The 288,358-nt window shown below is 43.1% G+C and overlaps 1 protein-coding gene across 2 annotated transcripts; it reads left to right on the top strand.

Moving 5' to 3' along the window:
• The first annotated feature begins 92,994 nt into the window (after positions 1 to 92,994).
• On the top strand, positions 92,995 to 272,969 carry TMEM167B (transmembrane protein 167B). 2 transcript variants are annotated; one of them, XM_085651144.1, is made up of 3 exons: positions 92,995 to 93,214; positions 122,692 to 122,823; positions 270,904 to 272,969. In XM_085651144.1, exons 1-3 carry the CDS (start codon positions 93,205 to 93,207, stop codon positions 270,984 to 270,986), a joined length of 225 nt encoding a protein of 74 aa, XP_085507270.1. In that variant the 5' UTR covers positions 92,995 to 93,204; the 3' UTR covers positions 270,987 to 272,969. The 2 variants fall into 2 exon arrangements, with proteins under 2 accessions (XP_085507270.1, XP_085507268.1); XM_085651142.1 differs by lacking the exon at positions 270,904 to 272,969 and adding an exon at positions 233,816 to 234,542.
• The last annotated feature ends 15,389 nt before the right edge of the window (positions 272,970 to 288,358 follow it).

Genomic DNA, 288,358 nt, shown 5'->3' with positions numbered 1-288,358 from the left:
GCCAAGAGCATGGGCGCTGTGCACATAGCAGTTTTTATGGCCTCAAAAGCTTCCTGACAGGTGTCCAAATCACTTTCCTTGGCTGCTTCCTGGAAGTTAGCGCTGTCAAGGGTGCAACAATGTTGCCATATCCCTTGACAAACCTCCTGTAGTAACCCGTGAGTCCTAAGAAGGCTCTCACCTCTGTCTGGGTTTTGGGCGGCTCCCAAGCCAGGATGGTTTCAATCTTGGGCTGTAGGGGCGCCACCTGGCCGCTCCCTACCTGGTGTCCCAAGTGAAAGCAGCAGCAAAATAGCTTTATTCAACAGTTATGTCATAAAAGCGAAGCACAATACATTATAGCATACATATTAAGATGATAAATAATCTGAATCTAAAAACATTTAAAAAATGAATTAAACAGTGCATACTGCCGAGTAGCTTAATTGCAAAAACATTAAAAATACATATACACACAATTGTCCCATGCGGTTCATATCATGGTTGACCTAAACTTCATAACTGAGGTCATTATTATCAGGTACCCTCAAGCAACACCCTGGATCTAATGGACCAGGCCCAGCCTAGAAACTTAGCCATGGCAATTGCTATTGGCTGTAATGGAGCCGTGGTAAGAATTCTTAGGGCCTCATCATGCTTTCTAAAACCCAAAAGTTTACAAATAGGAATGACCCACGTAGCCCGAGGTTTTTTATACAATGGGCAGAAAAACAACAAATGACTGACCGTTTCATCTTTATCTAAACATTTTGGGCAATTTTTCGTAATAATCCTGGCCCAGTTACCAGTAAAAGATCTAACCGGTAGCGTACCAATCCTCATTTGGAAGTATAACTTCCTGTCTGAAGGTTTTTCAATAAAATCCCAGTAATATTCTAGCGCAGGGTTTATCTTCAGTTCAAGGAATCGGCCTGTCAGATGCTTTGTAGCACCCTTTGCTCGTATTGATGCCATTGTCATATCCCAGTATTTCTCCTTTAATAACTTCTTTGACGGAAAGGAAGCATTTGAGGGGTCCTCCCAAAGATCAATCAGACCTGGGTTCACTAATAGCAACCTTATCTCCCCTAGCCATTTAATCCTATGGAAACAATCTGAATCCATTACATCTTTTAGCCCTCTAGCATAGTGTGAGAGTTCCCCCGTGCACCACAATCTTCGCCAATATAAAACAGGACGAAGTTTAGCCAAATCCCTTATTGATTTCCTCCCTAGGTCAAACAATAATGGGCACATAGGGGTGCTTTTTGGGGCGCCGACAACCCTACGTAAGCAAGAGTTTTCAGCAGCTGTTATAGTACGTAGGTTCTGGAACCCCCATAATTCTGCACCATACAGAGTAGAGCTGAGGACTTTCAGGCTATAAATATCCATAAACGGACTAATTGGTTTGGAGAACGAGGTTTTAAAATTAACTGCGAGGATCCCAGCCTGTTGTTTATGCTTTAAAGTAGCTGTATTGATTTGCTTGGACCAGCTCATATCTGACTGAAGCGTGACCCCCAAGTAGGTGAAAGCATCTACTTTTTCAAGGGGTACGTTGTTCATAAATACCTTACCCCGAAAGAATTTATGCTCATTGAATGTCATAAATTTGGTCTTTTCTGTATTAACTATAAGACCCCGGGTTGTGCAAAAATCCTCAAACCTTCTAAGGGCCTTTTGTAAGCCACTAGGGGTCTTAGAAACTATCAATGTATCGTCCGCGAACATGAGGACAGGTATATGTTGTTTCGCCAATATAGGGGCATCGGTGGGGGTCTCCTGGAGGAAATCAACCACCCCATTCATGAAGAGTGAAAACAGAGTAGGCGCAAGCACACAACCCTGGCTCACTCCCCTTTCGACGGGAAATGAATCAGTGACCTCACCCCTTATCCCCCACCGAACCCGGGCATGGTTGTCCTCATGTAGGCGGACGACCAAGGACAGCAAATCAGCTGGCATCCCCATTTCACCCAAAACAGCCCACAGTTTACGTAGTGGTACCAGATCGAAGGCTGCTTTCAGATCAACAAATACCACATACAGAGCACCGTTCCCAAGTACAACCGTTTTCCAAAAAATATTGATAAAACGGAAGACCTGGTCAATAGTACTCGTAAGAGGACGAAAGCCTGCTTGCAATGGGGTAAGAATGTGTTCGTCATCCATCCATGCCTGAAGTTTTTGTAAGATCTGTCTACCCATGACCTTTTGCATGGAGTCTATAAGACTTATTGGTCTATAATTGGCTGCAGCGGATTTATCCCCCTTTTTAAAAACCGGTATTATCTCGGCCCCTTTCCAAGAGGCCGGAATTGGTGCCCCACAAGCAATAGCGTTAGCTAGATGTCTTATGTACAGGCGCCACGAGGATTTATAGTTTAGAAACACATCTCGAGGGATATTATCCATTCAGGAGCACGGTTCGGGGTAATGGTATCCAGAGCCCTATCCACTTCCTTTAGCGAAAACACCTCCCCAGAAAAGAAGGTTATATCAATAGGACCCATAGTTCGTTCGTCCTCCACAGAGGCGTACTGGGGTTTAAAGTATTCCACCCAGAGATGGTGGGCAGTGTTATTCTGTGGGGAATACGGAATCCCTCCCCTGTCCCATTTATACGTGACCCAAAATACTTTGGGATTTCGTAGCATGCATGCTTCTTTAAGCTCCATCCATCTTGCCTGGTCCCAGAGTTTTTTTGCAGCTTTAACAGCTTTTTTAAAGGAGTCCCATGCCAGTCTTACTTTTGCTATGTCTCCTTCCCCTATAGCTAGCCCCAGGTTTCTCCGCAGCTTGCGACAGTTATCAGTAAACCATCCATTAGTTTTCGTTTTCTTACCCTGGCGGTTTTTCACAGGCTTCTGAAAGAACAGTCTTAATTGTTCGAATAATACTGTATGCATCTGTTACATGGGTCATGGGAATCTGGTTTCTTTCACCTAGACCCCAAACTTCTAGTACCTTATCCACCTCATTTTTCATCGCAGTATGTGTTGCCTGGTAACTTGAAATGTTGGTCCATTTCAGATATCGTGTATCATTAGACAGCGCCAGGTCACTGGCATTTATCACTGGGGTGACCAGCTTAGCTTCCCCCAGCAAGCCAGCCGCTGTGACAATGAGTGGGTCATGGTCACTTTCCACTCTGGAGACGACGACCATGTCCCTCACACAATGCCACAGAGATAGGCCTACCAAGACATAATCAATGTGGCTCGCCCTACGACCATTGTTAAAGGTGTTAGCCCCATTCTTGTCAGAAAGTGTATGCCCATTCACGGCCCTCAGACGTTGCCCAATGCACAACCCTTTCAACTGTATTGCCGCCTCTGTCCATTTTTTGATTGGTTCCACCTCAAGTGTGGGTATACCCCATAATGTATCCTCTTCCACCGATAGATCTTGGTGCTTTAGTCCCAGGGGTTCAAAAGTTGTATTGAAATTCCCCACGACCATCGGGCTAGATTCCCTGGGTATATCGTCCAACAGCCTATCCAGGTCGGTTACAACCTGAGAACGTCGCCCACCGGCCAATCCTCTAGCATAGACATTGACAATATATAGGCTGGGACTTTGTTCTGGGGTAATTTTTATCCCTAGAATGTCCTTGCTATTTATGGGTATTTGGGAAATTTTACACCTAAGTGTCTGACGTACCCATATAACCAAACCCCCCATTGGTCGACCCTTCACTTGTCTAATTGCAGGGACCTGGAATGAGAGATACCCCACACGAAACAGGGGCTCTATTGCCCAAGATTCCTGAAAAAAATACAGGTCATGGGTCTCAATAAAATCTGACCAGTCAGTAAGTGCCAGTTTGGAACCCAGTCCTGCTATGTTCCAAGATAGCAGCTTTAAGGCTGTTGGACTGGAAATACATGGATCATTCGACATAGGACAACCAGGGTGAGTAGATGGAAGGGCCGGGGGCATGATGGCCTCCATCTGCAATGCTGAATCAGTTTCCCCGTTTTCCCCTTGGTGCATCCGGCTATTGACAGATAAAAGGTTGAATACAGTAATCCTATCTGGAGGATAATTAGGTACAGTTGGGTTTCTAGGGGCCGTAACTGATATCTTAAAGCCTAGAACAGGAGGAATAGCATCTTTGGGTGTACATACCAAATTATGATGCTCGGTCATATTTTGTTGTCAATCACACTCCTCTAGTCCAGACAAGGCCTCAAATCTGTTTCCTGTTGGGACTCCAAACTCCCCCCCAAGTCGCCCTGCCAATCCACTCCTATATACCCTAGTTTTCCAGGGGCCTAAAGGGGGGGCAGGGTAAAAATATGTTAGGGGAAGAGGCTTTATCCTGGAAGCCATGCCTTGGTGATGCCAGCCACAGATATATTCCCCTGTGCTGGCATCCCCAAAATTTATAACGATGCAATCACCCTCAATCATTTTCTGTCTTGACCCAACCCAGCCCACCCTTGTTGCAAAAAGGATTTTTGCCGAGGCTCCATGTGGTAGTGTTCGGTTCATGTTTAGCCAATGAGTACACTTATTTTTTAGATCAATGTAATTCTCCCGTTGTCCCGATTTCAATGGGGGCACCCCCGTCAGAATGCACACATAGGGGGTAGATGCGGGAGGGAGGTCCAAACATGGAAGGCTGCCTAAAGATGTATCATAGGGCACCCTACTACCCCTGTCATGGACAGGTGGTGTTGGGTTTAAGCTATCCAGCACTACACCCTCCGTACATGGATCCTGTACTCCAGTTTTAGCATGCATGGAGGTCTGGGGAGTAGGAGCACACACTGGCATGGTAGGGATACTTACGGATACCCTTCTCTGCGGGAACTGTACTATTGAATTTGGCCTTGATATATTTGTGGTAGGCCCCTCCATGCACTGTCCACTACTGGCACTGTCCGTAGGCCTCACATTGTCAGTAGTGTTAGTAGATTTACCTTCTACATCTTCTAACATTCCTAGTTTTTTTTCAATCAAAGTCAATCTTTTGTAAATAGGATTACAGATGCTGTTAATTAGCAGTTCAATTTTACCCCATACTGACTGTGGCAAATCAGACCGGATATCTATTCCTGGGAGCGTTACCTGGTCTGTCAAAGTCAGCATTGGGGATTTGGTCTCAACACTATTTTCTACAGGCACCATTATACCTCCAGGAGATCCAACTAAGGCATTTGGCTTCTGGATTTTTGCCTTCCTGCCCTTCTGGGCCTTACTCCCCCGTTTCCTCTTGGTTACTGGCAGTGGGTGCGCTAGTTTTACCCCACGTCTATAGCTAGTCCTAGCGTTGTTCCCCAAAGGAACGGGCGAAGTGCTACCATCTAAAGAATCTAAATGGCCCTCAGAAGGTGATACAGGTGTGGATATAGAATCCGACCCCCTATGGGATACAATAGGTGCGGAATGGACTAAAGCAGTGTGAGCACCCTGTTCAAAGACTATGCACTATGCAATGACTGGTTGACACTATAGGAGATACTGCCCCAGCTAAGAGACCCATTGAGGACCTCCTATTGACCACAATATCCATTGACAGTCTTTTTTCAGGGCGGTCAATTTCATGAGCTAAGATAGAAGAAGCACGTACAATGAATTGATCCAATGTACCCATAACGGAGCCTGTAGGGACCACCTTCCCTCCCTTTCCTACCTTGCCCAACTTAGTTGCCATTTCCTCCCTTTTTTCCTTACGAATCAGGAAGGAGCACCAAAAACCAAATACGTAGACTTTGGATGTCTCCGGATATTATAACCAGAATACAAAGGTGTAGAACATGCAGCACGGTGTCCAGTGGTAGCAACAGAAAAAGGGGAAGTCCCGAGTAACCAATATTAAACAGATTAACCAAGTTGAAAATTCCCCAGCAGCCCAGCAACCACGACAAGTCAGCAATACCTTAAGAGCACCAGCGGTCAGTCAGCGTTAGGGGGGTGGCCCAGCCCAGTCTGTTCCTGTCAGTGACGGGCAAGGACGGGCCCGCCCTTGGCCCGGGCTTCGCCCGGGCACGGCCTGCACTGCGGGTCTCCTTGCGGGCTTTAATCCCTCCCCGGCGCTGCCTGATGACGTAATTGGCAGGCGCCCGGGGCAGGGAGTGCTGGGAAATGAAGTTTTTAGCAGCCGTTTCCCTCACGGCAATACGAAGCGCAAGGGGTACTCTAGGCAGGATTCCACTGGCAAAAGCCGTTCCCCTCATGGCAGGACAAGCGACCTCAAGGATATGGCACCGGATGAAAAAAACAAACGTCCCACGCTGCGGGTCTCCTTGCGGGCTTTAATCCCTCGCCGGCGCTGCCTGATGACGTAATTGGCAGGCGCCCGGGGCAGGGAGTGCTGGGAAATGAAGTTTTTAGCAGCCGTTTCCCTCACGGCAATACGAAGCGCAAGGCGTACTCTAGGCAGGATTCCACTGACAAAAGCCGTTCCCCTCACGGCAGGACAAGCGACCTCAAGGATATGGCACCAGATGAAACAAACAAACGTCCCGCGCTGCGGGTCTCCTTGCGGGCTTTAATCCCTCCCCGGCGCTGCCTGATGACGTAATTGGCAGGCGCCCGGGGCAGGGAGTGCTGGGAAATGAAGTTTTTAGCAGCCGTTTCCCTCACGGCAATACAAAGCGCAAGGGGTACTCTAGGCAGGACTCCACTGGCAAAAGCCGTTCCCCTCACGGCAGGAGAAGCGACCTCAAGGATATGGCACCAGACGAAACAAACAAAACGTCCCGCGCTGCGGGTCTCCTTGCGGGCTTTAATCCCTCCCCGGCGCTGCCTGATGGCGTAATTGGCAGGCGCCCGGGGCAGGGAGTGCTGGGAAATGAAGTTTTTAGCAGCCGTTTCCCTCACGGCAATACGAAGCGCAAGGGGTACTCTAGGCAGGATTTCACTGGCAAAAGCCGTTCCCCTCACGGCAGGACAAGCGACCTCAAGGATATGGCACCAGACGAAACAAACAAACGTCCCGCGCTGCGGGTCTCCTTGCGGGCTTTAATCCCTCCCCGGCGCTGCCTGATGACGTAATTGGCAGGCGCTCGGGGCAGGGAGTGCTGAGAAATGAAGTTTTTAGCAGCCGTTTCCCTCACGGCAATACAAAGCGCAAGGGGTACTCTAGGCAGGATTATACTGGCAAAAGCCGTTCCCCTCACGGCAGGACAAGCGACCTCAAGGATATGGCACCAGATGAAACAAACAAACGTCCCACGCTGCGGGTCTCCTTGCGGGCTTTAATCCCTCCCCGGCGCTGCCTGATGACGTAATTGGCAGGCACCCGGGGCAGGAAGTGCTGGGAAATGAAGTTTTTAGCAGCCGTTTCCCTCACGGCAATACGAAGCGCAAGGGGTACTCTAGGCAGGATTCCACTGGCAAAAGCCGTTCCCCTCACGGTAGGACAAGCGACCTCAAGGATATGGCACCAGATGAAACAAACAAACGTCCCGCGCTGCGGGTCTCCTTGCGGGCTTTAATCCCTCCCCGGCGCTGCCTGATGACGTAATTGGCAGGCGCTCGGGGCAGGGAGTGCTGGGAAATGAAGTTTTTACCAGCCGTTTCCCTCACGGCAATACAAAGCACAAGGGATACTCTCGGCAGGATTCCACTGGCAAAAGCCGTTCCCCTCACGGCAGGACAAGCGACCTCAAGGATATGGCACCAGATGAAACAAACAAACGTCCCGCGCTGCGGGTCTCCTTGCGGGCTTTAATCCCTCCCCGGCGCTGCATGATGAAATGAAGTTTTTAGCAGCCGTTTCCCTCACGGCAATACGAAGCGCAAGGGGTACTCTAGGCAGAATTCCACTGGCAAAAGCCGTTCCCCTCACGGCAGGACAAGCGACCTCAAGGCTATGGCACCAGATGAAACAAACAAACGTCCCAAGTACACCACGGAACCCTGCCCGATCTGGCACTTACTCACCTTGATCGTGAGGCCTGCCCGCCGCAGCGCAATCAACACTTCCCAGAGGTGGCGCAAATGTTCTTCCCAACTGGCGCTGAACACTGCGATGTCATCCAGGTAGGCGGCACTGAACGAATCCAGTCCAGCCAACACCTGGATGACCAACCTCTGAAAGGTGGCAGGGGCATTCTTCATCCCAAAGGGCATAACCCGGAACTGGTAGTGCCCATCTGGTGTGGAGAATGCTGACCTCTCCTGTGCCCCATCAGTCAAGGCGATCTGCCAGTACCCAGATGTTAAGTCAAACGTGCTGAGGTACCACGCAGCCCCTAGCCGATCTATGAGCTCATCGGCTCTGGGGATGGGGTGGGCATCAGTCCTGGTGACTGCACTGAGCCCTCGGTAGTCCATACAGAACCGGAGTTCGGGTGTGGCACCCGGCGCAGCAGCCTTTGGGACCAAGACCACTGGGTTGGCCCAAGGACTGCTAGAGGACTCAATTTACCCCTAGCGCAAGCATCTTGGAGACCTCCTCCTTGATGCAAGCCCTTACCCTGTCAGTCACTCTGTAGGCCTTGTGCCTCACAGGCGTACTGTCCCCAGTGTCCACCTCATGGACGCACCAACAAGTGACACGAGGAACCAGGGAGAACAGATCAGAAAACTGTCCCAGCAACTGGTGACAGTCATTCTGTTGCTCAGGGGTCATGGTGGAAGAGAGGTTGACACCATCCACTGACCCATCTTGCTCTCTGGCTGACAGGAGGTCAGGAAGAGGCTCGGTCTCCTCCTCCATCCCAGCATCTGTTGCCAAGAGCATGCCCACTTGGGACCTCTCCAAGTGGGGCTTCAGGCAGTTGACATGCAGGACCCTCAAGGGGTTCCTGGGAGACCGCAAGTCCACCAAGTAGGTAACCGGACTCTTGCGCTCCACAACCTCAAAGGGGCTGGTCCACTTATCCTGGAGCGCACAGGGCTCCACTGGGGCCATGAACCACACCTTCTGTCCAGGCTGAAGCTCAACCAGAGTGGCATTCTGGTCGTACCACCGCTTCATCTCCTCCTGGCTGGCTTCCAGATTCGCCTCAGCGAGTTGTCTGAAACGCCTAGTCTGGTTCCTAAAGGCCAGCATGTAGCTATATACATCCTGGGGAGGTTTCCTGGGAGATTGCTCCCAGCCTTCTTTGACCAGACTTAGAGGTCCTCTTACAGGGTGTCCATAGAGAAGCTCAAAGGGACTGAGCCCTAGAGATTTCTGTGGCGCCTCACGGTAAGCAAAGAGTAGGCATGGTAAGAGGACATCCCACTTACGCCTCATAGGTTCCTCAAGACCCATTATGATGCCTTTGAGGGTTCGGTTGAATCTCTCAACCAACCCGTTTCCTTGGGGGTGTTAAGGAGTGGGGAACTTATAGGTTACACCACACTCCTGCCACAGGGACTTCATATACTTGGATATGAAGTTGGTTCCCCGGTCAGACACTACCTCACGAGGGAATCCTACTCTGGAGAAAATTCCCATCAGTGCTCGTCCCACCACGGGGGCCGTCACTGTCCTCAGAGGCATGGTTTCCGGGTACCGGGTGGCATGGTCCACCAAGACCAGGATGAACCTGTTGCCCATGGCCCCACAATGTCAATACCCACCCGTTCAAAGGGGGTGCTGACTACAGGGAAGGGCTGGAGAGGAGCCTTGTGCTTCCTCCCACTCTTACCACTTGCCTGGCAAGTCTGGCATGTCCTGCAGTGAGTGTCTGAACTGTGCGCATTTGGGGCCAATAAAAATGCGTGACAAGCCTTTCAAAGGTCTTGTCCTGCCCCAAATGTCCTGCCAATGGAACATCATGAGCCAGCCCCAGTAGGAAGGCTCTGAAGCGCTGGGGTACCACCAGCACACGGGCTGACCCAGGCTCAGCAACCTTAGGCTCTGTATACAGGAGATCATTCTCCCAGTAGATTCTCCCAGACTGATCACCTGCTGCCTGGTCTGCAGCCTTTTGCCGCAGACCCACAAGAGAAGGGCATTCTTTCTGCTCCTTGCAGAATTCCTCCCTGGAGGGCCCTCCTTCTCGCTGCCAATGGGTCAGCTCAGGCAGGTCCCCCAGTTCGGCTACCTGCTCCCCTGTAGGCTCCAGGGCATCCCCCTCAGGGTCTGCTCCCTCCTGGACCGTGGGAACTTCGGGGCCAGTTTCCCGCACCCCCTGCCTCTACTCTTGCCGGCAGGCACCTGGGCCTCCCTCTCAGGCTCCAGGTCCTCTTGAGCACCTTTACTCGCTGCCATTGACCGGGTGGTCACACACGCCCAGTCAGGCATACCCAACATTTCTAAATGAGCATTCCGCTCCACCTTTTTCCAAGGTGAGCTCTCCAAGTCATTGCCTAACAAACAGTCAACAGGCATGGCGGGCATCACAGCTACCTGAAGAGTACCAGAGACCCCCCCCCCCACTCAAAGGGAACCTGAGCCACCTTGCAGTGACTCTATGTTGTCAGCGGCAACAACTGGGTAGAATGCTCCAGGGACAACCTGATCTTGAGACACCAGGTGACACTTGACAGCTGTCACACTCCACTCTATGGCCATTGATGGTCACCCACTGCCTGTATTTTTTAGTGTTATCAGGCAGCTGGGTCCTAGGGACCACCTCACAGTCTCCTAATGAGACAAGGGACATCTCTGCGGGACCCCACCCACCTTGGGCACCCATCTCCTCACCCAGGGCTATACTAGCCATGTGCCGGGGGGCTGCACCAGTGGGTGCTGGTTTTCCAAACAGGCGACACTTGGTATCATTGGCAAAATGACCCAGTTCTCCACATGTGTAGCATCTCGGGGACCCTCTTTGAACAGGTGGACCTGTCGGGCCCCTGACGGTTTCTGGGGGGGGGGGGGGGCTGCGAACCTTTCCCTTGGTTCCCTTGGGGATTACTTTGGGGCCTCTTATGGAACTCCCTCTGTTTACCCTTGTCCCCCCACTCCTCTGCTGGGGACCCTGCCCACTCTTGGCTGAGTCTCCCACGTGACCCTTGTGGACCCTGGTACTGACCCAGCGGTCCGCCTCCTCAGAAAGCTTCCTAGGATTAGTCAGCCTACTATCAATCAGGTGCTGGCGTAGCTCAGGAAAACAGTTACTTGACAAGTGCTCCCATGCAATCAAATCAAGCAGTCCCTGAAAATCATTGACTTTGCTACCCTTCACCCAACCATCCAATGCTCTGCAGAAAAAAGTGACATATTCAACATAGGTATTGTTTGCTATCTTTGTGCAACACCTGAACCTCTGTCTGTACATCTTAGGGGTCAAACCATATCTAGACATCAATGCATCTTTCATGTGGAGATTGGAATTATAGACATCAGAAGGCAAGTCTAGCAGTGTACCCGCCCCTCACTAAGGAACCGTCCCCACAACCCCGCTCCCCAATCCTTCTTAGGGACCCGGTGGGAAGACATGGCTACCTCATAGGCCTTGAACCACTGCCCAATATCATAATTTTAAAAAAATTCCTTCACTACATCTTTAGGGATATATACTCTAGATTCCACAGGCATTGACGGTGTGCTGCAACCAGAGGGAGTACTCCCTAAGTTCTGGGCTTTCAACTCCAACTCCCTCAAAATCTGTTCATGTTCAAACTGTAGCTTCTTTTCTTCTAGGGCTAACTTTCTACTTTGCATTTCAAATTCTAACTGCCCACTTAACTTGAGCTTGGTCAGCTCCAATTCGTGCATCCTACACTCTTTTCTATCTGCCAACTCCTCTGGAGATAGACTTTTACTAGAAACACTGCTACCGGCAGGGTAAGGGGTTCTCCTTCCTCTTGGACCTACTGGCCCATCCAGCTGCTCCTCTGCATTATCATCATCAGTGGCATTCCTTGCTTCTACCCAGGCCCTCAGCGCCTTGTAGAACTCTGCCTTATTTTTACATCCAGTAGTGGAAACATTAAATGTTTGCAAAAGAATTTCAGCTGTTGTACTTTGTAGCTTTCCAGTTTCTCTTCTTCCCATTCCCATTCATTATCAACAGAGACTATGGATGCTGCTTTCTTCACCATGATTAAGCTTGGCAGTACTCAAAAATAGAAAGTCCCAAAAAGAAATCTACCAACAAGTATTGGTTGCGTTAGGGTCTGCACTCACTAAGTAGTGTTCACCAATCACTGTACATGAGTCACAAATGCAAGTCCAGAATCCTCACCGCTGACCACCAATGTGAGACTTGGGGGTCTCTAGTTGGCACAGGTATGCACTTGTGACAAATAGGGACCCTCTCCTCTAGTCAGCGTAGGGGGGTACACTCCTAAAATAACCCCTGCTCACCCCCTTGGTAGCTTGGCACGAGCAGACAGGCTTATCTCAGAGGCAGTGTGTAAAGCATTTGTGAACACATACAGTAACCAAGTGACAACACTACAAATGGACACCACACAGGCTTTATATAAAAAATAAGTATTCTTTATATAGATTTGCCACAAGACCATTAAACGACAAAAACACACAATACTGTTACTTTAGATGGTAGGATTTTGCTTAGTTCTCTTAAGTTCTTAAATGCAACACTTTAAGTCAATGTACCTTATTGATGCGACACGCAGGGCAACGAAAGTGTTGAAACGATGTTGATGCGATGAAGTTTTTGGTGCAAAGAAATAAAGACGTGAAGATCTTCCAGATGCGGCACGCTTCTCCGATGTTGCGAGAAAACTCGACTTGATGCTTCAGCTGCAGCGGCGTCACCCTTTACGCGATGCGACGACAGCGGCCTTGGCAGCGACACTCTTCTCTGACGTTTGCGAGACGCTTCCGCTCGATGCGATGTTGCAGCGGCGACACCCCTTTACACGATGCGACGACAGCAGCTCCGGCGGCGGCACGCTTCTCCGTGGATGCGAAGCGCTTTTCTTGATGCGGTGCAATGCGACAACTACCATGGCTGCGATGGCGACACGCTTCTTCCTCGATACGAGACTCTTCTCTTGATGCGGTGCAATGCGTCAGCTACGATGGCTGCGATGGCGACACGCTTCTTCGGCATTGCGGGACACTTCCTGGATGACGCAAGACTCTTCCGCTCGATGCAATGTTGCAGTGGCGACACACTTTACGAGATGCGACGACAACAGCTCCGACGGCGGCACGCTTCTCCTTCTTGAGTCGCGCTTCCAGCTCCTTGCGACACGCAGTCCCTCAGAAGGCCCAACAACAGCAGCAGGAACTTCCAAAGAACTCTGGGGAGCTGGGGAGTGAAGTCTGTTGTTCCTGAGACTTCAGCAGGAGGCAAGCTCTTTTCCAAGCCCTTGGAGATCCTTCACAAGTTGAGCAAAAGTACACACAAAGTTCCTTTCTCCTCTCTTTGGCAGTAAGGCAACCACTGCAGGCCAATCCCCCAGTTTCAGGGATAGTTTCCTCCTCAGCTTCTTCTGGTTCCTCCCTCAGCAGAGGTTCTTCTTGTTTTCCCAAAGTGATCTAAATTCTTGGGATCAGGGTCCCAATATTTATACCCAGAAATCCTTTGTCCTCTGAAGGCAGAGGGGCCTTTGCCCAGTCCAAACCAGTTCCTGAGCACTCTGTTCACCAGGCTTCTCCTTTCCTTTCACAGTGCAGGGCAGAAACATTAGACGCCCCACAGGAGGTGGAGCCAGCATTGTGGAAGGCAAGCACCACCCTGGAGCACTTTGTTGACAGGATTCCTTCTCTTCATTCACTGTGCAGGGCAGAGACATCAGCCGCTCCCCGGGAGGTGGAACCAGCATTGTGGAAGGCAGGCACAGCCCTATTCAGGTCCCAGGTGCAACTCCTCACACCCATCTAGATGCAGATCTCTCTATTCACCACTGGGGCACCTCGCCCTTTCTCCTGGAATTCCCCAGCCCTGTCACTCAAACTCCAGACAAAGGAATACACACAGCCTAGCAGAGGCAGGTTTGAATGGTTAGACAAGAAAATACCTCCTTTCTAAAAGTGGCATTTTCAAACACAGAATGTTAAAACCAACTTCACTAAAAGTTGTATTTTATCATCCTGAGTTCAGGCATACTAAATTCGAATTTCTACCATGTTCTCTGAGTCAGTTAGGATTATAAGATGTAATACCCAAACTGCCCATTCTGGCCTATGGAGAACAGGTAGCCTTGCAATAGTGAAAAACTAAAATGGCTGTAATTCACTATTAGAACATGCCACACACACCAGGGCATGTCCTACCTTATCCTTACAATGCACCCTGGCTTGGGCCTACCATAGGGGTGTCTGATAAGAAGAAAAGGGAAGGTTTAGGGACTGGCAAGTGGGTGCACTTGCCCAGTCAGCATAACAGTACCAGACTGCACGCAGGCTCTGCAATGGCAGACCTTAGACACACGTTTACAGGCTGCTTCTGTGGGTGGCACAACCAGTGCTGCAAGCCCACCAGCAGTATTTGGATTACAAGCCCTGGGCACTCCTGGTGCACTGTACTAGGGTCTGACAGGTAACCCAAACCAACCAATCATGGAATCACAAATTATACATCAATTTACAATAGGGAGCACTTGCACTGTGGTACTGGACAGCAGTGGCACAGTGCCCTGAGCACTTAACACCAGCAAAAACGTTTGAGGCAACAGCGAAAAATGGAAGAGAGACTCACGCCAATGTGCCAGGTCTAACATTGCCCCTTTGGCCAAACTCATAAGAACAATGTGATGTTTCTGTGGTGTCCTACGCCGATGACATCCAAATTGTGGTGTCAATATCTTAAAACCACGAGGAAGTTGGACAGAGGTTTAATTCCTGTATGACCCAAATAGAACAATGCAAATTGCTTAAAGCTTAATGCAGGAAAAATAGAGGTTCTTCAGTTTGGAAAAGATAAATCCTTTTGGTCGCCAAATTGATGGCCACAGGACATGGAACCATTACCTGCACCAGTATGGAAAGGAAGGAACTTAGGAATTGTCTTTGATGACAATCTTAATTTTGAATATCAAGTTAATACACTCACATCCTCTGTGTTTTTTACTCTGAAAATACTCCGAGAAATCTGCCTATGTTCCTTACGATCTTCAAAAAACATAAGTTTCCACTTTAGTTCTAGCCAAAATAGACTATGAAAATGCCCTGTTTATTGGCATTCGGAAAGAATCTTTGTAAAAACTTCAAATGCTTCAGCTTGACTCCTAACAGGAATCCCGAAACATTAGTCAGCGTCTCAGGCCTTGATGAAACTGCACTGGCTTCCAATAGGCAGACGTTTGGATTTCAAGGATCTTTGCATTACATTTAACCCCTTAAGTGCCCATGACGAGCTGGACTCGTCATGGGCCGCGGTGGCGCTGTGCCCATGACGAGTCCAGCTCGTCATAGACCCCGCCCGCTAATGCAACGGCCGGCACTGGGCGGGGAAAGGGGCGGGCACTGAAGGGGTTAAAGCATTTCACAATACGGGACCAAACTACTTTCATACAAAATGTGTCTGGTATACCCCAAACAGGAAGTTTAGATCATCAGATGCAAAGCTATTTACACTAGAATAAGACGCGTAACCTGGGGAGGTAGGAGTTTTGTTCTATGGGCTGCCAAGTTGTGGAATAACCTTTCGATTAATATAAGAAAATATTCAGATCTCTTGGCTTTTCGGAAATTAATGAAGACCTGGTTATTCAATCAATAGGAAACATTACCAATATCTTTTGTAGTCCCTTTCCTTCTGGGTGGCATGGCAGCAGCGCCAAAATGCCTCAGGGCATTTGAGCGCTATATAAAATCAAAATCGAATCAAATCATTGCTGTTCATCTCGTCTCTGATGTATAGTATGGTGTTCTAAGAAGAACTCCCTTGAATCCAATGTATCATCGATGGTGAAAATCAGGTGCATGTCATCGGCATAATTATATATTTTCACCTTCTTCTGCTGAAGAGTGTTTATCAGGGGGCGTTATTTTTAAAATAATTGTAAGCACCCTAGCTTGTGCTCTAAAGCTTGAGGCAAATTGTGCTGCCCAGGTCTTAAACTACTGAAATCTTTCTTTAATGTCAGAGAACTTGAATGTGTTGACGATGGACATACTCTGTGAGTCCAGACTTACTGAATAGTTCTCCAAGATTGCATGTTCACCCAATAATTCTGAGGCTTATTGCTTTGAAAGTGGGATTGCTACCAGTACCACCAGTACATTGAAAGACAACCTACACATGGCTGAGGGGAATCTGATCAAGGACAAGCAACTTGATTGGGTATTGGTGACTGCATCCACCTTGCTAATGTAGTATCTGCAGATTAAAGATCCCATGACAATCACTATCTCTTTGGAGATTATAAATCTCACTGACATGTTGAGCTTAACTTCTGAGGAAGTGCAAGATTGTTTCTTGGTGGGAATTGGGAGGTGACACGGTTGGGTCCAACTGTCCTTTAGTTATTGAGCAGCAAGATCTCCTAAAATTTATTGTTGAATTGCGATCGGTCAAAGAGGTTGCAGAAAGACCTGATTAGCTTTGATATCAGGAACAACCACAATGCCCTTCTATTATTATTAAGACTTTGTCAGGCTATGAGGAATTACAACATGAATAAGTAGTATTGTTTTAACGAACTAATATCTTTTGATATTGAGGTGTTGCTGTGAAATAACTGTTTGTTCAATGGAAATCAGGACATTGGCAGCATTTTGCAATAAGTTGCCTTTTATTAATATTGTATGGAATAATTATATTTCTATGACTTGCTAAATGGAAAACAAGAATATGTATGAATTAAGATGAATGTACATACTGCCTTCTAAGTAATTTTGAAATGAGTAAGTTTGGTGGAGTTAACACTGCAACCTTTTCACCTATATTCTTCCCTACATTACATACATAACACTTCTTAGGGACTGACCTTTTACTTAGATACGGCATTGCATTCAGAACGCGGGTTTTTGCCTTGTTCGAATCTCACACAAAGCAGCACACAAAGCGATTGGTTCTGCACATGCAGGAGTTATGGTGACGGTTTCTTTATTGAACCAACACTGTTGGTGGCCTGGGTTAACAAAGCAGACTAGAGACTATGTATTGAAATGCGACATCTGCCAGCAGATGAAAGGTTCCACCTTAACACGTCCAGGGCAGACACCGTTATCTGACAAACCGCTAGCGTGTGTTTACTTAGACCACTGCGGCCCCTTAAAAAAGAGATGGGGCTTACAGGTATATCATGGTTGCAGTGGATTCCTGCTCAAGATGCCTATGGGTGTGGTCCCAACACTCGGTTGATGCTCGAACTGTTATCATTGGGACACACGCAATTGGCACATTACATTCTGACCAAGGCCCTGTATTTAGCTCTCGGGCTTACAGGGAGGCCATGCAAAGATTTGGTATAGCATTGTGGTACTCCTCTCCGTACCATCCTGAGGGAAATTTGGTCGTGGAGAGGAAAAACCGAGACTTAAAGCAGTCTTTAACAGCTAGAGTATCAGGCATGGGTGAGAGCTGGGTAAAACATCTGTATGTAGTGCAGAGAGCTTTGAACAATATGCCAAGAAGTTCTCTTGTGGGGGGGTCACTCCATACGAGGTACTATTTGGGACAAGAATGTGGGTACCTGATCTTGATTGTGAAGGCGCAGTGGATGAAAAACGTTTTGACATCCATGATTGACACATGGGTGTTTTGCAGGATCTAAATGAATCCAGGACACAACAAAGTAATGTCCATCTGAAGCAGACCGCCACTGGGGAAGTCAAATCAGTCACGACAAGTCAGGGATCTGGTCAGAGAGAAAATAGCAGACAAGAAAGAATTTGGGCCATCCTACAGAAAGCCTGTACAGGTCCTAGCAGTGAAAGGAACAAGAACGGTACTTCTACCGCCTCTTGCCGGAAAAATGGAGAAAAGATTTCTCTCAGTCGACTTAATAAAACCACACTATCTGGCAGATACTGAGTAGCAGGCCACGTGGACTCCAAAGTAGCAGACACCCTCCTCTCGCTACAATTCAAGAAATTCAAACGGAAAGACTCATCACTTTCTAAGAGTCGCCTGTACGGAATGAAGGACTATGCAATAATGCTATGGAACTCGTTCCCCTTGAACCTGAAGTTCAAATCCATAATCAAAATGATCAGGAAATCTCAATTCGACCAAATACAGATGTCTACATCAACATGCCTCAACAAGAGCAAACTACAATTTCCACAAATCCTGATGCAATACCAAGAATTGATCGAACAGCTTCTGCCTACTTCATAAACTTTGATATGTTTTCTTTGGATCCAAGTGAACCTGAAACTATGCCAGCTCAAAAATCACACAAGCAGCAAGTTAAAGACTTTCTGAACTTTCTCAAAAAGACTTACCTGGTGTCACCTTGGGTAGAACTATGGGTAATCACCAAGATACTTTACTTTCTTTTCTGGTTAGGCTTGGTAATAGTTTTTAGCATGGCTGTTAATGGAAAATACCTTCGACAAAACTCTGCAGCCCAAGAGGTGAATTTTATTTTAAAACCACATCAATCATCGCATCGAGAACAAAGAGACTTGTCATCAGTGAACATTTCAGCAGTTCCGATACCAGATGGTATAGTTTGGGACAAGGTTGATTTTGTTATATTTGGCCCAACAGAAATTTTAAAAATTCCTCATTTTTTAAAAATATTGTTGAGTGATATCATTACCTCAAGTACATTTTCCCATGAGTGGGACTTTGAAACTGTAAATAACATGTCTGGTTTAGAAAAATCTGCTGCATTTTCTAATAGTGAAACATTGGAAAGCACATCAGATTTCGAAACAATGTATTGTTTTCGACATTATGGTCATCACTTTTTGCATAAATCTGCTAATCCTAGAAATGTGTTCACATACCACCAGTGGAAAGGCAGTTCAAAAACATATACACAAAAGTTTCCATATTTTTCAGGGTTTAATATGTCTGACCCAGCCTCATAGAAAAATATGATAACAAACTGAAAACAGATTTACTCAGCATCCTTCAGTTGTCTGAACAAGGTTACGACTTATGGAAAAACACCATAAACTTGAAATCAGTCTGGGGTACTAGAGAATGGCAAGTTCAGGGAACTGAAGCTTTGTTTAGAGCATGTCTTATCCCTTAACAGATCATGTTTTTTGAACGAGACAGTGCAACAGACGTCTTGACAAGAACAAAGACTTGAACACACCTCGGATGCCAACACCATCACTGACTGAGTGTAACGAAACATCACAAAAAGAGGTTACATTAGATGACATCATACAATGCAATAGATCAGACCCCGATTGGAAGAAATGGTTGATTTGGCCCACCAACACCAATAGTTTTCAGGTAAGATTCATGGGTAAAACTGAAGGGTTAGCTATCCATAGGCCAGATCTGCGTTATGTACAGAGAGAACATCCAGGGGTAGTGACATCCTACAGTGTTGGGAAGTTGTGCCTTGATAGGCTAAAAACCTCAACACTCACACAGGTTAAACAACACTTATCCTTACTAAAAACAGGATGTGGATCTTAGGGATTTTTTACTAGGTCCCAGGAAGCCACGTCAAAAACGTTTCATGTATGCTGTCTACAATGAAATATGGAAAGTATCGTCGCAGAGAGATTACGGAAAATAGACCATATAAATCTAGAAAAATCTCTAGCAGTGGTAGACAATGGGTTAACTACATTGACCTCTAGGATATATTCCTTAGGCAACATTGTGTATCTTCTGCGATAAACATACTAGAACACGATTTGGCCATATTACAACACGGGCAATCTCAATTACGTTCTATTATGTTATTAAGCTGGACGCTGCAATCTTTGCTTGCAAGCTATGTGCCTTGGCGTTTTATCAACAGCACATCTCTGTTCTCTGAATACAATTTAAGAGATAAACAGATAGAAATGCCACAAAGGGGTGCAAAATATACAATGCTGGGTATCAAAAAACTGGATCGATTACCATTTACAGTGGCAGAATCACCGTCCACAGAATGGCTAATCCATGGCCACATAACTCTACTGGTCACTTCTTTTCAGTTTCAGTATTGCCTTGAACAAAAACAGGCAGGCACATATGAAAAAATGGTTAAGGAATACATTAAGGAATCCTGGGAATTACCATACAGATTTCGATGCCGGAGTGGGGATCGAGAAGTGTTTCTAAGTGGTACAAACTGTGAGAATGCTTTAAGTGGATCACTCATATGCCAGGATATAATGCTGCACGGGGCTTGTAATGGTTCTGTAGCAAACTTGTCCTGTCATTTGAGGGGTACCCCAGCTGCAGTGATTACTCCAGCATTCAGGCTACTTTCAAATGGGAGTTACTTGATGTAGAACAGTCAAGGCTGTTGCGGAATTATCCCGGGCATAGCATATCTAGTAACCGTGAGCTCCAGGGTATGCAAGTATTGTTTCCACCGACGCATACAGTCAGGGAGGCACAGTTATGGCCTTCACTGAATGTTTCTTTAATACAGTTTGATACTCTAGGCAGAATGAAAGCCATGCTGCTACAGAAGTCTGTGCCCTTAACCTCCACAGAAAAAACTTTTGATCTTCAGATCACAGGGTCTTAAACTGCCCTTTCCATTTCATAGAAATGATAAATCGTATCTTTAACATGTCTGATACGACAGGCATAGTCCACCTATTTAAGACCATAGGTTCTGGACTTCTAACACCTTTCAGACGGTACTTGGAGTTATACCAAACTTCATACACTTCGTATTCCGAAGCACCTATGCGGACTTCCGCTAATCCTGTTTCTGATAGCAGGTATCCTGATTGTCTACTATCTGCTACGCAATGGATGTCCCAGTCACGAAGGAGATGGAAAAAGCACTCCTGGAGCGTAAATACCGTGACCGCATGGTACAACATCTAGGCATGCCTCACCTAAGAGAACTAAGTGCATCTTGGTTCTTGTCATTTCGACCAGTATGGATGGACTGCATCTTACCTGTCCTGCGATGCCTGTTTTGCGGAGAAGAATGCGTGCTAGACCTTTTTTTGACACTCCCATCATGTACGCAACCGGATGTGAATGCTCTACTGGACCCGATAACGGCCCATGTTCTGCAATGTCTGCAGCGTATTCCAATGTTGATGATGGCCTTTCTTGAGCCACCTCAGGTAGTAACTGCACCTGTTGGTACGGACACCAGCTCCTCCACTGGCACCCAGACTTTGGACGGCCCACAGGTTGCCCCAGCAACGGCTGGAACAGCGTGGAACATCATCTGTGCTCGATTGACGTACTCTGCGAGGTGTTACAGGGTCAGTCCACTGCGGAAGCAAGCAACGAAAATGTTGCGTCTACCAGCCAGGACACAGAAACAATTGACTCATTTGGCTCGTCGTGTGCTGGAAGAAATTCGCCCTTTTGTAAACAAACTCACATTGAGAACTGAAAAACAAAATTGACATTCCTTTCAGTTTTTGGGCATACATGGCTTTCTAATGCTTATAGTGGTTTGGACTATACTCACGGACACTTTTAGATCTATAGCATGCAAACATTTTCTTTAAAAATTTTCACGTTTTTTCAATTTATTTTTAGAAGTTTTAAACATTTTAGTAAAACAAATGTTTTATGAACTTTGAGCATACTTATATCTAGCTCAGCTAGTAGTACGTTAATAAGTTACATATGTCGTCCAGTCGGAAGAGGAGTGGGTGTTATATTCCATATGGGTACCCTATATAGGCGCAGGTAACACTGCAACCTTTTCACCTATATTCTTCCCTACATTACATACATAATGGTTCTTAGGGACTGACCTTTAACCTAGATATGACACTGCATTCAGAACGCGGGTTTTTCCCTAGTTTGAATCTCATACATAATGCATGAGGTTTCTTGGAAGCACAGCAGGACTACCATCTCTTGTATAATATCTCTGTATAACATTCAGGCCCGACGTCATCCTTTAGGCTGACACGGTAACACAGCAAGGTAGGACCCCTGGGGAGACCTATGGGTATATATACATCACATAGAAGGACAGAGGAGACCGTGACTTCCTGGCTGACACACTGACCAGAGACGCTGAGGTTCCTGCATGCAGACACTCCAGCTCACATTGGTCTAACATCCCGTGAGGGGTGACCAACTTGAGACAGAGGAGACCGTGACTTCCCAGCTGACACACTGACCAGAGACGCTGAGGTTCCTGCATGCAGACACTCCAGCTCGCAGTGGTCTAACATCCCTTGTGGGGTGTCCAACTCGAGACCAGGACGGGATCCCATATTCTCTCATTCTCAGGTAATGGGGTTGACCAGATCCTAGAGGGATTCTTGGCATAACACCTACATAGATGCTAGCCACATTTAGGTACATCTAGTTGGGGAGGCATCGTAGGAGTACGCACTTTTATCATGTATTGTATGTACTTGTATATATTCATGATTACTGCAAAATGGTAAAGCTGTATCATCCCTTTACTTTCATAGTACTGCTAATCATATATCTCTGCTACTGGCTGATGGTTGTTTCAGTTCATCTATTCTACACTAGAATAACAACTGTTCAATAAATCCTTATCGCCAAAACGCCCAGGATGTTTATTCTGTTTATCTCTGAGACAAACTAAGTGAGCACGAGTGACTGAGCGAAAGGTATTATATTGTTTCCATGATTCTGAGAGATCAGGGTTGTCATGTTCTGAGGTTGTCAAGAACTATTCTCTCCCTGATAAGAGGAGATTCTAGTGGTTCTGTGAGCTTGCTGATAAAGACAGGGTAACATACCTGGTGGGGGTGCACGGAATCAGTCTGCCACCAATCCCACAGTTTATGTTATCCGAACACACAGATCCTGTATAGGCTATATAGGAACTACACAACAGAGTGTCACGCACACACACGCACACACACACACAGTCTAAATGGGATCTGTAATGTGCTGTCCTTATTGAAGGGTGGCCAAGATGGGGATAGGAAGGATAAGTCACAGGCAATATTAATAGTCATATAGTTATTTTGTGGGGGCTTGTTTTGGATGGGAGCAGTAGAACACAATGCCTCTTGCTTTGGTTGTTAAAAAATAAACATAGATTTTTATGTTTCTTTCTGTAGGGAACCTGTGATATTTGTTTCCTCAGATGTTCCTCTTTGTTAGGGACATCTCAGATTTTCAGACTAATAATTGCCACATTATTGCTATGGATTCACTCACTCAGTCATCTACAGATACATAATCCACCCATTATCCTCCAGCCACCCGCTCAACCAAACAGTTACTTACTAACCTATTAATCCACTCACTTACCCATACACACAAATACACCATCAATAAACATCACTTTTAAAAACACATCAGATAGAACTTCCAGAGCTGCACACAATACAACCCAGGAGCCAATGGGAACTTCAGACATGCCAGAGGTGCCCCCTGCACTAGACACAATCTATCAGGGATGGCTTCATGAACTATATGCAATACCCCAGAGCTGGCCTAAAGAACTGACACAAGATAGGAGATTGACACAACCTCAAAATGTGGTCTGCACAGCTTGATATAATATGCCAGATGTGGCAGAAGCATTGCTAACAATGAAATATCATAAACTGGACACAGCACTTCAGATGGGACTTTAGGCTATTGACACAATTCTCCAGATGGAGCCTGCAGAAATGAACACAACACTAGATACATAATTGACAGAACACAACAGAAGTGACTCTAGAGCTTGACACAATGCACCAAAGGTGGGCTCCGAACACAACATATATGCCTTCAGAGCTTAACACAATAAACAAAATTGAAACATACAGCTCACCAAATATTGACTCTAAAACTCGATACAGCACTCTAGATGGGATCCCCAGATCTGAACTTAAAATGAAAAAGGCCTCCACAAAAGACACATTTCATGTGTGTGCTACAAATCTCAACACAATACTCCTTTTCAAGCTTTACCAGTTATTTGCACACTGTACAGTGGTAACCTAATCTCCCCCTTCTGCTGAGAATAACCCTCCCAAACTCCCAAGTTCCTGTTAGTCTCCCTGAGGCCTTATCATATTATTTTACAATTTCGAAGGCATGTGATTTGAGGGCTACGAAATGCGCTAGACAAGGGAGACCTACATTGCTGCTGCCTGGCTGTTACTAGGCACAGCCCTAGATTAGCTGCCAGCCACTGGTGTCCTAGGCAAACAAACTGATGTTACATCACAATACTCCATAGAAAGATTTAGGCCAAGGTGATCTTACTTTAATGTTTTTTTGGGGGAGGGCCTAGTGTCTAGACCAGTCTACTTTTTAGCAAAGGGAACCAGGTTTGAATACGGGCCACAGCTCAACATTCTTGATTCTAGGCAAATCTGCCTGTGCCTTAAATAATATATAATATAAAGCATTTCTTGTGTAAAGAAAGCACTGTAATACTTTTGGACCAGGATCATGCTATAAAAAAACTGCAAAAAATCCTACCTAACTTGATCCTCTTGACAACCTAGTTTCCTATATCACTTTATCTGTAATCTGACAGTAGCTGTTCTCTGTATTGTATGTAAATACGTTTATTATTGCTCGTTTAATTAAACTCATTGCAAGCATTAAAACAATATAGCCAGAGATACAATATCAGTTAAGATATATGGGTAAAGGTAGAACTGTTGATGCTTGGCTAGAATCTTTTGGAGTAAGGCAAACAAGCACTACTGATGCCCATGCTGCATGCTCCCTGTCATATGTGGTACCTTCAGGCAGTCATGGCTTTTTGGCTTTTGAGCCAACAGCACTGTTTGCTGCACTCATTGAGCTCTTACTTTTGCTGTTAAAGGAGAAACTACAAGCCTTGGAATGAAAATTGTTACGGCTCAAATGAGAAGACCAACATTTCACAAGACATAGGGCCTACATACAAATGTCATGTCTTTTCTTTGCAAGCCCAGCCTGAACTCCAAAAAAGGCTTTTAAATATTTTGTTACAGAAAAGGCAAAACATAACCCTTCTTCACTTTACCTTTTGTGCTTTCGCTCATTCTCTTTTTCCTAATGCTTAATTTTGTCTCCCTCTCAATCTTTTCCAATAAAAAACAATCTCTTGCATACCCAATAGGTCTCACTTTTGGGACCTATTAGCTTTGCCAAGGATTTTGACCATGCTATACAGCATGGCGAAAAACACACAAAGTAAAACAAAAAAAGGTGCAATAGCTTGTCGGTCGCGTCACTTTGTGGCGTGTGCCTACAAAATTATGCAAGTGCTTTTTCCATTTACTGATTTGGATCAGTAAATACAAATAAAAAGTAGTGCGATTTGTTTTATGTGTGGGTGGGGTAAAGCAACACAGAGGGCCGGATGGGGTGGAACGCGGAGGCTGGAGTGGGGTGAAGCAACACAGAGGGATGGGGTAAGAATGAGAAGCAACAGGTGAGAAAGGAGGAGGGTGCAAGTGGGGGAAGCAATAGGTGGGATGGGAGGAGAAGCACCAGGTGACAGATCAATGGGGAGTAGTGGGAAGAAGCACATGGGTAAGAAAGCAAGGTGGGAAGGACACAAGCATGAGCACAACATGGAGGCGGGTGGGGAGAAGCACATGGATGACAAACAGCAACGCAGATTGTAGGGGGAGAAAAGAAGACAATGGAGACACCCGGAAAACAAATGTTCTTATATAGAATCCTTAACCCAAAGGAAAACAAGCATTGGCATCGCCAATAGGTCTCGCCTTTAAGACCTTATAAGTGTTTAGCTAGAGCTATCGGTTTTTGTAATGTTTGTAATTTTTGCTATATTTTGATGGCATATTGCAGTAATGGCAATAGGGCTTATTAGTTTGAACTTAGCAATATAATATATATAGAGGAATTTACGTTAGAGATAGAGAATGCACGTTTGAATATGTTGTTAATATAGGGGTTAGAAAACAATTTGGGTGAAATAGAGATGGAGTTAGTATGAGATGAGAGTGATTGAATATAAATAATTATACCTAGAGGTAGCATAAAGAGTTATTGAGAAAGAGTAATAGGAGTGAGAGATTGTTTGAAATTGTGTATGTGTATGAGCTTGAGAGAGAGATAAAGGGATTAGGAAAGCCGGAATTATAGAGGTTTAGTAGATAGTGTGTGTTATATTAATTGTTATTTTAGGAAATAGTTAAAGAATTATAGTATTAGTGCTTTTGAGATGTTTAAGTAGAGCAAGAGATTCTGCAATTATGTAAATAATGGCTGTGATGTAATGTTTTCGAGAAGATGTGTTTTTCTTTTGTAATTCAAACTTGTGTATTCATTTTGGCAAAAGTAGGTTTCTCCTTAAATTTCCAATGTAATGCTATTGTTATTTTAACTATGATAACCAGCCAAATATACCTTACTTATATAGGTGAAGACACTAATGAAATGACCTTAGTTTAGACAACATGAGTGCTGTACTACAGAATTAAAATTAAGTTCTAGAACAGATAGTGTTTATTATTTGAGAAGTTTGTTTTTTGTAGTTGAATTCACATTTTGTTGACTTAGTATCATTAAACGTTTAGAATATTTTATTTTTATTTTTACTGGAATAACTGACAACTTTAGTTTTTCTTTACATTATTGCATCATGTATGTTTCTTTACATTTTTATTAGTATAATGTTGCTTTAGTAGTAAAAAATAGTATGTACAATATACATTTATAGGCCTTTTTAATTATATTTACACTGTGGCAATGTCTCTTAGTATTTCAGTAATAATGGCATACCAAAATCTTACATGTTCTCTGTAAATATGGCATATTTGCATTGGATAAATCTTTGACTTCTGTATCAATTCAAAATCAGTCAATTAGAAGCTCATTGTTAATATCCATTGATTGATAGGTTTCTGTATTTTCCACTTGGGTTGTTATGGTACTGATTTCGTGCTCTGTTTTTCCTATTCCATATATTTCAATTCTTATTTTTTCTGGTGGTGGTTCTGTTGCACTTGAATAATATTTGGAATACATTTTAGTTTCAGGTTTTTTTTGTAAAGTATTTTTTTTACTTACTTGAAGTTGACTGTGTCTTGCTGTATTCAATTATTTTCTCTGTTAAACTCATGGACTGTTACATGTGTTATCCTTATATATTCACCAATTTTGATCTGAAAGTTGGTTGCTTCTCTCCATATGGTGATTTTGACGTAGTCCGTTGAGTCCATTATTGTTTTTGATTTTAGTTTTGTTTCCTGTCCGCCGATGTCATTCTCCTGAAAAAAGGAAAGTGGAAAAGTTATTATTTTTGTTGTTGTTATAAGATAGAGAATTATCGAGAGGTAGATTTGGCTATAGAAAAAGAAAGAATAGATAGAGTCATAGTGAGAGAAATAGGGAGAAAGAGAGATAGATAGAGAAATTGTGAGAGAGAGAAAGAGAAGTGGGATAGAGAGATAGGTAGAGATATATGGTGAAGAATTGAGAGGATTAGCGAAGAGAGAGTTAATGTTTAGAGAGAAAAGGGAGAGAGAGAGATAGAGAGATGGGATGGAAGTCAATTTCCTTTTGAATTTACTGGCAAAACAACAAAGACGACGCGTTTTGGTGGAAATCTCCACCTTGCTCATATATATAGAAATAGAGAGAGAGAGGTGGGATAGAAGGATAGGTAGAGCTATATGGTGAGATAATTGAGAGTTAGTTAAGAGAGAGAGTTAATGTTTAGAGAGAAAAGAGATATATATATATATATATATAGAGAGAGAGAGAGAGAGAGAGAGAGATAAAGAAATATATAGAGCAAAAGAAAAAGGTTAGAGCGCTTGCATTTATTTATTAATGTTAAGTTTTTTTGCGTTTGTTAACTATTAAATTTTTATGAGAAGTTAGTTGATGATAAGTGGGGAATTATTAAAGGCATAGAATGTGAGGGCAAATTAAATTAAAAATATAATGTGTGTTTAAAATGTAAATGCCAGGATATATGTTTATATTTTTGAATATGTTTTGTGTATATGAGAAGAGTAATTTCATTTTTTTGATATATTATATTGTCTGTTTTGTAAAACATAAAGATAATACAGAGATAATGGTAAGCGTAAGTAAAAAGAGAAACAGAAAGTACATATATATATATATATTCACTTAAAAAACTATAGGTTTCACACATGTTATAGTTAGCTGGACATTTCACTCGTGAAAAACCATTTAAATTCCCCCGTTATAGTTAGTGCAGGCAACTATAACTCACGCGACCGCAATCCTCTGCTGATGACGTCAGATATTACATCACTGTATTTAGACACTTCTTTACCCATGTCTTCTTCCATTAATTTTTACCTATACATATATTACAAATATTTTGTTTTTCAGAAAGACACATATGTCATCAGTGATGTAATATCTGACGTCATCAGCAGAGGATTGCGGTCGCGTGAGTTATAGTTGCCTGCACTAACTATAAAGGGGGAATTTCAATGGTTTTTCACGAGTGAAATGTCCAGCTAACTATAACATGTGTGAAACCTATGGTTTTTTAAGTGAATTTGCAAGGTTTTTTAAATGCTAATTCCTAACTATAACGTGAGTGAAACCTATGGTTTTTTCAGTGAATTTGTACGTTTTTTTAAATGCTAAGTTATGTATTTTTTTTATTTTTTGTTAGGGTTTTTCACCGTGCGCGTACCGTACGCGCACGGTGCGCTTCGTGCACCGTGCCTGCGCTGTGGGCGCTCGGTGCGCTTCGTGCACCACGCGCCCACATTACGCTATTCGCGGAGTTTTTCCGTTTCTACCGTACGCGCACGCTACGCGTACTCCGCGATTTTTCGCAAAAAAATTTAAGGCCATTTTGGCCCTTGGGGGTCCTTCTGGCACCCCCTGACAAAGGCTAGGGGGTCAGGAACTGTCCACCCTGCCCCCTTTTCACGTTCTCCCAGCCGCGGTGCGTCCATTGGGGCGTAGCCCCACCAGCCAGCCCTGCTTGGACCCGCGGCTGAGAACAGCAGACTTTCAATCATGTTTAGTGCAATACATCTCATTTACTCAGGAACCTAGCAAAACACACCTATCAAACACAATTTACAAAAGTCCTTTGGGTTCCCGGTGATAACGTTAGCATGGCTCTCGCATGCTTGTGGATATAAGTACAGTGTGTGAGAAGCTCTGAAAAATCGTCGTGAATGCGCAGCAAGAGCTTGGACCTGCGGCTGAGAACAACTGACAATTATGTCAGTCAGCATGACGTCAGACCACCCGTGGGCGGACCGGCGTCATGTTGACTGACATGCAGTCAGACCGTCACCAGGGGCATGGAGCAGCACAATGCACAAGTGCGCATGAGTGGGGACGGAGGACGAATTTTCGCACCGTGCCCAGTCATGCGCACTTGTGTTTGCAGTTCTGGCGCATGCCCATTAGGAGAGCGAGGGTTGAGCAAAGGCTCAAACCTCGGTCTCCTAATGGGCAGGCGGGCGGAGTGTAAAACGTGCCCCCAGCCAATCCTGGTGCTGCCAGCAGCGCCAGGATTGGCTGAGAGGGTTTTGCACGCCCACTTGCAAGCAGTCAGTGATGTGTGCGTGGCTGTTCCCGAGTGTAGGCGCCATTGCGCCAACGGACCCGTCACCCGAGGCAGCGGACCGACCTGCTCAGGTAGGATTTTTTAATTTTATTTCAAAACCCCCCCCCACCTCCGCGATACCCCCCCCCCCCGCGACACCCCACGAGCCGCAACTGTTAGGTTTCCATTTCAAGCACTCACCTTAATGCTGCTTACATTCCCTCCGCTCTACGCTGTAATCTCCGGATTTGTTTTTAAAGAAGTAAATTGTCTTTCAAAACTAGCGTGCGTGCTCCATAGATAGCAATATTATTCCATGTATGTTAAAGACGAGTCGGTAAAAACACTGTACGGGGAATGCTGTAGATGAAAACGTTCCCCGCGCTTCCCATACGCATGCAACTTTCTGCATTCCTGGAATGGTAAAGAGGTTGGAAGATGTTGGCCTGCAGCAGCTCCAAGAGTTAACACTACGGCCCACATTTGCATAGTTTTGCATGAGCGCCCACAGGGCTTTAAAGCATATAGTCGACGACAGCGCCCGTTTGCACTGCTTTTCTTCAAAGAACGCCTACGCAAAACCTTAGTACATTTGGGCCCAGGAGAGAGAGTGTAGTCTTACGGGTGTGTACTGTTTATTTTTTTATATTCATTCTTTATAGGAAGCCGCTACCGAGTAGTAGGATGAGATTAGAGTTCGAGGCAAGGGTGTCCAAAGTGGTTTCAGGAGGGACGTTTCAGCGTGATTTTTCAGAATAACCCATGAACATGTTGATCAAGTCCACTGAGGTTCGTTGTATGCAGATGCGTGTTAAGTTGGGCAGCCCTGATGCAGAGCAGCGGTTACAAGCATCATTTTCATGGAGAGCAGCGAGTGAGCTGGATAGGCCTCCGAGTGGTGGGGCAGCCGTGCCTGGGACGCACTGAGTGCTGAGAAATACCCTTGTCCATGACAGTTCAAAGTTCGCGTGCATGTGATCTACTGTGCGTGAAGTTGGAGACGGCTCATTTGGGTGTAAAGGTGATGCGCTGAGATAGTGAGAGCAGTGGAGGCCACCTCGGTCACTCAACATATCTCAAATGTTCAGGTACCTGGGGTGTCTTATCTAGGGACTGCCCACACTCTTAAGCAACGGTTTACAATGGGAATGGTTGCTTGGTTCATGGACATCTTAAGGGATTTGGCGGCCTTGTGTCAAACGTATTTTACTCTTAGAGCTGAGATTTCCATGAGTCTGAATTCAGCACCTGAGCATAATAGGACAGAATGTATGAAGCTCTGTGGTAATACTGAATAAGCACCTACCTATGTTATGCCATCTATTAATGTAATAACTGCACTTTCACAATTGCTTTATTAACCTTCCTGCTTTCTCAAATTTGCTTGAAAATGCACGATTTTTCTTCTTTTTTTTCAAAATAATCCCCCCAAACCCCCCTTTTGGGGTTCGGGCTCGCTCGATGCACTCGCTCGCTACGGTGCTGTATGCTAATTCGTTTGCGCCCCACCACTTTAAAATCTCACCCACCGCCCCTGCGTTCTCCACCTTTGTTTTTCACCCCCTCAGACTGCGAAAGACAAAATGGTGGCCGACACTTCCTGGTTTCGACCGATTCGAATGTTTACTAAGATCTAACAACCAATCAGAATCGCGCTCGCGCACGGCAGCGTGCGCGTACGCTAAGTTTTACTGTACGCGCACAGTGCACGCTTATAGATATATATATGCTTTTAAATGCTATTTTCTCAGGAAATACTGAACAGATTTACACCAGACCTGCAAAAGGCACATCCCTGACCTGAGGACTACCTCTCTGCCAAATTTCAAATAATTCTGTTCAGCCGTTCGGGCTGTAGCTTGGACTAAAGGTCCTATGGAAAAATGCATGGGGAAAACGCGTTTTGGGACCCCCTCTTTTTCTCAGCCCCCGCTTGACGAATCCCCCCGAGACTTTCAGGGAAGGAGCGGAGCGGAGCGCCCCACCTATTTTGAAAATTTCGCGAGGATTCGTCAATCGGCGCCAAAGTTATTCCAAATAGAATGTTGCGGATTTCCTATGGAAACACAATCCTAACTATAACTATCTACTGGCGACCGCCAGTAGATAATATATATATAGAGAGAGAGAGAGAGAGAGAGAGAGAGAGAGTTAGATAGTGATACAGAGAGGTTGAAAGGGAGAGGAGGTTATAGAGTTAGATATAGATATATGGATAGATAACTGAGAGGGAGAGTGAATAGAGAGATAAAAGGCTAAGAAAGAAAATAGAAAGATTGAGAGCAAATGAGAGAGGTAGAGAGTTTGTGGCATATAAATTAATTATAAGGAATAAGGTAGTGTGGTTTAATAATTTTTTTATTTAGTTTCAATATTAAGAGGGGATAGTATTAAAAATATTTTTTACTAGTGTAGCTTTTTTTAATTAAATGCATATTGTTTTTAATTTTTGTTGTTTGTTTTGTGTGTTTAGTGTTTGATGTTAGAAATAAATCTGTGAGCAGGTTAAATGGAGTTACTATGAGAGGAGATTGCTTAATTCTAAAGAGTTTTATGTTGAGGTAGTATAAAGTGTGATAGAGTAAGAGAAAGAAGATACTGAAAATGATGCAGAAATTGAGTGTGTGTATGTGTATGAGAAAGAGAGATAGAGGAAGTGAGAGAGATTCAGTGAAAGTGAGGAGATGATTAGATTTTATTTGTTAGAAAGTAAGTGTGTTTAGGAGAGTGTGAAAGATGTATAGTATTAATGTCTTGGGATTTGTTTTATATAGATCAGGGGTTAAGAAAGAAATATCAGTGAAAGCTAGTTTTTGTTAGTATGACATTTTAGCAATAGAATGTAAATATTTGTATTTAGAGGAATGATAAAGTGTGAAATAGAAAGTGAAATAAGAGAGCGCGAATGAGGTAGAAAATGTGTGTGTATATTGTGAGTGAGATAGATGATGTGAGAGAGAGTAGTATAAAAAATAGAGGTTGGGAGTAGATAGTGTATGTTAGAATGAAAGTTATGTAAAGTGAGAGTGAAAGAATTATAGTATTAGTGCCTGGGAGATGAGAATATTCTGAAAGAGCTTCAGCAAATATGTGATTAGTGTTTGTGATGGAAAGTTTTCCTCTTATGTTTTTTTTTATTTTAATGCTAAATTATCTTTTCCTACTTTAAAGTGATTTCTTTAGTATTTGCACCAGAGGGTTCTCCAGTAATTTCCACTTGAAAACAAAATGTCTGTGAACTATGCTGACCAGCCAATTTTACCTTAGTTTTATAGGTGAATGGAGTTCATTCTAGTTTTTATGAGTGCTGCTTATTGATTACCTCTGCACTTGTTCTGCAGTCATCGGTGTTTTAAGTTTCGCTTCTCTGACAGCATGTATTTGCATTGCTAGTGGTGCTGGTGGCTGTAAAATATTTTCTGTTTCGTTTACCATCAATTCTGTAATGGACTTTGCAGGAATTTTTGGTATTTGTGTTTGTTTTGTTAACATGTTTTGTTAACATTATTGTATTGTTTTGATAATAAAGTACCAAAATAGTAATATATTGTTTTCCTTTGTTTGGGTGTAGAAATCTTCATGGTAACAAGTTGCCTTTATTGTTCCTGTTGCATCTGCTAATGCCAGAAGGTATTGTACTTTGTTCTCATGTTTGGCAGTTTTGTAGTACGTCTTTGTTGATCATTTAACAACATAGATTCTGATAGGCTTTTGATAAGGTTGGCTGTCTTCTGTTGGTTTAATAATATCTTGAATAGTAAGCATCTGAAATGAGAGAAAATTTAAATTTTTTTAATTGATACCCATAATGCTTTGTGATCACTTTAATAGGATTCTAATGTTTCATAGTCTTGTAATAGTTCATTTTTGTATAAGTGATCTAATAATGTTTGGTAGTTTGCTGTGTAAGTATTTATAATCTGGCTGCATTACAATTGCATGTGCATAAAGTTTATAAGTAGTGCAATTTTTTGCTATGTTGTTTTTAAATCTATGCTAAAACCTCCCATAATGATATATTTATAATTTGGATACAAGAGGGTTATGTTTGTTATTGTTTGTAATAGTATTTGTATTGTTATATGTGGTGGTTTATACAATATTAGAATTAGGTAGTTGTTATTACAAATATCTAGGGTAAAATGTATAATGCAAATCCCTTGTGTTTCAGAATTAGATAGTAGGAAAAGCTCCTTTTTGTAGTGAAGTGCAATTTCATGGTTTGTTTGTTGGTCTTAGTATTTATCAAATATTATATTATGATATTGTTCCATAAAGAAGTCATCAAGTGTTGTTTTTCTAGTAGTGATTATTTAAGGTTAAGCAAATAATGTCTGCTGTCATGATGTTTTTATCGGATCTCATTGATTTGAAATGCTTTTGAAGTGAACGTATATTTTGTGTGATATTTAAATGTGTGCTGTATGTGCCAATTTGTGGTACTGATATTTGTAATGGCATATTTGTTCTTAATCTTAGCATTTCTTTCTTCACTTTTGGATGTATAATAATTTGGGTTCATCAAAGTTTTGAATGTATGTGTTTGATATTGATGTTGCTCTGCTTAAAGCTACATAATGCAAGTGATGTATTGTACTGCTGTTAAAATGTATATAAAGTGGTTCAATAGTTTCACATTGTGTTCTGTATATAGTCTGTGCAGTTGCTTGCTGTAATGGAATTTGTTTGTGTATAATTGTTATTAAAATAAAATTGTGAATTGGAATTGTCTTGATATAGGACGTATGGGTGTCCAATTTGCTGGAATATTTGAGCGATACAAGTGTTTGTTTTTTCCTCTTGTAATTTTTCCAACTGTTTGATTATCAAATGCAATCCAAACTACAAATGGTGTATTATCAATACTTTCAACTAATTCAACTACACCTGAAGCTTCATTAATAAATCCATAATCAACATCATTACAAGTTAAATCATAGCGTAGTTTTAAAGAAATGTGTAATGTGTGTGCAAGTCCCATAGTTTTTGTTGGATCTTTTGATAATTGTTTCAATATTGTTTATTTTACTATTTCTTTAAGATTAGAACTGACTGTATCCTATGCAATTGTCATGAAAACTGGATATTGTTGCATATGTTCTAATAAAACTTTATTGTTAATGTTATTTACTTAGTTGTTAGTTTACATTAAAAATTGGATATTTTTGCTAAAACTATTATCTCGTTGTTTTTTGCACTGTTTTATGTGTGAAAAATCTGTGTGTGTATGTTTTCCTTTCCATAATCTGTTTAGTAATTCTACAAATGGAAAGTCATTTTGCTGTTGCATTATTTTTGTTAGGTAAAATAGTTTTAAATGTGTTACCCATAAGTTAGTACATCTAGGTCGATATGAATGTTTATCATTTTCAAATATGCATGTGTCAAAAACTGGCTTTAATTGATAAAAGTCTCCTAAAGCTAAAATTGAGATGCCTCCCAGTGGTTGATTGGATGTTTTTATTTCCTGTAATCTGTTATGTATACAATTGAACATATTTGTTACAACCATAGAAATCTCATCAATTATTAGTACTTTAACATGCATTAGTTGACTTTGCAGAGCAGTTCTTTGTTCATGAGTTGGCGCTTTATAACAAAGTTTCTGCCAGTGGCGGTCCAATTGCCATCCTAATCAGCCCCTGTATTTTATGTCTTTTGCAGTAATACATTTTCCATTGGTAAAATGTTTTCTTAGTGATATGTTTATTTTACCTTGTATTTGTTTTATGTGCAACTTTTTTAGCTTACAGAAACATTTTTGCCACTCTTCTGTCACAGGTCCCTAATTCCCATTGACATATTGTACTGTAATGTACAAAGTTTCTATCTTCGGAATCTTTGTCTTCGTATAAACCTCTGGGTGTGTTATGTTCAGCAGGTGCTAAACTTAAGATTTTAACACTGTCAATGGCGATAGTTTCATTTGTTATTACGGTATCTAAATTTCCTGCTCTATGTTGTCTGAAGTATCTGATGAATCATTTGTTTCTGATGTTTCACTGCAATAGTTAATTTGTTGCGGTATATACTTCTAATCAGCATTAACAGTGACTCCGTATTCTTTGAACATGAAACTATTTATTTCTGACCATAGTGCTGCTCATTTGACTTTATTTGTGCTAACATTTTCAAAATGTGTATTTGATTTATAAGCGAACTTTCTTTTCAACTTTATAGGAATTGTCATGTCATCATTAATTTGCCTTGGTAAAATTGTAACTGTTGTCATAAAAACTGCAGGTATAATGACAACTGAACCTGAAAATGATTTCTGAAAGCCATGTGGCAATGTTCTAATTTGTAGGAAGGGAATTCTTGGCAAAACGAATCTTTCTTTTAAATAATGTAAATGTAATTGCGTTGGGATATTTGGTAACTTCATTCCATTAGTAAAATACAAGTGTGGTATTTTATCATTGCTAATGTGTGTATAGCAAGTGTCCCTTATATAGTTTGTTACATTTTGGCTTATGTTACATTGTTTAAATCTTGGAAGTGTGTTAATAGTGTGGGTATTTCTTAATGATTGTTTATGCCATAATTGATTGCAAATAGTACAAATGTACTCAGGGCCAAAAAACATTTCTTTATGAAAGTTGCTAATTTTATCATTTGTTCTTTGTATGTTTATCGTATGTGTGAATTATTGTTGATTACATTGTGTATGTTGTGTTGTACACATTTTTTGTTGGGTCTTAGTTGTTCAGATAAGGAAATATTGCATGTTCTTTTTTGTGATTTTGATGATATGTTCGAATATAAATTATTAATTTGGTTGGTATGTTCATTTGTTTGTGCTTACATATTATTTTTGATGGTAGGATTAAACTGTTAATGTTATTTTCACCCGTATTTTAATCTATTATTTTTTCAATTTCTGTAGTAGGGATAGCTGTATTGCTAAATATATTTATACATTTTTATGTTTTATGTATCTATAAGCTTTTTATTGCTTTGACTTCTGAACTTTCATTGCCTTTTCGGTGTGCATCTTGGGGTGATTGTTCAATTGTACTTGTATCTATTGGAGTTATTGCAAAACCAACATAGTTTTCATTTGGAGATTTTTATATTGTTTGCAAGTTGTGTAAAATATATTGTAGTAGTCATTCAAATGTCATTATTATTTGAAAAGTAATACATGTACCATTAGGGTGAGGCGTTCCTTGTTATTTTGACTATGGGAATCAAATACAAAGTATGTATGAATATTTGTGAAAATTGAAATCACATATGTATTCATCCAAAGTAATATGCCTGAATGGAGATTTACAGTTACATTTAATGCAGTTTTAATATCTAGACATAAAGGATCATTACAACGTAGTACGTTACCATAATAAGCTTTTCCCTCAGTAATTGAATATATGTTGCTACTGTGTTGTATATATTTAGGTAATTCATCTGGATGCATAAGTATGTCTTTATTAATGGAGTGCATTTCTGTACATAAAGCATCTCCTAGCTCCATAATATAATGTAAATCATTTAAATTCCACATATTAACAGGTTTATAGAAGTTATGTATTATTGAAAAAATACTATTTGGTTGGTGTTGTTTGCCTCTTGAATTGCTATAACATTTTTCATGGCCTTGATGATAATTAGCTTTTAGAATTTTATTCATAGTAAATGTATGTGTATGTATGGATTAGGTAGTATAGAGTGTTTTTGTTAGTAATTTGTGTCAGTTGACAGAGATGTGTATTTTTAGGGAATGTGCCAATGTTTTTTTTTGCGAAATTTATCTGAACATTGTTTCTCACCTTTTGAATTGTTTTAGTTTTTGTAAAAAAAGTGATCTCTATGGAAATAAAAGAAAGCGATATTGAGGTGTTAATTTTTGATAATATGTAATAAGGTAATAAATATTGTTTTAACCATTTTTATAAGTTTAGATTGCTATAATGTTTGTTAGGGTGAACTATAGAAATCACTAAGTTAATTTGTGCACTATTCACCATATTATAGTAAGATTAAACTAAACAATGGAAGCAGGAAACAAATACTAAAAGTGTGTTATTTATTTTAGCCAGTATTTGTAACACTGTAAAGTGTAGAAGGGTTGGTATAATATGAGTTCTACGGGAAGCTTGCTTTATATTGCTTTTTTTTAGTTTGCAGTAACCATCATGGCCGCACGGACGTAGTTTCGTTCGGCTCCGCTCCAAGCCCCGGGGATATAGAGGATGCCCCCGCGCAGAATGTGGCCCGGTCCGCGGTTTCGGAAGAAGTAAAGCAAGGGGCACCGAATGGATGCTCTGACTGCACCGAGCGCCCATCATATGCTAGTTTCACTGCCAGAGTGACAACTCGTCCGTGAGACGAGGAGCGACTATCAAGATAGTGGTGGCCCCTGCCTGGTGACTGCAGACGGCTGGAGGCGGCTCTCCTTTGGTGGCTAAACTCACCGGGAGTGCGCTGCCCAGACGATGGTTTGGCCCTCCACTGCCCGGGACCTGAGGGCATCCAGTGAGCACAGGAGGTGCGGCAGCGGCGACGGATCAACAAGTCGAGACCCTGCTGTGCGGTGCAGGATGCCGCCATTGTAGGCGCCCACTCGACTGTCTCTCCTTCGCTGCTGATGGGTGAGGCGCTGTGACTGGTGACGGCGGGTCTGTGTCCCGCACGCTACGGGCCTGGTGACTCCACCCGTGGCTCTGGGAGTGAAGCGCACAGACCCTGACGATCGGTGGGCAGCTTTGGCCTGAGGAGAGTGAAGAGTCATCTCAGCTATCCAGGCACTGGACTACTGTATGCTGTCTGCTGTCAAGGCTTAGATTACAGCAACGGTGAGGCCTAAGTACCAGGTGTGGGTGATACCTACTATGTGAATCCTGACTACACTGGGGGTTGTTGTTTTTCCGGAACCCTTCAGGTCTTTTCTTATTTCTCATGATTAATTAGTTTTACTAGTGAACAGCCTGACTTCCAAATGGCCACCAAAAAGACGCCCAATGCCTTAATCCACTATTTCTGACCTGCCTGACCTTAAGATGGCGACTATCCACGGACTCCTCTTCAGATTCACTCCCGCCAAGAGGGCTGATGGCAGGAACGAGGGGTTGCCCCACAGTTCCGCAGACTTTGGAACTGTCCCCTCCATTCTAAAACTGCTTTACCACGCAATACACCATTATCCCTAAAGGTACCACCATGGTGTGTGCCCTTTACCAAAGCACTCCTTTCTCCCCGTGTTGGGGAGGGATCCAGCATTTATTCCCTGGAGTCTCAGAGAGCCCCCTGAGAGAGTCCACAGCGTCAAGGGAGCCACACACAGTGGTGGTGTAATATGAGTTCTACGGGAAGCTTGCTTTATATTGCTTTTTTTTAGTTTGCAGTAACCATCATGGCCGCGCGGACGTAGTTTCGTTCGGCTCCGCTCCAAGCCCCGGGGATATAGAGGATGCCCCGCGCAGAATGTGGCCCAGTCCGCGGTTTCGGAAGAAGTAAAGCAAGGGGCACCGAATGGATGCTCTGACTGCACCGAGCGCCCATCATATGCTAGTTTCACGGCCAGAGTGATAACTCGTCCGCGAGACGAGGAGCGACTATCAAGATAGTGGTGGCCCCTGCCTGGTGACTGCAGGCGGCTGGAGGCGGCTCTCCTTTGGTGGCTAAACTCACCGGGAGTGCGCTGCCCAGACGATGGTTCGGCCCTCCACTGCCCGGGACCTGAGGGCATCCAGTGAGCACAGGAGGTGCGGCAGCGGCGACGGATCAACAAGTCGAGACCCTGCTGTGCGGTGCAGGATGCCGCCATTGTAGGCGCCCACTCGACTGTCTCTCCTTCGCTGCTGATGGGTGAGGCGCTGTGACTGGTGACGGCGGGTCTGTGTCCCGCACGCTACAGGCCTGGTGACTCCACCCGTGGCTCTGGGAGTGAAGCGCACAGACCCTGACGATCGGTGGGCAGCTTTGGCCTGAGGAGAGTGAAGAGTCATCTCAGCTATCCAGGCACTGGACTACTGTATGCTGTCTGCTGTCAAGGCTTAGATTACAGCAACGGTGAGGCCTAAGTACCAGGTGGGGGCGGTACCTACTATGTGAATCCTGACTACACTGGGGGTTGTTGTTTTTCCGGAACCCTTCAGGTCTTTTCTTATTTCTCATGATTACTTAGTTTTACTAGTGAACAGCCTGACTTCCAAATGGCCACCAAAAAGACGCCCAATGCCTTAATCCACTATTTCTGACCTGCCTGACCTTAAGATGGCGACTATCCACGGACTCCTCTTCAGATTCACTCCCGCCAAGAGGGCTGATGGCAGGAATGAGGGGTTGCCCCACAGTTCCGCAGACTTTGGAACTGTCCCCTCCATTCTAAAACTGCTTTACCACGCAATACACCATTATCCCTAAAGTTACCACCATGGTGTGTGCCCTTTACCAAAGCCCTCCTTTCTCCCCTTGGGGAAGGATCCAGTATTTATGCCCTGGAGTCTCAGAGACCCCTCTGAGAGAATCTACAGCATAAAGGGAGCCACACACAGCGGAGGTGTGGGAATGACACTATTTCCACTGGGATCACAGCACTCAGGACGTTGGACACTGTTTTTTCCTTGTCTCCCGGTTGTGTTCCCTTCACCCCCCACCTCTTTCCCTCTTTCATTCTTTGTCTACCTTCCCTGCTCCTATCCTCTCTCCCCTGAATCTCTCCCCTTGCCTGCTTTTTCCCTTATGTATATGTTTTTAACACATGTAACTACGTAACTATGTAACTGGTAACTATGCTATGAAACAATGCTCGTCCTCATGTAAAGCGCTCTGATACCTCCGGGTCTAGTCAGAGCTATATAAAACTTTTCAAATAAATATGCAGCTTTTGGTCAGTGGGCTAATATGTTTTTGTAAAGAAATACATTTCTGTAACACAATCTTGTCAGGTAAGCAAGGTTATAAGTGCAAAGAGGGGAGTGTGATGTTGTAGGGAGTAGAGAGAAGAGAAAGGAGTTTCCTGCAGGGAATATAGATGTGGTGCTCAGGTGCTGCGTCTTAAAGAGATATGAAGTAGAAGGGGACAGTTAGAGGTGAGATTTAGAGAGCTGAAGAACTCCTCGAATTGCCGCTAACAAGTAGCAGCGGAGGGACTTGGAACAAAAGGCAGGGAGAGTTGAGAAAGTACCGAAGGCAGGGGAGAGACTGATGAGTAAGGCATGATAAATTAAAGAGAGAGGGACAAAGTGCTAAACAAAGTAAGGAGGGGTGACCATGGGAGGGCGAATTGTGGAGGAAAGGTGGACAGCAGTTGAAGAGAGGCATGTAGGCAGTGGATGGAGGTTAGAGATAATGAGCAAGCCTTTCGTTCTGAAGGCAGTTGCAGATATAAAGATTGCATTGGTTGCATGCTTGTTGTTGTGCAATATACATCTATATATGTACTATTATACTATTAGGTTTGTACGTTTTTAAGCGAATATTTAAAAGTAAAAAGTGTATCTAAATAGCCCTTTTGTGAAAAGTGGAGAAACCATGCTATTTTGTGTGAAAAGCTGGAAGGGTTGGGACAATGTCAATGGCACAGGAAGTTGTGTTTTATGTGTAGTTTATTGCCACACCCATACAAGCCTTTTATTAATTTTATGAGTATTTCAAAATAATAAAAAAAATGAAACACAAATACGTTGCCCTGTACTGACAGCGTTCCAGCTCTTCCAGCTTTTGATAGACCGAAAGGTAGTTTTTACTCCTTTTGATAAAACAACCTCTGAAGAAGTTTAAACATGTAAAATGTAATGTCTTTTTTTTAATAGGGAAGAGATATGATGTTACTACTGTTGAAAGGCCAGAAGGGGTGAGAGAGTACCTTTAGTCCTCACTGACGTGTAATGCACTGCTATAGGCTCTGTATTCTTTTTACAAGAAAGAAAGAAATTAAGACACAAACTGTAAAGCCTTTACTGACGGACTTAAAAAGGATTATTTTAAATTCTATTTTTTGTAAACATAACCCATTGGCTCTGCAATTTTTATACATTTGCCAAGTTTTTTTTATAAAGCCTCCAAAACACAATTGGACAAGCGAAATGTAAGGAGTTAGCACCATACCCCATATTTAGGGCTTCTGGTTTTATGGTATTTATTTTTTTGCCATTTCCGTCTGTATTTATCCATATTTATATTTTGCTAATTTTATCAGTATTTATCCATATTTATTTTGGGTTTTGTGGAAAAAGTAAGCTGAAATTAGTATATTTCTACATTTATTTAACCGATAAATATGCGCTCATGCTTGAATGTCTGCCATGTTTCCGTGCTGTGAACACCCGCAAAAGATATATCAGTGCACTTATATCAATATATACAAATTTCATTATCAACCTTGTGCATATCTACTGCTGTTAAAGCCTCTTTACTAAAATTTCTTTTTTTTATCTATCAATACACACGTTTTTATTCACATTTAAAAATAAATACAGTCAAGAAAATGAATGTTTTCAGACAGTATTTATCTGTAAAAATCAGTACAAAAGGCAAACAGGGAGCCTTACACATATTACACTACGTTCAAAAAAATGGAGCCAGGAAATAGAAGTACTACGAGTGAAGTATTTATTTTGACCAGTATTTGTAAGTATGAAAAATTTCGAAGGGTTGGGCTAATGTGAACTGCACAAGAAATTTTGCTTCACATGCAGCTTAATATCAGTGGTCCAGAATTTTTTTTAAATAAACACATTTTTGTAATATGATCAAGTTATTTAAACATGGTAACACGTACATAGATGGGAGGGTGAGGTTGCAGGAAGTAGTGAGAAGAGAGATGAGGTTAGTGCAGGAAATACAGATGTGGGGGGGCTCCTGCAGGGAGTAGAGAAACGAGAGAGGAGGCTTTTGGAGGGAATACAGATGGTGGGGGCTGCTGCAGGGAGTAGAGAAAAGAGAGAGGAGGCTTGTGGGGGGAAACAGATGGTGGAGAGCTCCTGCAGGGAGTAGAGAAAAGAGAGATGACCGAATACAGATGGTTTGGAGGCTCCTGCAGGGAGTAGAGAAAAGAGAGAGGAGGCTTGTGGAGGGAATACAGATGGTGGGGGCCCCTGCAGGGAGTAAAGAAAAGGGAGAAGAGGGCAGTGCAGGGAATATAGATATGGAGGGCTACAGCAGGGATTAAAGAGAAGAAAGAGCAGGCTTGTGGAAGTAATAGCGATGGTGGGGGGCTCCTGCAAGGAGTAGAGAAAAGAGAGAGGAGAGTAGTGAAGGGAATACAGATGTTGGGGACTGCTGTAGAGAGTAGAGAAAAGAGAGAGGAGGCTTGTGGAGGGAACACAGATGGTGGGGGGCTCCTGCAGGGAGTAAAGAAAAGGGAGAGGATGGAATACAGAATGTTTGGGAGCTCCTGCAGGGAGTAGAGAAAAGAGAGAGGAGACTTGTGGAGAGAATACAGTTGGTGGGGGGCTCCTGCAGGGAATAAAGAAATGGGTGAAGCGGGCAGTGAAGGGAATACAGATATGGGAGGCACCTGCAGGGTTTCAAGAGAAGAGAGAGGAGGCTTGTAGAAGGAATACCAATGGTGGGGGGCTCCTGCAGGGAGTTGAGAAAAGAGAGAGAAGAGTAGTGAAGGGAATACAGATGGTGGTGGGCTGCTGCAGGGAGAATAGAGAAGAGAGAGGAGGCTTGTGCAGGAAATATAGATGGTGGGGGTCTCCTGAAAGGAGTATGGAGAAGAGAGTGGAGATCCTGCAGGGAGTAGAGAGAACAGATAGGAGCTTTTTATAGGGAGTATAGTCGGAGAGGGCTGCTTTAGGGAGTAGATGGTCAAGAGATGAGGCTTCTGCAGGGATCATATAGAGGAGAGGGAATAGGCGGGTGGGGGTGAATTTTTAAGTAGTAGTAGAGAGCAGTGTGGGGCTCCTGCAGAGTGGACACTGCAGCAGGGAGGTGGGTGAAGAGCTGGGCGCCTTTAAGTAGGCGGAGGAGGGCATGTGTTTCTATGAGATTTGGTTGAGTAGGGGAGAAGGGCGGGGCTCGTTAGCTTCCAGGTGCTGCTGAATAGAGACAGCTGAGCAGCGGTGACAGAGGTGAGATTTAATGCAGTAGAATAAATCTTTTCGAAGGGCCAACAACAAGTAGGAGAGGATGGACTAGGAACATATACAAAAAAAATAACAAAAATAATGTAGTATTTACTGACAGCGCCCCAACCTGTATTAATTAAAAAAAATATTTCATCGTTCCTAATTGTATTGATGTTTAAACTTTTTTGATGTACTTAACAAAGTTGCAATTTTGTTAATAATATGGTGGTCACACTATTCCACTGGGATCAATATGGAAGAAGTGTTTGTGAGAGCGGTTGTTCCTATATGTAAATAAAGCACAAGGTTTTAAGACATAGAAAATTAAATGGAAATCGACCAAAGAATTAATAGTAATATTTAAATAAATGCAGTGACAAGATTTACATAGATGTGTTGTGAATATGGAGGTAGTGAAAACATATGCAATTGAGGGTTTAAAACAGTGTGGTTTAGGTGTAAGCAATATTAAGTGCCGAAACATTTGTTGAAGTGCACGCATTTGTTCATTAATGTGGCATTAGGATACCAATAGGTATTGGTAGAGGGAGAGAAAACAAATGCCCCTATTTGTGTGTGATGGTTGGCTTTTTTGGTAGAGCTTAGAAAGTGCTAAGCAGGTTTGTATTTAATACGGTATGTTTAAGGAGTCCAGAAATATAGCATCATTGTTATGTGGTTGTTACCAAATAAATTTATCTGTAGGTGCCTAAAATAAATTTGAAGAATAAAGAACTACTTTTAGTATTTTAATCTTTGTATTAATACTATATAAATTCAGAGAAGAGAGAGGAGGCTTGTGAAAGGAATATAAATGGTGGGGGGACTCCTGGAGGGAGTAGAGGGAAGAGAGAGGAGGCTAGTGGAGGGAATACAGATGGTGGGGGGCTGCTGCAAGGAGTATAGAGAAGAAAGAGGTGGACTGTACAGAGACTAGAGATGGTAGGGGTTTCCTGCAAGAAGTATAGAGAAGAGAGAGGTGATCCTGCAGGGAGTAGAGAGAACACATAGGAGCTTTTTGTAGGGAGTGTAGACGGGGGAGGGCTGCTTTAGGGAGTAGATGGTAGAGAGATGAGGCTTCTGTGTGGATTATATAGATGAGAGAGTGGGGTGAGGTGTGAATTTGCCAGGAGTAGAAAGCAGGGTGGGCGGGGGCTGCAGAGTGGACACTGGAGCTGGTGCACTGGGTGAAGAGCTAGGCGCCTTTAAGTAGTTTGAGGAGGGGATCTGTTCCCGTGAGATTTGGTTGTGTAGGGGAGCTGGGCGGTGCTCAGGTCCCCCAGGTGCTGCTGATTAGAGACAACTGAAGCAGCTGTGACACATAGAGGTGAGATTTAGAGAGTTGAAGAAGTCCTTGAAGGGTCACCAACAATATAAAATAACAAGCATTTACAATGCAATGGTCTCGGCAATATTATAGGTAGAGCTATTGGTATTGCTCATTATTTTTTTTATCATTTTTGTATCCCTAAATAAATGGCATTGTCATTTCTATTGGCATTAGCTTTTTTTTGCATATGTGATACCTATTGCATTAGCAGAGAGAGAGTGAGGTAGTGAGATAGAGAGAGAGAGTGAGGTATTGAAATAGAGAGTGAGGTAGTGAGAGAGAGTGAGTTAGATAGAGAGTGAGGTAGTGTAATGTGGGGCATACCCTTACTTTTCACAGTGTAAGCAGGAACAGTGCCTCAAGTCTCACATTGTACGGGTGAACACAACCTCGCAGGATGCCATAGACAACCCAAGGCCTGAAGTTCTGATCTCACACCGTGTAACGTCACCCAGACAGAGCAGATACCTCCACCGGTGCAACCAGCAGCACCCCCGCGTTACAAAGCATAATCAGGGAACAGAGCCGTGACCCCACCCACAAGCCGAAACTAAAGAATTAAAAACACACACACACCATGAAAAGAACACCCAACCTGAAAAGGAGGGGCAGATTCCCACACTTCCAAACAGTTCTCTAACGCCGTTTTAGTCTAGGAGCAGCCTGCAACTATAGAAGTTCAATGGAGGTTTTTTGGTCGACCTTGCAAAGATGAACGTCCGTGACGCCCCTATCAGGACTGACACCTATAACCGGCACGTTACAGAAATAAACCAGCAGCTAGCACTCAACCCGCTGAGTTATCTAATCATTTAAAGTGATACAGCGCCATTGTGCGCGAAGCCCGGTCTCCAAGGAAGTTCACAGTACTGTGCTCACCTTACCTTCCTCCAGAGCGTTGCCCAGCTGTAGGTTCCCGTTGCAATCTTCGTCGATCGCCCCCTGCGCTGCGTGCTCCAGCACTCCATGGCCCCCTTACACTCCGGCCCACCCCTTGTTCAGCTCGGAGTCAATGAGGGACGTGCACGTCCAACAGGACGGAAACGAAGGCGGTGCCACGGGGGCAAGTGGCAGATGCACCGGCGGACAGCAACATACCCCCACAGAATGGCACACGGTAGCATAAGGTGAGAAAAACAAGAGGCACAGACCGTCTGCCAACCACTCTTACCGCTACCGACCCACTGAAACTACTTTTGCACGTATCGGACCACCACCAGGAACTCTAACCTTCGCAGCACGACTGCCCCACCCACACTAGCAGGACACTACCAGTACAACTATCCCCACCACAAACATACACCCGACTAAACTCCGTGCTAGCGCACTAAACACCGCTGCCTCACAGACACCCAGCTCCTGACTCTTGTCTGCCTCAGCTCTGGTTATCTGCACCTGGGAGGGCAGGTCCAACTCCAGGAAAAGGGTGGAGACAGCAACACGTGCATCGCTGGTGAGGAAATAGAAACATGAATGGGGAGGCTAGGAGCAACAGAGAACGGCGAAATGATGACACATAATTGTGCTAGACAGAATGGGGGCGCTTCTAGGGGAGACGCGTGCAGCTGTGATTTTCCAGGTCCCCCTTCCCCGCCCCCTGTCTCCAATAATGGTACGTTCCTGCCAGTTTAGCGGAGGTATTTCTGCTGAATTTATTGCAAATCAGAACGTAGGTGTCTGTGTATTCATTTTATTAGGTGATTTCTGTTGGAAAAGGCATGCCGGCCATCATAATTTATGTTAAAAGTTTAGGTGGTACATTAATAGGAACACACATTACCCAAGGTCCGGGGCATTCTATGTCGAAAGAGCATCGCTTGTACAGTAATGGATTTTTATTTGATAAATGAATGCATCCTGGGTGTTGTAGTCTTGGCTTGCTTCAAATGCACATATTAGTTAACACATTTGGAGGAGAGCCCGTGACTGCCACCGCCTTTCTCCGAGGCGAAGCAGAAATGCCTCGGAGAAACGCAGCGGCGGTTTCAGATTCGGGGGCGTGTTTCTTTTTCTCTCCTCTTGCCATTGGCTGGAGGAGAGAAAAACACGCCTAAAAAGGGCGTGGCTAAAAAGTAGAAAGAAGAGCATGGAACACGCCCCCGAATCTGGAAAAGACGGAGGCTATTTGGAGGGACGGCTCTCTCCTCCAATGGCTGGCCTCCATTTAGGAAGCCAGCCAATGGAGGAGAGGCAAAAAGAGAGGCAGGCTAAAGAGCCACTCTAGGAAACATAAAATCTCCGACTTCCGGTTCTGCCTTCGGCAGACCGGATAGTCCTCGACCTAAAAAGGAGGGACTCAGAACAAAAGGGAGGGAGGGGTGAGAGAGTACCAAAGGCAGGGGAGAGACCGAGGAGTGAGGCGTGGTAAATAAAAGAGACTGGGACAAAGTGCTGAATAAAGCATCAATGTGTGACTGCTGCAGATCAGAGCATATAAATTCTCCCTACTTCCACGGACAGAGTAATTCCATAGTCACACGCACATATACTCATCATACGCTAGGGCCCATCACACTAACATTCATTCTATTACTCTATCCACACTGAATATACGGGAGAAATCCTAAACAATCTGCATCTAAACTGAGGTCAATGCGACCTAATTGATCAGTCTTGAGTCATGATTTAAACCATAAGAACACATTTGGAAACCCAATAAATGACAAAGAAATAATCACCCGACACTGTGATTCAAACAAAAAGGTTATTTTTATCTAATTAGATCAAATGAAAGTCAATCAATAGCAAAATCATTATTCTCATAGTTACCTATTCTAGCTAAATGTCGTTATTTGGGTCAGGACAGGTCTCTCAGTAAAGTCTCCCGAGTCGCCGTCCTCTCAATCAGCGTCGATCCTCTCGAGCATAAGTTCAGGAAGAAGTGGCCTTAGACCCTTTCTAGTCTAACAATATTTATAGGAAAACTAACACATTTAAAGTTACAAACAAGCTCCAAGCGTCCGTTGAGCAGAGCGAGCAGGAAAGGATGCTGACTTGCAACATTTAGGAAAAACCTCCGCTCTCGAATATCTCAAAAATAAAAACACGGAAGAAGGAAGCACAACTAAAAAATGTAACATCCATGAATGCTCTTCCTCGGAATCGTGAAGCCACCGCAAGTTTATCAAAGTTCATTGTGGCTTTTATTCTCTCCCAAGGATAACTGGTGACAACTGGTGTCAAGCCCAGAGCTGCTGTCCTCACGGAAACTTTTAATACAGACAGAGGCCGTGGTCAGGTGGTTTCAACCATATTCAGCGAGGCCTCTCTTCGTATTTCATCTACTCAAATGCAGGCTGTAAATATTGGCCATCTTTGACTAGGCCAGAATGGACAATCTTAATCAAAAGAAACACAAAACAACGTTAATACATCGTTGTGATTATACAGTGTTAATTCCCACTAATACCCTTATGTGTATGTAATTATCTAGCCAACTGCAACATAAAGAAGCATTAAAAGCGTATTATTTCAAAGCGCAAACACATAACAAATAGCACTTTAGCCACACATATTTAATTAATTTGCTCACCAACTTAGTTCACTTATTAATAAAGCAACACAAATGCATCCCCACGTGTAATTCTTCATTAGTAAAGTTGATTAGTCAGAAACTTCAACTTAATTAATATCTAGTAATTTATTATTAGTCATTTTAATTATGACATACAAAATTATAAGCTATTGTTCGGGTTTTGACAGAAAACCCTGCTCCAGCAATCCCCCCTTTGGTGATATATTATCACCACAAAAACCAACCCAAAAACAAAATGTAGCCCCATTTCTTAGGAGAAATTCAAATGTCTTTTTCTTTTTCTTTTTTGAACAACATTACACACCAGTCTCTCTTTCATCATCTCTTTTCGACTCTATGTAAATACTCTCCCTAAATTCTTCTAATTCTATTTCTTGTGGGTCTCTCTTTGACCTCTTTTGTGTCTTTTTAGTATTTTCTCTTATCATTTTCTTTTTCCCTCCCCTGTTTTTACAACACAAACACCCTAATCTAAGTATCAATAAAGCAACAATCACGCATGTCAAAGGAAACAATATCTTACCAATTATGGTACTACCTATTTTAGCTATAAAGTTCTTAACAGCAATCATCTTATTAGCCATTTTAGTCCAGATACTTTCAGCTTCCAGTGGTACTAATTCTTCATGCAAATCAGTAATATTTTTGATATAGACCTTTAGATCTCTGCTTTCGTCAGGAATGTAAGTGCAACAATGTTGAACCTTCAGCATTCCACAGACTCCACCCTCTTTGGCCAATAGAATATCAAGGGCAAGTCGATTTTGCATAGACATGGCGCGTAAGGCAACCATCTCCGTATTTACCAAAAGAAACCCTCCAGCGGTGCTTGTCGATAAGCGATCCACCACTGTTGACAGTTTCCGAATTCCATATGCATTTAATGAAATTCCCACTGCTGGAATTAAAGCTCCAAAAATATCTCCTACAATTTCTGACCAAGTTTCTCTCTTAAAGCGTGTTAGTAGATTAATCTGTTCTACATCCTCTATCTTATCTATATGGAAAATCTTTGGAAAGACCAGGCCAACATAACATGTGCCATACCAATGGTCAGGCAACCTGTAATAAGCCTTATTCCCACAAATATAATACACTCCCGGGAAAACTGGATCTTCTCCTCCCTTGAATCCCCATCCTGTTGCAATAAAGTATGTATCATGGCACTCACTAGTCCCAACGAAATAATTATCATATTGGGATTTCCTCCTGGTAATGCATAGTTTACCCTTCTGTGGTGCATCTAAAGCCAAAGTTGGACTGGCCCCTCTCTTCAATTCCTTTCCCATCTCAATGTCCCTCACTGTCTCACTCATTTTATATTCCCCTGCCTTTTCATGCATGCTCACTCTCCTTTTCTCTACCATGTCTAGGAAAGCCTTTTCTTCTTCTTTCAAACTGCAAGTTAAATTGTTTCTAAAAATATAATCTAATGTTAATTCTTCTGTTTCAATAAAAATCTCACCAAAAATGTTAGCTTCTTTTGCTGGATTCAGTTTTTTATTCATAGGCAATTGCCCAAAAATGTTATCTTTATTAGACATCTCATAATCTATTTTCCCTAACAAATAAAAAACACTACTTAACACACTACATGAAATCCCATATGTAGCTGGAAGATGGTGATAAGTAACTCCCTCTGAAACGGATGCAGGCAATTGCATACAGACGTAGCAATCCCTTACTTCCATCGTCTTTACGTATTCGTACAACAATTTTGAAAAAACATTACTAGAAAAATCATTAATTGACCTATCTTTATGTATGTAAATGTTACTAACTCTAGTTGGAACTACTTTCTGTGAACTCCTCTCTATGTTAGTCACATTCTCAGTATGTATTCCAAAAGTGTCTATTGTAACTCTAAAAGTAACCAATAAAGCAAGTACACTCCATAGTAGCATTAATAATCCTGTACAGCAGCAGCATATTCTACACCATCTTTTCAAGAAGGTACATCTACTTTGATTATTTTCTGTGTTAGCCATCTTATTACTCTGGCAGTGTCTTTTGACTTAGCCTCTACTACTCCACTACTGAATTTCTAGAACTCTAGATTATTTCAAACAGCTAATTTTAGATTTTCTTCTTTTTTCACTCTTCTCCAAGTGACTCCTTCAGTTCACTCAATTTGGATTTTCATCACTTTTCACTTCTTCTTCAGCAACATCAAACTGTATCAGATCTTCAATATCCTGAGCATCTGACTCTTCTCCAATGTCAGTCAAAATAACTTTCAGGATTCCAACAGTTTTCTCCTCCTCAACCACTTCTCGTAAGGTCCCCTCTGGATTTCCTTGACTTTCTGCCTCTTCTTCTTCAGACAGTGCCACATACGTCCATTCCGGTGACCTATACTTCTGGTTAGGCTTTCTGATTCTCTTGATTTCCTCCGGTTCTTTTGATTCCTTTTGTTTTTCACCCTTTGCTTGATTATGACTAGACACCTCGTTCACCTGTTCAGCTTTCGATGAATTCGCTCGTGTCAGTCTGTACCTCAGCCTCTTTATCTTGTTAGGCCAAAGATCTCCTTTTACACTCCTTTTTGGTCTCACTTCTTTATTATTTCTTTCTCCAATCCAAGTTCTCTTTCTCAGAACTCGACCCTCTGGTTTCTCATTCTCACTCTCATCCGATTCTGTCTCATTTGCCTCTGGTTCATCAACAATTTTCTCTTTTTCCACAGACTTCTTCTCCACCGATTGAGATTTCCCTACTACTGTCCCTCCTCGGGTCTCCGACACGCAATCTTCTTGCTGTCTACTTGTCCCTTCACCTAGCTTATCAGAAATGTTCCCTACACCTCCTCGGGGATCTTCCGCAATCTGTCCCTCTCTATCTTCTTCTGACCCTACTTCTTCAGGAGTAATCTCAAGTGGATTCTCAATCTCTTCATCTGACTCAGGTGTAGTCTCTGTGGAATTACTCTTTTCTCCTCTTTCTTTCTCACCGCTTGTTGAAACTTCAGGCACTTTTCCAGAATCCGAACTCTCCTCTGAGACTTTCAATGTTTCCCTTGAAGCCTCTCTCGGGAAGAAAAAAGAATCACCTGACTCTCTCTCTCCTTCCCCCCTTTCAGGATTCTTTTTTCTTCTCACTGGTTCAATGTCTGCATCATCACTGGAATCTGACTCTTCAAAGTACTCTTTACCAGTCCCATCCTTTGGATTAGGAACTCTCAGAGTATGACTTGCATGCACCCAGTTTTTCACACCAGCACACTTTACAGCAGTTGTCGTAGTCAGAATGACTTGTCTTGGCCTTCCCCACCTTGGAACCAAGCAATTTCTTCTTCTGTGCACTTTTATTCTCACCCAGTCCCCTGGACTCAGATCATGGGCTTGCTTCTTTTCAAGTGTGGTGGCGTCTCCTCCAACCTGGTGAAACACAGAATGAACTGCGTCAGCCAGGCCTTTACAGTAATCCAAAATCATGTCATCAGTTATTGTCACCAATTTGTTGACAGGCACGAATGCATCTCTCATTGCTTGTCCCATCAGTATTTCATGTGGACTCAACCCTGTAGTTCTATCTGGAGTAGACCTAATAGTCATTAGCACTAGAGGCAAGACATCAGGCCATTTCATTCCAGTGGCTAAACACATCTTACCAATTCTATTTTTGATTGTGCCGTTCATCTGTTCAACAACACCAGAAGCCTCTGGTCTGTATGCACAATGTAGCTTCTGCTGTATGCTCAATGCTTCACAAATTAAACCCATGAGCTCATTGTAGAAGTGTCCACCTCTGTCTGACTCAATTGTCACTGGGAACCCGTACCTAGGAATCAACTCTCTCAACAGTAACTTGGCCACTGTTATTCCATCATTTCTCCTAGTCGGATAGGCTTCCACCCATCTTGAGAACAAACAGACAACCACTAGAACATACCTCAATCTATTCACTTGGGGCATTTCAATGAAATCAATTTGCATTCTGGTAAAAGGACCTCCTTCCCTGCCTATTGTTCCTAGGCTCACCACTGTTTTCTTTCCAGTATTGAATTGCTGACAAATCAAACATCTTTGACAGATGCTCTCTGCAATCAGCCTGAACTTTGCATTGTACCAGGTTTGTTTAAAGGACCTAATCATAGCGTCCCTCCCCAGATGTCCCTGGCCATGATACATTCTTGCCATTGTTGACAACATTGAGTTAGGCATAACTGGTCTTCCATCTCTATAGATCCAAACATGATCTTTCTCTCTCGGGGCACAACCTGCCTTGATCCAATCTCTCATTTCCTCATCTCCTGCTTCATCCTGCAACTGTTTCACCTCATCCCATGTTTCCAGGACATTAGTAAACATCACAGAACAAAAAGACATTTCCCTTTCTCTTCCCCGGTTAATCGAATGATTGTTCTTTGCACAATACTGTGCTATGTCATTTGCAAAGCGATTACCAAGAGTAACAAAATCATCTCCTTGTCCATGAGCAGCACATTTTACAACTGCTAGTTCTTTAGGCAGCTGTATCGCCTCAAGCAATTTCCCAATCACTTCAGCATTCTTTATAGGAGTTCCACTCGACGTCAAGAAACCTCTCTGCAGCCAAAGTTGGCCAAAATCATGAACCACTCCAAATCCATACTGACTATCAGTCATCACAGTCACTCTCAAATTCTTCCCAATCTTGCAAGCTTTTGTCAATGCCACCAATTCAGCTACTTGAGCAGATCTAACTCCTTTCAAAGGCGAAGCTTCCATCACTTCTGAAACCTTGCACACCGCATATGCTGCACTTAGCACACCATCTTCAGTTCTCAAACATGATCCATCCACAAACAGCACATGATCACTCTCAGGCAGTGGCAGATCTCTTATGTCTGGTCTGGGTTTTGTGCAGTAGTCAAGCACATCCAAACAATCATGATCAACATCGTCCCCCACATTCACATTTTCAGCATCTGGCAACAGAGTTGCTGGATTCACATTCACACATCTCTCAAGAGTCACATTTGATGCTCCCAGAATGATTTTCTCATATTTAGCCAGCCTACTATGTGACATATATTGAGTCCTGCTTCTTGTCAAAAGAATTGCCACATCATGAGGTACGAACACCCTTACAGGATATCCCATTATTATACCCTCACTCTGTTCCAAGCTTCTGCATGTAGCAGCTACTGCTTTCAGGCAACCTGGCAAACCCACAGCTACGGGGTCAAGTGTTGATGAGAAGTATGCAATTGGCCTTCTCAATCGCCCATGTTTCTGGATTAACACTGAAAGTGCACATCCATTTCTCTCACTGCAGTACAATTCAAACTCCTTCTCATAGTCTGGCATTCCCAACGCAGGAGCTTCACACATTCTGCTCTTCAATTCTTCAAATGCTGCCATTTGTTCTGCATTCAGTTCCAATGGGTCTCTCACCTCACTTTTAGTCAATTTAATCAGTGGCTTTGCTATCAGGGAAAAATTACTTATCCACTGACGACAATAACCCACCATTCCCAGACACATCCTCACTTCTCTCTGGGTCATTGCGGCTCTCATTCCTCTGATAATTTTGATCCTGTCATTGGTCACCTTTCTCAGACCCTTTTCAATATTGTGTCCAAGATAATGTACTTCTTTCTTTCTTTCTTTCTTTTTTTTGTCTGACAACCTTCTGCTGTTGTTGCTGATGATTACACCCCTCGTTCTGCACCTGTTGATTCAATGATTTATTCTCATTACTCACTAATGGTGGATTCGTACACTCGGATCTCCAATGCCCCAACTGTCCACAGTTGTGACATGGGAACTTCTTTTTGGCCTCCTCTAAATTCCCCTTTCCTTTTCCTGTTCCATATCTGGGCCTATTTCCTGGATTATTTGCTTGTTCCACCAGCTGTGCTTCTTGCCTTTCTGCAACTTTCACCTGTGCCCACATTGCTTTCTCCTTCAGCTTTCTTTGTTTTGCCTCAATTTCATCACTGAAGTATTTCGCATGTCTCAAAATCTCATCAATCTTTTTACTCTGCCAATCAACTGTGTGCTCACGAATCCTTTCACTGATTTCAGGTCTTAAGCCATATACAAACCTGTATACAAAATGACTCAAATCCTTATCACCCAGGTGTTCATCTCCGCTGAACTGTTTAAAAGCCAGTATCAACCTTTCATAGAAAGCATGAACTGATTCTTTTGCTTCCTGATGTGTTCGATCTATCTTAACCCAGTCTGTCTCTTTAGGGGGTACCTTATTCTTCAGGAACACAATAACCTGCTCATACTTCTTCATTACCTCCGGGTCTGGTGCTCCGGTTTTCAGATCTCTTGGGTCTTCCTTAGCAGGCCAATCTATAACTATTTTACACTCTGCTGGAACAATTATATCAAACAGACTATTCAGGTCAATCCACAGTACTTTTGACAATTTCACAAACCTGTCTACCTGCCTATACCACTCGACGGGCTTTTCTCTCAGTCGAGGGAAATCATTCGTAAATGACAAAATATCCTGTCTAGTCCATGGGACATGTATATATCCTCCTCCAGGAATCTCTCTCATAGGATAAGCATCCACTGTTTTTTCTTTTTCTCTCATGGGAAATGCTGAGTAAGTCCTGTCCACTGAATCTTCCCTTTTCTTGTACCACCTATCTTTCCACTTTTCCACATCACCCCATTTTCGCAATAAGGAAATCATTTCCTTAATCTGCCCTGTTCTGCCAACATCATTTAGATTCTCAATGTCCTTATCAGAAAAATCCACCCTGTAAGGCTTCTGCAAGGCTTTCACCTTATCCATATCAACTCCTAGTTCACTCGCTATTCCTTTTAACCTGTCATGTGTACTCTTAGCCCTCCAGGTGATACTCTTGCACATAAATAACAATTCTCCATCATGATTTTTCAACATCTCTGTAGGAATTGTTCCTGCAATAAGCTCCTCCAATTCTATGCGCAACCTGGCTACATCAATTGCCTGTGAATCTTTATCTTTCTTTTGAAGAACCTTCAACCAATCATTCAAATCCTCAGCTGTTATTTCTGTAGACCTTTTCACTGCACCCACTTGTTCTGCCATCCTCTGTGGTTCCAATATTGATCCTCCTAAACAACCAGTATTCAATCCTGAATTAGACTGTACATTTAACTCTCCACCACATGTATCATGTCTCAACCGTCTCAAATTATTTTCTTCTGTCCTCATTCCTGACTCTCCCAAAGAACAAGAACCAACCAAACCATTTCCTACATAGGGAACCGTCAAACCATTTTCACCCATTCTCTGCTTATCAAAAATAGGCATAACCGGACCTATGGTTACAGGCACTGTAACAGCTTCTAGATTCTTTGTTAGCTCTCTAATTTTCTCAGTCAACTCAGAAGTCGTTCTTGCTAATTCTCTTGTTTTCTCATTCCCAATTTGATTTTCTCTCTCTCGCTCTCTCTCTCTCTCCCTTTCCGTAAAAGAGCTACCACTTTTCAGATCAGGTGTCACAATTTCTGTTTTAACAATTCGCAAAGTATCTCTTATGGGAGTAGTAACTGGTGTTCTCTCTTCTGGTTCTGGTCTATATGGTGGCGGTCTCTTGTAAATCATGTCATCCAAGACTTCATCCTCATAATCATTAGGCCCATACCTTCTCAATTCTGTATCAGGTACTTTTTCCGTACCCTTTCTCCCTTCCGTCTCTTCAACAGTCCTCATAGGATATAGTCCCTCTGACATACTAGCATCTCGCCATCTCCTCATTCGATCATGATGAGTTTCACGATCATATTTCCTCCCGAAAATATACCTATAATTACCTCCACTCCTCTGCTTTTCTCGCTCATGCACCTCATCTTCCCATTCTACTAGCGCCTCAAACTGTGTCGGCCTTGGTCTAGGCTCTAGACACATCATCTTTTCCCATAAATTTCTCAACACGGCCAGATTAAATGAACCATGTTCCGGGAACGCTAAAACACCATCCTCTTTAGTGTACTTAGCCCAATTGTCTAACCAAATACAGGTATGATACCCATATTTCGCAACCATATAGGATGCAGGAGTTCTTGTCGGAGGTAGTAATTCACCCTCTCTAGTTATTGTGTCCTTATCCTTGTCAAACCACTTTCTAATTTTACTGAACAAGGATTTCTTCTTCTTTTCCTCCGTTTGGTAATACATTTTGGCGTTTACCACAACCCTCTAATCCTTTTCCGCAACTGTACGATCTTTTGTCCAATAACAGCGCGACTCACACTAACGCACCAATCCTGGAGCGTCTACGTCACCCTGTACTCCTTCCAATCCCTGCGCGGGTCACACCAACGCACTAATCACAGCGCGAGCACTGTTCTAATCCACCGTCCAATCACAGCGCGGTCTTGTCTGACGTCAGTAGTCGCTGCAGTCGCTTCTACTCTGTCTTCTGTCACTCGTCTACCCCTCCTTTACAAAGCCTTCTCAGTAGACTCTGTTTCAAATTCTACAAAATCTATTAGTTACAACATATAAACATCTCCATTGTCTGCTTCGCTAACCATAGAATAGTAAAGAAAGGTCTTTCTCACAAGAATCCCGCTTCTCTCTAGAACAGCGCTTACCTCTGTTCCCCTACGGAATTATTACTTTCGTTGACACAGTAGTACATCCCTCTACTCTGCCCTTCTAACATGCATCCATTAACTGTTTCCTCCTGGAATGCTCCAAAGAGTCTCACAATCAACTAAATGCGCATACATTCACGCACTTTCACATCCTCTGCTACCAGGAAACTGCTGCAGATCAGAGCATATAAATTCTCCCTACTTCCACGGACAGAGTAATTCCATAGTCACACGCACATATACTCATCATACGCTAGGGCCCATCACACTAACATTCATTCTATTACTCTATCCACACTGAATATACGGGAGAAATCCTAAACAATCTGCATCTAAACTGAGGTCAATGCGACCTAATTGATCAGTCTTGAGTCATGATTTAAACCATAAGAACACATTTGGAAACCCAATAAATGATTATCGTTCAAGCGCGAAAAAATCTGCCGAGGTCAGATTTTTTCGCGCTTGAACGATAATCAGAAATAACAAAGCTCTTGAAAAAAGAACGAGCAAGGACTTCTCCCGTTTAATCTCCGGGTATGAGAAAGTTCGTAAATTGATAGGCTACAATATCAACTAATACGCCCTGACAACAACAAAACAAACAAAAAACAAGTTACGTGGGATTCCTTGAACTCACGAAGGGTCTAATTATGCAATAATTAACTGTCCTGAAGATGGTCTGACGGACTTCTGCCACCCAAGACCGAAACGTCGACTCCATCATCTAATTCCACAACATTAGATAAATGCAGTTGATTTTTTCTCATCAATGAGATTAGTCTCTGTTATAACTATTTGGAAATAGATGTCGTTTGATGAAATGTGGATCTGATTTAACCCGCCTTTCATGTTCTATTGCTTGAAACCAATGGTTCTTTTGTACTCCTTTTTTACTCTGATTTATATAAAAAGATTTGTGTTTCATTCACAAAAAGAATTCCCGTGTGTGTACTTTTTATCTAAAAATTGCTTATTGATAACATTTATTGTTGGTGTATAATTTGTTTAAAATACACCCCTGAAATGAATCACTAAGAAATAGAACTAAGTTATCACAAACAAAATCCCTTGTCGGCAACCTTACTGTATCTATATGGAACGAGCTACAACCCTTCTATCATTTCAGACACAGACACAGAGACAGAAATGTAGCATTTACTCCTTTTGATAAAATAACCTCTGAAGAAGTATAAACATGTAAGATATGATGGCGTGGGGGGCTCCTGCGAGGAGAAGAGAAATGAAAACGTTCCATAGATCGCCCACCGTCGCTTTTTTCCGTGCCTAACATAATACCTGAAATAGGTTAAAAAAAACATTTCCAGGTTCTGCGCTGCTAAAGAGACAGGGACAGAGTGCTTAATAAAGGATGGAGGAGTGAACAGGGGAGGGAGAATTGTATAGCGAAGGAGGAAAGGTAAACAGTGTATCCAAACTGCTTTTGTGTGTAAAGTAGAGATACCATGGTATTCCGTGTGAAAAGCTGGGGGGTATGGCACAACGTCAGTGGCACCGGAAGTTCTGTTGTATGTGTAGCTTAGTGCCAAAGCCTTACTTTTTTTTAATGTTTATGTGTAATGTAAAATAATCCCAGAAGTGAAACAGAAATAACGTCCACTATATTGACCGAGTTCCAGCCCTTCCAGCCTTTCAGAGACAGAATGGTAGTATTTACTCCTTTTGATAAAAGAACTTTTGAGGAAGTGTAAAAATGTCAAATATGATGCCATGGGTGGGGGGGGGGGGGCGAGGGGGGGGGGGAACCTGCGAGGAGCAGAGAAACAAAAACATTCCATAGGTCGCCCCGCGTCACTTTTCCCAGTGCCTACCAAAATAGCATAATAGGTCAAATAAACCATGTGCAGGTTCTGCGCTGCTAAAGAGACAGGGACGAAGCGCTGAATAAAGCATGGAGGGGTGACCAGGGGAGGGAGAATTGTGGAGGGAAGGAAGAAATGTAAACAGTGTATCGAAACTGCCCTTTTATGAAAAGTGGAGATACCATGGTATTACCTTTTTAAAGCTGGAAGGGTTAGTACGTCATTGGCACAGGAAGTTCTGTTGTCTGTGTAGCTTAATGCCACAGCCTTACTTATTTTTTATGTTAATGAGTAATGCAAAAAATGAAACACAAATAATGTGCCCTATACTGACAGCGTTCCAGCCATTCTAGACTTTCAGAGACAGAAAGGTAGTATTTACTCCTTTTGATAAAAGAACCTCCGAAGAAGTGTAAAGATGTAAAATATGATGCTGTGGGGCGGGAGGGGGGGGGGCTGCGAGGAGCAGAGAAACGAAAAAATCCATAGATCGCCCAGCATCGATTTTCCCCGTGTCTACTAAAATAACATAATAGGTAAAATAAATCATGTGCAGGTTCTGCGCAGCTAAAGAGACAGGGGCGAAGCGCTGAATAAAGCATGGAGGTTTGACCAGGGGAGGGAGAATTGTGAAGGGAAGGAAGAAATGTAACCACTAGTGTATTAAAATTGCAATTTTGTGAAAAGTGGAGATGTCATGGGTATTCCGTGTGAAAAGCTAGAAGAGTTGGGACAACATCAGTGCCACAGGAAGTTATGTTGTATGTGTAGCTTATTGCCACAGCCTTACTTGTTTTTTTATGCTAATGAGTAATGGAAAATAATGCAAAAAATAAAACTGAAATGTCCCTATACCGAGTTCCAGCCCTTCAGCGACAGAAAGATAATACTTACTCCTGTTGATTAAAGAACTTCTGAAGAAGTGTAAACGTGTAAAATATGATACCATGACGGGTTCCTGAGAGGAGTAGAGAAACGAAAACGTTCCATAAATCACCCACTGATGGTTCTTCCAGTGCCTAACAAACAAGCATTTACAATGCAATGGTCTCGGCATTGGTAAAGTTAGAGCTATTGGCATTGCTCATGACATTTATTTTTGTTTATGTTTTTGTTTTTAAAAAAGAAATGGCATTGCCATGAACAATGCCAATAGCTCTAACTTTAATAATGCCGAGACCGTTGCATTGTAAATGCTTGTTCATGTATCCAGTAGAGATGTTACCAGTCAGGTCCTCTTTACAAGTTGCCACATAACTCTACAGAGAGATACTAGGGCCAGAATTAACATTACCCAATGATATCCCTCTGTGATCTAAGAGCAATTATGATTAAAACTCTCTTGAATGGGGAATAACTTGTATGACCTAGAATTGCTGCGTCCAATAGTGTTTAGCAGGAATGGCGGAAGCCATCTTGGAATGGGGGCTAGCCATCTTGGGAGGGTGGAGGCTATGCACTCTCTGGGGGAGCATGGTCTGCTTCCTCAGTAGTTCTGCAGGGGACGGAGTCATCTAGTTCTGCTTGGCCAGAGTCCATAAACTCTTCAAAAGATATTAATTTGCACTGCTTTCTTCTCTAACACCATAATACAGATTGCAGTCTTCTGCTCGTTTATCGCAAAATAGTCCTTTTTGCCATATAAAGAAAGGAAGCAGTTACGCTGGGATGCTGTTTAGCACCATATGATATTGTTATTTTGTGCTCCCGCCCCTGTGAGACTGGGCTAGCCTCATGTCGATGCATGTTTTACACCCTATAAATACCGATTGTCTCACTGTTATAGCATCGTCAGCGTAATCGCAAATGCAGATGCCTGTCATTGCTTGTCAAGTGCTGGCCTGTCAATACATTTTCTTTGTGATTTTATTTTCACTCTATCCTAACATGCACATGCAAAGTTAGCACTCGGACACCCTAGAAGGGCGGCATAGCGTTATATCAAAGACTATAAATAAACAAATAAGTAAAATTGCCATCTCGTTTCATGACTTTTTTGACAGTCACCGCTGTTTTGCTGCAGCAGAGAATGTCCGTATTTTGTACATCTAATGCCCGCAGAATAAACTGTAATACAATAGCTCCGGTTTGCAATATTTAATAACGTGGTAGATAGATAGCATAGCACCACGTAGTCAGGTTGGGTAGTGCAGGCGGGACCTCTCGAGTCCACCCCTGCCTCTCTGCCCCTCCCCATGCAGGGATTAGGCGCCGGGGATGCTCGCTGACAGTGACTCAGCTCGCGGCACGTGTTGTTGCGCCTCTGAATCAGGAGCGCGTGACGTTCCGAAGTGGCAGAGTGGGAGGAGTGTAATCACAGCTTGAAATAGAAAATGTCTCCCAGCCTTCCAGGGCCTTCACGTGAACAGCAATCAGAGGTGCAAGCTAGAAAACCCTGTATACTTCTACCAGCGTGGGTCCCACCTCTGCCTTTCATCCTTCCGATGTCAAAAAACAGTAGCAAGCGAGTCCAGCGGGCAGTAGCAGCAGAAATCTCCAGTTACTTGAGGTCATATGGGAAAAGAGCATTCAGTCTGGTTTACGTAAGCACCAAAATGCAAAGTTAAATCCAGGGCCGGGTGGGCGAACTTCACCCGATCCGGGTAAAATCAAAGCAACTACCGCCTTAAATAGTTTAGATTTACACAAACAGGATATGACGCGTTTCACAAGCACATATCACAATAATTATTACTAACTGCACCTGGAGCAGGCACAGGCCACGCAAAGACGTTAAAGCCGAGGCAGGATTAGAAAGTTAACAAGAAGGAACTGCTAAATAAAATACGACCTTGCAGAGCAAAAACAAAAGCAGCTGATATTTAAGGCGGGGTAAACGGAGGGTTCGAAACAGGCCAGTGGAAAAACAAGTAAAGAGGAACGAGGGCACCGGAAGACACCACCGCCTTTCTCCGAGGCAGCAGAAATGCCTCGGAGAAAGGGAGCGTCCTTTTCGGATTCGGGGGCGTGTTTTGCTGTTGTCTCCTCCCTGAGACTTTTCGCAAAAAACACGCCCCCGATCCGAAAAGGACGGGGCATGATTGGAGTGACGGGACCTCTTCTCCAATGGCTGGCCAGCATTTACGAGGCCAGCCAATGGAGAACAGGGGAGAAGAGGGGCGGGTTCAAGCCCCTCTTCTCCCAAGTCATTATCTCTCGCGAGCGAGACTGCGCAAGCGCAGCCTTCGCTAGCCGAGACCTAAAAAATACCAAAAATGAGTAAAATAAACCATTTGCAGGTTCTGCGTTGCTAAAAAGACAGGGAGAAGGTGCTGAACGAAGCATGGAGGATTGACCTGGGGTGGGAGAATTGTGGAGGGAAAGGGTGGGAGAATTGTGGAGGGAAAGAGAACATGTAAAAGGTGTACCCAAACTGCCCTTTTATGAAAAGTGGAGATACCATGGTATTCCATGTGAAGAACTGTAAGGGTTGGGACAAGGTCAGTGGCACAGGAAGTTCTGTTGTATGTGTAGCTTAGTGCCACAGCCTTACTTGTTTTTGTTATGTTAATGAGTAATGTAAAATAATGCAAAAAATACAACAGAAATAACGTGCCCTATACTGACCGAGCTCCAGCCCTTCCAGCCTTTCAGAGACAGAAAGATAGTACTTACTCATTTTGATAAAAGAACTTCTGCAGAAGTTTAAAAATGTAAAATGTGATGGTGTGGGGCGCTCCTGCGAGGAGTAGAGAAACTAAAACATTCCATACATCGCCCATTATCCCCGTGCCTGCCATGTAAAAGGTGATGCTGTGGGAAGTTCCTGCGAAAAGCAGAGAAACGAAAACATTCCATAGACCACAGATCGCCTAGTGTCTGTTTTCTCCCTGCATACCAAAGTACCAAAAATAGGTGAAAGAAACCATTTACAGGTTTCGCGCAGCTAAAGAGACAGGGACAAAATGCTGAACAAACAATGGAGGGGCGAGCAGGGGCGGGAGAATTGTGGCGGGAAAGAGGACAGCAGATGATAAGAAGCATGTAGGCAGCGGATAGAGGCGGGAGATAATGAGCAAGCTTTTTATTCCGAAAGCAGTTGCAGATATAATATCGATTGCATCGTTTGAGCGCTTGCAGCATTGGTTTACCCGTGCCTACCAAAACAAGAATAATACATAAACAGAAACAGAAAAAGAAGTGCAAAAATGTAATGAAATAGACAGTAGAGGAATAATTCTTGTATCAGGGCCAATCGTCAGGGACAGGAACCACCCACCAAAAGGAGGGACAAATGTGAATTAAAAAGAAATAATAATATTTTAAACTAATTTTATTGCGTCAAGTGTCAAATAGAACGCAGAGCCCTGTAACCCAGACGCTGTCTGCTACAGTTTAAAGCACAAAATATTGCTTTGACATTTAATATAAACGATTATCAATAAGAAATAATCATATGTACCCAACAAACTTCCCTCATTGTATCTACACTACATCTCAAACGTCCGCTCCACACTCACTACATCTAGAACACATCCTGCCTAGCGGCTGAACCCCTGTATCCCAGCTCCACCCACCTGTCCCACAATCGCAACATCTCCAGCAGGAATAGGCTCCAAGGAAAGGCCTCTATAATCTGCCCAGCGCTTCCAAATTTTATCATGTTTTTGCGGGCACCCTCGTGCTTTAAAGATAGGAGTCTCCAGACCCATGTTAAAATCCAGACCATTCTTCCATGCAGACAAGGAGGGCGGGGCCTCAGCCTTCCACTTCCGTGCAATGTTGCGTTTGGCTACGGTGAATCCCAGCAACATCAAGTGGCGCTTATAGATATTTCCCCCGATCCCCTCCATTATATGAAACAGCACTAACTTATGGGAGAAAGGGAGCTCCCACCCCAAAACCTCAGCAAAGCAGGCCAACACCCCGCGCCAGAATTTCGCTATCAAACTACATTGCCAGATTGTATGCAATAGGGTACCATCCTCCTGACCACATCTGAGGCAAAGCGGGGGCTCAACTAGGCCTGCTCTTCACAATCTGACTCTAGTATAGTATACTCGGTGTAAGTAATTAAATTGAATTAGTCAGAGCCGCATGGCGATTGCAGCCCCCCTAAGGGGTGGCTAGCGCTTCCGTCCAGTCATCTCCATCCACCGGGCCAAGGTCCTCCTCCCACGCTACCCTCAGTTTATCTAGTGTAGTAGGATAGTTCGTCACCAGGGACTGGTAGATTTTTGAGATTTTATGGTCTTGTAGGTCTCCCATTAAACAATTTAGCTTCAATAGGGCTAAAATCAGAGAGGGACTCCAGATCCGTGACACTGGGGAGGACGGCATGCCGAAACTGAAGATATTTATAAAATGGAGTCTTTGGCATCTGGTATTCTTGCTGGAGGTCTTGAAAGGACTTAAGCACTGTGCCTTGCATCACATCTCCCAGGGTAGAGATCCCTATGATGTCCCAATCTCGGAAGCCCGCTAGACCAGCTAGCTGTGGCAATCTCCCATTGGACCAAAGCGGGTCTCCTTTGCCAACTTCCCCCACCACCCCATCCTCCGCAAAGCCTGCTTCCACACTTGAAACACCACCCTAGTGGCAGACGGCAGGGCATTTCGCACCGGGCCCGAGTAGAGAATAGTATGTAATGTAGTGGTCCCCATGCATCTCCACTCCACCGCATAAGCAGGGTCAGACTGGTCCCCATACCATCAGTCATTCAATATCAATAATTGCGAGGCCATGTAGTAGGACTGGACATCCGAGGTGGCCAAACCGCCACATTGTGCCGACTGGAAACATGTCCGCAGCGACACTCTAGACGCCCTCCCTGCCCACAAGAATTGCTCCAGTGCCAGGTTCACTTGGCGAAACCACAAGGGGGTATGGGGAACAGGTAATTCTGTAGTTGATAGAGCAGCCGCGGTAGCGATACCATCTTGAAGATGGCCGATCGACCTGAGATGGAAAGAGGCATATGAGACCAGGATCGCAGCTCTTTGCGCACATGTTTCCATACCGGCAGAATGTTACGTTCCCAGGACACGGTCGGTGAGTCCAATAGGAAGACTCCTAGGTACTTTATCCCCATCGCAGTGACCTGCACTGTCGATGCCCAAGCACCCAGGTCCATCTGTGTCCCAAGGGTCCACAAAGTGGATTTGCGAGGGTTCATAAATAATTCTGACGACTCACCAAAAATTTGCATGATACAAAGCAGCCTCTGCCCTGTTCTGTTAACATGTGTCAGAAAAAATAAAACATAATCGGCGTATAAGGCTATCCGACAATCCCTGAGCCCACTCGAACCCTGTCACCTGCACATCCATCCGGACCCAAGCCGCCAAGGGTTCCATGGCTAAGGCGAACAGGAATGGCGACAGTGGGCAACCCTGCGGGTACCCCGTTCAATGGGGAAGGTGAAGGAGGCATATCCCGCAACGTGGACTGATGCCGTAAGATCCGTTTAAAGCAGCTTTAAATAGGACAGGAAGCGCGGGCCCATATTCAACCGATCTAACAGAGCAAATAGGTACGTCCAGCTCATGGAATCGAATGCCCGATCCATGTCGGCCAGAAAGAGTGCAGCTGGCACATTCAGGCCCCAGATAGTATCAATGGCGATGTGTGCACGACGAATATTATGGCACGTCGCTCTTTGTGGCATAAATCCGGACTGATCCGGGTGGACCAGCAATGTAATATGGGACTGGAGGCGATTCGCCAGAGCCTTGGCCAAGATCTTAGCCTCTATATTCTCTATATGTCAGGATTGCTGCGCGCAGGACGCAGTGAGCAGTGATCCTACGATCACACATGCGCAGTAGCGGCGCTACCCTAGAAAAGGTTTGAAGCGCGATAGCTCAGGGCTTCGCGTTCTAGTGTTGCCCCGTAGCTTTGATGTCTATTTCCTGTTTCCTGTCTTCAATCCTGCCTTCCCTCCGGACAACGCCTTTCGGTGTTCTCGTACTCGGGACTGAAGTTCTATTGAAGAGTCCTAATTCAATTGCCCTGACAGAGCTCTGTAATTGGGGTAGAAGTGCACCGTTGTTTTCCGTGCCTTTGCCCCGTACTTTGCCCCGTGCCTTGCCCTGTGCCTTGCCCCGGTGCCTTGGCTCAGTCCCTTTGCCCCGTTCCTTTTTCCAGAGCCGGTGTATAGTGCCTTTGCCTTGTTCTTCGCACGCTACTTGGATTTCTATTCTTGCGAAGGCAGGCAGGTCCCTTTGTTGTGCTCCGCTCGACTCTCTGCTGGTGATATCGCCCTTTTCTTTCTTGCCCTTGCTATTGGTCCCGCATACTCAGCGCTCCGCCCGCCTTTCCGGAGTTGTCTCCCAAGGGCCGGCCGGGTGTCTTGGGGTGCATCTCCCCCATTTCCCCCATTTATTTGTCCCTAGCTCTCTCCCTTATCTCCTCTGGAATCCTTCTCAGCTTGGGTGGTGTGCGTCTCTTGCCTCTCTGGACTTCGCATATGAGGCGCTGAGACCTATCTCGACCATCTAGACTGGGAGGCGCAAACAACACGTCTTCATACCGTCTGCTGGGAACTGGTTACAGCCGGACTGTAACTCTCCCGGTGCTACGATGAACATTTGATCTACGCCCTACATACAGAACCGGAGATCACATGTAGAAGGGAAGATCTTCTCCACAGATTGCTCCCATAAAGTGTTCTGGCAACTTCACGTAGATATTAGATATCCTGTACCGCGAGTTTCATTGAGACCAGATACAATCCGGGTGGTGACATACAGAGGAGGCAGCTGGTTGAGACTACAGAGTTTTCTTCCCCTCTTTCCTTGTTTTGTTTCCCTGCTTTCCCCTATTGCCAGTGCTCTCTAGAGTCTGATAGAGGCATTTGGTGGTGGTGGAAGGCAGGGGTTAGCAACGATTTCACCACCAACTCCGTGGCGCTCCTGCAGAATCTATTCCGGGTAAGATCCTTACACTATATTCCTCTCCAGTCCTGCAGGAGGCATCCGCGCTCCCGTGCCTCTTCCACCACCCGAAGAAAATGGGGACCCAACTTCATAGAGTATCTCTTGAAGAACTTGCAGGGGTACCCATTAGGGTCTGGGGCTTTTCCAGAATTAAGGTCGCCCAGAGCTGAGCTCAGCTCTTCTTCCAAAAGCGGAAGGTCCAGCTCCGCCCGAGCCGCATCAGAGTGTGTCTGTGGTGGAAGGTCCCCTATGAAGTGGTGTACCATAGCTGCCGGTAGGGATTCTTTCAGAGTATAGAGTTCCGCATAGTACTGCGCAAAACTCTCCGCGATGGCAGAGGGATCCCTCAGGGTCCTCCGATCGAGCCCCGAGATCTCGGGGAGGACCAGAGGGCGCAGAACTCCCTGGCACAAGCAATGTAATAATTTGCTAGACTTGCCCCCATTGATAGATCCTACTACGGGATGCCGTCCATGCCAGACGGGCCTCCTCCATCAACAAATCCGCATGTGCTTGTCACGCCACTAGCAGCTGCTGATGCGCCACAGCACCACCTTCCCCCCTACTGACCTGCTCGAGTTCTATAATAGGGGCCTCGGACCTCAATAATGACTCCTTCTTGGTTCTACGCGCTGCGGTGCAATATGAGATATCGACACCTCGTATGGTTGACTTCATTGCCTCCCATAGGGGCTCGGCCGCTGCCACCGACCCCACATTGAACTCTAAGTATTGATCAATAGCCTGCCCTATATGGTCTCTATACTGTTTATCCTGTAGGTTCCAGGGGGAAAGGCGCCATCGAAAGGGTGGCTTCGCGGAACCAAGCTGTAACTTTATCACAATCAGAGAGTAATCCAATAGACCCCTCTGGAGAATTCCTGCCTCTCCCACTCTGCCTGCCACCCCAAGTGGTATAAAGAGATAGTCCAATCTTGAGAATGAGTCGTGTACCGCCGAAAAATATGTATAGCCCTGTTCCTCCCAGTGCAGCCGATGCCAAGGATCAACCCAGCCCAGACCCGACACTAGGGTACGCAATTTGGTGGTTGGACTAACAGCGGCCGGGCCTCCCCGTCTCCATCTATCCATAACCACATCCATCACATCATTCCAATCGCCTCCCACAAAGGCCACTCATTCCGGCACCTCTGCCCACAGCGTCGTAAGGCGTTCAACTAGTGACCAGGACAAGGGAGGGGGGCATATACACTACACAGCACCACTGATTCCTTGTAGATAATACCCTTGACAAATACGTACCTCGCCTGCTGATCTACCCACGTCTTAGAATGTACATAGGGTAGCCTTCAATGGATGAGGATAGCGACTCCCCGGAACCCCCTTGTGAACCCAGAATGGAACACCTGCGGGTAACCATATCTAAGAAAGCATAGGGCCTTGGTTCCCAAGAGGTGTATCTTCTGCAACATCCGGATATCCGCCCAATGGCGTTTAGCCTGCTGGAGTATGGCCCCCTCTTCACCTTGTCCAGCGCACCCCTAATATTCCAGCTCACTATCCGGATATCTCCAGTAGGGAGCCGCAGCCCATCTATATGGGCCAACATTCATAAGGCCAGTAGCATCAATGAACAATACAGGCGACAGCCGACCAGGAAGCAGCGGCTCGAAGTAGCGGCAATGCAGTGCAGTAACATAACCAGAATCTCCCAGGGCAGGGTGCATCAAATGTGTATCATCTAGAGTGTGGACAGTGATCCAATAGAACAAATATACAGTGCATACAAGAAACGTGATCACTCCAACAAACCCCCACCCCAATACCTCAAAACAGCTGAAGTATCTGTCGCAGCGAATGTGGCACAAGGGCCCCAACGGGAGCCCTCCGCCCTCCCCCCCCCCACCAATGGATCCCATGAAATCCACTCATAGACTATGGGCATTCCCCTGACCACAGAGGTTCAAACGAGGGTTCTAGCCCCTACACTCGCCACATCGGTCAGAGCAAATGTTCTCGAGAGGTCCCCAAGGGAAAGAGTGACAATACATTTACGAGCCCAAGTCCCCGGGTCGAGTCACCGAGGCAGATCTGCTGGCGTCATTCTGGACAAATGTGAAATTTAGCCACTGTAAGTTAGTTAATTTAGACAAGCACACAAAGGAACTAATGGGGAGTGAGGGGTGTGATTAATTCCCCTAGAGGAGAAGCAGCATGCCTCGCAGCGCATGCGCTGCTAGGCTCGACCTAAAAGTCATTCCTGTAAAGCAAGCAATAGAAGCATAGAAGCCATTTAAACAAAAGAGATGGTAAAGAGGTTATGCTCAATGGGTATGACAAATACATAATTGACAAGCTGGGACACAAATAAGAAGTAGACAAATGAAAGTGAAGGGAAATCCAACCAATGGTAAGCAACGGGCAGGCTCTAAGCCCCTGCATGTTCTTGGTAAGCTCACAATACATCTTGCAGCAGACAATGCATGCACTGTCTAGTAAGCGCGACCTAAAAATGAATCTAACCCTGTGTAACTTAATCTGATACTCATGAAAGCACTCTAATGCCCTTGGGTCATGTTCATACTATATAAAACTGCACACAAAAAAAGAAATGCTCTCCCTGCATTTCTGATCCACATCTCTGTATTTTTGTATGGCCCTTCCTGGCGTTGCCCAACAAACAGTATGTTCTCACCATAAACAACAATGAATTTATTTACGATCCTCTATTGTAAGACCAACCAGGAGCGCAACAGCCATCTGGCTAAGAGGACTTTAGCCCTCTCCCTTCAGATTCCTTGGGTTGGGCTCGATGAGCTTGGTCTGCCAATCGCTAAATCTATTCATAGGCGCTGGAAGAAGGGGCAAGGGGGTGCTGCAGAGCCCCTAAAATAACCATGCTGGAGTTCAAAAGGTAAATGAGTAATAAAGATGCCTTTAAATTTCGTTTTAACTTATCACATGTGATGTGGTGTGTGTTGAAATGCAGAGGTCAAATGTCAGGTTATGTATTCTCAGAAATTGCTGCTTAATCATTTAACAAGAGATTTATGTTTACTTTTTTCTCTCTGACTACAAAGTAAGAGGATTTTGTAAAGTGAACTATCTGACAACGTTGCTGGGGTAAAGGGAGAGTGAAAGTAAAGGCTGTAGAAAAACACTTTTTTTTAACTCAACAGCAACATTTAAATACCTACAAATTGACAGAACAAATTATTTCAAAATATATCAGCAGTTGGAAAAGCACAAATGAAGAACTTTTTGTGTAATTCTGAAGTGTTATGGAAACAAAGATTTTAGTAACATCAAAACAAATCAAGACACTATATTTGATGATATGCATATGGTAAATATTTGATGAAACCAAATTTCCAGACATTTGTGCACTATATAGTTTAACTGTAAGTCAATACAAATCTTATGGCCATTTCAATGGAAAATGTGCTGTCTGTAAATGACAGTGTGCTACCAAGCCATGCGTCAGTAATATATTTGTAACAGTGTGCTCTAAAAGTCATCATGACCTATACACGACACCATTATTACACTCCTGCTGAATGGGCATTGCTAATTTGCTACACTTGTTTTATGTGTAACGCTTGGATTTTTCGCAATCCCTATGACTTCAGTGATGTACCTTTGATGGCAGGACCACCACTCTCAAAATTGTTCCTGCACTACTGAATCCATTGCGTCTAACTTAAGTCTCTCATCCTCGGAAAGTGTATAAGGAGGGAGATGAGTCCTTTTGCTTTTTTCTTCTTTTATTGTTTGTCATGCCCCGTACAGTCACTTTTTCTCTGCTTAATGGCTTCACTTGAAAGATAAGAAGTAGTACAACTGGAGAAATTCAAGCGTCCATTGGAGTAGGTGTGAAGTCGGGAGGATACAAGTCCACACCGAAGTACCATTCGCAAGTAAACAGAAGGGAATACGGCAACTTGAGTACAACAAAGGATAGACAATAAACTTCAATTGCAATCTGAGTAAAAAAGAAAACAAGAATATAACTGAATCATGCCTTCCGAAGTTAAAACATACGAAATAAAAATAGTTGATAAATCTCAAAGAGAATTTATATTATTTCCTTAGTGCTGTGTAGACCTTCATAATATGAAGCCAACAAATAAATATTGCAATCTGATAATAAAATTAGTATGGTCTATCAATCCTTCAATTTAATGTGGGATTAGGTGCCAATAACGTGTACTATCGAAAGATGGTGTGACACCTGCAAGCTGTTGAATCTCAGCAGGGAATACCTTAGCGTTTCATCCTTCTAATTATGATCAAATTGTTATTACTACTTTACTAGAGAACATTTGTCTGTTACAAAGCTGGAAAAGTTCACAAAATGCTGTTAGATAAAAAGGCAAAATTCTCAAAGAAACTTAAGGTATGATGGATACAGGCTACAACATTTGAGACAAGCATTTGGAAAGCCAATAGGTCAGGCTTTACCATGCTAATGCAAAGAAACACATGCATTCAAAATGGTGTTTTATGTGCTGAATGCACAAGTTCGGTTTAGCACATTAAAGTCAGTTCTGTTGGCTTTGCCAATGCTGGGGGGAAATAGCAAAAACGCTTGCTTTCTGTACAGAACACATATAGGAGGTAATGAATGTCGCAAACTGGATTATGACTGAGTTTACTTTTCGGCTACAAAATAGTTCGCCATGCATTCCAATGAAAGCACTTCATGTAAGGCAGAGTGAAATGTCAAAAAAACAAGAGCATGTGAAATAGAAAGTTGTACTGCTCTGGTGGGACCCAAAGTACATTCTATGTATATTTTACAGAATAAGTGACAATATGTCATCTAGACAGCTGCATTGTCAAGCCAAACCTAAAGACATTCTCAAAAGAACTGCAATATATCTGCAAATATGTGTTTATTTTAAAATATTACTAGCACTATACAAGTTGCTTAACACTGTTGCAGGGATTCTGCTCATGCACAGAACTATGCGCAGGAAACCAGGACCTCAGTGAATTGCGGTGTACCAAAAACTCACCTCAGTACCCAGAACCCCTATCCGACCAGCATCAGTGTCCCGTTCCTTATCCGTATTCTCTCGGAGGTCCCAATGTATAGACAACCCAGAACAAGCGACTTAGAGTACTCTCAGGAATGGTGGGAATCAGAAATACCTGTTCGTTATTATTCTCATATCAGTCCACAACAAGAGTAATCAGAGACACAGTAAAGTTTAAAAGGTTTATTTTATAAACTACGTGTCCTAAGATGCAGTACTTTGGCTAACATAAGCAGACAAATGATTATAATTAAAACCATCAGCATTGTTACAATACCATAGAAAATGAATGGAGAAATCATATTACAAATGACAGTGGAATACAGCCACCTTCCCTTCGCTAGTATTATTAGACTAATAGAAGGTCTCTAGGCTTGAATGGGGAACCCCATACCGTAAAGATCAGCTTAGGTGAATCACATCACAGGATCAGCTTTGCTCTGTGCCTGGAAATGTTCTTCTCCAGAATGTGTTTCTAACGCATGCAAACTGTAATATTAAAGGCTCTCGACATTCAGGTATTTGCAGCTGTGTGCGTATTATGGCTAGAGAGTGGGCCGATCAACCTGAACTCAAAAACATACCTTGTCTGGCGGCTCAGAGTGTTTTGCACACAATGTTCAGACCAAGGTCGCAGTGCACGTCTAGGGATGTGAACAACAGACAGTTCTCATGTGAAGAAAAGGCAAGCAAGCAGTTTTCAAATAATAACATGTCTCTGCAGTGTCGTGTGCAAAAGCAGCAAAAGTGGCAAGATGGCTTTTCTAACATCTAACGCGCTTATGCTAACATAGCAATGTATGTATCTAAATTGCTGCCTTCACTACACCCATCCCTTGATCGGACCACGAACAAATAGGGATACAAAAAGGAACGCAGAGTTGAAATTCGACAGAGCGGAACCAAGTGCATGTATTGGAAATCCAAATAAAGAGGAGTGAAAGTTCGAAAAAAAACGTTAAAAAAAACAAAATGAAGGGGAAAAAAAGAAAATGGTAAGTGTGTTTTGTGCAAGGGAAGCTTGGACGCTATTCAAGTTAATCCATCAATGTGTAAGCATAGTACATAGCGACAGCTTCCAAGAGGAAGTCATTGGAACGAGTTGCGAAAAATGTCCGCCAACCAGTCTAATAAGGTAAACTGGTGTGTTCTTCAAGATAACTTCTTGCCAAGAAGTCATATGCTGCCGTTCCAATGTCCCAATTCCCGAGGACTCCATGTGCCGCTCCATCGGCCAAAATCCTGACACCAGAACAGTCCAACTCATGAGCCACTAATGGACTCATCAGTCGATCATAAACCGGGGCAGGAGACACCGAGTTTGACAAGCATAAGTCCAGAGCCCATTCGAAAGGACAATCTAGGCAATGAAAAACAGGTTGTACGCATGTAAAGTAGGAAAACCGGAAGGATAATCCATAGGCTATGCTCAGGGTTGCCAGTGGTAAAGTTCCATAATATTCAAGCATCCGGTTACGAAGATGGAGCAGCCGGGACAGGCTGTCACGTGACACAAATTGTGCAGCCATTGCGCAGTAAGCAGACCAACAGCAGCACACCAGCCGCGAGGGCGAGAATCAACGGGAGCCCTCCAAAGATGCTGGAAAAAATAGAATGAAAAAAGGCTGGTATCACACCAAAAATAGTTTGGAAGGAGGTCACGAGGCTGGAGCCCACAATTTTGAAAAAATGCACCAAGCCAGTTGTTGACGAGGCATTAAATATAGTTTGAATCAGGGCACCAAAATGAAGTGGGAGATCAGTATTTAAAAACGCCTGCACCTCTGTGCGGGTGTTGGCTACGTGAAGGACAAATGTTTCACAAGACGAAGTCAGAGCGACTTCTTTTTGAGACAATAGAGCCCTTATTCTGCTCATCTTGTTGAACTCTGCTTTCAAGGTTGGAATGGAAGGCCAGATGGATACATCCAGCCGCCCATGCGGGGGTGGGAAAATGACATTTTTACAGCAGACTACTCACTGTGATACAGTTACAATGTAAGGAATCCCCACTAGCATCCCACAGCAAGCCTCATTATTTAAAAGCAAATGACTACCGTTAGCTAACAACGTGAAAGAGGGTGTAATAGCTGGCACTGGAATCCCCTTCAGGACGCATGCTAGATTAGGCGCTTGCACATTGCACGCGCCATGCAATTGGATGTGCCTACAGACTACAGAGTGATCAGGTGTGGAAGAGCATTCCTCGCCCCTCAGCTAAACTTCTTTACCTTCTCTCATGCACCTGTATGTAAATGGGAGTGACCAAACTTCATGCAGGAAAGCAGTACCCAACGGTTCATATCTGCCTAGGGCATAATGTTTCATGCACAAACTGAATTTAAACAAAGAAAATGGCAATGTGATTAACCCGTGGATAAGCCACACAGCTGAGTTCAATTCGGCCACAGAGAAAGGCAAAGGTTCTAACTTTTCAATATGCAGTAATGAACATGTTGCATCTTTCATGGACATGAATTGTTGTTTCGCAGTTAGATTAAAAGGAAGGAATAAAGATGATGTATTCATGTAGTCCCAGGAGACTTTCCCAGCCTTTAATGCTTGCAAAGTCCATGCAAATTGCATTATAGAACGCAATTGATTCTGACCATGATACAAAACAGACATATCATCCTGCACAATATCAACAACAGATGAAACAATATTATCTAATGTGTAAATTCTGGAAGAAAGGGTGTGAATGCTATTATCTATAACAGCTACCACTTTTTCCATATTGGCTTGATCAATAGCTCTCAATCTGGAAGCAGCTTCAATTTGTGATAACTCCCAAACCTCGTTATAAATAGCATACACCCATCTTTTGGACCTGCCACCCACAGGACCCTTAACAAAATCATTCAAATCTATTTTGTCATGTAATTTAGATAAATGAACTTTAACAGATGCCATGGTGGAATGTTGCAGCCAAGACTGGCATAACTTCCCAACAGAGTAGGTAGTAAAAGAATGAGAAGATTCAAAGCGGGGGTCTACGCGAACCTGCGTATACCCAGGCTGCAGACCCAAAAAACGATGTTGACAGGAATCTGAGCTCGTCTGCCAAGTCAAACATCCTTCCGAATTTAATTTGGAAATAGTGAATGATGTGTTAGTAATGTATGACTGCAACGCATCAAGGGACAGATCTGTATGATTATCCCAATTTGGATAAGCACCCAGATCTGGAATAGAGGGGGAATTCAGCTTTTTAGAAGTAGCCAATCCAAAACAGGTGGTCTGAAAAATAGTTGAATTCAAAAATAATATGTGGTTCGGGATTAGGCAGGCACGATGCAAAGCTTCTGTTCCTTGTACCTGCCATGGTTTAGAACCCCAAACAGATTTAAGATCAATAGTGGCTTTCCACAGATCATAACCCCTGACCGCTAAATCATCCATAAAGGATTTGGAATACAATAATTTGGTGTGTGTCAGCCTAACCTTTGAGGCAGACTCCGCTGCCACTTTAAAATAAAAGGCGGCAGGTTTTGAAACACTGAAATCAGTAAAATAGGCAAATTTGTTCACCAATGTGTTGGAGCTGCCTAACATTGGCGTTGGGCAATGTTCCCATTGTGTATAATTCACAAAACTACGATACGTATTGGCTTTATATAGGAAATGATTGCCATAATGTTGATAGCAAAACAACTCCCCGTAGTTAGCAGTGTCTAAATACAAATCTTCAGCATCAAAAGCGGCATAATATTTCAAATCAGAAAAAAGAGCCTCTACCGCTTGGACATCCCAATCATCAGAGCGGATATTTTATTTCACAACATCCCCCATAGAAACACGAAGTACATTGGGGACATTAATCACCTCTGACGGACCCTGAATTTGAAATTTAACAGCATCCCATACAATCCCATCTAACACAGGCCAGGCAGTAATATTCACAAAAGTCTGGTCACACTTCATGACGTGAGATGAGGAGTGGGGAGCCAAAGTTCCATCAATTAATCTAATTGTAGATCTTTCGGTGAGATAGTATCCATTTACTAGACGGAAAAATACAACCACGAATCCAATGGACATAAACAAAAAAATAGTTATGAGCACCAGCCAAATGTAAGTCCAAGGGGGGGAATTAAAAAATGTCTTTTAAACCAAGCAGCAAAAATAGAAATGGGGCATTGGAAGTCAGAGTTAGTGTCAAATGAAAAACGTGACTGGTCAACTGCACTTGAATGCAAACCAGGCAACGACACATCTGTGGGATAAGTATACTCAGTATCTTCAACTGGTCCACCAGCCGGTGGAGGCAATAAAGGATTAGTAACTTTATGCATCTCGATGGCAAACATCCCAATCATCAGAGCGGATGTTTTGTTTAACCGCATCACCCATAGAAACATGAAATACATTCGGAACATTAATAACCTCAGTGGGTCCATGAATTTGAAATTTAACAGCATCCCACGCAATCCCATCTAACACAGGCCAGGCAGTAATATTCACAAAAGTCTGGTCTCTCTTCATGATGTGTGATGAGGAGTGGGGGGCCAAAGTTCCATCAATTAGTCTAATTGTCGATCTTTTTTTTAGGTAGTGTCCATTCACAAGACGAAAAAATACCACCACAAATCCGAAGGACATAAACAAAAAAATACATATGAGCATCAGCCAAATGTAAGTCCAAGGGGGAATCAAAAAAATTTCTTTTAAACCAAACAGCAAAAATAGAAACTTTTGATGGGGCCCTGGAAGTCATAGAGTTAGTACCAAAGGAGACACGTGACTGGGTAACTGCGGTTTATTGTAAAACAGGCAATGTTACATCTGCAGGATAAGCATACTCAGTATCTTCAGGTAGACCATCAGCTGGTGGTAGCAACAAAGGATCAGCAACTGTATGCATCTCGATAGCAATATCAGGCATGGTGGTAGGAGCCAGAGCCAAAATAGAATTTCTCAGCCTCGCAGGGCAAGAGACCGCTGGAGTCATACTAAGAAGAATCGGCCACTCGCTGTAGTTTGACATTGTCAATGGAGATGTACCTGTTATCCTTGCGACCAGGAAGTGGAGGTAAAATGACTGTGCTTGTACCCTGCACGCCAAGCACTGGAACCGGGGCCAAACTCCTTCTTGTTCTCCACCTTCTCATGGACCAGGTCACCAACTCGAGGTAGCCAGCCGACTACCGGAATCTGAAGCGCAGCATCAGATGTGGAGGGCAAGTGTTCCTTCGCGAGACTGTCTCTGGTCTCTTGTAGACTCTGTAACACAGCACAGTGATCATCTACGTCAAAGGGTGCGGCAGACGCCGCCATGTCTAGACCATCAAGATCCGGGACAAACCTTTTTATGCCAAAGAGCATCATGTATGGGGTCTGCCCACCCAGAGACCTTCTAGGGAAATTATTAAGTGCACGTTGTACGTTATACAAATGGGCAAACCAGTTCCTCCCAGTGCCTAAAACCCTAGCTGTCAAGGATTGCTTTAAGTCACGGTTCATTCACTCCACTACACTATTACCCTCAGGTCGGTAAGGAGACGAAAATTTGACTTGGACCCCCAATGATTTCATGGCTTCTTTGTACGCCTTAGACGTGTGCAAAAGCTGCAAAAGTGTCAAGATGGCTTTTCTAACATCTAACGCGCTTATGCTAACATAGCAATGTATATATCTAAATCACTGCCTTCACTACAAGACGTTCTCAATTATGGCTACTTGTGTCATGCATTGTAGAGTAACATTGATCAGTCAGAATTAGTTAAGGGTTTTGTGTAGCATGTATGTGTGTTTTATGAAGAAACAAGTTGTCCAAAGAATTTCCCCAACCGCACTCCTGACCTATATTAAAACATTATGTTATGTTATTCATAATGACTAAGGACCTCACTCTCTGTTTTGCACAAATCCAGATGTGACACAAACTGGAATTCGGCATTCCAGTATGTGCAGAAAAAAAGGCAAATCCAACCACTTTTCCTTGTGCAGACATAACCAAGAAAAGATTGCTAAAATCAGTACTGGATGGAAAATGCCAAAATCAGGAATTCCGACCCGGGACAGAGAACCTTGTGGTATCAGAATTTTCCTGGTGATACTAATAGGCCCATAATGAAGATCTAATGAAGAGCTATGTAGTGCACAGGTGAGAGTTATGGAGGCTGCTTTAAATTTCATTTCTGTGTTTAGCAGTGTAAATGTAAAGGTAATATTGTGTTTTGTCCAAGTGAATACGGCTGTTTTTTTTGGCCCTTTAGATTGATACATATTTAGTTGCCTCCTGTAAATTTGACATACTGCAGGAATGTAATTAAGCATTGTAGCCCACTGCTGAGGGTTATAACAGTTAACAGCCCTAACCACTGCGCCAATAATGAGGGAAGGTCTTTTAACAAAAGGTATAACCTGAGGGAAAAGGGCTATGATGCTATTAGAACATTTCACCCACTGAGGGTGGAATGTTCTCAATTAGAAAAGGACAAACAGAAATACAAGCATTTGAATGTTGGTGCTGAGGATCTGTAACATCTGTTATTATCCCTAAGCCACTCAATTGTCTTCAATGGAGCCATGAACTTTTCAATATCCTACATTTCTTCCTATGAATGTACACTCACTCGCCCAAATAAACACCTAGGCACAAATGTACACTGTTCAGTTCAAATGTGATTTGTTGGTTCACAACGTGGCAGATATGGAAGAAGGCTTATTGGGTAGGTATGAGTTTAAGGCCCAAAAGAATAACTTAACGTGTTCGCTTTTAATTTTATCTCATTATTTGCTACTCAGTCAGCAATCTTATGCAAGCGTGATGTTAAGCATCGGATGGCAGAGATGCTGAGTTAAATAAATTAAACCTGGCTTGCTGTGTCTCTATTTTTTGTAAATAGGTTAATGTGCTTTGAAAGCATTACTTTTGTATTAGTAGTATACTATAAAAATCTCTTTGTTCAAAACTGTGATTTATAGAGATAATGACATAGAATCCAATGTCATTTAGTGCAATATGGGCTTGGAAACAGATGCTGAAAGAACATGATTATATATAAAGTCATAAACAACACGGATCTCTGTCAGTTTTGGTTAACCATGGTACCTTAACATCCCCTAATTCACTGTTCATGTACTTAGGAAATATTCTGCACACAACACATGTGCCTGAAATAATATTTGGATATGACCTGTGTTGGTTTTGATAATATATGAACATGACCTGTGTTGGTTTTGATAACGAATTCTGTAATTTGAAGACTGAGCTATGTATACGCCAACGCGACTCATATGAAACCAAGAGACTTTTTTTGGCTACAGTCGAAAGCCATTGTGGCCTTAAATGGTAAAATTTTGGACCAGTGGAGAGTCTGATTAAGAGGTAGAAAGAGTGAGAATTGTGTTTGCCACTTTCTAAGTGCTGAAGCAAGATATATTAAAGCAGGTGATATAAAAAGAGGCTGGCACAAGAAGACGCACTTCACGAGTCTCTCCAATGCACTACCCTATGTTTCACCCTTTATCTCTCTCAATATATCCTCTACCGTCACTCTCACACTCATTTCAAACCTCATTCTCCTACTATGAGCGCTAAAGTAACACTTTCTAGACTCTTCCTTCCTCTATCTCTCATTGGATCATCCCAAACCTAATTGTACTACTATGATCTCCCAAACAACCCTTTCTAAATTCTCCCCTCTTTTATTCCTCCTTAGATCTATCCGAAAATTCATTTTACTACTATGATCTCCCTAATCCATTTCTAGAGACTCTTCTGTCATCCATCTCTCCTTTACTAATCCCAAAACTCCTACTACTACTATGATCTCCCCAAAAACACTTTCTAGACTCTTCCCTCCTCTATCCCTCCATTATCCTTTTCAATCCAACTAACAGGCTCACATGTCCAGCGTTCAAATTAACTTGCATTCCCCTACACTAATTCACCACTAATCCTTTTTGGGTTCCGGAGTAGCGTGCTACTCTCCGAAAAGCGATTTGATGTCCCACCAGGCGTAGTAAGCGCTAAATAAATACAATTACAATAATTTGCAAGACCAGATGCCCCCTAATTTGATTTCTGTACTTCGTAGACTTAACTCTGCAGTGCCATATGCACAGGCTAGACATGCTGAAGGCAGGATACAATGCACAGAGGTTATACAGGTGCTAGGCTTGAGAGTGTAGCGAAATCTCTGTATAGACTAGAAAATTATGGAGATTGAAAGAAGTGAAATTAAGAAACAGAGAAAGGATGAGTAAGTCAAAACATGAAATAGGGAAGGATAGCCAGAGAAGGGAGTAAAGGAAAAAAAGAGAAGGATACATAGAGGACTGTGTAAGGAAGAGAAAGATGGTTGTATGCTTTTGAAATAGCTTTACTATAGAGCAGTGGTTCTCAATCTTTTGACTTCTGGGGACCGCAATTTAATCATTACTGGAACCCGGGGACCCCCACTGTATCATTATTGGAATTTGGGGACCCCCCACGAGTCATTACTGGACCCCGGTCTAAGCATTGTCGAGGATGAGAACGGCAAAACAATACACAAAAAATACAGGAAAAAACATTCATCAGACAAATACACAAATGAGGAAAAAATGTATTTATTTCGCAAACACACAAATAAAAGAAATTTAGATTTAATTTTAATAGAAAGGTTGGAGCTTTTCTAAATTCAATTGAGGCCACTTACCGTCCGTACTAATTCTGTTAGATGCACCTGCGCTGCTCCCACTAATCAATCTGAGGATATTAATTTAATTTTTTGCCTCCAGTTTCAAATTCCTTCACATTTACAGTATGTTTTAACATTTTCCAATGTACATTTAGCTTCTTTATTTATATGCACTTTATTAATCTGTACATATTATTTAATTTTCCAAGTATTTATGGACCCCCTAAGGAGGCTTTGCGGACCCCCAGGGGTCCTAGACCACAGTTTAGGTACCACTGCTATAGAGGTAGTGAGTGCTTTGGGAGGCACCACGTGCCTTAAGCTCCCAGCAGACTGGTGGCAGATGGCATGCCAACCACCTAGCAATTTGCTCCCCCTACTGTTAGGCTGACCAAATTTCTGACTATGGGACATGTAGTGTATGCAAAAATTAAGTGCTGTTCATCCTGGAGATCTGCTCTTAATCAGGGTTTTTTTTAGGTCAGGAAGCGCTGTGTGGTGGAGGATCAGAGGAGAAGGCTGGGAGATATAGGATGAGGAGAGGATGGCTGATGGGAGAATGATGAAGCATGAAAAAGCACAATGGTTTGGAGAATAAGGTAACAGGAAGGTCTGAGGGGAGAATTGAGTTGAAGGACTGTGGGATATGATAAATAACTGCTGAAGGCAGAATAGTAGGATGAGAAGACACGAGGTAAGAGGGGAGAGGCAGGGATGGGGCAGAAGGTATTAAAAAGTATGTTTAGCAGCAGATGAGGAAGAAAGACCTGAAATGAGGAGCATTGGAAGTGTAGGGCTTCGGGGAAATAAATGAGAGCATATTAGAAATGATACACAGTCTGGTGAAGTGTTACGGATGTAGAAAAGAAGGGGTTAGGAATAGCTGTGTGATAGAGAGGAAAATCCACTGCAGGGCGATTGCAAGAAAGGCCACAATTATTGTATGGTTCTGCTCACCTTCTTTTATGACAGCCTTTTGCATTGTATCTCCTGCTGCCATGTACAGTCTTAACATCAATCATTTTTTAACCCCTTGCATGACGAGTCCAGCTCGTCATGGGCACTGAAGGGGTTAAAGAGAGATCCAGACAAGCAGAGGAAGAAATCCAATAGTTCTTTAAAGGAGTAGCGGCTGGTGTCAGGGCAAAGTGGTGGGTGGACTAAACAAAAAACAACAACAACAAAAAATACCTCAATGCCCACCACATTCCCTCACTGCCACTCTTCTGGCTCCACTGCAGGTACAGCCTCCCAGACTGCCCTGTGGCCAATACTGACTATGCTCTCAAGCATGAGAGCAGCGTCAGGATTGGCAGAGCGGCCTGGATTTGTGCCCCCAGAGCCTGTGCCTGCTGTCACCAATCCAGCAGCGCAGTTCGGGTGGAGACAGCTTCAGTGCGCAAATCCGTTTGGCCATCCTGAGACGGCCAGCCAGCCAAACCCACATGCGCGCAGACAACAGTGCAACTACCAGTCCCCCTGGGCCTGTCATCCCCATGGCCGTGGCACCCTAGACTCGAGGCTATGGAGAAAAATAAAAAGATAATAAACATGCTTTATTATCGCTTTATTTTTCAAGTTTTGCAGATGCTGCTGGCAGGCGGGCGGCGCTCCTCTGCCATAGCGGAGGAGCCGCCACTCATTTAAAGAAAATGCTAACTTAGACTTTTAGTGCGAAGGGACTTTAATCTTTGATTTTGACCGTTGTAAGATATTACACTACTTATTTGTATAGCTACATAAGCCACCATAAGGCCTCCTATGTCACTGTGGGAGAACTGCAAAAGATGGAAATGGGAATAGGAAGCACTAGACACAAAACAGCGGTAACAAGGAAGGAGCCTTGTAGATGGGGTGACCCTTCACCAAAATGTTAGTATTTCATTGGTCCGAGTAACAGTTCTTTAAGTTTGACCAGCTTTAGAAAGATCACCAACAGACAGAGTGGGAAGTAAATTAAGACATAATAACCAACAGGAGCAATCAGGAGAGGGAAGGGAATGAGATGAGAAAGAGTTAAACATCATGGTACACTATTTAAGAAATACTAAGAAAGACTGGTGGGAGCGCCACCTGATTGACAATATGTAAAGTCAGAACTCTCATACGTCTTCCCCAGATAGTTATTTGTAGCTGTGTACCCACCGCTGACCAGGGATTGGAGGGACACCTGGACTTCTGGGATGACAGAAGCCATAGGTATTAGAAATAGTGAATCTTTAGTAATGGTTTAAGGAAGTGGGAAGGGGAGGGTTAGCAGGAAAGGTAGCTCTGAATGTAGAAAAATTATTGGCTTGTGGCAAATGGTTCCAGATCAAAAGAAGGGGTTTTTGTATTCCTGAAAATCATATGAAGCTGAGACCAGGTTTCTAAGGCTACCATTTGAATCTTGTTTCCTGCCTACTACACAAAATAGGCATTAGTACATCTAAAACTCACTCTCTGCCTCATACTACTGTTACAATTATTGGTCCAAAACCCTTTCCCATGTGTTCCTTTGGAGCCCGTCAATTTTCTTTTAGAAGTCAGGTCCATGTATTTACAATTCTTTCTTGAAGTACTTTGTAATACTGCTAGTGAGTATTCCTCCAAAAAAGTCCCTTTCATTATCCATTTGCCTTACACAAGAATTCTATTGAAAAATGCTCACTGTGCCAGTTCTAAAAAACTATTTTGTGTTTTGCTGCTAGTAGAGTTTATGTGTATGTTGCAAGTATGGGTATCAGGTCTGTCATGGATGAACAGTCTCCAAAATGTTAGTGAAAGGAGAAATGGTATCAAGCACAGATTGGTAACTTGTGCCTAAAATGCATTATATGCTACAAATTGCGAATTTCCTTTGGAGGAAGTATGCCCAAACGTCTTGTAAAAGTTGTTTCAAAGTATTTTTAATGTGAGATCAATGCAAGTGACCACTGTGATTCCGAGTACACAATTTAACACTGATTATCTCTGCAACTAGAACCCTATATTTCAAATTCTGCTGGGTTGAGTGTCCAATATATATTAAAATGCAACATTTGACATTAAAACAGCAGCAATTTCTTAAGGAAGAACTATTAATATAGAGGTCAAAACGGGCAGGGGAACGATGTTCCCAACATTTATTAGTTACCATACGGTTTATTAGACAACAGCCATTCTTGAACGGTTGAGCACCCGCTGTTTGAAAAGTAAGAAGTGTCTCTTTTAATGTGAAGTGAGAGAAGGGAGAGGCAACTAAAGAAGAAACAAGCCTTCTCGCTAGGCTGCCTGCTACCTGAAGAAATGTAAATGTGTGCAATTGGTTAATCAGCAAATCTAAAGGCTATTTGGGAGCCAGTACTAGATTTGACAGAATTTGCCCTTTTAATGGAAACCTATTAAAAAAACAAAGTTAACACAAGGGACAGTTTGCGTCTTACTAAAAAAAAAAGTTTGAAAACAGAAAGCACGGTAAACAGTTAAACAATCTTTTTGCACATTTTATGACTGCCCATTTATACAGTGTACAACCATATACTGTGTGTAATATATATATGTATTCAACTAATAGCACATATTCACAGTCCTTTCGGTCTCAGGCTTGGACCACTTAACACTATAAATGCACCTCACTATTTCCCCAGTACACCAGCCAGGGTTAAAATCAGTGACAGTCTGGTTACTCCCAAAGACACCATAAATTATTGCATTAACTATCCGAGCTTTCCTAGCAGAAAAATGCATTCCCACAGATAAATTTAAGTTGCATTTATTTTTCATTTAAGGCGTGTGCATTACATTTTATATGCAGATACCTGTAGAGGAAAGGCCAACAAAATAAAGAATATTTAATTTTTCAGCTCTCACCCCCACTGTTCTCAGGATCACAGTTCCCATACTTTTCTTTACGCACTTCTATTGCTGCCCTAATCCCCATAAAGAATATTATGCCTAAAATCAATATTATTGGCCCAAGTTGTCTTAAAATACACCATTTATCACATATTGCTCCGAATTTATTTTTTTGGGGGTGTGCCGTTTTATATAGCGTGAACTCAACTTGAAGGTATTGGAGCGCTTTACAGGAGCACCAGTTACATTACACAAGTACACTTTCGTTTTTGGAAGGATCGGGGAGAATAAGTGATTTGCCTAGAACCACAGGATGTTGAGCCTGCGACGTTACTCAAACTTGGTTCAGCTCCAACGTCGGCTGCTCTGGTGGTGCCACATACTCTCCCTAGTAAGTTCTGAAGCTTCCAATTGTCAAACTGTTTGAGCCCCTTTATCTATTGCCCCAACCAACACAACTGGGTTGCCACCTTTCCAAAAAGAAAAATACTGGCGATTTGGCTATGTTTTATCTGCAAAGGCCCGGATATGACATTTAAACAGGACTTTTAAAAAAATGGTACCTAGTCATTAGGTCGAGCCTAGCTCAGCGCGCATGCGCTGCTCTAGGAAAACGACTTCATGTAATCACTCTGGGCTTTCCACATGCGTGTTTTTTTTTTTGCATTATTTTAATTGGTCTTGGCGTGTGTCTTTCTTAAAAAGACAGCACATAATTGGGCGAAGGCGGCTGCATGTCCCACCATGTATCCGCCCACAGTCTACGGCTTGCGGTTACGAGCAGGGGCGCGCTGTGTGCCATCTGTTCTGTTTCGTATTTCAAAGGCTTTGCGTTCACTTTGTGGCCGTGCGGCCGGGCACTGTGTTCTGTAATTGCTTTCACTTTGTGGCCGCGCGACCGGGGTCTGTTTTCTGTGATTGCTTTTGTCCTGAATACTGCCTGACACGCTCTTCGGCAAAGCTCCTCTCTCTCGATTACAAGAACGCCCCGTCTCCCCAAGAACGTATGTTTTCGCAATGACAACATTCCTTTGATTCACACTTGCCTCACTGTACCCTGTCCACTGCACGTACTGGGTTTCAAGCCCTGCTCAGAAAGGGATTACGTGTGCCCCCATCTCACTGCACTCGTTCACTGAACACGAGCGTGAACGCACGATCAACTACCCCAGCGCACACCAGTTCACTGCACGCCGCAGGGATACAATGGGCACAACTGCATCCAACGCCGCTACTTCTCCACAGATCCCACTTCCAGTGAGTGCACCATCTCCCAGCGCACCCCTATATTGTGCCCCACAGCACTCTCTACCGGATGTATGACGTTACAACGCACACTATTACAACGCATGCACTTACAACGCATTTTTTACAACGCATAATACATTACAACGCATGACATTACAACGCATGACACTACAACGCATTTTTAAAAAATACCTTTACAACGCACTACCATTACAACGCATACTACCTTTACAACGCATACCATTACAACGCATAATATTAAATTACATTTAAGGTAAGTATTAGATAGTATAAGGGTAAAAATTACTATTCTAACTCCAGGGGGTGCAACAGTAGGGTAAGTGTTGGATAGTGTAGGGGTAAAAATTACTATTCTAACTCCAGGGGGTGCAACAGTAGGGTAAGTGTTGGATAGTGTAGGGGTAAAAATTACTATTCTAACTCCAGGGGGTGCAACAGTAGGGTAAGTGTTGGATAGTGTAGGGGTAAAAATTACTATTCTAACTCCAGGGGGTGCAACAGTAGGGAAAGTGTTGGATAGTATAGGGGTAAAAATTACTATTCTAACTCCAGGGGGTGCAACAGTAGGGTAAGTGTTGGATAGTATAGGGGTAAAAATTACTATTCTAACTCCAGGGGGTGCATCAGTAGGGTAAGTGTTGGATAGTATAGGGGTAAAAATTACTATTCTAACTCCAGGGGGTGCATCAGTAGGGTAAGTGTTGGATAGTATAGGGGTAAAAATTACTATTCTAACTCCAGGGGGTGCATCAGTAGGGTAAGTGTTGGATAGTATAGGGGTAAAAATTACTATTCTAACTCCAGGGGGTGCATCAGTAGGGTAAGTGTTGGATAGTATAGGGGTAAAAATTACTATTCTAACTCCAGGGGGTGCATCAGTAGGGTAAGTGTTGGATAGTATAGTGTAATATTATGCGTTGTAATGGTATGCGTTGTAATGGTAGTATGCGTTGTAATGGAATGCGTTGTAAAGGTAGTTTTTAAAAATGCGTTGTAGTGTCATGCGTTGTAATATCATGCGTTGTAATGGATTATGCGTTGTAAAAAATGCGTTGTAATGGTAGTGCGTTGTAAAAGTTGCGTTGTAAAGGTTGTTCCCCCTCTCTACCACAGCACTACGCTGCACGCCAAACTGCGGTGCTGCACGCCATGACCTCCAGCAAGATCGAGATGCCCAGAGCGGTGAAGACGGACCCCGCGGCCCTGATGGCCTCGCTGCACCTGCTGCCCTCCCCCACGGCCAACCTGGAGTTCCGGCACACCAAGGTAAGAGGTCATGGGGTCTCACGGCGATGGGGTGGGCGCACTGGCTGCTGTGACTGATGTTCGTCCACGCGTGGGCAGCTCCGTAGCCCTCACCAGCTCCCTCACACCAAGGTAAGACATTACAGGGTCTCACGGGGATGGGGTGGGGGCACTGGCTGCGGTGCCTAACGTCTGTCCACGCATGGGCAGCTCTGTAGCCCTCACCAGCTCCCTGACTGCGGTAGTTCTACAGACTTCATCAGGTCTGAAGTTGCTTCCCACGCAGCACGAGCTCCCCGCCTCCCGCACACTGGCCCCCACGAGCTCTGGTCTGTAGTTGCACTGCGGCCTGCACTACCCCCCACCCTCCCAAAAAAAAATGGCTTGCACGACAGCCGAGGCAGTGGTCCCCTTCCGCAGGTTAGTAACCGCCTCCATCATGCACACTGGTTTGTAGAAACGTCATACTCCGTAGTTGCCCCAGCCTGCACTGACCCCTCTGACACACACCGGCCTGCACGCGCTTCATACCCTGCAGATGCTCTGTGATCTGTTGGTCATCACGAACTCCCCGCCCAGCCTGCAGTTAGTTTCATGGGCTGTACTGAGTGCTTAGCTTGCACCAGATCCCAGCCTTTCCTAGCTCCCCACCCTTCATTAGCTCCTTAGCCTGCACCAGATCCCAGCCTGCCCTAGCTCCCCACCCTTCATTGGCTCCTTAGCTTGCACTAGATCCCAGCCTGCCCTAGCTCCCCACCCTTCATTGGCTCCTTAGCTTGCAGTGCATCCCAGCCTGCCCTAGCTCCCCACCCTTGGTTAGCTCCCCTCTCTGCACTAGTTCCAAGCCCTGTAAAAACAGCTCACCCGGAGTAGTTCCTCTGCCTGTAATTGTTGCACCCAAGCGTGCTTTGAACCTCCTGGCTGGACTGCAAGCACCGCAGGCATTGTATCTGATTACAGCCGGCACTAGATCCCACGCGGCACTTGTTGTTGTCTGCAGACTTGGTGATGAGAACATCCAGGAAGTGTATTTTTTGTTGTTGAACATTCCTGATTGGTGGAACCATGTACTAATGTACTGCAGGTACATCGACGACATCTTTATATTATGGACAGATACCAGAACCCATTTAGAGACCATGATCACTGAGCTCAACACAATTAACCCCAGAATACAATTCACTCATAATGTTCAACAACAAAAAATACACTTCCTGGATGTTCTCATCACCAAGTCTGCAGACAACAACAATTTTGAAACATCAGTATTCCAGAAACCGACAGACCGCAACAGCACATTATTCTACAACAGTTTCCACCCTAATAGTCTTTTAAGAAACCTTCCATACTCCCAACTACTGAGAGTGAGACGCATTTGCTCCAACCCTGCCACCACCAAGGTTAAAGAACAGGAATACATACAACGCTTCAAGGAAGGGGGGTATCCTGACAATGTACTGCAAGACTGTCATCAACGAGCACAACAACTTGGAAGAGAAGAGTTACTGCAACAATCGGCCGAAAAACCTTCAGAACGTCTAGTTTTTGTATCTAAGTTCACCACAGCATCTAAATCCATTTGTGACATTATCAACTCCCGATGGGAGATGCTAGCATCTGAGGATGATTTCAACAACTTATTTGTTAACAAACCATTGTTTGCATACACACGGGGCAAAAACTTGAAAGCATTACTATCGGCCCCCTCTTCTACTTCGTCTACCATCAAATTTAAAGGTACCACAAAATGCAACAATTGCATTCACTGCAACAATGTCATTCTAGGTGATAAGTTAACTCATCCCTCTTCAGGAAAACCAATAATTCTCAGACACTCAGGTGATTGCAATTCGATGAATGTCATCTACTGCATTAAATGCCCCTGTGGCAAGGCCTACATGGGCAAAACAGAAAGAAAAATGAAGGTCAGAATTACCGAACATAGAAGCAAAATCAGGAATCTGAGCACCACTTCACCGTTAGCGACTCACTGGAATGAAGCACACCATGCTATATCACAACTTAGGTTTCAGATTGTTGAATCTGTTAAACCCGCACCTGGAGTAGACATCTCTAGAATACTTCTTCAAAGAGAAATCTACTGGATCAAAATTCTCAATACCATGATTCCATCTGGCCTCAACGACCGTATAGATATGAGTTGTTTTCTGTAAACCTTTTTCACTCATCATAACTAGTCTTTCAAATTTATGAATCACCTCTACATTACAAGGTGTACATCAATTCCAGACTCATTTAGTGAGTTTCTTATGACTCCCCACATACCATCTCAGACCATAACGTTTGGCATACAATTTAATCTACAGAATTGTTCATGTCAGATTCATATAAGTATTCACAATCACGGGTGTTATCAGCGCCGAAGTAGCATCTATTTTCATATTCCACACTGCCTCTACATTTCCCTTCCATTTTTCTCTCTTTCTATAATGTCATCACCTATATCACCTCACAGTATTTGTCTCTTCATTCACTGGACTCTCGGTTTCTCCATCATTACCTTTCTATCCCCTGTAGTTCATGATACTACCGCAGTTTCTTTTCAGCCATTCATATATCGTTTTTTGGCTACTATTTTGTATATATACATTATTTCTACCTCGTTTCATGAACACGTTCTTTACAATTTGATCATTTTCAATTTTCCACTCGCATTTTTATTCTTCTCTTTTCTTGTTTAGTCTCTCTCGACATAAATATCCAACCACCACATTGAGTATTTCTTCTCTTTCCTCGTTTGCCATATCACATTGCTTCCATATTCACTTCAGCATTTAAACTGAGCGCGTCTCTTCAGCCAATCATCGCGCGACTTATTGGGATAACATCTTGTCTTTGAAAACTTCTGCATTTGCTGTATTAGGTAAGCCGCACAGGATCATCCGTATTTTTCCTGATACACACTCTTTTTACAACGCTAACCACACGCTCATCTTCCACAGGTGAACATAATTGTTCCTTGATGTCTACCATACATTCGCTTGGATACTACCTCCAAGTCTTTGCTATTTCTATCATTAAAGGGAACTCTACATCGCTTACGCCACGGTATATCTTAACATCTACCTCTGAAGGTAAGCCCCCTTTACTGTGAAATGTATCATGTTTCCCAGACTTCATTTCCGATTTTTGCTTAATTCATGTTTTGCCATATTTCCACGCAGGATTTTCACCCTGTCATTATCCGCATGACCGTTCTGGTCATTCCCATTACTTTCTGAATTACGCCACCAAGGTGATCTTTCTTTACCACTACTCCACTAACTACTGCTTGTTCGGGATCATCTGTGTCCACCAGCACTCAGTCACATTCAGGAAGTTCATTGTCAATCTGTGCAGACTTCTGGTCTTTCCATCTCTTCTTTTTCACCAATATCCACACTCACTAAAACGTATGGCTTTACTTCTTTTCCTTATTGTCGGCTTCACTAATGTGTTCCATTTTCCCTCACTTAACTTATTAACCTGGCAGCATAACACACTCACGAACCATCCACATGGACAATAGCATGAATATCACCATTCATCATTAACATTCACCACCATAGCACCTTTAAAACAACAACACACAGTTCAGGAAGTATTCATTATTTCCACATTTACTTTTAGGTTGGCCCCTGACGAAGGGATTTAAGATCCTGAAATGCATTGGGCACTTCTACCAACCACATGAAGAAAACTACATCACTACTCTATTATTTGCATTGTGTTTTTTATTATGATTGTACACTCTATTAAGAATCATTAATATGATGTACTTTACATTTGTTCCAACAGCATTGTAAAAATGAAGAATTGACAACTGTATTTGCATGTGTTTAACCAAATATATTATTGTAACACGTTATTCACCTAAGTTTGTTTTGAACGTAGTTTACTTACACGAGATAATTTTGTTTTTGGATAGTTTCCAATCCAGTGAACAGTGCGAGGCACAAAGTGGGTTTTCCCACTTTTTTGTTCTTGATGTTTTACTTATCTGCAGTGACAGCGGACATAGTACCTCAGCACCATTTCTAATCAGACGGTAAATCATTTAGATAAGTACAAAACAGGAGTGCACCTTCAACAATCATTTACTTTATACTTAAACTATCAGTCACGGCATCTAGAACGCATTTAAAGTGCTTTCTTCTTATGTTTGGTATTTTAAGTATACACACCAGAAGAAAAAACAAGCATTTACAATGCAACGGTCTCGGCATTGTTAAAGTTAGAGCTATTGCCATTGCTCACGCCCTGTCTGGCGTCCCACTGCTCGGGACACTACGGCATTTAGGGCCAGCACTCCAGCGTGCACCTGAACTGTCGGTCTGGGAGAGAAAACACTGGCTCCCAGATGCCCGCATCATCGTTTATACAAAACGTTAGAACAGGGTGCTCCTCGATTTCGCTGCATTCGTAACAGCAAATACACAGAATAAAAGGGCACGGGCGAGAAACGCCACACCCCGGGGGATATATGTGCGCCCCCACTCCCTCCCCAAGCACAATTACCAAAAATTCAGGTAGCAAGCTGCAGACCTGGTCTGCAGAGCCCCCTTCACTGAACACTGGGGGTGGGGCGATCAATAAACACGACGCACTGCTGGCCTGCAAACCACGTCTGGCGAGCCAGCCAGCCCACTGCGAAGCAAAACAAAAAAGCACACGCTTCCATCAACCACGGAGAAAAATGCAACCGTGTGCTTGCACCAATCTCACTCCACACCCCGACTGACTAAACCTAAAATCAAGAGGTAAACTGAGCATCTAACGTAGTAGACACCTGCCAAACAAACACGGCGGTGGAGGGAGTGAAAATGAAGATTCTTGTATGAAATAAACTGACTTGTCTGCCTAATTTGGAGATACACAAAACGATGAGTATCTCGGGGTCCACAATACAATCACACAAATGATGTGGGAGTAAAATGCAACAGTCTACGTGTAGCATTAAATGCGACCCATCTCTCGGCAACAAAAACAACGTCAAGGACCTGCTAATTTAAGCACCCATAATCTGCACATCGTTGAGCCTGTCTTGTTGAGGTCCAAGGCCGCCCACACACTCCGGACCGTGTATACACTAGCAGTAGCAGGCAGGGGGTTACCGCTCGCGGTTATGGGTCGGTGAGGGCTCTTAGCCCATCTTATCAGTCGGAGACGGCTGAGAGAGCCGCGCAGCCCTCTACGGACACCTCACGCACTCGGTGCTCCTAAAGGAAACTTCAGGTATACATCAGGTATAGCGCCTGTAACTGCGCGCCTTGCCGTCAGCGCGCTGCTTTAGTAAAGGGCGATTTCACGCCAAAGGAGGCGCATCAAAGGGCATGCTTTAAACTCAGGGCGCTGTGGAGGGCTGGGTGTAGAAATGGAAAGAATCTGATTCTTCAGATGATTAGGACGCGCGTTCCCTGCATGGGTGCGTCGTGCGTAGTTGCGTTTCGTGCACCTGGTAGTTTATTTCCACTCAGTCCAGGCGGTGTCGATGCGGCCGGGTGGTGTTAAGAATACTGAAGAACGTAGCATTCTTGTGTTTTTTTATTTGGTGGGGTGGCCCCAAGGCGCGGGCGGGGGGGCAGAGAAGGAGCACGGGGATTCATTCCAACTCTCCAAGTATCCCGTGCAGTCATGCCACAATGTCTGTCGCAAGATTGGGTTTGAAAACTGTCGGGAAGGAGGTAGTAGGGTCATTAGTGGCGTCTGGCAAAGGGTAAGAACACGGGTGGAGCCTTTCCCTGACATGGACCCTCAGCAGCCAGTGGGGAAAGGGGGTGCGTGGGCTGGGGTCGAGGAGAAGGGGCGATGCTTTAGAAAGAAGCGCTATAGGTGCAGAGGCGATATCATTCATGCTTTAATAGGCAGGTGCCCGGCTAGCGCTCAACATCCAATGGCGGCACTCGTATCATTTACATGTGCGCAAATTGCCGGCGCAGACACTTGCTCGGATCTGATCAGCGCAAAATTTACAGCTGATCAGCGCGCGTACATGTGGAAACAAGCCGAGGGCACCGGAAGACACCACCGCCTTTCTCCGAGGCAGAGCAGAAATGCCTCGGAGAAACGCAGCGTCCTTTTCGGATTCGGGGGCGTGTTTTTGCTGTTGTCTCCTCCTTGAGACTTCTCGCAAAAAACACGCCCCCCGATCCGAAAAGGACGGGGCCTAATCAGAGTGACTGACCTCTTCTCTACGAGGCCAGCCAATGGAGAACAGGGGAGAAGAGGGGCTGGTTCAAGCCCCTCTTCTCCAAGTCATTACATCTCCGACTTCCGGTTCTGCCTTTCGGCAGACCGGTAGTCCTCGACCTAAAAACGGTTTTAGGTGATGTTGTTAACCGATCGAGACATTAAAATACTAGCCACGCCGGTAAATAAAACTGACCAGGTGGCAACCCTACACCGCCCACCTCCTCCAAGTTTAGGTATTGTTGCGCCCGAGACCAGTAGTATATATTTTTACAGAAAAGAGCAAAGTAAAACACTGCTTCTCAGTTCGTTACACAATCAAACTTCTAAAGTGATCGCGGCTTTATCAGAAAATTGATGAGGTGCCTCTGTTGTGCAGTAGCCAATAGTTGAAAGCAGCTCGCATCCAATCGGAGCTTGCGTTGTTCTTGGGTCGAAATGGAGAAAAAAAACTCGACCGTGCGTCTAGTGACGTTAGGCGGCGTTGCGTTCCTGTGTGACGTAGTGAAGTTCTGCAGACTGTCTGCTGCCAACTGGACACGGAAGTGTGGAAGAGTTTGGTACCGAGAGGCGCTCGAGAGGCCCAGTATTCCGGCTCTATAGTCCGGTGGGCGGCGCTCACGGGACCGAGCCGCCATGACCAACGGTGAGGGGGCAGGGCGAGAGATCCTTAGTTTGGTCTCAGTGTGATCCTTTCTGTAAAATAGAGAGCACTCTTGTGCTTTCTGGCATTGGAAGAGGTGGTTTCTACTGTTAACTGTCAGGAATTGGGATCGAGGGTAGCACCTTTGTCGTATTCATTGGTAGAGGCGACTGGAGAAGATTACTATCGGATGTTGTAGTATGCATGCAGTAGGGAAGAGAAGAGAGGGATTTCTGTCATGTCCTTCTGAGTGTTTTTGTTGTGATCCACTGGGTGTTCTGTCCATAGCTGCCAGGGTTTCAAATTGCCATGTATGCAGTGGTCGAAGTGGGGGAGAAAAAGTAGGGGAAATGTGGATGGAGCATCAGGAGGCGGGAATAACCAGAGGATTGGGTCAGTGGGCGGAGTCAGAGGTGTGGCTAAAAATAGCAAAACATACCAATTTTAAGTATGTTTGGCATTTCACTGACCAGTTGCAGTGTATAACGTTAGTTAATACAACCACTGGATACACGTTTATTTGAGGTTTAATATATTAGTGTGGTATCTCACATGAAGTGTAGGGTGACCAGACGTCCCGGTTTTGCCCGGACGGTCCCCGTTTTTTGTGAAATGTCCCCGTGTCCCGACACTGTACTCCAATGGAGTCAAATGTCCCCGTTTTAGAACAGTGTCCGGGTTGAACAAAGAAATGTCCCGGTTTTTTACTGTTCCGGTTGCGCGCATGCTCTGTTTGCACAGCTTGGTGACGTCACTGAGGTGAGCGCTGTAGCAGGAAGGGAAATCCTTTGAAGAGACATGTTCTCTCGGGATTTCCCTTCTCTTTGTCTACACAGCGCCAACTACGTCATCATGCAGCTGGTTAGAACCACCTGTGACCGGCATGACCCTGATTTTACAGCCTGCAGCAATCCACCGTGACCCTGCTCTGCCTTAAAGCGAGCGAGGGTCGGACAGTCTCAAACTACAGCAGAATCCAGCAGCAGCTTCGTGACGCCTCCCCAGCCCTACCAGCACCGTCGGGACACTGCCTTGCATCAGAGCTGCATCATCCAGGAATCCTTGCCCTCCCAGCCTGCAAGCCCGCAACGTGTATTTTAACCCTGAGAGTTTTATCCGCACCAGTGCTGGCTTCCTGGGGGCGCCGTGTAGCGTTTCTTTCCCCCAGCAATTACCAGGCCTCACATAAATGTCAAGAGTGTGATTAATTATCTTCCTGGAGACAGATCAGCATTTTGTATAGTTGAGGTTTTGACTTGGCTGAAGTTAGTGCAGAGGGTTAATATGCCTGCTGCAAAGAACGTGTACCAAATAGATTACAGAGTGCGTATGATGTAAACAGATCAGCAGGGTTACTGCTTTCAAAAGAGACATTTTTTTGCTACTTGCAATTTATAACTTAAAGTCCTAATATAGAATAGTGAGCTATTAACTTTCATCCTAGAACTGCATACACACTGCAAAGTATACATTATTAGAACATTGATTAATGTTTCAAAAAGGGTTAATCTGGCTAGAAATCGATTCTTAATATTAAAGAAAACTCCCAACTATGCTGTTTCTTTTTCGACTCTGTGTTTGTGCTTCTCCACACCAAGCACTCTTAAACTATACTGCCTACCAGTATGGATGACATGTGACTCCTACACTTTCAGTCCTTTGGCTTATGTAACATTTCCTATACACTGATTTACACACTTATGATTGATTGTCTCTGTGTAATGTGTGTGTGATGCAAGGTGCTTGGACACCCTACACTGGTATGAGTGGCGCTATATATAATGCATCTGATAGTGTGGTTATGGTGACTTGGTCACTGTTAAAGGGTGCTAGTGAGAGAATCCGTGGTGGAGGTGGTCATTGGGGGGGGCGCCAACAAACATTGTCGCACAGGGCGCCACCAGCACTAAAGCCAGCCCTGTCTTATATGTTCTAAACTATTTACTATGCTAATGTACGTAAATGTTTCCACGTAAATAAAGCAAACATTATTTATATTTCAGTCAACTGCGCTGAACGTAGGGGGGAGTGCTTTATGGGAAGGAGTATTCTACAAACAGCAGTATCTGATTTTGACGATGACAGAATGTGTGTGTGTGTATATGTGTGTGTATATATATATCTATCAAACTCGCTAGCGATGCACTCGTTCACTTCCTCGTGGCAAAAACAAGAGCACAAACTCCTCTTCGATTGTGCAATTTTCTTTATTGTTCAGTTAACAATCCCAATATATATACTTATCTAATAAGAAAACAAACTTGGACTAAAGCAAATGTTGAGGCAAAGTCTGTTTAAATGGAATTAATGCTTACTGCCGATAAAAGACCTCTGATTTGTCATCTGTAATGCTTCATCTCGGTCTTGGAGGGAGCTGTCGTAGTCCTTTTTCTATGTTTATCACAGCTGTCAAATAGTCCTACTTTTATGTCGGTGGTTACTGCAAATCGTAGTCCTACTTCTATGTCTATGACCTGTCCCCGTTTTTTGTTTTGAGAATCTGGTCACCCTAATGAAGTGGCATTGAGGGGTGTTAGCATCTCATGGTAGAACCTGCTGATGTCATGGACTGTTGTACATTACAATGTTCTGTAAATCTTCAGTTACTGGATTGACTGCTGGCTGATGGATGGGATCTTCTCTATTGGAATAAATATCTCAACTACTGTCTACCTGGTTTATTGTGCAAGATGCTTCACTGGCGTAGTCGGCACTGGAATCTCTAAGAGAAGATCTCAACATAAGAGTTGATTTCTATAAAGACTCTTTTCCTCAACTTTGTGTGGATTTAAAAAAAAAAAATAAAAGGAAGAGGAAGACACAGATTTAATCGTATTTTATGCCATCAAGCGGACATGGTACCACGTGTTACCTGCCATGCATGGATTAAGCGGATCGTATTGCATTAAGCGGGCATTTCTTAGCGTGTGAGCTGTCTTGTATGGTGTGTATACAACTTCAAACAGCCTGCGCTGGATGTGTGCCTTTGCTTAACGTTTCTTTACATCTTTGGCGTGCGAAGCTTAACGAGTGAAGCTTTCACTTCCTGCGGGATCGTCGTTGTGCTTCACTCATCGTGTTTTCATTGCCATTTGTCAACTTGGTGGAACTATTTATACATCTGGTGAATCAATTTGAGAGGTGGCTTTTTGAACAATTTGCTGCACGAGTTTACTCAATATCCATAATGGCTATCGTTGTCATCTCTACAACGTTAATCTCTTGCGGCGGTGATCATCATAAAATTTTCAAAGACAAACATTGGTACTCCACCCGTTGAAGGGCGTCATACCTGGAACTTTCTTGTCTCTTGGAACGGGATCTACGATTGACTCTCTCTTGTATTCCGTACTGCGTCATCACGTATCATGCTATCGCAAGGGTGCGTGGTGGCCATTTTGTGTACGGTTGCGTAGCAACCGGCAGCGCTTCTTAACATCGCGTCTTCCTGGATTCTACAGCGTTTGCGTGGATCAGAGCATAAATATTGAGCATAGTACATGACCAGCGGCAACTCCGTGGATCATCGTCATTCTGTTACAGTATATGATATATTTATATTGTTAAAAAAAAAAGAAAAAAAACCTTAACTTATAATTGCAGAAGGAATATGGTATAGATACTGTTATAGAGTTTGTAATTTTATCTAAGTGATGTAAATGGTGGTTCAACACTGAAACAGCGATATATATTTTCATTTTGGGGTTATACCTGAGAAAACAATTGGCATTACATTCGATTTGGGCAAACGTATAGGTGAATCAATACCTGAGGGAACTGTGGGCATTGCATTCCTTTGGGGAAGCGTACAGGTGAATTTTGTTACTGGTATTTAGAGATTTGTTTTAAGAACTCTTGCAATTATGCAAAATGTTACAGCAGCACCATTTTTTTTTTATCGTGTCCTGGTTCTCCTCCAATTAAATGGAAAAAATGGAAGGTTGTTTTTGAGAGATATGCCAGGGTCTGTGGTCCCTCATTAAGTGCTGAAAGAAGGTCGTCCTTATTACTCCACTGTTTAGGATCTGAAGGTCAAGATGTGTTTGATAATTTACCAGAATTTCAGCTGATGATGCTAGGGGTCTGAATGATTATGAGATCTGCATTAAGAAGCTTGATAAGCATTATCTGCCCAAAGTCAGCACAATCCTTGAAAGTTATCAGTTTGCTAAGAGAATGCAATCTACTGATGAGACAATTGAGGATTATATAACCCAATTAAGAAAGCTTGCCTCCTCATGCAAATTCGAAAACTTAACTGATGAACGCATCAGGGACCAGTTTATGTTTGGTTGTAGCATGGAAAAAATTAGAGAAGAATTGTGGTTAAGAGACCAACCGTCTCTTGATGAGGTGTTAACTGTTGCCAAACGTATTGAACATTCTTTGAAATGTGTTGCTGTCATAAAGAAGGATGCAGAAAAGGGGGCTAATATTGAGATAGTAAAGATTAAAACAGAAAAACATGATTCTAACGATAAAATACATTCTGACAAAATAGTGTCCGAAAGAAAGTGTTATAGCTGTGGCAAGGCGGGACATTTAGCTAACGATAAAAAATGTCCGGCTCTCAGTCAAACATGTTCAAAATGCAAATTAAAGGGACATTTCACTGCTTTCTGCAAAACAAAACCCAAAACAAAGGTCAAAGAAGTAGAAATATATCAAAGGGATTGGGGAGAACCTAATTCTGCGAATTTGGTTTGTGGGCAGATCGTGGTACAGGTTGAAACAAAAACTAGCAAAAAATCATGCCCTTATGATGAGATTGTAGTAGAAGGAGAACGTACTAAGGTACTATTTGATTCTGGTGCAAAGATTACCATTGTATCAAATAAGTTTTATGACTCCAAGCTCAAGGGAAAGATTACACTTATGAAACCAGACATCATTCCTTTGGCTTATGGGGGGGAACCCATAAAGATACATGGATATTTTAATGGTTTAATAGAATATAAAAATCGGCTGATTAATGGAAAGATTTATGTTTCAAAGCGTGGAGACAGCATCAGTAGTTGGTTACATCAAGGGGATCTAGGGGTGTTTCTAGATCCAAATGCTGATTCTCCCATACAGTTGAGAGATAGAATTCAATCTGTGGATAAAAATGCTGATGACATGTATGCTCACAAACTGAAATCTGAATTTCTTAGGCTGTTTGAAGGGGTATCGACATAAGATACAGTTAACAGCAAATGCAGTTCCCGTGCATTGCAAGGTGAGAAGTGTTCCACTATCGGTTAGGGAAGACATGAAAAAGGAAATAGAAAAACTGAGTAGTTGTGGGATCATCGAGGAAGTTGAGGGATCGGAATGGTTGGCTCCGGTCGTTGCAGCACGCAAATCTAATGGGAATTTGCGTCTGTGCATCGACTTAAGACAACTTAATAAGTGTGTTGTGGTGGACAGATACCCATTGCCTAATATTACCGAACTGTTGACTTTACTTGATGGGGCAAAGGTATTCAGCACATTAGATCTTACTTCAGCGTATCATCAAATTGAACTGGATGAGTCGTCTCGAGACTGTACTTCGTTCATCACTCCATTTGGTACCTTTAGATTTAGAAGAGTGCCTTTTGGTTTGGTATCTGCTTCCTCAGTATTCCAACGGGTGATGAAAAGAATATTAAAGGATCTTCCCGGAGTATGTGTCTACCAAGACGACATTTTGGTCTTTGCAAAAGATGATATGGAACATGACAATAGATTAAGATCTGTGCTGAAGGGTTTGAGTAGGCATAACCTCACAATCAAGGTTGAGAAATGTAAATTTAAGTCCAATACCATCAATTACCTAGGACATAGCATTTCTGGGGAAGGTGTGAAGCCCAAAACTGAGGTAGTTGAAACTATCACAAAAATGTGTTCTCCTACCAATAAGTCTGACCTAATGAAATTTTTAGGGATAATCGAATATTATGCTAAATTTGTAAAGGGGTTTGCTGTAGCAACTGTGAACATGAGAAAATTACGTCGAAAAGGTGAAGAATTCTTGTGGTCTGATAGGTGTGAAGATGAATTTGTGGCTATAAAGGAAAAGCTTGGGCTAGCCCCTTCATTGAAGAGTTTTGACCCTTCTGATAAATCCATATTGGTGACTGACGCGAGTGAGAAGGGGCTGGGAGCTGTATTGAAGCAGTGTGGTGCTAACGGTCTGCAAACCATAATGTTTTTGTCCAGAAGTCTTAGAGATCCTGAAACACGATATTCTGTTGTGGAGAGGGAAGCTTTGGCTGTGTTTTGGGCGGTGAAGAAACTTAAGAAGTTCTTGTGGGGTGTAGATTTTGTGGTGCATACAGATCATAAACCATTGGTTGAGATTTTCAGCAAGAAAGGTTTAGATCTCGTTTCTGGTAGGATAACCAGGTGGGTGATTGGTTTACAGGAGTATAATTTTATGATCAAGTATATTCCTGGTATTGAAAATGGAGTCGCTGATGTTCTTTCACGTTTAGTGCCATGTGACAGTTTGCATGAGGACAATCCAGAGGATGATGAAATCGTCTGATTGGTGGATCATAGCATCATTTCGGAGGATAGATGGTTGGAAGAATTACAGAAGGATGCGACTTTGTGTGAGGTGATAACCATATTAAAGATAGGGTGGAGCTCAAATAAAGAAGTGTCGGATGATGCAAAATGTTTTTGGGGTGTACGGAATGAATTGTCAGTGGACAATAATCTGTTATTTCGTGGGACAAGATTAATTCCCCCTACTAGTCTCAGGAAAGAATTAGTTGACTCCGTGCATGTGGCTCATTCGGGGTTAACTAAGTGTAAGGAAAGACTTTGCATGTCTTATTGGTGGCCTGGTATGGACAGAATGGTTGAGCGTGTCATTAGAGATTGTGTTTCGTGTGCCATCAGTGACAAATCTAAGTGTACTTATGAACAACCCATGGTTTTGAGGAAACGTCCGAATGGACCGTGGCAAGAGATTGCTTTGGACATTGTTGGTCCTATACAAGGGAAAGAAACTCAAATATATCTGTTGGTTGTCATCGATATGTATTCGAGGTGGCCTGAGGTATTCTTCTTATCTACTGTCAATACTGGTAGTGTGATCGAGTGTTTGAAGTGCTTATTTGCTAGGGAAGGCTTGCCTATTTCTTTTCTATCGGATAATGGTGTTCAACTGATTTCAAGGGAAATGGAGCAATTCTTATCTTCTAAAAGGATTGTCCATAAGACTTCTGCTCTCTATCACCCAGAGGCCAATGGGATGGTTGAAAGATGTAATAACGTTGTTAAAGAGACCATTGCTTTGGCGAAAAGTGTTGGAATGGATTGGAAAAAAGAGGTTATTGGAAAAATTGAGGAATACAGATTGACTCCACATACAACTACTGGGTAGACTCCTTTTTTTTATTGTTTCGGGGTAGACTTCCCAATACGTGTGTTGAACCTTTCTGGGTCAATAAATATGAATTGTTAAGAGGTAAGGAGAAGGAGTGTGATGGTGAAAAGATGTTAAGAGTAGAAGAGGAAAAAGGGAAACTAAGGAAAGCATACTTTGATAAAAAAACATGCTGTAAAGAAAACTATTGTACGTGTTGGTGATTGGGTCAGGATTAAACGTCCTGGTTTGTTAGGAAGCTTCTTGTCTAAATTCATGAAACCTATTAAGGTGATTAAAACATTCAACAACGCAATCCAAACTCAGGATCATCGTATCTGGAACTTAAATAGGGTAGTTGTGTGTGTAGTAGGGTGTTGAAACGTGGTGTGAAGATTGATTCAGATAAGGACAATAACATGTCATACTGGTGAAGAAGTGAGTGGGAGTTTGAATTGTCCTAGGAAATCCTCCAGGGTGTCCATGAGACCTAGTTACCCTGCAGATTTAATTTAAGTCTTATTGTTTTGTATTTTGCTGATTTTATTTAATGTTTATTGATTTTGTCTTCTTTTGGGGAAGGGAGATGTGTGGTCTACCTGTCTGCCAAGTTTATTGTGCAAGATGCTTCAATTAGTTTGACATTAAAATACATTTACAATGTGGGATACGTTTTCAATCACAGAATGTCCCAAATACGCTTATAAGTGGAACCAGGTGCCATTTGTCTCCAACTCATGAGGGTTCTTTCATCAGCACTTCTCCCTTTTTCTAAGCATTTCTGAACATAAAAGTTGGGTTTAAATGTTATGACAGGAGGCCCCACATGTTGGGAAGCACTGTTGAGCACATCATTCTGAGCCCCTCGGTCCATGCAATATTGTAGTCCTACGTTTTTTGTGCTTCATGCAACATGTCATGACGCCTGCATTAGATGCCTCCTGGTTTCCTGTTATTGTATCTAGAAATGGCACTCAAAAATGAAAATATACACCTAAAGTAACCTAGGCGTGTTGATTTTGCAGATGCTTTTAGCAATATCAGATGAATGAGATACAATTATTATATTAGTAGTTTGTGTAATTATTATTCAAGTTTGTTAGCAATGAGAAATGAAAATGCATCAATTCTGAAATTATGAGACTCAAACATTGCTAGAGTCAGAAATAGGCAGAGGTCCTCTGATTATCTCAATCAGTTATTTTCTCCCCTTCAGACTACCATCCTCTGACATCACTATTAGACACCTTCATCCTAACCGTGAGCACTGTAGATGTCTAGAAATACCACCCAACATAGACTGCATGAGGAAGTTCAAACATGAATCGCAAAATATCCTAGTTTGCAAATGTTTTCCACATAATAATAGCTTTGTCATATTTTCGACATAAAACATCATCGGCCGCATAATCTGATGGTTTTAACTAAGACATCTTTTTTTTTTGTTGTTGTACAGAGCTTTATATAGCACAAACTTGACCCGAATCGGGTATCAGAGCACTTTAAACAGCACCACCGTTGCATTACATGAGTACACATTCACTTTTGTTAGGCACAGGGAGATTAAGTGAATCGTCATTGCCGAGACTCGAACCCGGTTCCCCAGATTCAAGGTCGACCACCCTAGCCGTTAGGCCAACTCCTCTCCCCAACAACAAACGGATAAAAACACACGACTTGTGTTGCTGTAAAGTAGAAGGCCCTTTACAAAGGTTGACTGGTCACCGTTCTCGCTGCTGCACTTGTATGTTAAACTGGTGTTAATGAGGCAAAAGCTTTACAGAGACTGTTAGTATGTGTAAAAAAGTCAAAATAATAAAGTATCAGAAAATGTACCACACATTACGCAGCAGCCTTTCTTTGCTGCATAATTTAGCCAACACTGCAACATAATTTTGTCCTTCATTGCTGCATAATTGCAGTGGCCCCAAAGCAGGCAGCACATGTTAAAAGTGCTTGTGCATGAAGCAGAGAGACTGTGAAGTTGCAAACTTAGAGGCATATATACAGGAATGGTGGCACAGGGCAGCACAGCAGTTATTTTGCTATGCTGCCCTGTGTCACAGGGAAAGGGCAGGAATGCCCCGTATTTATCCAATACTGTCCATTTCTGTCTTTTCCCCCTGTGCTGGCGCTGTTTCATCAGCCTAGCGCCAATACAGGCACCCGGTTGCATGCAGGATTTTTTATGTGCAGGAAGGGTCACCTTCCTGCACAAAAACAATCCTGAGAGACTTTTTCCTCTTTCTATGTGTGCTGCACTTATAGAAAGAGAGAACAACTGGGAGAAATAAAGATATTTCTCCTTGTTGTGCCTCCATTGGGGAGGCGTTAGATTTTGATAGATTCCCAGGTTTACAAGTCATTGTAAATCTAGGAAAGCATCAAAATCCACAGGAGTTGCATGGAATCACCCACTACAACATGTCCCTTGTGCAGAGGAAGGAAAAGCGGCGATTTGCACTGTGTCGCATTACTCATACTTATTAAACCATTCAAAGCCATGCAAAGTGGCTATGAGTAGCTTCATAAATATGACTTGGAGATTTGCATTGTTCATTTACCGCGTTCTGTGGTGCAAACAGGATGCAAGGTCCTCGTAAATATGCCCCTTAGTTTGGTGTACTTGCAGGAATTTGACTCATGACAACAAAACTCTTAACATCAGAATAAAAACGGGCACTGGCTAAGCTACTTTTCTCTCACTGTTCATCCATTAGACACACTGTTAAATCCTGCGTCCCATAACTGGGTAACCGCTCCTCCAAGGTCATCACGCATGCCAAGGAAGCACTTCCCACGTGGGATCAAAACAGAGATATCACTCTATCAGCTACACAGCCTGACAGGTGTGCCTGTGGGCAAGTCCTCCGGTCACGTGATTCCATCCGGGAACCGTGTGGAGATTTGGAACACCAGCGGGAGACTTCGAATAATTTTGCAAGATTTTTCAAGAAAAATATACGCCAGTGCGGGGTTGGTGATTCATACGCCCCCAGTGCATTTGTTTGACCCGGATGGCCATGGCCTAATAGAACAGTACTCGCCATGGATTCCATGTTGCTGGGTAATTAGACATCTCGGACGGCTGCGGACTTGATGTTGTGCCAGGAGATAAATCCTTATATACCCTTGTCCTGATGAGGCCCGCAAACAAGTTGGGCTGAAACGCGTCGACTACTGTTGAATATTAAGTGCCCCGGAAGAATTTAAATCATTGTTTAAATTGAAATACATAGTACTAATAAATTGTGGAAGAGGTATAACGGTTACTACCTCCTAGTACTATCGAATGGGGCGACTTCAAACAATGGAATGCTCACGATAATAGTGTCAACATCCATTATTATTTGTAGGGGAATAAGGAAAGGAGTAAATGCCTTTTGTTGTTTGTGTTTATGCTTTTTGTTTGAGTAATGGACCGATGTTCACTGAATTACGTATGAAATGAATATTTGGAACTTTATTTATATGTTGATAAAAGAGATTTATCAAATGAAACTGTGTCCAGACAATGATATGATTAGCAGATGATTAATTTCAATATATAAATAACTTTCTGTGAAGGAGTAATTTGAGGTTTCCTTCATATGTTGTGAAAAATATTATTTGATCGGTTCCTTCGCATCATCTTGTTTTTTGCTATGTGGGCAAGTGCTGCAGCACCTCCACACACACAGTGGTAAAAGCGCTATATAAATGCTACAATGTTACGCATTATCTATCTGCACATTTTGCAAATTGCACTCCGTGCAAGGTTTCTTGGCTTCGATGTATTCCTGTTTCACAGCTGGGCTGAGGAAGATAACATTGATTTGACCAATACCATTTTATGATGATAAATAATAGTGAGTTTCAGGTAAAACGGCACCGAAATTCCACCGACCATATTTAAGCCTAGACACAATGCGCTACGAACTTACAAGCAGACCCAATTTGCAGTGCTAATGCTAGCACTACAGATCCCAGAATGCACTTATTGTTTATACTAATGCTCCTGGACTAGTTACCATTATTTCCCGGTGGGCCTACCTTTAAATATATTTGATTACAGGCCATTGCTGGTCTCCCTAAGCAAGTGAGGGTGACTATAAGTGTCGCAAACAGCGGCCAAGATGCATTAGGAAACAGTGCGTGTCCCAGAAGGACAGTAGAAGATGTCACTCATCTGATTTATGGTGATACAGCAGTGTAAAAGGGCGAAGGAGTTATGGGTTATAAAGCATACTTGTCTAAATTAAAATTAGAAATTATGCGGTGTAACACAGTGCATCCTGTTATTAGTTTCCCATGCTGTTATTTTAACACTAATGAATTCTGCCAGGGTGTAAATTTCACCAAGTTAATACCAGTGTAATATCCGAATGCTGCAATCAGTAACTAAAGTTGATTGGTTAAGCTTTCCAAGATGTCTAACACTTAACAACACCACATTGGGCGCTTTCTCTTACGAATCTCACATCGGCTCGAGCTAGAAACAAAATTGTTTGGGTCACAGCTGTATATTATGCCTGAGATGTTCAATTATTATGCAAGTGCAGCATATTCATATTTATGAGGGAAATCTCCTCAGCAGTACAATCACGTACTTCCAGTAGCCAGCAAAAATGAACTGGATTGAGTAGTAATGTAGTTGACCTCGACTTTATATCCCGGGCAGGTTGAACTATGCAATTCTGTGGGTGTGTTTTTTCCGCATAATTATGGATTAGCCACATCATCCTTAACTTGCAGATTTTATCAAAACAAAATTCTGTTTCTATCGGGAACGCATCACAATTTACTAAAAAAACACGCGACGTGTTGGCGTACGTGGGGGGGGGCTTCGCAAAAGTTGACTGGTCACCTTTTAATTGTCTATTTCAGTATTTGAGTGCTACACTGTTAGGAAGAAGGTGGAACCTTTTCCAATTATTAACATGCACAAAAAGACATAATAATGTATATGTGCCGTTTTACACCGCATAACGTAACGTCCCTTTTCTTGTTGCATAAATTAGTCAACCCAGTTGCATAATTTGGTTCATCATTGTCACATAATTCCAGTAGTCCTGTCTATATCCCACGGTGAATGAACACAGTCCCATATACAGATCTGTACATTTTTACCTGGTTTGTAATTAGCAGATAAACACCCACGTTAAAGGGAATTTTACTCAACACAACCAAAATCGGGTCCCAACAATCTATGGACACAAAGTAGCTGCGATCTATGCCCAGATCCTAACAGCTGCAAGTGGGCAGACAGATCACATGACGGTTGTGGGTCAAGCAGGAAAATCACGGATTACAACCGTAATGGGATCCGTGGAATACTATGCATATGAACCTTTGAATAAAGAGCAATCAACACAAAATGTCTGCAAATGATTTCAGTGTGTGGCCGATTTGCATGCCCTCACTTAATATCAATCTCCTCACGCCTCCTTAAACCTTTCATAAACTATGTCTATTCTGATGGCCCTCTCGATTTGACCGGCAGTTTTTTTATGTTATTTTAAACTTACAAAACTATTGTTTTTGAAGTGTTAAACATACCTCAAATGTTATACGTGATTATCTTCATGGATGTACTTGTGCATATAATGCCAGCTCCTATAACTTTGCTCTGTATTTTGATTCATATTTGTTGGTTCCCTGGGGCAATGCAGGCCAGAGTGCCGAATTGGTTTTTTACTAAATTTATCAGTTGCACGCATACAAAGACATTATATAAGTGGTGAGTGAGAGGCGAACATGGGAAACATGCTGTTAGGGTAAATTTAATATTTACAGGTTGCTCCTGCTGACGCACAGTTTGGTAAGATGGAAGAGAGGTATTCCTAAGTTATCGGTTGTCAGTAGGTGAGTTCTCAAGCCTGAAGAATGAAGTTAGAGGGATGACTACCTACAGGTTGGCAAGGCGAGAGCTCCACAAAAGGGGCTCAAGCAGATTGGAAGACCAAAATAAGTGGTTTGGAGGAAACAAAAGACAAAGCATAATATGCGATGGGAGACGCACACACTTGCACATCTTATTTGGGCAATGTTACAAGCATCTACATGAAATTCCTGGGAACACACCTTATGAGAGAGACCTGAACATACCTTCCAACGAGGGCATAATTTGGGCATATAGTCCCAGTGTGGCATGTGGGGGCACAGAGCAAGTATAGATGGAACCGGTAACACTGTGGCTGCCTATGCTATCTGTCACTGATATGGCATTGTAGAGCTTTGGTGGCCACAGACGACTTTCCAAATGGTCTGAGGTTTCCATCCCACAGTGCATCAGTTTTGGCTGGTAGAAATGTCAGCACTGGCACTTCATTTCTATTCTGCACAATGACCAACTTCAACTAGCATTAACAATGCAATAGGTCTCACATTTGCGAGATTTTGAGCTATTGGTATTCTAAATAACAATGCCTTTTATATATGTTTAAAAAACCGTGCAATATTAAAAGATTTTGTCATTTACAATACCAATAGGTCAAAGTTTTAAAAATACGACACCTATTGCATTGTAAATGCTTGTTTTTTAAAGCGCCATGGTTTGGGCAAAGTCTGCCATGAGTTCTACAACGGAGTGCATTTCCTATCCTTTTGGCGTAGTCAGTCTGTGTGAGCCGAAAATAAAGGGCAGATGAGGTCAAGGGTGGTGCCTAAAATTCATCCTGTTGTGACTATTGTATTGGTCACAGTGGGGGCAGGCAGGGGCCTCCTCACTAAATGAGGTGTAAATCGCACTCTAGCTGCAGGGCCACCAGAGGTAGCCATTCTCGCTGCTGATTGATTGCTCCTACAGTGTTGCTTTGCAGGCCCCTGCCCCCAGACACCGAGGGGAAGGGGGAGGAGGTCGTGGCAACTGCAGATGCCTTCCTTAATGTGTAACTCACAGGGCTGGGCAATCACGCAATATTGTTTAAATTCGGACTGTTATTGTGTTCCAGGGACGCATGTCTAAAGTAAAGAAGTAGGGGAACGGACTGTGTTACATTTAAAAAGTAGGGGAACGCCGTGCCCTTCCGATCCCGCTCACTTCTATCACTGCATGTATGACATTTTAATAATTTTAGAGTAATTAAGAGTGACGTTTCAATGACTATGAGTGAGACTGTCTTGCGAGCAAAATCAAGCAGTGGAGACGAGGGAAACATAAATGGCAGAAATTACACCCAAATGAGTAATGAGAAACTAAGCTAACTGCTGCCAAGCGCAAGAATTTTAAATGACTTCCATTTATCAGAATCTAGCCAAAATTGCAGACAATAAATAAAGCAGACAGAAAGACCATCATAATTTAATTATAAACAGCTGAGTAACTCTCCGGCGTGAGCACGGCTGCATTAGAAAGCGGAGAGTGGGAGATAGCATTTAGGTCGCAGCTAGGCAGGCGGCTGTAATTTATGGGAAGGCACAGTGATTGACATGGTCCACACTTTACACATACAACTGGGTGGGCAGTTCACCTATGTTTTGACTGACCTTTTCCATTCGTTGCATTTTAAGAAGATGCCCTAATAAATCGAAAGTCACCATTTAATTGGACGCCTTGAATAAAATGGACACAGCCTACGCTATTTAACAAGACGCTCTGATAAATATTTGTTCCCTAAGGGAGGGGATTTGCTGTGCTAGCTTGTCTTGCTGAGCAAACTGAGGGTTTCTGAATTAAGACTCCACCTTCATGTGCTGCTTCTGACTTTTTTCCCCTCTGCTTGTGAGGAAGAGAGACCTGCCGCTGTCAAGAAACAGGGGAAAGATGGGGTCTTGCGGCTCCTTAACCAAGAAATAAAACAGGCCTCAAACTGCTTCAGAGACCCCCTCTCCCAAGGCTCCACAGAGAGACCCATGAAGCGAAGCGGAACACAGGCCATGAGGTGATATCAATCTAAAATAAACACTGACCTGACTCGGAACACGGATTACAGTAATTGGCTGTCCGCAAGTAACGACTGTGCTGACTACCGCGGACTGACTGGCTCAGTTCCGCAACAATGATTCTGCTGCTTAGCCCAGATTGCACCCATGTAGCCATGATGGTGCCGGTGGGATCAGGTCCAGTAGCAGCCGCCGGCGTGCAAGCTCTACCAAAAGTATTGTTTGCCGCAGCCACCATGGGGATGGGCTCACCATTGTTTCAGCAGCCATCTTTGAACTCAACTGCGTGGCGGCCCACCTGCTCCCGCCACAGGAGCCAGACCCGCCTAAAGTCACTTGCCATTCGGGACACTAGGTAGCAATTGAGCTCTGACCTGTCCTCTGACGTCCGGGATATCGTAGCGCATCAGTGTATTTGTAACATTGTAGCACTCCACCCTCTGTGCAGCTGAGCTGAGCTATAGCTGTGCCAAAGAGCCCCCAAGCCTGCCAGCAGCAGCGCACACCACGGCTGCCACTACAGCTTGTATGGTGCTTTTATAATTATAGCAGCACTCCCAGCTTTACAGCTGAGGCGCTGTAATGTGTGATTTTGCATTTCAGTGCGGTGATGCGGATCACGACACTGAAATGCGTTCGTCTAACGCCAGATGTGTGGTTCTTGGCAGAGCTGCCTGTCCGTGTCCAATGGTGCTGGGGAGCATATGCGATATTTGCTCCAAGTTTCTGTATGTTGATAAGAAGAGGGCATCTGACACATTCCTTTCAGTGCAGGTTCATGCCATTTTACTTCTTGCAGGCATTTCTATAATGTGCACCCACAGTGAAGAGTTCTTCCCGTTTTTCTGGTAGCTGGGGTCCTTTCACATGTAGGGGCAGTGGGGTCGGCGCAGTGTGTGTTACACAGTTCGGATCTTTGTTGTGTTTCTTTGCAGTGCAGGGTCTCAGTCGTATAACTTCATAGTGGGGCTTCTTTAGGTCTCGCGAGCCAAAGGCTCGAAGAGACATTTTGTATGTGGGATTTTCAAAGTGCTACCCACAGTTTTGGCTGGCCTAAACCTTGAGTGCACGATCACATGCACGTGCACAGCTGCTCCCACTCCCCCCTCCCTTCTCTATAGCTTTCTTTCACTTTAGCCGCTTTGACCCTTGCATTCCCCCCTCCCTTCTCACCCAGCCCTTTGATGCTCTGCTCGATTACTTTCACCGCTACAAACTTTCCACTCCCCCCTCCCTTCTCTATAGCTTTCTTTCACTTTAGCTGCTTTGACCCTTGCATTCCCCCTCCCTTCTCACCCAGCCCTTTGATGCTCTGCTCGATTACTTTCACTTTCGCCGCTACAAACTTTTCAAGCCTTTTACCGCCTTTGATTTTCTTTTATTTTGCTGAGCCTTGATTCATATGGCTTGTTCAGATTTCAAGGGAAGTCTTACCCATCTTCAACTAACAGCATGCAGCCAAGCGTGAAGGATTATCGCTTGTACTTTCATTTCATATCATCTACAGCGCGTGTCCTCTAACGCATGTAAATAAATGTAAAGGCACGATCAGACAAACGGTAAGGATAATCGCTTGTGCTTTCATTCAACTTTGTCTTCAGCACGTGTGTTTGTCAGCGCGCAGCAGATTTTCATGTTTCCTCGCTCATGACTATACATCGACGCTTGCATCATGTTTCTCCATCTCTCCCTTCCTCCTATGTTGTCCTTAGTTAACTTTACATCACTCTCTGCTCCTTTGCCACACACTCATTTGTCCTCAGTGTATCGCCTTCACGCTTTGCTTCCACTGATAGCATAACATAACATAGTATAGCATAACAAAACAAAGCATAGCATCACAAAACATAGCATAGCATAACAAAACAAAGCCTAGCATAGCAAAACACAAAAAAACCTAGCATAGCATAACAAAAAATAGTATAGCATAAAAAAGACAACAAAAAATAGCAAAGCATAACAAAAAATATCAAAACAAAACATAGCATAGCATAACAAAGCATAGCATAACAAAACAAAGCATAGCATAACAAAACATAGCATAGCATAAGAAAAATTAGCACACCATTACAAAACTCAACAACACATAGCATAACAAAACAAAGCAAAGCATTGCATACCAAAACACAACAAAACGTAGCATCGCATAACAAAACAGCATAGCATAGCATAGCATAACAAAACATAGCATAGCATAACAAAAAACAAAACATAGCATAGCATCACAAAACATAGCATAATAAAACATAGCATAACAAAACAAAACAGCATAGCATAAAACATAGCATAGCATAACACAACATAGCATAGCATAGCATAACAAAATATAGCATAACAAAACATAGCATAACATAACAAAACACAACAAAACGTAGCATAACTAAACACAGACACAGGGCAAAATGCAAAGTACTGTGGTGGGGGAGGGAGGGGAGCGCGCACAAGCTCAAAGACGTGCAAGCCCGCTTCATTCATCAGCTTTTGGATGTTATAAAATCCACAGTAGTTTAATACACCATAACATAGCATAACATAACAAAACATAGCCTAGCCTAACATAAAATAACAGCATAACATAACAGAACATAGCCTAACATAACAAAACCTACCATTACATAACATAATAAAACATAGCCTAACGTTGCATACCATTGCATAGCATACCATAACTTACCATAACATAACAAAACATAGCCTCGCCTAACATAACAAATCATAACGTAGCATAACAAAACATAACATAGTATAGCATAACATAACATAGTATAGCATAACAAAACAAAGCATAGCATAACAAAACGTAACAAAACATAGCATAGCATCACAAAACATAGCATAACAAAACAAAGCCTAGCATAGCAAAACACAGCCATTGCATAGCATACCATAACTTAACAAAACATACTATAACATAAAAAAACATAGCCTCGCCTAACATAACATAACAAATCATAACATAGCATAACATAACATAGTATAGCATAAAAAAACAAAGCATAGCATAACAAAACATAGCATAGCATAAGAAAAAATAGCATAGCATAACAAAACTCAACAACACATAGCATAACAAAACATAGCAAAGCAAAGCATTGCATAACAAAACACAACAAAACGTAGCGTAGCATAACAAAACATAGCATAGCATAACAAAACATAGCATAGCAAAACAAAACATAGCATAACAAAACATAGCATAGCATCACAAAACATAGCATAACAAAACCTAGCATAACAAAACGTAGCATAACTAAACACAAAATAGCATAGCATAACAAAACACAACAAAACAGCATAGCATAACAAAAAATTGCATAACAAAACAATACATAGCATAAAGCATAGCATAACAAAACATAACATAGCATAACAAAACACAGCATAGCATAAAAACATAGAATAACATAGCATATCAAAACAAAGCATAGCGTAGCATAACAAAGCATAGCATAACAAAGCATAGCATAGCAAAACACAACAAAGCACAACACAACAAATCACAGCATAGCAAAACAAAACATAGCATAGCAAAACAAAACATAGCATAACAAAACAAAGCATAGTATAACAAAACAACAAAACATAGCATAGCATAAAACAAAGCATAGCATAGCAAAACACAACACAACATAGCATAACATAACAAAACATAGCATAGCATAGCATAACAAAACACAACAAAACATAGCATAGCATAGCTAAACAAAACATAGCTTAGCATAAAAAACATAGAATAGCATAGCATATCAAAACAAAACAGCATAAAAGCATAGCATAGCATAACAAAACATAGCATAGCATAGCAAAACACAACAAAACATAGCATAGCATAAGACAACAACAAATCACAGCATAGCATAACAAAGCATAGCATAACAAAACATAGCATAGCAAAGCAAAACATAGCATAACAAAGCATAGCATAACAAAGCATAGCATAACAAAGCATAGCATCGCAAAACATAGCATCGCATAACATAGCATAGCATAGCAAAACATAGCATAGCATAACAAAACACAACAAAACCTAGCATAGCATAACTAAACAAAACATAGCATAGCATAAAAAACATGGAATACCATAGCATATCAAAACAAAACATAGCATAAAAAGCATAGCATAACAAAACATAGCATAGCATAACAAAACCTAGCATATCAGAGCAAACACAACACAGCATAGCTTAACACAACACAACAAATCACAGCATGGCATAACAAAGCATAGCATAACAAAACACAACAAAACATAGTATAACAAAACAAAGCATAGCATAACAAAACACAACAAAACATAGCATAGCATCACAATACATAGCATAGCATAACGACGCATAGCATAACAAAACATAGCATAACAAAACACAAAAAACATAGCATAGCATAGCAAAACATAGCATAGCATAACAAAGCATAGCTAAACAAAATATAGCATAAAACACAACAAAGCATAGCATAACAAAACAAAACATAGCATAACTAAACACAAAATAGCATAGCATAACAAAACACAACAAAACAGCATAGCATAACAAAAAATGGCATAACAAAATAATTCATAGCATAACAAAACATAACATAGCATAACAAAACATAGCATAGCATAACAAAAAACAACAAAACATAGCATAACTAAACAAAACACAGCATTGCATACAAAAACATATAATAGCATAGCATAACAAAACCTAGCATAGCATAAAAAACACTACAAAGCATAGCATAACAAAGCACAACAAAACATAGCATAGCATAGCTAAACAAAACATAGCTTAGCATAAAAAAAATAGCATAGCATATCAAAACAAAACGTAGCATAAAAAAGCATAGCATAGCATAACAAAGCATAGCATAGCAAAACACAAAAAAACATAGCATAGCATAAGACAACACAACAAATCACAGCATAGCATAACAAAGCATAGAATAACAAAACATAGCATAGCAAAGCAAAACATAGCATAACAAAACAAAGCATAGCATAACAAAAAACAACAAAACATAGCATAGCAGCGCAAAACATAGCATAACAAAGCATAGCATAACAAAGCATAGCATAGCATAGCAAAACATAGCATAGCATAACAAAACATAGCATAGCATAACAAAACACAACAAAACATAGCCTAGCATAACTAAACAAAACATAGCATAGCATAAAAAACATGGAATACCATAGCATATCAAAACAAAACATAGCATAAAAAAGCATAGCATTACAAAACATAGCATGGCATAACAAAACATAGCATAGCAAAACACAACACAACATAGCATAGCTCAACACAACACAACAAAACAGCATAACAAAACATAGTATAACAAAACAAAGCATAACAAAACACAACATAGCATAGCATCACAAAACATAGCATAGCATAACAAAACACAACATAGCATAGCATAAAAAAAATAACATAACAAAACATAGCATAACAAAACACAACAAAACGTAGCATAGCATAACTAAACAAAACATAGCATAGCATAACAAAACAAAACATAGCATAGCATAACGACGCATAGCATAACGACGCATAGCATAACAAAACACAACAAAACATAGCATAGCATAACAGAACATAACAAAGCATAGCATAGCAAAACAAAACATAGCATAGCATGGCATCACAAAACATAGCATAACAAAATATAGCATATCAAAGCATAACAAAACAAAACGTAGCTTAACTAAACACAAAATAGCATAGCATAACAAAACACAACAAAACAGCATAGCATAACAAAAAATGGCATAACAAAAAACAACAAAACACAACAAAACATAGCATAACTAAACAAAACACAGCATAGCATAAAAAACATAGAATAGCACAGCATATCAAAACATAGCATAGCAAAACACAACAAAGCATAGCACAACACAACAAATCACAGCATAGCATAACAAAACATAGCATAGCAAAACAAAACAGCATAACAAAACAAAGCATAGTATAACAAAACAAAGCATAGCATAGCATAGCATAACAGAACATAGCAAAGCATAGCATAACGACGCATAGCATAACGACGCATAGCATAACGACGCATAGCATAACGACGCATAGCATAACGACGCATAGCATAACGACGCATAGCATAACGACGCATAGCATAACGACGCATAGCATAACGACGCATAGCATAACGACGCATAGCATAACGACGCATAGCATAACGACGCATAGCATAACGACGCATAGCATAACGACGCATAGCATAACGACGCATAGCATAACGACGCATAGCATAACGACGCATAGCATAACGAAACAGCATAGCATAACAAAACACAACATAGCATAACAGAACAGAACAAAACATAGCATAGCAAAACAAAGCATAGCATAACAAAACACAACAAAACATAGCATAGCAAAACAAAACACAACAAAACATAGCATAGCATAACAAAACATAGCATAGCCTAACCTAACACATAGCATAGTAAAACACAACAAAACATAGCATACACAAAACATAGCATAGCATAACAAAACATAACATAAGAAAACATAGCATTAAGTTTGATAAACTCATAGTATCGGGCTAGCTAGCTTTAACGGGCAGTGAGTGTAAGCAACTCCGTAAACCCAGAAGCAGTCACTCGGTCACCTTTGCTCTTGTATTGCAATGGCTTCGTTTATTAAACAGTGCCCATATTTATACTGTTAGCACTTTACTTGTGCAAATTTCAGGGCTCACAAAACTTTGATAAATCGAAGTTCACAACAGAGGCTGTTAAGTTCGTGCTATATAGAACCCTAAGGATAAATAAAAAAACATTGCCATTTACAATGTGAATAGCTCCAACAAACACAAGACCTTTTTCAAAGTACAAAACATTGCCATTTACAATACCAATAGCTCCAGCTCCAACAAATGCGAGACCTATTGCATTTCCAATGCTTGTTTTCATGTTTACTTGCAGAATTTTGTCATGTTCAGGGTCCCTTGAATTGTTGTCTTACTTTTTGTATTATATTACAGCATTTGTGTAGTGTTTAGCACTCCTATCTGGGTCACCAACGTGCTTAACCATGCGGACGCACCCTGCACTGTGTGGATGTGTGTGATCTTTAGTTTGAACCTCTGTGGGAAGTGTTTGTGCTTTGCATGATGACCAGCTATATACTTTTATTGTGTTACGAGACTCAGCGCTTGGTGGTTTGATGGATGTGGAATCAGAGATTTCCCAAATAGACTGTGTTACAGTCCTACTTTAAATAATTTTCATTATGATACGTCAAGTAAATAGATATGCCAAGATGCACCGTGTTTATTTCAAAACGTTTTTATTAATTTTATACTTTGCAGGAAAGCTCTCTTCACTGCATGTCTCAATGCCTTGGGAATAAGGAAATACAACAATTAAGCATTGGCAAAGTAAATTAGTCTTGCTTATGTGGGATTTGTTGGCTTTGCTAATGTTTAGCTATGTTGCAAATGGCTGAAAGTAATGTAAAAAAGCTGTGTGACACAGCCAGCATTGTCCGCGTTATAGTGCTTTTTATTTTACTTTCAGCTATGCTGCACTTTAGCAATGTCAATGTGTTGGCTAAAAAACATTGACAAAGCCAATAGATCTTGTTTAAATGTGCCATATAAATGCGCTCACAATAACGTAAGTTGTAGGAGTACAGAAAAGTCCACTAGGTTACAACTTTTATTACAGTGATGCTTTAGGCAATGTGTTGCTTTGGGTGCAATGGATAACAAAAGAACCAAAAAAAGCACTTGTGACTGCTTGTTTAACAGTAAAATATAGCAATAATCTTTGTTCGGTGGGTTTCCTTGACATTGTGGACTCTGGCCTACTGCACCTGCTGTACCATTCAAATCATGGCCCTAGTACCTGCAAGGTAATTGGACTTGTGACTGCTTGTTTAGTAGTAAACTATAACAATCTGTGTAAAGTGGGTTTTCTAGAGTTTTTTGCCCCTGTGCTATTGCGCCTGCTGCACAATTAAAATCATGGCCCTAGAAATATAGCAATAATTGATGTTCAGTGGGTTTCCTAGACCTTTTGGCCCTTGTACCACTGCACCTGCTGCACCATTCAAATCATGACCCTAGTGCCTGCAAGGCAACTGCACCTATGACTGCTTGTTTAGTAGTAACGTATAGCAATAATCGATGTTAAGTAAGTTTCCAGGCGCTTTTGACCCCTGTGCCACTGCACCTGATACACCATTCAAATCATGACCCTAGTGCCTGCAAGGTTACTGCACTACAGACTGCTTTGTAGTAGTAAAATATAGGAATAATTGGTGTTCAGTGGGTTTCGTAGACGTTTTGGCCCCTGTGCCACTGCACCTATTGCACCAGATCATGACCTTAGTGCCTGCAAGGTAGCCGCACCTGACTGTTTTTTTGATAGTAAAATGTAGCAATAATCGGTGTGCAGTGGGTTTCCTAGACCTTTTGGCATCTGTGCACCTGCAGCACCATTAAAATCATGACTTTGGTGCCTGCACAGACAAACGAGTAAATCGTTTATATCCAGTAATATGTGTTCCAAAAAAGACAGAGTTGCAGACAAAATATATAATTATTGTGTAGCTAAACGTAAGCCCAAAAGCTTTTATAAAAAGTGCCTTTAAACTTATCCAACTCTCCAGAAAGAGTTGCCACAGGTGTCATAAAAAAGCATATGCCTTACACATCAAAGTGAAAACCAAGCATTGTTAAATTGTATTACAATGTGGCTGGCTCTTTCCTGTGAAAAGATCTGTTCCTATGCTTGACAGTGAACGAGCCGTAAACGGTGTAAATTGCCCAAGATCACCATACACTAGGCTGACACTGAGACTGAAAAGCAGTTTTGTACTTTGTTCCTAAAAGAAATGTTTCACAAATTAAATTAACTCCCCCCAAAAGAGGAATTTTGCAAAAAACGTGAAGAGCTAGATACCTCTTGAGATGGCTATATCTAATTTTTTTTTTAAGGGCACAAGCATGCTCCATGGGGATAGTTAACTGCATTCCTTTTCTATAAAAGCTTTCACCTTGAAGTCAGCCGAAAGCAAAATAACCACCATGCTCCCATGAAAACATAACTTGACATTTGACCTTGGTCTTTGAGTGCCCAGAAAATGTAACATGACAAGATAAGAACAAGATTTAAAGGCCTGATTAGTACAGAAAACGAGTTTGTGGAAGAATACTGTAAGCACGGCTTTAGCATGTGTAGGTACGAGCTCAAGCTTCCCAGCCTAAAGCCAGCAAATCAAAAGCCATACATCTTTATTTACAATGCCAATACCAAGCCACAGGCAGAATGCATTCCCTGGTCAACTTTCTAAAAGTCCCCAGTATGTCTTTCGCATACCTAGGCAGCTACATAAAAAAAGAACTAAGGTTAGTGCTGAGAGAAATGAAACTTAAGCAACAACACCAATTATGGACTGAATTACATGAATCGATTATAAAAACTCAAAGAAGTTTTGGTTACTAATTGGGTTTGACGAGAATAAGAAAAATAGTTCCAGGTATTCGTATATAAATCATAATAAATGGGATACTTATCTTGCAGAGTTGTGTGGTTCTGGTGGCCAGTCCCCTGCAATGTGGGTTCCCACGTTTTAAGTTTCAAAGTTAAAACGTGCATAGAGGAGATAGGTACTCTAATTGCTGAAATAAAAACCTCACTTGTCCCATATCCTATGGAATCTCTAATGCCATAATAAAGAAAAATGCAGCGAACTGGTCCATAGACATAGCGTCTACCTTTAATTCTGTGTTATGGTAGTATTCTTTTGTCCTGGAAAGGTTGCATTATGCAACCCTTGTATAAACTAGTTGCAAATGAGAACCCATTCGCTATTATTTTATAGCTGTAATGCGAATAGAATTTGTTTAAGCAAGCTATTAGTATCGAAATTAGTAGACTGGGCACAATGTTCTTCAATAATTACTCCCAATCAAACTGGTTTTAAATCTGCTTCTTCGACTATGGATAGTATGGTTTCTATAAACTGCTTGGTCAAAACATGCCTGTTTTATAGATTATTCTAATGCGTATGATAGAAATACATTGTGGTCAAAATTGGCATGTTGGGGGCTGGACGATTCACGTCTAAATTTAATTATTCAGCTATATTTGGATACCTGGGTTCAGGTTAAATTGAGTGACAGAGGATTAACACCACCTATTAAAACTGCAAATGATTTAAAACAAGGGTGCATAATTTTTGCCGAGTTGTTATTTTCAATATATTTTGCTAATCTTTTTTTTCAACTGTTTAAGGAGAAGGGCTTTCTGAAACTGGGCCGTTGTAGTGTTCCATTTTTAGCCAATGCAGGTGATCTGGTTTGTTTTCTAGAACTTAACTAGGTCTTCAACTGTAGTTAATGTCTTTTGGATTATAATCTAGCAGACTATTTAAAAAAAATGAACCATGAGAAAACAAAGAAATATATGTGCTTTGGGAAGTCGAAGTGGATGATCAAGCCCCAAAAAATGGACATTGTAAAAAGCTATATTTATCTGGGAATAGTTATACATGATACTTTAAATTGGTCAGAAAACTGAAAGGGACAAGGAGCGCTTTTAGGTCCAGCATACACGCTCCTTAGAAATGTATGTAAACACAAGAATGCAGTACCTATTGCGGTAAGAGGAAAGGCAAAAAGCTAGTTGGTTGGTAGGGAACTGAGCAAGCTGATCCGGGGGATCTGACTACACAGAAGCAAAAGAGCCCTCACACACCCAGAGGGGCGCCATGCTTCATCATCGGGCAGAAAATAACTAGGAGGTACCAAAGGAATATTTAATGTGAAGGTCCTCTTGTTATGAATAAAACAGAATTTTAAATTGGTCTCAGCAGATTGCGAATTTGAATAAATGTAGTAAGTCAGCAATGGCAATTAAACGTTTTGCTTCAAAATGACGGGCGGGGCCATTGGCTCGAAATACTATTGCCATCAAATCAAAATTATGATAATTCTTTCTTTATTCGGAAGCAAGTGCGACCATAAAAGATACAAACATACATTAAAAAGAAAGAGATCTACATCATGAGTTAAAACATTAGATAAAACTATTGCCATCAAGTCAAAATTAGATTCTTCACTCGTGTATGGGTCAAACATAATGAATTCTGCTTCTTTAAGGAGACTAGACATTGTTTTTGTTATAACTGTGTACGGAATTTATTTAGTCTTAGACAGTCTACTCCCCATGCTAGATGTCTATTCAGTCCTAAAGCAACATCAGGTTGCTCAGTTAGAACTGTAACTGTGTGTATGTAAAAGAGAATTAAGTAAAAGTCATGATTAAGTCAGATATTTTCACCACTAGTAGTTCAAAATATTTTTTCCACTCATCCGGTATCTACCTTGCTGACAAGTTATAATCTACCATCATTAATTAATCTTTCTAATATGAATAGACTGCAGCGTAAAAAGTGAATTAAGCAAGCAATTAATTCATCTAAATTTGAAGCTGCTGTTGTGAAATGGTGAAGGCTAAAATTATAGCTGTTATGTCCTAGATTCCTATAAACGCATACAACAGGCCTATTTAGATTCGCCAATAAATCCGTCAATGGTGAAATTTTTTTTTAAGGTTTTGTCTCCTGTATTCCACTCATCCAGGTCGAGGGTGTATGGAATAAATCACCAAATCATATGGTGTTTGTGCCATTTAAGTTATGAAACAATTGAAAATGCTTTCTGTAACTGTCCAAAACAGGTTGCTATTCGTAAAAGATTTTAAAAAGCATTGTTCAAAGAGAATGGAATAAGACCAACTAAGGATGCCACTAGAATCTGTTTTATGGGGACTACTGAAAAACCAATTGTACGTGTGATGAAATTTATATCCATTTTGGAATAACGTTTTATACATGTAATTTGATTTTTATTTCCTAGTTCTGTGATTTTAAAATTGTCTTTTATAATTTATGTATATTTTTATTGTAAATGATTTTAAGACATTTAAACAATAAGCAAGTTAGCTATTTAACTAACACTGTTTATTTTAATTGATTTGTTGCTCAGAGTATGTGTTCGGGACCTGTAGTATGGACTGTTTTGTTGTGTGTGGTAGATCTCGCCCGCAGGTCTGTGTGGTTACGTACCTAGGCTTCTATAGACTATCTGTGCCCTCCAGTTGCCAGCAATGTTTTGACATGTTCTTTCATACATTTTAAACCTGTTCCGTTGACGAGGGATCAGTTGATGAAATGGTGTATGATGGAACAGTAATGATTAGAAGTAGGGCAGACTTTGATTACTATGTCTGTGAAGTGTGGGGATGATTATGGTTAGAGTTCTTCATCTTACCAGTCTGGAAGGAGTCTTCTGGAGCGGAGTGGTAGTAAGTCTGAAATTGACTAGAAAGGCATATCTTATAGGTGGGATTGGTGTAGGTTATATATCGCTTCAGTATGTCTATATCATTGTGTTTCAATGTTGGGTGAAGGTCTGCAACACAGGTTTGGTGTCTGCCTGTCTTCTTGGTGTGGTATGCTGTTCAGGAGTCTTCCAGATCTCGGGACTGTACTTGTACAGATAAGCTGGATTCTCGTTCTACGTTCCGTCCCATGGTCAGCTGTTGGTATAAATATCTCAGGAACAACCAGGTTTTCAGCTCTTTTGAATCGTATAAAAAATGTTTTTCCCCGAATGCTTCAAATCTTACCTGGCAATATGTTCCAGAATTTGGGAGCTTGTACAGAGAAAGCTGCGCCTCCTATAGTTTTCTTATTGTAAGGCCGTATGTCAACCAGTGTTGCTAGCCTGGAACACAGTGTTCTACTTTGTGTTGTTTAAATTTAGTTTGTAGATATTGGTGGTCCATTTTCATCTGAAGGCAACACGAGTGCTGAACATTGATTGTCAGGCTACATGAGTGCTTGAAGGTCTGGCATCATGCGTCCTATAGGGAAAGGAGGAGGAGTCTTGCACAGTGTTTTGGCATTGTTTTATTTGGCAAATGATTAAACAGAGCGCCATGGTATAAGCTATGGGCATAGCCAAGCTTGGAAATCACAAATATGAATATATCTTGGCCTTTTTGTTGGTATCCAAGAAATGGGAAGACACAACAGTCTTTTCATTGTGTAGAAGTCGCTGTGTGTGACCTTGTTGCAGGTGGTGTCCGGGATAAATATGAGTCCATGTTTACCAATATGTTTCCTCTTGATGTGGCTGGCAGGTCATCAGGATCCTTGGTCCATTTGTTGTTCTTGCTATTGCTCGCAATTCATGATCTCTATTTTTGTGATGTTGAACTTAAGGTGGTCACTCATCATGTATGGCATGGAATCAGTGGTCAAGCCTTGACTTGTAGAGGTAATCTAGGCCACCCATTTTTGATATTATTGCATGTATCACCTGTATAGTTGAACAAGTAGGTTGAATGATCTTATCTGCTCCAGTAAGGGAACAAGTTAAATGTTGACCAAAAGAGATGATGAACTCCTAAGGAATGCCACAATGTTGTATGTGACGGGTGGATATGGAAGGTTATAATAACAGGTTGTCTGTCTTTGAGATAGGGGGCATTACCCTGTTGTGTTCCCTTGTAGAAGAGCTTCCCTATCACTTTTACTGACTGTGGGATACACTTGTCATTTTCAGTGGCAACACTGTTCTAAGGAGGTTTCATACAGTGAAAATTCCAACTGTGTTTTCTTTTAGTTGGGAATTGATGGTGCGTTCCCTGGCTGTGAGATGGGTGTAATTTATATATGTTATGTTATGTTATGTCGGGTATTTGTAGAGCGCACGGCTACTCCCAGGAGTGTCCCGGCGCTGAAAATGAACACGCTGAATATGTTCCTCCCTAACGCACACACTGTTGTGTCCGGTTTTAGTAAACAGTTCTCAAATGCCACTAATAGTGAATGCATCATTAGCATGAGGATCTGGGCTCGGTTTGGATTCAAGACAGCAAGGGGGCTGTTGGGCCTCCCTCTTGTGATTTCTGGAGTTGGTAGGGGTTTTTGTTGTATCTTTTGACAACAAAAGGTATGCTGGTTTGTTGGAGAGTGATCTAGTTGTGAGGCTTTGTCCTTGTCTCTTACCTTGACAATGTGCTGGTCCTTGTGCCATTTATGTAGATGGTCCATGCCCAGGTATGATTTGCGCCCATTATTTGTTCTCCCCTCCCTGTCAGTAGGGGCAGTGTAGTGAGGAAGAGGTTATTTATGCATCTTTGTAGTGAAGGGTTGGGTATGGCTTTAATAGAGCATGTCACTGCTGTCTGAGTTTTGTTCGCTGTACCATGGAGGGCTTTGCTGATTTATTTATTTATTTTTTCTTCTAGTATACTCCTTAGCTGGAATGCTAGTTTTTGGTCTGCTCTTCGTATGCACGTGTGCCCACTTCAAGAAGGTGCCTCGCCTGAAAAGTTGGCTGCTGTCTGAGAAAAAGGGTGTCTGGGGTGTGTTTTACAAAGGTAAGATGTAAACTGTAAAATAACAGGCATGCTTGTATTGAAATATGGAGAATCTGTCCATGTAATTTGAATGTCATTTTCTTTTTTCTCTTTACATAAATTCTTTAGTCCCATCACCCTTGCTAAGGTATTTTAAACTGTATGCCTTTGATTTAGAAGTGGCTTTGAAATCAGTCTACCGTATACCGTTTAGCAAATACCTGAGAAATGATCCCTAGCGTTCCTGACCATTGTGAGTTTTGTCAACCTGTTAAGCTAAATTTATTTAATTCTCGTAATAAATTCTCAGATTACAGAGTTATTTGGTACACCTTCAACAACAATGGCAAAAGAGCTTTGAATATACACATTTTTTCTATAGGAAGCCAATGTAATGTTCAAAGATGATTCATTGTAGGTTCATATTTCTTTACACTGAGTTAAGAGAATAGTGTATGCATACTTGATACATTGGAGTCTATAGAGGTGTTTTTGAGAAAGACCAAGGTATAAAGAATTGTAGCAGTCCAGTTTGGATAGGATGATGAATTGAATTAAAAGATTTCACCAATCATTGGGCATAAGAGGTAGAGCTTTTTTTATTTTTTTTTTATTTTGCAATTTCCAACATATGGAAACAAGTAGCGATGATGTTGAGGATTTGTTGTTGAAAAGTGAGTTGTCAAAAAGAATGTCCAGATTTCAGGAAGAGGTTATAGGGACAGGAGCTCCCCAATGAACAACACCAACATTCAGAGACCCAGATGAGCAAATTACCAGAAAACATCTCCAAGGTTTTGGTATAATTCAGCACAAGGGGATTGTTTTTCATTTGGTATCCTCGTATGAGAAATAGGTGAAGCCAAAGGAACAGATAATGTTTGCCAAAGGTGTGAAATGTGGATTAAAGAGTGGGCTCTAGACAGAACCCTTTGGAACTCCACATGTGGGCGTTGGAAAGTCTGATAAGGCTGAAAATGTACAGCGTGTGTTCTGTTGGAGAGAAAAGAGTGAAACCAATCAAGCACCTGGCTTCTCTTTCCAGCCTCTTTAATTCGATGAAGAAGGACAAGGTATGAGATTGTATCTAAAGCAGGAAAGAGATCTAGTAGAATAAGTTGGTGGAATGTCCAACCTCTAGGTATGATCTCATCTTACTCATAACAGTCAACAGGACTGACTCTGTGCTAAAACAGGATCAACAGCTGGGCTGCTGAGCGTCAAAATAGTTAAATATTTCAAGTAAAGATGATAGTTTCTTATTGACGCATGGTTCTAAGATCTTGGGTGGCACTGAAGTAGGAAGATAGGATGGTAATTTGAGAGAAGTTCAGGGTTGGTGGAAGGTTTCTCTAGGAGAGGGACAAGTAAGGCCTGATTCCAAACTTCCTGAACTGTTCCAGAAGTCAGAGAGGTGAGCACAGGAACATTTTGTGTTGACCGTTGGTGAAGGAATTTGGTGAGATATGTATTCAAAGGGGAGCCTTCTTTAGGTAAGGATAGTTTGTTTTGAATAAAAGAGTCCTCAATAAGAGCAAAATTGTCAAACTGAGGCAAATCTGTTGACAACATTTCCGGTAGAGGTACGTGTTAGGAGTTAACCTTAAAGGTGTTAAAAAATATATCTGAAAAAACATTTATTGTTACAAAGACGTTGAGCTGGAGAACAGGTATAGCAGCAACAATCATGTTTCTGGGAGACCCAAATATATAAAAAGTGGCCTTAGTTTTGTAATAGTGAGACAACAAAAGTTGAATTTGCCAGAGCGAACATTCCTTGAGTACTTTTTCAGATCCATCCGATAGTTGGATTGGATTAGAGCAGTAGGGTCTTCTCCAAGTAGGTTTGAGTCTTTTAAATGTTAGTTTACTTTCCTTAAGTTCATCAGAAAAATGGGTGCTGAAGGGTGGGTATGTTTAAACTTAATAGAGTTTTTTGGTGTAGGCATTCATCTAAGGATTGGGTAAGCCAGTTGTTAAAGAGTGACCATATCTGAGTTCGGAGATAATTTTTCAATGGGTGTAGAAGTTACTGGTATGGACAGCCAGGACGAAGGTCTGCCTATACTCCTGCTATTAGGCGCTGAGGGTCAGGATAAAGGGGTGGCTTGGGGAGAGTTAAAATTTACTTGATGATCAGTTCATGCTAGAGGGTAAGTTAAGCATTCTAAAATGGTGTCAGGGGCAGAGAAAATTAAGTTAAGTGTATGGCCTTTATTGTGTTTAGGGTCAACTACAACTTGATCAAGTTTGAGGGAGACCCAACTTTCCAATTAGAATCTAGCTTAACTGTCGTTTGGGCAAACATATTGTGGTAATGTTAAATAAATCCGTTGACGCCGGGGTATAGATGAAGAAGATGGTACTTTATTGAAGATGGTAGTAATCAAGTAAGCAAGAGCCCCACCAGGAGCAGCCTCCTTCCGGCTCAGCCCATTCTCTCAACTGACACTCCCCAGGCATCCCAACACTCTGTGACCTCACCACTCATACCAACATTCTACAGCACATCCACACTGGCTGAGCAGCAAGGACCATGAATCAGGAAAGATGCATTGCATTGAAGATCAGATACAACAAATCTTCCCCCTTATATAATAACAACTGAATGATCCATCAAGAAGTAAGTATAAGAATCATATCGATAACAATTACGTGAATAATAAATCAATAAATAGGCATATCAATCATATAGGTAACAATTACATGAAGAAGCCACGAAACCACTTGAAAGAAGCTCGCAAGCCAACCACAAAACATTAAATGATGATATGCATTAAATCGTATGGATGAAATGCTAAGAAACTTTACAGTGATAAAGGAGAACTAGAAAATGAGAATGACACAACCCTACAGTGATCAAGGAGAAGACATCGCAGAGCAGTATTAAATGAGAGTGACGCAAGACACACGCCTCTTTCTTCCCTTTTACAGGGCACCAGGAAAATAAGTAGAACACACATCTTCCCCCTTTTTCAGGGCACAATGGAAAATAAGTAGAAAGTATGCAAGGTGCAAACAAATAACAGCTAAAGTTTTGCTGGAAACAGGAAGAAGTAGTGTAAAGCAAAGAAAACACCTAAAAGGAGAAGCAAAATGAGAATAAAGCAAAATTCTCACAATACACAGCAAAACTGAATAAAAAGAAGAACGAACAAATTAAAGCGTTCACCACGACACACCAGTTGGCCGGACTAGCATGAAGATAAACTGAGAACAAAAATATTAAAAGGTGGAAACAACAACCAGAAAATACAAGAGATACTCCCTGTTTGTTTTATATTGTAGGATCTCCAGAGGAGAAGGGTGAGAAGAACACCCGCTAGGAGTACAAACAAAAGAAATTTGAGGAAACCTCAAATGCCAGACCCACAGACTTTTGCGTAAGATTGAAAACTGTGGCTGACAAAATTCATTTGGTAATTTCAGTAAATATCCCACATAAAGTTATCTTGCTATCTAATAATGTAAAGTACAAATAACGTGTAAAAATGTAGGTGACAACTCCACACACAAATGTAATATATAAAGTGAAGGTCACATAGCCAATGGCTATAACAGAGCATGCCTTAAACGTAACTGTGCATACTTCGCACATAACTCAATCAGTAAAATAAAGTGCACTAAAAAAATGTAAGTGACAACTCCACGCACAAATGTATTCTATAAAGAGAAGGTCACATAGCCAATGGCTATAAAAGAGCATGCCTTAAACATAACATGTAAAATGTAGATGAAAGGTCCGCAAGTAACATGTAAAGGTGGAAAAACACATAACATATGCCTACCAATAAAAAAAAATCCCTTCATAAAAATTTGCGGAAAAGGCGCTGGAACAAAGTAATATGTAGGAACAATGTAGGTGACATGAAAAGTCACATAGCTATAACTCATATAGTTATAACTCATATGTCTCAAACAGAGAAAATTCCCATACGGAACTTGCAAAAAGTAATGTGAAAACATTAACATGCAGAAAATGTCGATATTAACACTCTAGCAAAATGCAAAAACCTCATGTCGCCACAAAATACATTATAAACATCAAGCAAATGCAATTAGCAATGGGGTTCGCATGAAAATGGTGCACATTTCAAACTTAATGTAAAGTAGTTGTAAACGCTGAGATACCAAATAGTACATCTGGCAAAGTGAAAGGTGGCACAGCTTGATGAGTGACGAGTCAGCTGCACCCGAGGCAAGAAACGAGAACAGACAGTTGCTGTGAAATGTAGTAAGGGCAGAAGATTTACCAAGGAGGGAAAACAGTACTTGCAGTGACGAAATAGAGACAGCCACTCCGATGTCGTCAAAATGACAAAGCATATTAAAGGATGGCTGCAGGTAGAAAGAAGCTTACTGAATGGAAGTAGAAAAGGGAACAGTACCTGTGGGGAAAATGATGATCCAAAAGAGGCTCCAATGACCTTGAATGAAAAACCATGCGTCGGGAGAATGTTGAAATATTGCACCTCACACAAGTTTTATTGAAAAGGAAACGTGGTTGGCATGGGTGGCAGAATAACCACTTCGACTTTGATGTGCTCCGGTGGTGCCAGACAAAATGGAGGCACGTAGCGTGACGCCTTGCCGGGAGGCTCCAGGCATGTCGATGCATGCAGGGGTCCGGAAGGAGGAAAGCAGCTGTGAGTAGAGGAGACGTCACTAAGACATGAAGGCATGCGAGGCTAGGTGACAGGAATGAAGGTAAGAGCGTGAGCGGACTCTGTGTGTGCTCGAGCAACGCTTAAAAGTATGGAAAAACAGTTAAACTGCAATTGAAAGGCGCACCAGAGAAATATGGGAAAAATAAAAAATGATTAACTCCCCGCCCAAGTCTCGAACCACGCATGGAAAAGTGGTCGAAAAGTAAGAGCAAGACTTGCATACGTTCCTGATCGCGCATAATAATTATAGCAAGGCAGTTCACAGCAGGCACTCTCCCAAAATGTAGACCAATGTAGGAGTCCTCTCACTGAAAACATGAGCAGGGAAAAGGAAACTCTGGGGCAGTAGGTAGCATGAGGATGAAGCACTGGTTACACCAGGTGTAAAGACCGTCTGTAGGCATAAAGACAGCAGTGATCGGCTCAGTGAGAGTTCTGACGGTCGCAAAATAGAATAAAGTAGTAGTAGTAGTCCTTGACGCTCTTCCAAAAGGAAAAAGGTAGTGCCTTCCATGGCAGCTTGCGGCAGGCAGGAAGAAGCGTGATGTACAAGCAACAGGACGAGTAAACAGGAGGGCGAAAGGTAGTATAAAGAGTAAGGCAGGAACTGGCAGGAAAGCGTTGTGGGTGACCAATGGGAGGTCACTGGTGGGGCACACAGGGTGCCAGTATGCCTTTAAAATGAAGTTCATACCTTTAAAATGAAGTTTATACCTTGTAGTTACTTCAGGAATTTTCAAAATTTCAATTGGTCTGTCAAGAGGTACATGTAGATTCTTCCAGATCATCGCCAAATGTGGTAATATAAATAAGTCAATTGAAGCCGAGGTGTAAATGAAGAAGATGGTACTTTATTGAAGATGGTAGTAATCAAGTAAGCGAGAGCCCCACCAGGAGCAGCCTCCTTGCTGCTCAGCCCATTCTCTCAACTGACACTCCCCAGGCATCCCAACACTGTGACCTCACCACTCATACCAACATTCTACAGCACATCCACACTGGCTGAGCACCAAGGACCATGAATCAGGAAAGATGCATTGCATTGAAGATCAGATACAACACATCTTCCCCCTTCTATAATAACCACTGAATGATACATCAAGAAGCAAGTATAAGAATTATATCGATAACAATTACGTGAATAATAAATCAATAAATAGGCATATCAATCATATACAACACATGTTTGTTAAAATCGCCCAAAAGAATGACATTTTTAGTGTTTATGAGAGATAATGTGACTGTTGGTGATTTGGGAAATGAACTTGGGACATAGAGAGCGTACGCAACAGACAACTAGACCTTTATAAGCAAAGGTGTCTGAGAGTTTTAATTAGTCTTAAAGAGATTGTGCTCCAGAGATGGTGGGTTTGTGTGGAGCCGGAATGAGAATTTCATTTTAAATAGAACTGCCAGTCCGCCTCTGACTCTGTCATGTTAGTCCACTACAATGAAGAGGAACGGTGATTTTGATGCCAAGCTCTGAATTGGATTTGAACAAGTTTCAGTAATAACTCCAGGCCCTATTTGGTTAATGAGGATGAATTTAAGGGCTAAAAATGATTAAGGGCTTTAGATTTTTTAACAGAGTGCCTCTTAAGAAGTAAATTCTTAATTAGCTTAACCCCATAAATCTAATTGGAAGAGTTGGGCCTCCAATGGGGTCCAGTTAGTTGGTAACGTGCATTAGACTGGATCAGTGTATATTGCTACACTGCTTCCTGTTAATGTCTTTTCAGTTCCTTTTCTTTCAGGCTGTTGAAACAGAAATGTCCCCTGCATGAGGAACAGATTTGTATCACTATTCTTGGTGCACAACTGCATGTGAAACTGGTTTTGACTCTGACATCACTTTACCTTAGCATGTGTGCAGAGGCCTAGACCTTTCTTTTTCAGTTTGAGAGCCAGGACCTGTCCTGCAGGTGGAAAAGTGCTCCAAAGTGTCCTCATAAGCAATGGACACTTCTCCATACCCTAGATGAATCACATAAGGCAGTCCTAGCTGTGTACCGTGTGTTTTTAGGCCTCGCGCCTAGCGTTGCAGTGCGTAGCACTGCTCGCGCAGCGCGAGACATTTTGTAGGGCGGTTTCAGAAACTGACCTAGGAATCGCACACGCACATGCGTGTGCTTTTCCTTTTGGGGCACGCTATTGCCCGTTGCGTGCGTGTTTTTTACAAAGACAGCACGCAATAGGCCAAAAGCGAGCGCATTGCTCCGCCCATGGCCCATTGGTGTCTGTTACGAGCAGCATAAGTTTCCAATTATCGTGCCCAGGCACGGGCGCAGTAGTTGAAACCACTTGCGGGCTTCTTTGCTTGCCTTCGCTTTCACTTTCGCGATCGCTTTCAATGCCGCTTTTTAGGTCTCGTTATTTTTCATGAATGATTAGACAGAGTTTATGTGACATGACACAGCTGTGAAAATGAGAACGTTGGAGCGTGGTGCGCAGAATTCCTTCAGCCGGTGCCAGCCCTCCGCCCAGATGCAGCGCCTCCATTATGCCGCAGTATCGCCGGACGCTTTCTCACTCAGGAGCACTGCCTGAGTTTCTGGTGGTGGAATGTGGACTATCTGAGCCTTTCCCGAAGGGACTCTGGTGTTAATTACACCCCTCTTCGCAATTCTTAGTAAGGAGATGATCTTACCAGGTTAGTGGATTTCGAGCGTGTTGAGTGCGTGTGCTGTCCAAAGGGTAGGCACTGGTGTGCAGTGAGGTTTGTGGCAGCGTGCCTGGCTCTGCTCTGCTCGTGGTTCTCCAGCTGGCTTGCAAGCTGTGAGAATGGGGTATTTAGTGCGTTGGCGAAGGTTTATGTTTAGGTCACATTGTTGTACAGTGGTGCGGTGCTGGGTTTTTGTGGTTAGAATGTGTATTGTTTGCCTGTTAGCCATCTCTGGGCAGTTGGTGAGTGTGTTGTATTTTGGTCATAAAGCCGTCAGATAAGGCATTCGGCACCATAGAGGCCTTTCTTTCTGGGCAAGAACTAATTTCCATTTCATTAGTATGCAATTCCAACATGGCTCGGAACGTTCAGCCAAGAGAATTTAAGCAGCTGAGGAGACTGAGACTGACCAGACGTGGCTAGATTTAACACCTTGGACTTGAACAGCCTACCACAGATCGATATTCATCTTTAAGGGTAAGAATGTAATGTAATGTGATGGGGGAAACAACCTCTGGAAATCCCCTTGTCTGGCCTAAGGTGTATACACTGTCGGGTTCAAGACAGTCAACTTTGTAAATGTCTATTCTCTGAAAAAACATACTTGTGGGAACCTTTTGTTATCTGACTACTAGAAGGGTCTTGTGATGTTAGTTGACGACCATACAAGTAGCATGAAATATGTTTAGTTAAAGTGGAATTAAGCCTACAGAATTTAGTAGTTATCAAAGCCATGGAACCTTAAGGCTCCTGCTTTACCCTCTTGATTACACGCATCATCTGTAACATTACTGATGACCTCTCAGCACAAGCTAGCATGTGCACATTGGAAACTATCCTTTTTGTACACATTAGTGATACCTATGTGCCATTTATATACACACACCCATCATCTGTGTATTATCTAGACCTATGTATGAAGCAAGTACTTTTTGTCTCACATAGACACATGTGCAATACAATTTTATGTGCCAGTGTCAGGCCCCATACTCCTTCGATCTGCCACGTCACGCAGTCATCTAGTAGCAAGTAGCTTCTACTCCCACCTCTAGAAGGCAAATGCTGTTTGTGCATCCTTTTATCTCATACTTGCTTTCCACATATTTTCATTGCAGTCATTGAATCTTAACACAGACTCTTGGTGTTCATGTGCACCCTCCATCAGCATCCGTAATATTCATGTCCCTTCCACCTTTTTTTCTCTGTCAAATCTCCTCTCAGCATGCTTTGTCTCTCACTCTGGCGCATTGAGTACATTCCCTCTCTGCATGCTTGTAAAATATTTTTCTTTAACATGTAGCAGTGTTACCCTTGTCCTCTACACATGAATATTTTACTTCTGCAGGCATTCTTGTTGGCCGTACACTGCGGGTTGCGTGGATGGTGGGTTTTAGCTGCCTAGCCACAGGCCAGTCCCTGCGGCCAACCTCTGCTGCTCACAAGCGCAGGGCATGGGATGCCCACTCTTGCTAGGTAAAGCCCACGGCCTGTCCAAAGTCCATGCACTTCTGGATTTGACTCACCACTGCTGCGCATGGATAATAGCACAGAGTGGCAGTAGGGATGTTATGGTTATGTTGCACTTCGAAAAAAGCATTTCTGATTTGCTAATAGCATTTGCACCTTTTGACAAATCTACATTAAATTTTGCTGAAAATTAGGGTATTCTGCTTAGTTTTGCTATTACAATTTTTATGCAGATCCGTCACAGGCAGTTAACATTTTAAGTCCCACATGCATTTCTGCTCTCCACAGTACCAAAAACTCCTGAATGGAATTACACCAAAAATGAAATAAGGATAGAACATTAGTCAGAACAAGAGACGTTTGTGGTTTGCTGTAAATCCATTCAATAGTTTTTTGGATACTTGCATTTTCATTCCAAACATGAGGTGGGTATTGATGATGATAAGGAGATCTTGACTGTCAGCTGATTATCCGCAGGTCCAAGGTTGTGAAATTTGAAAATAAAACCAATCTGATTTAGATAAGGAAGCGTTTTTTTGCAGTCTTTCATTGTGGGATCCACATATTTGAATCAAAACTGGGGTTAAGGTCAATATGATTGGCTGGCCATGACTGAAAATATATTTTTCATCACCATTATGTGTTGCTAGCTGTCTACAATCATTCGCACGCAAGTGTTACAGAAAATTGCAAGCAATATAAACAGGGATGGGGAACATCCCCATAGCCCAGTGGGAGGATGTGGCGGGAGCTGGAAGGACACAAACAACTTAAAAAGTGCGAATCACTGAACATGAGAGCCGTGATTCCCTATGTGGATACTCTGTGCTATTTTGGATCCTCCATAGATCCAACCTAAGATTCACAGATTTGTTTTTAAAAATATTTCAGCACCCTGCGTCAACCCATGCACAGTGGTTCTTTAGATAGAGGCTGGGTTCCAGGTATGTGCGACTGCAATGGGGGCTGGGTTCATGTGGTGTGACCAAAGGTCGCATCATGTTTCCAGGCCCCACTACGCCTAGACAAAAGATTTATGCAGTGCTTTTAGAAGACCAGGGGCATGGGGTGCAGACAGTAAACCCAGAGCCTGTTTGTTACACTTGGCCAAATGCCTCCCTATGCTCATATAATCATAAAATGGATTATTGTAGCCATGGCAAAGGGTCTGTTAAATGAGCTTAAATGACGTGAGTTATGACTTTTCCGCTATTCTGTGTGGTTTACTGCGTATTTAGTTTCAGCAATGCAGACCATGACATGAGGTTATACTAATCATAGCTCCCCACGTGAAATTGAAAGCCATTTGGAGATGGGCAAATTAGTATTTGGTTAACGCCCAGGATAATTGCTGAGGTCGCCTCAGATATTGCTCTCACACGAGGGCACCAGAGTACTCTTCCTCTAAGTCATTCAAGGAAAAGCTGCAGATGCACAAGAAAAAGAGGAGGGACGGGGACTTCTCAAAGCGTTGTGTGTTTCCGAAGAGTAAGTTGCCCCAATGTTCTACTTCCCCTGTAGGGACTTCCTCTGAACCAGAATTCATTGTTATCAGCCACTGTGGGACCAGCACTGTAGGCACTGTCTCCGGGGCCAGGCCCTGCTCCTCTGCAGGAACCATTACCAGGGCCCCAGGTACTTCAGTTGTTCCATGAGATTCTGACTCCGGTCTCAGACCCAGCATTCTTTTTTTTTTAATGCAGTCTATGAGGATTTTAAACTGGCCAAGGCCACTCATCTCGTGTGCCTTCTTCCTCCATGGGACCTCAACAGGTGTCATTTGGATTTCCTCCGGCGGGGCTTCCTACAATTCCCTTAATCCCACTTCTTTTGCGTGCCCTGGCACTGCCTCTGGTTCTGGAGCCTGCAGCACTGCAACTTGCGCAGTTTACGGCTCCAAGCCTGTAGACAAAAAAAAAAAAAAGTCATCCTATCGCTAGCTTCAAAAGAGAAAACTCAAAGGGTGATTGAGGAACACCAATACTCTGTCTAAAGTCTCAGGGTACAAGCGTGTGCTATAAGACCAATTCATGACTTACTGGCTCATTGGATGATTTCCCCAGGCATGATACTGATGACCATAGCGATATTACCCTCTCAGAGTTAATAGCCTTCAAAGAGGTTAGTGGTTTAGACACATCTCCTGATGCTGAAATTAAGTTTTCTGCAGGGCTCACTCTCTCTGACGTGGCATCCTACAATGCTGTAGTAAACAAGCATTGGCATAGCCAATAGGTCTCGCCTTTGGGACCTTATAGGTGCTTAGCCATGCAACAGTTGATGATGTTGCACCAAGGATATTGTGCTGCATAACTAAACACTTATAAGGCATCTGAAACATTTATTTTTCCTACCAATTTAAAATCGGAGTTTACATAAATGTGTTTTCGTTTTTAATAAATGGTAAGGTAGAGGCACAACGTATAGCAAACAGCTGATCTTTCTATTTCTGGGCGACGTTCTTTGCAGTCCCTTCCTATGAGTCTCGGTTGGGGATTGGGGGCAGGAGTGAGCGATAGATTGTAAAATAAAACAAGCATTGAAAATGCAATAGGTCTCCCCTTTGATTAAGGTAAAGCCATTTGCTTTGCTATTGGTATTGTATAGCAAAGCAGATCGCTTTAACTTAAAGGCGAGACCAATTGCATTTTTAATGCTTGTTTAATTTGTTGTGTGACCAACCCTTTTTGTTTGTCATTCTGAGCGTGGTATACTGTCATGTAAAATTCAACTGTAATGAGATGCTTATAACCTTGCACTAACATCCCATTTATAAGTTGTGTATATCCGTGCTTAATTTGTAAAATATGAAGTGCAGGTGCTCAAATGTTTTTGGGAGGCCACACCTACTTTTCTTCGGCTCCGCCTATTTCCTCCACTGGCTCCACCCACTCTATTAGTTCCTCACACATCCTCAACTGGTACTGCTAAAAGTCAGATGTAATACTCAATTGATCTGAATTTCAGCAAGGGAGCCTTCCTCATAGTAAGGTTTTGAGGGGAGGTTCCCCTGCCCTGTGAACACTTTGAAAAAGATTAAACCAAAAGTGCATTTAATGCAAGATTAAGTAAAGTATGTGAAATGTAAGCAGAAACAACATGGTTACCTTAACGATCTCTCACTCACTATTCAGAAATCAGCAAGCGGTTTTACCTGAAAACTTAAGAAGATGACTACAGGGCCCTGAAGGGAACCGTTTCACTGTCCATTGCTTATATCCTTGCAAAACATGAGCAGTATGGTTTAAAAAGACCACATCCATAAACATAGAGCTATTGCACACATTTTGTTTTCCAATCCACCCATCAACCAGGTATTGCAGTCCCTCCAGGAATGGTACACTTTCCCACCTGGGGACAACAATGCTGTTCACAGAAAGAGGAAAAAACAAAAGTAGCGCTTCAATGCAAGTCTGTAAAGTGAGGGTGAAGTTTTTGGATGTGAATAAAACCAATCTGGCCATTTTGCAACCCTCTGTCTTGCTTTATTTAGTTATGTATTTATTTTTCATATTTAAAACCTTTTACTTCTCTCCCGCCCGAGGATGCACTTTGGAATAGAAAAATTGTCAGAAAAAGGGCATTTCCCGCAAGAGTGTTTTTCTTTTTTGGATCCATTTCACAGCGAAGCAACATAATAAAAGAAGGAAAAAAAGGTTGTGAAACGTGTTTTCAAGTCACGGTTTTCAGTAAGTGAGGAGCAAGACAGAAAGAGAGGGAATATTAGGAAGAGAGGGGGGTGGGGGCAGCTGCCAGCAAAGAAGAGGACATTTGTCCTTGTCTTCTCTGGGCAGTAACGAAGAGACAGAGTCCTTTTCCTTCTCTGCCCTCCCCGAACGTCCACGAAAGCAAGCCGAGCCTTATCTGAAGGACTTTACTATTTCTGCCGTCCTAGGACACAGTTTTGAAAAGAAAAAGTAGGGGAACGGAATGCTTTTATTAAAAGAAGTAGGAGCACAACCATGCCCTTCCGATCCCGCCCACTTCGACCACTGTGTGGAAGCCATCAATAAGCATAAAAAGTTCTGCAAAGCAAATAAGGCACCCGGCTAGAAGCACTCTTCTCCCCACACAAAAGCCCAAAAAAGGGCTGCATGAAGTTCCAACATCTATAAATATAGGTGAGCTGAGTATGAACTTTTCCTCGTGAGAACACTAACCTCCATCCATCAACTTTCATTTGTTTTTGTCATCCTTTATCCCTCCGTTTGTCCAGGCGTCCAGCACCCAGTTGGCCTGCATGTTCAATGGAGCCAGAAAAACCTAACAATGGCCTGAGTGATCCCAGTCTGTGCTGTCGGCTCGCACACCTTTTAATTCCATGGATCAGACAGCAGCCTGCCCACTTTAACAAAGTGCTATCCTATGGGATACGGAGCTGCTCATCCGAAGTTACTAGATTTTAGCTGCAGGATTGCAGATCTCCATTTTACAGCACAGAGTTCATTCTAGGAGTGATCAGACACATGGTGAGAACATTTGGCTATGGTGTTGAATCCTTTTACCAGTTTAGGTTTTACCCTTTTTTAAGTCATTGCATCATGTTTCAGGAGTGTTCACAATCATTTAGTATACAGGCCAAGTGAGAGACCACCAGAAAGTGAAACCAAACCATACTGCATTTCGTGGGGGACGGCCCGAGAAGTGAAGAGTCAAGACAGAGTGCAGTCTTAAGCAACCAATGTCAACACTATTTTGGGAAGTACTTAATAAACATGGCAAAAAAATGCAAGTCACAAAAGTAGATCAGGCGTTTTAATAGCATCAGATATTTTTCAGAGTAAAATGCTTTATGGTAAAAATTGAGACTGTTCACTAAATTGTAACTTAGCAACTCTACTATGATCTTGAATAAAAGCCATACAATATGTCTAATAAAACAATATGGAAAAGCATTATTGTCAAACAATTACCCCAGCTTATATCTGGAATTTGATAACAATCTAAAAGAATATCAACATATAGCAACACCATAAGAACCTTCAGGTGAGGCCTGCATTTTGACCAGGTGTAGGCTGCTAGCACCATGGGACATGAACAAGGACAGGAGTTTTTCCTTCACAAAACAGCATAAAGCAGGTAGTTGCTTCCATCCTTCCATTCCTTCTATTCCTCCCAGGTTGTTCCATCCCATCCCTCCGATATTCTAATGGCACACACCATCACTGTTCTCTTTGGTGTACCACTTTGAGAAATAAGCTTTTATTGGCAACACCCTAAGTCTAGGCTTTAATTACCAACAGCGTCCACTCTTTTGAGGAACTAAATATTTTAAGAATCAAGATCTCTTCCAAGTGAGATAAAAGGCTTATGTTGTGCAGTGCTGTGATTTTGAACCTAATTCATCCTGCGTGGCCGCGGCTGCTGCGCACCATGTTTGGACAACAAAGCGGCTGTGCGTACACGTCGGGCAGGCCTTGGCTTTCTCTCTACTCGAGTCGTCTCTCTACATATAGTAGCGGCAGGCAGGTCCGTACTGCGGCAGGCCCCCGCCCCTATTGAAAAATCACATTGTGCGGATTGGCATTGGTTTAGGTTATGAACTTGAACCCGGGGATGGTCAAAGACAAAAGTGTGTGTGTCCGATCTACTGCCTACTAAGGCTCACCATAATCACAAGCAGCAGTACACACAAGCTGCTGGCTGGACTGCCGGTAGGACTTCTATCACAGTGACCGCATTATTTCTCTCTGGGCTCCACTAGCTAGACAAGGTGGAAAAGTAACAGAAGCTACTGCAGCAGAAAGCTCGGCCCTTAGAAGCTGCGGCTTGTAAGCCAGGCCTGCCCATTTTTTCACCTTCTAGCTCCATTGCAAGCTGTCCCAGACGCTTCAGTGACCTTCACTTAACATATTAGCACTTGTGACGCAACCCAATGCCACACCCACGTGGTAGAACGCACTACTGGGACCTATGCGGATGCCCTGGAGAAATCCTGGCTCAAGTAAACTAGCATTGGCATAGCCAATAGGTCTCTCCTTTGGGACCCTATAAATGCTTAGCCATGCAACAGTTGATGTTGTTGCACCAAGTATATTGTGTTGCATAACTAAATACTTATAAGGTCCCAAAAGCGAGACCTATTGGCTATGCCAATGCTTGTTTTATTTGGGGTAGGAGGGGGTATCTCGAGGGTTGTGCAGTGGGAGTATGAGGCCCAGTTTTTAAGTTTTTCTTTTTACATATGACATATAGCTCCCTCAATGCTCCTCTCCCCTGTGAATATGTTGGGAGCAGGGTCAGATGATTAGGGAGGGCCATATAGAACAAAAAACTATAGAGTGGGGAAAAAATGAATAATGGTGATGTTTTTCACTTTAGGGTTACTGGCATCCAGTCGTCGAAGTGGGTGGGATCGGCAGGGCACGGCGTGCCACTACTTCTTTAATTTAACCCCTTCCATGCTGCGCAGATTCCGCCGCTGTGCTGACGGAATCTTGCGCGGGCGTGGTCATGACGGAACGGTTCCGTCATGAGCACAGCTCAACCGTGGCTCATGACGGAACCGTTCCGTCATGAGCACCGAAGGGGTTAATACAGTCCGTTCCCCTACTTTATTATTTTAGATATGCTATGCGTCCCAGGACGGCCGAAATAGCCCGGCCGTTCGTGGCTGTTCAAGGACGGGCGGGCACAGAAGGAAAAGGGCTGTCCTTTCCTACTAGCCCAGAGAAGTCAAGGCCAGTGTCCACTTCTCCTGCCCCACCGCTAGCAGCCGCCCCCTCTCTTTCTCTTATTCGCTACCTTTTTGTCGTACTCCAGGTCACTTGTTGAAAACCGTGACTTTTCTTTCCTCTGCTTTCCTTCTTTCGTTCCCCTGCGAAATGGATCCAAAAAAATAGGAAACGCTTTTGCTGCATATGTCTTTTTGTGACATTTTTCTATGCAGCCTCGGGAGGAGAGAAAAAAAGGTTTAACATTTGAACAATAAATACATAACTAAATAAAGCAAGAGAGAGTGGTTGCAAATTGTATTTAAGCATTAGACGACGTGCATTGTATGAGCGTGTACCTCTTTCTTCGCTTTGCTTCCTGTCCTCAAAACACCAACAGTTGCTCGGGACACATTTGAACTGCATTTACGTCACGAAGCACGAGCGTGTTGTTACACACAGAGTGACCTCTATGAGAGAGATTCCAATCTCCCTGTATGTGCCCGGCTGTGTGTCTGGCTAAATGTCCTTCCGCACTTTCCATGTGATGTGGTACCTTTAGAGTGCTAGGTGGCCGGTAGCTCCTACACATTAAATGCCCCCGCTTCTGGGCGCCGAACACGCTGCTGGCTATGAAAGGCTCGCTGGAGGCTTGTGTGCTTGGAGAGGCTTCTCGAAGAGGACTTGTGGACATCAAAACGCACACAAGATTTATTTATTTATGCGTTTTTATATAGCGCAGGTTTTACCTGAAGGTGTCAGAGCACTTCACAATAAGAACAGTAACGTTACATGAGGAGAAAATTACAAGTGTGCATAGTACAAGAGCAAACGTTGCGTTACATGAGGAAAAAGTGACAATTGTGCAAGTAACAACAGTAAACAGGATACTGTGTCGGTGTCATAACTACTTAAGTTAACCTCAGTCTTACCCGTTTCCTGCTGTGGTGGGCCGGCCGGCAGGGACTGTGGACACAGCCGGCTGCGATTAGGCCTGGTCCGAACGGGTGCAACTACTGCTGGCTTGCTGCTGCTTAATTGTACTAGACAAAGTACTACGAGTAGTCTGGTGGCGCAGTTGAATTGAGGGCATCGAGCAGCCAGTACTAAAGTCGTCGGATCGGGCGCAATGGGCGCGGGTGCCGGGGCCGACTTGAAGGCGATGACTCGTCATGGTGAGCAAGCTCGGCTGCCTGTTGCACGCTGCAGTGGTTATGCTGGGGCATGCCAATGTGTAAAAAAATCTGGCACGCTGTCGCACAGCCCCTAACCAAAATCCAGCCCAAAAAACGCCCGAACCAGTGTACTCCTCCGGCCCGCCCACAGCAGCAAGTAAATGGCTAAGGACTCCACGGCACGCAGTGCGATGATGCTGCCATCATGACCTCATGTGATAAACACCGTTTATATTTGAATAATAATACAAACTGCAGTGTGTGTGACTGTGACTGACTGACTCACTCCTCGGGAGATGCATGCAATGCATAAAACACGCTGAGGCACGGAACGAAAGTCTGACAGTAAGTACAGACACACAGTAGTGTAAGTTTAAGTTAAATTGAAAAATGTGACGTGCGCCTGGTGCGCGCAGTGCAGCCGAGTGTACACCCGTCCCTGTCAAGTAAGTGCCGGTGCTAAGCACCGGAAAGCACCGGCACAAATTAAGCCCTGGTGTATGTATGTACATGTGTACTGGGGCCAATGGGATCCATTTTATATGACCCTGGTTTAGCATGGCATGAAATGGAGAATCAGGACAGCTTCCCCGATACGGAGTACTTGTATTGCCTGTGGCTGGAGGCCTAAATGCTGAAGAGAGGAGATTGACCAACTCCAAATATTGGAAGATAGCTTTTGTTAAACCCCGGGTGTCCTTACCTCCTTTCTCAAATTATATCTTGCATCTTGAATTAGGGTTACCTCCTATGGTAGACACCATTAGGGGAGCGCCAATTCTTTTATGGTTCTCTATATGGCGTAGGACCACAGTCACTTTAACACAAAATATAATTAAAGATTGTCTGTAATTGGACTATTATAATAGGATCAGATGGCTTAGTTATGTGGAGTCAGAATTAAGAGCAATTGGGCTGGGAGAACTATTCAAGGATCAAACGGCATGAAGGAGGATCTCCAAACAGAAATTAATTGAGACATATTTGCGGAGGGCTAACCATATCCGCAGTGAAAGGAATCATAGACAAAAGGCGGCCCATGCTTATGATCAGATCCCCCCCAGATTAGAGGGAGGACATTCCTACCTAGCAAGCACTACAATAGCGCAGCATAGATATGTTGCTGAGATTTCACCTGAACCTCGTCCCGTTGATGTTAGGGTACCCCCAGAGAAAATTTAAACACTCAGACTTGATACTGTGCCCTTGCGACAACCAATCCCCTCAATTCGACCTACATCTAGTATTGTTTTGTGAGTTTTACAAGACAGAAAGAAAAGCCTATATTTTTCCAATTTTAAGGCGCCACACTTTTAGCCAATGTCGGGTGGCACTTTACTTTCTAAAATCCCTACTTGACCCTTTTGTTTGTTTTTCAGTAGCCACCTTCCTGTGGGCCTGTATGAAAAAGAGAAAGGCACGAGGCTGATAGATGGTAGAATTACCTTAAGCAATAATATTTTTTATATATATATATATATATATTACCTACTGGCAGTCGCCAGTAGGTAGTTATAGTTAGGACCTATTTTCCATGGGAAATCCGCAACATTCTATTTGGAATAACGTTGGCGTCGATTGATGAATCTTTGCGAATTTTTCCAAACTTTTGGCCAGCTCCGGTCCGCTCCTATCCTGAAAATTTCACGGTGATTCGAAGCGGGGGCCGAGAAAAAAGGGGGGTCCCAAAATGCGTTTTCCCCATGCATTTTCCCATAAGACCTGTTGACGCAGCTACAGCCCGAAGTGCTGAACGGAATTACACCAAATTTGGCAAAGAGGTAGTCCTTAGTTCAGACTCGTGCCTTTTGCTTAAATGGTGTAAATCCGTTCAGAAGTTCCTGAGAAGATCAAAAGTAAAATCACATATATATCTGGGCGGAGCCTAACCACACATCTCATCGTGAGATCTGATTGGCTGTCAGCACTTCATCCAAGAAGTGTTGGCAGCCATCTTGGGACCAATATACATGGTAGCACCTCATTAAAAAGCATTGCAGTTAATAGAAGGTTTTAAGACTTTAGTTACATTATAAATCATTTGTTGATGGTACCATACTCATTTTAGGAATTGTGGTGTGTTCTAAGGTGATTTTACCATGTGAAAAAGCCTTCTGCTGGGATATCATGAATCATGTTTGAGAGAACTATTTTCTCATGCTTTTCCCACAGAGGTTTGGAAGGTGATCTATAAGCTAAACTGAGAGCATATTTTCAGTAAATTCACATTATCTTTCTCAGTCATGTAAGAATGAAGTCTGACATTCTCAGTAAAACATGTACATCCAACAAGGGCAGAGACTGTCACTTGATTCCTTTATGTTCTACTGCAGCTTCCCAGAGTGTTCTAAAGAACAACTAGAGCGCTAACAGTCCTACTTATGACATACGTATGGCACACCTGAAGCCATCTTGGTTGGAAGAAAGTGGTAACTCTTAAAACATTTAATTTAAAAAGGAACAAAATGAGGGGGTTAATTTTGCCATAGAAAGTATGATTAGTGCTGCAGAAAGAAAAATTAGGGCACATTTTGATTGACTTCTCAAATCCTCTTCTATTTCATTAAAAAATTCTGTCATGCAGATTGAAACATGTACTTTCAATACCAGCAGCAGACTTCCCTGGTGCGCAGTAACTTTACTACAATGATCTAATAAGCAACCAGAGTGCTAACATTCTGAATTTATGGCAAATGTGCGACACATCTGAATGCATTCTTGATGGAATCAAAGTAAAAACTGAAAGTATTTCCTACTGAGGAGACTGTAGTGAATGAGGAAATTAGGAAACATCATAACAAATAAGTCTCCCAAAATGGCCACCAGAGACAAAAGAGCCCAAATGTAGCCCAAATATCACCCAGATGTAGCCCAAGTATAGCCCAATGAAAGAATGTCCCAGAGTGTTCTAACGAACAAATAGAGCGCTAACAGTCTTACTTATGACAAAAGTATGGCACACCTAAAGCCATCTTGAATGGAATAAAGTGGTAACACTTAAAACATTTAATTTACAAAGGAACAAAATGAGGGGGTTCATTTTGCCATAGAAATTATGATTCGTGCTGCAGAAAGAAAAATTAGGGCACATTTTGAGTGACTTCTCAAATCCTCTTCTATTTCATAAAAAAATTCTGACATGCAGACTGAAACATGCACTTTGAATACCAGCAGCAGACTTCCCTGGTGAGCAGTAGCTTTACTACAGTGATCTAATGAGCAACTAGAGTGCTAACATTCAGAATTGATGGCAAATGTGTGACGCATCTGAATGCCTTCTTGATGGAACCAAAGTAAAAAACAAAGTATTTTCTACTGAGGAGACTGCAGTAAATGAGGAAATTAGGAAACTTCATAACAAATAAATCTCCCAAGATGGCCACCAGAGACACAAGAGCCCAAATGTAGCCCAAATATCACCCAGATGTAGCCCACATGTAGCCCAATGACAGAAGTGTGCAAAACACTTATTTTTTGTGTATTTGCAGTTTTATATAGTGCAGACTTGTCAGGTATTGGAGTGCTTTACATGAGCATTGGTTACATCACACAAGATAAAATTACTTTTGGTTGTAGGCATGGGGAGATTAAGTGATTTGACCAGAATCACAGAATGTTGAGCTGAAGCAGAAACTCCAACCTGGTTCCCCAGTTGCAAAGTCTGCAGCTCTGGAAGTAACACCACATCCTCTCCCCTAGGTGCAACATTTAATCAAGTGGTCAACTGGATAAAAAAAACATAAAGATTACAAATAATTTAAAAGTTCTTTGTCGCTATTTGAAAACTCAAAAAATATGTCCTCATTTTAGTTTTTTAGAGCACTAACCATAATTTTGATGCAAATAAGTCCCTCTCATATATGTAATTTCTAAAGGAAATACTCTAGGTATTACAGTTTTGATTACATCAAGATGACGTCAGGCGTACCACACTTTTGTAATAAATATAGAATGTTAGCAATCTAGTTGTTCATTGGGATACTGTTGAGAGGCAGAGGCCAGGGGCACGGACTCTGAAAATTGAAGGCAGGTCAGAGAGTGCAGATGCAACAATTTGACCACACTGGGCAGGCAGGAAGGGCAGTGGCAGCACAACAGACTATGGAGGGCAGTGGAAAGGGGGGCAGGGGCAACAAACCAACAATACAGGACTGGCAATAGAGGCTGTGGCAATATAATAGACCATTGTGGGCAGAAGGAAGAGGCAGTGGTAGTACAACCATACATGCCAACAGACCCGTTTCAGCCAGGAAACGTGCAATGTTTTTAAGCTCAAATGAGCTTTATTTGATCTGTCTCCAGTCTACAATCTCCTCTTTTTCAATGTAACTCAAAGGGGAAAATCAATACCCCAGTTTTTTTTTCAAAATCTCCCTCTTACCAAGTTCAAAATGTTCGCAAGTATGGTACATTGGATCATGGTAGGCAGGAGGAATTGAGGTAGGGACATGGATTCGGATAACAAAGGACAGGAGGGACATGGAGAGGTGCACCAAACTGACCCTACAGGGCAGGCATCAGGGTTTACAGCAGCACAATACACCACACAGTGCATGCGGGACGGGAGTGCAGCACAACAATCCATAGAAAGCAAGAGGGAGGGGATAGGACCATGCACATAGACAACAGAGAACAGAGGGGAAAGAGGCAATGGTAGCTAGCTGACCATAATGGACAGACAGGAGAGAAAGCTGCAGCATAACAGACCATAAAGGGCAGGAGGGACGGATCAGGGGCATTACAATGGAACAGACAAGCCAGGAGGGAGGGAATAGGGGTCTGCACTTGGAAACAGAGGGATGGGGGCAAGGGGGCAGGGCAGGAGCAGCAAGATGACCATGGAGGTCAGGCAGGATGGGCACTAGAAACAAGACACACCATGGAGAGCAACAATGAGACTATGATGGCATACACACAGACCATGGAGGGAAGGAGGGAGGGGGTCAGGGGCAGCTAGCTGACCACACAGGGAAGGTGGGAGGGGCCATGGCAGTACAGAACACCATGCACGGCAAGCGGGAGGGTTAGTGGCAGCACAGTGGCTATGATGGGCAAGAAGGAGGGTGCAGGGGCATGCACAAAGGACCATGGAGGATAGAAGGGAGGGTCAGGACCTGGGCACAGACCAGAGAGTTCAGGGGAAGGGGCCTCACAACAGACCGCGCGGGGCTGGCAGGAGGAGCAGTTGCAGCACAACAAACCAGGGAGGGCAGAAGGGTGTGGCAGTAAAATGGACCATGGAGGACAGGAGAAAGGGGATAGGGGCATGGCATGTAGACAGGCAGGGTGGAGGTGGCAGGGACAGGTTACAGTCATCAGGCAATGCTAGGCAGGTGGGAGGGGAGTGGCAGCTCAACAGAACACTCAGAGTAGATAGGAGTGGCAGGTCCATGGAACATGGTGGGCAAAAAGGATGGAGCAGGGGCATGCACAAAGACATCGGAGGGCAGGGGGAAGGAGAATAGGGGCAGCAAGCTAAGCAGGAGGTCAATGATGGGCCATAGAATTGGGTAATGGAGGGCAGGAGGAGTGGACTGGTACATCATGCTAAATGGAGGGCTGTGGCAGCACATCAGACCATGCATGGCAGGAGGGAGGATGCTAGTCCATGGATTCAGACAACAGAGGATAGGGAGGAGGTGGATGGGGCAGCAAGCTAACTGTTCAGAGAAGGTGGGTATTAGGAACTTTATTGTTTTTAAAATGTGTGTCTGTGAGAACTACTTAAAATATAAACAAGTATGCAGCATAATCTCACTTTTATTCAGGAAGAAGAGGACGTTTGTGACTGTGACTCCGGGCTCACTTGGCAGAAACCCCCCCTGACCCTCCATCCCCCATCGCAAAATGTAATGCCCGTGAAAAATGTAGGTGGACGCAGTGTTATATAGAACATAGTCCTGAGAGCACGATTGAAAATGAAAACTAGATATAGTATATGGTATAAACTATGCACCAAAAAGTGTGATATAAGATGAACCGGGGCGTGAAATATAATATGCAATTCATTGTGCGCAATGACAGATTCATTGGAGAGCGCGAGATAGCACAGGCACTAGCGCGTGCTATGCGACATGTGCCTTGGAGTGTAATATGCACAGGGCAGTGTTGTGTAACCTAACTAGTCTCTAAATTTGTAATATAAAATATGTGCTGGGGAGTGTAACGTTGCATATGCACTGTGACAAAGATATGGATCCCAGATTGTAATATGTATGGCATAACGCTGTGCGTTATAACATAGGCATCGAGGAAGGCACGTTAGATGGGGCAATATAACATGTGCGAAGGCAAGTGTGGCATGACATATTCACGGGGTGGTGTTACAGTGCACATGGGCTAGAGAGTGTCATAGCATACGCACTAGCTGGTGGAATACAACACAGAGGTGTGAGGCACTCGGCGGGCACTGGTGGGTGTAACACAGCATTGGGCTCAGCCAGGAGCACGCTGTGACTCTCAAGTGAGGTTCGTCTCCTTTCCAGAGAGTAAAATAAAAAGTATTACACATCCGGCGGTGGGTGTGTGTTTTATTAACCGTGAGGAGGGTTTCTTGCATAGTTCGGTCGAATCCCCTTTGAATGGCTTGGTGTGCGTGTATATTAAATGTGCCCGTCAATAGCTACCCATGTTTGTATAAATAAACAACAAGGGTGTCTACTTGGAGAGTACCCACCGGCGGGGGTGCCGGGATTAGGCACGGTAGGGCGTCAGACACGTCAGAGCTTCACTAGCGGTGTAAATACATTCCATGTGGATTCATTCTATGCATAGTCGCCTTTTAATGAATATCACGCAAATCGTCATGGTGATAGGTACATACGGTTTGTCCAGCATGTCCTAGGTGTTTCTATAAATATATATATTTTTAAAATAATAAAAAACAAAGGCCGGCCCCGGGGGATGGGGTCCCCGGGGCCATAAGTGGCCTGAGGAGGGGGGCAACGCAGCCCCCTCCTAAAGAATTTTTTTTAAAAAGGCCATGACCCGGGGGTTGGGGTCCCCGGGGCCGATTAAGGCCTTGGGAGGGCCAAATTTATTTTTTTCAACAAAACAAATTAGGGTGTAGGCCCTGGGGGATGGGGTCCCCAGGGCCAGTGAAAAAGAAGGGGGGCCACACAGCCCTCCTTAATAAAATAAAAAAAAAGACCGGCATCGCGCTGGAGGCCACGCCCCCTCCTTGCAGCACTCTGCAAACGCGCCCCCTGGCCACTTGTAAGTTGGGGAAATAATTCCCTTTCAATCCTGAGGGACCCAGGGGGCCAACTAGCCCACCAGGTGCTTCCAGTAAGCGCCACTGCTCTGCGTTGCAGAGAGGTGGTGCAGGCCGTGCCCCTTTTTACACCTCTGCAATGGCGCTTACTGGACGTAACTTGTGGGCTATTTTGCCCCTAGGGATCCTCAGGATTCAAGGGGACTTAATCTCCCAACTTAAAAAACGGCCACAGGGCGTGTTTACACAGTGGGGAAGGGAGGGGACGGGGCCTGAGGTGACGTGTGCAAACACGCCCTATGGCGCGTTTTAAGTTGGGGAAATAATTCCCCTTCAATCCTGAGGGCCCTGGGGGCTAACTAGCCCACCAGGTGCTTCCAGTAAGCGCCACTGAGCTGCGTTGCAGAGAGGTGGTCCAGGTCGTGCCACTTTTTACACCTCTCTGCAACGCAGCTCTGTGGCGCTTACTGGAGGTACCTAGTGGGCTAGTTGGACCCTAGGGACCCTCAGGATTCAAATGAACTTGATCTCCCAACTAAAAACGGCCACAGGGCGTGTTTACACAGTGGTGAAGGGAGGGGACGGGGCCTGAGTTAACATGTGCAAACAAGCCCTGTGGCGCGTTTTAAGAGGTAGTTTTAATCCCCTGCCCTATTATATACTAGGGGCTTACAGAGGAGGTCATGCTAATCACAGGGGGACGCCAACGCATAGTGTTCCCTAGTGTATGTAGGTGTTTTCACTGTATTCTGAGTGTCTTTTAACATAGCACTGGCTCTAGGACTGGTTAGTTAGACTCCGTTACCACCAGTATCCGTCTGGAAAAAGTTGAGGGTACAGGATGATTTTGCAACAAGGCTTTTTTCTGCTCTTCTGTTTGTTCTTTCTGCACGTTATCCTTCTTCCTGCACTTTTCTTCGTCTTTGAGGACTTCTGTTGCTTCTTTCTGCATTTCTTCTTTTTCTTTCTGTGCGTTTTTTCGTCTTTCTTCACGTGTCCTTTCTCTGTAGGCATAGTTAGAAATTAGCATTTAAAAAACCTTTGAAATTCACTGAAAAAACCATAGGTTTCAGGCACGTTAAAGTTAGGAATTAGCATTTAAAAAAACCTTAGAAATTCACTGAAAAAACCATAGGTTTCAGGGGCGTTATAGTTAGCTGGACTTTTCACTCGTACAAAACCATTGAAATTCCCCCGTTATAGTTAGTTCAGCTAACTATAACTCGCGCGCCCGCAATGCACTGCTGATGACGTCACATATTACATCACTCATGACATGGTCAGTGACATCACTGATGACCTCTCAAATGACATCACTGATGACATCATCCTTGTGATAAGAGTGGCAGACCTCCTCTCCCCCTAATATAACCTTTGATACACACATTCAAAAATAGAAACTACAATTTTCAAAACAATGGACATACCAATACCAGTTACAACAACCTATTCAGTAATTCTAAGATCCACATACACATCCACTCATTCACCAACAGTCCTATACAGTCACTCATACATGTACTCCCTCATCATATGTACTCATACACCTATACATCCTGTTACACAACGCCAATCATCCATAGTTACTCACACACATAGTCACTCATGCTAATAAAGAATCAAACATCCATTTACTTGCATATACAGTTATACACACACACCACCACACTTACTTCTACAGAAACTTACACATACTTAGTCTTTTAAACAATCACTTATAGAAACACATACTTATTCATACAGGAACGCTTCCAATCTCTCACTCTCACATATACTCACTTATATACACCAATAGCCACATATACAAGTTTAAAACATATGTAGTTACTCATAAAGACGCTATTGAGACAGTCATTCACTCACTAACACACCCATGCACACACTCATCCACCCATACAGTCCTGCACACATGCTGTCTTCAACACATACAAACAGTGAGTCACTCATTCATGCACCTATGCACTATGTAATACCCCCCACCAAACCATACAGACACTCAGACACTCATACTGATACTCAAAAAAATAACAAATAAGCTATATAGACACTCATGTAGCTACTCACCAACCCATGCAGCCACTTATACACAAAGTGAGAGACTGATACAGATATTTACATATTTAAACATTACTCACTAAGCCATGTATTCACTAAGATGCACTTAATCAGTCAGTTATACAATCAATTTTTCAAAAACAAATCATCCATTTGACACTTATATACCCATTTATTCTTCCATCGACCTTGAGATATACATATATAAAACGTATGTAATTTTCAGAAAAACACACATTCACTGACCATGTCATGAGTGATGTAATATGTGACGTCATCAGCAGTGCATTGCGGGCGTGCGAGTTATAGTTAGCTGAACTAACTATAACGGGGGAATTTCAATGGTTTTGTACGAGTGAAAATTTCAGATAACGATAACGCCGCTGAAACATATATATATATATATATATATATATATATATATATATATTTATGTATTATCTACTGGCGGTTGCCAGTAGATTATATATATATATATATTTATGTATTATCTACTGGCGGTTGCCAGTAGATAGTTATAGTTACAACCTAGTTTCCATAGGAAATCTCAAAATTCTATTTAGAATAACTTTGGCGCCGGTTGACGAATCCTCGCGAAATTTTCAAAACAAATGGGGCGCTCCGTTCAGCTCCTACCCTGAAAGTCTCGGGGTGATTTGTCAAGCGGGGGCCGAGAAAAAGGGTGGGTCCCAAAACGCGTTTTCCCCATGCATTTTTCCATAGGACCTTTAGTCGCAGCTACAGCCCGAACGGCTGAACAGAATTGCGTGAAATTTGGCAGAGAGGTAGCCATAAGGTCAAGGAAGTGCCTTTAGCAGGTCTGGTGTAAATCTGTTCAGTATTTCCTGTGAAAATAGCATTTAAAAGCATATCAATATCTATACGCGCGCACCGTGCGCGCACTGTGCGCGCACCCTGCCGTGCGCGAGCGCAATTCTGATTGGTTGTTAGATGTCGGTAAACATTCGAATCGGTCGAAACCAGGAAGTGTCGGCCGCCATTTTGTCTCTCGCAGTGTGAGGGGTGAAAAACAAAGGTGGAGAACGTGAAAAGGGGGCAGAGTGGACAGTTCCTGACCCCCTAGCCTTGGTCAGGGGGTCACAGAAGGACACCCAAGGGAGAAAAAAGCTTTTTTTTTTTTTTAAATTGCGAGATGCGCGCACAGCGCACCGAGTGCCCACAGCGCACGCACGGTGAAAAACCTGAAAAAAAAAAAAAAAATTATAAATACATAACTTAGCATTTAAAAAACCGTACAAATTCACTGAAAAAAACCATAGGTTTCACACACGTTATAGTTACGAATTAGAATTTTAAAAACCTTTCAAATTCACTTAAAAAACCATAGGTTTCACACATGTTATAGTTAGCTGGACATTTCACTCGTAAAAAAACAATGAAATTCCCCTGTTATAGTTAGTGCAGGCAACTATAACTCACGCGACCGCAATCCTCTGCTGATGACGTCAGATATTACATCACTGATGACATATGTGTCTTTATGAAAAATAAATATTTGTAATATATGTATAGCTAAAGATTAATGGAAGAAGACCTGGGTAAATAAGTGTCTAAATACAGTGATGTAATATCTGACGTCATCAGCAGAGGATTGCGGTCGCGTGAGTTATAGTTGCCTGCACTAACTATAACGGGGGAATTTCACATCCATTTACTTGCATATACAGTTATACACACACACCACCACACTTACTTCTACAGAAACGTACACATACTTAGTCTTTTAAACAATCACTTATAGAAACACATACTTATTCATACAGGAACGCTTCCAATCTCTCACTCTCACATATACTCACTTATATACACCAATAGTCACATATACAAGTTTAAAACATATGTAGTTACTCATAAAGACACTATTGAGACAGTCATTCACTCACTAACACACCCATGCACACACTCATCCACCCATACAGTCCTGCACACGTGCTGTCTTCAACACATACAAACAGTGAGTCACTCATTCATGCACCTATGCACTACGTAATACCCCCCACCAAACCATACAGACACTCAGACACTCATACTGATACTCAAAAAAACAACTAATAACCTATATAGACACTCATGTAGCTACTCACCAACCCATGCAGCCACTTATACACAAAGTGAGAGACTGATACAGATATTTACATATTTAAACATTACTCACTAAGCCATGTATTCACTAAGATACACTTAATCAGTCAGTTATACAATCAATTGTTCAAAAACAAATCATCCATTTAGACACTTATATACCCATTTATTCTTTCTTCGACCTTGAGATATACATATATAAAACATATGTAATTTTCAGAAAAACACACATTCACTGGATGATGTCATCAGTGATGTCATCAGTGATGTCATTTGAGATGTCATCAGTGATGTCACTGACCATGTCATGAGTGATGTAATATGTGACGTTATCAGCAGTGCATTGCATGCGCGCGAGTTATAGTTAGCTGAACTAACTATAATGGGGGAATTTCTATGGTTTTGTACAAGTGAAAATTCCAGCTAACTATAACGCTCCTGAAACCTATGTTTTTTTCAGTGAATATATATATATATATATATATATATATATATATATATATATATATAAACTGAATTGCAACAGAGATTACAAGAGTGCATGCTTTGGACTGCATTGTTGGAAAAATGGTTTGGGGATTGTAAAAATAAAAATGTCAATGAGCTTAAGGTAAAATAACATCAGTACTCTCATCTAAATGTCCATAAAGGCTTACGGTACTTTACCGCGAAAAGCTGCACAATTGCAAAAAAAAAAAAAAAAATGATTATAAAAATATTGAATATATATGATATTTAAAAAAAAATTCATTAACAATATCTCATTTTTGCACTTTATAAAGTCTGACAATATGGTATTTCACCAAGATTAAGATAAGGTTCAATGCTTGGATTTTAATAACAAACAATAGAACCTTAACCTCAGGGGACTGTTCACTTTGTGTTTGCATACAAATACTACTTTTCTCGTAAAAGAAGGAATTTGACTGGACAATCATTTATTGCTGCTACTGAACATACTTTGAGTCGGAAGCCGGTGTTCACTCCCCTGTGAACACCGGCTTCCTAATCCCAAAAAGCCTTGGACTGCTCGACCTGCGCTACCACTGAGAGTTTACTGCTGAAGGGGTTCTTAGCCCAGTTGCTCATGATCTGTAGTAGGCTAGGCCTTGGGACATCAGGAGTAAAAAGCCCAAATCTCCACAGTTTGGGCCCAGTAGTTCCTGTTTGCCCCGTATACCCCTGATATTATGATCAATGTCTGTGATTGCTGTTGTGCACATGTTTAGCATCATTCAAGCTCAAGCACTAGTGCTGACATCAATGCAATGTTGGTGCTGAAGTGATTGGAATATGGTGCATTTGGTAGGGGAAGCCACAGTATGAGTGTACTACAGTAATGTTGATTTACTCATAGTGGCCTATAATGCTCTTTGTGGTGGATACTCTAATGGTTGATTACACACCTTAGAGTACTCTCAGGCACCAGACTGGATCAGGAGGCATTTTACAACATGCTTGTGTGCGCCCGTTGAATCCCAGCCGCATAGAAGTGCCACCACACCATGCTGTCAGCTTTCCCATCTGGGCCCCTCAGGTGGAGCTTGTCAATAACTATTGGTACTAGAGAGCTGGATACTAATTTGAGACTTTTTTAGATGCTAAAAAGAGCCCACTCCCCAGAATGGGGAGATGGGAGCGCAATGAGGAATGAGGCAGTTAGAGAAAGCATCCACCAGAAAGAACGTCCGCAAACGTAAGTAACTTGTTCTTCTGATGGAGTCTTTTAAACACAGATTACTCACCTTGGAATATATTCCAAAAGAATAGCTTTCCAGGTGGAGGGCATGTGGAGAAACTCAGACCAAAAAGTATTGCAGTACCAAACGGGCAACCTGTCTTCTAGCTCAACCGGGCTGTCAGGGCAGTTATGCTTCCTGAATGCATGTATGGACGTCCACATGGCAGTCCCTCAGATATCAAGAACAGGCACTCTGTGAGACAACACAGAAGCAGCAGCCTGGTTATCACACATTCCAGGGGTTGCTTCTTGGCAAGTGTGTGGTAGATCTTAATGAAGAGGACTATCCACCACACCTGGGTCTTCTTCTTCCCAGCCTTGCCTTTCTTCGGTCCAAAGAAAGGCAAAAAAAAGTTGACTTTCAACTCTATGGTCATTGGTACACTCAATGTAAAAGCTCTTTTGCGGTCTAATCGAAGACTCGCCTCCGCTTTCAGAGGGTGAGGGGGAGCAAAGAATGCAGGGAGTAATGGATTGTCAAACATGGAAGGGGAAGAGAGTCAGAACTTTTGGGAAGAATGCTGCCTCAGTACGCAGCACCAATTTGTCCAGGAAAAAGGTGTTATAGAGAGGTTGTACTGAAAGTGTCCAATTTTCACTCAAACGTAGAGCAGATGTAATCACAATGAGGAAAACAGTGTCTAAAGTGCATCAGCTCAAATAGCGTACACATAAAAAAATGTCAAGACCAAGTTTAGTTCCAATCTGTGGCATCACAAACAGTGTAGTAGGAAACGTGTCAAACCATTAAGTAAATCTCATCACAGCAGGTGATTTAAACAGGACAATTGGTTCAGCGAACCACAGATAGGTCGAAATGGCTGACATTTAATAGTGTCCACTACCAGACCTTGCTGTGCCAAAGATAAAACAAACAAAAGAGTATCCAACAACTTTGATTGTAAAGTGTTAGTCTTGCAAACACTGCACCAGGGAACAAATCTGTCCAAGCGAGTAGTATGAATGGACTTTGTGGAAGAGTGCCTGATGGCAAGGACGACATCCACTTCAGGCTGCAGATCAAGCGCAGCCAATTTCCACTGCTCAATCAACATGTATGCAAGTGTAGATTGCACAGATGCAGTTGGACCTGGCCTTGTTGCTGAGACAGGAGATCCTCACAAAGTGGTAGCCTGATGGGATGACAGATGCTAATGCTGTAAAGGTCTGGGTACCACATTCTGCTGGCCAATCCATGGCCACTAGGATGACATGGACCCAGCAATTTGTGATGTTTTTCAAACTCTGAGCATCAGGAGTGGGAATGTGCACAGGAGTCCCGTGTGCCAATCTGACCAGAATACATCTCCTAAGAAATGTTTTTATGGAAACTCCAATGAGAAAAACGTTTTACACTGCACATCAATGATGGTGAATAGATCTAGCCAGGGTTCTCCCCACTTTTGAAAGATTTATTTATAGAGTTCCAAATTGTGTGGGCATTTCCAGAGAAGGATCGGTTGTAGGTTTTACTTTTCTTGAATTTTTGTGGCTTGAGTAGTAAGGAAATTGTGCTTCTGGAGGGTCTGTTTCCACATAATAAGGTCGATTTCTGGGTCAGGTAGGAGGGAGTATTGTGGTGCAGCGCTTTATGTCATACAAGCAATCTTGAGGTGAATCCTGGCCTAAAGGGTAAGTATTTCAGAGAATGCCGGTCAGGAGTGACCTGATCACTCTTTTTTTGACCCAGTGATGAGCCTAGCAGCTGCATTTAGGGTAGCCTTTGGGGTGCAAGTGCGATTTTCGGAAGGCCAACAGGGTGGGATTTCCGTGGTCTAATCTCAATAGGTCAAGAGTTGATCCGCTGTTTGGAGGTCTGCCAAGGGGAGTAAAGGTTTAAAGTTTCCTTCGGATGTGTAAATGATAGTTAGCTCCTCTGGGGCTGGAACTGTGTTATTGCATTGAGAAGGCTTTGTCAAAGGTTATACCTAGGGATTTAGCAGAATCAATGATATGTGGGGTACAATTCAAGGCAGTAAGATGATGGAGCCAATCTTTGATAATAGGGGTGATGGTGGGTGGTGAGATCACTAGGAATTCTGTTTTGAGGGCAGTGAGTTAGTTACAAGTCAGCCAATGTTGCGCTTGTGTCATGGGATTGTTGAGGATATTGATATCCTCAGGAGAGGAGATTTCCGGATAAAGTTGGACATCGTCGGCGTACATGTGATAGGAAATGTGTGTGAGTTTGAGGATTTTAGTTAGGGCTTCCATATATAAGCTAAACAGTGTTGAGAGAGTAAAGCCTTTGGGTTTGCCCAATGACACTGGTGACTGACTGGAGATAGCATGGTTCATTAGGATGCGCTGAGATCTGTTGTGGAGAAAATAGGTGAACCATTTTAGGGAGAGGCCCATCCTGTGTTCTATAAGGTTCAAAAGGGTATCATGAATGACAGAGCGGAATGCCGCTGACAAGTCAAGAAGGATAAGTAACCAAGATTCATTCTGGTCGAGTGAGCGCAGTGAATCATCAACAATGTGGGCCAAGGCAGTTTCGGTGCAACAACCCGGTCGGAAGCCAGACTGACATTGGACGAGGATGTGATTGCGAAGTGGACACATTTTATTAAGAGTTTGGCTAAGGTATGGATGATGCAGGTAAGACGGTAATTATTGAGATCAGACTGGTCAGAGTTTTATTTTTAAGGGTAGGAGAAACCTGCCTGCTTTTGAGGCAATCAGATAAGATGCCCTGAATGAGTGAGGCATTGATTATCATGGTCCATATGGGAGTAGGAGGTGGATGGATTCATTGTGGAATTTGGAGGGGAGGGGGTCTCTTAAATAGTTGCAGTATTTAAAAGAGGTCAAAAAGTTTAGGATGTCACTTTCTTTGAAGGTTTTAAAGCTTGGCCAGACGGCGTTATTATAGGTGAGCGTGGGGAGTTTCCCAGTGAGCATTCCTGATCATGAGGGGTAGGGTATAGGAGGGGTACAGGTGGTAGTTGCATAGCGTTCTGGAAAGTTTTTGAGATAAGCATGGTTTTCTCAGCAAAGGTCTCGCAATTTGTTGTCTGAGGAAGGGAGAGTCACTTTTCTAGATCATCTGTTTTTTGATAATTTGGAACTGTTTTTTTGGTTGATTAGTTGTTTTGTGTAGTTGATGCTGGAAGCAGGTTACTTTAGAGTCCCTGATGTGCCTATTGTAATCGCTCCTTTGTGTCGTAGAAGTTCGAGGTTAGACAAGGAAGGGGTATGTCTCCAAGCTTTTTCTGCAAGTCTGAGGTGACGGCGTTCCTCGTTAATGTCACAATTGAACCAGGTATTGGTTCGCTTAGTCTGGATTCTTTTTAGTAGTTTAGGTGAAAGGGTGTCCATGATTTTGGACATACAATTTATATAGTGCTTGGTGAGGTCAAGAGCGTTTACAATACAGGTGGGTGGGAGCAGGATATTAATACTTAGAACCGACATAGTGAGTGGTTTAATGTTGTGGGTATCTCAGACCCAGTGTTTGGCGTCCTTAGGCTGGCCCCTAGAAATGGTTGCCCATACTAAGATAAGGAAGGTGCTGCAGTGGTGGTCAGTCCAGTTGCAAGGCAGGATGGATGCAATATGTATTAAGGTCTCTTTTGCAATGATGAAGTCAAGAGTGGTCCCTTTGTTATAGATTGGGCTATTGCATGCTTGGATACGGTTAAAGTCCTAGAGGAAGGATTTGAAACTGTTCACAAGGTGGTCATTAGAGTTGTTCCAATGAATGATAAAGTCACCGAGAAAAATCTGGTTGTTGTGTTCATCATTGTTTGGGGAGGTAATCTCCATGATCTGTTTGATGAACGTGTGTTTATCTCCTGGTAGGTGGTAAAATGTGTGAAGAGAACATCTTGAGTTGTCATTGGTGGTGGTGATAATCATTAAGTATTCACAGGAAGGCAGTGAGAGAGCTTGTGAGTTTTAGAGAAAGTGTGGATCTGCACATACAGGTTAAGCTGCCCCCAGAATGGCCTAAACTAGTCTGATGTTATGATGGGGGGGGGGGGGGGGGAGAGATGGGGACTAAAATGTCAAGGTTTGAGGTAGAGGATTAGTTTAACCAAGTTTCAGTGAGCGCATGGATGTCAAGGTTAAGAATGAGTTCTGCTAAGTCCGCCTAGTGTTTCACAGCTGATAGGCATTCGAGTAATGCACATTTTAGGCCGGTTTTGAGTGTGGTCAGGGGTGTATGTGCGATACCTGCACCACCACAGGATGTAGATGCCACTCATGATCAGCAAAACATTACCTGCTCAGTTTATCCACTCTGGCATTCAGGGACTCTGCTAGGTGGTTCCCAATCAGGATAATGCCCCAGTGCTCCGAAACCTCTAGCGATGCAGAGCATACTGATACAAGACCCCACTCCATCTTTTTTGTTGCTGTACCATTTGGCACTGGTGGTGTTCATGAGAACCTGTACCAGCCTGCACTTCATGGACAGTGAGACGGCCTTCTGAGCCAGAAACTCCTGCAGACTGATGCGCAGCTGGCCCTTCGCCACAAACTACGGTACCCCAGATCTCTATCTCCCCAAATGACCTCCCACGCCTAACAGAAATGTGCTTGTCGTCACAGTCAGCTCTGGGTGGGAAAGGGAGAGGGTTCTGCCACTGGCACAATGACATTCAGTCAGCCACCACTTCAAGTCTCAACCTTTCTCTTCCAAGACCAGAATGACATCAGTCAGATTGGCTTGATGCTGGGACTATTGGAATTTCAAGTTTCATTGCAGAGTCCACATGCACCACCTCGCATAGCTGACGAGGAGGATGCAGGAGACTAAGAGGTCAAAAGGCCTCAAAGCTGCTCTTACCATGATTCAGGATTGAGCATAAAACAGGATCATAGCTCAAATTCCTGGACTCACTATGGTGAAAGGAAAACCCTTGAACACCACTGCGTCCAGGATTGCTCTTCTGAATGCATACCTCTGCTAAGGAGTCAGGTGGGACTTCTGCTCATTGACAGTGAACCTCTACAATATGGAGAGATTTACTATTGTCCAGAAGCGGTCCACGACCCCTTCAACAGCCAGTCATCAGGATATGAGAATACAGGTATCCTCCAGCTCTGAAGCTGGTCCGAGACCACCGCCAACGCTTTTATGAATGCACGAGTGGTACTGGTGAGGCTGAAAGGCAGGGCAAACAAAAAGTACTCTGGCCTGCTTTGAAGTAGAAATAGGGTCTGTAGGACTGCAGGAGGGGTATATGAATATATCCGTCCTGCAGGATGAAGGACACAATCCAGTCACCTTGATTTAAAGCAGACGGAAACTAGACTATGCAAGTCCAACGACATGATCCAATTTCCCGAATACAGGACAGTGTAAACATTTTTCTTTTGTCCTTCCGAAGGAAGGCATTCAGAGGCTGGAAGTCCAGATTAGGCCTGAGGCTGCGGTCCTTTTTCAGAATGAGGAAATCGCAAGAGTAACAACTGCCTCCTCTTTCCAGGTCTGGAACTCTCTTGATGTTCACCTTTGGAGAGCAACAGACACACATCTTCTAACAGGATTGACTGGTGCTCAACGGAAATCTGCTCTGTTGTGGGAGGAATGGCATGAGGGACAGAACGGAAAGGTAGAGCATAGTCATTTTGAACAATCTGCAAGTCCCATTCGTCTGACATAATGGATTGTCTACCTGGCAGGAAATGTTGAATACTGCCCCCACTCATTGGGCATGCTCCACTAAGAGAGAACTAAAACTATTTAGTGGAAGTTGTAGCAAGGGAAGAGGAAGAGGAGTTACAGGAATGAGGCCCCCTGCTAACCTGCACGCTGCCTATTAGACCGCATGTACTGCCTCAAAGGGACTGGGGTGCCTGATGGGCTGGTTGAGAAGATTGTCTTTGTCTATATGCCAGCCCCATGTATAGCCTCTCGTAGGCTTGAGTTGCTTACATCTTACCTGGGCTTTGTTGCTGGACCGTGGCTCACCGAGGACCCTTCCGAGGACGCTCTGCTGATTGGGGGGTGTTTTAACCTTGAGCATACCACTCCGGGACTGCGAGGACCAGGCTGCTTGGCGGTGTTCGCAGCTGTCTCCTCTTCCCGGCCCCTCCCTCCTCAGCCTCTTCACGCCTCGCGGCCCCCGCTTCGCGGGAGACGCTCGTAGGCTTGAGTTGCTTACATCTTACCTGGGCTTTGTTGCTGGACCGTGGCTCACCGAGGACCCTTCCGAGGACGCTCTGCTGATTGGGGGGTGTTTTAACCTTGAGCATACCACTCCGGGACTGCGAGGACCAGGCTGCTTGGCGGTGTTCGCAGCTGTCTCCTCTTCCCGGCCCCTCCTCTCCTTCCCCCTGTCTTCATAGCGTAGCCCTGTTTCCGCGCGCGCGCGGGACGCGCGCCGGACATAGCCCGGGGCGAAGCCCGGGCAAAGGGCGGGCCCTCTTAGGCCCTCAGAGGCCGAGCGAGGCCGGGCTGGGCCCGGTTATTAACCTGTTAGTTCCTTGTAGTGCCACCGGACGCGCACATCCTGCGTTACTTTCCTATCATGTCCCACAGCTCTACTAAAGTTGTACATGAACTGACGGGGGCTATGTCAGCTGGTCCGTTAGATATTTACTTTAAAAGGGTGACACCCGAGGAGGAAAAGGACAGTACCTTGGCCAAACGCAGAACTGAGCGTCATCGCTCTGTTGAAAATCTAAAGCTTAGAGCTTTCGAAAACTCTAGCCTCCAGGCTCCTTTTTGTGTTGGTGACAGTTGTAATGCTATGGCTGACCCTCTTATACAGTCTAGCGATCCTCCCTTGCCAAGAGAATGTGCCCCCACCCCTACTGTTCTTAATGAGCAGGACACTTATGAAAATCCTGGCTCTAGTTCTTCTAGCTCTCCCCAAGTTGTAAATAAATTCACTCCATCACTTGGTAAACAGGCTAAGAAGTACACCAAGTCGTCTAAAGTAGTTAAGGCCCATGATCCACCCCCGAGTAAGAGAAGATGTAAGAAAGGGGGAGTTTCAGCTAAACTTAAGACCAGCCACTCTGATTTTGGGAAACATGCACTGAAGGCAATACATTTAGTAAAAGGGAAAGCAGATGAAGCGTTCATTATATCCAAATCGCCCCCCCCCCCCAGCTTCAATAGCTACCCTAGAACCCGAAGCGCCCCGTATTGACTCAGGTTTTATTTCTGTTGATCCATTATCATTAGCTGCGCCTTCTGCTGCCCACCAGGATGTCTGGGGCCATTTGATCAAGTCTCTTATTGCACCGCTTATTGAAAGCTTATTAAGAGTTGAGAAAAGACTTGCGGATTTAGAAGCCGCTATAAATAAGAAAGCAGAACTGACTATAGGACAGGGGAAGGTGGTTGTTCCGAGCGGCTTAGACCCTACAGCTGAGGTATCTAACCCCAATCCCCATTCCACCAAGGCTAGAGTTCAGCCACCTAATCAGTTAGCTGCTATTCCTCACGGGTTACTGCCCCCCATGACTGAGAGCCCCCAGGGAGCGACCACATTGGATGGTTTAGAGGGGGGTGGATTAAATGCCAATACAATTGACATGCGGGATAAGAGGGAAAGTTCCAGTATTAATAAGCCCATAACAAATAACATGCCACAAGTTGACCTGCCTCCTGAAGCCGTGCCCTTGGTGGTTGTTTTGACCGGGGTTCCATCCTTGATGAATAACAAAAGAGAAGGGTATACTCAGCTAAAAAATAAAATCATGTATTGGCTTAGTATTCATAGACCAATTGAGGAGAACATCAACGGGGAGATATTACACGTCAGACGTCTCCCATGGCTGGGTGGTAAAAGTAAAAATATCGAGGGGGACATTGTGGTAGTAAATTTTAGAGACCCACGAGCAGTTAATCACATCCTGGATTGGCCCCACGTAAGCGGCAACAACGGTATTATCCCACGCGCGCTAACTTATTTTTACCCTAGATCATTGGTGTTTCCCCCTACCCATATATCCAAGCAGGTCGCTTCATTTCCCAATCTAATAGGTACATCTATATCTAGCTATTCGACACACGCCCCACATAGTACCCGTGTTGATGATCCTCCAAGGTGGAATCACATTCCCCTTAGATCCACCAGGAACTATAAGAGAGGATGGGACCATTTGAGGCCCTCCACTCCCTTGGAGACAACGAACCGGTTCGAAGCCCTCTCTAGTGTGGCTGACTGTGATTGAAGGTTAATGTCTCCTCAGGGGCGGGAGGGACAAGTAGGCTCACCTAGTCATGAGGCTGGCACCTGCGAGTTGTGCCCAGAGGCCTCTGACTCTGTTTCTGTGACCATAGGTTTAACCCCGCAAAATGGGGATGTCACTGGCAGGACTGCAACCTCCAACCCACTGGCGAATCGGGTCACAGTGCCGTTGACTCCAGGCTGTTAGCCCTACCAACTCAAATAGACTCTATAAATGCCCCAACCTCGCACGATCCGGACATGAATGTGGGGGTCCCTTCCAAACCGCATTTAGCAGATAATAAGGTCATACATCTGGTCTCATGGAATGTGGCCGGCCTGCAAAGAAAGCTGGCCCTACCTGAATGGAATTTTTTCATCGAAAAATTTGATGTATGTATGCTCCAAGAAACTTGGAGCACACTTCCACTACATAAATCTGGATATACCACTTTCTTTATACCTGCTCAGAGTAGTGGAAGGGGTAGACCAGCCGGGGGTCTACATATTTGGATCAAGACCGCCCTGAATTGGGCAGTAATTACTCACGACTTGGGGTGTTGGGATATTCAACACATTTCTTTCGAGGGATCAAATAAGGGCAGTAGGATTGAGTTATTTAACATCTATGCAAGAGGGAATACAGGGGATACAAATTCAAGCACTATATCCATTTTAGATCAGGCATTAGCCAATTGCCCCCCTTCCACCAAAAGTATTGTGGGAGGGGATTTTAACTGTACCTTTGAACCACTCGAAGGTGACGATCCTTTGGGTACTGAGGAGGCGGACTCTAGATGGTCTATTCCGTCCTTGTCCTTGGCCCCAATTAAAAAATGGTCAACAAAGGTTATACAGATCAATTCCCTTATTGTGGAATATAACCTTAGAGCTCTTAACGGTAGGACTCCCTCCGACCCCGACGGTGCAATGACCTTTAATAGGCTAAGTAGCCCGTCAAGAATTGATTACATCTTATTAGATGTGACACTGTGGTGTGACTTAGTAGATATGGAGGTGACTCCTTCACAGGACAGTGATCACAACTCTTTATGTATGACTTTAAGATGGGGGAAGTGGAACAGCAACAGGAGGCTATTCCACCCGCGGTCCACCAATGAGGTGATTCCATTCCAGGGTAACCGTAGGTTGAAATGGGAGAAAGTTCAATCGCAGGTCCAAAACTTGGTAAAAATCAGGGCGTACGTTGAAGATTTGACTACAGAATTGGCGGTGCTTGACCAGGAATCGGCGACCACCCAGGGTACGCTCTTTGTACAGGCGTACAAAAACACTGTAGAGGAAGTTGGGAAATTCTTTTTAATTAAAAATAAAAAGGGCAGGGGAGGTAGCAGGGAAAACAACACATCAGTAGCAAGTAATCCCTGGTATTCGGCCCATTGTAAGGTTAAAAGAAACGAGATTAGAATTGCCCTGCGTAAAAAGAGTCAACCTCTGGTTAGCGTAGCAAGGAAAGAATATGCAAGGGCTCTGGAGCAAGCTAAACGAGAGTGGGAGGAACAACGCTGGCAAGATCTCAAGGCAGCTTCGGAAAGAAAGAACTCATTGCAGTTTTGGGAGCTGATCAATAAAGCAAGGCTGAATAGTTCTCGCCCCCTAGACAGCCACATTACCAGCCAGCAATGGCACTCTCACTTTTCTACCTTGTATGGTGGGTTAGAAGTGTCCCTTTCTCCCCCCGTCTATGTTCCTAGGACCCCTCCTTTGCATCCAGTCAAGGACCCCTTTTTGACTTCTGAGGTGGTGCTGGCCATCAGACATCTTACCCCGAAGAAAGCTGCCGGCCCAGACGGGATTCCCGGAGACCTCCTCCTGGAGGAACCGGAGATATGGGCCAAACTTATTGCTAAAATAATGAACCTGATATCCAGTGGATACCCCGTCCCAGACTCGTGGAAGGGAGCGGAGGTAATCACGGTCTTTAAGAAGGGCGCCAGAGACGACCCTGCCAACTACAGACCAATCAGTTTGATTGATGTGTTACAAAAGGTGGTTGGCAGGGTAATTATTATGAGGGTAGGCATCTGGTTGGAAGAGAAGCATGTTCTGTCCCACCTCCAAGCTGGGTTTCGCCAAAAGGTGGGCACGATGGACCAGGTCTTTCGCTTCTTTGCAATCTATTGGAAGACGGTTACCATCAATAAAGGTAGTTTATACCTGGCTTTCATAGATCTTAGGATGGCCTTCGACCTGGTCCCTCGTGAGAGGTTGTGGGAAGTTTTGGAGAATATGGGGTTCCCAGGGCACCTCTTGAGCTTCATTGTGCAACTCCACGAGGGGAACTATGCTAGGATCAGGTGGGGTACCCAAGGCCAACTGACTGAGAAGATACCCGTGAAGCGGGGTGTACGCCAGGGATGTGTTATGGCTCCAACGCTGTTCTCTCTCTTTGTAAATGGAGTGGTGGACCACCTGAAAGGGGAACCGGCTGATGCTCCATCCCTGGCAGGTGAAAAAATCCCTACACTCCTCTTCGCGGATGACACCATCTTGATCTCCAAGTCCCCGTCAGGCCTCCAAAAGCTCTTGGATCGTTTCAGCTCATTTTGTAGCGATAGAGGCCTTATTATCAACACTCTAAAAACCAAGCTTATGGCCTTGGCTCCTTCCACCAGATTTAGGAATAATTTTCTACTCAATGGGGAGCCCTTGGAGTTGGTAGACTCCTTTGATTACTTGGGTATCAGGGTTAACAATCGCATGAGCTGGAAGGATCACTTGGCTAAAATGTTGTTAAATTATAAAAGAGTTTCTGGGGCGGTTTTGAGAGAACACCGGAAATCTAAGAGCAAGCCTTTATCACCGCTCCTTACCATCTATGAGGGCCAAGTTCTCCCATCCGCCCTATATGGCTCTGAACTATGGGGGTTTGAAAACACCACAGAGTTAGATAGGTCGGAAAACAAGTTCCTGAGAGATGCGGTTGCCCTCCCAGTCTCTACCCCGTTAATCCCCCTACGCGCAGACATGGGCAGGCGCCCTCTTAAGGCTCTAGTGCGCTTGCGCCCGTTACTCTTTTGGGTTCGTTTGCGAAGGACAAGGGAGCTTCAGGATTACGCCGCCGCACTAGACGAACTAATCCTGCTTAATTCAAATAATAGGATTAAGTGGCTGAGCGACCTGAAGCGGATGGTAGTTCTTCTGGGTTTGAGCGACTCTTGGGAATGTCAATCACCTCCACCCAAGTTAGCGATCAAACAGCGGTACTGGGATCTAGTTCAGAAGGAGACCCCCTCTAGCAGCTCAGGGGGTTCTCTAACAGAGCGATTTTTGTCATTTAAATGGGTTAGGAGTTTCGAACCATTCCTGGATTACATCGAGTTGCCCTTGGACAGAGCTCTTTATCTGAAGGTTAGGTTTGGGATCCTCCCAGTAAACGATTTCACCTCTGGGTGGAAAAAGCAAGGTGGTCGATCGAACTCATGCCCTGGCTGCGCAGCCCCCCACAGAGTCTGTGGCGCATTTCTTTTTTGCTTGCCCAGCATACAGGGTAGCCAGGAGGATCTGGTTAAAGCCGCTATGCAAGGGGTTGGGCCTTAGATGCCATAAAATGGCCCTGCGGATACTTAGCACTGACACTTCCTCCATTGCTCTGGTTTGTGGAGTCGCAAAATTTCTGGGCAGTGCTTGGCGGTCACGTATGAGGCGTTGTAAATCCCCCCCCTATTTCCATCCATTAGCAAAAAGTCAATGGCTAGGATTTATACCATGTTCGCTTGTTCTTAGCATCCTTTTTAGCCTATTTTATAATGGGGCATTGAAACTAGATGAATATATTTTATAATTTTTGTCTTGTAGCTTTATATTTTGTATTGTATGGCTTATTTGTTTTCTTTTATGATGAAACTTTTTATCGAATAAAGAAATTTGGTTTGATGTATAGCCTCAGATCTTTCTGAATTGATGCAGGAATTATTTAGCAGGGGGTGAACAGTCCCTAGAGGGGCCCATCAAAGGGCATATCTGTGAGGGAGGCCTGTACATCCCCAGAATATTCTGTGGAAGTACAACACCAGTACCTACTGCCCTCCTGGGACAATCTGTAGTATCCAAACTTGTGTGAATGACATATTTGACTGCACCCTGTCCATCATGAGTCATCTGAGACAAACAAACAATCTGGTTTGTAGAGCGCGGCTACTCACCCATGAGGGTCTCAAGGCACTGAGGGGGGGCTGCTGATCTGCCTGGGTGTGGGGGTTCAGTCGAAGAGCCAGGTCTTGCGGTCCTTCCTGAACTGTGCCAATGACGCGGATAGCCTGAGGTGGAGGGTCAGGGTGTTCCAGGTCTTGGCGGTGAGGTCAGAGATGGATCTTCCTCCGGTTCTGGTCTTGTGGATCCGTGGGATGGAGACCAGGGCAAGTTGGGCAGAGTTACCTGGTGAGTTTGTGACGGGCGAGGCAGTGGTTCAGTATTCTGGTCCTGCCTCCTGTAGAGCTTTGCAGGCATGTGTGAGGAGCTTGAAGGTGATTCTCTTGTTGATAGGGAGCCAGTGGAGCTGTCGGAGGTGCTGTGTAATGTGGCTGCGTAGGGGGATGTTGAGGGCCAGTCTGGCTGCGGCGTTTTGGACGTTCTGTAGTTTCCTGAGATGTTTCTGGGTGACGCCAGCATAGAGTGTGTTGCTGTAGTCCAGTCTACTGTTGTTGAGCGCGTGAGCGAACGTCTTTCTTGATTCTGTGGGGAACTATCTGAAAGTCTTTTGAAGTAGGCGGAGCGTGCGGAAACAGGATGAGGATACTGTGTTGATTTGGCAGTTTATTGAGAGCGAGGAGTCTAGTATGATGCCAAGGTTGCGTGCATGGTCCGTGGGGGGTGTAATTCGGCTTTGTTCGAGTTGAGCTTATGGCAGTTGTCTTGCATCCAGGTAGCGACTGCCTTCATTCAGTTGGGAAAGTTGATTGTGTAGGTGTAGGAGACGAAGTCAAGTCCATGGCTTCTGACGATGGCTGCAAGGGGAGCCATGTAGATATTGAAGAGGGTGGTGCTCAGGGGCACTCAGCAGCTGATCTCTGTAGGTTCCAAGAGGAACTGGGGCAGTCTGAATCGCTGTGTTTGGCCTGCCAGTAAAGAATCGATCTAGTCCAGCGCCTTGTTCGGATGCCGGCGTCGTGGAGTCTCGTGATTAGGGTGCGCTGGGAGACGGTGTCGAAGGTGGTTGAGAGGTCCAGTAGGATAAGGGCTGAGGTTTCTCCCTGGTCTAGTAGGGAGCGGATGTCGTCAGTGGCGGCGAGGAGTGTGGTCTCTATGCTATGGTTGCTTTGGAAGCCCGATTGGGAGGTATCCAGAACGTGGGCCTCTTCGATGAACTTGGAGAGTTGAGAGCTGATGGCCTTCTTGATGACCTTGGCTGGGAAGGGGAGGAGGGAGATGGGCCTGAAGTTCTTGAGGGCTGTCGGGTCGGGGACGGTTTCTTCAGCATTGGGTTGATCTCTGCATGTTTCCAGTCATATGGATAGGTGGCAGTTTTGATGGAGCAGGTGATGGTACAGCAAAGTTGGGGGGCCATGGAGGCCTTTGCTGTGTGGAAGAAGTGGTATGGGCACGGATCCAATGGGGCTTCTGACTGGATGCTCTTAATGGTCTTGAGTGTGTAGTCTGTGGTGAGCGGAATCCAGACAAAGAGGCTGTAAAGTCCTGTGGCCTCGCATGTGTATAGCGACACAGCAAACAAACCGGATTTACATATTGCAATGCAAAACTGGCAGAGAAGATAAACTGCTTAGCTCCAATCCTCTTGGATTCCATGTCTGGAGGAGTACTTTGAAATTAGGACTCATCTTATTGGCTGGGGCCTGCACAATAACGCTCTCTGGAGTGGGGTGATGGTGGAAAAATACTGATCACAAGGCACCAGTCTGTGACATCTGGCCACCTGCCTATCCACAGGCAGGCAACAAGCCTTTGTTCAAGCAGCCATCAAAGTAGAGTATCAGTGAGAGTATCATTAGATGGACGCAAGGGCTCAGAAGTAGCTGGCCCAGGCTGCAAGTAGGTTCGGAGTCGGACACTGGCCTTGGATTCTTTTCCGGCATCGGTGTAACAGGGACTAGCGTAGATTTTGTTCCCACAGTAGAAGTCTGTACAGGAGTCCGTGCAGGCCTCGTAACAGATTACAAGGGGGCAGATTGCACCAGAGATGGATGTACCAGCATTAATCTGACTGTGGGACCCTCCATTACCGTGGGGCTTGAAGGCGCCGCCAGAGGAAGGGAAGCCCACCGAATATGTGCAGAATATTGTCGTTTAGGCCTCGATTTGCTGTAGGGTCGACAATGGCCTGAGAAATTTGGAGCACATTAAGACCAGCTGAGGAATCTGTTCCGTGGTTGGAGGATTTGAAAGGAAGCGAATTACATCATGACACCCTTGTGTCTTCTCTTTTGGGTCAGCATGGCAGGATGTGGTTTCTTAGGTTCCTTATACTTGGACTTGCCAGAGGACTTTGAGTGCAGTGTTAAGCGGTCGTTGAAACAGTCTCCACATCAGGGACTGGATATGTGACTTGGATCTGGACCTACACAATGACCACCACTTCTTGTGTTCTGCGATGTAATGCTTCACCTCCTGGTCTCATATCGCCTTCTCATGCATGAAGGAATACTAATCATAACGCTTAGAGTTGTGGCCTGAAACCAAAGACACACCTCATGCAAGTCCGTGACAGACATCTGCTTCGTGCAGTCACAGCATGGCGTGAAGCCTATTGTTTTGCGTGGGGACATCGTTTGGTCGCACACTTGAAATTACGTAGAAATTTACAGCAAAAAAAGAAAAATTGCCAGCAGCAGCTCCTCCGTAAAGGCAGGAGTGTGTTGTCCGACTGCTCTCAGCAGTGCAACCAGGAAACAAATAAAATGATAATAAAATAATGTTATTATCTTTTTATTTTTCAGCACCGAGGCAGGGCAGGACGGGGCTGGGCTAAGCTATCGTGAAGGAGCAGGGAGGGGGAGTGGTGGGCAATACAAATGCGCATGAGAGTTTGGTCGGCCATCTTAGGATGGTCAAACCGACATGCGCACTTAGCATTTCTCCACCCAGCTGTGTTGCTCAACCGGGTGTAGAACAGTCCCAGGCACTGTCTGAGCAGCAAACCAGGCAGCTCAGACCAATCAAGCCACTGCTGTCCTGCTGGGAATAGAATTACCAGCATGACAACAGTGTCATGATTGCCTTATAGGAGTCTGGGAGCCTGTGTGCTGCTGGGAGTCGACAGGAACAGAAAAGGACGGAAATGACGGCAGGCAGGCAAGTATCTTTCTTTTTTTACCATGCACTGCCCCAACAAAGGGACAGATTTAATTTTGCACTGCAAATTTGGGAACAGAGTTCTGGATCTGCATCAGAAGACACAGAAAGAAAGAAACAGATGTCCGTGCAGGGTATCATGTTTCCCATCCTTAGAAGAGTGGTCCCTCCAAACCCTGTGGAGGAGGAGCAACAATAGCTTTCTCTGGGGTGGATATTTCCTTTAAAGACTAGTGTACTGAAGTTAAAAGTTGGGAGTGAGGCAACAGCTCCATAGAGTTGGGGTATGGAGTTGCCCTTTTAACCCCTTCCCCGCTCATGACGGAACCACTCCGTCATGAGCCCCGGTTGCGCTGTGCTCATGACGGAGTGGTTCCGTCATGCTGCGGCCGTTGGCGGCCGCTCCGCCCACGCGGCGCTAATTCCCCGCCTGTGCGGGCGATTAGCGCAGTGGGCGGAGACGTGACGGAGCCACTCCGTCATGAGCACAGCTCAACCGTGGCTCGTGACGGAGTGGTTCCGTCACGAGCACAGCGCCACCGCACCTGCCCCCAAAACCCCCCGGCGGAATTCCTGCCGCGGCGAAGGGGTTAATTTGTAGGTACATGTAACTCTGGGATATGTTTGTTACCACAAAGCAAATACCTAGGCCAGGATCAACATAATTTTAGTACAAATCCAGGAGTAGGGAAGCCTGGTCATTTTATTAGGAGTAGCTAACCCTGGTCACAAATGACGTTACCATTTTCAATATCTTGTTTGGCGCATTCCAAGAAGAGGCTGCCTGGAATGAAAGAGGAGTTCTCTTCTCACTCAGAGAAGAGTTTCTGTGTGCCTGCCTCTGTACTGGAGAAATTGGCCTCCAGATCGGTCTTGAACATCTGGTCTAGGATTTTGCTCACGGACTGCGGATGGCAGTCTCTTGCTGGCCACAGGGCTAAGGATAGTCAAACTGAGAATAGTAAAATCTATTTTGCACTTACCTTTAAATATTTTTGTCCTCGATATCTTGACTACGATATTAATGCATAACATACTCCATACTTAGCGGTCAAAGGAACTGTCTAGGAGAAGACTGTTTTAAGGGTTGTAGTCTGGAATACTAAGTGGTCCTTTTCAAAAAGTGCACTTTTTGCCACAAGTTAATGAAAGAGGAAAACACTGAATATCTATGCATGTACTCTGATAACAAAATAGAGTGTAACTGTGGCAAATATGTTGTAAAGAAGAACAATAAAAGCCAAGGCATGTCCAGTCTGTGATGGTGACTGTCCTCTTAAGTTGGTTTCTGAATGGGAAGTACCCTCCAAAAGGTAAAATAGCTGAGCCCAGGTTGTGGCGAGTTCTGTCCACTCTCCCCAAAAATTCAGATGATGTGTATTCTCTTGTAAGGTGTGATTGCCCTCAACACATGTATGTTCTGAGGAACTGTGCCAGGATGTTGGAGGACTGGAACTGAGAGATCATGAAGGCTGCTCCTCAGGAGGGGCTACACTAGATGCCCATTTCAACTTTAAGTTTGCCTTTCATAGTACTGACACTAAGGGCACCAACGGCTCCTTACCTGAATGCAGAGCAGGTGGCTTTTGTACTATTTCCCAAAATAAGTGTACATCAAGCCACCAACCAGTGCTCAATTTGTAAAAGATTAAGTGCCAGATCCCTCACCAGTAGGCCACTGCAGCATACACCACCCATTTCCATTGCCAGCACTGCCAATGACCGTACCAAACCAACTACTACCCATCACACTCATACAAGTGTGACAATTCAGACAATTCCTGGCCCCCAAAACTATAAGATTAGCATGGGCGACAGGTAGTAGTCTTTTTTTACGTATATGGAATTAGTAAAAAACTGTTGCTGCGCTCACTCTAAATCAGACAAACAGCCAACCATGTGGTAGACTGTAATAAGTGACGGTGCTGCCAATAAAGTGCCGGTACCGAGCACTGGAAACCACCGGCTCAAATTAAGCACTGCCACCAACACAGAATCGTGTAGGCAAAATGGTCCCAGCACAAAACAAAGCATATAGAATAAACATCAATGAACACTTGGACGAAAAAACTGAAAAGAGTTCAAATGTTGTTTAATCACATTGAACTAAAGTAAGCATGTAATTGATTCAACTATTTAGACAAAATCTTTTAAACAGATAATGAATGTGCCCCGAAAAGGAGGGAAAGGGAGGGGGGGGGGGGTTAGTGATTGAGTGTGGAATTTAAGGGAAAAGTGAAAACAATAATATATCCACTTAATAACAATCAAATTGGTCGGCATTATTTAATCAATGCCACATATTATACATAGATCCAATCGTAAGATACAATACAAACAACTTAGAAGAGCGCCATGTATAATGAAAATCACAGTGCACCATGTACTGGTGATGATACTGGCAGTAATGTTGTGTCGACGTTTCGACCCCTTGATTGGTGTAGGTATTCACTAGGACCTTACAAAGTGGGGTCTTCCTCAGGACTGGGGTGCGTGTGGAAAAAAAGGGAGGGCACCGTATCTGCCAGATGGCAAGGTTCTAAGGCGCATAAAGTCGTCAAAGATAAGGGGGTTGCAGAGCCTCCCAAAGGTACGAACGGAGAGAGTGATTGCCACTCAGCCTCTGTCGTATAATCCAAAAGCCGTCCAAAAACAGCCTTGTTGGAGCCGTGGCCACTAACACACGTGCTGGGGTGAAAGACGGGTCTGGGCCTCCGCTGGATCCCCGAAGGGGAATGAATCCTCATTGTTTAACCTCGCTTCATGAATGAGAAAGGCGCTGGTGGGAGGAGCAGACCCTCCATGGCACTCTGGCCAGGGTGGTTGACAAACAAGTTTCACATTGGCATAGATATATAGACGTATTCTTTATTTGGAAGGGTGACCATGAGAGTGCTTTATTATTCATCGATGAACTCAATAATAACACCTGTAATCTTAAGTTCACTGCATCGATTAGCTCCTCTGAGGTTCCATTTCTTGATACTAAGATTTACATTCATGAGGGTCGTCTAGAATCAACACTCTTCAGAAAGCCTACAGCAGGAAACGCCACTCTTCATGCAACCAGTTCTCACCCCAGTCATCTGATACGGAGTATCCCCTACGGGGAATTACTCCGGTTGAAACGCATCTGCAGTACAGATGGGGAATATATCAAATGCTCTGAACAGGCATTGTCCCGATTCAGAGAAAGGGGATATAAAAACAATATCCTTCGACAAGCTCAGGCAAAGGTGGCTCTCAAATCTAGAGAGGACCTTTTATCCCCCAATAATGACACTATAACACCATTGACGAGCAGTTCTGATAACATCAATGCACCCCGTGTCATTATCACATTCAACAAACAACATAACCAGCTCAGGAGGATAGTTAATCACAATTGGCCAATACTAAAAACAGATGCAGTACTGGCACCCAGATTACCATCCATACCCACCATCACCTTCAGACGGGCAGTTTCGATGAGAAACCAGCTGGTGTCTAAATACACAGAAACTTCCACCAAAACAAATTGGTTGCAGCCCACTAAAGGTTTCTTTAAATGCGCTTCATGCAGGGCATGTAAATTTGGATTGAATACTTTACAGTACAACACTCCTTTTAGTCCCACCCCAGTACGTTTTAGGGGGCATTACACCTGCCGTACTGAGTTCGCAGTATATGTCGTAACATGCACCTGCGGTCTCAAATATGTAGGCAGCACCAAACTGCAGGTGCATGCGCGTATTTTACAACACCTCAGGGCCATCGTAAACAATGATACAACTTATCCTGTGGCCCGTCACTTTAGAGCTGTTCATGACAATGACTTAACCTGCCTCTCATATTTTGTAATAGATGCAATCCCCAAGCTCAAACATGGGGGAAACAGAGAGCGCATGCTTAGACAACTGGAGACTCGGTTAATTATTGAACTTGATAGCAAGACACCACTCGGGCTCAATACAACGGAAGACTTGCACAACTTTTTATAAAGTTTCATGACAAACTAATTAATATCGAGTACTTTGGATCTTTTCACATCCATCCATGATGCTTTGTTTGTGCATAAACTGTGCTCCTTGTACTGACATATGCTTTAAATTTGATAATATGCCCATCTAGTTTTAAGCCTGGTGGGTTTTATAGGGAGATGTCTGCAACCTCACCATCTTGGTCATTATTCAGAATAGACAATTAATATGCTTTTTAAGAACACTCATATATCTAGACAATTAGATAACCCTATTTTAAGTGACATTAGGATCCCATCGGTTTGCATCATTTTAATGTTTGTACTCTATGAGCGTTTTACATTTGCACATTTACTGCGCATTTGCACATATGCTTGATTTGCACTTCTGCACTATTTGCACATTATTAAATTGCACTTATATGCACTTTTCGCACTTTAAATCAATGAACTTATATAGTATAATATACAAAAATATTTATATAAAAATATATATAACATTCAAAAAAATATATATTAAAAAAAATATTATGCATACCGAGAGCACGTCACATAATATTTCTTGATTGGACAGCTTTAGAATTGCATTAAATACATGAGGTACCTGCATGTTGGATTTTATCCAGGTGATAGTTTTTGTGGAAAACGTAATATGCTGCTAGCAATATTTGCGCATTCAGCTATAATTATTTTGTATTGGAGGATATGTTTGAGATTGCCTATTTACTCCATATGATCTAACTTATGCACTATTTTGGTCTCATGTGTTCAGAGTTTACAATTATGCACAGTATTCAGACTGGTTATTAAGTGCACAACTCGGGCAGGTTAGATCAGGAATAATGTATTTATTTTATGTACATACACGAACACAATCATGTATTTACATGTTGCAAATATTACGATGTTGCTCTTTGCAGGTTACTGACTTTTCAATTGATAGTATTTCTTCTATTTCTGTCCATCATGTGATACGGGTGTCAGCATTTTTAAAGACCGTCATACGCAAAGTTTGTCTCATGTGATGAAGGCCGTTCGTCGGCCGAAACGCGTCATGACATAAGGGAGACTTCAATACTTTTGAAAATAAACAATAGTATTTACCGACGAAGAGGAGTTCGTGCATTCTTTTTTCCCGGAGAAAACGACGAATGCTCTGTATGTGTATGTGTATATATATATATATATATATATATCTCTATATCTATATCTATATATCGTAATCGCCGCGGAAAGCAGGTTGCGAGCCCCGTAGGCGCGTCCACATCCTGTGATCGTGGGCAAATCACTTATTCTCCCCGTGCCTGAATGGTTAATGTAACCACGGAGCTATTTAAGGCGCTCCATACCCTCGGGTGAACTCGCGCTATATATAATATGCCGCAGAAAACCAATTAAGATTAGTTTTGAGTCCTGCGCCTCCGGGTGCAGGTCTGGTTCTCGGCAGCCAAGTAGCAGGATCGATGCCCGCACTCTCCATAAAAATTTGGAAAAATTTGTGAAACCACGTAATCTCCTTGCCTGAATGTGTAATGTAAATGCGGTGCTATTTAAGGCGCTCCAATACCCTCGGGCGAACTCGCGCTATATATAATATGCAACAATCAATTAAGATTAGTCTCGGGGCCCTGCGCCTCCGGGTGCAGGTCTGGTTCTCGGCAGCCGAGTAGCGGGATCGATGCCTGCGCTCCATAAAAATTTGCAAACATTTTTTAAATCACGTAATCTCCTTGACGGGGGTGTGGTCCGTCGGCTGCGCTGCCGCCTCTGGTGCGGGAAAGCAGGTTGCGAGCCTCGTGGTCGCGTCCACTCCTGTGATATTGGGCAAATCACTTGTCTCCCCGTGCCTGAATGTGTAATGTACAGACGGTGCTATTTAAGGCGCTCCAATACCCTCGGGCGAATTCGCGCTATATAAATATGCAATAAAAAACAATTAAGTAGTTTTGGGGCCCGCGCCTCCAGGTGCAGGTCTAGACCTCGGCAGCCGAGTAGCGGTTAGCGGGGAGGTGGGGCGTATGGGTGCGCGAGCCTGCGTGAATTGACCCCTCAACGCCGCAGCAGCCGCATGCGTGCCGCGGCTAGACATTGCGGGGGTGAGAAGGTATCCCCCCCCAAATCACTAATCTACCCGTGCTTGAATAGGTAATGTAAACACGGTGCTCAACGTGCAGCTGTTCACTTTGTTGCAGGAAACCAGGGTTCGAGCCTCGAGGTCACGTCCTGTGATTCTGGGCAAATCACCCCCTGTGCCCGAATAGGTAATGTAAATACGGTACTCATGTACAGCACTCCAATACCTTCGGGTCGAGTCCGCGCGCCTTGCTGACTGAATGTCGAATCTAGAAGGTGTCGCTTCTAGTACAGAAGACAGTCACTAGTTACAGGCTTGCCCATGTTGCAAATGGTACGCCACCGGTTGGCACTGTGGCTATGCTGTACCATCACTAAGCCTGAAAGAAGTGGTATAGGGGGGAGATATGATGGAATTAATTTCCGTTGCCGTGTGCGGCGCTGTTGACTAACATTAATTCATAGATGAGCATGTCTATTTAACAACAGTCCCATAAGATCGATGTCAGCACAGTTTACTACATGTGTTCGAGCAGCCACGACATGAATCATGCTTCGCAGATGCCTCCACACATGCCAAGTGGGATTTCGTCCCAAATATGGAGCTAACTGTTGGAGCCATCGAGAGAATTCGAACTATACCAGCAGATTGCATCACGGGTCCCGCGGCCCCAACCTTTTGCTGAAAAGGGGCTTAGGTAGGTTGTTGTTGTTGTTGTTGTCTTGACATCCATCCAAACCCCCATTGCTCAAGGCCTTGCGCTCCCAAGTTCATTAGTCCTTGGGCAGGGCGGACCAGAGTGGGGATAGTCCTAACGTAAAACGGTCATTGGGCTATGTTAGTAACAGTTAAACATGGAACGCTGCCGACAGTCTAAAAGAGGTGTGCTATAAGTCCGCAACTCTGCCCCTCCGACAGGTGGGCCTTGATCTGAGCACGGTGTTGAGATGGGATTGACACGCAAAGGAGCAATTTACAGCTGTGGGGCTACTGCTAGCCAGGCCTATCATTAACGGTCACCATTGTCCAACTAGTCAGAGCTACGAATTGTCTGGCCCAGAGACTACCGTACACGGGTATGTTCGTGCAATTACTGATATCAATAGGCCTGCTGCATCTGCGTGGTTTGGTTTTGCTCGCAAGAAAGTGCCAGCCTTAGGCCTTTAACTGTCACCTAGCCACCCAGGTGCATATGGCCATGTCTGAACTGGGGTGGTGTAGTGGGCAAAAGAACGATGGATTTAACCCAGATCTCTTGACTGGGGGAGAATGTCTGCATTGTCAGCATTCCGTCCATCATTTGTTTGTTGTAACGCTTTTCGCCCTAAGTGGGATGGGTATGCCCAGACGTGGGTCCCGTGCTCACTACGCCACTGGAGTCAAGCTATCCTGGCTGATGACGGCTGATAGCCAGAAACCGGTCCTAGGATGCTTGATTCCGGTCCAGGGAAGACATGGCTTGGCAGTTCGGGCTGGACTGTTCCCATGAGGCACAGGGTCAAGACTGATTTGCATATGGCCATGTCTGAACTGGGGTGGTGTAGTGGGCAAAAGAACGATGGATTTAACCCAGATCTCTTGACTGGGGGAGAATGTCTGCATTGTCAGCATTCTGTCCATCATTTGTTTGTTGTAACACTCTGCCTACAGCTGGCATTGCGGTACGCCTGCCTTGGGGGTAACCAGACAGGGTATTTGTCCCTTCACTTTGAGGAGCGATTCATTCATGCTTTTCTTCATAGAACTATTCTCACCGTTATTTCAGTGTTTTGGAGGGTACCTCTGTCTCCAACCCACCATTAGTTCATTGTTAAGCCGATTATTTGCTGCCCACCGGTCCGTGTTCCAGACCGCCTCATGGCGCCCGAGTTAAATCTTGGACCATGCAGGCTGCATTATTCAATACAACTTCTGTCTGGGCAATCAACCCGACCGGGTTGCAAGTGATCACTCAGTTGGTCGTTGTTTCCCAGGACCCCCGCCCCAGCATCCGGGCAGGTCAGTGGGAACAAGAGGGGCCTCCAGAGAGGTACACCTCCTCCCCAGTAGTGTGGGATTTCCGGGGGTTTGCCGTGCAGACTGTCCATGCGCGGGCTTAGAGGGCCGCCATTCCCACACTGATAGTTCAAGCAAAAACTTTACGAACACTAGATTACCTGGGAATCCCATTTATCTGCATGCGAAGAGGGGTCCCGCAGTGAGGAGCAGTGGGAACTGCGTGAATAACTTCTGTCTTGGATGCGGCCTGGAATTTTAGAAGGCGTACATTGCACAGGGCAGGCTGTAAGCACAGCGCTCTGTGGGGTGTCAGGCAGAGAACATTAGCATGGGACTACCCACATGCCACGTTACTTAGTATAACGTTGGCCGCATGGCGACGCGGTGCCCGCTGCACATGCCAGGGGTGAGCTTGCTATTCACTGAAGGGAGACACCTAAGGCTTATTCAACACAGAAAGGTGACAGTCCCACCATTTCAGAATGGAAGCAATTTTGATATGCTACCAGGCGAAGCCAGAACTGTGGCTTCGGTCATCTTCTACAACTCACAAGCCTTGTTAAGCCATCGGCACTGGGGTGTTATAGGGGTAGTGTGAGAAGCCGTAAAACACCAGCCGGCAGCACACTGAGCCGGGCACCAAAATCAAGGGTTAGGCCTGCAGGAGGATCAGCTGAAGGCACCATATAGAAACAGGTCCAGATGTACACTGGGGGGGAATTCCCCTGCAACCAAAGGCAGGTTTCGGGTTGCTTCAATGAAGACCTATCCACCCGCGCTTTAGCCAGGGCGGTATGTGGGTGGTATAGTTGTTATATAGCAAGTGTGCGGTCGTTCAAAAAGTTTGGTAAACACCACGTAGAGCCTCGTGGCTTCAGGGCATTATTGACCATGCAGCATTCCCAACATTCAGGATAGGGCCGGTATTTGCACCAAAGTTTCCGGTTGGTTCCCACAGACTTGTCTGCCCCCAGGGTTATCCTCTATGGGTTAGAACTGGAGACTAAGGGGGCATCTCCTGCTTCGGCGTCACAAATAAGTCGATAGCTACGCTGGGGTGGAGGTACCATGTAGGTCCTGTCCACCACTGGGTTCTCCCCAGGCGATGGGATCAATCTAGGTGGGACCACGAAGTCTACGGTTCTTGGGAAGCTTCCAGTGGTAGGGCATTTAGCAACAGATAAAGTATCAGCGAGTGGGTAACAGACATCTGCTCTCCAGCAGCACCGTGCCCTGGGAGCACGCGCGTTGCCCAAACTCTGAGGCCTACCCATAAGGGGGCCGAGTAGCAAAAAACAAGTAAATAGGTTTCATAGGCGGGCCTCTGGCCTTACAGCTGTGTGAAATCACCATCATTTAGGGATAGGACCAGGTATGAATAAGGCATTTCTTAATGTCCGGAGGACCATTGCTGTTGGTGGTATCCCCCAGAAGAGTCACTGGTCGCATACTGCAGCTGCAGGAAACTGGGAACCTGGTTTACGGACCCTTTTAGCTCGCTTAGGGGATGCGGCCAGCCAACATATGGTGCTGCCGTCCCAATAACTGGGGTGTCAGCGGGTCAAACACAAGGGGACATTATGTCAATAGAACATTTGGCACGCCCAGGGTGTCACTAAAACTCTACTTCAACGGAGCAGGAATTTGGCACCGCAGGGGATGCTCTGGGTTGGCGGGAGGGCACCCCCCTGCCACCGGGGAGCATGATGGGAGGGGCGAAGTAGGACTTAGTCAATCCTCAATGCTTGAACCATACAGACAGCGCGCACTGCTCAAACCAGACAGATTCCCGAAGCTGGTATACCTAGGCGGTTTCATCACTGAGGGGTCTGTAGGGGCATAATTCCCATAAGGAATAAGGGATGGTGGGCAGGGGCAAGAGTCGCCCCTTGCCCATGGTCACGCGCTGTCAGCTAGGAGCACTCCTGTGCACCAGGTTTAGCATACAGAGGGGACTGTCCAAAGGTTAAGTAAAACCCTTCTCGCCATAATGGCCAAAGCAGGCAGGCGGGTGGGGGAGTGGTCACCTAGCAAGTGGGCTGCTATCCCAGAGATGGGCATGCAGGTTCAGGCACACCCGGTGCGGAGGGCGACAGCTAGGTGAGATCATCAATTTGATGGGGCTTTGCGAGCCTGGGTGCCGGCATCCTCCCGCCCAGATTTGTGGAGAGGTGTAACTTTCCCGCAGGGGGGCGAATAGTTCTTGGCACATCTTCACAGGCCCAACGGGTCCTTTATTTCAGCAGATCCTATCCGACCCAGGATAGCGTCTAGGGCTTTGGGGACATAGATGGGGCCATCTACAACACCAGGAGCTATAGCTCACTGGTAAGTCGTGTGCCTGTGGTTGTAAAGGTTCTCACAGAACAAGGGTTTGAGTCCCGCTAGCGCTGTCAAAGTGTCATAAGGTGGCAAATTTTCAAACTGTTCTTTCTGCAGGGATGGTTCCCTTCCAGCTAGTTGCAGGAAGCCATAGACCGAAGAGGTTGCAGGTAAGACTATAGCGGGTTGGTGGGGGGCCCTGGCTGCGACGGTGAGCCGCCTCCAGGGCTGTGGTGGAGTTACAGGGCGATCTGGAAGCAGGCCGGTACAAAGGGTACCTCTGCGCGGCACCATAAGGGGTACCTGAGCCAAAACCGAGGAGCCTCAGGGGAGGGTCCCGGAAGCTGTGTCGGCGCCCCACTAGTCCTGCGGGCGGTTGTGGGCCTGAACAACCGGGGGTTTGCTAAGCGACGCTCTGCCCCGAGAGGGGGGGCGTGAGTAGAAGTTACCAACGGCACGTGATCGTAGAAAGAATCACATGGATGGCAGCAACGGTGGGTATCGCTCCCGCGCTGCCCGGCTCATCAGGCGGGCAGGCGGCCCAGTTGGTTGCCTGCCCTTGGATCGCCCGTAAGATAACCCACCCATTACATATTCTGGATTATGTAATAAACCTGCAGCAATTTTACCCAACTCAACAGTCTGTGTGTGTTATTTGGGTATGCATGTTGGGGGAGGGGGGACAGAGGGGTGCCCCTGGGGGTACTATGGGAAGCAGACGCCATCTTTGAAATGTCAGTGGGCAGCAGCGCCTTGCAGCTGCTGCCTAAAGCTTAAATTAATCTGCAACCGGCAGGGGAGCACGGTGCTCGCTAGCTTTGCATAAAGAGTTTCTAAGCACATACTTGCAAATTAAACTTCTTATTGCAGATATTTCAAATGTAAACTACTCACGAAGGCAGGGAGGTCCCTAGAACCCCGAGGCAGCTCTGAAGCACAATGTAGCACAGGGAAACAAACGAACATTAACAATTGTATTTTATTGTAATTGCATGTATATATAGTGCTTACTACCCCTGACCAGGCGTTGAAGCGCGTTACTCCAGGCAGCACTCTGCTTTCGAACCCAAGGTTATTGGCTAGTAGTCTAGTGTTATTGGTATTGCTGGTTATTGAACCAATCGTTTGGCTTATTTACACTGAACAGGGTTTACAGGGATTCATTAAGAAACGGCACTGGCACGGGATAAGCCAGTGTAGGACAGGAATCGCCAGCACACACATCCCTCCAACACACACAACTGATACACAGTGTGTTATTTATATTTTCGCTCTATCTCATCCTTCTTTCTGTGCCTCTGGTGCAGTGGCGAGATAAAGCGACATGGACGTCATTAAGGGGTCGACAGGGGCCGCTGGTGCGACACCTGGCATGCCCTTTGTGACCCTTGGCACTGCCTTTGAGACCCGTAGCGTCAGCAGTGGCAAAATCAGTGCCAGGAACAGAAGCAGCTGGCCTTTATGGACGTAGGCGGGCGCTTCACACTCCTTGTTTTTTGTCAATGTGTTATTATACTAATAGTGAATAATATTACATTATTCGCTATTAGTTTAATTTTAAAAAAATGGAGTACAGTACAAATACATGGAATGTGACTTTTCCAGGCAGCTGAGGTAAGTAAAAAATGTGTGCGTGCTTGCAGTTTTCATTGTGTTTATGTAAGAGTATGTGTGAATGTGTGTGTGTGTGTAGGCAGAGTGTGTGCGTGTGTGTGAATACGTGTGTATGTGTAAGCAATGCATGTACCATAGATGGAAAAAATGCTCTCAGTCTAGATTTCGCCAACAGCTACGCTCAATGAGATCTCAAAACACCAAGCGCTTGTCAATCCACCATTTTAATAAACAGATTTTGAAGTAGGACTAGCACAGCTACGAGCTCCTGTGAGGAGACCGCTCCAGACTACAGCTCCTGCATTTAAATAGATGCCACAATCTCGGACCTTCCCAGTTCCTCTTCATAGCAAGTGCTCTGAATCTGCCACTAGTTGCCTGCAGCGCTAAAGCAAACCACGGATACTAGCACTCTATGGTTAGCAGTGGTTGCCATCCATATAGCCCAGTTTTCATGCCGCACTCAAACAGAGAACACGGACAGGGGGTTGACAGGGTGAAAAGACCCCTTTCCTGAGACAGACATCAGGGTGGGAGTCAGGGGTACACCCACTTTCATGGTTGAAACTTAAGGTAAAAGCAGGAAAAAACACTAGGACGGGTCAGTGTGCACAACTAGGGCACGCGCCCACAGCAGTGATGTCAGATTAACCAGCATTTATGGTCAGACTGTTGCCACCTTCTGTCTTGTTCAGCAAATACACTAGCACTCACTGGCCCATAGGGATACTGGGGAGGCCTGTAGCAGCTGACTGTCAAAAATCACAATACATGACTGGTATTTCACACACAATCATAGTAGACCGTCAATACACTTACTTCCTACTAAAGATTGACAGTGGCATTCAGTTATGCGGTTGTTCCTGGGGAGACCAGAAATATTTGTATTTATATATAGTTCTCCTTCTTTCGTCTCATAAAAAGCAAACAAGGCACTAGTTTATCAGAGCCCTGGACTAAAGAAGTACGCTCTATATAGGAGAAGGTGCATGCCTGTCGCGTTTCCCGGAGAGCCCTTGTAATATAAAGTAAAGAGCCACTTAATTAACTGGGATGAGCACTTTAGTCTAGAGACTAAGAGGAACACTCAATCCCTGGGGCAGGAGAGGGAGGGTGTGATCAATCCATCAAAAGAGAAGCCGGAACCAGGGGCACCAGCTGAGTGGGGCGGATCACTAATTGGCCTCAACGTTAATCGCTGCCCCTGTTGTGAGACATGAGTCATGTGCAGAGACGAACACGTGAAAGCAAATGACGATCTGTTACCGAAGAGCTGGTACAACTATAAAAAGCTCAATAGAAGAATGTGACAACATGCAAAATAGTTTAATGTAACCTATGGACTGGAACAACTCCTGCAAAATATGGTAAACATGCAAAAGGCAGGCCAGGCGACCCAGCAACCGGCGGAACAGCAAACAGACGAACGGGAACCTGGGATAACAGCAAAATACTTGCAGGTAACCCAAAGACTGCTGCATCAAATAGACCGTCAGAACAGGGGGCAGCATGTGAAAGACGGAAACAGAAGCAACACACGACAAAAAGACCACGAGGAGCCAGGGATAAAAAGAGAGGATGTCCAAACATCTATAGGTGAAACATTCAATACACTGACTGATCCTAATACAGCAAATAGGACAATGCATGCATGCGTTCATGTGAATCAGCATATAGACGCAGATCAACCTTGTGTGTGTGTATATAATAAATTCGACTGTCCAGTTAAGAATCTCAAAACCAACATGTATTGCCACCATCAGGAAAGGAGAGTGCAGAGAACAATACAGATAGACTGAAAGAAAGAGGCCCACAGAAAATGAGAGAGATACTGAGTTGAGAAAGAAAGAGGAATAAAGACAGACAAGGCAAGGGAGCGAGCGAGGGAGGGAGAGGGAGAGAAGTGTTTGATGTACATACAGCAGGGACTGAAACTACCAGACGCGAAAGGTATCATGAACATGTTCTTCGAGTATTAACTAACAGAAGGCGACCTGAGGTCCGAAGAGGGATTGTCAAGATAACAGTGGGACAAGATGCAAATCAGAAAATGAACGAATAAAAATAAAAAATAAGCCACGGACTGCTTTATGAAACAAGAAGGGGAAACCATTAGACGGGCTTGAGCACTGCACAGAGATAAGGACGCTGCAAAATCAGTCCACAGGTGTGGAGGGAACTGTAGCTACTGCTCCAAGACGTGGGTGAGATGCATCTGCCTCAGCACTAGCGTGAAATTGTTTGCAAAAAACACCAGGCAGCTGTGGAGAGAACTAACAGTAACTATACACCTGTGGAGGGGCCTACCTGCCACCGCCAACATGCGGGCATGAAGGAGAATATATCAGCCCCCTGTGGCCACCACTGTCATTATGCAGGTGCAGACGGCATTTCAGCTACAACAGGCAACTGAGAAAGTTAACTGCTACCTCAGCGCGCAAGAGCAGGTGGCTGAGCAACACAAGTCGCGGCCAACCGGCACAACAAAGTGCATATAACACCTGCATAAAATTAATAGGCCCCTTTCTCAACACAGCGCAGTGCGAACCCTCTCCATCCGAAGGGTTGTCAAGGCAACCGACCTGCTCCATCTCCATCAGACTGAGATCAGTACCCGGCCCTCCCTGCTCACGCAGATAATTATACGGGCATTTCTCTTCTAAAACACATACCTCCAAAAATGAAGAATACTCCAAACAACGTTGGCACGCGTCTCCTGCCGCTACAGATGAAACAACGCAAACAGGTGCCTTTCCCGGACAAGCTCATCGGGCTGGGCCTACTGGCGAGCGGTGCCTGAGCCATCACTGTACCTGGTCATGTTAGTGAGGGATGTCGTATCCTGTCCTGCATGCGCTCCCTGGATGCGCCTCTATTGTGCCGCGTGTGCTGGGATGGCGATGGCAGAGGGGGCGGAGTCTCGCCACGGGCCGACTTGCCGGTGTATGGCGGGCCTTGAGGAAAACGGAGAGGGGGTAGGAGAGGCATCTTCCACACTGGATTCTTCAGATGCAACATCTCTGCCAAGTGCATTATTGGAAATGATGTTGGTCCCTCACACACACATGCGCACACCCTGTCCACCTCACAACAGCAGGTAACGAGCACCGGCAAACACAGGTAGTACACCAAGACAAAGCTTCGAGCCGGAGGTACGCGTTGTAGTAGATCTACGTGATGGCGCTTTAGAAAAAAAACCATCAAAACAAAAATTAAACTGTGAGATCGGCAATGTCCAAACACTCAGCTCTGACTTGTGTTTCTGTTGGATATCCCATGAGGTACCCTCTCTGCTCTTAAGATGTTGTCCTGTGTCTGATCCCAAAGATAACTTCACAGGGTACTCTGTACTTCTCCGTTAGACGTGCGCCTGGCTGAGCTGCTAAGGCACGGTCTTCTTTCACTTTCGTCCGTTGTGAAAGCTTTCTTGTCTATATGGGGTTATGTGTTTGAAACACATGGCCCCATAAAGATAAGAAATCTTTCACGATGCACGCAAGTCAGACGAGCCAGTCCAAATGGGACGGCTCAAAAAGCCAAACGAAAACGTCAGGAACAGCTCTTTTCCAATGGCTGGCCCCCGTTTAGCATAAACTGTGACGCTGGCCAATGGAAAAGAGGGGCGGGGCTTAATCCCCTTTACAGAAAGTACCCCAAATCATTAAATCTCACCAGCGAGACTAAGCATGTGCGCAGCCCACGCCAGGCGAGACCTAAAAACTGCCATTTAGCTCTCTGATAGCAGAATGGTGATAGATAAACTTAAAACTACAATATGAAGAACTGTTCATACCGTGTCTAAGCAAATTGTCCTCCTCTGGCGAATGATGGTATGTGGGTGTGTGATTTTTAGGTTTACTCCAAGCAAAACGAAATCTGTCCCTTAGATAATTTTGCTATAGGTCTGCCTTGAATCTGTAGCTGTCTGCTTGACCTAGTATTACCAATTCTTTTAAATATACATAGAGAAGGTCAGAGGAGTATTTCTACTGGCTATTTGGCATATGATTCAAAGTGCTTGCATTGCAATGCTTAAGCGTCTAGAATGTATCCTAAGAGTGCACTAAATCCTCATTCTTAGATCTGGCATTAGCAAAGACCTTTCCTTTTGATTTTACTAAAATTAATTATGTGGGTTATACACTTACTTATCAGGGGCTTTCGGTCAGCCCTCTTCACCCATTGGTCTTTTATTGTGTCACTCATACTTTTATTCCACCCATTACAGCATGGGGAAGTGAATCAGCCACTGCTTCAATAGGAGTGACAACATTATGTTCTTTGTTAAGTAACATATACACACTCAAAGGTATTCCTTTCAGTGCCAGTGACGACTAGGGCAAAGTGGTTTTTTGAGACCCAAAAATATTTTTCGCTTGTAGCCAATGTTGTTTTCCTTGGATTGGTGAGTGCCCTTCAGCTTCTCCAACATTAAGGCTTTGCAAACAACATGGTAAAAACAAGCATTGAGAAAGTCAGAAGGCTGGCAGCCAATGCCAGACTTACTGACTTTGCCAGTGGCAGTTTGCTTTATATTTATTTTCAATGAAGGAAGTCTTTCTTTACTGTTTTAGCCAAGATTGAAAATGCAAACCAGATCTTTGCCCATGCTGGTTAATCAGGTCTACAGAATAAGCAAACAGGTTACTCAAAGAGGCAGTATAAAATGTGAGTAGGGAGAGGGAACCACTTTATAAGATCCTTGAATTTTACAGGGAAGGAAAGAGAATTAAGACTTAATGCCTCTTTCAGAATAGCAAGAGAAATCTCTCATATTCATATTCTGGAAGGGGAGAATTGGTCAGGTGAGAGTTTTTCTTATTGAAAAAGTAATTTTCTTTTTGTGTTGGTAAGGGGTGCAGGGGTCTGCAGCCTTTATGAATCTCAATACTAGCCACTAGAGGAAAATAGTATAGCAGGGACACACTTGCGCAATGCCCCAGATGACTTGAGGACAACAGGATAAAAGGCAATAGCCCAGTTTGCAGATACTGTTGAAACATAAGCAGCACTACGGGTTCTGGGCATACTGGCAGATGTGAAGGAAGGTTGCAGCAATTGAGCATGTGAAAGAAATATAGAGGCCAACAGAGCAGGTGAACTTCCACAGTACTTAACTCCAAAAATGGCTCATTAGGCTTTGGCATTATAAGTACTTCCCTTTGAGAAATGGATATAGAAAGGGAACCTAACACCATAATTGTAGCAATAACCTACAGACAGGTGGGTGCTGAGGCATAACAGAAACAATGAACAGCCCTAAACCACACAACCACCAACTATTTTCAGATAAGGAATGCCTAAACACTGCTTATAGTGAAGAAAAAGCATAAGCATAAGCAGAGGTAGGTTGTAACTAGGACCTAATTGCGGGGCAATAGTTATGTCTTGCAGCAGAACTACTGCAGATGTTAGAAAATGAAAAAGGATCTTGCGATAAAAATCTTCTACTGACGCAAGCACAGCAGGATGAGAGAACAATAAAGCCACAGTTGCAGAGACAGACACAGAGGTGAACCCCCTCAGACACATTATCTGTCCGTAAGAAATCATCTGTTCACAAGGCGGATATTCTTGTCCTAGAGGGAATACACAAGGTGGACATTCATATTCTGGAAGGAATACAAAGTGATGCACGGTACAAGAGCACCACGAGAAAACAGATCTTACTGACACGGAAAGTAATAACGCTGAGTTTGGATATGTTCCTTGGCAAATGGCATAATGTTGTCACTCCTACTGAAGCAGTGGGCTGACCCACTTCCCCCATGATGTATGCTGTAATGGGTGGAAGAAAATTATGAATAAAAGACCAATGGGTGAAGAAGGCTGGCTGAAAGCTCTCAATAAGTAAGTGTATAGCCCACATAATCGTGACTCAGAGAATAAAAGCAGCAGCAATATTAACCAGAACACTGGGAACATAAAGACCTATGAACTAAGCCAAGAAGCAAAGCCAGGTAAAGAGGAACAGAAAGGAACATATATCCAGGCAGAAGCTGTGGTGCAATCTGAACAATTACAAATGAGAGGGAAAGGGTTGGAGACAGGGAGTGCTAAAATGAAGGGTATGAACTGATGATATAAATGTGCATTTTCCACATTCCTTGAAGGAAAGTAATGGAAAGGTGAGGCGATATTCATGGTGAGCTGGGTGCCAAAACGTACATGCTTAGAACTTTTCCCAGCACACCATATGTCATAACCAAATGAAGAGAACCACACTAGATTGTTTCATTATATGTCTATCAACACACCAAATTTACACAAAAAGACCAAAACAAAATCAACCTCTTCAAGTGCAAAAATACATGCACAGATTTATAAAAAACGACAACAGAAAAATAAGACATCTCCTAAATTTAAATTGACACTCCAGAGAAGCAACATCAAATTTAGATTGTTTGATCCAGCAAGGGCATCTATAACCAAAGACAAAAAACTAGGCTGTCTGGTGAGCAGAAGTCCTACAAGCCTTCTCAATGCTTCAAAGGGGCACACAACACCAAAGGAACAATGATAAAGTGAAACACCATGCAGAGGTGCAAAAGGTAAAGATGGGACCAATTTTGTTATAAGAGTAACAAATGGCAAATACACCATTCACAGCATAGAGACTTACATGGGCTATCAAAAAAGGATAAGCATGCTAGAGACCAATGAATATGTCCAATTAATGGAAATGGGGAAGCCTCATCACCAAAATACATACACTCACAGATCAAAGCTAAGTTGTGTAATGTTGAGGGTAAGCTTCGGCTGAGGTTCAATTTCACATGGTTGAAAGCATGTTCAAAGGTAAAGTATAGAACGTTGGCACAGGTAGATTATCAGATGATTGAAAAGGAACCTATCCATGGATGCTTGTGAAAGCTTGGAAACACAAGGACAACCTCAGACTCATCCCACACAATGTGAAAGGTCTAAACAATTACATTGAAGGGGGTGGGGAGGGGAGTGCTTCAATAACTCAAATGGCAAAAACGTGCTGCATCAATAAAAGGAGATGTTTGACAACAACTGATGCAGCAATAAAAGAAAAAGGATGGGTAAGGTTATTCACTGCTGCTTGATCCAAAAACAAACGTGGATAGCTATCCTGATAGGTACTTGACTGCAAGGTGCCTGAGCCACCTGGAAGGTAACGTGATAGTGGCAAAAATCTAGAGAAAAAGAATAAAAGACAAGAGAGACGCATCAAGATGCATTTATGTGCCAAGAAGTGCTCAGACGGGGTTACTCATTTCAGAACAGGTTCATTGGGAACTAAAAGTGCTTTTTACAATTTATAATTACCTTTACAAATCTCAATTACCAAACTGCGAGATACTAGAGAATGTGCTGGCTACAGCCCATTCCTTTCCCACTACAGTTCACAATGTTATGCATAAAAACTTGGCAACCACTTTTGCGGTTACAAGGCATGGACTGGTTGGCGTCTGCCGAGGGCAGCCTGAAACTATTAGCAAAGTGTAAGGTGACAATAGCTGACACTTTCATTATGCTTGAGCATGCTATGGACAACAGGAAAAGCATATAGTGGTCCCATGATTAAGACATGCACTCCCAATGTGAAATTTAGAATGTGCCACTGTTTGTGACTCTGCGATGTCTGTCCCTTGAAAGAGGCAAGCATCACAATGAAGGCAAACGCTGAAATGGAGGTCTGCTATGCCACGCAGCTCTCGCTTCCCGAAATCTCTTATCTTCTAGATGAATCAAGAACCAATTCCTAAACTACCAATAATAATTAAGTTGGTGATGTGTCCGCCTCACCACCCACGCAGACAACCTCTTGGCAAACATGGAGCACCACCACTTCCAAGTCCAGACCAACCTGGATACCACCCTCCGTAGCACCCTGATCTACAGAACCCCCTGGCTTGACTACCCCCCCCCCCCCCCCCCCCTCTCCTCAGCACCTCCCCAGCACCTTGAGACCCTTACGGGAGAGTAGTCACGCTTTACAAGCAACTGATTGACTGACTATGTGGAAAGTTTCAATGCACATTAAGGATTTGGAGAATCCCTTTCACCAAAAAGGGTGAGACTGTTTGCAGAACAAATAAAAAGATTGGCTGCAACCAGCCTCTTTGTGCATGAGGCCCCAGATGTTTACACCAAGAAAGGCCATGACATTATAAGAGATCTGGGCCTCATCAAGTCACGTTAAAATATATTTCCGACCAATCCGGAGCATACATACCAGTCTTGTGTGCACGCCATTATCCTGGATTAGACGGTTTTCCACAATCTTGCACGCTTAGAAACCACATCGTACTTTATTGCATATCTAACCACTTATTAGTACAACTGAACATCATCTTAAACCCAAATAAAATGTATATGATGCAGGAAGCAGATGAATTTAAGTCACTGTATCAACCCAAATGCCAAGCCCACCATGAGAGACTGTCTGAAAGACTTAATAATTCTGAATGGAGTTATATGCCACCCAGCAATAATGTCATTGCCAAAGCACAGATGAGAAGCAGTAGCAAATTGAAGACAAAGAAACACGGACATCAATACACATCCAAAGACGTTGCAGCCCAACAACTACCAAAACCAAAATAGAAGCATAATATTTTTGCTGAATAAGCCCAATACTCATGGGAGAAAAATGGTATTGGAGGAAAAACTTATCAGGACAAATGTTTGACCAGCCCAATTGATATCCCCAGTATACCTCTTTAACCCTAATTTTATATGTCTTAGAGAAAACAGGATTTCGAAAAGGCATATTCTAAATTTACTCAAGATGTGTAAATTTAGAATATAAAATGTTGCCTTAAGTGAAGATAAACAATTTGAGGCTGAAATAAAATAAGATCTGGAGGACTTGCCAATAGACAATTTGAGAAGAATCTAACTCAAGTTCTATCAGGCGTAGAGAGGACACTTGGCAGAATTCAAAATGGTGATATCAGGGGTTGCAATTATGGTTCACGCTGAGAAATAGCCAGGCCCTCAAACATTAGGGCACCAAGATCATGGCAAAAATACTTAACAGGTCTCAGAAACATAACACCATGCAAATACGCAGCTTTTAGCTAGATATTGTTCTGGAATAGAAATACTGGCTTTAAGTGGTGGTGTTTTGTGTGGGAGAACTCTGTTTAACAAACCTTTTGATGCACTCAAGTCCCTTCCCGTTGAGTGCTTGAAATCTATTGATATTGTGAGACTTTAATATATGGGTTGACAACATTATCTTCAAACCTCCTTGCCTTTTGTGGTTTAATGGATCTAATGTAAATTGATTAATAATCCTACACATATCACCGGACATGTATTGAATTTGACATTATCTTTTGGGGGGATTATCTCCAATATTAAGGCGCTCTGTTGAATTGAAGAGACCATTTTGCTCTGATGTTTTCACTTCAACTTAATCACCTGGAGCCCTAATCAACAGTTTCCAACAACTATGTGCAGAAACATAAACTAAGACACAGCATATCAAAAATTTTCAACAACAATGAGGGTAACACTTTGTATGCACTGGTGAGATATTTCTTTATCAGTCCAATCAAATTCTTAGCAGTTTAGGCGCTCCACCTCCTATGGCCCACTCTTAAGACCAATAACGTGCCAAAAACAAAAATAGTTATGAAAGGAGCATCTGATTCACATAGAATCACCAATCAAATATTGAAGTCCGTATCAGTTTCTTTCTTTTCAATTTCTTTATTCGCCAAAAATATTTCATACAGGAACTCTTTATATTTATATATATATATTATATATATATATATATATATATATATATATATATATATATATATATATATATATATATATATATATATTCACTGAAAAAACCATAGGTTTCACACGTTTTAGTTAGCTGGGCATTTCACTCATAAAAAAACAATAAAATTCCCCCGTTATAGTTAGTTCAGCTAACTATAACTCGCGCGCCCGCAATCCACTGCTGATGACGTCACATATTACATCACTCATGACATGGTCAGTGACATCACTCATGACATCACTGATGACATCTCAAATGACATCACTGATGACATCATCCATTGAGTATGTGTTTCTGAACAATTTTAATATGTTTAATATATATAGGGAAAGGCCTGTTGAAGAACGAGTGGGTGTACAAGTGTGTAAATGGATGATTTTCTGTGGTGCGTAACTGACTCTATAAGTGAGTCATTAAATGTATCTTACTGCAGACTAGTGACTAAACTGTGTAAATGTTTGTATGTGTCTGTATGTTGGTGTATAAGTGGTGGCATGGTTTTGTGAATACATATATGTGTCTGTATGAGTTATTGATTGCTTGTCTCAGTATCTGTATGTGTTCCTCAGTGTTTGTGTGGGTAGGGTGTGTGTGACTCTATGCATAGATGTGTGAGTGGGTGATTCTATGGGTGCATGGTTTTAAGAGTGCATCTGTGATGGACTGTATTGTTGAGTGAGTGTATGTATGGGTGTGTTAGGGATTGAATGTATATCTCAGTGGTAGATTTGTCACTAACTACATATGTGAAAGGCAGTATATATGCGTGTAAGAGTATGTAAGTGGGTAGATGTGAGAGTGTGTGATTGTGAGAGTGACTGTATGGATGAGTGTGTGCTTGTATCAATGATTCTATAAGAGTTAAAGAATGTGATACTATTTTTATGAGTAAGTGAACTTGAGTGTGTATAACCGCATAGGTGAGTAAATGGGAGTGTGATTATTTGGATGACTGAGTAGGTGTGAGAGTACCTCTATGGATGATTGGTAGTGTGTGAGTGTCTATATAGGTGTATAAATGCATATTTTTTTTTGTATGGAGTGACTGTAAGTATGAGTGACTGTACAGGTGAATGAGTGGAGGTGTATGTAGACCTAAGAGTTAATAAGTGGGTATGTAGTTATTGGTATTGCAGTATGTATGGTTTTGAGAATTGAACTCTTAAATTATGAGTCGGTGTATCAAAGGTTACATTAGGGTGTGAGAAGATGTGGTAATTTATCACATGGATGACGTCATTAGTGATGTCATCAGTGATGTCATTTGAGATGTCATCAGTGATGTCATTTGAGATGTCATCCGTGATGTCATGAGTGATGTCACTGACCATGTCATGAGTGATGTAATATGTGACGTCATCAGCAGTGGATTGCGGGCGCACGAGTTATAGTTAGCTGAACTAACTATAACGGGGGAATTTCATTGGTTTTTTATGAGTGAAATGTCCAGCTAACTATAACATGTGGGAAACCTATGGTTTTTTCAGTGAATTTGCAAGGTTTTTTAAATGCTAATTTATGAATGTTTTATTATATATATATTTTTTTTTACAATATGCTACCTATGTATATAATTATAGATTTACTGTATCCTGCAATATGGAATGGCTCATCTTTTTTTATTTTTTTATTTTAGATATAGTTCAACAGCATAGTTAATATCTTCTCTAAACCTCTAAACATTGTTTTTTTTAGTTTTTTTTAAGGGTTTTTGACCGTGTGCGCACGTGGCTTGCATGCGTACGTGCTCAGTGTGCGCATGCGTACGTGATCCACGTGCGCATACTTCGTGCGTGATGCGTACGCGCGTGCTCCGTACGCGCATGCGCGCGTGCTCTGTACGCGCATGCGCACATGCTTCGTACCCGCGTGCTCCGTGCGCGCACAGCAAGTCATGTGATCAAAAAACATCACTTTTAATTGGTTTATAGTAGTTTCAGTTCCAGAAACTTCCAACACCACACCCACTCCCCTCATTATTACTTCTGATTCCCTGGGAGAAGGAGCTGAGCAGCTTTTCTAGTACTTCAGTACTTCAGAATGGCAGAGCAGCAGTCATCTTCTGGGAGTGAGCAGGAGACCCTTGTGAGACAGAGACAGAGGAAACAGAAAGACTCTTTTATATGGCAATTTTTTACATTTCCACTGGGGAAGAAGAAAGTGAATGCTCCCAAAGTCACCTGCACTCTTTGTGATTGTGTCTTATCAAGAGGAGATCCTAAAAAGAAATACTCTTTTAGTATCTTCACTATGATCAGGCACGTTAGAGATGTACATCCTGTGGCTTATGCTCTAACTGCTAGAGAAAACCCTCCAGCAGCTCAGCCGAGCACATCATCAGCAGCTCAGCAGAGCACTTCATTTGCGGCGGCAGCTTCACCTTCTTCGGTTTCGCTGGATATACACCCTCTGTTTGAGAGGGTGCATATACGGTGTAACTTGTGTAATGCTCTTATCTCTTATGCGGACACCAGCATTCCGCTAATAGAGAGGAAGATACAGCAGCACACGTGTGACACCCTATAATTTTTGCCATGTCTTTTTTTTTCCTCTGTCCCTCACTTAACACAACGGCTCTTTTTAGAGCCACCTAACATCTAAACACTTAAATGTTTTTTTTTATTCTATTTTTTTTAATGTTTTTTTTTCCCCACCGTGCGCGCATTTTTTTTTATAACAAATAAAATGTTTTTTTCACCCTTCATGGTCCTTCAGGGACCTCCTGACAAAAGCTAGGGGGTCAGGAACTCTGTACCCTACCCCCTTTTCACGTTCTCCACCTTTCTTTTAAATGGAAACACACATTTCTTTTTTTTGCATATTTTAACCCTTTCCAAATGATTTTTACCCCCAACATGACTTCTGCCTGCTAGCATAGCATTAGATCATGGAACACTGGTGTGTGCAGAGACGTCAGAAGTTCAGCACATAATGTTTCTTATCCAAAGAGCAAGATTGCTTAACTTTTCAAACCTAACAGCAAATCCAAAGTAATGTTCTGTGGGAACACATTTTTCTGGACCAATAAAAAACATGCTTTTAAAAAATTAAACATACAGCCTAGTTTTTATTGTAAAATGGTCTGAAACAGCCAATGAGTTCTTTTTATTAAAAAAAAAGTATATAAGCCTCCATTTTACAACTACCTTTCTTTTCATTTTGTCATTCTACTGAAAGACACCTTCAGAGTCCATCCAGGTCTCCTCCTCACTCCCTGAAATACACTGCTGTTCTACCATTTTCAAGTAAAATTGATTGCTGCTCAGCTCCTTGTCCCAGGTAATAAGAAGAAATAGTGAGGGGAGTGGATATAGTGTATGAAGATTCTGGAAGAGAAACTACTATGAACCAATGCTTCTGAGTGCATCCAGATGTCCTCCTCACTCCCTGAAGTAGATTGCTCTTCTGCCGTTTACAACTAAAATTGATACCTGTTCTGCTCCTTGTCCCACGAAATAAGAAGAAATAGTGAGGGGATTGGCAAGGCATTTATAGAGTAGACGGTGTACATTTCACAGATGAAGGGAACAGTCTCTTCCTCTTGATCTTTAGACTCTGCATCGATACTTACTTATAGGTACCAAAAACCACTCAATTAACACAATGGCTCTTTTTAGAGCCAACCAACATCCAAACACTCCAAACACTTAAACTTTATTTTTAATACGATTTTTTTTGTCGCATCTCTATGCTTCCCCTGCGCAGGCGTACAAACTGCAGCCATGCACCGGCGCAGGCTCCCTTGCACCATGGTTCAAGGATGGCTGCGTGGTGGGGATATTGTTCTTGTGCAGGAAGGGACACTTTCCTGCACAAAAACTATCAAAAGAGGCTTTTTCCTCTTTCAATGCGTGCTGTAGAATGGAGGACTCACTAAAAGAGGAAAGAACGAGGAGAAATAAAAACATTTCTCCTCGTTGTGCCTCGCAACACCACCTCTAGGGTGGCGTAGCATTCACACACATCTCCAGAGTTACGATTTCTCATAAACCTGGAGATGTCTAGTTCTTTGTGTGTTGCGTGGGAACACCCACAACAACACCCATGGAACGCCCCTTCAACGCACAGTGCTGCGTGTGAAGTGGCTGTATTTATGTGGAGAGGAAAAGTCACGCAGGGTGGCTTTTCCTCTCCTTGTAAATATGGAGGAGCTCCCTGCGCCACCAGTACATTATGAAAAGTGACGTAGTGGTGGCGCAGGGGCCTTGTTAATCTTCCCCAGAGATGTTAAGCAAATTAAGTGTAAGACAGACAAAGGGAGAGAGACAGAAACAGAGACAGAGAGCAAGGAACTGAGAAGGAGTAAGGCAGTTAGAATGACTGAGACACATGGAGACTGGGAGAGATACATGGTTGAAAAAGTAGTGATGGAGGTAGTAGACCTAGGGGAGTAGTATAGAAGGAGTGAGGGAGTTACGAAAGAGCAGTAAAGGAAGAAGAGAGAGAAGGGGAATGAGAAAAGCAGAGTGAGGAGAAGTGAAGAAAAGGGAGCATGAAAGTGAAGGGGTGAGAAATACAGATATTTCAAACTTACCTGACCAACAAAATAACTTAATTATAAATAAATGGTTTTTTTTAATTGCTAGAAAAAAGGATTACATTTCCTAAATTTTCTTTCTCGATCTGAAAAAAAAGAGAAAAAGTAGTAATATTTAACAATACATTTTAGAATACAGTACACATATTTTCATATTTAACAAAGAAATTTTTTGCCCTTTTTTGCTGTTTTCAGAATATATTGAATTTCACTGCAAATTGTGAAATCAATTGCATTCATCACTTGACAGCGGACAAAAAAATTAACAATCTGAATGATTGTTTAGAAAAAGCCCTGAATCTCTACTCAGTAAAACATACCTTGATAGAAATGTAACATATATATTAAAAATATCATCTAAGAACAATAACTATTTGCAATAAATAACGTCTGTAAATTTTGTTGCTTAAGCTCATACACCAAAATAATATCTGTGAAAGAAGTCCACAATAGAAACAGTTACCTTTCCATGAGGCCAAATGGTAATTTTTGTAATTCTTTTTTGGTGAAATATCCAATGGTAATCCTATAAAATCGAAATAATGGTTTCTTCAGATGCTGCAATTTGTATCTAAAATTTTGGTTTTAGAAAAATTAAGTAGGAATTTGGTAATTCTGCAGGCAAACGTTGCTTGAAAATCAATTGTGAATCATTACACAGTGTCCAGCCTTTTTCACATTTTAGATAAACTGTGTAATGACCAGAAGTTATAGAATGTCCATCATGGAAAATTATTGCAACTGCAACAAAAGTTTTTCCTGATATTGATAATTGATTTCCTGTAAACTTCTTTATTAAAGTGTCCAATTTTGTTCCATGAGCTCTACAACGTTGCATCATTAAAATTACATACTGTCCATATTTCTTTAAAAATAACGTTGATAACATTTCTGATTTACATTGAGAACATTCCATGTTGTGATTTGCATCTTTAACTAATTTACTAAAAGTCGCTGATTTACTCTCTGGTAATGTTAAATATATGAACCTTTCAGAATCAACATCAGAGCTGCATGTGTTCAAACAGTTTTCACAACTATGTTCCCATTTATAAGAGAGACCAAACATATTTTCTATTTCTACCCCTTCATCTTCCAGTACCATAAGCATATACATTAAGAATTCCTGTGCATCTTGCTGGACATTTTGAGTAAACTGTGTACATCCTGAATATACATCTAAAAGATTTCTAACATCAGAAGCACTTTCTATTTTAGTTTTATCATTACTCAGCTTCTCATAAAGGAAACTCAGCAGAGAACAGAATCTTTTTTTCATGATTTAGTATTATCTGCTCTTTCAAACTTTCAAGATACATTAGCGTAGCAGTTGACACCAGAGCTATTTTCAAAATGACAACCAACAACCTCTTCAGCATTGTCCTTTTTCTTTTTGCTTGCAATCACATCACTCTCCTTTTGTTTACTCTTCTGTACATCCTCATTACAGATATTCTCAATTCTCCTTTTCCGACAAACACGTTTTTCAAACACAGGATACTGACCTAAATGAGGAGCATAGCTTCTTCTTAATCTATTATATTCCTTTACACAGTTTGCATCAGCACTAACTTTTGACTCATCAAAGTCTATCATGAATAAACCAGATATTTTTTTCACGCGTGACAAAGCAACATATGCCATACCTTCTTTAAACACAGTAGATCCAATGTTTACAAAAGCACTATCTACAGTTAATCCTTGAGATTTGTGAATAGTTACAGCATATGCTAGAGAAAACGGAATCTGCTTCCTACGTACATATAAGTCTTTCACAAGCAAGAAACGAACTGAACAACGACTAATGTCTTTAACCTCTTCAATCTGATCAAATTTAATTTTTAAAAATTCAATTCCATCTTTTTTCTGGTAATTAATAAAACCCACAACTTTACCCATAGCTCCATTCACTAAACCTTTTTCTACATCCAAATTCCGTCTTAAAATTACTCGACAGTTCATACATACATAAAGATTCTTTTCCAAACCAGCTGTTTTTGATATGTTTTTCTCTAGAGAATCCAATTTAGTTGTCAATTTGCTTGTCAATATAATAGTTATTACTTCATGCTGTATTTTATCCACAGCTTCCAGTTTTATAATCTCTTCATTTTCCAATTTCAAAAGTTCTTGATTGAATATAGAGCATTCATGTAGTGTTGGCATTAAGCAGATTACAGTATTTTTTCCAGCAATTTTCTTGTATATTTTCTCTGGAACTATTTGTTCTGTTGGAAACAAATTACATAGCAATCGACTCTGTAAAGCTTTTCTGCCATGTTCTGTGAGTAGTCCAATTCTGATATCTTTGAGAATACTTGCATAATCATCATCATTTGCTTGCTGCATATTGATAATGAGTTCTTTGTACTCAAAGTATGTCCAAATATTCACATTACCTATACTTCCTAACGACTTTTTCGTGTCTTCATGTGTAAGAGTATGAAATACTGGTTGTCCTTTAACTGGAGTGAGCTGCAGTAGATCCCCAAAAACTATAACCTGTTTTCCTCCAAATAGCACGTCATAGTTTGTCTTTAGCATTTGCTGCATTCTTAAATGCACAAAGGCAAGCATTAAGTTTGATACCATGCATACCTCATCAATAATGAGAACTTTCATTTTTTTCAATACTCTTGAAACTTCAAAACATGCTTCTCCTGTTAGCTTGTGGTATTGTATTTTGTTCTCGTGCTCTACTGGTAACATTAGCAAACGATGGAGGGTAATTCCTTTTATGTTATATGCTGCTAACCCAGTTGGAGCAGTAACAACACAAGACAAAGTTGAATCAGTTTTTTTCTGTAGGTAGCTTCTAATTAATTTAATTAAGAAACTTTTTCCGGTTCCAGCTTGTCCACTCACATACATTCTGATTGGTTCAAATGATGTGCATGAGCACTCTTTAATTTCATGTAGTAATCCATGATCAATTTGTTTTGTGACTTCCTCATAAATTTGTTGTTGTTCATCATTCAGTTGCTGTTCCAAATTTGGTAAGTTTAATAAATCTTCCTGAGCTTGATTCATAGCTGTTTCCACGTCAGTCATGGCTATTGCAGCTTCATTTTCTACGATTGGTTGTCCTAGGGGATCTTGACTGAGCGTCCCAGAACTTTGACTGTCTTGAGAACTGTCTCTAGCTACTTCAGCTGCAAGTGTTGCTTCTTGTTCAATTTCTTCATTTAACATTTGTACATAAGTTGTGAAAGTACTGCATTCTATGGTATCTTTGCATGCATTAAAGGAATCTTCATAGCTCTGACAATGTCCAAGTAATTCATCCTCTGAACGCCATGGTTTAAACAACTGTAAAAGTGCTAAGAGGTAAAATTCCTTCTTGTCAGTAGTGTCTCAACTCAGCTTTCTGTGATTAATCAAACTTCCTTTTGTTTGTTTTACCAAACATTCTTCCTCACCAATGACTTTATATTTACCATTGTTGATGTCTTCTGTGGTATTCCGTTTAAAAATGTAGTTTTGCAGCACTTCATAGAGACACATGTTCTCAAGATGATGACTTCTCTTTGGGTAATATGTGTCCAACATGTTTGTTCTTAAAATGTCAGTACTTTCTGGTTCATACTCTGCTAAATATTCAATTTCTCGAATAGAATTCAATACCCGATTTCGCATTTCTGCAAGGCCTAAACTTACCCAAATTATTCTTCTGAATTTGGAGTACAGACTTGCAGATGATAACCTATCTGAGCATTCGTAAGAGCCAATTTCTCGATGCGATAACATCTTTAAACTGAAACTGTATAGCTTTTTACTGACAGTCTTCTCGTGAGAAATCTCTTCCCACATTTCTTTCAATTCCGTTTTCTCAGATTTAGTGATGTAAGATGTGACATACCGAGCAATAGAATTGTCAGCTACATACTGAATATCCATGTTAGCATTCCACATGGATAAAATGACTAGGTTGTAGTCATTTATATATTTTGACTCTTCTTTTCTTCTTAGGTTGTAGGTATTTTTAGGCGATTTTCTTGTAATAGTATGTCGCACAGCTGACATAAAACTGTTTACTCTTCCTTTTGAAAGAACAGGTCGTGGAAATCCAAATCTACATTTTGTGTAGAATTTATCTTTACTCTTGTACTTTCGTCGACAGTATTTTCCACACCGATGACTTTGGAAACGTAAAACTTGCTCTTTTAAGTTTTTTTCTTCTGTGCTTTTAGGTATAGCACATGTTGCATATCCTTCAATGAAAGATAAAACTGCATCATCAGAATCTGTTCCAAATTTTGGGGCATCCTTGATCCACAACAGCATATGAATATGAGGAGCACCTCTTGCTTGGAACTCTTTTCTCCAAAAGAAATCCACAACTTCTCCAAGAGGTGGATTTTTTTTTATTGCAGATGAAGGACATCATAGCCTCAAATCTATGATTGAAATATCTGCAAACGTTAACCGGATCCAATGAGCACAATTCTCCTGCTGTCTTGTATTGGATGTTTTCAATATTTGAATTTGTCTCTAGAAGAAAATCCAGTAAATCATCCCAAGCGTACTCGGCACAGCTTAGGGTAAGGAACCATGTAGGAGTTCCTAAATTCCATAACATACATTTCAATTCTCCATGGCGTCGGTACCAATATTCATTAGTCCCACGCTGACAAGCCATCGGATTAATCAATTGTGATTCCAAATGATCATCTCGCTGTTGCACTTTGTTCAGAAAATCCTTTTCAGACACATTATGTAGATGTACTCCAGTTTTTAAAATGTGATTTACTGCATAAGATAGTGCAGATAAGTCACTTTCAAATAAAAGATGGAACAAATAAGGAATACTTTTACGAAATCTTGGATCTTCTGCATATAATCTTGTAGTCCGATACTCAGAAGCAGGAATCTGTACTGGACATGCATCATATCGTCCACCTTTTCCTGTAGGAAACAGCTGGGGAAAACAACGAGCTTCCAAGCTCTCCTCCCATACACTCACGGGAGTTCCTTTTGCTTTTTTCATCTGAAACAGATCAATAGTGTTTCCCATAACTTCTTTAGAATGAAGAGGATGTATGCTGAAATGTTCATAAATTTCTTCTTCTTTTGACTTATCCACTTTTTCAATTTGCCCAGTTGGTATTCCTGTGTCTGCTAGTAAAACTTCTTCATCTTCATCCATATAAATTGATTCATACCATTTATTATTTCTTTTCAAATATAAATTTGCTCTTTGTACTTTTCGTACATCTACCAGCTCCTACCAAATTTTCTTATTCTTTGTAGGTACACCATTAACCAGAATAACTAATGGTTCAGTTTCCAAACTATCTGCATCAATTGTTTCAATATTTTTTTTCAAATCTAATGGCAAATAGACAACTCTTCCTTTTAAACCTCTTTGTAAATCTGAAGGAGGTAATTTGCCTGTTTTGGGCTCCATACGAACTATAGTCTGAAACGGATGGACACATTGAATGAGTATAGACTCATACGTATTTAAATCACTAAGTTCTGCAGGAATATCAACCAATTCTAAATTATTATGTACAGCTCTAGCTGGCATTTTATTTTTTTCTAACTTGTTATAACAGTATTTACAAATACGCTGATCTTCACCCAATTCAAAACAATTTTCCAGAAACAAATATGTAGCAAAATCCTTACACTTAGAATTATTTTCTTTTTCACTTTTTTTATAGAGATCAACATTCCTTGTTTGAGTTTTATAATCGCTTCTCCGGCAACAAATACAAGTAATATTTGGTCTTTCATTAGAGATGATAGTAAATTTTGTCATTTGATCTTCAAATGTTTTACTAACAGTGGGTTCTACATTCTCTTCCACATTTTCTTCAATAACTGTGTCATTTCCTGCACTTTCTTGCTCTGGACCAAAGTAACAAAACTCAATATCCTCACAAACCTTCTTCACATCTGATACAGATCCACGGAACAGAGCACTATTCAACTCATGTAACTTTAGTGCTGGACTTTTAGCAAAATACAATCTTCTCACAAACTTTCTCATTTCAGTATGATGAACTGCCAGCATCCTAAAATGGTGAAAAACACTTTGACAAACTTTCCTAGAAAGACAAGCCAGAGAATGTCCTTGCAAACCAGTATTCTCTCTCACTCTGCATGGATCTAGTCTTTGAAGCACCTTAATCTTCTGTTTAACACTTTTTTTTACTATATTCTCTTAGAAAGTCACGAAATTTATCAATAGATTCTTGTCGTACAGTACAAATACTACTACAATTCCAAGTGTACACTGGGGCTTTAGGACGTCTCCCCATAACCTCATCAGCTAACACTTCTTCCTCATTTCTTGGAACCATTTTCTCCTTTTCCATTACACAACCATCCTTAACTTCATATGCTCGACCACTGGTGTCAACTGCATGCAGCAAACTATTACTTTGAAGATAACTCTCTTCATTACAAAATGGTTCAGTACTTGAACTATGCTTCCATTCACCTAAGAACACTTTACAAAAGTTTGTTTTTTTCACTTCTCTTTTTCTTTTTCTTTTTGACTTCATTACATTCACTAATTTATCTAATGTACGGATCCTGTTCAAAATTAAAATGAATAGTTTTCTTTTTAATTCCAAAGCCTTTGCAACAATTGATTCAATATGTTTCTTTTTCTTATAATATTTGGCTTTCTTCCTATATTTTTTCACATCCTTTAGCAAATTGAACATCACTCTTCTCTGAAACATTTTTCTACAAATGTTTTTAAAATCTATTTTTCTTTTTAAGTCATTCTTTCTTACTTCTGATTCTACATTAGCCTTTAGTATATTCTGTCGATTGTCTTTTTGTTTTCTACTTGAAACACTATTTCCAGTGGATATATTTTTTACATTTTTTCTTTGCTTGCGGATATTTTTTATAAAATCCTTAGTCTGCTTACCAGAGGGCTTTTTCTTTTTTCCAACATGAGGTTCTTCAACTAATTTTTGTTGTCCAGTTGTCTTCAAATATAGATGTTGTTGCTGTTCTTTTCTCTTTCTTGATTTTATAGGCATCTTTAATTTATTTCAGTGTTGTTCAGCAATACCTGAAAGAAACTAAAAAAAAAAATACCTTTATGTAATTTAAATATATTACTATATTTTTTATGAGCTTTTCAAAACCTATCATATGAGCTGTCCCTTTCCTACGACTGCAAGTCTTACACAATAAAAGCTACACAAATTAAATCTCTGACAACAATTCCTGTGTGCACACAGACTCATGGTGTGATTCTAGGCAGAAAACGATATTTGATTGGTAATTTCAAAGCACATTTACTACTGTGGTTTTGCAAGTGATAATTACTGTAACAGCCTCACACATTTTCCTTATAGTTTAGAAAAGCAGAAAGGAGCACATGTCCTAACAGCTACTTGAGAGCATGAGCATGTGGAACCTGGGTGAGTGATTAGACTAGAGCAAAGGAAATGAGCCTTGGTGATGAATGTAGTAGCGTTACACACTACTATCTAAAATACCACACAGTGCTGAATAGTAAGCATGGGAGTGCAGGAGAAGCACCTGCCAGTGTGCTAAGAGTGTGCTTCTGGAGACTGTATTGTCAGGTGCAAGAGAGATCTGCATGGACGCTTGCACAACTGCATGAAGACTGCAGAGATGTATGTGAGAGTACATGTATGGTAAGGCTTACTTGGAGTTTGGAACATGTAGGAACTACCTCACTCATGGCAGGAGTGGAAGGAAAATCTACCATGTTGATTTCAAATGTGTTAGCATTTGCCTCTCATTTGTGAGATATTGATTTGTGCTGAATGCTAGCCATCACACTTCAAGAAAACAAGCTGCCCCTTTCCTACGAGTGCAAGTCTTACAGAACCAGACCACCACGAATTAAATCTCTGACAACAATTCCTTTGTTCACACAGACTCATGGTGTGATTCTAGGCAGAAAACAGTATTCCTGGGTGATACCAGTACACCTTAACTTATGGTGAAGACATACTCCATAATATCTTACAAGTTCAAGGCAGTTAAATATCTTCCAAAACATAAAATGTAAAACACAACTTTAAAACAAGAATCACATTCATATTTTTCATATCAAAATGCACCACATACATCCCCTCTCAAATTCATAACTCGCCTTTAAAAGTAGTTAGTTGAGAAAGAAATGTGGCACTCACACAGCAGATTATCAGAGCCAGAATCTCTGAACTGTACACCTCTCAGCAGAACCAGTAAATGGCATTCTTTCCCTCTTTTTTTCACACATATACATGTTAACTTCAAATCACAGTGCTTCCCACATTTTTTCAAATGGAAACACACATTTCTATTGGTTGCTAATTTCAGCCCTTTTCCAAATGATCCCTACCCCCAACATGACTTATGCCTGCTACCATAGCAACAGGTCATGGGACACTGGTGTGAGCAGAGAGGTCAGAAGTTCAGCACAATGTTTCTAATCCAAAGAGCAAGAGTGCTTGACTTTTCAAACCTAACAGCAAATCCAAAGTAATGTTCTGTGGGAACACATTTTTCTGAACCAATACAAAATATGCTTTTAAAAATTTAAACATGCAGCCTAGTTTTTAGTGTTGAATGGTCTGAAACAGCCAATGAGTTCTTTTTATTTAAAAAAAAAAGTATGTAAGCCTCCATTTTACAACTATCTTTCTTTTCATATTGCCATTCTACTGAAAGACACCTTCTGAGTGCATCCAGATCTCCTTGAAAGATGTTCACAGTGTGGATTGTAGGTCATAGCTATGTCTTCTGGAGTGAAAAGTATGCAGAAAAAAGAGGTATTTTGAAAGACCTTGCTTTGCCAAATGTAGACATTAAATGGATTGGTCAGAGAGGGTTAAAGTGGCACCAATTAATGCCTTTGGTGAAATCCTTTCTACATCTCCCACAGCCTGACCTTATAATTGTGCACTGTGGTGGAAATGACCTAGGCACTTTAACTGGGGTAGGTCTGGAAATGCTTGTTAAGGACACCTTTGTGCAATTGATGTCACTTTTTCCACAAACTACCTTTGTATATTCTAATATATGCCAAAGGCAAAAGTGGAACTGGTCCAACCAATATTGTCCGCAGATTGACAAAGCAAGAAAGCACGTCAGTAAGTCTGTTTCTGCTTTCCTCAGAGACTATGGTATGGGTTCTATATACCACAACAACTTGCGTTACAACATGCAAGGCATTTATAGAGGAGACTGTGTTCATTTCACAGATGAAGGCAACCGAGTCTTCCTCTTGAACTTCAGACTCTGCATCGGTACTTACTTGTAGGTACAAAAAAACTCAATGAACACAACGTTTTTTTTTAGAGCCAACCAACAACTAAACACTTAAACTTGATTTTTAATTCTATTTTTCTATGTATTTTTTGCCCTAAGGGGTCTTTCGTGGTCCCCCTGAGACGGCCTAGGGGGTCAGGGACTCTCTACCCTGCCCCCTTTTCACGTTCTTCACTTGTGTTTTTAGCTCTCTTCTGCCTCTAAAACTCAAAACGGCGGCTGGGGGGTGCGCGCACCCTGCAATTTTTTTTGAAAAAAAAATGTTTTTTTCACCCTTCGGGGTCCGTCAGGGACCCCCTGACAAAGGCTAGAGGGTCAGGAACTCTCTACCCTACCCCCTTTTCACGTTCTCCACCTTTCTTTTTCCCTGTCACACACACAAAATGGCGGTTGACACTTCCTGATTTCGACCGATTCGAATGTTGACTGTCATGAATCCACCAATCAGAATTTCGCTCGCGCACGGCACCGTGCGCGTACCGTGCACGCACGGTGCGCGCACCATGCACGGCTATAGATATTTATGTGATTTTAGCTGCAATTTTCTCAGGAACTACTGAACAGATTGACACCATCTATGCAAAAGGCACATGCCTGACCTGAGGACTACCTCTTTGCCAAATTTCAAGTAATTCTGTTCAGCCGTTCGGGCTGTACCGTCGACTAAAGGTCCTATGGGAAATTGCATGGGGAAAACGCGTTTTGGGACCCCCCTTTTCTCTCGGCCCCCGCTTGACGAATCACCCCGAGACTTTCAGGGTAGGAGCTGAGCGAAGCGCCCCATTAGTTTTGAAAATTTCGCGAGGATTCGTCAACCGGCGCCAAAGTTATTCAAAATAGAATTTTGAGATGTCCTATGGAAACACGGTCCTAACTATAAGTATCTACTGGCGACCGCCAGTAGATAATAGCTGGACATTTCACTCGTAAAAAACCAATGAAATTCCCTTGTTATAGTTAGTGCAGGCAACTATAACTCACGCAATCTCAATCCTCTGCTGATGACGTCAGATATTACATCACTGTATTTAGACAATTATTTACCCATGTCTTCTTCCATTAATCTTTAGCTATACATATATTACAAATATTTATTTTTCATAAAGACACATATGTCATCAGTGATGTAATATCTGACGTCATCAGCAGAGGATTGCGGTCGCGTGAGTTATAGTTGCCTGCACTAACTATAACGGGGGAATTTCATTGGTTTTTTACGAGTGAAATGTCCAGCTAACTATAACATGTGTGAAACCTATGGTTTTTTAAGTGAATTTGCAAGGTTTTTAAAATTCTAATTCGTAACTATAACGTGTGTGAAACCTATGGTTTTTTTCAGTGAATTTGTACGGTTTTTTAAATGCTAAGTTATGTATTTATTAAATTTTTTTTTTCAGGTTTTTCACCGTGCGCGCGCTGTGGGCGCTCGGTGCGCTGTGCGCGCACCTCGCGATTTAAAAAAAAAAAAAAATGTTTTTTTCTCCCTTGGATGTCCTTCTGTGACCCCCTGACCAAGGCTAGGGGGTCAGGAACTGTCCACTCTGCCCCCTTTTCACGTTCTCCACCTTTGTTTTTCACCCCTCACACTGCGAGAGACAAAATGGCGGCCAACACTTCCTGGTTTCGACCGATTCGAATGTTTACCGACATCCAACAACCAATCAGAATTGCGCTCGCGCACGGCAGGGTGCGCGCACAGTGCGCGCACGGTGCGCGCGTATAGATATTGATATGCTTTTAAATGCTATTTTCACAGGAAATACTGAACAGATTTACACCAGACCTGCTAAAGGCACTTCCTTGACCTTATGGCTACCTCTCTGCCAAATTTCACGTAATTCTGGTCAGCCGTTCGGGCTGTAGCTGCGACTAAAGGTCCTATGGAAAAATGCATGGGGAAAACGCGTTTTGGGACCCCCCCTTTTTCTCGGCCCCCGCTTGACAAATCACCCAGAGACTTTCAGGGTAGGAGCTGAACGGAGCGCCCCATTTGTTTTGAAAATTTCGCGAGGATTTGTCAACCGGCTCCAAAGTTATTCTAAATGGAATTTTGAGATTTCCTATGGAAACTAGGTTGTAACTATAACTATCTACTGGCGACCCCCAGTAGAAAATAAATAAATAAATATAAATATATATATATATATTATCTACTGGCGGTCGCTTATTACAGCAAAACCAAACATATATTTTACCTGTCACAACGATGCTCATCATATGTCCTCCATGTGCGCACGGTGCGCGAAGCGCATCGTGCGTTCATGGCCCATCTAGCGTAACGTGGTCACGCGGTGCGCGAAGCGCACCGCGTGCTCACTGTGCGCGCACGGTGCGCGAAGCGCACCGCGTGCTCACTGTGCGCGCACGGTGCGCGAAGCGCACCTTGCGCGCACGGAACGAACTGCGTTAAGTGGGCGCGCACGCCACAAATGGCGTAAAGTAACTTAGCATTTAAAAAAACGTACAAATTCACTGAAAAAACCATAGGTTTCACACACGTTATAGTTAGGAATTAGCATTTAAAAAACCTTGCAAATTCACTGAAAATACCATAGGTTTCACACATGTTATTGTTAGATGGACATTTTACTGATAAAAAACCAATGAAATTCCCCCGTTATAGTTACTGTAGGCAACTATAACTCACGCGACCGTAATCCTCTGCTGATGACATATGTGTCTTTATGAAAAAAAAATATTTGTAATATATGTATAGCTAAAATTTAATGGAAGAAGACATGGGCAAATAAGTGTCTAAATACAGTATTAGCATCAGCAGAGGATTACGGTCGCGTGAGTTATAGTTGCCTACAGTAACTATAACGGGGGAATTTCATTGGTTTTTTTATCAGTAAAATGTCCAGCTAACTATAAACATGTGTGAAACCTATGGTTTTTTCAGTGAATTTGCATATATATATATATTTATATATTTCAGGGGCGTTATAGTTAGCTGGAATTTTCACTCGTACAAAACCATTGAAATTCCCCCGTTATAGTTAGTTCAGCTAACTATAACTCGCACGCCCGCAATGCACTGCTGATGACGTCACATATTACATCACTCATGACATGGTCAGTGACATCACTGATGACATCTCAAATGACATCACTCATGACATTATCCAGTGAATGTGTGTTTTTCTGAAAATTACATATGTTTTATATATGTATATCTCAAGGTCGATGGAAGAATAAATGGGTATATAAGTGTCTAAATGGATGATTTGTTTTTGAAAAATTGATTGTATAACTGACTGATTAAGTGTATCTTAGTGAATACATGGCTTAGTGAGTAATGTTTAAATATGTAAATATCTGTATCAGTCTCTCACTTTGTGTATAAGTGGCTGCATGGGTTGGTGAGTAGCTACATGAGAGTCTATATAGCTTATTTGTTGTTTTTTTGAGTATCAGTATGAGTGTCTGAGTGTCTGTATGGTTTGGTGGGGGGTATTACATAGTGCATAGGTGCATGAATGAGTGACTCACTGTTTGTATGTGTTGAAGACCGCATGTGTGCAGGACTGTATGGGTGGATGAGTGTGTGCATGGGTGTGTTAGTGAGTGAATGACTGTCTCAATAGTGTCTTTATGAGTAACTACATATGTTTTAAACTTGTATATGTGGCTATTGGTGTATATAAGTGAGTATATGTGAGAGTGAGAGATTGGAAGCGTTCCTTTATGAATAAGTATGTGTTTCTATAAGTGATTGTTTAAAAGACTAAGTATGTGTAAGTTTCTGTGGAAGTAAGTGTGGTGGTGTGTGTGTATAACTGTATATGCAAGTAAATGGATGTTTGATTCTTTATTTGCATGAGTGACTGTGTGTGAGTAACTCTATGGATGAGTGGCGTTGTGTAACAGGATGTATAGGTGTATGAGTACATATGATGAGTGAGTACATATATGAGTGACTGTATAGGACTGGTGGTGAATGAGTGGATGTATATGTGGATCTTAGAATTACTGAATAGGTTGTTGTAACTGGTATTGGTATGTCCATTGTTTTGAAAATTTTAGTTTCTATTTTTGAATGTGTGTATCAAAGGTTATATTAGGGGGAGAGGAGGTCTGCCACTCTATCACAAGGATGATGTCATCAGTGATGTCACTGACCATGTCATGAGTGATGTAATATGTGACGTCATCAGCAGTGCATTGCGGGCGTGCGAGTTCTAGTTAGCTGAATTAACTATAACGGGGGAATTTCAATGGTTTTGTACGAGTGAAAAGTCCAGCTAACTATAACACCCCTGAAACCTATGGTTTTTTCAGTGAATTTCTAAGGTTTTTTAAATGCTAATTCCTAACTATAACGTGCCTGAAACCTATGGTTTTTTCAGTGTAAAAAATATATATATATATATATATATATATATATATATATATATATTCCTTCTCTTCCAAGTGCTTCGGTATGCCTGCCACCTCCTAAGCAGAGGGCGCGTCGGCAAACGGACCGCCAAAGCCCGGCCCGAAAATATCAGGAAACAATTCCTTTTGAAAAAAGGAAAGCCGACGACTTGTCTGTTGCGCTCAGTTTTTTATTGTCAGCACAAACGTTAGACGCGTTTCGCCTGTGAAACAGGCTTGTTCACTAACAATTCACATAAAGTTTTCTCCCATTTTTAAACACAACAGTGATAACGTGACACGTGATGAACTACACCACAATGGATAGTGACAACAGACTAGTAGTTTTTTACGAAAATTTCTCGCGCGTCAGTTCTCATAATAATATTACAACAATGAATGTACCATCCAGATTATTACGTGTCTCGGAACCAATTTAAATTAAATACGGTCATTAAGTAACGATTTTAAAATTTAAACAGACACTTCAAATTCTTGAATAAAATTTGCTAGTATATCCGGATGTAAACAATGGTCAAGTGTGTCAACAATCATACTCCGGCCAGCCCCTGTGGGCTAACCTATTGCCAAAAATAGACTAATTGGTATGCATAATTCTTGAATAAACCATGGTTATAAACAGTCTAGCCCAAGTGGGCAACCCTGACATTGCGCTAAAAAGATGAGCAAGTTCATCAAAACCACCTTTAATTTACATTGATCTGTGTAAAGTGCATGTGCTAAAAAAGTTTTTGTAAAAAGCTCACCAAATTTAATCTTTAAAAAGTTACTTTACAGATAATAGGGCCATCTGTAAGACCCCCAAGGGGAAGAGGAAGAGGCAGAGGCAGCGACGGCGCAAAGGCGCAAAACAATTCAAACAGTGGCAGCAAGAAATCAACGATAACCAACAAATAGAACTGAACCAGGTTGCAACAGTTGTTAACCTCACAGACATTGTACTATCTAATAAGGAACAAGAGATTCTGAAATTGGGTTTATCCTATTGTCCTAGAGCTGATATTGATTTATGTGCAGACCAGAGTGGACATTTTTAAGTTCACAAGAACACTAAAACTTAAAAAATTCTTTGCTGGATCTTCTAAACGCCCGGCTGGGCATAAGGAGGGACTACCGGATGATAGTCCTGTCATATTAGCCGTGGATGATATGAACTTGATGCTAGAAATAGCAAGTTTGAATAATGACACTAGCCAGGATATGCATAGTGCTGTGGAAACATCGAGTACATTGCAGCAGGCACTCAATCTAGCACACAATGAGAATCTAGAGATTGAGCGAAGGGCTCCGACTAGTTTCAAATTAAAATCGAAATTTACCCCATTGACTGGCAGGGATTCGGTAGATGTGTACAATGACTTAGTGGTTAATGATGTAAAAAAACTATGTTGCACAGCAAAGGCCAAAAAACAAGCATTCAATAAACGTGACAAAGAGTATCATGCTTTAGTAAAGAAATTAACTAATAACAACGCATGTATTGTCCGGGATGCAGACAAAGGGGACAAAGGGGGCAATGTGGTTCTGTGGGGAAAAGACCAATACCTTAGAGAAGCGTACAAACAACTAAATAATAAGTCTAACTATGTGAAAGTTTGCAGTAGTACGATGAAGGCCAGTCATGATAAATATAATGATCTTTTATTGGATTGGTTTAAATGTGGTTTGATTAGCAATGATGAAATGCTATTTCTTAAAATCAATAACCCTACAACACCAGTAATGTACCTAATACCCAAAGTGCACAAGGACATAAAAAATCCCCCTGGTAGGCCGATTATTTCGGCAATTGCAAGTGCCTTTGAAAACACCTCTAAGTATGTTGATTTCTTTTTAGCCCCCATTGTAAAGAAACTCCCGTCCTTTATTCAGGATACGGGTGATTTTTTGCGCAAAATTTACGATATACCATGGGAACCAGACTACCTTTTGATGACAATCGATGCTACAACCCTGTACACGAGCATTAGGCATACAGATGGCCTTAATGCCGTGAAACACTATCTGGGTGATAGGCCATTACAGCTATGGCACCATACCCAGATGTTGTTAACAATGATCTCCACTTGTCTAACTAATAACTACTTTCTTTTCAATGGCGAATTGTTTCACCAGATTTGCGGGACTGCGATGGGCACCTGCTTCGCTCCCAGCTATGCGAATTTGCATATGGGCTGGTGGGAGGAGCAGGTGGTCCAATCGCGGTTCCCTGGAGAATGGCAAGACAATGTGATTTTTTGGTGTCGTTACATAGACGACTTATTTGTCATCTGGAAGGGTTGTCGAGACAGTGCCAGCAACTTCGTTAATGGACTACAGGCCAATGAGTTGAATCTCAAATTAACATATGATATCAGTGAGGCTAGTGTTAATTTTCTGGACGTAACTGTTTTTATTGCAAATAACAAGTTAGAGACAAAACTCTATCGCAAAGCCACAGATGGCAATACCCTGCTGCATGCCTCCAGCTTCCACCCGAAGAACTTAGTGAGAAGCATTCCTTATGGTGAATGCCTTAGGGCCATGAGAAACTGTAGCAATGCCCATGATTTGAACTTAGAGCTAAGATGTTTGAGGGAACGCTTCTCAGCAAGGGGTTATCCCCAGGCATGGGTAGAAACAGCAATCATGAAAGGCCAAAAGAAATCAAGGGAACAAATACTGTTTAGCCGGGAGCAACAGTTAGATAGCCGAGCTACTGCCAAGGATGATCAGTGTAGACTAATCACTAACTATAACACACAAGAGGGCAGTCTTCGTAAGATCCTGCAAAAACATTGGCACATCATTGCTAATGATCCCATTCTCAAGAAGCAAGTGGGACGCAAACCTCTAATAACATTTAGAAAGGCAAGATCCCTGAAACAATCTCTGGTCTCTAACATGCTACCAACAACACAGGCTCAGGCACCCACAACATGGCTTAAAAGGAAAGATGGCTTTGTAAAATGCGCTAAATGTAAAGCCTGTATCCATGGCAGAAACACTTCTACTTTCTCGGGTGGCTTACTACCCCATGTAAGTAAGATTAGAGGTCAATATTCGTGCAGGACTGATTTTGCTGTCTATGTACTGCGGTGCCCATGTGGCCTTCAGTATGTAGGCAGTACGATCTTGCCTGTACATAAGCGCATCCTGCAACATTTAAGGGCCATCAAGAATGGAGACAAGACCTATCCCGTGGCCAGACATTTTGACCAATACCACAATAGAAGCACTGTGGGCTTTGAATATTGTGTTATTGATGCAGTCCCCATGAGTATTAGGGGAGGCGATCGATTGAAAAAGCTGAGAAAACTAGAGTCGAGCTACATTATTCGTCTAAACACTAAGATACCTGAGGGTCTTAATATGGAAGAAGACTTCCATACCCATCTATGAATATGGTTCCGCTTCCTCGCCAGCCCTATTATCTGTAAAGTAACTTTTTAAAGATTAAATTTGGTGAGCTTTTTACAAAAACTTTTTTAGCACATGCACTTTACACAGATCAATGTAAATTAAAGGTGGTTTTGATTAACTTGCTCATCTTTTTAGCGCAATGTCAGGGTTGCCCACTTGGGCTAGACTGTTTATAACCATGGTTTATTCAAGAATTATGCATACCAATTAGTCTATTTTTGGCAATAGGTTAGCCCACAGGGGCTGGCCTGAGTATGATTGACACACTTGACCATTGTTTACATCCGGATATACTAGCAAATTTTATTCAAGAATTTGAAGTGTCTGTTTAAATTTTAAAATCGTTACTTAATGACCGTATTTAATTTAAATTGGTTCCGAGACACGTAATAATCTGGATGGTACATTCATTGTTGTAATATTATTATGAGAACTGACGCGCGAGAAATTTTCGTAAAAAACTACTAGTCTGTTGTCACTATCCATTGTGGTGTAGTTCATCACGTGTCACGTTATCACTGTTGTGTTTAAAAATGGGAGAAAACTTTATGTGAATTGTTAGTGAACAAGCCTGTTTCACAGGCGAAACGCGTCTAACGTTTGTGCTGACAATAAAAAACTGAGCGCAACAGACAAGTCGTCGGCTTTCCTTTTTTCAAAAGGAATTGTTTCCTGATATATATATATATATATATATATATATTTTTTTTTTTTTTTTGACCTGCTCTATAAGGCACACAAAGTACTGCATGATTTTAAATGATTTAAAACGTTTTTTGAAAAATTTTCTAAATGTATTTTTAAGTGCATCTTTTCCTCTTGGGTTTTTTAACTTGTTATATAATGGGGTGCTTGGTTAAACACTGATTGAATCTATGCTTTTATGGTCTGTTTCTAAAGAGATCGAATAAAGTTTTTATTGAATTGAGTCAGATACCTGTAGAAATTCAGGGAGGACCTTGTTAGCAAAGGACTGCTGATTAGTTCTTCAAGAGCACTGCTATTTGGTAAATAGAAGGGGTGAAGGGTGGGACAATAGTTTCTGTTGTTCAGGGTGAGGAACTTTCTAAGCAGGCCCTGCCCTTTTGTCTGTCGCTGATTACTGCTTAAATAAGGTGAAGGCAGCCAGATGCCCATATTTTGGATGTATTTGCTTTGAGCCAGTCCCATTGTACTTGACCACTTTGCACAAAGACTTTGTCTGGAGATCAGGCTGAAAATGACATTTGAAAGAGGACAAACTCATACCAATTCTGAAACCTTTGGCAGTGGCTCCACATTCGTTTTTTGGAAAACCTATATTAAAGGGCAATCCAAATGACCCTTTTTCAATTGCTTTTGACCTTTGTATAGTAGTCCATTTCCTTTGGCTAGATTCTTGCTATACAAATACCACATACATACAGGAGCAAGTCATCCATGTCTAGGTTTCTGAGACACAAAGATCACCGAGGTGAAGCATCTGAAGGAGCCCTGGAGGAGGTGGAATTTACATACGGTGAGAAAGCCATACTCTAATCCATTAATTCCATGTGTGGTAACCTTCATTCAAAAATAGGGGAGACATTGCCAAAGGCGTGAATGCACATTTGGTATAGCTGGAAGCTTAATCTGAGAAGTTGGCTGTTAAAGAAGAAACAGTGGGTCCTGCAGAGAAGAGGCATCGAGCTTTGAAATGCTGTAAGGTGAAGTTTAAATTCTCTTTTCTGACCTGAAAGATTTCATGACTTACACATTTGAGGCCATTCTGAAGTTGGACACCCTGATGAAGGTTTTGGACCATTTACACAGAAGGACCGACATGAGGGTTTTCAGAATTCCTCCCAAGCAACCTGCAGACAGACTGATCACTGACATAGATTAAGTTGTACAACGCCTATGTGACGACCCATATTTTAACTGGGAACTGTCTGCTGGCCTACAGGATTACTGCAGGGAAGTTGAATGTTGGCAATCACAGAGGCACTTTTAAGGTGGGTTTGAGGTTTGTGAAGGTGAGGGAAAACATTTGAGGGAAGTGTTCTGGGAAAACATCTTATTTTCCCAGATTTCAGCCTAGAAACGCTGGCCAGAAAAAGCCCCTCTAAATATGAAAAAGGACCCGATCCCTGTGTGGCTGTTGGCAACATTGAGTACCCTGCGAAGCACTGAGTGGTCATATGGGGACGTAGGCGAAGGATAACTTGTTAGGTTCCCTCTTAGAAGACCTTTACATGAACTATTCACAAATCCCTCAGAACAGTGCTACTCGCACTTCCCACCATTAAATCCCCTTGGGGACGCCTATGGTGCCTTGTTTGCTCTCCAGTCAGTAATTGATTTCATTTTTAGGTCTCGCCTAGCAGCGCGCATGCGTTGCTCTGCGAGACTTATTGTAAGGGCTTCAAAAAGCTCACCACACTCGCGCTCGTGCGTGTGTGGCCTATTGCTTGCGGTTACCCGCACGGCGCATATGTTTTGAATTACCGTGCCCGGACTTGATTTCTCTAGGGGGTGAATTCCTGGAACAGGAGTGATGTCACTGCTGCCGGAGTGCTACAGTAGCAAAAGGCGGGGCGCTCTCTTCGCATCGAAGGGAGCTCTCCCCAGGTATTCACTGTTCTCCGCATAAGTTGTTTGAGACGTGGTTGCAAAAACCCACTTTCAGGGAGAATATTTTCAGGAAATAGAATATAGTTTCTAAATTTAGTGTTGAAGGAAGTGTTCCGTGTGCACGATTCCCTGTAGTGTCTTCCATCTCACGGTGTTTTACGTTCCTTCCTCTCTCACCAAGGAATCTTTGCGACCAAATCTAGGAAAATTTGTTTAAATGCAGCAATTCCGGAATCCCACCCAATTACATTGCTGCGTGGTAATTTCGGATATTCATGTTTGAGAGCTACCCGCGCGCGCGACTTCCGTTACAACTTTATAGCGCTGTTCTATTTTCGAGTCAATTGCGAAAAAAAACTAGTTTAGAACTAAACCTAGCTTTCAAATAAATACTTTTAATTTCAGCCTGTCTTAGCCCCACCACTTCCTCAAGAGTAAGAATGGCATCATTTTGGCTTGCACTAATTTGCCTGTAGAGGGTAACCTTTCGAATGTTAAACAACATTACAATTTTATTATATAATTATACGTTTCATAGAAAGGCACCACGGCCAATATTGCACCCTGCTGCTCGGTCCGTAGCGAACTCTATATCAGTTTATATATTTTATAAAGCGTTCATCTGCCACCAGGCTTAGTGGCGTTATCTGACTGACGTATCGAGCCAGTCCGAGCCTAGAGTCTGACCAGCGGAGAGCCAGGTCTTAAGATTTTTAGAAAGTGAATGGTTAATTGGCTTTGTTTAATATCTGTAATGTGCAAACGGTGCCAGGGGCAATGAACAGAACGAACTGCAATACAAAAATAAACAAATCGATGAATCAGATGAAATGGCAAATCCGCATCCACGAGGGTTCTTGCAGAGAATAACATGTTATAATACAAGCATTGGCATAGCCAAAAGGTCTCACCTTTGGGACCTTATAAGTTTTTACCCATACAACAGTTGATGTTGTTGCACCAAGGATATTGTGCTGCATAACTAAATACTTATAAGGTCCCAAAGGCGAAACCTATTGCCTATGCCAATGCTTGTTGAATTCTAGCATTTCACAAGTAATGTTTAATTGATAGCTCTGCCTGGCATGCTGGTGCAGCTCAGGTCGAATAACCAAATGATTTCATAATAAGCCCTCCTGACAGCAAGATTTATGCTTACCGCAGTGACTATCCATGTTTTACATGGAAGTAGAAATTTTTATCCTCACTACTGGCACCTTATCTAAAATATACGCGTGTGTACGGGATTTTGTGGATTTTTACCCTTAAAACTCTGATGCTTGTTCTTAATCAGTCCAGATGATGACCTTGTAATTTAGAAACGAGGTTGAAATGTCACAGACAACCAACAAACAGCCTCTTTCACACTAAATGGAAGCAGTGCTCTGTAGAGTGAATATTTCACCTAGCTTCTAAATATTGGATTGATCGTTGGTTGATTGTTTTCATGTCTGCACACATAAGTAATGATTGTGTTTTGTGTGACCACAGGGGACACTGAACATGTGTTTCCTAATCTATATGAGTTAATAAATATGTTGCATTAGCATATGTTTTCACAATTTTCTAGAAATTACATAAAGATTATTATTGTTAACGTCTGAAGGCTAATATGACTTCAGATTGGCATCTGTTTGCACGAAATTGCCATGCCTGCAAATGATAATGTTTTTCAAACTGAGTCCCCAGTGAACCAATGATGTTTGATAATTGTATGTACTTGGGTTAGAATGGGGCATATTGAATTGCTCTTGTACATCTCATACATCAAAGGCCTATACTAGCTGAGGCTCTTGCACATTACATAAAGCAAATTGATAGCACTGCTTTCTTGTCTACTTTCCCATTGACAGGCTGGCAGGAAAGAGGAACAGTTGGTCACATGCCAAGAGACCCTGTAAAATGCTGAGAGGCTTGTAAGAGTCTGTCACTTGACCTATTTGGTTCTGAAAGCCTGGTCAGGCTCATTTAGGTTCGCTCGCATGTCATTCAAAGATTAGTATTGTTGGGCATGTGTTACATGTTAGGATCAGCATAGGAAATACTGGCTTGGCAAGCATCCGTCATACATCAGTCTTTAAGCTTAAATGGCGATGTAGTTGGGACAGTCAGTCACATCCTGAGCCTTCTCATCTGCCTGCCCCATCACTAATCTATCCCATGATGAAAATCCTTTCTTTTAGTGCTTTCTTTCACCGCAAGGATCTTTAGTGCTTTTGACTGATGACTCCTTGTTGTTGTTATCCAAATCGGTGGCACCCATCTAAATCAATCTTGGAAAGATAAAAGAGTGAACCAACCTGTGACCATGGGATTCAACACAGATCATTGCAGTGGATTCACCCCCAGTTGAATTAAGTATTTTTGACAAATTAGAAAACTCCTACCTGAAATATGCATGTTATTCCTATTTTAAGAAAATAATGCCAAGTAAGACCTGATAGGTCTAGTAAGTTGTTACTCAACCTATAGGATTAAAGTTACTTTGTTTTCTTTTCAGGCAATGAAGGATACCGGTAATCCGTTTACACAGAACTTCTTTGCTCCGAACTCTTGTTATGCTTCTAAACGGCTCTCTTGATCCCTGCTCCTCTCATCCACGTCTTCCAAATATCCATTACAACCTTCTACATTCAATGACATACTACTTATTAGCCTAGTCTACCCGTGTTACTACTACTTGAAAACACTTGTGTATTAATTCTTTTAGGATTTTTGTGTCCACTATTTTCAACCGTCTTTATATTGTTCTCTGCAAAGGCACATGTGCTGAAATGTACAATCATATATGATCCCCATACTTTTTATGCCATTAACAAGGATAATGGGCATGCAGGCCTGTGAGGTTCTCTCATGCCTATCGTTCTGCCCAGATTGGATTATTCTATCTGACTTTACATTGCCTTTCTGCATTATGCAGTTGCCCACAAAATCAGAACTCGGTGCAATCGTCAGACTATAATCCAGAGATCACATCATTCCTTGCGCGGTCTTTTGGCACTGGTTCCCATTGCAGCCCAGCTCAAGTTTATGGGCATAGTTTTAACTTATTAAACAATTCACCAGACACAACTTAGATATTTGAGGCATTTACTGTTGCTTTATGTGGCTGGACTCTGCTTTAGCTCCAAGGTGCCTACACTCTGCCCCTCCATTGTTGTGCCCAGATTTTGAATAGCAGAGGTGGGTGCTGCCTGAGGGCCTGTGAAGCCACTTTGTGGTATGGCCTAAAGAAGTATCTTTGCAAAATAAAAGTAGATCTGAAATGAAAAAAGGGTCCCAAAGTCTATCTTTTTGTATTATGACTTCAGTATGGCGAGTGGTATGCTGATGATGGCCGTCCCTTGTATTGTTATATGAGACCTCATGGGGGGTGGGAGCTCAATCTGTACACTGTGAAGCAGTCCTTGTGGTGCAGCTGTTAAGGTAGCTGAAAAGGTTTTATAACTAACAATAAACCCAAGAGTTGAAATTTACCTGGTTACTATACATAAACACTTTGCTGTGAAAAATGGAAGGACGTGTAAGCGTTGCATTATCTTGTTTCACTGGAGTGTGTTGGGACAAGAATCCTGTCCCTTAACTTGGAGAAATCTGTAGTTTAATTTCTTGTACTGGTAATTCTCTTTAATAATTTTTTTACAGAATTGACAATCTGAATTCCAGTTGCTATATCACTTTATTTGTTCGCCAAGGGTTTGCTTTTCAAAGCAAGTTCACGTGCAGCAATATCAGATAGATCAAGTAGTGTTCCCCACCTCTAGCCTCACTATCAAGATTTTGCATATCTCATGTTGACACCTGAATCTGTGTCCCTTATCCTGGCAGGTACTCAGCATTGCAAGTTTAAATATAAGAAGGTAACCCCATTGCTAGATACTTCAAGGTCTGGGTACGGGGGGAAAAACAACAAAAGAGAAAAGAAATGTACCCACTTGATCTGTATTTCTTCACCTTAGCTACTATGGGCAGTTGGTTCTGTTCCAATTATAAGCGGATAATTACATATGTAAAGTTTTTCATATGATCATATTTATTATGTTATTTTCATATCTTTTTCAGACTAATTAATTTACCAGTAGAACAATTGTTTGCAGTCTACAAATACATTTCAACAGTTCATTCTATGTATTGTGACATAGCCATTCTACCAAATATCGTACTTTTTTTTATATTAAAAATCACCATTACAAAATTTCAACTTCCCTCATAACTCATCCTCTCATTCTGACGAGCACCCTGACTCAAACACTAACATACTAGACGTTCATACTAATAGCCCAGCGTACTGTACATACATGAAAGCAAGTCTCAACAGCGGTACAAAAAAAATTATTGTCCGCTGTGATGTTGTGGGCTGGTATATTTTGTCCAACAAGAGGTCGTCGTATGTTTCGGTGTGGGCATAAAATGCCAGCTATCACCTTCTTCAGGACCACACAACAAGAAGAAAGTCACTTCCAGGGGTGGGTATGGAGGGAAGAATCTATTGGGAACAGATAATACATGGAATCAGAACCAACAAAAATACTCCAGAAACCTGGAGAAAAAACTTTGCATTTATAATATTGGCCATGCGTAGTGCCATTAATTACACCAAGTAAAAACCGAGCATTCATGTGTAAGAAAGAGGAATTCTCCCTCTCCTAGAAAATCAATGGGCCACCCCATAAGGTGCTCTTATCATATTTACAGTGCAAGGAGTGATTTTTAAAGAAATCAACTGTGTAAAATGAAAAGTGAAAAATGTATGCCAGATGAGCATGCCCAAAAAATCTCTTGTGCTAACTTAGTGATGTATGCATCCATGCAGTTAGCAGTATCGGGGCACTTACTAATATTGCCACAGCAATGCACCCTATCACTAGGTGCATTTGTCTTTATAGGTTGTGTCCAGACTCAAAGGCAAATCCTCACTCTTATTTTAATGTGATGGGTACCTTGAATGAGCCTCTGCGTTATAGTGCCTAATTCAGGGAGACAAGTAAGAAATGCAATGTTTAATTTAATTCTATAGTGTGTGAGTTCTTGTTTTATTAAATATACCACTGAATGTTACCTTAGTCGGGTTCACCATAAGTTGTGGTCATACACCTATATAGATGCCAAGATTTTTTAATTTCAATTTAACTGTAAATGCTCCTGATTCAGATAAAGGATGTCATATTAAGTAAGAGAACAGGAAGGAATTTATTATTTATTCTTTGAATGATACAAAAGTTAGCCAAACTAATAGGGGTACTGCAGATGAATAATCCATATAGCCCCTATTGATCTTAAATTGCAGAAAACCTGGTTTGCATATGCTATCTCTATATAAAGTCACGGATCGTTTAGCTGTCATGTGTATTGCTGTCCATGTCTGACTGACAGGATGACGAGATATTACAATCAACTCTGGATTTCACAAAAAGGTAAAATATATTTGAATTAAATTAAAATATCTCAACTAGTCAGAGCAGCATATAACGGGCAGGGGAAACAAGGATGTGTACAAGTTCTTCTCCTAATCGAATGTCCTGCTGAGCAAACACCATTGGAGCCCAGCTCTACCGATACAGACTGCATTTTACAGGTGAAAATCACTGCGGGTCAAGGCTTAGAGATCAGCTATTAGGCTAAGGTATTTTATATACTACAACCACTATGGTGATAGCGTACCGATAAGTGCTATCAAACAATGTTTTTTTTAACTTTTAAAACCACCATAGTGAAATCGTACTAATTATACCACTTGGCCACAAACGTCTTGCGTGTTAACATATGTAGAAGAACATCTCTCTCACCGACGGAGGTCTGCAGGCGTCTGATCATCACAGAAGTTTTAAGGACTGTTGATGGTCGATCTGACGTCATGCGGTGGAGGCATAAGCATGGCACAAGGCCAGCAAAAGGCAAATGTGGCGCCATCTTGAAATGGCCCCCCCCAGATGCGATAAGCATATCTATGTATATAACAGGCGGGATCAAGTCCATCTCAATAGGGAAATGCCTCTTCAAGCAGAAAGGGGTAATTCTAAATAGAATTATGTGATAAATAAAAGCATATGGCTGAATAAATGAATGTCATAAATTCATGTAAGAGGGGGGTAATTCCTTAATGATTTATTCACTGCCAAAAGGCATGCGGGAAAAACAGCGGGCGGGGGAGACCCTCAGTAAGCATGTATAACCTTGTCTTAGAAGTACATCCAAAGAGAGTTTAGGCATGACTCTCCATATAGACTGCAGGCAGGATCAATACATCACTGATGGTAAAAAAGGAGATGGTGCATTCTGTTCTTATAGATAGTGTATATATATTCAAGACAAAAGTTATTATTTTGTGCAGTGTCCCGCGGCAGAGCTTTCGCCTGGACATGATGAACATAGACTTGATCTATCTTCCTGTTGAAAGCCTTAGTCTGTGTGACTTTCCATATGATTTCTTCATTCAACCCTTCTTTAAATGTGTTCAGGGAGAAAATCCAAATGGTCTTTTTCTGTATGCACTTCCATTGTGTTGCGTCCTAATTTGTTTCACCACTTCCAAAATCAGCCATTTGATGTCCATTTCTGAATGTTTAGAGGCCAAAAAGTATTGTACCAATGGTGCCTGGGCCTTTTTGGTTCTGATTGCGGATTTATGTTCTCCATACCGAGTTTGAAATTCCCTCCCTGTCCCACGTACGTAGCCCAGACCACACGGGCATCCAAGAAGTTAGACAATGTTTTTTCTTCTGCAGTTTGTCATATCTTGTGGCATGTGCCACATCTGTGGTTCCCTTTTACCAATGGGACATCTGCAATGGTCTTTTGTAGTGCTTCTGTTTTGGTACTTAGTCTTCAATGCACCAGTTTATCTCTCAAGTTCACATTGCGTCTACAGGCAAAAACTGGTTTCTCCAGTGCTGGATCATTTTCTTTGACTTTGAAGTTAATATTTGAGTGATTGGTGACACAGATGAGCTTTTCTACCTTCTTTTTGATCTTTTCTTGTAAGAGGGCATCTCGGTTATAATATCAAGCTCTCTTAAATGCTTGCTTTACCAGTTGTTTTGGTTATCCTCTCTGTAATAGGCTCATCATAAGTTCTTGTCCAATTTGAATATATATTGTTACAGTGGTGTAATTGCGTCTTATTCTAAGGAACTCATCAAATGTAATAGAGTCCTTTTGGCTGTGAGCGTTGCAGCTTTTTTTTTTTATCTAGAGAACAGGGGTCCCTAGACAGTTTAGAATTAGTTTGGGAATAAATATAGTCTAGATAGAAGCTATATTCACTGTCCAGCCGGACAGGGTTATAATTGCAAGATAACTATATACACAAAGTATACACAAAAATTCAAGTGGGACATATCCAACGTCCTATTTGCACATGGAAACTAGGAAACAAACACAGATAAGGAAGAAAAGGTTCAGGCAAAACAAAACGTATCTGCGTTGTATAAATTATGGCAGAATCATATGACGTGAAAACACCATTGCACATTAAGTATTTGCAGTATATTAATTTCATATGATGCAAAGACTGTCGACGGCGTTTCGATCCCTTGCTAACATTAATGGGACCATCTTCAGGACATTTTAATATACATGCCTGTTTACAATTGGCGTACAATTGGATAATCTCACCAGTGATTGTACAATGAAATATACTAGATCGCGAAAACCAAAAAGATAAAAGCGGGTTTAAAGAGAGTGATGGAGCAGGTAGAGCAAAATTTTGTATACCTCCTCTATTTGCATGAAAATATTAACTATATAACCTACTGATTATAATTTTATTAACGGTTTGCTGTGTGAAATTAACTCAACCTTTGCATACACAAACTATATGTAGGAAATTTCTATTTGCATGGCAAAATAACTCAAATAACTAAAATACGTACGTATATTAATAGTAGTATATTTGGTAATTAGATATCGCACGATTTATATTGCTTACGTGATGTTTGCGTTCTAGGTTGGATCCAAAAGGTAAATTTTATCGCTTTAACTGTCGCTATAAGCTAGGAAAATACTAATACATAAAGGGATTAGTGAGGGTATAACATTAGACACATCATTTCGTTGTATTAATTATTCTTTTGTGTGTGTTTCGCTTAAGTTAGCATTTGGGCCTACCACAAAATGGCGGCGGAAATAGAGTTCAGAAGTGGCCACCGTCTCATGAGCACAATACCTACTGCGCAGACTCGGATGGCTCCGTGAACTTCCTAACTAACTCTGTACACCATAATCCTCTATCAAGGATAGGATCTTGGTGGACTGCCAAAACCTCGGACAGTAAAATTCGGTATAAAATGAACAATTGGATCATACAAGCAAACCAAGAAATATTGTTACATAAGGACTGTCATCTCTGGCAGTGAAACAGCAAAATCCATGGGAAATTATGATGAACAAATATCGGATGTTTTCGATTAGCCAATCACAGACTTTCTCCGCCTAAAAAAATGTTTAATGTTATTCTGAAATTTATTATAAAAAGAGTAGTAGAATAGGGAGGGGTTATGGCATTTGGCGGTTACTATGAATGCATACCCTCTTTGACCCCACAGGCGATGACTGATGCTTGCACGACTTCTGGTCCATTGGCGATTTTTGGGACTGTGACGTGCTGAGCAAAGAACTTTTGGACCTTAAGCTTTGGCCTGCTTATTTGGACAATTTAACAGCTAATTCGGTTATGCAGAGCCAAAGAATTGGAGAAATCCAGATAGCCAGAATAGGTAAATATAATGTCCTGTGATTTAAATAAATTGATCTAGAAAATTCTAAAACGTTTGATGAAATTTTAGATAAACAAATATTGATTAACAGAAATTGAGTTTGTGGTCTTTCGTTAAAGAGCATAAAGGATTCTGAGTCCTAAAATGTGTTTTAGCTGGTTCTTAATCACCATCAACCAATCCAACTAATTGGTCCGTCGACCAAGTGGATAGAGTGCCTTGATATTTGCGATTAGGAATCTATAGGTAGCGAATGTTAATGTATATTCTGTAAAATAACTTTTCTTTCCCTATAGGTTATAAGGTACCCCCCCACATGTCCAGCGCGATATCGTTATCCATCCTGTGTGCAGACTCGTGAGTCAGAGACGTGTGAGTGTTGGTGTTATGGGCCTCATCAATGACTGCATGAGTGAATGAGCTAGTGTGAAGTTGGGTCTGCGACGCAGGGAGGATAGTTATATGATTTCCTTCTTTTTCTCTCTCCGGTCTCGAGCTGGATCAGTTTTTCTGGTAGCAGGATGATGGTTCTATTGCATTGGTTTGGTGATTATTGATTTTCCTATTGAATATTGATTGTGGATGTTGGATAAGTATTGATTTATGTATTAACACTCTATGTTGAGTCGCGTTGCGTTCCATGTTTGACGACTTCTGGGATGTAGGAAGTTGGAAGTTTGTAACGATTACGTAGTAGGACAGACAGTTCGCTGTTCTCGGGAAATACGGACTTATTGTTGTGCCCTGTAGGTACACAGGGAAAACGTGTGACGATTGAAGTTGCATGACGCATTGTCTGGGTTCGATTTGGTAACCTCGTCGTGTGTTGCCATTAGGGATATTTTCTGTATGAGAGAAGTGTATGGGTAGCGAAGGACACCTGTGAAATTTTGGTCTTAAGTACCAGAAGTCCAAATGGCACTCTGATTACACTTATCACTGGAAAGGTAATAGGTGTTCCTTAAGCATGTTAGAAGGATAAAGCAGAGGGAAGTGCTACTTTATTAACGAGTGTAACAATCCTGTAGTAGGGCAGATTGTTCGCTGCTCTCGGGAAAGACAGGATTCTGTGTGAATGAACTACATTTTCCGTATGTGTGTGTGTAAATGAAATAGCTTTCAGGTTAATTGTGAAACTCTGGTTTTAATTCTCAGGAGCATTGGGTCTCCAACAGGTGTTTTATTTCTAGAGAAACGGTTAGCTAATGCTTGCTAGAAGGGTAAGGTAGAGGGAAGTGCTACTTTATCGGCGAATGTAATAATTCCGTAGTAGGGCAGAGGTAAGCGCTGCTCTCAGGAAAGACTGAATTCTTGTGAGAAAGGTCAAGACTATCTCTTGGTTAGCGAAGCAGACAATGGAGGCGTTTTTATGTCGTTACTAACAGAATTTCTGTAAAAAAGTGAATGTAAAAAGTTTGCCGATAAATTTTGTAAAGGAGTGGTCTGCAGGAGTAGCGAGAAAAACTAACGTCAGAAAGACCGCGCTGGGATTGGACAGTCAGTAATAGACGCAAGGCGCTCCAGATTTGTGCTTTAGTGTGCGCCGCGCTAGGAGTGAAGAATTACAGGGTGACGTAGATGCCCCGGATTCGTGCATTAGTGAGAGTCTCGCCGGGATCGGAGAATTGTAAAAGTGACATAGATGCTCCAGATTGGTGCGTTAGTGAGAGTCGCGCTACAATTGGATACAACAAACAAAATAGTCGTAGAAAAAATCTAGCGATACAGAAAAGAGAAAATGATGTATTACGATCCACCAGAAAAAGAGAAAAAGTCCTGGTTTGGTAAAATCAAGAACTTATTTAGAAAGGACAAACCGATTGTGACTAGAGAGGGACAGTTACTTCCTCCAGCGAAATCACCTGCATCCTTTATGGTTGCGAAATATGGTTATCACACATGTATATGGTTAGACAATTGGGCAAAGTATACAAAAGATGATGGAGTTTTGGCATTTCCGGAACATGGTTCATTTAATTTAGCGGTTTTGAGAAATTTGAGAGAAAGAATGATGAAATTAGAACCGAGACCTAGACCTACACAGTTTGAAGCATTGACAGAATGGGAAGATGAGATGTATGACAGAACGGCAACGGACTGGCGGATGGTACAGATATGTTTGGTAGATCATATGGACAAGAGAATCATGATGATAGAATGAAGAGATGGCGAAGTGCAAATATGACTGATGGGTTGTTTCCTATGAGAAATATTGAAGAAACTATTAGTAGAAAATGTACAGAAAAGAGAAATAATACAGGAGCAGAAGGTTATAAGTATGGTGTGCATGAGTCGGAGGATGATGTTCTTGAGGACATGTTTTATTAAAATCCACCTCCGTATCAACCAAATTCTACATTAGTGACACCAAGTGCCCCAGTAAAAGAATCACCACAGAATATAACATTTGAAACAGTACCACATGAGGTAGGAAGAAATAATCCCTTCAGAGAAACAGAAAATACTCAACCTAGTAAAATGGCAAATGAAAATTCAGCTGAACTAGCTAGAACTACTTTAGAATTAACTGAAGATTAGAGAATTAATAAAAAATATGGAAGCTGTGACGGTTCCAGTAACAATAGGACCTGTAATGCCGATTTTTGACAAACAAAAGGAGCATTGTCTGACGATTCCTTATAACGGTAACAGAGAAAATGAAATACAAAGAAGAGATACAAGAGAAAATTCATGGGGACAAACGGTAGGGATTTCCGAACAGAGTACTCCTAAAAATTTGACAGTAAATCAGAGTCTAGCAAATAGAGCAATAATGACGACAGAGTCAGTACCAGGATCACCAAAAGGTTTTGAACAGACACGAAATGATTCCCGTAGGTCCTACTTCTGATGAATTAAGTGAATGGCTAAGAGGTTTACAGCAAAAAGATGCTGAGCCTAGACCTTTAGATGTGTCCAAATTAAAAATAGTGTTAGAGGAATTAATAGTAGGGACTATTCCTACGGAAAAGTTAAAAACTATCAAGATGAAGAATTAATGTTCTTATGCAAAGGTATAACATGGAGAGCGAGAAATTTACATGAAAGATTAGAAGATGTAGCAAATGAAATGGGTATTGACTTCGAAAAGGTAAAGTCATTGCAAAAACCATACCGGGTAGATTTTTCTGAAAAGGACATTGAAATTCTGAATACTACAGGACAAACAACTCCTGATTAAAGATTTAATTATTTTATGGTAGATGGTTTCGAAAACGAGAGGATGCGACCGATACAACGTTTACAGCTTACCCGGTAAGAGAAATGGAGAAGGTAGTAACTGAGTGTCCCATGAGAGAGATTCCAGGTGGAGGCTATGTACATGTCCCCTGGACCACACACACGATATTTTGTCATTTACCAATGATTTTCCACGACCGCGCGAGAAGCCAGTCGAGTGGTATAGGCAGGTAGACAGGTTTGTAAAATTATCAAAAGTTCTATGGATTGATTTGAATAGCCTATTTGACGTAATTGTACCAGCAGATTTATGGGCAGAATGTAAAATAATAAGCTGGCCTACACAAGAATACCCTAGAGATCCAAAAACAGGTGCCCCTGATCCAGAAGTAATGAGAAAATATGAACAAGTGATTACCTTTTTGAAAAATAAAGTACCTCCTAAAGAAACTGATTGGGTAAAGATTGATAGAACTCATCAAGAAGCGAAGGAATCCGTACATGCTTATTACGAAAGGTTGATTCTTGCCTTTAAACAGTTTAGTGGTGATGAAAATTTGAGTGAGAAAGAATCGAGTCATTTTGTATATCGATTTGTGTATGGGTTATGACCTGAAGTAAGTGAAATGATTAAACAACATACAGTAGATTGGCAAAATAAAAAGATAGATGAAGTACTAAGACATGCAAAATATTTTAGTGATAAAATTGAAGCAAAGCAGCGTAAATTAAAAGAAAAAGCCATGTGGGCTCAAGTAAAAGTGGCAGAAAGACGGGAAGCTCAATTCATTGAACAGGCAAATGGTACAAGTATGAAACCAAAACTTAATATTGGGAAAGGACAATTTAATATAGATGAAGCCAAAAAGAAATGGCCATGTCATTGCGGAAGGATAGGGCATTGGAAATCCGAGTGTAAATTTCCCCCCAAGTGCTAATGGTGATAATGCATCATTGAATCCACAGGTGCAGAATGAGGTGAGTTGTCAACCGCAGCGACAGCAGCAGGTTGTTGCCCAACAGAATCAGGCGCCAAAACCGCCTTTTCCACAGAGCGTAAATCCTCAAATACAGTAATGAGACAGGATTCTACAATGAAGAACAGGTAACTAAACTGGCGTGTGCTAGTGCTGTTTCGCAGTATTGGCTACAACGCGATGAGAGTGAGTCAGAAGAAAGTTATTAACGGTGCCGAGGGGAGAAAGAGGAGTGCGTACTTGGCGCAGCTCTAGAAGTAGACCGGACAGGCCCATTTGTGGATGGAAAAGTAAATGACGAAAACATTACTTTCCTAGTAGATACTGGTGCTACTCGTTCAACTGTTAGGTCAGCTGATGTTAAAAATCTTCCTCTCTCGGACGAAACAATCCAAGTAGTTGGAGTATCCAACAGACAGATAAAAACGTATCTCACTGAACCAGTTAAAGTTCACATAGGGAAATTTTCTGAAATGCACCGTTTTGTCGCGTGCGATTCAAGCCCTGTAAATTTGTTAGGGAGAGATTCACTGTGTAAGATGAATTGCACAATCTTTTGTACCCCAGATGGTATAGCATTTGAGACTCCAGATGAGGATGTACTGTATAAAATGGCTAATATGGAACCTTAGATTACTGAGCATTTGCTGTATTTAATCCCGAGGAGCTGCCTCAAGAATTTAAAAAGGCAGTAAAGACAGAGGTATGGGATTTCACAGGAGAAGATGTAGCATTAATGAAAAATGTAGATCCCGTAAAAATTGATGTAAAAGAAGGAGTAAGTTACCCAAATATTCCACAGTACAAATTGACACTTGAGATAATTACATAATAGACAGGAGGATTAAGCAAGGTGTTCTGAGAGAAATAATGAGTAGTCCATGTAATTCACCAATTATGGGCCTGAAAAAGCCTAACGGAACATTTAGAATAGTGCAAGACCAGAGAAAAATAAATAAAATTGTTGTATCATGTTGTCCCATTGTACCAAATCCATCTGTGATTTTGTATCCGATTCCTCACGATGCGGAATGGTATACAGTGATGGATTTGTGTCATGCTTTCTTTTCCATTCCATTGCACCCTGACAGCCAACAGATTTTTGCATTCCGGTTTGGCGAACGTATTTTGGCATGGTGCCGTATCCCACAGGGGTATACAGAGAGTTCCTCAATATTCAATCAGATATTGAAAAAGTCCTTAGAAGATTTAAAAATGCCCGAAAGTTCAGTTATGGTCCAATATATAGACTACCTGCTTGTGGAATCAAGAACTCGAGAAGCTTGTGTAGTGGATACCATTGCATTGCTGAATCATTTGGCAGATAGAGGACTTAAAATATCCCCATCAAAATTGCAATTCTGTCAGAAAGAAGTACAATATTTAGGCCACAAAATTGAAAAAGGACTGAGAAAAGTAACTGCAGATAGGATCAAGATAATAAAAGGAATGAGAGCCCCAATGACGCAAAGAGAAGTGAGAATGTCTCTTGGAATGGTTGGATATTGTAGTCAGTGGATAAGTAACTTTTCCCTGATTGCAAAACCTTTGGTACGCTTGACGAGAAGTGATGTAAAAGACCCCATTGAATTAAATAAAGAAGAGTTAACAGCCTTTAAACAATTGAGAGACAGTTTGTGTGAAGCACCAGCACTTGGCATGCCTGACTATGAGAGAGTTTGAACTCTATTGCAGCGAAAGAAATGGATGTGCACTTTCTGTATTAATATAGAAACATGCAAAACTGAGGAGACCAAGTGCATATTTTTTAGCTATACTAGACCCTGTAGCTGTAGCATTGCCTGGTTGTTTGAAAGCTGTAGCAGCCACTTGTAAGAGTCTGGAACAGAGTGAAGGAATTGTGATGGGATTTCCTGTGAGAGTGTTTGTACCTCATGATGTGGCAATCCTTTTAACGAGAAGCCGCACTCAGTTCATGACGCATAGTCGTCTGACTAAATATGAGAAAGTCATCCTAGGTGCCACAAATGTGAGCCTTGTAAGATGTCTGAATGTGAATCCTTCGACGTTATTGCCTGACGCTGAGAATGTGGAAGTCAGACGATGTGGATCATGACTGTTTGGAAGTGCTCGATTTCTGTACCAAACCACGTCCTGATATAAAAGCTGTACCCTTGACAGAAAGTGACTGTGATGTTCGTGGATGGATCATGCTTGAGAACGGATGAGGGAATTCTGAGTGCAGCATATGCAGTATGTACAGTAGCAGCTGTATTGGAAGCATCTTGCCTAAAAGGAGTAAAATCAGCCCAGGTTGCTGAACTTTTTGCGTTAACAAGAGCATGCAAGTTGGGAAAGAATGTGAGAGTGACTGTGATAACCGATAGTCAATATGGCTTCGGTGTAGTGCATGGCTTTGTGCAAATTTGGTCCCAAAGAGAGTTTTTGACATCGGGCGGAACTCCTATAAGGAATGCTGAAGTGGTTGGAAAATTGCTTGCGGCGATACAGCTGCCTAAGCAGTTAGCGGTTGTGAAATATGCAGCTCACACAAAGTCAAATGATTACGTTTCAGCTGGCAATCAGTTTGCCAACGATATGGCCCAATATTGTCCACAAAATCAGAATTCTGTGAATCGGGGAAGAGAAAGAGAAATGAATTCATGTCCCTTGTTGTTTACTAAAACTGTGAATACATGGGAAGAAGTGAGGCAGTTGCAGGAAGAAGCAGGAGATGAGGAAATGACAGTGGGTAAAAGCAGGATGTGCACCACGGGAAACCAATCATGTGTGGGTTTATCGGGATGGAAGACCAGTTATGCCTGATGGCATGGTTTCTGCCATGGCACGGATGTATCATGGACAAGCACATGTAGGAAGAGATGCTATGGTCAGACTTTTCAAACCAACATGGTATAATACAAAATTTAGACTTGTAGCTGAAAGCCTTTGTCAAAGATGTCTTATATGTCAGTAATTAAATCCTGGAAGAAAAACCAGTGGTACGTCTGGGAATGATAGGTCGAGATGGAGGGCCTTTCACCAGAATGCAGATTGACTTCATTGAAATGCACCCCTGTAACAGGTTGAGGTATGTTCTAGTGATGGTTTGTCTGTTCTCTTGATGGGTGGAAGCATACCCAACAAGAAGTAGTGATGGAATTACAGTATCCAAGCTATTATTGAGAGAGTTCATTTATAGGTTTGGTTTTCCAGTTACGATTGAGTCAGATAGAGGAAAACACTTGCATAATGAAATCATGAAATTAATTTGTGAAGCATTAAATGTACAACAAACTACATTGTGCCTATTGCCTAGAGGCTTCTGGTGTGGTGGAACAAGTAAATGGCACCATTAAAAGCAGACTGGGAAAAATGTGTTTAGCCACAGGTCTGAAATGGCCAGATGTCTTGCCTCTAGTACTCATGACTATTAGATCTATTCCAGATAGGAATACAGGCTTGAGTCCCCATGAAATCGTCATGGGAAGAACAATGCGGCATGTTTTCATACCAGTCAACAAGTTATTGCCTATATCTGATGACTTGGTGTTGGATTATTGCAAGGGGTTGGCTGATTCCGTTAATTCTGTGTTCCATCAGTTAGGATCGGATGCCACCACTCTTGAAAAGAAGCCAGCTCATGACCTGAGCCTAGGAGACTGGGTGAGAATTAAAGTGCACAGAAGACGAAACTGTTTGGTCCCACGTTGGGGAAAACCACGTCAGGTGATTCTGACCACAACAACAGCTGTAAAATGTGCAGGAGTAAAGAACTGGATTCATGCTAGTCACATTTTGCGAATTCCAAACCCAGTGGATAACCAGGAAGGAGAGTACTTTGAAGAATCAGATACAAGTTCGGAATCAGATACTGAAGAAATAAGAACAAGACAAACTCCTGAAAGGGGGGGGGAGTTAGGACCAAGTCTTGTTATTGCACCAGAGAATCTTCCTCTAAGGAGAAAATTACAGATTTCTGACACCAGCTCAGAATCAGACACTGAGCCAGTACAAGCTTAAGAGTGGGAATATAAACAGCGAAGAGACGGTCAAAGAAATCCTTGATAAAGAAGTACCGAGTGAACATTTGAGAGAAATTCCACCTGAAATATTAAAATTAGATGGTAAGGTACCAGACACAGAGAGTGAGGGAAAGATTTTTGCGGAAGACCCCCGAGGAGTTGTAGGGAAATCACACATCCAGGTTGAAGAAGAGACAGTCAGTCAGCAGGAAGATTGTGTGGAAGAAACACGAGGCGGGACAGAAGTAGGTAATAAAAGAAGTGGTGGAAAGAAAGACTACTGAAGGTGAAGGTCAAGTTGGGACTGAATCAGAGGACAGTGATGAAGAAATACCAGAGGTCAAGTTCTGAGAAAAAGAGCATGGAGAACTGAGAAAAATGAAAAAGGAAATAAGTTGAAAAGGCCAGCAGGGGATGTAATTTGGCCAAACAAGATAAAGAGATTAAGATACAGATTGACACAAGTAAATTCCTCTAGAGCAGAACAGGTGAATGAAGTGTCTAGCCAAGAGAAATCAAAAGACGTAAAACAAACACCAGCAGAAGAAAGTAAAAGAACGAGAAAACCTAAGTAGAAGTATAAGTCGCCGGAATGGTCATATGTGGCATTGCCTAAGGTAAAAGAAGAGGCAGATAGCCAGGGGGATCCAGAGGTGGCTGTACCAGAAGTGGTTGAGGAAGACGAGGATTCGGAAATCCTGAGTTATCTTGTCCGACATAGGAGAAGAGACGGATGTTCAGGAAGTTCTGTATCAAGATTGTGAAAAAAAAGTGAAAGACGATCAAATGCCAAACTGAAGAGACCAAAAGTGCTCTAAATAGAGAAATAAAAAATTACCGGAAAAGACCTAATCTGAAAGAACCAAGTAGGTGCTTAGAACCTTGGGTTAGACAAAACTAGTTGTGAAGTAGAAGAGGCCAAGTCAAAAGACACTGATCATTTTTCGAAATGGCAAACACAGAAAGTAGAAAATCGAAATGTGTGTTCCTTAGAAGATGGTTTAAAATGTGTTGTTGTACAGGATTATTAATGCTTCTGTGGAGTGCGTTGGCTTTAATGGTTTCATTTACGGTTACATTAGAAACAATAGAAGGACATAGTGAGAATAAGACTAATGTAGAAAAGATTCAAAAGATTTACCCGACTAAAATAGATAGAAATTTACATAAAGATAGGTCTATAACTGATTATTCTAACAATTTTTTTTCAAAATTACTGTACGAATATGTAAAGACGATGGGCGTGAGGGATTGCTACTTTTGCATGCAGTTTCCTGCGTCTGTATCTGAGGGAGTGACATACCATCACCTCCCAGTAACATATGGAATAACATGTAGTGTATTAGCAAGTTTCTTTTACAAAATAGGGAAATTAGAATATTACTTTTCAGATGTAGATAACGTATTTTCACAAGCACCTGTAGTTAACAAGCTGAATAAAGTAAAACCTTCTAAAGTGTTAGGTGAATTTGTCTTACAAACTAAAGAATTAACATCAGAATCAATATTTAGAAACAATCTAACCTGTAGTTTAAAGAAGGAGGAGAAAACTTTCTTAGATATGGTAGAAGAAAGGAGATTGAAAATGCAAAAGAAAGTACCTGAGGGAAAAGAAGAAAAGACAGTCTGGGATGTTGAAAGAGAAAAACATTTGAAAGGAGAAGCTAGTCCAACAATGTCTTTAGATTGGCCTCAGAAAGGGAAGTTGTGTATCAGAAGGAATCAAACTGCATATAATTACTTTGTAGGCACAAGTGATTGCCACGATACTTATAGAATCATGGGTGGATGGGGATTTAAAGGAGGAAAGGATCCAGTTTTTCCTGGATTATATTTTATCTGCGGGTACAAAGCATACTATCGATTGCCAGATTACTGGTGTGGCACATGTTATCTAGGCCTGGTTTTCCCAAAGATATTTCATGTGGGAAGAGGAAAAGATGGTGCACATGAGATAGGTAGACAACTAACACGTAGAAGAAGAGAATCTTGGTCAGAAATAGGAGACATTTTTGGAGCATTGATACCAGCAGTGGGGATATCTCTGAATGCACATAAAATTAGAAAATTATCAACAGTAGTGGATCGCTTGTCAGCAACCACCGCTGGAGGCTTTTTATTGGTAAATACTGAAATGGTCGCCATGCGTGCCATGGTAATGCAAAATCGACTTGCCCTTGATATAATTTTGGCAAAAGAGGGTGGGGTTTGTGGAATGCTGAAGGTTCTACATTGCTGTACATACATTCCTGACGAAAGTCAAGATTTGAAGACTTATATTAAAAATATAACTGATTTGCATGAGGAGATTGTTCCACTGGAGGCTGAAGGTATTTTGGAAAAGATTGGGAAAAAGTTTTCTACTATTAAGAACTTTTTATTTAAAATTAGGTAGTACCTTTATTGGTAAAATTCTATTTCCAGTAACATGTGTGATTATTTTAGCATTAATTTTAAGATCAGGATGTCTATGTAACAAAATTACGAAATAACATAAAAAGAGAAACTGTAAAGAAAAGAGAGAGAAAGAAAAGAGAGTTTGAAGAAGTAGAATTGGGAGTGGAATGACAATATGTATAGAAAAACAAGAGAAGAAGAGACAGGTGAAACAGTAAGGTGATCTAACAAAAGTTAAGAGAACTGAATTCATTGCCATTTACTAAATTTTTCCAAAATGTAAAGGTAGTGTGGGGATTTTAAAAATCACCAAATGAGGGGTTGATGGAGCAGGTAGAGCAACATTTTGTATACCTCCTCTATTTGCATGAAAAGATTAACTATATAACCTACTGATTATAATTTTACTAACGGTTTGCTGTGTGAAATTTACTCAACCTTTGCATACACAAACTATACGTGGGAAATTGCTATTTGCATGGCAAAATAACTCCAATAACTAAAATACGTACGTATATTAATAGTAGTATATTTGGTAATGAGATATCGCACGATTTATATTGCTTACGTGATGTTTGCATTCTAGGTTGGATCCAAAAGGTAAATATTATCGCTTTAAATGTCGCTATAAGCTAGGAAAATACGAATACATAAAGGGATTAGTGAGGGTATAACATTAGACGCATCATTTCTTTGTATTAATTATTCTTTTGTGTTTGTTTCGCCTAAGTTAGCATTTGGGCGTACCACAAAATGGCGGCGGAAATCGAGTTCAGAAGTGGCCACCGTCTTGTGAGCGCGATACCTACTGCGCAGACTCGGATGGTTCTGTGAACTTCCTAACGAACCCTGTACACCATAATCCTCTATCAAGGATGGGATCTTGGTGGACTGCCAAAACCTCGGACAGTAAAAACCGGTTTAAAATTGGATCATACAAGCAAACCAAGAAATATTGTTACATAAGGACTATGTCATCTCTGGCAGTGAAACAGCAAAATCCATGGGAAATTATGATGAACAAATATCGGGCGTTTTCGATTAGCCAATCAGACTTTCTCCGCCTAAAAAAAATGTTGCATGTTATTCCGAAATTTATTATAAAAAGAGTAGTAGAATAGGGAGGGGTTATGGCATTCGGCGGTTACTATGACTGCATACCCTCTTTGACCCCACAGGCGATGACTGATGCTTGCACGACTTCTGGTCCTTTGGCGATTTTTGGAACTGTGACGTGCTGAGCAAAGAACTTTTGGACCTTAAGCTGAGGCCTGCTTATTTGGACAATTTAACGGCTAATTCGGTTATGCAGAGCCAAAGAATTAGAGAAATCCAGATAGCCAGAATAGGTAAATATAATGTCCTGTGATTTAAATAAATTGATCTAGAAAATTCTAAAACTTTTGATAAAACAAATGCTAATATTATTTGCAATGAAATTTTAGATAAACAAATATTGATTAACAAATTATGAGTTTGTGGTCTTTCGTTAAAGAGAATGAAGGATTCTGAATCTTAAAATGTGTTTTAGCTGGTTCTAAATCGCCATCAACCAATCCAACTAATTGGTCCATCGACCAAGTGGGTGGAGTGCCTTGATGTTTGGGATTAGCAATCTATAGGTGGCGAATGTTGATGTATATTCTGTAAAATAACTTTTCTTTCCCTATAGGTTATAAGGTACCCCCCCACATGTCCAGCGCGATGAATGAATGAATACAGACTTATATAGCGCATGGCTACCCGAAGGCATCCCTCCTGTGTGCAGACTCGTGAGTCAGAGATGTGTGAGTGTTGGTGTTATGGGCCCCACCAATGACTGCATGAGTGAATGAGCCAGTGTGAAGTTGGGTCTGCGATGCAGGGAGGATAGTTATATGATTTCCTTCTTTTTCTCTCTCCGGTCTCGCGCTGGATCAAGAGAATGAGAAAAAGGGGGGGTGGGGGGGGAACGTATTAGAGTTGGCGTGGGTAAAAAACACACACTACATTTGTTAGTGTAAAATTCAAATCGAGCTATGCGGAGAGGTAAGTAACGATAAATGAATACTAAATCAGATCGTGATAAGAATTGAGGAGGCAGACAGCAGAGATAGTAAAGCAAATAAAATGTATGGCCGCGTCGCGAGGAACGGCAATGGGAGAAGGAGAGGCGACTGTGCTCACAAGTAAGTATGTGCTGGTAACTGATTATCTAAAGGGCATGCATGCTTACTGTATGGGGAAGAAGGGAGGACAACAAATGGATTCCGATGTTGCCTCGGGGGAGCCAATGCAATGAAAACAACCTCGGATGGGATGAGCCTAAAAGTGAGGTGCAGAATAGAAAAGTGAATTTAGAAAACGCGCTGTAGCATAATTAACACAGAGTCCATGGGACGAAAGGACCAGCTTACCGAGTAGGTAGGAGGGACGGGGGAGATAGTGGCAGATGCGACAGAGGGTGCCGTGAGGATGTGAGATCTGTGATAAGGATCAAGTACTTCGGGTTGGCGACTAGCGATGGTCGGTTCCCAATCCAGCGGAATTAAGCTGTAGACGAAGAGCCATATTTTAGAAGCTAAAATGGGGGTGGGTAAAGTATTGATAGAAAACTAGCGCCAGGTATAGGTGTTCTCTTTTTACTTAGGAACCCGGCTTCAAGGCCATCGTTGGTGACCTGGGCAATAAGTTTCTGTATTTCCTTAGTAGGATTGTTAGCGAGTGTGCAATAATGATCCGTATTGCTCAATTGTCTTAGAATTTCATTTTTATATATTTCTGTTTCTTGCAACACAATTCCACCTCTCTTGTCAGCAGGTTTAATGACCAAAACTTTTTTTGTTTTAAGGGCAGAGAGTGCATTTTTCTCATCTAATGAGATATTATAGGGTAGGAAAGTTCTGCGGTTTTCAAGCAGAGTGATGACATTGAGGACTAGTTTCTCAAAGGTCAGAATTTCCCGTGGAACCATATTGGCCGATGGTGAGAAAGTGGAAGGTGGTTTGAGGGGCGTATTGTTGTTAGTTATAGGTCTGGGGTTTTGCAAGAAGTAACTATGCAGATGTATTTTTCGAAAAAACCTGAGAATTTCTGTTTGAATGTCAAGAAAATTGGGACGAATTGTGTGTACAAATGACTATCCTTTACTTAATATGGATTGTTCGCACATTGAAAGTTGGTTCTTAGACAAATTAAAAATAGGGAGCGTGGTGTTGGATGAAGTTCCAGTTACCATTGATAATGTTGGCGGCGTGTATAACGCTCGCCTGGGGGATTCGGCCATCGTTGCTGTTGTTTTCCTCGTCCTCTCTTGGGAGGTTCCCCTTGGCCCCGGCCTAAAAAAAGGTGTCCTGTTAGTGGTACTGGGACCGTCTCCTTGATCTGAGCTGTCCGAGAATTCTGCAGAGGTGTCTGAGAATCCAACCAAATTTTGGCGTCGATTGAAGCGTCCCCACGGTCTTTGGTTCTGAGGGGCACTATATGTCCGGTTTGTATAGTAATCTTTAGCCAAATGGGGGTATGCCCGTTCTTGTGTGAAAGCTTTAATGTCCTTCAGCACTTTGTTTGATTTTTTTACTTTGCTCTAGTCTATGAAATTCGTCTATGGTCTTTTGTACCTCTTCTTAAAGTTTTTTGCTCTCACTGATGGGGGTATTCTCTTTAATAAGTTTCTCAAGATCCGATATTTCAATAGTCAATTTTTTAAGCTCCTCAGTTGCTATGTCAATTCCTAACACCATACAGTGTCTAGAACATGTGGTGCTGATATAGCTGAAACCTGTGGTGTATTTGGGATTATCAGTAAATACTCCAGGAATGTTTAGCACTTGTAGTCCTACTGGAATAATATTTGCCTTTAAATATTCTGTCAGTAAACGTATCATTAGCTGTAGACGCACACATTTCTTTTTACTTTTCTCTAATTGTTCACCCAGGGATGTGTTCTGATCTCCCAGTGTGTCAGTGGATTCAGAGAGTAGGGAAGGACCCTCTAGAATATTTTTAATATAGTCATCAGAGTAGAGTGGTGTGTGGTCAGACATACCCAACTAAAGGGAAGGATTTAGAAAGAAGGATGGGGCGGTTATAAAAGAGGGGAGAGGTGGAGTAGTGTACCCACTTGCAAGGCAGTGGTAGGGGTGCAATTCCCTTGCAATCAACTGATTGCGCTACATAGTGTTTTAAAGAACAAGGGAACCCAATTAGCAATAGGTCAGGGACATTGGGTAAGCATTTTATTTTTTTTAGAGAACAGGGGTCCCTAGACAGTTTAGAATTAGTTTGGGAATAAATATAGTCTAGATAGAAGCTATATTCACTGTCCAGCCGGACAGGGTTTTAATCACAAGATAAATATATACACAAAGTATACACAAAAATTCAAGTGGGACATATCCAACATCCTATTACACATGGAAACAAGGAAACAAACACAGGTAAGGAAGAAAAGGTTCAGGCAAAACAAAACGGATCTGCGTTGTATAAATTATGGCAGAATCATATGACGTGAAAACACCATTGCACATTAAGTATTTGCAGTATATTAATTTCATATGATGCAAAGACTGTCGACGGCGTTTCGATCCCTTGCTAAGATTAATGGGACCATCTTCAGTACATTTTAATATACATGCCTGTTTACAATTGGCGTACAATTGGATAATATCACCAGTGATTGTACAATGAAATAATACTAGATCGCAGAAACCAAAAAGATAAAGGCGGGTTTAGAGAGAGAATGAGGAAGGTCTTTTCTGAATCAGAGGAGAGGAGAACTAGATAAAATTACTGGACAGCAGGAAATACTTAAGAATTTTTAAAAAGACATGATATTTGTGAAAATTGCAAAGAGAAATACGTACTCTATATTCAAGTTGGGCTAATCATCCTGAAACATTGCACTGATTCATTTACAAAAGAGAGTTCCAATCCTCAAGTCGATTAAGGCCATCATGGATACTGTTAGTTTTCAGTATCCATTTCAGTTCTTCTTTATTCAACAACTTGTGCATGTCACCCCCTCTTGGTGGTATTTTGATCAGTTATGATTGTCCATTTCAAATCCGTTTCGGAGTGTCCAGTAGCAATGAAGTCATCAACCGGGGGTGCGTTGGGGGTTCTGCAGTGTATTCTGCTGCGATGTTGGCTGATCCGGATGCGGTCCTTTTATGTTGTCTGTCCAACATATATTTTGTTGCAGGGGCAGAAAATTGCATATATAACATTGCTGGTGTTACAATTAGTGAAATTTTTCCTTTCAAACTTGACTTGATTGAACAAAAAATATTTACCTTCAATAGTGGTTTCACATGCAATACATTCACCACATTTCACATGGCCTGTGAGGCGCGGTAGCCCCCAAAGGTCATTAATAGTTCCCCTGGTTCCATTGGTGGGCAGTGCTGCACGAATCAAGAGGTCTTTGACATTTTGGGCTTTTTTGAAAGCAAACAAAGGTCGTTCTAGGTTCAGTACCCCTGCATTGATTACTTTCCAGTGTTTCATGATACTTTTTCTTATGTCATGCGAGACCGGTGAGAAGGTCGTAACGCAGACCAGCCGGACTTGCGTCTTTTTGGGCTTGGGCTTCAGAAGTACGTCTCGAGGGCAATACCAAGCCCTTTTGAGAGAGTTTCTTACAAGTCTGCGGGGGTAGCCTCGACTACAGAGTTTGTCACTTAGAGTTTTTGCTTCAGTAAAGTAGTCTTCCTTACGGTAGCAGTTTCTCCTTATACGTAAGAACTGAGAGTAAGGGAGTGAGTCCCGAAGGGCACGGGGGTGATGACTATCATATCTGAGGAGTGTATTTTGTTCAGTGGGTTTACGATTCAAACTCGTTATCAACCTCCCTTCATCGTGTTGTATTTTTAATTCTAGAAAGGATGTGGTTTCTTTATCGTTGGATAGGGTGAATGTGAGGCCACTGCAATTATTATTCAGCCAGTGAGAATTAACATCGCCAAACAAGGAACCTTCTCTCCAGAGGGAAATACCCGTGGCGACAACTAATCAACATACATCAATAATAAAGGCAAGCAAGCATCCACTCAGGCTAAACTCTGAAGAGGGGGCCAGAGAAAGACCAACTGGCTCAATGCTAAGCTCAAACCACGAAGTCCAAAGGAGAGCCACACCAATCATGACCACCCACTCTGCTCCAATCCAACTAGAGCACTTACAAGTAAATTGGCCATCTGAAACAGGAATAATATCAAAGCAAACCATCCCAACCAAAGTAATAACATTCATGGCTAATATACCAGGCAAAGGCTCTAACCTGGCACTTCACGAAGCACACCCAGGCCAAGGTTCACCAGCTCGCCAGGAGGAAGGAAACAAAAAACAATCAACAGAGATCTTGGTTTTCTATCCAGAATATACGTCACAAGGGCAGCATGACACGCTAAATCGTGGCAACATTCTTAAACTTATGGAATGCATCCCCAACCTGGGGGGGATAAGCACTAAGGACTTTATCTCGGTCGAATTCCTACCCGCTACAAACTCAAACTCCCCAGAGGCGACCAAGACTACCTGGTGCTCTAGCAAAGTCGCCGACTTAATCGCAGCAGAAGCAGCGCAATTTAAGGTTCGAGGCATGTGGGCTGCTGAATTCATATCTGTGCATAGATCGCCGCCTAGTGTTGGGTCCGGATGATTGCACATTGTTGTCCTGGAAGAGTCTTCGAAGTATCCTGAGATGGGTTACTCCTCCCCTGGACCACAGTGCGCATGGGCATCCTCTCCATCCTCAGATTGTTTTTTTCCGCCATTGGGTTCGGATGCAACTATCTTAGCTCAACTTCGGAATACTTAGTTTTAGGCCAAAAGGCCTATAGTTTTCGCCGGTACAGTTACCGTTCGGTGTCGACTACTAGTTACAGTGCTCCACACCCTTTTTCACAATTTCGAATCGAATTGGTCCAAACTTCGACGCTCCATCGACGATGGAATCGAGAACTCCGTTCAAGAGGTGTCCGTTGTGCCACGCCAAGTACCCTCACATCGATGTCCACCCGGTCTGTAATAAATGCCTCTCGCCGGATCACGACGAATCAAAGTGCATGGCCTGCGCGCGGTTCCGATCCAAGAAAACTCTACGGAACCGACGGGCAGCGAGGCTCGAGGCGCAGCAGGCAGCACCCGCACCCACCAACATATTCAGCACCGAGGACGAGGACGCCGAGAGCGTGGAAGAAATACTAACTAGCCCCGCTTCGGAGCATGGTTCCCAATCGGACGACGATGACGAAGAACTCTTTCGACGTGAAGAAGCCGTCGACGAGGTAGGGGACATCGACGAAGCCTATGGGGCTGAAGAAGACAGCTCTCCCGAGGAGTTAGGCCAATCCGTCGAAACGGAGGCCGAAATTAGTCGTCAGGCTCCAGTCGAGGGATCGCCTTCGGGCCTTACCCAAGACCTAATCCATGGTTCCTCGGCCCCGCCTTCCGGCCCGGCACTGAACACTATGCAAGAGCCAATATCACCCAAGACGACCGGGTTGTTAAACCCTAAAACATCCATCGCTCCAGTCCCTTCCAAATCGAAAGCGAAACTGGTGTTGGTCGGATCAAAGTCGTCGAAACAGTCCACTGCCTCGGCGCCGACGCCGAAGAAAGTCGTTGGCTCCGAACGCGCACAAAAAGACTTCGGCGCCGAGCTCACCGCAGCAGACGCGGTCGACGCACTGAAGAAGCGCGCCCCCGTGCACCACAAGGCACCGACACCTTCGGCGCCGACACCGAAGCCCGTCGCCTCCACAGTCAAAATGGCCGCCTCTGCTACGTCGACGCCTAAAGCACCGATGCCGAAGAAGTCCTCGACTACGTCGACTATCGATGCATCCCTTCAAGCCAGTGACCCCCTTCCGACAAAAAAGTCGGGGTCGGCCTCCACACCTACTACCACGATGCCCACCAAACCACCATCTCAGTTTGCTGTGCAACAGGTCTCTGCATCTCTCCAACGTATCCGGGACCAGGTAGCCCTCCACTCTACCTCGGGTCCCCACACTACCTCACACGGTACAGTGCACTCGGAGCCCACCAACATTACCTTTGGGCTGCCACCGACATCGGCACCGAAACTCTTTCAAATTCGGACACGTGTCCTCCACACACAGTCCACCACCTCTGGCCTACCAGAACACGAACCTTCAGGGCCACAGTTTATCGACGCCGACACTGGCAGGCTCATGCTCCACAAGCGCAAGATCACTCCAGTCAGGGAAGAGGTGCCATACAAAATTCCTCTTAAACGCAAGCTACCGGCGGAGCAGCAACCAGTGCTACAAGAGCACCTCCATCCCCTCCACTTAGATCCGCAGTCCTTTTCTCCTACCCCTTCTGAATCGGACCCAATGCAGGAATATGGCGGGGACGATGCCATCTACCCCGGGGACGCAGATCCCGATGAAACACAGGATCCTGATCAGGCATGGGATGACCCCACAGACCCAAGTGTCACGCCACATGCTCAGGACGCACAACTCTACAATATTAAAACTTCCCCTACAGAGGACACGGCCGCATTTAATGCCCTTATCGAACGGGCTGCTGCTCATCATGGGGTGGAACTGCACTCTGACGCCATTGAGGAGGACTTCCTGCTTGACACTTTCGCATCTTCGGAAAGAACTGTCAAGACCCTACCCATGCTTAAAGGGGTTCTGAAGCCTGCCAAAGAAATTTTCAAAGACACCACAAGAGCCCGAGTCTTAAACCCCAGGATTGAAAAGAAATATAAGCCTGCACCTGGTGACCCTAAATACATTAGGGGTCAGTTGCCATTAGACTCTATGGTGGTTGCCAACGCTCGCAAAAGAGCCCACTCACAGACAACTGGTGATGCTCCTCCCCCAGACAAAGAGTCTAAGGTCCTTGAAACATCTGGCAAACGTGTGGCAGCGCAAGCAGCCAATATCCTGCGCATTGCCAATACACAGGCACTCCTGGCACGTTATGACAGGTCACATTATGACACGCTAGAGTCACTGCTCCAACACCTACCAGAGGAGTATAAAGAGTCAGCGGAGCTCCTCATTAGAGAAGGACAACTCCTCACTAACGCGTCCATAAAATGTGCCCTAGACGCAGCTGACACAGCGGCCAGGGCAATAAACACTAGTGTCATGCTACGACGCCATGCCTGGTTACGCATCTCAGGCTTCAAACCCGAGATACAAAACAATATCCTCAACTTACCGGTTAACACGGAATTTTTATTTGGCCCAGACGTTGACACTACCCTGGAGAAAATAAAAAAAGACACAGATACTGCCAAATCTATGGGGGCGCTACAAACCCAACAATTTCGTAGTGGCTCCTTTCGTCGCACTGGAAACAGGGGAACATCAAGAGGCCAGGGGTCACAACAACAGTATGCCAAAGGTGGCACACAAACCACCTACGACAAAAACAACAGGGGTGGATACCGTGGATCCAGCGCCAAAGGCAGGGGACGTGGATATGGCAACACCAGGTCCTCCCCAAAAAACAAACAGTGACGCCCTCTCCCTACCCCCCGACCACTTAACACCTGTCGGGGGGCGACTCCAGCTGTTCCTGCCCGCATGGAAGAACATCACCACGGACAGGTGGGTCAGGGACATCATTCAACATGGGTACTGTCTGGAAATAACTTCCACTCCACCCAATATACCACCAAAGCACCGCCCAGCCGAACACTTACATTTACTCCAGCAAGAAGTGCTTGCTATGCTCGCAAAAGGGGCCATAGAAGTAGTGCCCACCACCCAGCAGGGCACAGAAGTGTACTCTCTGTACTTCTTGATCCCAAAAAAGGACGGCTCGCTCCGACCTATCCTAGACCTGCGACCCCTAAACCTATATATACTGTCGGAGCATTTCCATATGCTCACCCTCCAACAGGTTCTCCCACTACTCACTCAGGGGGATTTCCTAGCTACACTAGACCTGAAGGATGCATACTTCCACATACCAATACACCCTTCACACAGGAAATACCTCAGATTCACCATTCAAGGGAATCACTATCAGTTCAAAGTTCTCCCCTTCGGAGTAACAACAGCGCCCAGGGTCTTTACCAAGTGCCTGGCGACAGTGGCTGCGCATCTACGAAGACAAAATATTCACGTCTTGCCTTATTTGGACGACTGGCTAGTTCAGGCCAAATCAGCACAACAATGTGCCGCCCACATGTCCCACACCATTCACCTTCTTCACGATCTGGGATTCTCACTAAATTACCCAAAATCAAGTCTCCAACCTGCGCACGTACAACAGTACTTAGGCGCGACAATCAACACTCTGGCTGCCACAGCTCAGCCAACTTTAGTGAGAATCAACAGCATGCAACTGCTGATCTCAAAATTCAAACCTCAACACTCCCTTTCGGCGCGAGTGTTCATGCAGTTGATAGGCATGATGGCCTCCTGCATCTTCATAGTCCCACACGCGAGACTACATATGCGCCCACTTCAGGAGTGCTTAGCACGTCAGTGGAATCAGGCTCAAGGATAGTTGAAAGACCTAGTGTTGGTGAGCGGTCGGGCATACAACTCTCTGCATTGGTGGAATCCACAAAACCTTTGCAAGGGCCGACCGTTCCAAGAGCCTGTCCCACAAATAATACTGACAGCGGACGCGTCTCTCCAGGGATGGGGAGCTCATGTACTCAATTACACAGTGCAGGGACTATGGACTACACAACAGAAAAAGATGCACATCAACCTTCTGGAACTGATGGCAATCTTCCTGGCAATGAAAGCATTCAAAGTACACCTGTGCAACAAGGTCGTGTTGATCCGGACGGACAACATGACTGCCATGTACTACATACAGAAGCTGGGAGGAACACACTCTCCACAGCTGTCTCATCTGGCTCAGAGCATGTGGAAGTGGGCCATCCAGAGGAACATATTCCTCATGGCGGAACACCTCCCCGGCAAGGACAACCAGATGGCGGATCTGCTCAGCAGACACAGCCACCAAATGCACGAGTGGGAGTTACACCCATCAGTACTCCAACCGTACTTCCAGCAGTGGGGTCATCCAGAGATAGACCTATTCGCCACAAGGGAAAACGCAAAATGCCAAAGCTTTGCCGCCAGGTTCCCACATCCGCAGTCGCAGGGCAATGCGATATGGATGAACTGGTCCGGCAGATTTGCGTACGCTTTTCCCCCAGCGCCGTTGATACCGCTGGTGGCACGCAAACTGTGACAGCACTCACTGACACTCATCCTGGTTGCTCCAACATGGGCACGCCAGCCATGGTACACCACCTTTCTGGAACTTTCCGTGGTGCCGCATCAAAGACTGCGGATCAAACCCGCGCTTTTGACGCAGAACCATGGAGAAATTCAACACCCAGATCCGCAACAGCTGAACCTGGCAATCTGGCTCCTGAAGTCCTAGAGTTTGGCTACCTAAACCTGCCACCTGAATGTATGGAAATCATTAAGGAAGCTAGGAGACCCACTACCAGAGCTTGCTATGCAGCCAAATGGAAGCGGTTTGTCGTTTATTGCACCAACAATCACATTAACCCGCTAGACGCATCTATTCAGAACAAAATCTGCTATCTATTACACCTATACCGATGCAATCTAGCATACACCTCAATACGTGTCCATTTAACCGCAATAGCAGCCTATCTCCAAAACAGGCAGCACCTCTCTTTATTCAGAGTGCCTGCCATCAAAGCCTTCTTGGAAGGCCTTAAACGGGTGATTCCCCCAAGGCACCCCCCAGCCCCGGTGTGGAACCTCAACTTGGTCCTCACCAGACTAATGGGTCCACCCTTTGAACCTCTCCATTCTTGTGAGATTCAATTCCTTACCTGGAAAGTGGCTTTCCTGGTTGCCATCACTTCCTTAAGAAGAGTTAGTGAACTCCAGGCACTAACCATTCAAGAGCCATTTATACAAGTTCACGCAAACCGGGTCGTACTGCGTACCAACCCCAAATTCATGCCTAAAGTAATATCACAGTTCCACATGAACCAAACCATCGAACTGCCTGTTTTCTTTCAAAACCCACAAAATGTCGCTGAGAGGATGCTCCACACACTAGATGTAAAGAGGGCCCTCATGTACTATATTGACAGAACTAAAAACTTTAGGAAGACTAAACAACTCTTTGTTGCCTTCTCTCCACAACACAAAGGCAACGCCATTTCCAAAGCAGGTATAGCCAGATGGATCGTTAAATGTATCCAAATTTGTTATCAAAAAGCTAAACGCACATTAACGATTCCACCACGAGCCCACTCAACACGGAAGTTAGGGGCCTCCATGGCTTTCCTGGGAAACATTCCTTTACAAGAAATATGTAGAGCAGCCACATGGTCCACTATACATACATTTACAAAACACTACTGTGTAGATGTACACTCAAAACAGCAGGCAGCTGTAGGACAGGCTGTTCTCAAAACTCTTTTTCAGACTGCTGCAGCTGGCACGGGTAGCCGCCGCTAATAGGAGGTACTGCTGTGTATTCTATGCACAGATATGAATTCAGCAGCCCACATGCCTCGAACTGAATATGCTACTTACCAGTATGCATCTGTTCTTGGCATGTAGGGCTTCTGACATTCATATCGCCCACCCTCCTCCCCGGCGCCTGTCGCAGCTGCAGCTCTCAGAATTACTGTATAGCATGGTCATCACTTCCTGTATCTACTCCATCACTGCCACAATGGGGAAAAACAATCTGAGGATGGAGAGGATGCCCATGCGCACTGTGGTCCAGGGGAGGAGTCACCCATCTCAGGATACTTCGAAGACTCTTCCAGGACAACAATGTGCAATCATCCGGACCCAACACTAGGCGGCGATCTATGCACAGATATGAATGTCAGCAGCCCTACATGCCAAGAACAGATGCATACTGGTAAGTAGCATATTCAATATGGGGCATCAAGCTAGTTCCTTTACAAAGACCAGCCTACCCCTCACCACTTCAGAGGAGGACAAGACCGGAACCAGAGTCACAACAGGTAAATACCCTCAGCGTCCTTAGAGGCGCCTTGGGAAGCTCGCCCAAAACAAGAGAGATCAGCCCCTGGCAGCGACCAATCGACAGGCCGAAGGAGCCAGCCGGATTCGAGCCGGCACCCACAACGAGCCGGCGGGGCATAGCATCAAAGGACTATCAGTCTCTGACTCTCACCGTCACTAAGTCCCCGTGAGGAAGTCCGCCAAACAAACACACACACAGCCCCTGGGGACGTACAGTAGCTTGTGCAAGGGGAGTATCCTATCAAAATCGAGCACTAACAAGAGAAATACTATCTCGCACAATCTTCACATGTCCCGAAGAGGCCTGATGCTACCAACAAATTAGTGACGAGCAAAAGGGAAGGCTACCAACCATAGGCATTTGTTATTGGAACATAAATGGCCTTAACTCAAAAATGGACGATCCGGATTTTCAAAAATACATCTCTTTATTCGACATAATAATACTGCAAGAAACCTGGCTCACAACCACACCACACAACATATCATGGGCTTCACATGCTATTCTACAGCAGCGGTCAGAACTAACGGATTCGGTCACCAATCTGGAGGCTTGGCTACATACATATCCACCACAACAATACCTTCGGCAGTCCTCATGGACTCATCCACAGCCACAACATTAACAGTGAAGATAAAAAACAGCTAGGCAATAAAGAAGAAGAGATATGCCTTGTCAACGCATACGTTCACCCCAAACACAGAGCCAAAGACTCTAACACAATCAGCAACCAATTGACGGAGTATGTCACTCAGATGGAAAAGCCTCTCTTCCTCTTGACAGGGGACTTCAACCAAAATTTACTTGGTTCATCAGCAGAAGAAGAGGCTTTAGCCCTCAATAAAATCTACACCATTCCACCACAAAGCTCCCCGCTACATAGGAGGAAAAATCAAAATAACGCCTTACTTAAAGATCTAGAAAATCAAAATCTTCGGGCCTTAAATGGAAGATATGTCATCTAAGGTTTGCACCACCAAAGGCCTCAAGCAAGGGTGTGTGCTTGCCCCAATATTGTTTAATCTGTACATGGCTGACCTACCAAGTCTACTCAAAACATGCAACTCCCATTCCCCGAGGCTGGGAGGTAAATCTCTGAGTAATCTTCTGTACGCGGATGACGTCGTACTACTCAGCCACACCTATATCGGCCTCCAGCAGCTTCTGATCCAAATGCATAGCTACGCAACGTTAAACAATCTAAAAATAAACTTGAGTAAGACCCTAACCATGTCAATCAACACCAAGAACAAACATCAGAAGCCATGGGCCCTAGGTGGCCAAAAATTAGAGCCAGCGTCTGAGTACAAATACCTTGGAGTTATCTTCGACAGAGATGGCACATTTGCACAGCATAAACTAGAAATAAAAAGGAGAGGGATCTGCATTGTCGTCTCATTGAAAAACTTAGCCAACCATCTGACGGGGCCAATTTTGACTCTTTACTTGAGGGTTATTCAGGCTAAACTACTCCCTTCCATCTGCTATGGCAGTGAGGCACTACGAGGAAGAGACTCTAAGAACCTGGACACAACCCAAACAAAAGCCTACAGAATAATGTTTTCGCTCCCGCACTACACTTCGCCTGCCCAAATAAGGCTGGAGTTTGGTTTGCTAAAACAAGACCTTGCCAGACAGGGAGCCTACATCATCTGCTGCCACAAACTCCGCTCGGCCATGGCTAACACCCTAAATTCGCTGCTATGGCAAGACATTCAGAGCAGGGACGAATCTCAAGCAAGATCTTACTTGAAGGCAGCCCTGTGAGTCACCAACCAACTTGCGACTTGGGATATGCAACTTAGGCATAACACTTTTAAAAAACTGGTTTGGAAAAACGTAAAATCTCTTTCCTTATTAGAGGACAAGGCCGCATTTACAAAAAGAAACCACGCATGGATGACCTTAAACTCATACAAAACCCTGACACCATAATCATACTTTAGTCAGGGCTATCCCAAGGCCATAAAACTGCGGTTCTTGAAACTCAGATTAGGGGTCTTGCCGAGCAGAGAGCATCTTCCACCATGGCTCAGGAGCAAAGGCCAAGAAGCCTGTTGTAACGCCCTGAACGTCTCAGGATCGTTTAACAGACACTACAATGAGGACGCAACCACTTGTGAAGGGTTAGTTCTTTTAATGAAGGCAAATAAAATACAAAGAACAAACAAAAGTTTTAGTCACTGGAATCCTCCAGGCTAAGTACGTTACCAGCCCACAGCACGGATGGTCCTAACCGTCCTCTGCATATACGCCGATCCCGGCGTATGCCAACAGAGGGCAGAAATGAAATGGCCGACAATGCCAATCGGTAGGCTGTGAGGGGCACGAAGAGTGTTGGGGAGAATCGAGGAGTCAGGGAAACACCCAGCCGGGGTCTCTACCTGAAGGGAGCAGCCGCTCAACCTCTTCCTCAGACTGCACCGGGACGCGGAGTCACCTCCTGGTGATGCGTCACCGATACCCCAATCACAAGCAAGAAGACTGAACCGAGAGCAGCCGCTCGATCGATCCTGTGGACTTCCGAGTCTGTAACGCGGCAAACACCTCCTGGTGTGCGTTACAGCTGGCAGTCCCTGTGTCTCTGGTCGGGCTGGGAGTTACGACTCCAACCAGCAAAAGCGCCACTGCGCTTGGACTCAGCCGAGTCAAAAAGCGAAGCTCAATGGTTGACCGGTAGAGCTTCCGGGTCCTTCACAGGTGACGATGGGGCAAGACACGGCCCAGGGAGTAACGACTCGACCTACCTCCGTTCTTGCCTTACTGGAGCACCACTCCGGAACACTGCTCTTCACGAAGCAGGTACGTCGGTGTAAACACAATATCCGACAGCCTTGTACCTCCCGGTTCCTCCCTTTATAGGGCGTGTTTTCCTTGAGTTATGTAACAGCTCTCCTGTTTACATAAGGGCGTGTTTCCCTTGAGTTATGTAACAGCTCTCCTGTTTACATAAGGGCGTGTTTCCCTTGTATGACAGGAATTCTTGACAGTACATCCTCCCTCTCAGCGGCTCCCCACGGGTCCAGCGCTGGCAGGAAAACGCCGGTGGAACAAGGAGACCAAGCGCGGAGCATGAACCCCTTCAGCCGGTTCCCATGACTGCTCCTCCGGGCCATAGCCTTTCCACGCAACCAGGTACCACAGCTTCCCCCTGCGCCATTTGGACGCCCGTATGCCCGACACTTCATACTCCACCTCCGACTCCACGCATACCGGCCTAGGTGTCCCAGACGGCTTGGAGGGTGCTGGTTTGAGCAATGATACATGAAAGACAGGGTGTATCCGCAATGACTGGGGCAAGCACACCTTCACGTTCACGGGACCCATACACTTGGTAATTCGATAGGGGCCCATGTACTTGGGATGGAACACACTGTTCTTTCGAAACCTCATGTTTCTTGTGGATATCCAGACGTAGTCTCCAGTGCGGTACAGTGGCCCGGGCCTTCTCTTCCTATCTGCCGCAGCCTTGTATCTTCTCTTGGCCTCTATTAGGACAGCCCTTGAGCGCATCAACGTGTCTTTTATGTGTGCCACCCTGTCCACTGTGGCGGGAATCCTGTCCTCTCTGAACGGATGTAGAAATGGCAAGAACCTGGGATGTTGGCCATAGTTGCTATAGAACGGAGATGACTGTGTGGAGCTGTGAGTGGCGTTGTTATAGGCTATCTCTGCAACCCATAGCAAGTCGACCCATTCTTCCCTGCCCTGGTCCACAAAACATCGCAGATACTGTTTGAGCGTTTGGTTCAGGCGCTCGGTTTGGCCGTCCGTTTGAGGGTGGTAGCTGGTGGACAGGGCGGTCTTAACATGCAGCGCAGTGCACCAAGTCTTCCAGAATTGCGCAGTAAACTGCGACCCCCGGTCCGACACGATCACCCCAGGTAATCCATGCAGTCGTACCACATTCTTTAGGAGTAGTGACGCCAATTCCCCGGCCGTAGGGACTCTCTTGCAGGGGATGAAGTGCCCCATTTTCGTCAAGTAATCCACCACCACCAGTATTGCCGTCATCCCCTGGTCTACCGGTAGGCCCACCACGAAGTCCAGTGATATGCTATCCCATGGTCTATCCGGGGTCGGAAGTGGATGTAAGAGCCCTTGGGTTCGGCCATGGTCGGCCTTCATGGTAGCACACGTAGGACACTCCTGTCCCCACCTCCTGACATCCACTCACATGGTTGGCCACCAGAAATGCCGTCCCATGCTAGCCACCGTTTTTTCAAAGCCCAAATGACCTGCGCATGGAGAGTCATGGCACCAGATGAATGCTTGTTTCCTTAGCCTAGGCGTGGGTATCAATAGGCACCTGCCCTTCAGGGGTATCCCGTCCTTCAGCTGCCATTCTCTGTGACTGAGGAGCCACCTCCACCATGCGAATGACCTGATCCCTCTCTTTATTCCCCTCAGGAAAGTATCCGGTTGGATAACCCCCAATACCATCCTCGGGGAAATGATGGAACGCTCGGTTGCAGGCAATGGTTCCTTAACTGCAGATTGACGGGACAGGGCGTCCGCCTTCCGGTTTTCCGTCCCCGGCCGATATGTGATGCGGAAGTTGAACCCCGCAAAGAAGATCATCCACCGCAGCTGCCTGGGAGAAAGGTGTCTAGTGGCCGTCATGAACTGTAGGTTCCGATGGTCCGTGTACACCGATACCACATGTCTTGCCCCCATCAACCAATGCCTCCATTCGGTGAAGGCGTCCTTGATTGCGAGAAGCTCCTTCTCCGCAATATGGTAGTTGCGTTCGGCGTCGTTGAGTTTGCGGGACATGTACGCAACGGGATGAAGCACCCCTGTGTCGTGGTTGCGTTGGGACAAGATAGCCCCCAGCGCCACATCCGACGCGTCCGCTTCCACCACGTAGGGGAGATCCGGATCGGGGTGAGCCAACACCGGCGCCTTACCAAAGGCGCTTTTCAGGGCCTCAAAGGCTTTGTTCGCTTCAGGGGACCAGACAAACTCCTTGGACTTCCTCAGTAGCTGTGTGATTGGGGCCACCACTCCTGAAAATCCATCTATAAACCGCCTGTAAAAGTTGGCGAAGCCAATGAAACTTTGGACGTCCTTCACGCTTTGGGGCACCGGCCATTCTTTCACCGCCTTGATCTTTCGTTCTGCCATCTCCTGTCCCTCTGGACTCAGCATCACTCCGAGAAATTCCACGGATGTGACGTGGAAGTCACACTTGCTGAGTTTACAAAACAGCATGTTTTCCCTCAGCTTTTGGAGCACAGCTTTGACGTGGTGTACGTGCTCCTCCACACTGGACGAATAGATGAGGATGTCGTCGATAAATACGACCACGTAGATATCCAACTCCTCTCTGAATACCTCATTCAAAAAGTACTGAAAGGCTGCCGGGGCGTTGCACAGACCGAACGGCATGACGAGGTACTCAAAAAGGCCGAACCTGGTCTTAAAGGCGGTCTTCCACTCGTCTCCGTCCCTCATGCGCACCAGATGGTATGCCCCTTTCAAATCCAACTTGGTGTAGATACGAGCTTTCTTGACCTGTTCCAGAAGTACACTGATGAGAGGCAAGGGGTACCGATTTTTTATGGTTATCGCATTCAATGCCCTAAAGTCCACACAGGCTCTCAGCTCCCCATTAGCCTTCGGGATGAAGAAGAGTGGCGAGGCGGCCGGAGACTTGGACGGGCGGATGAATCCTAGCTTGAGGAGTTTATCCAGGTACCCCCGGAGATGCACGTTTTCAGGCTCCGTCAGGGCATACAGCCAGCCGCTGGGAACGCTGGCCCCTGGCACCAGGTCGATCTGGCAGTCAAACTGTCTATGTGGTGGTAGCACTTCCGCCTTCACCTCATCAAATACATCCTCAAAACTGTGATAAGCCTGGGGGAGAGCCACATCTTTTTCTGCCGCTGTAGCCACCGTCTGACTCCCGCTCTCATCTGCGTCAAGGGATTCCGTTCCTATTCCACAATGCAGGATGCAATACGGTGACGTCATTTCGATGCGATGTGTTGGCCAATCCACAAAGGGGTTGTGTTTCTGTAGCCACGGCAATCCCAATATGACGCCATATTGGGGCGCTCGGATGATGTTAAAATCGATTTGTTCCAAATGGTTCCTCCCATATCTCATCGGAAGGACCCCCGTGTGCTGTCCGATGGGCCCCGTCACCAATCGCCTTCCGTCTACCGCATAGACGTCTTCGGGTACTGCTTTGGGAAGAAGCACTAGCCCTAGCCTGCATGCCTCGTTGTGGTCCATAAACATGCCAGTGGCCCCTGAATCCACCATGGCCACAACGGGTATCCACTGGTCATGCACTCCCACGTGCACCGTGATAAACAGGTGTCGTTGTCCCTTAGTGACCGAGTTGGAAAGTGAAGGGATGGATGAGTGACTCCGAGATGCCCCTTCTCAGGTCTTGGAGTCCTCTAGTTTTCCGCCGGTATGTCCACCACGGCTGTTACCGACCGGTTGGCCCGATAACGTGACGTCTTCGGTTTGGCAGGGCATTCACGTACGTAGTGGCCTTTTTTGCCACAATATAGGCACAATCCTTGTTTACGGCGTGACTCTTTCTCCGTGGCTGTGAGGCTCGCTCGTATTGCGCTGATGTCCATGGGTTCTCCCTTGGATGCGGTGGAAGTTTCAGGACTTCCCACCGTCACATAGGATGGAAGGGATTTTCCTTTTCTCCCATGATCCCCCTTTCTTTCACTTAGCCTATGTTCCAGCCGTAATACCAGGTTGATAAGGCCCTCACATGTCTTGGGTTGAGGGTCAATATGAGCCACGGCGTCCTTGAGCTCATCGCACAGCCCTTGATGGAAGAGCGCCGTCTGTTTAGCAACAGGCCACTTGGTTTCCGCAACCAGCCTTCGGAACGCGTTGAGATACTGCACCAGGTCGTTGGATCCCTGTCTCAACTCAAGCATTTCACGGTCCGCCGTGTACGAGTCAGCCCTTCTGTCGAATACCTTCAGGAATTCCTCGCGAAAAGCACCCCAATCACATAAGAGGGGGTCGTCCCTGCTCACCAGAGGTACGGCCCATTGTGCCGCGTTTCCAGCCAAATAGGATATAAGGAAAGCCACACGAGCCTGACTCGTGGGGAACGCCTTTGGTTTGCACGATAAATGTAGCGCCACTTGTGTGAGGAATACCTGCACTGTGTTAGGATCCCCACTGTACCTCTCTGGTGTTGCCAAGGGGATGGCTACCGGCATTTCCACTACTACCGCAGGGGTCTGGTTCGTGAGGGAGGTGCTGGGCGTGAGCGGGTCCAATTGGATAGCATCCAGTCTGGCTTTTACATCGGCTGTTTCTTGCCTAGAGGCAGCCACTTCAACTTGCATGGCCGCTAAAGCAGCCACCACATCATCAAGTGTCGCCATGTCTGTTATCGACCGGGAGACAGTTAGTGTTATTAAGGTCGGATATTTTGTAACGCCCTGAACGTCTCAGGATCGTTTAACAGACACTACAATGAGGACGCAACCACTTGTGAAGGGTTAGTTCTTTTAATGAAGGCAAATAAAATACAAAGAACAAACAAAAGTTATAGTCACTGGAATCCTCCAGGCTAAGTACGTTACCAGCCCACAGCACGGATGGTCCTAACCGTCCTCTGCATATACGCCGATCCCGGCGTATGCCAACAGAGGGCAGAAATGAAATGGCCGACAATGCCAATCGGTAGGCTGTGAGGGGCACGAAGAGTGTTGGGGAGAATCGAGGAGTCAGGGAAACACCCAGCCGGGGTCTCTACCTGAAGGGAGCAGCCGCTCAACCTCTTCCTCAGACTGCACCGGGACGCGGAGTCACCTCCTGGTGATGCGTCACCGATACCCCAATCACAAGCAAGAAGACTGAACCGAGAGCAGCCGCTCGATCGATCCTGTGGACTTCCGAGTCTGTAACGCGGCAAACACCTCCTGGTGTGCGTTACAGCTGGCAGTCCCTGTGTCTCTGGTCGGGCTGGGAGTTACGACTCCAACCAGCAAAAGCGCCACTGCGCTTGGACTCAGCCGAGTCAAAAAGCGAAGCTCAATGGTTGACCGGTAGAGCTTCCGGGTCCTTCACAGGTGACGATGGGGCAAGACACGGCCCAGGGAGTAACGACTCGACCTACCTCCGTTCTTGCCTTACTGGAGCACCACTCCGGAACACTGCTCTTCACGAAGCAGGTACGTCGGTGTAAACACAATATCCGACAGCCTTGTACCTCCCGGTTCCTCCCTTTATAGGGCGTGTTTTCCTTGAGTTATGTAACAGCTCTCCTGTTTACATAAGGGCGTGTTTCCCTTGAGTTATGTAACAGCTCTCCTGTTTACATAAGGGCGTGTTTCCCTTGAGTTATGTAACAGCTCTCCTGTTTACATAAGGGCGTGTTTCCCTTGTATGACAGGAATTCTTGACACCTGTCCGCTCTGTAATGAAGAAAAGGGCGATATTCTCCACCTGACTTGCCTCTGTGAAGAGCTTCGGCTAGCCCGCCAACACCTCCTAAAGGACCAGTTCAAGCAGTTAGGGACTAGCACTAGAAGGCAAGCAGTGCTTGCCTGCATGAACCCTGCAAACACGAAACTGAACTGCAGATATGTTAAGTTCCTTGCGATGACTGAGCACAGACTGTTAAACTCACTAAAACCGGCGATCAACTACACAGACAACAAGTAGGAGGTCATTAGGACGCCAAGGAACATGCTGCCCTGCATCAGGGAAAAAATGCGGCTGGACAATTACTCTGGGTTTTTTACTGCACGTTTTTAAAAATGATGATTATAATGAACAAAACTTTTATGCTATTTTAAATTTTTGTAAAATGTTTGCACTGGTTTTAATTAACTATGCATAATAAACTTACTACTTACTATTATTCAGCCAGTGGAGGAAATGCGTCATAGTCATAGGAGTCATGCCAGATCATGAAAACGTCATCTATATACCGCTTTCACAGTGCTGTGCCACTGTGGAAGGGGTTGGTGGGGGTAAGAATGCGACCTGTTTCTAGGTTGTCCATGTACAGAATAGCTAAGTTAGGAGCGAAAATTGCTCCCATGGAAGTGCCTCTAACTTGTCCGTAATATTGTTCATCAAAGAAGAAGTTCTTTGTTGAACTGTTAGCGTAACAGCTGGCATGTTGGAAAACAGTATTGTGAGCAGTAGGTTTTCTATATAGGCTGACTTCGAGGAGACCTTGTTATTCTGAGATCCAGAAATTCTACTGTGTCCATCGGAAGTGGCGGTAAACTTTAGATTGTTACTAGAGTTTAGCCATCTGATGAATTCATCAAGTTTTTCTTCTTCTCCCCACCATATGAAAAATATATCATCTACGAATCGTGACAATCGCCTCACGTTTTCATAGAAAGGTGCTATTTCAGTGAAGATATGTTTTCTCTCATATTCACCCATATAAATGTTAGCTATGCTGGGAGCACAAGATGCCCCCATGCTGGTCCCCTTGATTTGTTGGTAAATCTTTGCATTTTATTCAAAAAAGTTAAGACAATTTCTGAGCAGCCAATAATGAATTGATTAGGTCTGTCCCCTGGTGTGTGTGCCATAACTTGCTGTACGGCTTCTAATGCTTCCAACTGTGGGATGTTAGTGTACAGTTGTTCTATGTCAAGCGTGACTAAGATTTCTTGTTGGGGGTTAGATGCCAGATTCTCAATTTTTGAGATCAGATCTCCTGTGTGTCTGATATAGCAAGTATGTAATTTGGTCAAAAGGCAGAGGAAGGCATCCATATATTTTGATAGGGTTCCCATGATAGAGTTAATGGAGGAGATAATGGGCCAAAGTGGTGGGTCTACTGTATTTTGTGTTTTGGGTGCTCCTTATAGCACCGGAGTCACTGGATTCTCTTTGTTGAGGAACTCAAATTCTTTTTTGCAAATGTCTCCATTCTGTAGCGCCCCAGAGGTCAGCTGTTCTATTCTGGTTTTCAATTTCTCAAGTGATTTAATTAAGGCTCTCTTGTAATGTTCTGGAACTTTTAACATGCTTTGTATTTTAGTAATATATTGTGCAGTGCCCTTAACCACAATGCCTCCCCCCTTGTCACACTGTTCAAGTGTGGTATTGTTTTTCTTCTGTAAGCTATGTAATGCAGGGTTCTCACTTTTTGTGAGATTGTGTGCTGCTGGTGGGATATATTTAGTAATGTTCTTAAGATCTTTTAGGACTGCTTTTTCAAAGATAGATACTTCTGGGTCCACCATTTTAAGGGTGAGGGTGAAGATGAACTTAGGTTGGCATCCCGAAGGATTTAAATCTGTATTCTCTGACATTATGCATGTATTACTATTTAGTCTGATCTTTCTGAAGAATGCAAACACATCCTGGTTAAGCTTAAACACGTCTGTGTTTGTACTCTGTACAAAAGATAATCTTCCTGTCCAATCTTAGTGGATGTTAAATTAAAGATTGGGATAGTGTCCAGACTTGTTGTCTTTAATTTGGTTGTGGTCTCCAGTATTGATGTTTGCCAGTTGTTGTGTACTGATGTTGAGGATGGAAATTTTTCACTCTGTCCTGTCTTTGGTACCTGTATCTCCCTCTGTTCTGGCCTCTGGCTAAAAAAAGGGGACTGATTTGGATCCTGTTCATTTTGTAATAGTGGGGCCCTATATGTTGTATGTGATCTACCTCCTTTACTTGAACTCTAGCACCATCGGAGTCTAGAGTAGGTGTTCGAGAAGGTGATCAAAGTTATATTCTTCCTATTCGTTGGATCTTTTGGCCCTACTTCTTGTCTCCAATCTTGATAGTAATTCGGTGTCAGGTAAGTATATGCCTTCTCCTGTGTATACCACCTAATGTCTTTCTTTAATTTGTCTGTTTTTTTCTTTATTAGATATTCTTCAAAATCGTGTAATTCCCTGTTGATCTCATCTAGTTTACTTTTCGCTTCTTCTAATGCTTGTGTATTTTTTAGTTTTTCCTCCAGCTCAAGGATTTCCTGGTTAAGTAAGACCACCACTTCTCTGGCTGTTTCGACAATTAAGATCATTCAATATCGTGCACATCTACTGGCTATAGGTGACCACCTTTCCAAAACGTTTCGGATCTCTACAGATAATTCTGGGGCTTTTCTAACTCTAAGGCCAGATGGTATTGCTCCTGACCTAAGGTACTCAGCATTGTACAGTAATACGCTGAGTGCCTGTCAGGACTGAGCTGCTTTGAAAAGTAGACCTTGGGCAAACAAATAAGAAATTGAGATATGAAAAGAAGGATGTGACTGTGCTAGACATAAAGTGTTTCTCTATTTGAATAAGCAGAATTGAACTGATACGCCCTGAAGAAGTTCATTTTTCAACTGAACGTTTTGGCTGTAATTGGTTTTACTTGAAAAAAGAATATAAGTTTTGCAATGAAATAAAGGCGGCACAGGAATTCTGAATAATACTATTGGACTTAGTTTTATTATTCTGGGTGCACCACTATTGTAATCTTTATTAAGTAGTATGAATGTCGTTCTTTAGGACAAGATTACTAGGCATCACTTGCGTCTCGTTGAGAAAGACATATTGTAGGTCTGCCAAGAATATACAGGGGCTGCAGCATGCCCATTGCTTAGCATTGGTTGGGTTTACTGTCGCGCTCCTTTTCCTCATTCTTATGTAATGGCATTTCATGTCCCATCTTACCAGTCTTGTGTTTGTTCCACCATAGAGCATAGCCTCCTTACCATCTCTCTCTGATTGGCTAGCTTCCGATGCTTGCTTTAAGGGAACTATTTTTTTCTGTTTATTTTGGCACTCAGAGTTTTTCAGCTGTGTCTGTCGTGTGCACCCCCTCCATGTTGCTCTCTCTCTCGCCCATGTGCTTCTATCCCCCTGTCTGCACTCATGTCTCTCACACCTGTATGCTCCGTCCTCCTTTGCTCCTCGCTGCTCCCTTTCACTCATCTGTTCCTCCCTTTGCCTCTGTGTTATCTACCTCGTGTTGTTTCTTCCCTCACCCACTGTGGTGCTTCACCTAACCAACCGCACCCGCAGCCCACTCATCCTTTTATTTATTTTTAAGCACTTTCTTGCTAAGTTTAAAAAAAAAGGCTTTGGCACAACTTTTTTTAAATTTACCGATTTATATCAGATCGGTAAATGAAAGGAAAAAATATCAAATGTGTGCTTACCTATGACAGTGTTTGCATCATTGTGCTTTAAAAAAAAAACACAGTACAGTGCTATACAGCATGGCTAAAAATAAGTCTTAGGCGAAACATGTTGGCTTTGCCAATGCTTGTTTTGCTTATTGTGCTGAGCGGGATGATGTACCTCAGTCAGGCGAGCTGGAAGTGGGTTCCTTTTGTGATCTCATTGAATTGGCAACCACCCTCAAACCCCATTTAAAAAGAACACTAATATTGTGTTGCGATAGCACTATGGTCATTTCATATGGGGGGGGCGAGAGGGGATGTGAGAGTGTTTGCAACTGAGATGGATCTCCAATTAAAAAACTGTCAGTTTGACGCCTTTATGTGCACAGTAAGCTGTCTCATGTTTATCCATGGGTCTTTTGGAGGTATTCCAAGACATTGAGAGTCTCTGCGTCACCTGCCATCTAATGGGATCTAGGTGTCAATGTACATTTAAAATGCATTGTTGATTCAGAATGATTGACATGCAGTGTCAACAATTCATCTTTATTCGATTCACAAAGTGTATCATAAAAGCACACATATAATGACAATGTATTGTAAAATCCAGACACAGAAGTATAAGAATGTGGTCACTATTTAACATACAGCAGGATTTGATTTTCTTCTGCTTAAAACATCCCTGAGAAACCTTGCTAGTACCACACATGTATACAAATTAGGAAGTAATTGCAAATACAAAAACCCTGGTCTACATTACTTAAAATTTAGAGATTTCATTAAAGGTACAATAAAAGATCTCCTCAGATCAGATTAAAATTTTTAAAAAAAATATGTGAATCGTTGATTGATTAGACATATTATCACAGGGACATAACATAACATTAGTTCCCTTGACCAGTTATTGACACTTGGAAAAGATGTCAGGCAATGAAATATGTCTAATCTAAAACGCGTTAAAACAAATCTGTCTTGGGCTTTACATACAGTGCACATACGAATATATCTAAACAGGTGAACTGCTTATCCTTCGGTTTTGTGTGATGTATATTTGTGAACGGATCGTGACTAGTTGTGTGAGCCTCCCTTTTTAGGAGGTATCTCAATCCATTAAGAGGTGCCAGCTCCTCACAAACATTCAAATATATAGCTTCACCATGCAATGAGGTCATGCATTGAAAACGGGATGGACATCACTGACAACACCCGTAGGATATATACTTTTGGCGTCCAGGTTGACAAAAAAACTGGTAAGATTGAAATCCAGATTGTAGGCAGATTGTAGGCAGATGTAGGGTACATCGTAGAAGCAGACTGCTAAGAGGCTCTGGCACACCATAAAGCGGTATCTTTAAGGTCAGGTTTTCTTCTGTTACAGTAAAAAATACCACACAGACTATGCATCACCAGAGTACATCTTTGACATGCTGTCTGAGAGGGACATTTGTACATACTCTTTGCTTCTGCTCTATAGTAATGTGTATTGGTTTGAAGGCCTAAAATCAACAGATGAAGTGATGGGACTAAGGCTGATGCTAGTAACACCCCCAAATATTCGAGAAATGTGGAAACCAGTCCATTATGCCATACCAGAAACTTTTCATGAACTTGCATCTAATAGTGCTAAAACAAGACCTGGCATAGCACTGCTGCTTCAAGAATGGTCTTGCAACTTGAACTGATGCATGGTCACAGATAGAGTAGTTTACACTGGGACGGGCTACCTAAAAAAGAAAAAATGTTATGGGGTGGTTGGATGATCCAACACAAATCAGAATAGAGAACAGTATGGAGGAAAGCGAGAAAATTAAGACTCCCAGTCAACACGCATTAAGGGTTGATAAAGGGGGACTTATGTAAATAGGCAGTTGCATATTGTGACATTCATGGGACAGTCTGAATGAATGTCGATTTCTCCCCCCCCCAAACACACAGCCATAGTGGGCTGAAAATTAATTCTCTTTTTATTAAAGACACGGAAGCTAATATGCAGTAAATCCTTCATTGCTACCACTCAGCAACACCTTTAAAGCAAATAGATTTTGGAATTCAAAAGATTCCAAAGATAATAAACCCCCCAGCAACCAGTCCTCTTCCACCTTTTATAAAACTGCTCACTCAAAACTTAAAGATGTCCTTAAGGTAACATCCTAAAATTAGTACAAATTTCTTCTTTAACAAACTCTTCTACCTCCATCAGAATCCAATTAAAAAAACACAAAGATCTTAAACTTGACCTGTATAAAAAATATAATATATAAACAAAACATTAGTGAAGGGTTCAGTCTGGGGGGAATAATATTACCCTCTGTGTCTTTAATAAAATCTAGATTTTCAGCCCACCAATGCCGTGAAAAATCTACATTTTATGTCACGACTCGGAGGCCATTATTATGCAAGTTTAAAGCTTAGCAACCAAACAATTTGCTGCACTCGCCACCGGCTTAATGTAAAATCGTCTGGACATGGAATCTGATGACCAATCAGCACAATGCAAAATGTCCTGCAAAGTGCCACCCAACATAAAAGCTTTTGAAGAAGCTGCTAACCTGACCAAATGAGCGGTAAACAAACTTATAGCCAAGCCAAATCTTTGTATTATCTCTTTCACCCATCTTGCCAAAGTTGGCGAAGAAACTGCCTAATGAGGATGCCTGAATGTAGTCAAAGGCTGATATAACCTTGACTGTAATAATAAACAATTGATGATGAATGTGTCTTAATTCTCTGTTTCAAATGAAAACATCCCTTCTGGAGTGTATGAACTACAAGATACCTCCAAAGCCTGCACATACGATATACTACTGAAAGACACCAAACACAACATTGTCAACTTAAAAAAACAAATCTCTCAAATTAATATTTTCATTGTTATCTTAGCTGTCCAGAAATTTCAGAACCTTTGAATCATCCCAAACGGAAGAGGACAAAGAACCTGGAGGTCTAGCAATCCTAATGCTCCTCAATAATCTTCTCACCATAATATCCTGACCCACTGATGAACCATCCACCAAAACGTGTCCAGCTGCAATAGCTGACCCATACATAGCCACAGTCCTGTAAGCGAGGCCATTTGCAAACAATTCTGCCAAAAAAATAATCACTTGAACTACATCAACTGAAATTGGATCATGACCCCCTTCCACACACCAGCATACCCATTTAGTCCATGCCAATCTATATGCCGATTTTGTCCCAGAAGCCCAAGATTCCTCAATAAGCCTAGAAGCCTCTGATGAAAGCCCTGGCCTCCTCCATACTCTCCTGAAAGTTTCCATGCCACCAATGTTAATGGATCTGCACTGTTCAGACAGTGAACCTCTCCCTGAGGACCTTGCAGTATTCCTGGGAATGTTGGAAGCAACACTGGAAAGTCTACACTCGTCTCCAACGTGATCGGATACCACGCTTGAGATCTCCATAAAGGAAGGACCACCACCACTACTTACTCCCTCCTTCGGCGAATCATCCCACTTACTCTTTCAATCGTTGTAAAAGGAGGAAAAGCCTACGGGTGAAGCCCTGTTCCATCCTGGAGAAAATCATCTACCCCTGACGCTTCTGGATTTGGGTGCCAGCTGAAAAACCTCTCTACCTGAGCATTCAGCCGGTTCGCATAGAGATCCACCTGAAAAGGATCCCACAACCTGTTCAACTTCCTGAAAACACGCCTGTCCACCATCTAATCACTCGAATTGTGAAAAGTTCTTGAAAACCAGTCTGCCACTGAATTAGTCAGTCCTGGAAAATGTTCTGCCTGAACTCTCAGACCATTTTGTAGACAATACTCCCCAAAAAATGCTTGCCAGATCTGCCAGTCCCTATGAAAGTGGACCTCCCAATCTGTTTACATACCTTACAGTTGATACATTGTCCATCCTTGACACCCCTGAACATTTGACAGTTTGATCTGCAAAACATTTTTGTTGCAAAGGATCCTGCTAATAACGCCCAAAAATGTATATGCAAATTATTTTCCTGATCTAACGACCATCAGTCCTTGACAATCCACAACTTGCACCCCATCCTTAAAGCTCTCATCCGATTTCACAACCTGTAGTAGGTCGGTTTGTGTCGGCCGCCCACGGTCTCTTTTTATCAAGAAGACACAAAATGAGTAGTAAGTATGGAAGAGGGTTTATTTTATTATTTTGATTCCTTTTTTTTTTCTTCAACGTTCCCCAGTACTTCTGGGTAGAGGGTCTCGTGGGGAAGGCAGAAGTAAGGTATATGGAAGAGAGAAAAAAAAAAGCACACACAGGGAGAGTTTCAAATGGTGGCGTCGTCACTGTCCTAGAGTGGTCTTGGTTTGATCCTTTCCCAGGGTCTTGGGCCGGTCTTTCAGTGGACTTAGTCCGTGCCCGTAGAAGGGAACCGGGTAGAAAGAGAGAAAAAAAAATCTCAGGCTACTGTCTTGAAACTATATGCACATGTGGGAATAGTGCTCCCCTCGTATGGTCCCTACTCCCGTGATGTGCCTGGGTGAAGGGGAAGGGTGAGGTGCTCACAGTGAGGTGCCCCGTAGTCCCGCCCACCAACCCAGAAAACAAACCAGGCACTTGCCTGAACCCACGGTCCTCCTGGACCGCGGGTAGGGAAGTCTCAGCCTCTGCTTCCCTTGCTGGAGTACTGGACTCGGGGGCACTGCTCCAAGAGCGGACAAAGTCGTCGTCTTCTGCCTCGTCTCGGGGTGGTTTCCTGGTCCGTGGTGTCTCTGTCACTCTTCTCTCCTGTACCCCTCGGGTTCTGTCTACTTCTTCTGGGTCCGTTTTCTCATGTTCTTTTGGTCCCGTGCGCACAGCGATGGTGTTATCCGGTTGAAGACTGGTGTCTTTGGTCCCTCCTCCGGTGTTTGTAGTTACCGGCGTGTGGCTTCCGGCGCATTTGTTGTCTAGACCGTCGGGCCCACTTTCGGTCTGGGGTACTCCGTCCGCCATGTTGGCATGGTCGGGCCATGCCGCTGTGGAGGGGAATCCGCCCCACAACCAAATCGGCATTTTCACCAGAAATCGCATGCCTATTCCATGCTTCCATATTTCTCAGTCACCATGTCAGCTCTTCTCTTGCCCCAATGAACAGCAAACTGTTTCAGAGTATCTCATTCCATTTTGTGTTCGGTTTTAAACCTCTGTAAGGCCCGATAATGTAAGGGACCTGGGAAAATACCCTGAATAGTAGAGGATAAAAGACCCACATTAGGTGCCAACATCTCTTTCCGAATTCTCTTCATCTTCTCCTTCGGTTACCTCAGCAAACCTTCCATCGTATCTATTACAAAGACAAGAAACTGGGTTTGTTGTCCTGGAACTAAATCGGACTTCCTCCGGTTCACTACAAATCCCAAATTCTCCAACAGCTTCACCAACAACTCTGTATGAGAAATCAACTGTTCCCTGTTCTGATACATAATTCATATGGCATCTAATTAGAATATCATTCAAATTCCTCTCTCTCTTGGATCCGCAGTGACCAGCTGAAGTACCTTCGTAAAGCACCAAGGTGTTGACGAAAGACCAAAATGTAGGCACACAAACCTCCACACTTTACTCTTCCAAATAAATCTTAAAAACCTTTGACCATAACAAATTGGAACTGTTTGATATGCATCCTCTAGATCCAATTGAGTTATCCAATCCAATTTCTGCAAAATATCCTTTAACAAATGTATTCCTTCTATTATGAAATGATGGTAAACCACCCAATCGTTCAAATCTTTTAAATGTATAACTGGTCTCATTCCCTTGTCCTCTCTTCTCCCCCAGAAAAATATTGCTCACAAATCTGTTTGTGATCTTCTAACACAACCGCTCCTTTCGAAATCAACTCCTGTATTTCTACATCTATCAACGTCATATGATCTGCTGTAAAAGCTAGTCTCCTTGTCAAACTTTTTTTTTAACTGGACTCACCTCAAACACTATTTGAAACCCACCAACTGTCTCTAAAACCCAAGGTTCCTTTGTAATCTATATCCATTGTTGGTAAAGCTGGGCAAGTCTGCCACCCAATTCTAAGGGGATAACAGAAGGGTCTTGGCTTACCGGACGATCCTCTGGTTCTCCTTTCACCTTGGGCAAACCTACCCCAAGCTTTCTGTCTTTATGGGTAAAAACTTCCACCCCTGTAGGTTTGTTGACCTTGATAGCCTCTATAACCTTGTGAGAAGGAGTCTCTGGTAATGCCTTGGCCACAGCTGGGAACCGACTCCTTGCTCCCCCGACCATCACAAACACACGATCCTAAAACACTTTCTTAATATCCTTCTGGGACTTTTAAAGAGAAAAAAAGCCCCAACAAAACTAGATAAATCCTTATTAAAGGCTTCACTGAAAAGCAACCCATTAGCTGAAGGCCCCTCTTTTTATTCACCAGATCCACCAATTTAGGATCAATTTTAAGAAGAATGCTTTTCCGTCTCTTATTAGAGAGTGCTGTATTGGTGCTGGCTAACAAGCATAGAACACCTTAGATCCACGGGCGCAATTCATCCACATCCACGCTTATTGTAAACCTATGCCTCCTCTGCCAGGTCAAAACTTTTGGTCAGTGGACCCACGACATCCAAAAGCCTATCTTGACAGGATCTCAGACCCTGCTCCAAACCATTTCTAGGGTGATGGCCACCTTTGCCTATAAACGCTATTATCTTAGCATCTAGCTCTGGGGTTACCATAACCTCTTGGCAACAGAGGGTCTACGGCACTCAGACATCAGCCTGACTCGAACATCCATGGGATCTCCTGTCTCATCCAAAAATTAACATATTAGCCACATGTTCCAAGGGCGTCCACTCAGGTGAGAGTGGATACTTAATGTGTAAGGGGTCAAAAATATGTTGACCAAAAGAATACGTAAGTGCCTCTTCACCCTTTTCCTTACTATGATGCTTGGAGAAATTTTCTATCAGAAATCCATGGTCTAAATCCTCTGAGTCAAAATCTGAAGAACAACTGATCTCTACCTCTGCACTTCAAGAGGATTCATCACAGATCTCTGTCTTATGCTTATGGCCCTTTGACCCCCTATTTCTATCTTTCTCGGGCCATTCCCTTGCCCACCTTGTGTACCCTCAGCACCATCATATTTGTTGTCAACACAGAAATCATGCTCTGCTTCAGCAGATCTCCTTTTTTTGCCAGACCCACTTTGACAATCATATGATTTCTTTTTCTGGTAGCTTTACCCCCTTATTTTACATTCCCTTATGCTTCATGATCAGACCAAAAGCGTTCCTCCTCCACAGGAATGCTTTTACCAATCAACAAATCCAAGTTCTTGTCCATCCTAATTGATATTTACAAAGTAATTTTTTCAATCGCTCTGTCAAGCTTCTCATTAAGAGTCATCTCCTGCAAGCCTGCACCTTGCTCCATGAATCTAAGATTCACACAAAATCGTACTGTGGGAAAAATGTTTTAATAACTAATGTGCCTACTAAAACCACCTAAAACCGTCACAACTTCTACACTCGATTAATGCCAGTACCTCCTGAAACTAACTAAACTCCTTCCATATACTCAAACAAATGCCGTCCCACAGAAATACCTCATGTCTCACTACGGGAATAATACGTGGTCAATTCCTGGGAGCAAACCCTCTCATTTCGTGACTATTCGCCCGCAATCAGGTCGGCGTTTCAGCCTTCCACCAAGATGGCGCTGCAATGCATGGACACGTTAACGTATGGAAGACTGTTGAAACAACTGTCTTCCTCCAACGTTCGGCTTGAGCCGAGGTCAGTGTGAGAAGCTGGCCTGGGAAATAATGTCCACTAATGTAAGTGGTGTTATAGAGAACAGTGGTCCCTATTCAGGAGGAATACCGTGTGATGGATAACCATACACTTAGAATAGAATGTATGTCTTTTTGTCCAGCCGGACAAGAATTTATTTTCATAGTATTTTTCAAAAGTAGTATCAAATAAAACATTCAAATGACAAGTGGGCACAGCCGTGACCAACAGAACACAAGACAGAACAATGAACACAGAATTGGCCAAAAGGAAAGCCAAAATGGGTCTGTACAGTTGTTCTCAGTATAGACAGACACAAATTAATCATTTATCACCATTGCACAATGTGTTATAACTTGAGTCTAGACCCATTTTGGCTTGCTTTTTGGCCAATTCTAAAAAGCTACCCAAGTGGGAGTTGTGGAGTTTAAAGCCGCTTTTTTCACCAAAATGCAATCTTACGGTATAGATTAAATGGAAAAAGAACCACACAAGGTATTTATAAAAATATGTATTTATTATATAATACTTTCTAGTATCTCCCACACAGAGATGTACACAAAGCACACAATACTATAGCAAAGAAATCACAGTACAAACAGTAAATAGCACTAATGCACAGTGGGCCCCAGGGGGGGACCAAACCATATACTAAAAGTGGTATAAGAACCACGACTCGAGTCAGGACAATGTCGACCGGTTGTAGAATCGCTGGGGACTCGGTAAACCACCCAAGGTTAGTAGACAGGAACCCCACGGAGGACACGTACAGTGTGAGAACAAGACTGCGGGCTCCATACAACTCTATGTGTAAGTCGCAGTTGGATTTTCAAAGATTAGGGATCCCTGAGGAAACCCTGTGGAAGACAGAAGGTTGGAGAGCCACCCCACCCGTGGATACAGTCGTACCCAAGTTACCTATCCCAGGAGAGCAGGGTGCATAGGTGTAAAGTGGCGTCGGAAACTGCAGTCACACCCAGTGGAGGACTTCAGGAAAGTGCCACTGCTGGAGAAGGAGAAAGTGTATGTGGGAATACAAACGTGTGTTCTTTAGGAAGAGTACCTGAAAGCAGAGGGGACAGTCTGGGTCACTTGAGAGTGATGCCCACCGATGTCGGGCGCCTCTGGATAGATGTTGATGACCTTGACTCTGGAACAGTGGGGACCAGGCAATGCTGAGGACGACCAGGAGCCGGCTATGAGCTGTCCCACGAAGGATGTCGAGTGCTGCAGGGTCGGTGTCCGGCGGAAGCACCAACAAGCCTCGGCAAAAGCAACCCACGCAGGAGGTCAAGAATTTGCAGGAAGAGGACCAGCAAGGTCCAGGAGACTCACCACAAGCAGGGTAGTCAGGGCAAGCCCAGAGCAATCAGGGGAGCCCAAAGAGAACGTAGTTGACCCTCCACAGGACGCACAGGTCGAAGACACTGTAGTCGCAGTAGGACCTCGTGCAGCTTTACAAAACAGGCCACAGAGCACACAGTGCGATGTGGGTAAAGATCTTTGCAGGAGAAGTTGCCAGAGGTTGGGGCTACTTGGAGCCCAATGCACTTGCTGCAAAATTGCCAACAAGCATTTGCGCTTGCAAAAGTACGCAGTGCACAGGGGTTTGGGTACTGCAGCCCCCACGAGGGATTCTGGCCTCAAACTGGGTGAGAGGGCAGCTCTGGCCTTGAGGTACGTAGGAACCCACCTCCTGTGTTGTTGAACCCTTCGAAGTCTGTAGGAGCTCGGATCAGCAGGCCAGTCAGCAGCGTTGCGGTGCCTGCAAATGCAGGGGAGTGACTCCTTTACTCCAAGGAAGATTATCTTCAGGTGTCTTGCATGCCTCACAGGCCTTGCACGGATTCTGTAGGGTGCACAGACGAGGCAGCAGACTGAAAGGGAGACGAAGCCAGGCCCAAACGAAGTCCAGTGTGCCCAGACGGTAGAAGTGCAGTGGTTTCAGTTCTGAATCTTGTTCACGACGAATCTAGGGACCTACACCCAGGTAAGCCCTTAAGTACCCTAAGGAAAGGCATGGGATGTTTCAGGGGACCCTCCCAATGGAGGTTCTGGACAGGGGGAGGTTACTCCCATGTCCTTTCTCCAGTTTCACGCCAGAACGGGAGCCAACGGCTCCCAGGACTTGTTTGAACTGGACTATGCACAGGGACACCAAATGTGGCCCTCATGCAGACTTTCAGGCGCTGGCAAGCGCATCCACCCAGCCCTAATGCACTAAATACTGTCTGGGAGGTGGTCACACCACCCTGTGACAGGATGCCTATTGTCCTGCCTTCCCCTGCTCTAGCTTGGCTCAGCAGCAGGAGGGCAGAAATGTCTCTGGTCGGCAGTAACCATTTTGTGCTGTCCAGGACTAGAAGGCTGGTACCGGGAACACAGAGCCTCACGGAGGGCTCTCTCGGTGGGAGGAATCATACTTTGCACACCGTTAACGGTGTGGGGGTATGATTCCAACATGTTTGACACCAAACACGATTAGGTTCGTTGCAGCCGTTTTCGAGATGGTAAGTGCGTGGTTCACGTAATGCCCCTTTATACTAGTATATGGCTGCTTCACTGACAACCCAGGAGAATGGACTCCATAGGCTGCAGGTATGTCCTGCTCATGCAGGGGCACCCTCTCACTTAGAACCAAGCACCCTGCCCTCAGGATAGTAAAGGCCTGCTAGAGGGGTGACATAGGTTTTAAGTGCAGTGACCCTTAGAAATAGGAAACCTATATCTTTCGTAAGTGGTGCATGCACCAACTTACACAGGCTGCAATGGCAGGCCTGTAGTTACTTTTTGAATGGTCTCCCATGGGTGGCATAATACATGCTGCAGCCCATGGGAGACCTCTGGGGTACATATGCCCTGAGTACATGGGTACCATATACTAGGGACTGACAAGGGTACCCCAGTGTCCAATCTGGGATGTACCTCGTTACTGAACACAACAGTTTAGGCAGAAATCAGCTAGACTGGGGTCCTGATCAGCAGGATCCCAGTCAGACAAGTCAAAAACCAGTTTAGCAGCAGGCAAAAGGTGGGGGTACACATGCAGAAGGATCCTACCTTCCTACAGTCAGTGTCTAAGATATTTAAACAGAACTTTTATCTTAATTTATCCTATATTTGCAAATGTAATCAAATCCTAGTATACTTTCAAAACAAAATGCGTTTCTGCGCTTGCGATGCTCAATATGCAGTCCAAACACTATCTTTTCTTTCGCACAAAAGAAACTGCACCACCGCGCCAAGACTACCAATGAAAATAATATGAGCACTGCTTTGATCTACGCAGCACTAAGGGGTCCGCAATTAAAATAGGCTCCACGGCCTACCTCCCCAAACCTAGTCTGACTTGCACTGTCTCATAGAGTAATCGCTCTCAGGACACATCGCCGTTCTTCCCCGATACAAAAAAGTTTAAAATCAGGAAAATAAAAAGCAACTTGTCCACCAGTGACCGTATGACCGAATCCTTACTCAACCATGCTATTCTATACAACTAGTTACGACCCAGTGTTTTATATTTAAAATAACAGAAAGCGCCAAACAGCACTTACACTGTCACAAACTATGTTTCAATCAGAACACACCATAGTACAATATGTAACAACATATATCATAGTTAAACCGAGTGAGCAGCAGCAATAAAAGAAGGAAGAGGACTGGCTGCTAGTGGGTTTCAGTATCTTTGGAATGTTTCGAATTCTAAAATCGGCTTTAAAGGTGCTGCTGAGTGGTGGCAATAAAGGATTTACTACATAATATTCTGGCCAGAATATTAACAGTATATGGTTTGAGTTGATCACTGCACATTTTATGCTGACTGTGCTATACTTCACTTATTGGCAGAGCCATTAGAATTACGTAGCATGGCAGGGCCAAATTATCTGGCAGGGTTAACTAAAATATGTGGCAAAAAAGGCATATTGTGTGGCATAATGCAGCACATTTAGTGATACATATTGCATCATTGTTTTGGAATTTGTACACGTTAACACAATGGGTAAAAAAAAATGTTTTTAACTTTATTTACCTTTTTAAAATATCGTTTACAAACATGTATAATAGTTACTCAGTGCAGCAAAATAACAATTACAAGAAGGAGTGACAGCGTTTCGTTCATACAACATTCTGTGAGAGCAAGTCTGTAAAGACCAAGTGACCAAAAAACATTTAGACAAGAGAGACGACGTGGTATAAAGTTCCATGAATTGAACAATCTTCACACAGCACTGAATGCACAATATAATACCGTAATAGTTCAACCCACGCCGGCAGGGACTATCCCATCATGTAACACAATGGGTAAAAATGTCACTTTATTACTACTCCTTTAACATCTAAATCGAGAAATAAGCTAGAGAAAGCTAACTTGTAAACCTTCGTGATATACTTCCACTGTGCGGCAACACCTGCCTTTAGTGTACTTTTGATCCGTGTGAGCTAGATGCATTTCTTTTTGTCAATTTGCAAACTATGCAGCCGATGGTGGATTATGTGCCATATGAAGCAAATCTATAAATATGCGGAAAACGCTACAGCTTCAGAATCTCTTAATTCCAGTGGCTGTGCTAATTGGTCATTTGAGCACTGTGTTCTTCATCAGTCCCGTTTCTTGAACTCTAATCTTGAAACAAAGGCCCTCATTGAAAGTGACCCGTGTAATGACCTGGATTTTCCCCTCCCCTGGAGATACCTAAAGCTTAGGTACCGGTAATTCTGAAGTTGGTGGCAATCTAGCCCATTACGTGTTAAACCCTGGCAGTCCACTAAGAAATTAGGGTTTATCTGGGGAAATCTTCATTTTGGGCAGGGCTACAACTCCAGATGAAAATAAATAAAAATCTCATACTTCTGATGGGGCCGGAACTTGTATTACCTGGCCCCAATTGAATTATGAGGCCATTTGTAATAAGGGCTTAAACAGTGTGGTTTAGCAATGTCACTCACTATGTACAGCTTTGTGTGCTAGGTCTGCCATCTAACTTGCTTCTGTCTTTTTACCCTCCAGCTGCTGTCATCGGATCTCGACTCCACCTGGCTGTGGCAGTTTCATGCATTGTGATGGCATTTTACGTCTTGTTTATAAAATAAAACAAAAACATTAAAATGCATGATGGCAAGACCAAGGATGGAGCAAAGGAAAAACTGTTGGATTCTGCCAAAGGGACTGCATTATTCTGGCTACAAGTCAGACAGTGGCAACCTACATCCATGAGGCCCTAAGTAATAGCTTCCCCTCTCCTCCCTTCCTTGCTAAGACTCCGTTGCCTGATGATCTGCAATGAAAGGAAGTGGCACTTCATTCTCACTTCAGCAGGAGCATCTCGTGGATATTTCTGAATGTCTTCCGTGCTGGATCGGTTGTTGAGGTCTATGGAGCCTGGATGAGCATGGGATTTGTGGCACCACTCCAACGCCTTACGTCATTTACCCAGGTCTTCATCGAGACGTAGAGACTTTTTTTCAGTTATGAACCATGATAACCAGGTCTTTCCTATTAACCAGACTGCATAGGTTGACGATGAGATCCGAAATGAACACTACATGATACCTAAAAATAAATATGACTTGTTACCATAAGTAAAAGTGTGGTCTATCTACAGTGCAAGTATAGCACCCACTGTTGTAATACATTCTTGAAAAATGGCACAGTTGTGAATTCCACCTGGGATCTGTAATCACCTGGCAGTTCTATTCTATAAATTGCCATCAAAACTCTATGTATGATTCATCCTTGCATGTACCTGTTGACAATTTCACTTTCCTTCTCAACACTTACAGTTGCTTTATTGAAGTTTTGTAGTGAGCGCGTGGTAGAATGGGATGCCTCAATCACGTTGGCTAGCATGGAAGATGCTTAGGTCAAGCAGCAGGATACTTTGGAAGTGGTGCATAAATCATAAAGTTGCTTCTGGGTATTTTGTCAACCCACAGCTAATTCATACACTTACTTAACTTAAATCCTTCTCAAAAAACCATGTTGGTTCATTAAACATTCCGTCTGTACCCACCTCAAACACACAAACCTCTTGCATACTTAATTGATCACATTAAACATTGTCTTGGTCATCCAGATTATAAAATTGGACTTAAACCAGACTTGTTTCTATAGTGTGGAGGAGACTGAGTTTTACCATCTCCAATCGAACTCCTTCCCAAATATAGCTAATGGGCAGTTGCCTAGGTAAACGCTTGTTTGTGTTGTGTAGTCCTCAAGGTGTGAGCAGCAAGTCTGTTTTCCATGCTGATAAATGTTTTTTCCCACTTTGCCCATTCTGGTCTCGTTCATGTGAATCTTAGTTTTCAATGATGATCTGTGGGCCATTGGCTTCCTAAAATAGCATTGAATGATATATTGGTGGTGTAGTATTTATAGGTGGTCTATAGGTGTGAAACACACGAATATTGGGTAGTTAAACAACCAAGTAGGGTTGGGCTAAAATTGTCACTCATTTGCGAAAGAGGTGCACTCTACCTGTTACATCATTCTGACCAACATGAAGGAAACCAGGTGACTCTGCACTTGATATTTGCAGTACCACAACCGGCCACCATCCATCCTGCATAGTATAGACATGTGACACAAAAGGCACCTTGTTCCTCTGAAAATCTGATTACCTTCAACCTTTTAGTTAATTCTGATTGTTTGTAGTGCAGTGTCTGAAACTACAAAATGTTTCAGGCAGTATGATTAGCTGTCCAATCGGTATGGGCTGCAGTTTGGGCAATTGAACTGCTTGAAGATACCCAGCAGTCATCCTTGATCTGTATTTTGATCCAAGATGGCCTCCAGAAGTCCTTCACAAGACGCTTTGTTTCTTTGTGTGCCTCTGCCTTTCTTAACCGCGGAATTCCACCATACGCATAATTCATCCTCGGGTGGCATCGCCAAATGCAATTTTGCCCACATCTCACACAGCACACCTGAAGTGAAATGTTTAAAACGGCCAGCTGGTTGATTCGTTTACAAATATTAGGAAAACTTTTGGGATCTTTAATTTAATTTAAATAACTATTTGAAGAATTTATATCTGCTTTTTCTGAAACTTATAAAATAAAAATGCTGAAAAGAAATTGCAAAGTCGTTTTATTTATATAAATAAATTAACTTATGCATCGGTCTCTGGTTGTTTAGGTGGTGTCTCCTACACCAAAGATTAGCTTTGACCCGAAAAATTGTTGACAAACTATTTGCAAATGTCTCGGAATATAGCATAGTGTGCATGTTTGCAAAGTGTTTCCATAGAAGTCTAAATTTGGATGTGGTCATGTTAACGATTTTAAAATCCGTTATTTGTGGGGGTGATATTCTTCCTGGAAAAGTGGTTGCTAGAGTGAGCAATCCATGATGTGCCTGTGTAAAATTTCTTAGGACTTACGTAACATGAAAGGGAAACCAGGAACTTGTTAGGTTTGAAAGGCTGAAAAGCAGAGAGTTCTGCAAAAGATGGGTTTAATCATGGATGGTAAAGCATATGATTTATAAAACGTTTAATACTGACTAAAAGACAATAATGAAGAATACCAGTATCAAATGTTATGATAAGTTGCTAAAAACCAAATCTACGTAAAGTTTAGGGAAGGGCGTTTCTATCCTTTTAATGGTTTAATTTCTAAGTGTAAAAGGTATTAAACATATTTGACAAATGTACACTAGTGAAAATTTCAATAACATTTGTAACATAAAATTACTATAGTAATTTTGGAAAAATATTCACAGTGAATAATTAGTCTAATTTTTTTTCAGCAGTGGCTGAACAATCTTTTGGAGAACAGTCACAGTTATGCCTTTGTTGAAAACTTCTTCAGTGGATCCTGTCATTTTTGCCCATTATAGACTGCTTGCTGGTAGCCCGGTTTTTACTAAGATCCTGGCAAAAGTGTACACCAGATAGGGGCAATCTTATTTCCTCGGCCCTTTAAAAATTAAGGTTTCACTTAGACACTGGGCCGAATCTTCTCTTGTGGACGTCGCTCACTTATGGAGATGTTCGCTGCAAGAGATCTAGTGCATCTCTCCAGCGTTTTGATATGGTGGACCATGGGCATTAGTAACTGGATCATCGAGCCTGGCTTAAATACTTTCTCAGTAAGCTGAAAAGAAGCATTGGCAAAACCACTAGGTCTCGCCTATGTAAGCCGTGTTGTACACCATTGTGGCTACTGTTCAGCATGGCTAAATGGTAGTGTGGTAAAGGAGAGTGGAGTGATATAAAGTGGAGTAGATTGCAGTGAGTGGCATGGAGTGAATTGGAGTGGTGTAGAGTGTTGTGGAGGGAGTAGAATGTCTTGGACTGTCGTGGAGTGGTATAGAGTGTCATGGGGTGTTGTAGAACAGAGAGGAGTGGCATAGAGGGTGTTGCATAGATTGGAGTACGGTGTTTTAGCATTGAGTGGAGTGGGTTTTCGTAGGGTGGAGTAGTGTAGGATAGTGGAATGGAATAGAGTAGAGTCAAGCAGCGTAGAGGAGTGGGATAGATTTTCAGGGTCAAGTGGCATAGAGTGGAGTAGTGGAGTGGTCCAGAGTGGAGTAGAGTGGTATAGAGGGAGGGGAAAAGAGTATTGTGGAGTGAGATAGTGTGATGTAGTGTCATAGTGGAGTGGGGTAGAGTGGCCTAGAGTGAAGTGACGTAAAGTACAGTGGTGCAGAGTAGATTGGCATAGAGTGCAGTGGCATAGATTGCATTGGTTTTGAGTAAGGTGGTGTAGACTGCATTGGTGTAGAGTAGTGTGGCATAGAGTGGGGCAGGGTAGAGAAGCGTAGCGCTCAGTTGTGGGGTGCAGTGGCGTAGACTAGATTGTTTCAGAGTAGAGTGAAGTAGCATAGAGAGGACTGGTGCAGGGGTAGCGAAGAGTGCTGCATGAAATGCAGTGGTGCAAAATAGATTAGAGTGCAGTAGAGTGGTGCAGAGTAGACTGCAGTGGCATGAGGGCAGTGTGGCGGAGAGTAGAGTGGCCTAGCAGTTCGGGCTGGACTGTTCCCTTGGGGGGCAGGATCAAGACTGATATGCATATAGCTGGGCCCAAACTGGAATGGTGTGTTAAGCAAAAAAACAATGGATTTAGGCCCAGATGTCTGACTGGGGGTGAGTGTTTGACAGCATTCAGTCCATCATTTCATTTGTATAGTGCAGTGGAAGGATGTAGAGTGTACTGGTGTACAGTGCATTGACGTAGATTGCACTAGAGTGGTGCAGAGTAGAGTGCAGTGGCGCGGAGTAGGGCGGCGCAGAGAGCAGTGTGGTGCATAGTAGAGTACAGTGGTACAGAGTTGGCATAGAGTGCATTGGTCTAGAGCACAGTGGCATACAGTAGAGTGGTTCAGCGTAGAGTGCAGTGACAGTGTGGGGTGGCTCAGAGTAAAGTGGCGTGGCGTAGAGTGCGGCGGTGCAGAGTAGATTGTTTCAGAGTAAAGTCAAGTATCAGTGGAGTGGTGCAGGATAGAGTGCAGTGGCATAGAGTGGAATGATGCAGCGTAGAGTGGCGTAGAGTGTATTTGCATAGATTGCAGTGGCGTAGAATGCAGTGTTGCAGCGCTGACTGGTGTGGAGTGCAGTGTTGTATAGTAGAGTAGTATAAAGTGCAGTGGTGTACAGTGTTGTATAGTGCAGTGGTTCAGATTGTAGTAGCGCCGAGTACAGTGGCATGAAGTACATTTTCAGAGTACAGTTGTGCAGAATAGAGTGACATCGAGAGGATAGGCATAGAGTGCACTTGTGTAGAGTATAGTGGAACAAAGTAGAGTGAATTGGCGTAGAGTTCAGTTTTGCAGAGTAGTGTGGTGTAGAATGCAGTAGAGTAGAGTGCAGTGAAGCAGTGTGGAGCGATGTAGAGTGGAGTAGGATAATGCAGAGTATGCATCTTTAAGTGAAATGACCATTACATTTGAACAGACATACGGTTTTACTGATGAAGATATACAGCCCACAAACAATGTGTGGAAATGTCATTACCTAGTGTATTGATTTGTTTTAATCGTATGAAAATATTTACGACCACATTTCAGAATTACCAAAAAATGTGCTTTGTTTGTGCTGTTCTATTATATTCTGAAATACCTGCACAGTTTATTTACAAACATTTCATTTTGTTGTGTGCTAGAAACAAATAACATCGGACAGCCTTCCGATCAGCACAACTCCAGAACCAAGCAGGATTGTCACATAAATCTTCTAACTCAGAGAAAGAATAGTAAACACCAAGTTCCCTGGAAGACGCAGCCTGACATTGACCTCTGTCTTTGACTGCACAGCAAATGTGACAAGATAAGAACAAAATTGAAAGACTTGTTTACAGATATTCTGTACGGATGGAAGAATACAGTAATTAAGGGTTGGGCAAGGGAAGAGACTAACTCAAGCTGGACAGTCGAAAACAAATAAAGTCAGCAAAGAGAAATCAAGCAAATATGATTTACAAAGCCAAAGGTAAGCAACAGGCAGAATGCATTCCTAGGGAAACATTCTGAATGTCCCCAAGAGTTCGTTAGCAAACCAGACAGTTGTGCTGTCTGGTAGGCTGCGACCTAATGAGCCTTTTTGTGTCCGAGTGGTTTTATATTGGGTATAAGGTGCCTCAAGACTCACTTCTCTCATGGTCATTAATGTTTATAAAGAGATATTGAAGAATATCATTTTGTGGAATGTTTTTCACTTTTATTACTATGCCAGAGCTTGGTTAAGATACAAAGGGGCGATGGCAGATTGTATAGGATTTTTAATGCTTGCCGGAGATTAAATTATGAAAGGCTAAGCTGGCATCAATGTAAATGAGCAAAGACAAAGTTTATCATTTGTAGGCCCCCTCTGAATTTTTGAACACACCATAGCACTAGCATCCAGAATGGAAAATCTTAGGGTCTATCCAGATAGGACTAGATAAGACTCTGGTAGCAAAGGTTTTGTTAGTGGCAAACATTTACTTTCTCCTTGCCTGTTTAAGAATAGATATCAAACTTACCTCACGTAGGTGATCAGCTGTCTTTATTTTGACTTCTTAGGTCTTCTTGAAATGGTCATAAATTATTTCCAAAGTCTACACTGACCTTTCTCCTGCTACCCTGGGGACAAAAGCATTGCCTATGTGCCTTAGAGGAGGTTATGATCTGCAAAAGAAACCTGCTACCCATGACCCTTACAATGTGAAGACCCATGGGTGTTAGAAAGTAAGCATGCTTAGGGTCCTATGAAGCTTTTTTCTAGAACACCTTGCTAGACTCATTGTAGTCCAAACTAAACTTCTTTACTAAAAGTGATTTTGAAACTGTTACGGGAGAGGTTGTGTATGAGGTCTCAGATTTTGATGGAGTGTTAGGTGAGAGCGTAGGTGTTCCGTAGAGGTCAGGCTAGTTGAGGGGTGTTGCTCGGTGCAGGAGTGCAGTGTAATGAGTGTGGGGTGTGCTGGCGGGGTCACAAAAGAAGGGGCAGGCGGTGCAGGAGAATGCACCTTCATTGTTAGAGCGATCTGACATCACGTTGAGATGTGTCCAAAGTTCAGGGCATGGAGGGATGAGGCAAGACCAGACTACACCAGATTGCCAGTGGACATGGGGTCCTGGTGTGGACTGGTGCTAGTGGTGCATCTGTGCTGCAGCCTCCAGTAAGAAGGTGTGGGAGGAGGAAGAAGTCCTAAGGATTTGGTGGTGGGATCTTGGCTGGGTGGGATGAGCAGTTATTATTATTATTATTATTATTATTATTATGTGTTCTTATATAGCGCTCAACTAACCTTGGGCATCTTGGCGCTTGCATTGGGAACCCGTCCTGGTTTTTCCCTGTGAGATAACCCGTACTGGGCATCCCCAAGGTGAAAGCCAGGCATCCCGCCGCGGGGGGGCCGTTGTGGAGATTAAGCAAGCTTGTTGCCCAGAGCTGCATAGTGTGAACTCGTGCTTAGAGTGGGCACCGAAGCGAGAATTATCGAGTCCGTGGACAATTGGGCTCCGGACCCTGCCGCGTCGGGAATTGAACCCTGGTCCCGGGTCTGACCTCTGCTTCAGGGTATGCCTCCTCTAACCAGTGAGCTACACTTCTCCTCTAACCAGTGAGCTACACTTCTCAGTAGTAGGGAGGCAGTTGTGGTACAGAGCAGATGAGTGTGGTGCCGGGTACAAAGGCGGAAAATCAGAATAAGAAAGAGGCAGGAAAAATGGCAAAGTAAAAGTGATGCAAGCAGGGAAAAAGGAGCAAAAAAGGTGCTAAAGAGAGGCCAAACATGTGAGTGCAAGAGTGGTCAGAGAGAGAAAAGCGGGGCACAAAGGAGAGCAGCAAGTGGGAAACAGTAATCAAACAAGGCAAAAAGTATCACAAGAGAGGACAAAAGGGTTGGAGAAGGAGAGTGGTAGAACGGACACAAATCAGGGGAACATGTCAAAAGAGCGAAAAACTGTTAAAAGTATTGAAGAAAAAGTTGCAAAAATAGAGGCAAAAGACTGAGAGAGCAATTGAATGAACCGACAGAGTGAGGCTGGACGTGTTGAAGTCTTCTTAATCCTGGACTTGGCTTTCTTTCACATGGTCAGTACTAAGGTGTGAAGTGTTGGTGTCTGCAAAGTAGTATCCGAGGACCAGAAGAAAAAACCTCTCCATTAAAACCTTCAAATAACAAATGGTCTTCACCAAAAAGTAAAAAAGATTGTTGTCAAGCATTGAAAATAATCTGTTAAATGGTTTTTACTGGGAAACATGAACACTTGGATGACTCTTCTAAGAAGATGGTAAATGTAAGCAAAATGCCACCGAGTTAATTTGTTTGGTGATAGTAAGTGGTCCAAAGAATAATGTATGTAAATTAACCAGTTATTGTCAGGTAGGTATACGTCGAGAAGAAAGCTTGAAATCTGGAGCTAGTCTTCTGTGTAAATCTGCATTAGCTTTCATGGTAGTTTAGCTTGACTTAGATTTTCAGCAACTGGTTATCTTTCAGTATTCCAAAACTTTCTTTAGCAGTGAGGACTAGAGGTATTTGTAGTGTGGAAGGTAAAGGTTGTGAGTGAAATCCTTAAAGGCTAAGAAGGTGAAACTTTTGCTGCAGTCTGGCATTTTTATACGCAAATTCCCATAAATGTTAAAAATGCAATACAGCTACTTTGTGAGAGTTTATTAAAGCATCCTGAATATTGCTGTAGAAATAGACTTGCCATCTCAGTCTGTCTATTGGTTTGGAGGTGATAAAGATTGTTGAATACCAAGAAATAAAAATGTCCCCAAAATTGAGAAATATACTGAAAGCCTCAATCTTAGATTGGGTCATGTGGCAAACCGTGTAGACCGAAAATGTCTTTTAGAATTTGTTTTCCTTTGGTATTTGCCAGTGGAACAATTAGCAACCACCAAAGGGACAAAAGTGAGCTGTCTCGGAAAAGACAACAACTATTGCCATGATGACAATGTATCTGAGGATGGTAAATTCATTATAACATATATTGATACTATATGCCAGGGTTTATGTTGGTACAGGCACAGTTTGAAGGCATCCAAAGGCTTTTCATGAGTAGATTTCGCTTGAGCGCAGATCAGATAAGAACAGACATGCTGTTCAAAATCTTATTGGACAGATGGGCACTAGAAAGATTGAAGAACCAATTAAACCATAGATTTTACTCCTCAATTACCTTCTACCCTGGTATCGTAGCACATTCTTAAGAATTCTTCCTGCAATTTGGGTTGTCCTTACGAGTTCCTGTTGATCGAAGTTAAGTTCTTCTAATGTTTCGAAAGGCGTTAGTGCACAAGCATGTCTAAGTCTCTGAAGAAAGGTTTCAACGAGGCCAACCACTTGGTTGGGTGAAGAAGGCATGTCTCCGTATAATCTTCAGTAATATATCATGATGAGATGTCACCATTCAGTACAGGTATGCTACATGGCAAACGTTCTTGTTCTAAAACTTTCTCTTTGTCTTTGCGTCACAATGGCTATAAACATGGGCCAAATAAAAAATTAAATGTTTCAATCCATCGTGTGTTGAAGCACCATGGCTCCTACAACTGAATCTGAAGTATTTTTTTTCCATGAAGGATCCGGATGGCAAATAATGGGAGCTGTAGTGGAGACTTTTTTTTTAGGTCTGGGAAGGATAAGTTTTCCTTATCAGCTCATTGAAATCCTTTTAATAAACTTTCCTTCTTTAAGGTCTGAGCGATGTCATATAAAAAAAAGTCATTAAAGGACTGCTAAAACATTATACTAGACACTGAGTTTCCTGTATTGAAGTGGAGGATGTCTGCTTAAAATTAGTTATTTTCTGATGATCTGTAGACCTCTGGCAAGCTGAGAGTCGATATCCCAAATGCTAGTTTATGCTAGTTTATCCTTTTTGAACTCGCGCTGCTCTGGGTTGCAAATTACTTGGTTAAATACAAACTAGGAAGTACTTAATTCACATATTAATAATATTGACATAACGTCTTAATGGACAACTGCGCATTGATTCTGAAAGTCCGCAAATATGCTATTCATAAACGTTTGAAAGAGGGCAAGGGTGTTACAAGACCAAAGGGCATCACCATAAATTCAATAGCCAAATAAATGGCCCAATGAAGTATGAAAGGTCATTTCTTTATTTGTCCCATTCCTTCACACAAAAAGATGGTATGCTCCCCCAAATATATGACTAACCTTGCATCTCTTGTCAGACACTAGGTCAATCTCTTCTCTCCTTGTAGATTAACCCACTTCTGGTGTTGGCAGACCTGTACTGTACTCTCAGGCTTAAGGGATGACACAGCATCACAGTAGCAAGGTACATAGCACGACTGATCTTTCAAGATAGAAAGTCAGAACCCATTAAGTACATGGTGATAAACAAAGGTTTCCGAGTAATAGGGATTAGCAGAAAACACATGGAACATTTACCAGATGAGGGGAGGAGCCACACTGTGGTTAGCCACTAGGCAAACCTGGAACATCGTGAAAGTGCTAAAGTAGGGCAGAGCTCCACAGCACCGAGAAGCATCTTTATGGTAAATACATAGAAGGGGGTCCAAAGCAGAATTTCAATATACAGGTTAAATGGGTACTTAGGAAATGCTGGAAAGGGAAACGCCTGAAAATTAATGCACCCGGCAAGGGAAAAACAGCAAAAGTGAGTAATCAAAACACAGGTCTGCACTGGTAGGAAAAGTTAAGTAGTTGGAACAACCAATGTTACCAGACAATAGTCTATGGATTAGATAACATTATAGGGCTCTGCCTCATCTGACCTAAAAGTCAAATACCGGCCTTGTAGTGGTTGGGGACCAACTTCAGAAAGTCTCTTTCCTCCATGAGTTCTGCTTCCATTGCCCTATCCTCTATGTATGGTGTTTCCTAACTTTCTTATGTGGTGTTTTCTTAGTTCCTCTTAAAGACAGCAAGATATATTTAAAGAGAGGAAGAGGATAATGATTCTTGATGGAAACTAGGGTTGTGTGTAATTGATGCAGACTCTTAGCTGTTGTGATATTTTCAGGCACAAAAACATGAAGGCTTCTTAAGGTCCAGTGTGCCAAGTGCTGGTTGCAAACCTTCTTTGGCTCAGACAGGGAATAAATCAATCTCAATGAAATTGCAGTCCCAGTGAGGTGGTAGGGAGCGAACTGCAATTTTCAGAAATACAGCGGACAAATTGTGATATTGTGGTAGTATCGAAGATAATGAAGCAGCAAATACTGAGGAAGCAGAATAAGCAATGTTCTCTTCAAATTGAGACCAGAAAGTATCCAAGGCGTAGCCATTATTCCTTCAAATTTGGGATGATAAAAAAGATGCTTTGGATTGACCAATCAATGTATTGTTCTCGCCACAGAATTCAAAACAATGTCCTTGTGATAGTCCAGAATAACTTGGACCGCAATGGTCGTGTTTACCACTCCAGACAACAAGGATGAACCATCAACTGTTTGCACTTGTTCAAGTGAGTGTTTATGCTTAGCTGGATTCTGTTCTTTATGGGTCCAATCAGAATCCACATGCAACCAGTATCCCAAGAGTCTATTAGGGCTTAGGGCTGAGACAGATGTGGTAGATCTCATCTTCTGTTGTAGCATGTGACCAAAATAGATGGGAACAAGAACTTTCTTAAGAATTAGAGATTCCGAGTTCAGGAATCTGAGCTTCTTCTGTCCTCTCCATTGCACAGGATGGAGCTTAACATTCCCCTGTTTCTGAAAAGGTCTTAGAAAATAATGTCTGACCAGATAATTTTGTTTCACATAATACAAAGTCCATTAATCCGCCTATGAGCTTTCTCTGATTTAGATAAGCGTCCCCTATTAATATCAATTTTCATAAGCTTTTTCGACGAGGCTGAGGTGGTATCTAGAGAATGATCTGCTTACTTGACACATAAAAGTTGAAGTGAAGTACCTGGTGTCAGCCTTTTAACCTCAATGCGCAACGTCTGCTGCAGTTTTTCTTCAGGTGAGGAAACCGGTTTAGCAAGTGACTTCAAGTAATGTTTAGTTATTTTTCTGAACACATTGCTGTTCATTTCATCTCCCAGTCACTAAGTTTGATTCTTTGTTTTCCATCAGAATGCAACGCGTTTTGTGGCTGTGCTTGTGTTTCTCCTCGGATAGTTATTGGGCTTGATGTCAAAACGCAGGGAAAGCATCTGGACGAGAGTTAAAATTGAAGACATTTGAAAGTATTACATTGGGAGTTGGTGCCAAATTGCATTAATTATTATTCAGTTTTTCGTTTGCTTTGATGACTGGGCCCATGAATTGCAGGTAGAGATTCTTTTATGACATGTTGAAAGTTTGTGCTCGAGAGTTTTACAGGGAAGATTTGGCGATTACGTTCTAGTTGATTGCAAGGCCAATTGAAAAGATTTCTTTCAGTTTAGTTTTCTTTTCCTTGCTGTAATGTGACTCTCCTTTTGAAGTCTGGAGGCAGCGCTAACCTGGATGGTTGTTTCAGAGTGTCAGTTCCACTGTGTTACTGGTTGTTGTGGGTGCTATTCACATCCAACATTCTTGAGTCATTTGTTGATTTTGCCTGTTGTTCTTGATTTATGGAGCCTCCCAGTTGCATCTGCAGTTCAGGCTGTACTGTGCCAATGTGGCACTGTGTCAAGACTGATTTGCATATAGCTGGGTCTGAACTGGGGTGGCGAAGTGAGCTAAAGAACGATGATGGATTCAACCTCGATCTGTGACCGGGGTTGAGTGTCTGAAAAGTTTCAGCGCTCGTCCATCATTTCCTTGTGTTTGTTGCTTTGTTTGACCTAATTTGACAGGGTATGCCCAGACGTGGGTCCCTTACTCACTTTTCACTGGATTCAAGCTAGCCTGGCGAATGAGGTGTGTTACCCCGAAACTGGTCCCAGGGTGCTTGTTTCTGACCCAGGGAAGACCTGGCTTGGCAGTTCGGGCTGGACTGTTTCCATGAGGCACGGGGTCAAGACTGATTTGCATATAGCTGGGTCTGAACTGGGCTGGTGAAGTGAGCTAAAGAACGATGATGGATTCAACTCAGATCTGTGACTGGTGGCGAGTGTCTGAAAAGTTTCAGTGCTCCGTCCATCTTTTCCTTGTGTTTTCTTTGCTCTCCCTAAGTTGGTAGGGTATGTCCAGATGTGGGCCCCTTGCCCACTTTGCCACTGGATTCAAGCTAGCCTGGCTGATGATGGGTGTTACCCCGAAACCGGTCCCAGGAGGCTTGTTTCCTGTCAATGGAAGACCTGGCTTGGCAGTTCGGGCTGGACTGATCCCATGAGGCACAGGGTCAAAATTGATTTGCATATAGCTGGGTCCGAACTGGGGTGGCGAAGTGAGCTAAAGAATGATGGTTTTAACCCAGATCTCTTGACTGGGAGCGAATGTTTGATTGATTCAGCATTGTGTCCATCATTTGTTGGTGCAGCCCTTTTTGCCCTAAGTGGGATGGCTGTGCCCAGACGTAGGCTCCTTGCTCACTGAGCCACTGGAATCAAGCTAGCCTGGCTGATGAGGGGTAATCCCAGGATGCTCGTTTCCTGTCCAGGGAGGACATGGCTTGTTAGTTCAAGCTGGACTGTTCCCATGAGGAGCAGGGTCAAAACTGATTTGCATATAGCTGAGTCCGAACTGGGGTGGTGAAGTGAGCTAAAGAATGATGGATTTAACCCAGATCTCTTGACTGGGAGTGATTGATTGATTCAGCATTGTGTCCATCATTTGTTGGTGCATCCCTTTTTGCCCTAAGTGGGATGGCTGTGCCCAGACGTAGGCTCCTTGCTCGCTGTGCCACTGGAATCAAGCTAGCCTGGCTGATATGGGGTAATACCCTGAAACCTGTCCCAGGATGCTTGTTTACGGTCCAGGGAAGACCTAGCTTGGCAGTTCGGGCTGGGCTGTTCCCATGAGGCACAGGGTCAAGACTGATTTGCATATAGCTGAGTCTGAACTGGGGTGGCGAAGTGAGATAAAGAACGATGATGGATTCAACCCAGATCTGTGACTGTGGGTGAATGTCTGAAAAGTCCCAGCGCTCCGTCCATCATTTCCTTGTATTTGCTTTGTTCGCCCAAAGTTGGCAGGGTATACCCAGACGTGGGTCCCTTGCTCACTTTGCCACTGGATTTAAGCTAACCTGGCTTATGAGGGGCGTTACCCGAAAACCGGTCCCAGGATGCCTGTTTCCGGTCCCTGGCTTGGGATTTCAGGCTGGACTGTTTCCATGAGGCACCGGGTTTAGACTGATTTGCATATAACTGGGTTTGAACTGGGCTGATGAAGTGAGCTAAAGAACGATGATGGATTCAACCCAGATCTGTGACTGGCGGTGAGTGTCTGAAAAGTTTCAGCGCTCCGACAATCTTTTCCTTGTGTTTTCTTTGTTCTCCCTAAGTTGGCAGGGTATGTCCAGATGTGGGCCCCTTGCCCACTTTGCCAATGGATTCAAGCTAGCCTGGCTGATGAGGGGTGTAACCCCGAAACCGGTCCTAGGAGGCTTGTTTCCTGTCAACGGAAGACCTGGCTTGGCAGTTCGGCCTGGACTGTTCCCATGAGGCACAGGGTCAAGACTGATTTGCATATTGCTGGGTCTAAACTGGAGTGGCATAGTTAGCAAAAGAACAATGGATTTAACTCCTATCTCTTGACTGAGGGTGAATGTTTGATTGATTCAGCATTCTGTCCATCTCTTGTTGGACAGCCCTTATTGCCATAAGTGGGATGGCTATGCCCAGACGTGGGCTCCTTGCTCACTGTGCCACTGGATTCAAGCTAGCCTGGCTGATGAGGGGTAATACCTAGAACCCGATCCCAGGATGCTTGTTTCCAGTCCAGGGAGCACCTGGCTTGGCAGTTCAGGCTGGACTGTTCCCATGAGGAGCAGGGTCAAGACTGATTTGCATATGGCTGGGTCCAAACTGGGGTGACGTAGTTAGCAAAAGAATGATGGACTTAACCCAGATCTTTTGACTGGGGGTGAATGTTTGATTGATTTAGCATTCCTTCCATCTTTAGTTGCAGCAGCACACACGCTGGCCCACTAGGAGCATTTAGTTTGCAGACACCGGGTACATGGAGTACCACTTTACTCAGGACTTATATCTAAATTAAATGTGCCATGGGTATAAGCCAATTTTACCATGTTTGGCGAAGACAGCTCTAGCACTGGACAGCAGTGGTAAAGTGTGCAGAGATCTAAGTCCAGCAAAAACAAGGGGATGGAAGGCAAAATAGTTGAGGGAAAACCATTCCAAGGATGTCTGGTCCAACAAGTGAGTTTTATTATGGGAACGCTTCACTTGTGCTCTACATTAGACGGAGGCTGAGTACATCATATCAGGTAAATAAAAGTACATAACTAGACATAGAAAACAGACTCGTTAAATTCAGGCAATGCAATGTTCAAGGCTAAAAGTTCAGGTGGGAATAGTAAATCCGACTCATCAAGAGTCTAACACTTTCCTCAATGTTGCTTAGTTAAAAGCAGCAATAGTAAATCTCACTGCCCCAGACTTCAGCATTTCTTCAGTGTTACTTACTTTAGGAGGGGCTCCCCTAGAGCTAGTGAGCACTTTTCACTATCTAGGAGTCCAACTTTCCGACAAAATGACCTGGAAGTCCCAGCTTACCAAAATGGTACTGGCTCATAAGCGTGTCACAAGGGCAATAGGGAAAAAACACCGCTCCTCCCATAGCAGACCTGTTGCTGCTGTTTTGCAGGTCTAGAATTTAAAAGCAGTCAGCTCAGCTCTGTACGGAACTGAGCTATGGGGGTTTAACAACATTTCCGAACTAAGTAAATCAGAGCACAAGTTCCTAGGGAACTTGGTGATGCTGCCCCCAAAATACCCCATCATCCCCTCTTCTGCTAAATATGGAGCAACGCCCCATAAGTGATATTGCCAAGTTCCGCCCCTTGCTGTTCTGCGACAGGATTTTGCCAACCTCAGAGCTCCTGTCTTATGCCAAAGCTCTAACAGAGGTAGCCCGCTTGGATACAGTTAATAAGGTGGGGTGGATTACAAATGTAAGGAAGCTTGCATCTGACGTAGGGCTCCGAGAAGTGTGGGACCACCCTGCTTCTCCCCTGCTACAAAAAGATGCAGTAAAACGACTTTATTGGGAGTGGGTCATACAACAAGTCTCCACCAAGCCCGACCAAGGGAAACTTACTATAGAGTTCCTAACACACAAGCACAATAGATCATTGGAGCCCTATCTAGACTTAATCCAGGTTTCACAGTACAGGAAACTTTAAACACAATTCAGGCTTGGAACCCTACCTGTTGACCGGACACAAGCTAAGTGGCATAGCAACGGCTCATATTCTAGCAACTGTCCAGATGCATGGCAGTAGTGGAATCCGTTGCCCACATGCTGTTTGCATGCCTAGCTTACATGCGCCATAGATCCAAATGGCTAAGACCCATCTGCCAGCAACTGGGTACATGGAATTTCTCGGATGCCTTGCGAATCCTAAAATCAAATGCTAGACCTCCCTTGGTGCAGTAGCTAAGATTTTAGGCCTTATGTGGGCTACGAGGAGAAAGGCTCAAGAGATTAGTATTGTTGAATGTAGTAGGCCAGTTCTAAGCCACGAGCATTAAGCACTACTCCCAACTGTAACTTTTTTGCTGAATTGATGCACAAGCACTTTTCTGTTTTTATCAGCCGAGCTGACCCCTCATGCTGCCCTATACTATAAGGCCCTATTGGGCAAACATTAGAGAATTAGTAGTGGGGCAATTTAATCTGGCAATACTGCCCCTTCGAACGACTGTAATATTTAGATTGTGGTTTTCTTATCTATTTTGCATACCTGATTAATCTTAACTCTTATAAATGTATTGTATTATTGTTTTTTATGATGAATTGTTGTTCTAAACAATCTGGATAGTTGGGCTTTTTTCTAAGGTACATTTGTAGACCCAATTTCAACCTCATTTTCGCACTTATTACCGATACGGAGAGCCCTCTGCAGCCATAGCATGAGAGACAGATTTCTGACAAACATTCAAGAGGCCCCATGTTGTACGCAGTATTGATTTCTTCCCCCTAGGAGCAATCCTTTGTGTACCATATGACATGTCTCATGAACTGTTGTTTGTACCTGTTTTACAATTGTATCTTTTTGTATAACTGCAAGAAGGACTGATGTTTAATGAACACCAAAAGTCTTTAAGCTCCAGGGCCCATGTATTTTAAGATTTCCTCTCTCTGGGAGTGACTCTCCCCACTTTGACGATCACAAGGTCCGATTTTGAAGGAAGCTCTACTTTCGATCTCACTCGTACTTGCTAATATGATTTGTTTGTACTTTAACTTGTTCCTACTGCACCAAACTGAACAACCTATTTGTACTTATGTTCATTATCAATTTGTACTCTTCTGAACCTCATATATGCCACATATCTATATGTAGGACCCTACTAAAATGTTCTTGCATTTGTTGCTCTGTACAATGAAGCGCTTGATAGCCTACTCAGGGTCTTGCTCCCAGTATAGAAAACATTAAAAATTAATAAATAAGGTAGATCATCCTTTCTATGTGCTTTTAAGTGTTTTTGTATCCTGTTTTTATACTCTTTCCTGTTTCTTGCTTTTATGACTCAAGTTGTCGAAATAAAGCTTGATTGATTGACTTCTTAACCTTAACAATTAATTTGAATAAATGTATTTAAACGTTTTATGCTATATTTTGGTTTTCAGTATTTTTGTTAATTCTAGTCTTAGTTTGAAACTTTCGATATTTTTGCTGGAAGATATTTTGGAATCAATATTTTTGATTTTGATTATAAGGATACAGTAAACAATATTTTGGTAGTTAGACCTGGCATCGGTGGCGTGGTTTTTCCTGACTTTTCGCCTCTACCTCCTATGTTTTTGATGCTATGCTGGATTTCGTTTTTGCTGGTTTAGATGCTTTGGGCACTTTGCCACTGCTGATCATTGTCAAAGTGCAAGTGCTCCCTGTATAAATTGTTATGGTAATTGGTTATCCATGATTGGCATATTGGTCTTACTAGTAGGTCCCTAGTAAAGTGCACT

This window comes from Triturus cristatus, chromosome 1_1 (assembly GCF_964204655.1).
Source record: "Triturus cristatus chromosome 1_1, aTriCri1.1, whole genome shotgun sequence".
NCBI classification, from domain to species: Eukaryota; Metazoa; Chordata; class Amphibia; order Caudata; family Salamandridae; genus Triturus; species Triturus cristatus.
Note: the sequence above shows the minus strand (reverse complement) of the source record. Positions and strands in the feature narration are given on the sequence as shown.

Coding starts and splice junctions, on each gene's coding strand:
- TMEM167B (XM_085651142.1), top strand. Junction 122,824..233,815: donor CTGGGGTGTGTTTTACAAAG/GTAAGATGTAAA, acceptor GTTTCGCCTAAG/TTAGCATTTGGGCGTACCAC.